Source organism: Phyllobates terribilis, unplaced genomic scaffold (genome assembly GCF_046119375.1).
Source record: "Phyllobates terribilis strain yellow unplaced genomic scaffold, ASM4611937v1 Scaffold_7__3_contigs__length_470593459, whole genome shotgun sequence".
In the NCBI taxonomy this organism is placed as follows: Eukaryota; Metazoa; Chordata; class Amphibia; order Anura; family Dendrobatidae; genus Phyllobates; species Phyllobates terribilis.
In genome coordinates this window covers 212,059,507-212,347,864 of record NW_027362767.1, presented here as the reverse complement: position 1 = coordinate 212,347,864, position 288,358 = coordinate 212,059,507, and positions in this window count along the sequence as shown.

Sequence of the window (288,358 nt, the reverse complement as noted above, 5' to 3'; positions counted from 1 at the left end):
AACCGAACCGAACTCGAACACTACGGGGGTGGCTCAACACTAATCACTACCCATTCCTGCTAATACATGTGGGGGACAAATGACACCGCAAGAAAGGACCTGGAAACCATCTGCACTGACTTTGAAAACTTAGGCAAGAAAATGAAAGAATTGGGAGGGCATCCTCCCAGTGGATGGCCAGGGAACAATGAGGTGGAATAAGATTCTACAGGTGAACAACTGGCTACATCGATGGTGCCGTCAACAAGGATTTGGATTTCTGGATCACGGAATGAATTACCTATATGATGGACTACTTGCTAGAGATGGGGTGCACCTTACGAAGACTGGAAAACGTGTATTTGGAAGTTGCCTTGCTACACTCATCAGGAGAGCTTTAAACTAGAACAATGTGGGAAGGGAAGCAAAAGGCCAGAAAAAGCTATACAGCTGACAAATACTATTGGGATCTCTGCTATTGGAAGTGGAAAGAAAGAACAAAGACAAAAAAATCTAAATAATAAAAATATGGGAGGAAGAGAAACCAATCACAAACTAAAATGTTTTTATACAAATGCACAAAGCATGGGCAACAAACAAGGAGAATTGGAACTACTAATGCAGGAAAAGAAATATGATGTCATTGGAATCACTGAAACTTGGTGGGACGATACACATGATTGGAATACAAGGCTCAAAGGATACAACTTATTTGCAAGAAACAGACTTGATAAACGAGGAGGTGTTGCTTTGTATGTTAGAAAAGCGTATACTGTATCTGCACAGAGATTGAAGCTTCAGAGACTGGGAGTTCTGTGGGAACTGTTTGGGTAAGAATACAAGGAGAGAACAACGGAAAGGACATCATTGTAGGCATTTACTACAGGCCACCTGGGCAAACTGAAGATATGGATGAACTCTTTATGTATCAAATGACAAAGTTCTCCAAAAAATATATCGTAGTGGTCATGGGAGATTTCAACTATCCAGACATTTGTTGGGAATCTCTGTCAAGTAAAACTAACAGGTCAAGCAAATTCTTATCCTCTCTTGCTGACAACTTTATCTTCCAAAAGGTAGGGGAGAAAACAAGGGGATCTGCTACTTTGGATCTAATCCTTATAAACAAGGAGGAAATGGTTGAGGAGGTAAAAGTGGCTGGGACCCTAGGAGGCAGCGATCATGCTATTATAGAATTTTGGAAAACTAGAGGAGGAAGACATGTGAAGACTCAAACTTCAAGGTTAGATTTCAGAAAGGCAGATTTTAAGTGACTCAGAAAGAGAATAGGAGGGATCCAATGGCTGGATGTCCTTAAGGACAAAAATGTCCAGGAAGGGTGGGAAATTTTTAAAAATTAGATTTTCAAAGCACAATCGTTAACAATCCCGAAAAGTAGGAAGAATGGGAAGCATTTAAGGAAACCAGGATGGATGAACACAGAACTTAAACACATGCTAAAAAGAAAAAAAGAAATGTTTATCAAATGGAAAGAGGGAGGCATATCTAAAGAAGATTATAATGCAGTCTGCAGAACCTGTAGGGCACGTATCAGGTTAGCTAAAGCTGACAATGAATTAAGGCTTGCAAGAGATGTCAAAAGCAATAAAAAAGGATTTTGGGTGTATGTCAAAAGTAAAAGAAAAGTCAAAGATGCTATAGGATTTTTACAGGATGAAAATGGTGAAATGGTAAGAAAGGATGTTGAGAAGGCCGAACTTTTTGATTCCTATTTTGCATCAGTTTTCTCTCAGAAAGAAAATGTAACATCAACTGATCTTCACTGTCCTATTAAAGGAATAGAAGAATCCAGGTTATCTGTAAACAGAAAGACTGTGAGGGAATATTTAGCTAACATAAATGAGTTCAAGTCTTCAGGTCCAGATGAATTACACCCCAGAGTACTGAAGGAGATCGTAGAAGAAATTTTAGAACCACCCTCCATAATCTTTAAAAATTCTTGGAGAACAGGAGAAGTCCCAGAAGACTGGAGAAGAGCAAATGTTGTTCCTATCTTCAAAAAGGGGAAGAAGGTGGACCCAGGGAACTATAGGCCGGTGAGTCTGACTTCTATACCAGGAAAGATCTTTGAACAAATTATTAAACAACATGTATGTAAGTACCTGGATATGAATGAAGTGATTAACCAGAGTCAGCATGGGTTTTTAACTAACAAGTCATGTCAGACTAACTTAATTTCCTTCTATGACAGGATCACTGACTGGGTGGATCAGGGAAATGCTGTAGATATAGTATATCTTGACTTCAGCAAAGCATTTGACAAAGTATCTCACACCATCCTTATTGAAAAAATGAGCAAGTATGGAAAGGACAAGGCAACTGTTAGGTGGATTCATAACTGGCTTAGTGATCGGACTCAAAGAGTGGTCGTAAATGGCTTCACATCCAGTCGAATGAATGTCTAAAGTGGGGTACCACAGGGCTCTGTCCTGGGACCTGTATTGTTCAACATCTTTATCAATGATTTAGAATTGAGGGTAAACTGATTAAATTTGCTGATGACACAAAGCTAGGAGGGATAGCTAACACTAGAGAAGAGAGAGAGAGGCTTCAAAAAGACCTAAATAAACTGGAGCAGTGGGCAGCAACTAACAGAATGGTTTTTAACAGGGAAAAATGCAAAGTACTACATCTGGGCAATAAAAATGAAAAAAAGCATATACAGAATGGGAGGAATAGAGTTAAGCAACAGCACATGTGAAAAAGACTTAGGTATACAAATAGATCATAGACTGAACATGAGTCAACAGTGTGATGCAGCAGCAAAAAAGGCAAATACAATTCTGGAATGTATTAACAGAAGCATACAGTTTAGATCACGTGAAGTCTTTATCACACTTTACTCCTCTTTGGTCAGACCTCATCTGGAATACTGTGTCCAGTTTTGGGCACCCCATTTTAAAAAAGACATTGACAAACTGGACCAAGTTCAGAGAAGAGCGACCAGAATGGTGACCGGTCTGCAAACCATGTCCTATGAGGAACGGTTACTAGTGTTGAGCCACCCCCGTAGTGTTCGAGTTCGGTTCGGTTCGTCAAACACCCGTGTGTTCGCCGAACTGTTCGTCGAACTGTTCGTCGAACACCTTCGAACACCGTTAAAACCAATGGCAGGCAAACAAAAACACATAGAAACACATAGAAAACACCTTCAAAGGTGTCCAAAAGCTGACAAACTGCTCAGAAGACACAACTAACACATGGAAAAGTGACAAGTACATATAGTCATGCGAAAAGAAAAGAGGTGGAGGAGTAAAAGGAGGGGGAGACACAGATATAGGCATGTCATGCCCTTCTAAAATCCAAAAAGTGAGAAGCCGAGACGGCCAGTCCGCTCCTGCCCGTGCCACCTCCGTGTCGCCGGGTTTGTGCCAGAGCCGCGGTGAACCCTGACGGCCAGCCCCCCTCTCCCAATACTGGTGCCTGTAAGCTGGTGGGTCGAGAGAGCCCCCCTGTGGTGGAGGCAGCTCTAAGCTTTTTAATTTAAATTGTCCCTCTAATTTGAATGAATACACTTTAAATCCATTTACAAGGATCTATTGGAGGGCAAGTCTCATGCCAGCAGCCGCGTAATTCCAGCTCCAGTAGCGTCCACTAAAGCTGCTGCAGTTAAAAAGCTTTTATAAGGATCGAGCTCGGCTGTCCACCGCAAGGCATCCTAGTGCCAGTCCCAGCCCCTATGCCTTGGGGTGCCTCCTGATGCTCTTCACTAAGTATCCCATGGTCCCGAAGCATTTCCTTTGAAAAAATTAAGTGTCCAAACTACAGGTGGTGTAGCTTGCTTAACAGCCGGGATAATCCGCTGACTAGCAGACACTGCTACTAGGCACAAAGTATTTCCTGGGCTAGATGCAGTTAAAAATTTGTAAGTAGATACTCTCGTTGGATGCTGAGAAAGCATTCCATAGAGTCTCCTGGCACGCCATATATGATTCTCTTAAAAAGCTTGGGGTAGGGGTCTAGGGGACCCTTTTATAGCCAAAATCACGGCCCTGTATCACAATACGTCACCTAGGCTGAAGATAAATGGAACTGTAGCACCGAGGGCTCGGTTGCTACAGACGTATTGCACCTCACCCAGAGGTGTGATATCTCACTCTCAGATAAGGATGGAGTGTGGATCAGGACCCGACACCTGCATGCATTACAGCACATTGCCGTGGGGCAGGGCGACCAATATGCCCCTGAGATGGGCACGACAGTCCCTGTCCCTGGCTGGAGTGGGGGGAGGGAACACTGAGGAAGGGGAACCCTGCAGTGCAGGAGCAGGGAGGAAGCAGTTCCTGGGTGCATTGAGAAGAGAGTATAAAAGGTGGGCACCATCTTAGTTCAGTGCAGAGAAGTCTGAGCAGAAGTGGCAGGGAGCAGGGGCTCTGCATGAGCTCTGCTCCGGAGGCGGGCCTAGTAACAGTGGCCCAGGCCTGCAAGAGGGAGAAGGAAGGAAGAGGAGCGGAGAAGGCTCCAGGAACGAGGAATGAAGGGATCCCAGGGGTGCGGACGGGCGAGTCGCCACCGCACGCCCGAATCCACCTGCGTGGAGGGGTCAGGCCAAAGGGGGAGACCGGTCCCCGAACTAGTGGAGGCAGGAAACGACCCTCAGCTAGAAACCGGAGGCTCTGACATTTTATGTGACGCAGCCCCTTGCTCCACCCGCTAGGAAGGCACCACATAGGGTCAGGGAAACTGGCGCCAAGTTTACCAAGAGGAGGCCCGAGGCAGCCGGACAGAAGTGTTGGTAAGAAAGGCCAGACAAAGGACACACAAAGGGGGTCCTGTGAAGCGCTCCAAAGTTATCTGGGAGTTGTCTGAGCCCCTCACCTGGTGAGCACAGTACGACGTGGGCAGCCGTTACCTGCAGACGTGGTCTGGATAATAAGAACTGTGAGTAAAGGCCCTGAACTGCATCACTGACTCCGTGTCGTTACTGCTGCTGCCCTGCACCATCACCCCCATCCTCCGCATACACTGCCCTGAGGCTATACTCCTCCCGTGGGGAGTTATGCTACGCTCTGCTGCACCCACAACAAAAGCCTTAGCGGTCTGCCCTGTAGCGGCGGTTCACTCTGACCGCAATCCACGGGTGGCGTAGTCGGACATTTAAACATCAAAACCACATAAATAGTTCCGCCACTGGTTTGACCGCCCTGAGCCACGGAACCGGATCGCCGCCACGAAGACTACAACCACCAGCATCCACCAAAAAGGGTCCGGCTCCGGGTGTCCCAAGGCCCAGGGGGTGCGTCAGAACATTTTCATCACCTTTCACAATCACCAATGGGACAAGGCAGGGATGTCCTCTGTCCCCTCTCTTATACATCCTAGTGACGGAGCACCTGCTCTCATCAATTCGCCATAACCCCAATATTAGGTGGATTGAGGTGGGAGGCACCGAGTACAAGTGCTCTCTATTTGCTGATGATGTCCTAGTATATATCACTCAATCACATATATCCATCCCTGCTGTTATGGCTGAAATAGATCACTTTGTTACATGGTAAAATTTTAAAATCAATGCAGCGAAGTCTGAGGCCCTCGATGTCTCCCTCCCTAAATCCATATAGGATTCCATCCAGTCCAACTTTCCCTTTGCCTGGCCCTCACAGGGTATCAAATACTTAGGAATTCCTATTCATAGAGACCTCTCCCATCTATGTTATCTTAATTTTGGGCCCTTTATTGAACAATTCCATACAGACCACGGTTGGCAAGTTGGAACTGTGAGATTCACTACGTGCACCACTGGTATTTTGTGGAAAAGCACTTGTAAGATTCTGCAACAGTCTCTGCTGATACTCCTGCATGCGTGCATCCCTTTCTATGGCAGGAATAATTTCTGCAAATTTACTTTTGTACCGGGGATCTAACAGTGTGGCAACCCAGTAGTCAGGATTATTTCTAATTCTCACAATTCGAGGGTCATGTTGCAGGTAGTGCAGCAAGAAGGCACTCATGTGTGTTGCGCATCCATGAGCACCAAGTCCCTGTTGTGTTGGTGGCGAGGTAACAATCATGCTTCCTTCCTCTGTCCTCTCCCCCCAACCTCGCACAACAGAAATGTGATCAAGGTCTCCCTCATCTGATGAGTCTTCCATCAGTTCGTCCTCCACTTCTTCCTGGGCTCCTGCACCTTCCTCACTAGTTTGGCTGCTACCATGCGCCCTGGTAAAATCATCTCCCCCACCCTCACATGCCTGCCGCCCTGGTGCTGCCGACCGTCTGGACCTTGCAGATGTTAGCCCTTCCGCATACAACTCCTCCTCCTCTACTTCCTCCACCTCCTCTTGTGCCACCACCTGACTCCGAATTCTGTTTAACATGTGCTCCAGCATGTAAATCACCGGAATAGTCATGCTGATAATGGCATCGTCAGCACTAAACATCTTCGTCGCCATTTCAAAACTGTGCAGAAGGGTGCATAGGTCCCTGATCTGAGACCACTCCTCCAGCGTGATTTGCCCCACCTCTGAATCTCGTTGGCCCAGGCTATACGTCAGAACGTATTGCACCAGGGCTTGTCGGTGCTGCCACAGTCGCTGCAACATGTGCAGAGTTGAATTCCACCGGGTAGGCACATCGCATTTTAGCCGGTGAAGTGGCAGGCCCAACGACTTCTGTAGAGATGTAAGTCGCTGAGCTGCGGGATGCGAACGGCGGAAGTGAGCACACAGCGACCGTGCCCTCTGCAGAAGGCCATCTAGTCTGGGATAGTGGGCTAAAAATTGCTGGACAACCAGGTTCAACACGTGAGCCATACAAGGCACGTGTGTGACATTGCCCCGGCGAAGGGCCGCACCCAGGTTTGCAGCATTGTCGCACACGGCCTTCCCTGGTTTCAGGTCCAGTGGAGACAACCATTCATGAAATTGGTTCTCCAGAGCTGACCACAACTCCTCAGCTGTGTGACTCACATTTCCCAGACATTTCAATGTAAAAACCGCCTGATGACGTTGAGCCCTACTGCCAGCATAGTAAGGAGGTGTGCAGGATGCCTTCTGCGCAGTTAGAAAGCTTGTGGCATGACCACACAGGCTTTGGGTGCAGGTGGAAGACCGAGAGGAGGTTGAGGAGGCAGAAGCAGTGGAGGAAAAATGACATAAAGAGGATTGACGCACAACTCGTGGGGATGGCAAGACTTGGACAGCAGCCCCTTGTCCTGCTGTCACCATAGTTACCCAGTGCCCAGTCAGCGACATGTAACGCCCCTGTCCATGCCTACTCGTCCAAGTGTCTGTGGTGAAATGCACCCTGTCACACACAGAGTTTCTCAAAGAAGCGGTGATGTTGTGTGCGACATGCTGGTGGAGCGCAGGCACACCTTTCTTTGAGAAGTAGTGCCGACTGGGCATCTGGTACTGGGGCACTGCGACGGACATAAGGTCTCGAAAATCCTCTGTGTCCACCAGGCGGAAAGGCAGCATTTCTGTAGCCAAGAGCTTGCAGATGGTGAAATTCAACCTCTTAGCTTTCTCATGGCTAGGAGGAAATGGTCTTTTACTTGTCCACATCTGAGGGACCGAGGGCTGGCTATTGTGCTTAGACGGGGTTGATAAGGGTGTCCCCGGCAAACTGCCGGTCTGTGAGGAAGATGCAGGCGGACATGTTAGGTTGCCTTGATCCAAAGGTGGTGCTATCGATGTCGGACAGCGCTCAAGACCAGCTGGTGTTACCACCTCCAAAGAAAATGATGACCTGCCAATCACGCTGGCTGTTGCGGGTAAAGAGGTGGCAGGTCTGCGCCCCAAAACAGGTGTGACTGCTGTCCCCCCAGTCACAGAGGATGAAGAGGCCGCGGATGCACAAGATATGGCAGACGGTGGTTGGACCGGCCGGCTAGACCGCATTGTAGCACACTGAGCTTCCCACTGCAACTTATGCTTCATGTCCATGTGCCGGTTCATGCATGAAGTACTCAAACTATGTATTTTTTGGCCTCTACTTAGCTTTTGCTGACAAATGTTACAGATAACACGAGTTGGGTCATCTTTATTGATCTGAAAAAATGCCCAGGCTATGCAAGGCTTAGCACCCATGCGACCTGAAGAGCCACCACGACTTGTGGTGAGAGGCAGAGTTGTGTTTGAGGATGCAGTTGTTGACGTGCTTCCAGTACTACGTCTCTGTCCAGGAAGGCGCAACCTGACCTCGTCGTCACTAGCATCTTCCTCCACCTCCTCTGCTGACCTCATCTCTTGGCTGACTGTGGGTTGACAGTAAGTGGGATCTCCGACCTCATCATCATCACCCTGTGCGTTATCACACCCGTCGTCCTCAGAGCCAACCTGTTCCTGCCCTGACAAAAAACTAAAGTTGTCGCTCCAATCAGGTATTTGAGTCTTATCATCGTCTTCCTCATTGTCTCCACCAACAGGAGTTACAGTTTGGGAATGAGGGTCTACATTATGGTCAGAACCTTCTGCGTCTGGTCCTGGATCCGACTCATAAAGATTCTGGGCATCAGTGCAGATCATTTCCTCGTCTGGATTCACAGAAGCGCTGGAGTCGACCTCTGATTCCCAGGCTATAGTATGAGTAAACAGCTCTGCAGACTCAACCATCTGTTCTACCTCATACTCAGACGGGCAGCTGGAGATTTGGGAGCTGTGAGGAAGCAAGTGCGATTTGGGTGACACCTTTGAGGACTGGAGTATTTGTGATGTTGAAGTTGATGTGGAGGAGAGCCCACTTAAAGGAGCACTTGATATCCGTTGAAGCACCTGCTGTTTTTGTGCCTCATCTGGAATTTGTAGCGATTGGCGTGGCCGTAAGAAAGGGATCTTATCACATTGTCCGCTAAAAGAAGTAGACATTTTAGTTTGGCTGGAAGATGGTCTTTCTTCTGCACCTACCCCACGGACACAACCTTTTTTCCCCTTCCCAACACGCCTATTCCCCTTTCCACCAGCAGCAGGCCTTTTTCCACTCATTTTGGTGGTTAACTAATTCACAACTCTGGAGTTGTTTGCACAAAAAAACAATGGATGGTAACCGAGCAGAGCTGAGTGGCCAAACTGTGGTATTAGGCCAAAACTATTGGCTGGGTTAGATGCAGAAAAAAATTATTTTTAATTTGCAACCTGATGGAGGTCAGTATAGATGGACTAATAGACCAAGTCCCACACACCGCTAGAAGCCCAAATATTTTTTCAGAGCTAGATGCAGAAAATTTTTTTATTCAATTTGCAACCTGATGGAGGTCAGTATAGATGGACTAATAGACCAAGTCCCACACACTGCTAGAAGCCCAAATATTTTTTCAGAGCTAGATGCAGAAAAAAATTATTTTTAATTTGCAACCTGATGGAGGTCAGTATAGATGGACTAATAGACCAAGTCCCACACACCGCTAGAAGCCCAAATATTTTTTCAGAGCTAAATGAAGAAAAAAAATATTTTTAATTTGCAACCTGATGGAGGTCAGTATAGAAGGACTAATAGAACAAGTCCCACACACTGCTAGAAGCCCAAATATTTTTTCAGAGCTAAATGAAGAAAAATATATTTTTAATTTGCAACCTGATGGAGGTCAGTATAGATGGACTAATAGACCAAGTCCCACACACTGCTAGAAGCCCAAATATTTTTTCAGAGCTAGATGCAGAAAAAAATTATTTTTAATTTGCAACCTGATGGAGGTCAGTATAGATGGACTAATAGACCAAGTCCCACACACTGCTAGAAGCCCAAATATTTTTTCAGAGCTAGATGCAGAAAAAAATTATTTTTAATTTGCAACCTGATGGAGGTCAGTATAGATGGACTAATAGAACAAGTCCCACACGCTGCTAGAAGCCCAAATATTTTTTCAGAGATAAATGAAGAAAAAAATTATTTTTAATTTGCAACCTGATGGAGGTCAGTATAGATGGACTAATAGACCAAGTCCCACACACTGCTAGAAGCCCAAATATTTTTTCAGAGCTAGATGCAGAAAAAAATTATTTTTAATTTGCAACCTGATGGAGGTCAGTATAGATGGACTAATAGACCAAGTCCCACACACCGCTAGAAGCCCAAATATTTTTTCAGAGCTAGATGCAGAAAAAAATTATATTCAATTTGCAACCTGCTGGAGGTCAGTATAGAAGGACTAATAGAACAAGTCCCACACACTGCTAGAAGCCCAAATATTTTTTCAGAGCTAAATGAAGAAAAAAATTATTTTTAATTTGCGTCCTGATGGAGGTCAGTATAGATGGACTAATAGACCAAGTCCCACACACTGCTAGAAGCCCAAATATTTTTTCAGAGCTAGATGCAGAAAAAAATTATATTCATTTTGCAACCTGATGGAGGTCAGTATAGATGGACTAATAGAATGATGCTATGCCCAAAAGATTTTACTTCACTAGGTGCAGTAAAAAAATTGGTATTCTATACACAGGTGGTATATCTTGCAACACAGATAGGCTACTCCACTGACTAACACACTCTGCAATAGGCCAAAAAGGATTAGCTTTGCTAGATTCAGCCAAATGCTGTGAAAAAAACTTGCACAGCACTGGCACAGACCTGCCTGGCAAAAACTGATAGGAACTGATGTAACCTAGTCCTGAAAAGGACTCCAATTACAATTAGTCTTTACTCCCACAATCTATCTATTTAAGAGCACAGACCTGCCTGATAAAAGTCGTAGGAAATGCTGTAACCTAGTCCTTAAAAGGACTGCAATCACAACTATTCCCTACTCCCAAGCTATCTGTATATTTGTGCGAAAATTGGCTTGAAATTAACAAGGTATAGCGCACACAGCAACAGCGGTGCCGTCTAACACGCAGCTGCAGCAGTGAGAAAATGGTGGCGACGGGGAAAATGGCTTGGTCTTATAGGGCAAGGACATGTGACATACACTGCCAATGACACATGCCCTTGCTTGTGTGAAAAAAAGCACTTCGCTCCGTGTGTGCGCTGCTGATAGGCTGACAGATTGCACCTCCCCACTGCAAATGCGGGAAAGAGAAAAAAAAATGGAGATCTTCATTGTTCCTGCAGAGATCCATCCCCTGCCCCTCCCCCCGCCCCGCTGTACACTCAAACTGCGTATTAACATTAATTTTCATCATTACTGAGAAAAAATCCAGTTATGATTTTGGTGCACGAACAGTTATCGAACATAACCTCGAACAGCCGAATTTTTCTCAAATTGTTCGTGTTCGCCGACCGGCTCGAACACCGCCCAAAACAGCTCGAATTTGAGATTGGCGAACAGTTCGAGTAGAACAACGCTCATCTCTAACGGTTACAGGATTTGGGAATGTTTTGCTTGCAAAAAAGAAGACTGATTGGAGACTTAATAGCTGTCTACAAATATCTCAAGAGCTGTCATATTGTAAAAGGATCATTTTTATTCTCATTTGCACAAGGAAAGACTAGAAGCAATGGGGTGAAACTGAATGGGAGGAGACACAGATTAGATATTAGAAAAAACTTTTTGACACTTAGGGTGATCAATGAGTGGAACAGTCTGCCACGAGAGGTGGTGAGTTCTCCTTCAATGGACGTCTTCAAACAGAGGCTGGACAGACATCTGTCTGAGATGATTTAGTGAATCCTGCTTTGAGCAGGGGGTTGGACCAGATGACCCAGGAGATCCCTTCCAACTCTACCACTCTATGATTCTATGACATCATCAGACACATGCATACAATGCTGAAAAGACATGGGAACAGCATGGGGAAAACCTCTGGAAACATTTCTGACTCCCAGGTCACTGCCTAAAAGTGTGCCCATCATAAGTGATCCTTGGCGCATGCGAAGATGCCTCCCACCATGCACGTGTCGTTGCAGACTTGCAACAATCACCGTCCACGTCCTTGTCCCAGAGGAGCATTCAGTTCTCCCTACCCCATTCCTTGGAATGCAAGCGCAAGTGTGTAGCCAGCCAACCACCCACAGGCTGCAATACTATACTGCCAATTTTTTGACAGCAGCTTGTGACTCGCCCCCTGGGCCGTGGGGCACTCAGATTCAGGCAATAGGGGAGCGATGGGGTTAGTAGTGGCTACCCGGTTCCGTGGCTCAGGGTGGTCCGACCAGTGGTAGTCTGCGACGCGCTGTTGGTGTGTCCGACTACGCCACCCGTGGATTGCGGTCAGTGCGGACCGCCGCTGCCAGGTAGACTGCTGGGGCTGATGATGTATGCAGCTGGGATAGTGTGACTCCCAACGGGAAGAGTGCGGCACCAGGACAGTATAATGGAAGATGGGGGTGATGGTGTAGGGCGTCCCAGTACCGTTAGTGCTGGAGGATCAAGGAGCACACAGACAACAGGTTGCAGTCCAGGGTCTTTACTAGAACAGGTGAACTGACCCACAAACAGTCCCAGCTAGGAGCGGACCTGGATGTCTGAGAGCAATTGGGAAATTGGCCCTGGTCAGGGTGAGGGTGTAGGCCTACCGTGCTCTCTGCGTTCCTTCTATCTCCTCCTGGTAGGGTAACAGTCCATGGTCCCGAGCTCACCGTGTCCTCTCGCCCGTTTGGTTTGCAATGTGGGTTCCTTTCTACTCCCGGCCTGATACGGCTCTGCTGGTCCCTTCTGCTGTGGCGGAGCCTCCGGGCTTTTTAGTCCAAGGAACGCACAGTCCCCTGCGGACTGGTTATCTGCTGTAGGACGTGGAATCCTCACAGCCTCAGACACCAAAGTCTGGTAAATTGGGTTCTTTGTCTGCCAGGACAGGCGAACTTCATCTCTTGTCCCTGGCTTGTGGCTCTCCTACTGCCACACGTCCTCTTAGGGTGCAATACAACTGTCCCTCACTGCTCTGGGACACCTCTCAATCCAGAGACAGGTCGTCCAGTTCTCCCTAACCCTGCCCCCAGCTCCAGCTTTTATAGGGGCAGCCTGCTCCCCCTACTGGCCTGAGACAGGAGGTATTGCATGCTAATGTTCCCCTGACCAGAGAACCTCCCCCTTGCTCTCAGACACAGCTTTATTATATTTGTGGCATCCAGGCCAGGGTGACACATTCCCCCCTAGTAGAATTTAGTACTCCGGGACTAAACAGTAAACAAAGATAATATACATGACTATACAACATTAGTAGACAAACGACGCACAGATTGAGTTCTTAAGGTCACAGTGTGGTCTGTGACCGGGTGTCCATATCACCAACACAACGGGGAGCCTTAACCAGGTGGGGGTCTGTCCTACCCCAAGTCCTTCACAGTCTTAGTTCATTCCTTGGTTAGGCTCCGAACGCAGTCCATACAAAGTCCCGGTTATTAAAAGTCCATAACCTTTGAGTCCTTACGGTTGCTGCAAGAGACTGAAATACACTATTAATAATCATGCAGGTAACTTGGCAAACATTTCAACATTTGGCAACAGGGTTATTTACAATTTTAGTGCACCCTATATTCTCCAGCGAGCGGGTATCTGCCCCTTTGTGCTCCTGGTTGACCTCCTTAACCCACTGTCCGGTGGTGGACCGACCTGGCTTTCCCCACTAGCGTTAGGGGTACAGCTACCAGCTGGGTGTACAGGTAGGGCAGGCAGCTGTCTGCGGGTCCTTTGGCTTACCGCAGGCATGGCAGGCTCACTGTCAGCAGAGGGTTGACTCTCCTGGGCTGCTGGTACAGGCTCTTCTGCCTCTGGAGCTGCTTGCTCTTCTTCACCTTCCGGCGCTGGTGTAGGTTGTTGCTGAACCGGTTGCAGGAAATGCAGGACGGGTACCACTATGGCATCGTTTATTCGAGTCCAGGACTGAGGGAACTCTCCGAGAACGGTGCTGATCATTTCTTCCTTGTCCTCTGAGGGTTCAAGGTCACTTTGATCCTCTTCTGCACTACGGAGTTGCTCGGGGCACCTTTTTAGGTGGTCTCTGGAGACGGTATTAGTGGTTTCTCCTACATCCTTGGTGATCACGCACACCTTCGAGTTGTCGTGATCAGACTGCAGTACGGTGTAGGGTTCCCTTTCCCACTGGTCGTCCAACTTGTGAAGCCTTCTCTTTCGCTTCAGGACCTGCTCATCAGGTTCTAGGGGACCAGCAGGGGTGTGTTGGTTGAAGAGTTTTTCTTGCCTCTCTCTCACCTGGGCCAGGCTCTTCTCCACACTCTCCTGTACCTTCTTGTACTGCAGTTGCCTTTCCGTATCCCAGTCCGCATCCGGGGAGTTGTCCTCAGGTGTTTGGACTCCCATCTACAGGTCTACGGACAGCTTACCTGGTCTAGCTCGCATCAGGTAAGCCGGGGTGCAGTTTGTAGCATTCACCGGAATATGGTTGTATAAGTCTATTAGATCCGGCAGATTTTCTGGCCACAGGCTGCGTTCCTCCAGGGGCAAGGTCTTCAGGAGATCAATGAATATATTGTTCATTTTCTCACACATCCCGTTGGTTTGTGGGTGGTAAGGTGTTGTCCGAATCTTCTTACAGCCTTAGAGGTTGCAGAACTCTTGGAAGATTTCAACTTCGAATGCTGGACCCTGGTCCGTCAGGACCTGTACCGGATACCCGTGTGGACGGCAGAAGTATTGCTGGAAGGCTCTGGCCGCCGTTTGGGCTGTCAAGTCTTTCACCGGGACCACCACTAGAAAACGGGAATAAGTGGTCCACGATTGTCAGGGCGTAGATGTATCCCGACCGGCTTGGAGCCAGTTTGACGTGGTCCAGAGCTACCAGCTCAAGAGGCTGCTGGGTGACGATGGGCTTCAAGGGTGTCTTCTGGCTGGCACGATCCTTCCTCCTTAGGTTACAAAGGCCACAGGCTCTGCACCACTTCTCTACAGCCCCTCTCATGCCGACCCTAAAGAACCGTCCTCTTAGCAGGAACTCCAGTTTCTTCCAACCAAAATGCCCCACTCTGTCATGGTAAGCCCCCAGGACCATAGCTGCATCCCGCCTTGGGACCACGACTTGCCAGGTCAGCTCGTGCGTCCGGTGGTTGACAAGCCTTCTGCACAGCTTGCCTTCGTAGAGGAACAGCTTGCTCTTCTCTTTCCATAGCTGCTTGGCTTCCTCTGGAGCATCCGGATCTATGCGGCCGTCTTCCTGGGTCAGCAGATCTTTCACCAGGCTGGTTGCAGGGTCACTATCTTGGGTCTCGGCCCAGCTGTGGTGAGGTAGGGGATTGATCATAACGGTTGTTAAATCTTCCTCCTTCACGCGGTTGGAGTATTGAGCGGCCCCATACCGGTGAAACGCGGGGAGTTCTACCTCCTCCAGCTCTTCTGGGTCTTCGTCACCTTCAGGTAAGAGAGGCATTCTCGACAGAGCATCAGCGTTGGCATTGGTTTTGACTGCCCGGTACTTGATCACGAAGTCATAATTGGAGAGACGGGCCATCCACCACTGTTCCAGGGCACCAAGTTTTGCACTGTCTAGGTGTGTTAACGGGTTGTTATCCGTATACACAGTGAACTTTGCGGAGGCCAGGTAATGCTTGAAGCGTTCTGTTGCGGCCCACACCACCGCCAAGAATTTTAGCTTGAAGGAGCTGTAATTCTCCGGGTTCCTCTCGGTGGGCCTCAGCTTCCGGCTGGCGTACGCGATCACCCTTTCTCTGCCCTGTTGGTTTTGTGACAGTACGGCTCCCAGTCCCACATTACTGGCGTCTGTGTGGAGAATAAAAGGCTGGCCATAATCAGGGTAGGCCAGGATCTCATCTCCTGTGAGGGCCATCTTCAACTGGCGGAAGGACCCCTCTTCCGGTTTATCCCACTTGAAGGGTGGCTTTTGGCTTCTGGACTTAGACTGTCCTATCAGGAGGTCCTGCATAGGAGCTGCCATCTTAGTGAACCCTTGGATGAACCTTCGGTAGTAGCCTACCAACCCGAGGAACTGTCTCACTTCTTTGATGTTCGAGGGGTTTGGCCAGCTCTTGATTGCTGTAACCTTGTCAGGGTCGGGGGCTACTCCTTCCGCACTTACCACGTGCCCTAGGTACTGGACCTTTGGTTTCAACAGGTGACACTTTGATGGCTTCACCTTCAGGCCATAGCCTGCCAGGGCTTCGAATACCTCGGCCAGGTGTTTTAGATGGTCCTCGTAAGTCTTTGAATAGACGATCACGTCGTCCAGGTAAAGGAGGACCGTCTCAAAGTTTCGGTGCCCTAGACAGCATTCCATCAGCCTCTGGAAGGTCCCTGGTGCGTTGCAGAGCCCGAAGGGCACACAGTTGAACTCGCTCAGTCCCATTGGGGTGGTGAAGGAGGTCTTCTCCTTGTCAGCCTCTGCCGCAGGAACCTGCCAGTACCCGCTAGTAAGGTCCAAAGTAGAAAAGAAGTTAGCTGATTTTAGTGCGGCTAAAGACTCCTCTATTCTAGGCAGCGGATATGCGTCTCTGTGGGTGATACGGTTGATTTGTCTATAGTCCACGCACATTCTCATGGTGCCGTCTTTCTTTTTTACCAGAACCAGGGGGGCTGCCCAGGGGCTACAGCTATCTCTAATGACCCCAGCTTCTTTCATTTCCCGCAGCATACCCTTGGCATTCTGATAATGTGCAGGGTGTACAGGCCTTGTGTCTCTCTTTTATTGGTGGGTGGCTCCCTGTGGGGATGTGGTGTTCTATCCCTTTTACTCTGCCGAAGTCCAGCGGGTGCTTACTAAAGACTCTCTTGTACTCCTGTACCACCCGGTAGACTCCTTGTTTTTGGTGCAGGGGAGTGGAGTCAGCACCCACATGGAGTTTCTGGCACCAGTCTTCCTTTTGTTTCTGGGAGCCATTACCGTCCGCCTGTGGAGATGGAGGCAAAGGCTCCACGGCCCTGATAGCTTTGTGTTCGACAACAAACAGTTTGGCAAGTGTAGCGTACCTGGGTAAGTGTACCTCTCTCTCCCCAATGTTGAGAATGCAAACGGGCACTCTCCCATGACGGACATCAACCACCCCCCAGGCTGTCAAAATGGTGGGCCTGCTGTCCGAGTACACGGGTTCTACCATGGCTTGGTAGTCTCTACCTCTCAACCCGATTGCAGTCCGACACCAGATCATCATTTCACTTTTGGGAGGCATGGAAATGGGGAATGGGTTACTCAGTCTTACGCTACCAATCTCACCACCAGACAGTTCTACCTGCTGCCGTCTCATCAGGGCTTTTATCTCTTTGTTGAGGACTCTCTGTTGGCTGGAACTAGCATTCACCGCCACCTGTTGTAGAATTACAATTACCTCTGAAAGACAATTTTCAATCACGTTAGTACCCACAGTTATTTTAGGGTGACTTTCACGACGGTCAATGTCCACAATAATCACTCCCTGTGCCGGTAGTTCAACTTTACCAATTTTAATGGTCATCTCCTTGAACCCCATCTGCGGCACGGGCAAGCCATTACTGGCGATGATGCTCAAGTTACTGTCTGGATACCGCGTTATATCAGCATCAGTCCAATACTGCTTAAAAAGTACATAAGGGATAGTGGTTACTTGCGACCCAGTATCCAGCAAGGGGCTCATGGGGATACCGTCCAGCACCACAGGTAAAATTGGACGCCCCCAAACGTACTTATTATGCCAATTGTAAGGGCCAGGTGATCTTATGCCTGGGGGTTGGCCCTCTGCCCCAGGTTGGACCCGTGTAGATTACAGTACCTTGAAATGTGTCCGGGCTGGTTGCATCGACGGCAAATGGGCTGTCCAACCTCTGCGTAGCGGTCTGTGGGCCTCCCTCGGAACGACGGGGTCCTCCTCTGTCGACGCCACGGGACATCCTCCGGACTTGAAGCCAACTCGATGGGTCTTGACGGGTCCACTTGTAACGCCTGGACAGTCCTGGTCAACGCCGCGACGCTCCTGGTCAGCTCCTGGACTTGGTGATGCAGATCTTTTGACGGGGCTTGGTTCGGGGCCTGTGCATAGGCCCCCACAGAGTCCATTGAGGAGGGCGCCGCCTCCTGGTGGTAGGTGAGAGCAGGGCACCGGGGGTTTATAGCGCCACTTGTTGCGGGTTCACCGAGCACCCTTATGGCCCTGTCCTTAAATTAGGCAAAGGTCAGATCAGGGTTCTGAAAGAACATGAGGCGCAGTTGGGCCCTGTGGGCGCTAGACAGCAGACCTTCTATGAATTGTTCTGTTAGCAGCTTATCCGTTTCCTGCATGCTGCCAGGGTCAGTTTGTTTGATGGCCCTCAAGGCTTCCTGCAAATTTAGGGCATAGTCTCTGATGCTGTCCTGTGCCGGCGGCTCACATCCATAGAACCGCATTTTAATTTCTGCTGAGGTACGGGTATCAAAGGTACCTCGCAGCCGGGCCAGAATGTCCTTCATAGTCCTTTTCTCCTCAGCGGGCCACGACTTTACCTCCCGCTGGGCTGCGCCAGTTAACTGCCCCGTCAGTATGCTGACCTTCTGTTCCTTTGTCAGGGGGTAAACATGGAACAAACTGTACAGCCTTTCCTTAAAATCAGTCCGGGCATGGGGCTCCCCTGAGTACTTAGGCAGCCAGGCCGCTCCAGGGATGTAGGGCAGGGAAAATGGCATCACCGCTGCTGCAGCTGCGCTGTTGGTAGTGGGCGCTTCTGTGTCCGACATCTTCCTCCCCCCTAGTTAAGCGTGGCCTACCTTCCGACGATCCTCTTCTGTAGGCCGCGGCTACGCTGATGCTGCTCCGGACGAGGACCTTGCGTCGCGTCCTGGTGACATCAGCGTCGTTCTCTCTCCCTTCCAGGACCTTGCGCAGCGTCGGTGCGTGGGGCGGAGCTTCGGGTCTCGCGTGGTTAGGACGTCCACGCCCCTCTTCTTCCCGCGCGGCGTCCTGAAGATGGCGTCCAATGGAGGTAAAACGGCTGAAGATGGCGGGAACCGACAGAAAATGGGGGGAAAAGGCTCCGGATGGCGGGAAACCTCTTCTTCAGGTACGTGTACAGTCTTTTTCAGGCACGCAATACCCGTTTGTAGCGGGTTGGTTACGATCCTGCCGACTACGCCAAAGCTGACTCGCCCCCTGGGCCGTGGGGCACTCGGATCCGGGCAATAGGGGAACGATGGGGGTAGTAGTGGCTACCCCGTTCCGTGGCTCAGGGTGGTCAGACCAGTGGTAGTCTGCGATGCGCTGTTGGTGTGTCCGACTACGCCACCCGTGGATTGTGGTCAGTGCGGACCGCCGCTGCCAGGTAGACCGCTGGGGCTGATGATGTATGCAGCTGGGATAGTGTGACTCCCCACGGGAAGAGTGCTGCCCCAGGGCAGTATAATGGAAGATGGGGGTGATGGTGTAGGGTGTCCCAGTACCGTTAGTGCTGGAGGATCAAGGAGCACACAGACAACAGGTTGCAGTCCAGGGTCTTTACTAGAACAGGTGAACTGACCCACAAACAGTCCCAGCTAGGAGGGGACCTGGATGTCTGAGAGCAATTGGGAAATTGGCCCTGGTCAGGGTGAGGGTGTAGGCCTACCATGCTCTCTGCGCTCCTTCTGGCTATCTCCTCCTGGTAGGGTAACAGCCCACGGTCCCGAGCTCACCGTGTCCTCTCGCTCGTATGGTTTGCAACGTGGGTTCCTTTCTACTCCCGGCCTGGTACGGCTCTACTGGTCCCTTCTGCTGTGGCGGAGCCTCCGGGCTTCTTAGGCCAAGGAACGCACAGTCCCCTGCGGACTGGTTATCTGCTGTAGGACGGGGAATCCTCACAGCCTCAGACACCAAAGTCTGGTAAATTGGGTTCTTTGTCTGCCAGGACAGGCGTACTTCACCTCTTGTCCCTGGCTTGTGGCTCTCCCACTGCCACACGTCCTCTTAGGGTGCAATACAACTGTCCCTCACTGCTCTGGGACACCTCTCAATCCAGAGACAGGTCGTCCAGTTCTCCCTAAGCCTGCCCGCAGCTCCAGCTTTTATAGGGGCAGCCTACTCCCCCTACTGGCCTGGGACAGGAGGTATTGCATGCTAATGTTCCCTTGACCAGAGAACCTCCCCCTTGCTATCAGACACAGGTGAATTTGGCCAGGGATGGTACGGAGCCAGTCCACAGCTTTTTTTGATGAGAACTGTATTTAGCTCGGTGAAAGGACTGGCATAGAGGGAAACCGTATCTATCCTGGGTGTCATTTCTCCCAGGAAGTCCTCTAATGCAGCTTGTTGCAGAAGAAATGGCAGCCCGTCCAACATCAACTCGCACTTGTCAGTGGTGCTTTGACACACAAACATCTTTCTTTGCGCATTTAATTTCATGAATACAGAGTTGGACAATGGCCTGATCTGCATTGTGGTTTAAGAAATAACATGCATAGCATGTACGATCCACATTAAAAAGCAGCCATAGAGTGTCCAGGAACCTTTCCCCACACTTTTGTTAGCCAGGGCTGCTTCTCGGCAGGGTTGGACGGGCCCACCAGAGATCCGGAGACTCCTCCAGTGGGCCCTGGCTTCTACTTCAGGAGAGTTCATAGTGCAGAGATGAGGCCATGATGATGATAGAGGCCACCATCTGCTTAGTTTCCTGTTACTTGGAATGTAAGCGCAAGTATGCAGCCAGCCATCCACCCACAGGCCGCAACACTAAACTGCCAGATTACTGGGCAGCTGCTTGCACTTGAAATATGGCCTTTTAGGTTCATGGAGGCGGAAGCTTTTCACAACCTCATGCCGGTGACGGCCGGGTATCCATACTCGGTACCCAGCCGCCACTGTTTCTCCCGGTGTCGTCTCCGCCTTCCACTAGCACTGGTCCCACAACATTACCCGTGCCCTCCCCAGTGCACTAACTGGGAAGGACCGCCTAACCACAAACACGTGGACAGATGAATGTGGCCAAGGACGGTACGGAGCCAGTCCACAGCTTTTTTTGATGAGAGCTGTATATAGCTCAGTGAAAGGACTGGCATAGAGGGAAACCGTATCTACTCTGGGTGTCATTTCTCCGTCACCAGGGTCCGCCCATTGTCACACACGACCATGCCTGGCTGTATGTTCAGCGGTGAGAGCCACAGATCAGGCTGCTGTGTTACAGTTTTCAACAACTCTGTAGCGCTGGGCAGTTTGTCAATTAAGCGTTAAGCATGTTATCTTCAGCACAGCCTGTTGCCGCTTGGAAAAGGCAGTGCTGCAGTGCTGTCAGCTTGTGACTGATGTGGTCATTTCGGAGATGGAGGAGGAGGTGCAGGAGCTGATCAATGTGTTTACATTGAAGTTAAATTGGTGACACTGTTTTTCAAACTAAAGAAAGATCCTATTGTTTTGTTTTTTTTACGTTATTTTTTAAGACAAATGCACTCACCGGGAAACGTCATTTTAACATTTTAACATTTTACAATCTTATCTGGAAATGTGGTGTGTGGAGGGTCTCTGAACGTCATAAAGCCTATTTTTATAGGGACATCAGACGGCCCTTACTATTCTTAAAAGGCCAGCAGTCGGCCCTCGCTATTCTTAGAGAGCCATCAGCCGGCTATGCTTTGTTGTTCCCATTATTAACAAGTGGGTCTCCTATACTGTTATTGCGTATCCAGTAACTGCAAGGGCTGCCAAAAATTTGGAGGCAACCCAATACCCCTTTGAAGAGACATAGAGGAGGGTCTCAGAAAAAAAAATGTTCCCATTATAAAGGAGCGGGTCTCCTATAGTGGTAATGCCCATGCTGTGACTGCAAGGGCTGCCAAAATTTGGGAAAAACACCAATAAGTATTTAAAGACACATAGAGCAGGGCCACAGTAACGACAAATTCCCATAAGTAAGAGAGTTTGCTATACAGTTTTAGGGTATGCAGTGCTTGTGAGAGGACCCCACGCCTCAGGGCCTGTGCGATGGGAGGGTCTGAGAAAACCCTCCCAGAACTTTGACAGTGTTCCCCTGCCTCTGCTGCATTGAAGTTGTGTCTCTCTCGCCTGTACACCTTGGTTGTCCAACGAAGTGTGCCCTCTGCCGCCAGCGTTTTCAGATGGGAATTTTTTTAATAGTTCGGCAACAAGGGCCTTCTGGTACAGCCCCATTTTTGTAGACCTGTCCGCCTCAGGAATAAGAGATATAAAGTTCTCCTTGTAGCGTGGGTCTAGAAGTGTCACCAACCAGTAATGACTGTCACCCAAAATTTTGAGAACGTGAGGGTGATGGGAAAGGCAGCGTAACATAAACTCAGCCATGCGTGCCAGACTACTAACAGGCAAGACTTCCGTGTCCTCACCAAGAGGATGACTGACCGTGCTCTCCTCCTTCTCCTCCTCCTCTCTGTCCTCTGGCCATTCACGCTGAACAGATGGTATGACAGCTGTGCAGGTAGTACTGTCTATAGTGCATGTCCTGTCCTTCCTCCTCCTCCTGTTCCTCATTGTCACCCAATCCACGTTGGGATGAGATGAGGCTTGGCTGTGGGTAATCACCCTGTATGGTTCCTTGCTCCATCTCATCGTGCTCTGCCTGCAATGCATCATCTTTGATTGTGAGCAGAGAGCATTTCAGAAGACAGAGAAGCAGGATGGTGATGCTAATTATGGCGTCATCGCCGCTCACAATCTTGATGGAGTCCTCAAAGTTTTGGAGGATGGTACATATGTCTGACATCCATGTCCACTCCTGAGGTCTTATGTGTGGAGTCTGAGCTGAATACCGACGGCCTTGTTGATGTTGGTACTCAACAACTGCCCTCTTCTGCTCACAAATCCTTCCCAACATCTGCAGTGTAGAGTTCCAACACGTGGGGACATTACACACCAGTCTGTGAGCTGGAAGCTGCAGATGCTGCTGAAACATGGGAAGGGCGGCGGGAGCTGTAGCTGACTTTCTAAAATGGGCACACAGGCGGCGTACTTTAACAAGCAGATCCGGCAGCTCCAGGTAGGATTTTAGAAACTGCTGAACCACGAGGTTAAGCACATGGGCCAGGCATGGCACGTGTGTGAGCTCGCCTCGCCTCAGAGCCGCCACCAGGTTCCGGCCATTGTCACACACGACCATGCCTGGCTGTAGGTTGAGCCGTGTGAGCCACAGATCTGCCTGCTCTTTCAGAGCTGTCCACAACTCTTCAGCATTGTGCGGTTTGTCACCTAAGCATATTTGCTTCAGCATAGCCCGTTGCCGCTTGGCGGAGGCAGTGCTGCAGTGCTTCCAGCTTGTGACTGATGTGGTCATTTCAGAGATGGAGGCTGAAGAGGAGGGGGAGGCTGAGGAGGATGAGGTGCAGGAGCTGTAGACCGTGGGGGCAACCCTGATTGACTTAGGGCCCGCAATTCTTGGCGTCGGGAGGACGTGTTCCGTCCCAAGGTACGACTGGGTCCCGGCTTCCACTATGTTAACCCAGTGTGCCATCAGCGAGATGTACCGTCCCTGCCCACAAGCACTTGTTCACGTGTCCGTGGTTAGGTGGACTTTACCGGAAACTGCATTGTTGATGGCACGGCTAATGTTTTGGGACACCTGCTCATGTAATGCGGAGACAGCACACCGGGAAAAATAGTGGCGGCTGGGAACCGAGTACCGAGGGACGGCCGCGGCCATCAGGTTGCGGAATGCTTCCGTCTCCATGAGCCTAAAAGGCAACATTTCGAGTGCAAGCAGTCATGAAATGTGAGAATTTAGTAGTGTAGCCTGTGGGGCGTTGGCTGTGTATTTGCACTTGCGTTCCAAGGACTGGGTTATGGACAACTGAACGCTGCGCTGGGACAAGGACATGGACGTGCTTCCTGATGCTGCTACCTGAGAGTATGCAATGACAGGTGCAGGGCAGGAGGCATCTTCACATGCACCATGGACAGGGGATTGGCTTGCATGCACAACAGCGGAAGAAGCAATGGTGCCACCTCCAGACACTGTTCCTGGACCCTGGGGTTCGGCCTACAAAGTCGGGTGCTTTGCTGTCATGTGCCTGATCATGCTGGTGGTGGTCAGGCTGGTCGTGTTGCCACCTCTGCTGATGCTGGCCTGGCAGGTGGTGCAAATGGCCTTTTTGGGGTTATCGGCACAGTCTTTAAAAAACAACCAGGAAAACCTAACAGTTGTACTGGCAACTTCCTTCGAGTTGGCGTTACAGGGAACGGTTGCCTGCCTTCTGTCTGCGGCCACCACACTGCTTCTTCCTGCCTGTTGGGGTGCTCTGCCTCCCTCCCCCTGTGTGCTGCTGTCCTCGCTCTGCATGTACTCCTGCCAGGTTGGGTCAGTTACTATATCATCCACCACCTCGTCTTCCACTTCCGCACACTGGTACTCCTCCTGACTTTCTGGCAATTGTGTCTCATCATCGTCCACCTCTTGTGACACTTTCCCACCGTCGCTTCGTGCGATTGTGGCTGCTCAAATATTTGGGCATCGCTACTGACTCACCCCCAGGGGCCTTACTATTCTGGGTAGTATATCACGGTGGCTGGACCAGGGCGGTCAGTGCACAAAAGGGTATCAGATACTAATAACAGTTCAGAGAATTTGTGACGTCACCTGTGGTGTCTTGTGAAGGTCACCAGCAGTGCAACAGTCCTCCGAGGCAGGTGTCAAGGCAGTTAAAGATGGTACGGCTCCCCACAGGTGGAGCTGGCCTCAGGGCAGTGTAGATAGATAGATGGTGGAAAGTGCACTGGGCGTGCTGGCATTGGGAGAAGCGGGCATCGCTGCTGGTCTTCGAAGTGGGTGGACCAGTTGAAGACCGGCGCGCCGTAGACCGACTCTAGGGCCGGAGGCGGAGGTGGCGGGAGGGCTCACAGTAACACCCCCGCAGCTTCAGCGCCCGGGATTAAAGGTTTCGGACGGGCTCTATATATGTGACCTTCCGATGCAGCGCCCTGGGGTGGCAGTTCCGGGATGGCTCTTGGTGGGTGGCCCTCTGGTTCCGCGCCCGGGGGCAAAGGTTCCGGGTTGCATGTCTGTTCCCACCAGGGCATGGCAGAATATGGCGTAGGCGGGGGATGGAGGCCGAGGAGCAGGTCGGCGCTGGCAGCACCCAGGACTGGGGACTCTCTCCTCCCTGCTCCTGGATTCTTAATGGCCTCCTGGTTCTCCGCCGGGGCTGGAACGCCACTGCCGACTTCCGGTGCTGCCTTCCGTTGTGCTTTGAGCTTATTCAGCAGCTCGCCTTTCCATTTGGAGACCGCTGACTGCTGGGCCCACTCGACCTGCTGGCACAGCTCGAGAACCTCACTCTCGAGGAACTCCACGTCCTCCGGGGACATCTTCTCACCCTCCTGGGTGAGGGGGGTCACTTGTTGCAGCGGCAGGCCTGAGGTAGAGGCTGGGGTTTCGCGAGCTTCCATCTCGGCTGACCAGACAGGTGGAGACCACTCCCTCTCTCCATTCTTTCTCTACGCCTCCTCTCTTCTTTCAGGGGCGGTCCCATGGCAACTTGCTGTTGGTCACTCCCCGTGACGGCCCTCCCGCTTTGATGGACACATCTATGCGGACAGTCACTGTTGCAAGGGGCAGGGCCTGCTTTTGGCGCCATTCAGGGACCCGGCCCACGATGGGAGGCTCCATTTTGTTGTCCTTTAACACGCCCATAATGGCGCCCGTTCTTCTGGGGCGGGCGCCACATTCAGAGCAGAAAACACTTCTTTAGGCACACAATACCCGCAGATGGCGGGCGGGTCACGTATCCTGTTTGTGACGCCAGTTGGGATGACTCGCCCCCCGGGGCCTTACTATTCTGGGTAGTATATCACGGTGGCTAGCCCAGGGAAGTCAGTGCACAAAGGGGTATCAGATACTAATAACAGTTCAGAGAATTTGTGACGCCACCTGTGGTGTCTGGTGAAGGTCACCAGCGCTGCAGCAGTCCTCCGAGTCAGGTGTCAAGGCAGTTAAAGATGGTACAGCTCCCCACAGGTGGAGCGAGCCTCAGGGCACTGTAGATAGATAGATGGTGGAAAGTGCGCTGGGCATTGTAGTGCGGTGAGGATTAGTGGCGCCGCTAAAGAAACAGTCGGAGGCTGTTCGATGCAGTCGTCCCAGGTTTTACTTACAGTTCTTAGGCAATTCACAAGTGCACTTTACAGGCGAAGGCCTCCTTCGTCGCGATGCGTTCACCGGACAGGGGTTCAGTCCTTCTTCAAGTAGCTTAGGAATGCCTGGCGGAACCCCACTTTCTCGTGTTCCTACTTTGACCTTCTTCACTCTTGGTCCTTCTCACCGTTGCCCTACGCTGCCCACTCTCAATCCCGCTCGGGTATGCTGAAGTCCTTCCTGTACATCGGATCCAGGACCAACCTGACCCCCTGGGGATTAGAATGAAGCAACCGATCCTTCCTGACACCTGGCAGGAGCGGGGCGTACGGGTGACGTCCTGCACGCGCCGTACCCCCTGGGATCCTCTTAGTAGAACGGAGCCTACTCCCTGCTCCCCTCTGGGTCTCTATCCTGGGCCCTAACTTGTGGAGCAGAGCTCTGACTGAGCCTCTGCTCCGGGACTGTTCCTCTCAACAGCCCACCCTACACAACCCCTGTCCTAATATGGCTTCCTATTATGTACCTACTGTATAAGTGCTTCCTGTATCTGCTTCCTCCACCCACACCCACCATTGGTTCCCCCCCCCTACTCCAGCCAGGGTCAGGGCTCAGTAGAAAACTACTGTACATTGCGTCTTGCCCCTCCTGCCGGCCTGGAGCAGTGTGGTGTTGGATGTAGGTGGTTGAGGTTCCGTGCAGCACTCCCATCTTACCTGAGAGAAGGGAGACTCCACACCTCTGGGTGAGGTGCAGTATCTCTGTGGCGACTGAACCCTCAGGGGCGCCACACTACATGCAATATCCTCCTGCCCCGCTTCAAGTGGACCAGGCTAGAGGCCCGAATCTATAAATGGAAAAGTGAACAGCTCTTCAGAGTGTCCAAGTGTGGGATCAGTTGTCTCTGGGTACTCGGCATGGTGGGAGGAAGGAGGATCAGGGTGAGGAATATGAGGTCCTGACTCACGGCTACTGAGACTTGACCGTGTGGAAGACAGGGTGGTGGTGGTGGTGGCTAAGTGACTGGAAGCATTATCCGCTATCCAACCAACAACCTTTTGACACTGCTCTGGGTTCAATAGTGGTGTTCTGCGGTCCTCTAGAAATTGGGACAGGAAGGTCAGGCGAGAAGATGTGGGTGTTTGTTGTGGCACAATTTCGGCTTGCCCACGGCCTTGTCCTTGGCCTCTGCATGCACCATCAACATCACGTCCGGTTCCCCATCCCTTGCCACGTGCCTTGCCCATTTTAAATGGAGGACAGTATCTTCCACGCTCACTACAAATGACTGAGTTTGGAGCGAACTTATATGTGATCCGTGTGACGGAGAAAACAGAGTTTCAAATACCTGGCCTGTAGGTAAGTAGTTTGAACAACAAACTGCGGTGAATTGCTGCACTAACACACTAAAGGAAATTTTTAATGGCGGCCAGAAATGGCAGTATTTTCTGACAACGTATATGTGATCCGTGTGATGGAGAAAACAGAGTTTCAAATAGCTGGCCTGTAGGTAAGTAGTTTGCAATCTGGTGTGAATTGCTTCACTGACACACTGAAAGAAATTTTTAATGGAGGCCAGAAATGGCAGTATTTTCTGACAACGTATATGTGATCCGTGTGATAGAGAAAACACAGTTTTAAATACCTGGCCTGTAGGTTAGTAGTTTGAACAGCAAACTGCTGTGAATTGCTTCACTGACACACTAAGGGAAATTTTTAATGGAGGCCAGAAATGGCAGTATTTTCTGACAACGTATATGTGATCCGTGTGACGAAGAAAACACAGTTTTAAATAGCTGGATTTTTAGCGCTGTAATATGGAAAGGACCTGGCTGTATTCTGCAGTGCCAACAAGCAAATGGCGCAGAAAAACAGTGTTCTCTGGAATGCTTTTTAAGCAAATAATGAGGATTAAGATCCAAAGAAAAGTATTCCTGGCCCCTGAGACCTGGGCCTTGGTATAGAAATATCTAACAGCAGCAGAAGGCAGAATTGTAATGGAGCCTCTTGTGCTATATACACTGCAGTCTGCTGCATACCCTGCCTGCCTATATACACTCCCTGCCTGATATCTCTGCAGATGGATTAGTTAGTCCTCAAAAGGACTGTTTGTAAAGATGGATATGTGTAATGTACGGTTTTTCTCCCTACACTACCTAATACACAAGCAAATCTCTCCCTGACGCAGCAGCACCTCTCCCTACACTGTCTAATTCCGGAGTGACTGTGACGAACATGGCGGGGCCAGGTCTGATATAGACCCGTTGACGCTATGCGGCCAGCCAATCACTGTAATGCCACAACCAACATGGCTATGGCATTACAGTGATTGGCAGGCAATCCCTGCATGTTGATTGGCGCCAAACTTGCAGGGAGGGGACCCGAGCTCCCACCGAGCAACCCCGGAAATACTCGGCGAGCGGCGAGCATCTCGAGCAGTGAGATGCTTGGGCGAGCACCGATCAGTAGCAAGCATGTTCGCTCATCACTAGTTGTGTCTTTACAAGGTCATTATATTTGTTTTTCAGAACCAAAAAGGTAGATAGCTGTAGTATAATCATGGCATCTTTAAATTCTATAAAGGGTTGGTTCGTTTCTTAAAAAATAAGGCCTCTAATATTTCTATACAAACAATCTATAGATCTTAAAGATGAGCAGATCGATCTGCGGAGGATCAACTTTGAGTCGAATTTCCTTAAATTTGCAGTTCCATGTGAATTCATGAACTTTGAGATTCGAATTACGAGGATGGTAAAAAAAAATCCTTGCCCGGTACCATTTCCCACACTAAGGAAGCTTCAGAGAGAGGTAAAATAACATCTTACACTGCCACATGGGCTTCCCAATAATGCAGTTGTGACATCACATGGTCTATCCCAGTTTGTTAAGCGGATTATCATACCTTATACAGGGGTGGCCAGTAGTGTTGAGCCACCCCCGTAGTGTTCGAGTTCGGTTCGGTTCGTCGAACACCCGTGTGTTCGCCGAACTGTTCGTCGAACTGTTCGTCGAACACCTTCGAACACCGTTAAAACCAATGGCAGGCAAACAAAAACACATAGAAACACATAGAAAACACCTTCAAAGGTGTCCAAAAGCTGACAAACTGCTCAGAAGACACAACTAACACATGGAAAAGTGACAAGTACATATAGTCATGCGAAAAGAAAAGAGGTGGAGGAGTAAAAGGAGGGGGAGACACAGATATAGGCATGTCATGCCCTTCTAAAATCCAAAAAGTGAGAAGCCGAGACGGCCAGTCCGCTCCTGCCCGTGCCACCTCCGTGTCGCCGGGTTTGTGCCAGAGCCGTGGTGAACCCTGACGGCCAGCCCCCCTCTCCCAATACTGGTGCCTGTCCGCTGGTGGGTCGAGAGAGCCCCCCTGTGGTGGAGGCAGCTCTAAGATTTTTAATTTAAATTGTCCCTCTAATTTGAATGAATACACTTTAAATCCATTTACAAGGATCTATTGGAGGGCAAGTCTCATGCCAGCAGCCGCGTAATTCCAGCTCCAGTAGCGTCCACTAAAGCTGCTGCAGTTAAAAAGCTTTTATAAGGATCGAGCTCGGCTGTCCACCGCAAGGCATCCTAGTGCCAGTCCCAGCCCCTATGCCTTGGGGTGCCTCCTGATGCTCTTCACTAAGTATCCCGTGGTCCCGAAGCATTTCCTTTGAAAAAATTAAGTGTCCAAACTACAGGTGGTGTAGCTTGCTTAACAGCCGGGATAATCCGCTGACTAGCAGACACTGCTACTAGGCACAAAGTATTTCCTGGGCTAGATGCAGTTAAAAATTTGTAAGTAGATACTCTCGTTGGATGCTGAGAAAGCATTCCATAGAGTCTCCTGGCACGCCATATATGATTCTCTTAAAAAGCTTGGGGTAGGGGTCTAGGGGACCCTTTTATAGCCAAAATCACGGCCCTGTATCACAATACGTCACCTAGGCTGAAGATAAATGGAACTGTAGCACCGAGGGCTCGGTTGCTACAGACGTATTGCACCTCACCCAGAGGTGTGATATCTCACTCTCAGATAAGGATGGAGTGTGGATCAGGACCTGACACCTGCATGCATTACACCACATTGCCGTGGGGCAGGGCGACCAATATGCCCCTGAGATGGGCACGACAGTCCCTGTCCCTGGCTGGAGTGGGGGGAGGGAACACTGAGGAAGGGGAACCCTGCAGTGCAGGAGCAGGGAGGAAGCAGTTCCTGGGTGCATTGAGAAGGGAGTATAAAAGGTGGGCACCATCTTAGTTCAGTGCAGAGAAGTCTGAGCAGAAGTGGCAGGGAGCAGGGGCTCTGCATGAGCTCTGCTCCAGAGGCGGGCCTAGTAACAGAGGCCCAGGCCTGCAAGAGGGAGAAGGAAGGAAGAGGAGCGGAGAAGGCTCCAGGAACGAGGAATGAAGGGATCCCAGGGGTGCGGACGGGCGAGTCGCCACCGCACGCCCGAATCCACCTGCGTGGAGGGGTCAGGCCAAAGGGGGAGACCGGTCCCCGAACTAGTGGAGGCAGGAAACGACCCTCAGCTAGAAACCGGAGGCTCTGACATTTTATGTGGCGCAGCCCCTTGCTCCACCCGCTAGGAAGGCACCACATAGGGTCAGGGAAACTGGCGCCAAGTTTACCAAGAGGAGGCCCGAGGCAGCCGGACAGAAGTGTTGGTAAGAAAGGCCAGACAAAGGACACACAAAGAGGGTCCTGTGAAGCGCTCCAAAGTTATCTGGGAGTTGTGTGAGCCCCTCACCTGGTGAGCACAGTACGACGTGGGCAGCCGTTACCTGCAGACGTGGTCTGGATAATAAGAACTGTGAGTAAAGGCCCTGAACTGCATCACTGACTCCGTGTCGTTACTGCTGCTGCCCTGCACCATCACCCCCATCCTCCGCATACACTGCCCTGAGGCTATACTCCTCCCGTGGGGAGTTATGCTACGCTCTGCTGCACCCACAACACCAGCCTTAGCGGTCTGCCCTGTAGCGGCGGTTCACTCTGACCGCAATCCACGGGTGGCGTAGTCGGACATTTAAACATCAAAACCACATAAATAGTTCCGCCACTGGTTTGACCGCCCTGAGCCACGGAACCGGATCGCCGCCACGAAGACTACAACCACCAGCATCCACCAAAAAGGGTCCGGCTCCGGGTGTCCCAAGGCCCAGGGGGTGCGTCAGAACATTTTCATCACCTTTCACAATCACCAATGGGACAAGGCAGGGATGTCCTCTGTCCCCTCTCTTATACATCCTAGTGACGGAGCACCTGCTCTCATCAATTCGCCATAACCCCAATATTAGGTGGATTGAGGTGGGAGGCACCGAGTACAAGTGCTCTCTATTTGCTGATGATGTCCTAGTATATATCACTCAATCACATATATCCATCCCTGCTGTTATGGCTGAAATAGATCACTTTGTTACATGGTAAAATTTTAAAATCAATGCAGCGAAGTCTGAGGCCCTCGATGTCTCCCTCCCTAAATCCATATAGGATTCCATCCAGTCCAACTTTCCCTTTGCCTGGCCCTCACAGGCTATCAAATACTTAGGAATTCCTATTCATAGAGACCTCTCCCATCTATGTTATCTTAATTTTGGGCCCTTTATTGAACAATTCCATACAGACCACGGTTGGCAAGTTAGAACTGTAAGATTCACTACGTGAACCACTGGTGTTTTGTGGAAAAGCACATGTACACCGCGTTCCAAATTATTATGCAAAAAGTGTTTAGGAGTGATAAGGGAAGAATTTGTTTGTTTGTCAGTTAAACTCATTGATGGTGATGTGTGTCAGGGCTCTTTATATCACTGTAAGCAATTGCAGACACCTGTGCTAATTAGTTTGGCAGGTGTGTCCAATGAAAGGCAAGACTACTTAAGAAGGCTGTCTCACATTATTAAGCAGCCTACATTTTCTGCCAAAATGGGAAAGAAAAAGGATGTGTCGGCTGCTGAGAAGCAACAAATTGTGGAGTGTTTAGGTCAAGGCATGACTACAATCAACATTGTGCGATGATCAGGATGAAGTGTCTTGGCAATCAAGAAGTATGTAGCTGATTCACAGTACACACGTGTGCGTGCTGATAAGGGCAAATTGAGGACTCTTTCCTACAGGCAATTACGTCAGGTTGAAAGAGCAGCGGCAAAAAAGCCTTGTCATAGCAGCAGACAAGTTTTTGAAGCTGCTTGTGCCTCCAACGTCCCCCGAACAACAAGATGCAGGGTCCTTCAGAGGTTTGCAGCTGTGCATACGCCATCCTGTCGACCTCCTCTATCCACTTCACACAAGCAGAAACGGCTCCAGTGGGCCAAACATTACATGAAGACTGATTTCAAAACTGTTTTGTTCACGGATGAGTGCCGTGCAGCGCTCGATGGTCCAGATGAATGGAGTGGAGGATGGCTGGTTGATGGACACCCCACGCAAACACGGCTACAGCGCCAACAAGGAGGAGGTGGAGTAATGTTTTGGGCTGGAATCATGGGGAGAGAGATTGTCGGCCCCTTTAGGATCCCTGAAGGCGCTAAAGATGAACTCCATAATGTATGTGGATTTTCTCAAACAGCACTTCCTGCCATGGTTCAAGAAGAAGAACCGTGTATTTCACAGCAAGATCATTTTTTTGCATGATAATGCACCATCTCATGCTGCACATAAAACATATGCATCTCTGGCTGATATGGGCATAAAAGGGGACAAACTTATGGTGTGACCCCCATGCTCCCCTGACCTCTACCCCATTCAGAACCTTTGGAGCATCATTAAAAGGAGTGTCTATGATGGCGGGAGGCAGTTCACATCTAAGCAACAGCTCTGGGAGGGTATTCTGTCCTCATGCAAAACAATTGAAGCAGAAACCATCCAAAACCTGACAAATTCAATGGACGAGAGAGTTCAGAAGCTCCTTTCGAACAAGGGGTCCTATGTGAAAATGTAACATCACCTAGAATAAAGTTTTGAGTTGAAAACTGTTTGATTTCAGTTTCTAACAACCTGCTAATGCTTATAATTTCAAAAATGACCATTTTTTTGGTCTTTATTAAAATGAAAAGGTTGATCGAAAAGTTTGGGGGATCTAAGAGTGTGGCAACCCAGTAGTCATGATTACTTCGAATTCTGACAATATGAGGGTCATGCTGCAGGTAGTGCAGCAAGAAGGCACTTATGTGCCTTGCCCATCTCGGAGCCCCAAAATTATTTTCCGGGCTAGATGCAGCTAAAAATTATTTTTAATTTTAAATCTGGTGAAGCTTTAGTATAGATGGCCTAATAGGATCAGTGCTGCACACTGCTACAAAGCCCAAATTATTTTCCAGTCAAGATACAGATAAACATGATTAGTAATTTGAAAGCTTAAAACGGTTGGTAGGGTGATTTTAACCAATCATCAAGCTTTTACTCTCCCCAGGATGACACAGGGGTAGAAAAGTCGTTTCGGATCCATGATTTGTTCATCTTTATGAACGTGAGTCTGTCTACATTATCAGTGGAGAGCCGCGTGCGCTTATCTGTCAGCACACCACCAGCAGCGCTGAACACACGTTCAGACAGAACGCTGGCTGCGGGGCATGACAAGATCTCCAAGGCGTAAGTGGCTAGCTCCGGCCATTTATCCAGATTGGAAGCCCAAAAAGAGCAAGGGTCCAGTGACACAGTCGTGGCTTCAATGTTTACTTGGAGATACTCCTGTACCATCGTCTCTAGGCGTTGACTATGTGTCAGACTTCTTGTCTCCTGTGGCCTTGCAAAGGATGGGCTAAAAAAGTGGTGAAATGATTCCGCAAAATTGATGTTACCAGCAGATACTGTGGTTCTGTTACGGTTTGAGTGCTGAACACTTGACGGTCCCACGGTTGGCAAGTTGGAACTGTGAGATTCACTACGTGCACCACTGGTATTTTGTGGAAAAGCACATGTAAGATTCTGCAACAGTCTCTGCTGATACTCCTGCATGTGTGCATCCCTTTCTATGGCAGGAATAATTTCTGCAAATTTACTTTTGTACCGGGGATCTAACAGTGTGGCAACCCAGTAGTCAGGATTATTTCTAATTCTCACAATTCGAGGGTCATGTTGCAGGTAGTGCAGCAAGAAGGCACTCATGTGTGTTGCGCATCCAGGAGCACCAAGTCCCTGTTGTGTTGGTGGCGAGGTAACAATCATGCTTCCTTCCTCTGTCCTCTCCCCCCAACCTCGCACAACAGAAATGTGATCAAGGTCTCCCTCATCTGATGAGTCTTCCATCAGTTCGTCCTCCACTTCTTCCTGGGCTCCTGCACCTTCCTCACTAGTTTGGCTGCTACCATGCGCCCTGGTAAAACCATCTCCCCCACCCTCACATGCCTGCCGCCTTGGTGCTGCCGACCGTCTGGACCTTGCAGATGTTAGCCCTTCCGCATACAACTCCTCCTCCTCTACTTCCTCCACCTCCTCTTGTGCCACCACCTGACTCCGAATTCTGTTTAACATGTGCTCCAGCATGTAAATCACCGGAATAGTCATGCTGATAGTGGCATCGTCAGCACTAAACATCTTCGTCGCCATTTCAAAACTGTGCAGAAGGGTGCATAGGTCCCTGATCTGAGACCACTCCTCCAGCGTGATTTGCCCCACCTCTGAATCTCATTGGCCCAGGCTATACGTCAGAACGTATTGCACCAGGGCTTGTCGGTGCTGCCACAGTCGCTGCAACATGTGCAGAGTTGAATTCCACCGGGTAGGCACATCGCATTTTAGCCGGTGAAGTGGCAGGCCCAACGACTTCTGTAGAGATGTAAGTCGCTGAGCTGCGGGATGCGAACGGCGGAAGTGAGCACACAGCGACCGTGCCCTCTGCAGAAGGCCATCTAGTCTGGGATAGTGGGCTAAAAATTGCTGGACAACCAGGTTCAACACGTGAGCCATACAAGGCACGTGTGTGACATTGCCCCGGCGAAGGGCCGCACCCAGGTTTGCAGCATTGTCGCACACGGCCTTCCCTGGTTTCAGGTCCAGTGGAGACAACCATTCATGAAATTGGTTCTCCAGAGCTGACCACAACTCCTCAGCTGTGTGACTCACATTTCCCAGACATTTCAATGTAAAAACCGCCTGATGACGTTGAGCCCTACTGCCAGCATAGTAAGGAGGTGTGCAGGATCCCTTCTGCGCAGTTAGAAAGCTTGTGGCATGACCAGACAGGCTTTGGGTGCAGGTGGAAGACCGAGAGGAGGTTGAGGAGGCAGAAGCAGTGGAGGAACTTTGACATAAAGAGGATTGACGCACAACTCGTGGGGACGGCAAGACTTGGACAGCAGCCCCTTGTCCTGCTGTCACCATAGTTACCCAGTGCCCAGTCAGCGACATGTAACGCCCCTGTCCATGCCTACTCGTCCAAGTGTCTGTGGTGAAATGCACCCTGTCACACACAGAGTTTCTCAAAGAAGCGGTGATGTTGTGTGCGACATGCTGGTGGAGCGCAGGCACACCTTTCTTTGAGAAGTAGTGCCGACTGGGCATCTGGTACTGGGGCACTGCGACGGACATAAGGTCTCGAAAATCCTCTGTGTCCACCAGGCGGAAAGGCAGCATTTCTGTAGCCAAGAGCTTGCAGATGGTGAAATTCAACCTCTTAGCTTTCTCATGGCTAGGAGGAAATGGTCTTTTACTTGTCCACATCTGAGGGACCGAGGGCTGGCTATTGTGCTTAGACGGGGTTGATAAGGGTGTCCCCGGCAAACTGCCGGTCTGTGAGGAAGATGCAGGCGGACATGTTAGGTTGCCTTGATCCAAAGGTGGTGCTATCGATGTCGGACAGCGCTCAACACCAGCTGGTGTTACCACCTCCAAAGAAAATGATGACCTGCCAATCACGCTGGCTGTTGCGGGTAAAGAGGTGGCAGGTCTGCGCCCCAAAACAGGTGTGACTGCTGTCCCCCCAGTCACAGAGGATGAAGAGGCCGCGGATGCACAAGATATGGCAGACGGTGATTGGCCCGGCCGGCTAGGCCGCATTGTAGCACACTGAGCTTCCCACTGCAACTTATGCTTCATGTCCATGTGCCGGTTCATGCATGAAGTACTCAAACTATGTATTTTTTGGCCTCTACTTAGCTTTTGCTGACAAATGTTACAGATAACACGAGTTGGGTCATCTTTATCGATCTGAAAAAATGGCCAGGCTATGCAAGGCTTAGCACCCATGCGACCTGAAGAGCCACCACGACTTGTGGTGAGAGGCAGAGTTGTGTTTGAGGATGCAGTTGTTGACGTGCTTCCAGTACTACGTCTCTGTCCAGGAAGGCGCAACCTGACCTCGTTGTCACTAGCATCTTCCTCCACCTCCTCTGCTGACCTCATCTCTTGGCTGACTGTGGGTTGACAGTAAGTGGGATCTCCGACCTCATCATCATCACCCTGTGCGTTATCACACCCGTCGTCCTCAGAGCCAACCTGTTCCTGCCCTGACAAAAAACTAAAGTTGTCGCTCCAATCAGGTATTTGAGTCTTATCATCGTCTTCCTCATTGTCTCCACCAACAGGAGTTACAGTTTGGGAATGAGGGTCTACATTATGGTCAGAACCTTCTGCGTCTGGTCCTGGATCCGACTCATAAAGATTCTGGGCATCAGTGCAGATCATTTCCTCGTCTGGATGCACACAAGCGCTGGAGTCGACCTCTGATTCCCAGGCTATAGTATGAGTAAACAGCTCTGCAGACTCAACCATCTGTTCTACCTCATACTCAGACGGGCAGCTGGAGATTTGGGAGCTGTGAGGAAGCAAGTGCGATTTGGGTGACACCTTTGAGGGCTGGAGTATTTGTGATGTTGAAGTTGATGTGGAGGAGAGCCCACTTAAAGGAGCACTTGATATCCGTTGAAGCACCTGCTGTTTTTGTGCCTCATCTGGAATTTGTAGCGATTGGCGTGGCCGTAAGAAAGGGATCTTATCACATTGTCCGCTAAAAGAAGTAGACATTTTAGTTTGGCTGGAAGATGGTCTTTCTTCTGCACCTACCCCACGGACACAACCTTTTTTCCCCTTCCCAACACGCCTATTCCCCTTTCCACCAGCAGCAGGCCTTTTTCCACTCATTTTGGTGGTTAACTAATTCACAACTCTGGAGTTGTTTGCACAAAAAAACAATGGATGGTAACCGAGCAGAGCTGAGTGGCCAAACTGTGGTATTAGGCCAAAACTATTGGCTGGGTTAGATGCAGAAAAAAATTATTTTTAATTTGCAACCTGATGGAGGTCAGTATAGATGGACTAATAGACCAAGTCCCACACACCGCTAGAAGCCCAAATATTTTTTCAGAGCTAGATGCAGAAAATTTTTTTATTCAATTTGCAACCTGATGGAGGTCAGTATAGATGGACTAATAGACCAAGTCCCACACACTGCTAGAAGCCCAAATATTTTTTCAGAGCTAGATGCAGAAAAAAATTATTTTTAATTTGCAACCTGATGGAGGTCAGTATAGATGGACTAATAGACCAAGTCCCACACACCGCTAGAAGCCCAAATATTTTTTCAGAGCTAAATGAAGAAAAAAAATATTTTTAATTTGCAACCTGATGGAGGTCAGTATAGAAGGACTAATAGAACAAGTCCCACACACTGCTAGAAGCCCAAATATTTTTTCAGAGCTAAATGAAGAAAAATATATTTTTAATTTGCAACCTGATGGAGGTCAGTATAGATGGACTAATAGACCAAGTCCCACACACTGCTAGAAGCCCAAATATTTTTTCAGAGCTAGATGCAGAAAAAAATTATTTTTAATTTGCAACCTGATGGAGGTCAGTATAGATGGACTAATAGACCAAGTCCCACACACTGCTAGAAGCCCAAATATTTTTTCAGAGCTAGATGCAGAAAAAAATTATTTTTAATTTGCAACCTGATGGAGGTCAGTATAGATGGACTAATAGAACAAGTCCCACACGCTGCTAGAAGCCCAAATATTTTTTCAGAGATAAATGAAGAAAAAAATTATTTTTAATTTGCAACCTGATGGAGGTCAGTATAGATGGACTAATAGACCAAGTCCCACACACTGCTAGAAGCCCAAATATTTTTTCAGAGCTAGATGCAGAAAAAAATTATTTTTAATTTGCAACCTGATGGAGGTCAGTATAGATGGACTAATAGACCAAGTCCCACACACCGCTAGAAGCCCAAATATTTTTTCAGAGCTAGATGCAGAAAAAAATTATATTCAATTTGCAACCTGCTGGAGGTCAGTATAGAAGGACTAATAGAACAAGTCCCACACACTGCTAGAAGCCCAAATATTTTTTCAGAGCTAAATGAAGAAAAAAATTATTTTTAATTTGCGTCCTGATGGAGGTCAGTATAGATGGACTAATAGACCAAGTCCCACACACTGCTAGAAGCCCAAATATTTTTTCAGAGCTAGATGCAGAAAAAAATTATATTCAGTTTGCAACCTGATGGAGGTCAGTATAGATGGACTAATAGAATGATGCTATGCCCAAAAGATTTTACTTCACTAGGTGCAGTAAAAAAATTGGTATTCTATACACAGGTGGTATATCTTGCAACACAGATAGGCTACTCCACTGACTAACACACTCTGCAATAGGCCAAAAAGGATTAGCTTTGCTAGATTCAGCCAAATGCTGTGAAAAAAACTTGCACAGCACTGGCACAGACCTGCCTGGCAAAAACTGATAGGAACTGATGTAACCTAGTCCTGAAAAGGACTCCAATTACAATTAGTCTTTACTCCCACAATCTATCTATTTAAGAGCACAGACCTGCCTGATAAAAGTCGTAGGAAATGCTGTAACCTAGTCCTTAAAAGGACTGCAATCACAACTATTCCCTACTCCCAAGCTATCTGTATATTTGTGCGAAAATTGGCTTGAAATTAACAAGGTATAGCGCACACAGCAACAGCGGTGCCGTCTAACACGCAGCTGCAGCAGTGAGAAAATGGTGGCGACGGGGAAAATGGCTTGGTCTTATAGGGCAAGGACATGTGACATACACTGCCAATGACACATGCCCTTGCTTGTGTGAAAAAAAGCACTTCGCTCCGTGTGTGCGCTGCTGATAGGCTGACAGATTGCACCTCCCCACTGCAAATGCGGGAAAGAGAAAAAAAAATGGAGATCTTCATTGTTCCTGCAGAGATCCATCCCCTGCCCCTCCCCCCGCCCCGCTGTACACTCAAACTGCGTATTAACATTAATTTTCATCATTACTGAGAAAAAATCCAGTTATGATTTTGGTGCACGAACAGTTATCGAACATAACCTCGAACAGCCGAATTTTTCTCAAATTGTTCGTGTTCGCCGACCGGCTCGAACACCGCCCAAAACAGCTCGAATTTGAGATTGGCGAACAGTTCGAGTAGAACAACGCTCATCTCTAACGGTTACAGGATTTGGGAATGTTTTGCTTGCAAAAAAGAAGACTGATTGGAGACTTAATAGCTGTCTACAAATATCTCAAGAGCTGTCATATTGTAAAAGGATCATTTTTATTCTCATTTGCACAAGGAAAGACTAGAAGCAATGGGGTGAAACTGAATGGGAGGAGACACAGATTAGATATTAGAAAAAACTTTTTGACACTTAGGGTGATCAATGAGTGGAACAGTCTGCCACGAGAGGTGGTGAGTTCTCCTTCAATGGACGTCTTCAAACAGAGGCTGGACAGACATCTGTCTGAGATGATTTAGTGAATCCTGCTTTGAGCAGGGGGTTGGACCAGATGACCCAGGAGGTCCCTTCCAACTCTACCACTCTATGATTCTATGACATCATCAGACACATGCATACAATGCTGAAAAGACATGGGAACAGCATGGGGAAAACCTCTGGAAACATTTCTGACTCCCAGGTCACTGCCTAAAAGTGTGCCCATCATAAGTGATCCTTGGCGCATGCGAAGATGCCTCCCACCATGCACGTGTCGTTGCAGACTTGCAACAATCACCGTCCACGTCCTTGTCCCAGAGGAGCATTCAGTTCTCCCTACCCCATTCCTTGGAATGCAAGCGCAAGTGTGTAGCCAGCCAACCACCCACAGGCTGCAATACTATACTGCCAATTTTTTGACAGCAGCTTGTGACTCGCCCCCTGGGCCGTGGGGCACTCAGATTCAGGCAATAGGGGAGCGATGGGGTTAGTAGTGGCTACCCGGTTCCGTGGCTCAGGGTGGTCCGACCAGTGGTAGTCTGCGACGCGTTGTTGGTGTGTCCGACTACGCCACCCGTGGATTGCGGTCAGTGCGGACCGCCGCTGCCAGGTAGACTGCTGGGGCTGATGATGTATGCAGCTGGGATAGTGTGACTCCCAACGGGAAGAGTGCGGCACCAGGACAGTATAATGGAAGATGGGGGTGATGGTGTAGGGCGTCCCAGTACCGTTAGTGCTGGAGGATCAAGGAGCACACAGACAACAGGTTGCAGTCCAGGGTCTTTACTAGAACAGGTGAACTGACCCACAAACAGTCCCAGCTAGGAGCGGACCTGGATGTCTGAGAGCAATTGGGAAATTGGCCCTGGTCAGGGTGAGGGTGTAGGCCTACCGTGCTCTCTGCGTTCCTTCTATCTCCTCCTGGTAGGGTAACAGTCCATGGTCCCGAGCTCACCGTGTCCTCTCGCCCGTTTGGTTTGCAATGTGGGTTCCTTTCTACTCCCGGCCTGATACGGCTCTGCTGGTCCCTTCTGCTGTGGCGGAGCCTCCGGGCTTTTTAGTCCAAGGAACGCACAGTCCCCTGCGGACTGGTTATCTGCTGTAGGACGTGGAATCCTCACAGCCTCAGACACCAAAGTCTGGTAAATTGGGTTCTTTGTCTGCCAGGACAGGCGAACTTCATCTCTTGTCCCTGGCTTGTGGCTCTCCTACTGCCACACGTCCTCTTAGGGTGCAATACAACTGTCCCTCACTGCTCTGGGACACCTCTCAATCCAGAGACAGGTCGTCCAGTTCTCCCTAACCCTGCCCCCAGCTCCAGCTTTTATAGGGGCAGCCTGCTCCCCCTACTGGCCTGAGACAGGAGGTATTGCATGCTAATGTTCCCCTGACCAGAGAACCTCCCCCTTGCTCTCAGACACAGCTTTATTATATTTGTGGCATCCAGGCCAGGGTGACACATTCCCCCCTAGTAGAATTTAGTACTCCGGGACTAAACAGTAAACAAAGATAATATACATGACTATACAACATTAGTAGACAAACGACGCACAGATTGAGTTCTTAAGGTCACAGTGTGGTCTGTGACCGGGTGTCCATATCACCAACACAACGGGGAGCCTTAACCAGGTGGGGGTCTGTCCTACCCCAAGTCCTTCACAGTCTTAGTTCATTCCTTGGTTAGGCTCCGAACGCAGTCCATACAAAGTCCCGGTTATTAAAAGTCCATAACCTTTGAGTCCTTACGGTTGCTGCAAGAGACTGAAATACACTATTAATAATCATGCAGGTAACTTGGCAAACATTTCAACATTTGGCAACAGGGTTATTTACAATTTTAGTGCACCCTATATTCTCCAGCGAGCGGGTATCTGCCCCTTTGTGCTCCTGGTTGACCTCCTTAACCCACTGTCCGGTGGTGGACCGACCTGGCTTTCCCCACTAGCGTTAGGGGTACAGCTACCAGCTGGGTGTACAGGTAGGGCAGGCAGCTGTCTGCGGGTCCTTTGGCTTACCGCAGGCATGGCAGGCTCACTGTCAGCAGAGGGTTGACTCTCCTGGGCTGCTGGTACAGGCTCTTCTGCCTCTGGAGCTGCTTGCTCTTCTTCACCTTCCGGCGCTGGTGTAGGTTGTTGCTGAACCGGTTGCAGGAAATGCAGGACGGGTACCACTATGGCATCGTTTATTCGAGTCCAGGACTGAGGGAACTCTCCGAGAACGGTGCTGATCATTTCTTCCTTGTCCTCTGAGGGTTCAAGGTCACTTTGATCCTCTTCTGCACTACGGAGTTGCTCGGGGCACCTTTTTAGGTGGTCTCTGGAGACGGTATTAGTGGTTTCTCCTACATCCTTGGTGATCACGCACACCTTCGAGTTGTCGTGATCAGACTGCAGTACGGTGTAGGGTTCCCTTTCCCACTGGTCGTCCAACTTGTGAAGCCTTCTCTTTCGCTTCAGGACCTGCTCATCAGGTTCTAGGGGACCAGCAGGGGTGTGTTGGTTGAAGAGTTTTTCTTGCCTCTCTCTCACCTGGGCCAGGCTCTTCTCCACACTCTCCTGTACCTTCTTGTACTGCAGTTGCCTTTCCGTATCCCAGTCCGCATCCGGGGAGTTGTCCTCAGGTGTTTGGACTCCCATCTACAGGTCTACGGACAGCTTACCTGGTCTAGCTCGCATCAGGTAAGCCGGGGTGCAGTTTGTAGCATTCACCGGAATATGGTTGTATAAGTCTATTAGATCCGGCAGATTTTCTGGCCACAGGCTGCGTTCCTCCAGGGGCAAGGTCTTCAGGAGATCAATGAATATATTGTTCATTTTCTCACACATCCCGTTGGTTTGTGGGTGGTAAGGTGTTGTCCGAATCTTCTTACAGCCTTAGAGGTTGCAGAACTCTTGGAAGATTTCAACTTCGAATGCTGGACCCTGGTCCGTCAGGACCTGTACCGGATACCCGTGTGGACGGCAGAAGTATTGCTGGAAGGCTCTGGCCGCCGTTTGGGCTGTCAAGTCTTTCACCGGGACCACCACTAGAAAACGGGAATAAGTGGTCCACGATTGTCAGGGCGTAGATGTATCCCGACCGGCTTGGAGCCAGTTTGACGTGGTCCAGAGCTACCAGCTCAAGAGGCTGCTGGGTGACGATGGGCTTCAAGGGTGTCTTCTGGCTGGCACGATCCTTCCTCCTTAGGTTACAAAGGCCACAGGCTCTGCACCACTTCTCTACAGCCCCTCTCATGCCGACCCTAAAGAACCGTCCTCTTAGCAGGAACTCCAGTTTCTTCCAACCAAAATGCCCCACTCTGTCATGGTAAGCCCCCAGGACCATAGCTGCATCCCGCCTTGGGACCACGACTTGCCAGGTCAGCTCGTGCGTCCGGTGGTTGACAAGCCTTCTGCACAGCTTGCCTTCGTAGAGGAACAGCTTGCTCTTCTCTTTCCATAGCTGCTTGGCTTCCTCTGGAGCATCCGGATCTATGCGGCCGTCTTCCTGGGTCAGCAGATCTTTCACCAGGCTGGTTGCAGGGTCACTATCTTGGGTCTCGGCCCAGCTGTGGTGAGGTAGGGGATTGATCATAACGGTTGTTAAATCTTCCTCCTTCACGCGGTTGGAGTATTGAGCGGCCCCATACCGGTGAAACGCGGGGAGTTCTACCTCCTCCAGCTCTTCTGGGTCTTCGTCACCTTCAGGTAAGAGAGGCATTCTCGACAGAGCATCAGCGTTGGCATTGGTTTTGACTGCCCGGTACTTGATCACGAAGTCATAATTGGAGAGACGGGCCATCCACCACTGTTCCAGGGCACCAAGTTTTGCACTGTCTAGGTGTGTTAACGGGTTGTTATCCGTATACACAGTGAACTTTGCGGAGGCCAGGTAATGCTTGAAGCGTTCTGTTGCGGCCCACACCACCGCCAAGAATTCTAGCTTGAAGGAGCTGTAATTCTCCGGGTTCCTCTCGGTGGGCCTCAGCTTCCGGCTGGCGTACGCGATCACCCTTTCTCTGCCCTGTTGGTTTTGTGACAGTACGGCTCCCAGTCCCACATTACTGGCGTCTGTGTGGAGAATAAAAGGCTGGCCATAATCAGGGTAGGCCAGGATCTCATCTCCTGTGAGGGCCATCTTCAACTGGCGGAAGGACCCCTCTTCCGGTTTATCCCACTTGAAGGGTGGCTTTTGGCTTCTGGACTTAGACTGTCCTATCAGGAGGTCCTGCATAGGAGCTGCCATCTTAGTGAACCCTTGGATGAACCTTCGGTAGTAGCCTACCAACCCGAGGAACTGTCTCACTTCTTTGATGTTCGAGGGGTTTGGCCAGCTCTTGATTGCTGTAACCTTGTCAGGGTCGGGGGCTACTCCTTCCGCACTTACCACGTGCCCTAGGTACTGGACCTTTGGTTTCAACAGGTGACACTTTGATGGCTTCACCTTCAGGCCATAGCCTGCCAGGGCTTCGAATACCTCGGCCAGGTGTTTTAGATGGTCCTCGTAAGTCTTCGAATAGACGATCACGTCGTCCAGGTAAAGGAGGACCGTCTCAAAGTTTCGGTGCCCTAGACAGCATTCCATCAGCCTCTGGAAGGTCCCTGGTGCGTTGCAGAGCCCGAAGGGCACACAGTTGAACTCGCTCAGTCCCATTGGGGTGGTGAAGGAGGTCTTCTCCTTGTCAGCCTCTGCCGCAGGAACCTGCCAGTACCCGCTAGTAAGGTCCAAAGTAGAAAAGAAGTTAGCTGATTTTAGTGCGGCTAAAGACTCCTCTATTCTAGGCAGCGGATATGCGTCTCTGTGGGTGATACGGTTGATTTGTCTATAGTCCACGCACATTCTCATGGTGCCGTCTTTCTTTTTTACCAGAACCAGGGGGGCTGCCCAGGGGCTACAGCTATCTCTAATGACCCCAGCTTCTTTCATTTCCCGCAGCATACCCTTGGCATTCTGATAATGTGCAGGGTGTACAGGCCTTGTGTCTCTCTTTTATTGGTGGGTGGCTCCCTGTGGGGATGTGGTGTTCTATCCCTTTTACTCTGCCGAAGTCCAGCGGGTGCTTACTAAAGACTCTCTTGTACTCCTGTACCACCCGGTAGACTCCTTGTTTTTGGTGCAGGGGAGTGGAGTCAGCACCCACATGGAGTTTCTGGCACCAGTCTTCCTTTTGTTTCTGGGAGCCATTACCGTCCGCCTGTGGAGATGGAGGCAAAGGCTCCACGGCCCTGATAGCTTTGTGTTCGACAACAAACAGTTTGGCAAGTGTAGCGTACCTGGGTAAGTGTACCTCTCTCTCCCCAATGTTGAGAATGCAAACGGGCACTCTCCCATGACGGACATCAACCACCCCCCAGGCTGTCAAAATGGTGGGCCTGCTGTCCGAGTACACGGGTTCTACCATGGCTTGGTAGTCTCTACCTCTCAACCCGATTGCAGTCCGACACCAGATCATCATTTCACTTTTGGGAGGCATGGAAATGGGGAATGGGTTACTCAGTCTTACGCTACCAATCTCACCACCAGACAGTTCTACCTGCTGCCGTCTCATCAGGGCTTTTATCTCTTTGTTGAGGACTCTCTGTTGGCTGGAACTAGCATTCACCGCCACCTGTTGTAGAATTACAATTACCTCTGAAAGACAATTTTCAATCACGTTAGTACCCACAGTTATTTTAGGGTGACTTTCACGACGGTCAATGTCCACAATAATCACTCCCTGTGCCGGTAGTTCAACTTTACCAATTTTAATGGTCATCTCCTTGAACCCCATCTGCGGCACGGGCAAGCCATTACTGGCGATGATGCTCAAGTTACTGTCTGGATACCGCGTTATATCAGCATCAGTCCAATACTGCTTAAAAAGTACATAAGGGATAGTGGTTACTTGCGACCCAGTATCCAGCAAGGGGCTCATGGGGATACCGTCCAGCACCACAGGTAAAATTGGACGCCCCCAAACGTACTTATTATGCCAATTGTAAGGGCCAGGTGATCTTATGCCTGGGGGTTGGCCCTCTGCCCCAGGTTGGACCCGTGTAGATTACAGTACCTTGAAATGTGTCCGGGCTGGTTGCATCGACGGCAAATGGGCTGTCCAACCTCTGCGTAGCGGTCTGTGGGCCTCCCTCGGAACGACGGGGTCCTCCTCTGTCGACGCCACGGGACATCCTCCGGACTTGAAGCCAACTCGATGGGTCTTGACGGGTCCACTTGTAACGCCTGGACAGTCCTGGTCAACGCCGCGACGCTCCTGGTCAGCTCCTGGACTTGGTGATGCAGATCTTTTGACGGGGCTTGGTTCGGGGCCTGTGCATAGGCCCCCACAGAGTCCATTGAGGAGGGCGCCGCCTCCTGGTGGTAGGTGAGAGCAGGGCACCGGGGGTTTATAGCGCCACTTGTTGCGGGTTCACCGAGCACCCTTATGGCCCTGTCCTTAAATTAGGCAAAGGTCAGATCAGGGTTCTGAAAGAACATGAGGCGCAGTTGGGCCCTGTGGGCGCTAGACAGCAGACCTTCTATGAATTGTTCTGTTAGCAGCTTATCCGTTTCCTGCATGCTGCCAGGGTCAGTTTGTTTGATGGCCCTCAAGGCTTCCTGCAAATTTAGGGCATAGTCTCTGATGCTGTCCTGTGCCGGCGGCTCACATCCATAGAACCGCATTTTAATTTCTGCTGAGGTACGGGTATCAAAGGTACCTCGCAGCCGGGCCAGAATGTCCTTCATAGTCCTTTTCTCCTCAGCGGGCCACGACTTTACCTCCCGCTGGGCTGCGCCAGTTAACTGCCCCGTCAGTATGCTGACCTTCTGTTCCTTTGTCAGGGGGTAAACATGGAACAAACTGTACAGCCTTTCCTTAAAATCAGTCCGGGCATGGGGCTCCCCTGAGTACTTAGGCAGCCAGGCCGCTCCAGGGATGTAGGGCAGGGAAAATGGCATCACCGCTGCTGCAGCTGCGCTGTTGGTAGTGGGCGCTTCTGTGTCCGACATCTTCCTCCCCCCTAGTTAAGCGTGGCCTACCTTCCGACGATCCTCTTCTGTAGGCCGCGGCTACGCTGATGCTGCTCCGGACGAGGACCTTGCGTCGCGTCCTGGTGACATCAGCGTCGTTCTCTCTCCCTTCCAGGACCTTGCGCAGCGTCGGTGCGTGGGGCGGAGCTTCGGGTCTCGCGTGGTTAGGACGTCCACGCCCCTCTTCTTCCCGCGCGGCGTCCTGAAGATGGCGTCCAATGGAGGTAAAACGGCTGAAGATGGCGGGAACCGACAGAAGATGGCGGGAGACAGCTGAAAATGGGGGGAAAAGGCTCCGGATGGCGGGAAACCTCTTCTTCAGGTACGTGTACAGTCTTTTTCAGGCACGCAATACCCGTTTGTAGCGGGTTGGTTACGATCCTGCCGACTACGCCAAAGCTGACTCGCCCCCTGGGCCGTGGGGCACTCGGATCCGGGCAATAGGGGAACGATGGGGGTAGTAGTGGCTACCCCGTTCCGTGGCTCAGGGTGGTCAGACCAGTGGTAGTCTGCGATGCGCTGTTGGTGTGTCCGACTACGCCACCCGTGGATTGTGGTCAGTGCGGACCGCCGCTGCCAGGTAGACCGCTGGGGCTGATGATGTATGCAGCTGGGATAGTGTGACTCCCCACGGGAAGAGTGCTGCCCCAGGGCAGTATAATGGAAGATGGGGGTGATGGTGTAGGGTGTCCCAGTACCGTTAGTGCTGGAGGATCAAGGAGCACACAGACAACAGGTTGCAGTCCAGGGTCTTTACTAGAACAGGTGAACTGACCCACAAACAGTCCCAGCTAGGAGGGGACCTGGATGTCTGAGAGCAATTGGGAAATTGGCCCTGGTCAGGGTGAGGGTGTAGGCCTACCATGCTCTCTGCGCTCCTTCTGGCTATCTCCTCCTGGTAGGGTAACAGCCCACGGTCCCGAGCTCACCGTGTCCTCTCGCTCGTATGGTTTGCAACGTGGGTTCCTTTCTACTCCCGGCCTGGTACGGCTCTACTGGTCCCTTCTGCTGTGGCGGAGCCTCCGGGCTTCTTAGGCCAAGGAACGCACAGTCCCCTGCGGACTGGTTATCTGCTGTAGGACGGGGAATCCTCACAGCCTCAGACACCAAAGTCTGGTAAATTGGGTTCTTTGTCTGCCAGGACAGGCGTACTTCACCTCTTGTCCCTGGCTTGTGGCTCTCCCACTGCCACACGTCCTCTTAGGGTGCAATACAACTGTCCCTCACTGCTCTGGGACACCTCTCAATCCAGAGACAGGTCGTCCAGTTCTCCCTAAGCCTGCCCGCAGCTCCAGCTTTTATAGGGGCAGCCTACTCCCCCTACTGGCCTGGGACAGGAGGTATTGCATGCTAATGTTCCCTTGACCAGAGAACCTCCCCCTTGCTATCAGACACAGGTGAATTTGGCCAGGGATGGTACGGAGCCAGTCCACAGCTTTTTTTGATGAGAACTGTATTTAGCTCGGTGAAAGGACTGGCATAGAGGGAAACCGTATCTATCCTGGGTGTCATTTCTCCCAGGAAGTCCTCTAATGCAGCTTGTTGCAGAAGAAATGGCAGCCCGTCCAACATCAACTCGCACTTGTCAGTGGTGCTTTGACACACAAACATCTTTCTTTGCGCATTTAATTTCATGAATACAGAGTTGGACAATGGCCTGATCTGCATTGTGGTTTAAGAAATAACATGCATTAGCATGTACGATCCACATTAAAAAGCAGCCATAGAGTGTCCAGGAACCTTTCCCCACACTTTTGTTAGCCAGGGCTGCTTCTCGGCAGGGTTGGACGGGCCCACCAGAGATCCGGAGACTCCTCCAGTGGGCCCTGGCTTCTACTTCAGGAGAGTTCATAGTGCAGAGATGAGGCCATGATGATGATAGAGGCCACCATCTGCTTAGTTTCCTGTTACTTGGAATGTAAGCGCAAGTATGCAGCCAGCCATCCACCCACAGGCCGCAACACTAAACTGCCAGATTACTGGGCAGCTGCTTGCACTTGAAATATGGCCTTTTAGGTTCATGGAGGCGGAAGCTTTTCACAACCTCATGCCGGTGACGGCCGGGTATCCATACTCGGTACCCAGCCGCCACTGTTTCTCCCGGTGTCGTCTCCGCCTTCCACTAGCACTGGTCCCACAACATTACCCGTGCCCTCCCCAGTGCACTAACTGGGAAGGACCGCCTAACCACAAACACGTGGACAGATGAATGTGGCCAAGGACGGTACGGAGCCAGTCCACAGCTTTTTTTGATGAGAGCTGTATATAGCTCAGTGAAAGGACTGGCATAGAGGGAAACCGTATCTACTCTGGGTGTCATTTCTCCGTCACCAGGGTCCGCCCATTGTCACACACGACCATGCCTGGCTGTATGTTCAGCGGTGAGAGCCACAGATCAGGCTGCTGTGTTACAGTTTTCAACAACTCTGTAGCGCTGGGCAGTTTGTCAATTAAGCGTTAAGCATGTTATCTTCAGCACAGCCTGTTGCCGCTTGGAAAAGGCAGTGCTGCAGTGCTGTCAGCTTGTGACTGATGTGGTCATTTCGGAGATGGAGGAGGAGGTGCAGGAGCTGATCAATGTGTTTACATTGAAGTTAAATTGGTGACACTGTTTTTCAAACTAAAGAAAGATCCTATTGTTTTGTTTTTTTTACGTTATTTTTTAAGACAAATGCACTCACCGGGAAACGTCATTTTAACATTTTAACATTTTACAATCTTATCTGGAAATGTGGTGTGTGGAGGGTCTCTGAACGTCATAAAGCCTATTTTTATAGGGACATCAGACGGCCCTTACTATTCTTAAAAGGCCAGCAGTCGGCCCTCGCTATTCTTAGAGAGCCATCAGCCGGCTATGCTTTGTTGTTCCCATTATTAACAAGTGGGTCTCCTATACTGTTATTGCGTATCCAGTAACTGCAAGGGCTGCCAAAAATTTGGAGGCAACCCAATACCCCTTTGAAGAGACATAGAGGAGGGTCTCAGAAAAAAAAATGTTCCCATTATAAAGGAGCGGGTCTCCTATAGTGGTAATGCCCATGCTGTGACTGCAAGGGCTGCCAAAATTTGGGAAAAACACCAATAAGTATTTAAAGACACATAGAGCAGGGCCACAGTAACGACAAATTCCCATAAGTAAGAGAGTTTGCTATACAGTTTTAGGGTATGCAGTGCTTGTGAGAGGACCCCACGCCTCAGGGCCTGTGCGATGGGAGGGTCTGAGAAAACCCTCCCAGAACTTTGACAGTGTTCCCCTGCCTCTGCTGCATTGAAGTTGTGTCTCTCTCGCCTGTACACCTTGGTTGTCCAACGAAGTGTGCCCTCTGCCGCCAGCGTTTTCAGATGGGAATTTTTTTAATAGTTCGGCAACAAGGGCCTTCTGGTACAGCCCCATTTTTGTAGACCTGTCCGCCTCAGGAATAAGAGATATAAAGTTCTCCTTGTAGCGTGGGTCTAGAAGTGTCACCAACCAGTAATGACTGTCATCCAAAATTTTGAGAACGTGAGGGTGATGGGAAAGGCAGCGTAACATAAACTCAGCCATGCGTGCCAGACTACTAACAGGCAAGACTTCCGTGTCCTCACCAAGAGGATGACTGACCGTGCTCTCCTCCTTCTCCTCCTCCTCTCTGTCCTCTGGCCATTCACGCTGAACAGATGGTATGACAGCTGTGCAGGTAGTACTGTCTATAGTGCATGTCCTGTCCTTCCTCCTCCTCCTGTTCCTCATTGTCACCCAATCCACGTTGGGATGAGATGAGGCTTGGCTGTGGGTAATCACCCTGTATGGTTCCTTGCTCCATCTCATCGTGCTCTGCCTGCAATGCATCATCTTTGATTGTGAGCAGAGAGCATTTCAGAAGACAGAGAAGCAGGATGGTGATGCTAATTATGGCGTCATCGCCGCTCACAATCTTGATGGAGTCCTCAAAGTTTTGGAGGATGGTACATATGTCTGACATCCATGTCCACTCCTGAGGTCTTATGTGTGGAGTCTGAGCTGAATACCGACGGCCTTGTTGATGTTGGTACTCAACAACTGCCCTCTTCTGCTCACAAATCCTTCCCAACATCTGCAGTGTAGAGTTCCAACACGTGGGGACATTACACACCAGTCTGTGAGCTGGAAGCTGCAGATGCTGCTGAAACATGGGAAGGGCGGCGGGAGCTGTAGCTGACTTTCTAAAATGGGCACACAGGCGGCGTACTTTAACAAGCAGATCCGGCAGCTCCAGGTAGGATTTTAGAAACTGCTGAACCACGAGGTTAAGCACATGGGCCAGGCATGGCACGTGTGTGAGCTCGCCTCGCCTCAGAGCCGCCACCAGGTTCCGGCCATTGTCACACACGACCATGCCTGGCTGTAGGTTGAGCCGTGTGAGCCACAGATCTGCCTGCTCTTTCAGAGCTGTCCACAACTCTTCAGCATTGTGCGGTTTGTCACCTAAGCATATTTGCTTCAGCATAGCCCGTTGCCGCTTGGCGGAGGCAGTGCTGCAGTGCTTCCAGCTTGTGACTGATGTGGTCATTTCAGAGATGGAGGCTGAAGAGGAGGGGGAGGCTGAGGAGGATGAGGTGCAGGAGCTGTAGACCGTGGGGGCAACCCTGATTGACTTAGGGCCCGCAATTCTTGGCGTCGGGAGGACGTGTTCCGTCCCAAGGTACGACTGGGTCCCGGCTTCCACTATGTTAACCCAGTGTGCCATCAGCGAGATGTACCGTCCCTGCCCACAAGCACTTGTTCACGTGTCCGTGGTTAGGTGGACTTTACCGGAAACTGCATTGTTGATGGCACGGCTAATGTTTTGGGACACCTGCTCATGTAATGCGGAGACAGCACACCGGGAAAAATAGTGGCGGCTGGGAACCGAGTACCGAGGGACGGCCGCGGCCATCAGGTTGCGGAATGCTTCCGTCTCCATGAGCCTAAAAGGCAACATTTCGAGTGCAAGCAGTCATGAAATGTGAGAATTTAGTAGTGTAGCCTGTGGGGCGTTGGCTGTGTATTTGCACTTGCGTTCCAAGGACTGGGTTATGGACAACTGAACGCTGCGCTGGGACAAGGACATGGACGTGCTTCCTGATGCTGCTACCTGAGAGTATGCAATGACAGGTGCAGGGCAGGAGGCATCTTCACATGCACCATGGACAGGGGATTGGCTTGCATGCACAACAGCGGAAGAAGCAATGGTGCCACCTCCAGACACTGTTCCTGGACCCTGGGGTTCGGCCTACAAAGTCGGGTGCTTTGCTGTCATGTGCCTGATCATGCTGGTGGTGGTCAGGCTGGTCGTGTTGCCACCTCTGCTGATGCTGGCCTGGCAGGTGGTGCAAATGGCCTTTTTGGGGTTATCGACACAGTCTTTAAAAAACAACCAGGAAAACCTAACAGTTGTACTGGCAACTTCCTTCGAGTTGGCGTTACAGGGAACGGTTGCCTGCCTTCTGTCTGCGGCCACCACACTGCTTCTTCCTGCCTGTTGGGGTGCTCTGCCTCCCTCCCCCTGTGTGCTGCTGTCCTCGCTCTGCATGTACTCCTGCCAGGTTGGGTCAGTTACTATATCATCCACCACCTCGTCTTCCACTTCCGCACACTGGTACTCCTCCTGACTTTCTGGCAATTGTGTCTCATCATCGTCCACCTCTTGTGACACTTTCCCACCGTCGCTTCGTGCGATTGTGGCTGCTCAAATATTTGGGCATCGCTACTGACTCACCCCCAGGGGCCTTACTATTCTGGGTAGTATATCACGGTGGCTGGACCAGGGCGGTCAGTGCACAAAAGGGTATCAGATACTAATAACAGTTCAGAGAATTTGTGACGTCACCTGTGGTGTCTTGTGAAGGTCACCAGCAGTGCAACAGTCCTCCGAGGCAGGTGTCAAGGCAGTTAAAGATGGTACGGCTCCCCACAGGTGGAGCTGGCCTCAGGGCAGTGTAGATAGATAGATGGTGGAAAGTGCACTGGGCGTGCTGGCATTGGGAGAAGCGGGCATCGCTGCTGGTCTTCGAAGTGGGTGGACCAGTTGAAGACCGGCGCGCCGTAGACCGACTCTAGGGCCGGAGGCGGAGGTGGCGGGAGGGCTCACAGTAACACCCCCGCAGCTTCAGCGCCCGGGATTAAAGGTTTCGGACGGGCTCTATATATGTGACCTTCCGATGCAGCGCCCTGGGGTGGCAGTTCCGGGATGGCTCTTGGTGGGTGGCCCTCTGGTTCCGCGCCCGGGGGCAAAGGTTCCGGGTTGCATGTCTGTTCCCACCAGGGCATGGCAGAATATGGCGTAGGCGGGGGATGGAGGCCGAGGAGCAGGTCGGCGCTGGCAGCACCCAGGACTGGGGACTCTCTCCTCCCTGCTCCTGGATTCTTAATGGCCTCCTGGTTCTCCGCCGGGGCTGGAACGCCACTGCCGACTTCCGGTGCTGCCTTCCGTTGTGCTTTGAGCTTATTCAGCAGCTCGCCTTTCCATTTGGAGACCGCTGACTGCTGGGCCCACTCGACCTGCTGGCACAGCTCGAGAACCTCACTCTCGAGGAACTCCACGTCCTCCGGGGACATCTTCTCACCCTCCTGGGTGAGGGGGGTCACTTGTTGCAGCGGCAGGCCTGAGGTAGAGGCTGGGCTTTCGCGAGCTTCCATCTCGGCTGACCAGACAGGTGGAGACCACTCCCTCTCTCCATTCTTTCTCTACGCCTCCTCTCTTCTTTCAGGGGCGGTCCCATGGCAACTTGCTGTTGGTCACTCCCCGTGACGGCCCTCCCGCTTTGATGGACACATCTATGCGGACAGTCACTGTTGCAAGGGGCAGGGCCTGCTTTTGGCGCCATTCAGGGACCCGGCCCACGATGGGAGGCTCCATTTTGTTGTCCTTTAACACGCCCATAATGGCGCCCGTTCTTCTGGGGCGGGCGCCAAATTCAGAGCAGAAAACACTTCTTTAGGCACACAATACCCGCAGATGGCGGGCGGGTCACGTATCCTGTTTGTGACGCCAGTTGGGATGACTCGCCCCCCGGGGCCTTACTATTCTGGGTAGTATATCACGGTGGCTAGCCCAGGGAAGTCAGTGCACAAAGGGGTATCAGATACTAATAACAGTTCAGAGAATTTGTGACGCCACCTGTGGTGTCTGGTGAAGGTCACCAGCGCTGCAGCAGTCCTCCGAGTCAGGTGTCAAGGCAGTTAAAGATGGTACAGCTCCCCACAGGTGGAGCGAGCCTCAGGGCAGTGTAGATAGATAGATGGTGGAAAGTGCGCTGGGCATTGTAGTGCGGTGAGGATTAGTGGCGCCGCTAAAGAAACAGTCGGAGGCTGTTCGATGCAGTCGTCCCAGGTTTTACTTACAGTTCTTAGGCAATTCACAAGTGCACTTTACAGGCGAAGGCCTCCTTCGTCGCGATGCGTTCACCGGACAGGGGTTCAGTCCTTCTTCAAGTAGCTTAGGAATGCCTGGCGGAACCCCACTTTCTCGTGTTCCTACTTTGACCTTCTTCACTCTTGGTCCTTCTCACCGTTGCCCTACGCTGCCCACTCTCAATCCCGCTCGGGTATGCTGAAGTCCTTCCTGTACATCGGATCCAGGACCAACCTGACCCCCTGGGGATTAGAATGAAGCAACCGATCCTTCCTGACACCTGGCAGGAGCGGGGCGTACGGGTGACGTCCTGCACGCGCCGTACCCCCTGGGATCCTCTTAGTAGAACGGAGCCTACTCCCTGCTCCCCTCTGGGTCTCTATCCTGGGCCCTAACTTGTGGAGCAGAGCTCTGACTGAGCCTCTGCTCCGGGACTGTTCCTCTCAACAGCCCACCCTACACAACCCCTGTCCTAATATGGCTTCCTATTATGTACCTACTGTATAAGTGCTTCCTGTATCTGCTTCCTCCACCCACACCCACCATTGGTTCCCCCCCCCTACTCCAGCCAGGGTCAGGGCTCAGTAGAAAACTACTGTACATTGCGTCTTGCCCCTCCTGCCGGCCTGGAGCAGTGTGGTGTTGGATGTAGGTGGTTGAGGTTCCGTGCAGCACTCCCATCTTACCTGAGAGAAGGGAGACTCCACACCTCTGGGTGAGGTGCAGTATCTCTGTGGCGACTGAACCCTCAGGGGCGCCACACTACATGCAATATCCTCCTGCCCCGCTTCAAGTGGACCAGGCTAGAGGCCCGAATCTATAAATGGAAAAGTGAACAGCTCTTCAGAGTGTCCAAGTGTGGGATCAGTTGTCTCTGGGTACTCGGCATGGTGGGAGGAAGGAGGATCAGGGTGAGGAATATGAGGTCCTGACTCACGGCTACTGAGACTTGACCGTGTGGAAGACAGGGTGGTGGTGGTGGTGGCTAAGTGACTGGAAGCATTATCCGCTATCCAACCAACAACCTTTTGACACTGCTCTGGGTTCAATAGTGGTGTTCTGCGGTCCTCTAGAAATTGGGACAGGAAGGTCAGGCGAGAAGATGTGGGTGTTTGTTGTGGCACAATTTCGGCTTGCCCACGGCCTTGTCCTTGGCCTCTGCATGCACCATCAACATCACGTCCGGTTCCCCATCCCTTGCCACGTGCCTTGCCCATTTTAAATGGAGGACAGTATCTTCCACGCTCACTACAAATGACTGAGTTTGGAGCGAACTTATATGTGATCCGTGTGACGGAGAAAACAGAGTTTCAAATACCTGGCCTGTAGGTAAGTAGTTTGAACAACAAACTGCGGTGAATTGCTGCACTAACACACTAAAGGAAATTTTTAATGGCGGCCAGAAATGGCAGTATTTTCTGACAACGTATATGTGATCCGTGTGATGGAGAAAACAGAGTTTCAAATAGCTGGCCTGTAGGTAAGTAGTTTGCAATCTGGTGTGAATTGCTTCACTGACACACTGAAAGAAATTTTTAATGGAGGCCAGAAATGGCAGTATTTTCTGACAACGTATATGTGATCCGTGTGATAGAGAAAACACAGTTTTAAATACCTGGCCTGTAGGTTAGTAGTTTGAACAGCAAACTGCTGTGAATTGCTTCACTGACACACTAAGGGAAATTTTTAATGGAGGCCAGAAATGGCAGTATTTTCTGACAACGTATATGTGATCCGTGTGACGAAGAAAACACAGTTTTAAATAGCTGGATTTTTAGCGCTGTAATATGGAAAGGACCTGGCTGTATTCTGCAGTGCCAACAAGCAAATGGCGCAGAAAAACAGTGTTCTCTGGAATGCTTTTTAAGCAAATAATGAGGATTAAGATCCAAAGAAAAGTATTCCTGGCCCCTGAGACCTGGGCCTTGGTATAGAAATATCTAACAGCAGCAGAAGGCAGAATTGTAATGGAGCCTCTTGTGCTATATACACTGCAGTCTGCTGCATACCCTGCCTGCCTATATACACTCCCTGCCTGATATCTCTGCAGATGGATTAGTTAGTCCTCAAAAGGACTGTTTGTAAAGATGGATATGTGTAATGTACGGTTTTTCTCCCTACACTACCTAATACACAAGCAAATCTCTCCCTGACGCAGCAGCACCTCTCCCTACACTGTCTAATTCCGGAGTGACTGTGACGAACATGGCGGGGCCAGGTCTGATATAGACCCGTTGACGCTATGCGGCCAGCCAATCACTGTAATGCCACAACCAACATGGCTATGGCATTACAGTGATTGGCAGGCAATCCCTGCATGTTGATTGGCGCCAAACTTGCAGGGAGGGGACCCGAGCTCCCACCGAGCAACCCCGGAAATACTCGGCGAGCGGCGAGCATCTCGAGCAGTGAGATGCTTGGGCGAGCACCGATCAGTAGCAAGCATGTTCGCTCATCACTAGTTGTGTCTTTACAAGGTCATTATATTTGTTTTTCAGAACCAAAAAGGTAGATAGCTGTAGTATAATCATGGCATCTTTAAATTCTATAAAGGGTTGGTTCGTTTCTTAAAAAATAAGGCCTCTAATATTTCTATACAAACAATCTATAGATCTTAAAGATGAGCAGATCGATCTGCGGAGGATCAACTTTGAGTCGAATTTCCTTAAATTTGCAGTTCCATGTGAATTCATGAACTTTGAGATTCGAATTACGAGGATGGTAAAAAAAAATCCTTGCCCGGTACCATTTCCCACACTAAGGAAGCTTCAGAGAGAGGTAAAATAACATCTTACACTGCCACATGGGCTTCCCAATAATGCAGTTGTGACATCACATGGTCTATCCCAGTTTGTTAAGCGGATTATCATACCTTATACAGGGGTGGCCAGTAGTGTTGAGCCACCCCCGTAGTGTTCGAGTTCGGTTCGGTTCGTCGAACACCCGTGTGTTCGCCGAACTGTTCGTCGAACTGTTCGTCGAACACCTTCGAACACCATTAAAACCAATGGCAGGCAAACAAAAACACATAGAAACACATAGAAAACACCTTCAAAGGTGTCCAAAAGCTGACAAACTGCTCAGAAGACACAACTAACACATGGAAAAGTGACAAGTACATATAGTCATGCGAAAAGAAAAGAGGTGGAGGAGTAAAAGGAGGGGGAGACACAGATATAGGCATGTCATGCCCTTCTAAAATCCAAAAAGTGAGAAGCCGAGACGGCCAGTCCGCTCCTGCCCGTGCCACCTCCGTGTCGCCGGGTTTGTGCCAGAGACGCGGTGAACCCTGACGGCCAGCCCCCCTCTCCCAATACTGGTGCCTGTCCGCTGGTGGGTCGAGAGAGCCCCCCTGTGGTGGAGGCAGCTCTAAGATTTTTAATTTAAATTGTCCCTCTAATTTGAATGAATACACTTTAAATCCATTTACAAGGATCTATTGGAGGGCAAGTCTCATGCCAGCAGCCGCGTAATTCCAGCTCCAGTAGCGTCCACTAAAGCTGCTGCAGTTAAAAAGCTTTTATAAGGATCGAGCTCGGCTGTCCACCGCAAGGCATCCTAGTGCCAGTCCCAGCCCCTATGCCTTGGGGTGCCTCCTGATGCTCTTCACTAAGTATCCCGTGGTCCCGAAGCATTTCCTTTGAAAAAATTAAGTGTCCAAACTACAGGTGGTGTAGCTTGCTTAACAGCCGGGATAATCCGCTGACTAGCAGACACTGCTACTAGGCACAAAGTATTTCCTGGGCTAGATGCAGTTAAAAATTTGTAAGTAGATACTCTCGTTGGATGCTGAGAAAGCATTCCATAGAGTCTCCTGGCACGCCATATATGATTCTCTTAAAAAGCTTGGGGTAGGGGTCTAGGGGACCCTTTTATAGCCAAAATCACGGCCCTGTATCACAATACGTCACCTAGGCTGAAGATAAATGGAACTGTAGCACCGAGGGCTCGGTTGCTACAGACGTATTGCACCTCACCCAGAGGTGTGATATCTCACTCTCAGATAAGGATGGAGTGTGGATCAGGACCTGACACCTGCATGCATTACACCACATTGCCGTGGGGCAGGGCGACCAATATGCCCCTGAGATGGGCACGACAGTCCCTGTCCCTGGCTGGAGTGGGGGGAGGGAACACTGAGGAAGGGGAACCCTGCAGTGCAGGAGCAGGGAGGAAGCAGTTCCTGGGTGCATTGAGAAGGGAGTATAAAAGGTGGGCACCATCTTAGTTCAGTGCAGAGAAGTCTGAGCAGAAGTGGCAGGGAGCAGGGGCTCTGCATGAGCTCTGCTCCGGAGGCGGGCCTAGTAACAGAGGCCCAGGCCTGCAAGAGGGAGAAGGAAGGAAGAGGAGCGGAGAAGGCTCCAGGAACGAGGAATGAAGGGATCCCAGGGGTGCGGACGGGCGAGTCGCCACCGCACGCCCGAATCCACCTGCGTGGAGGGGTCAGGCCAAAGGGGGAGACCGGTCCCCGAACTAGTGGAGGCAGGAAACGACCCTCAGCTAGAAACCGGAGGCTCTGACATTTTATGTGGCGCAGCCCCTTGCTCCACCCGCTAGGAAGGCACCACATAGGGTCAGGGAAACTGGCGCCAAGTTTACCAAGAGGAGGCCCGAGGCAGCCGGACAGAAGTGTTGGTAAGAAAGGCCAGACAAAGGACACACAAAGGGGGTCCTGTGAAGCGCTCCAAAGTTATCTGGGAGTTGTCTGAGCCCCTCACCTGGTGAGCACAGTACGACGTGGGCAGCCGTTACCTGCAGACGTGGTCTGGATAATAAGAACTGTGAGTAAAGGCCCTGAACTGCATCACTGACTCCGTGTCGTTACTGCTGCTGCCCTGCACCATCACCCCCATCCTCCGCATACACTGCCCTGAGGCTATACTCCTCCCGTGGGGAGTTATGCTACGCTCTGCTGCACCCACAACACCAGCCTTAGTGGTCTGCCCTGTAGCGGCGGTTCACTCTGACCGCAATCCACGGGTGGCGTAGTCGGACATTTAAACATCAAAACCACATAAATAGTTCCGCCACTGGTTTGACCGCCCTGAGCCACGGAACCGGATCGCCGCCACGAAGACTACAACCACCAGCATCCACCAAAAAGGGTCCGGCTCCGGGTGTCCCAAGGCCCAGGGGGTGCGTCAGAACATTTTCATCACCTTTCACAATCACCAATGGGACAAGGCAGGGATGTCCTCTGTCCCCTCTCTTATACATCCTAGTGACGGAGCACCTGCTCTCATCAATTCGCCATAACCCCAATATTAGGTGGATTGAGGTGGGAGGCACCGAGTACAAGTGCTCTCTATTTGCTGATGATGTCCTAGTATATATCACTCAATCACATATATCCATCCCTGCTGTTATGGCTGAAATAGATCACTTTGTTACATGGTAAAATTTTAAAATCAATGCAGCGAAGTCTGAGGCCCTCGATGTCTCCCTCCCTAAATCCATATAGGATTCCATCCAGTCCAACTTTCCCTTTGCCTGGCCCTCACAGGGTATCAAATACTTAGGAATTCCTATTCATAGAGACCTCTCCCATCTATGTTATCTTAATTTTGGGCGCTTTATTGAACAATTCCATACAGACCACGGTTGGCAAGTTGGAACTGTGAGATTCACTACGTGCACCACTGGTATTTTGTGGAAAAGCACATGTAAGATTCTGCAACAGTCTCTGCTGATACTCCTGCATGCGTGCATCCCTTTCTATGGCAGGAATAATTTCTGCAAATTTACTTTTGTACCGGGGATCTAACAGTGTGGCAACCCAGTAGTCAGGATTATTTCTAATTCTCACAATTCGAGGGTCATGTTGCAGGTAGTGCAGCAAGAAGGCACTCATGTGTGTTGCGCATCCAGGAGCACCAAGTCCCTGTTGTGTTGGTGGCGAGGTAACAATCATGCTTCCTTCCTCTGTCCTCTCCCCCCAACCTCGCACAACAGAAATGTGATCAAGGTCTCCCTCATCTGATGAGTCTTCCATCAGTTCGTCCTCCACTTCTTCCTGGGCTCCTGCACCTTCCTCACTAGTTTGGCTGCTACCATGCGCCCTGGTAAAATCATCTCCCCCACCCTCACATGCCTGCCGCCCTGGTGCTGCCGACCGTCTGGACCTTGCAGATGTTAGCCCTTCCGCATACAACTCCTCCTCCTCTACTTCCTCCACCTCCTCTTGTGCCACCACCTGACTCCGAATTCTGTTTAACATGTGCTCCAGCATGTAAATCACCGGAATAGTCATGCTGATAATGGCATCGTCAGCACTAAACATCTTCGTCGCCATTTCAAAACTGTGCAGAAGGGTGCATAGGTCCCTGATCTGAGACCACTCCTCCAGCGTGATTTGCCCCACCTCTGAATCTCGTTGGCCCAGGCTATACGTCAGAACGTATTGCACCAGGGCTTGTCGGTGCTGCCACAGTCGCTGCAACATGTGCAGAGTTGAATTCCACCGGGTAGGCACATCGCATTTTAGCCGGTGAAGTGGCAGGCCCAACGACTTCTGTAGAGATGTAAGTCGCTGAGCTGCGGGATGCGAACGGCGGAAGTGAGCACACAGTGACCGTGCCCTCTGCAGAAGGCCATCTAGTCTGGGATAGTGGGCTAAAAATTGCTGGACAACCAGGTTCAACACGTGAGCCATACAAGGCACGTGTGTGACATTGCCCCGGTGAAGGGCCGCACCCAGGTTTGCAGCATTGTCGCACACGGCCTTCCCTGGTTTCAGGTCCAGTGGAGACAACCATTCATGAAATTGGTTCTCCAGAGCTGACCACAACTCCTCAGCTGTGTGACTCACATTTCCCAGACATTTCAGTGTAAAAACCGCCTGATGACGTTGAGCCCTACTGCCAGCATAGTAAGGAGGTGTGCAGGATCCCTTCTGCGCAGTTAGAAAGCTTGTGGCATGACCAGACAGGCTTTGGGTGCAGGTGGAAGACCGAGAGGAGGTTGAGGAGGCAGAAGCAGTGGAGGAAAAATGACATAAAGAGGATTGACGCACAACTCGTGGGGACGGCAAGACTTGGACAGCAGCCCCTTGTCCTGCTGTCACCATAGTTACCCAGTGCCCAGTCAGCGACATGTAACGCCCCTGTCCATGCCTACTCGTCCAAGTGTCTGTGGTGAAATGCACCCTGTCACACACAGAGTTTCTCAAAGAAGCGGTGATGTTGTGTGCGACATGCTGGTGGAGCGCAGGCACACCTTTCTTTGAGAAGTAGTGCCGACTGGGCATCTGGTACTGGGGCACTGCGACGGACATAAGGTCTCGAAAATCCTCTGTGTCCACCAGGCGGAAAGGCAGCATTTCTGTAGCCAAGAGCTTGCAGATGGTGAAATTCAACCTCTTAGCTTTCTCATGGCTAGGAGGAAATGGTCTTTTACTTGTCCACATCTGAGGGACCGAGGGCTGGCTATTGTGCTTAGACGGGGTTGATAAGGGTGTCCCCGGCAAACTGCCGGTCTGTGAGGAAGATGCAGGCGGACATGTTAGGTTGCCTTGATCCAAAGGTGGTGCTATCGATGTCGGACAGCGCTCAAGACCAGCTGGTGTTACCACCTCCAAAGAAAATGATGACCTGCCAATCACGCTGGCTGTTGTGGGTAAAGAGGTGGCAGGTCTGCGCCCCAAAACAGGTGTGACTGCTGTCCCCCCAGTCACAGAGGATGAAGAGGCCGCGGATGCACAAGATATGGCAGACGGTGGTTGGCCCGGCCGGCTAGACCGCATTGTAGCACACTGAGCTTCCCACTGCAACTTATGCTTCATGTCCATGTGCCGGTTCATGCATGAAGTACTCAAACTATGTATTTTTTGGCCTCTACTTAGCTTTTGCTGACAAATGTTACAGATAACACGAGTTGGGTCATCTTTATCGATCTGAAAAAATGCCCAGGCTATGCAAGGCTTAGCACCCATGCGACCTGAAGAGCCACCACGACTTGTGGTGAGAGGCAGAGTTGTGTTTGAGGATGCAGTTGTTGACGTGCTTCCAGTACTACGTCTCTGTCCAGGAAGGCGCAACCTGACCTCGTCGTCACTAGCATCTTCCTCCACCTCCTCTGCTGACCTCATCTCTTGGCTGACTGTGGGTTGACAGTAAGTGGGATCTCCGACCTCATCATCATCACCCTGTGCGTTATCACACCCGTCGTCCTCAGAGCCAACCTGTTCCTGCCCTGACAAAAAACTAAAGTTGTCGCTCCAATCAGGTATTTGAGTCTTATCATCGTCTTCCTCATTGTCTCCACCAACAGGAGTTACAGTTTGGGAATGAGGGTCTACATTATGGTCAGAACCTTCTGCGTCTGGTCCTGGATCCGACTCATAAAGATTCTGGGCATCAGTGCAGATCATTTCCTCGTCTGGATTCACAGAAGCGCTGGAGTCGACCTCTGATTCCCAGGCTATAGTATGAGTAAACAGCTCTGCAGACTCAACCATCTGTTCTACCTCATACTCAGACGGGCAGCTGGAGATTTGGGAGCTGTGAGGAAGCAAGTGCGATTTGGGTGACACCTTTGAGGACTGGAGTATTTGTGATGTTGAAGTTGATGTGGAGGAGAGCCCACTTAAAGGAGCACTTGATATCCGTTGAAGCACCTGCTGTTTTTGTGCCTCATCTGGAATTTGTAGCGATTGGCGTGGCCGTAAGAAAGGGATCTTATCACATTGTCCGCTAAAAGAAGTAGACATTTTAGTTTGGCTGGAAGATGGTCTTTCTTCTGCACCTACCCCACGGACACAACCTTTTTTCCCCTTCCCAACACGCCTATTCCCCTTTCCACCAGCAGCAGGCCTTTTTCCACTCATTTTGGTGGTTAACTAATTCACAACTCAGGAGTTGTTTGCACAAAAAAACAATGGATGGTAACCGAGCAGAGCTGAGTGGCCAAACTGTGGTATTAGGCCAAAACTATTGGCTGGGTTAGATGCAGAAAAAAATTATTTTTAATTTGCAACCTGATGGAGGTCAGTATAGATGGACTAATCGACCAAGTCCCACACACCGCTAGAAGCCCAAATATTTTTTCAGAGCTAGATGCAGAAAATTTTTTTATTCAATTTGCAACCTGATGGAGGTCAGTATAGATGGACTAATAGACCAAGTCCCACACACTGCTAGAAGCCCAAATATTTTTTCAGAGCTAGATGCAGAAAAAAATTATTTTTAATTTGCAACCTGATGGAGGTCAGTATAGATGGACTAATAGACCAAGTCCCACACACCGCTAGAAGCCCAAATATTTTTTCAGAGCTAGATGCAGAAAAAAATTATTTTTAATTTGCAACCTGATGGAGGTCAGTATAGATGGACTAATAGACCAAGTCCCACACACCGCTAGAAGCCCAAATATTTTTTCAGAGCTAGATGCAGAAAAAAATTATATTCAATTTGCAACCTGCTGGAGGTCAGTATAGAAGGACTAATAGAACAAGTCCCACACACTGCTAGAAGCCCAAATATTTTTTCAGAGCTAAATGAAGAAAAAAATTATTTTTAATTTGCAACCTGATGGAGGTCAGTATAGATGGACTAATAGACCAAGTCCCACACACTGCTAGAAGCCCAAATATTTTTTCAGAGCTAAATGAAGAAAAAAATTATTTTTAATTTGCAACCTGATGGAGGTCAGTATAGATGGACTAATAGACCAAGTCCCACACACTGCTAGAAGCCCAAATGTTTTTTCAGAGCTAGATGCAGAAAAAAATTATATTCAGTTTGCAACCTGATGGAGGTCAGTATAGATGGACTAATAGAATGATGCTATGCCCAAAAGATTTTACTTCACTAGGTGCAGTAAAAAAATTGGTATTCTATACACAGGTGGTATATCTTGCAACACAGATAGGCTACTCCACTGACTAACACACTCTGCAATAGGCCAAAAAGGATTAGCTTTGCTAGATTCAGCCAAATGCTGTGAAAAAAACTTGCACAGCACTGGCACAGACCTGCCTGGCAAAAACTGATAGGAACTGATGTAACCTAGTCCTGAAAAGGACTCCAATTACAATTAGTCTTTACTCCCACAATCTATCTATTTAAGAGCACAGACCTGCCTGATAAAAGTCGTAGGAAATGCTGTAACCTAGTCCTTAAAAGGACTGCAATCACAACTATTCCCTACTCCCAAGCTATCTGTATATTTGTGCGAAAATTGGCTTGAAATTAACAAGGTATAGCGCACACAGCAACAGCGGTGCCGTCTAACACGCAGCTGCAGCAGTGAGAAAATGGTGGCGACGGGGAAAATGGCTTGGTCTTATAGGGCAAGGACATGTGACATACACTGCCAATCACACATGCCCTTGCTTGTGTGAAAAAAAGCACTTCGCTCCGTGTGTGCGCTGCTGATAGGCTGACAGATTGCACCTCCCCACTGCAAATGCGGGAAAGAGAAAAAAAAATGGAGATCTTCATTGTTCCTGCAGAGATCCATCCCCTGCCCCTCCCCCCGCCCCGCTGTACACTCAAACTGCGTATTAACATTAATTTTCATCATTACTGAGAAAAAATCCAGTTATGATTTTGGTGCACAAACAGTTATCGAACATAACCTCGAACAGCCGAATTTTTCTCAAATTGTTCGTGTTCGCCGACCGGCTCGAACACCGCCCAAAACAGCTCGAATTTGAGATTGGCGAACAGTTCGAGTAGAACAACGCTCATCTCTAGTGGCCAGTACCAGAGATATCAGACACCAGTGGGTCCCTGTAGAGCACCACCGGGCACAGGACTGGCAATTCGCATGGCAGAGTTGGATTCCATCTCCAGAATTATTGGGTAAGGGCTTGTGCAGATGATTATATTTTCTGTCCGAATGCGATCCGACAAAACATCGCAATCAGACCAAAGTTATTCTATGGGGACATGCACACATCCAGCATGAACAATTTGCATCTGTAACTTGGATTGCACTCAACCATACAAGTCAATAGGTCTTGCAAAAAAAACGGATGTTATCCGAGTGCAATCCAATTTTCACGGACTGACAGAATGGAGATGGTAGATAATTTTTTTTCCATCTTCTTCACATCTGGGAAAATCAGATCACACTATGATCATTCCTTGATCAAACTCCAATCAGAGTGTGATTAGCATAATCGGACTGATTTTCTTAGATGAGAGAATCTGTGCACCTAACCGAGGTGGATTATACAGTTCGTATTAAAGCAAAATGTATTTATTATTATTATTTATTATTATAGCGCCATTTATTCCATGGCGCTTTACATGTGAAAAAGGGAGTGTACATCGCAAAAACAATTACAATAATCTTGAACAAAAACGAGTCATCGAATGGTACAGGAGGAGAGAGGACCCTGCCCGTGAGGGCTCACAGTCTACAAGGGATGGGTGAGGATATGGTAGGTGAGGGTAGAGCTGGATGTGCAGCGGTGTGATGGAGCGAGGGTTACCGCAGATTGTACGCTTGTCGAAAGAGGTTGGTCTTCAGATTCCTTTTCAAGGTTTCCACGGTAGGCGAGAGTCTGATATATTGGGGTAGAGAGTTCCAGAGTAGGGGGAATGCACGGGAGAAATCTTGTATGTGATTGTTGGAAGAGGAGATAAGAGGGGAGTAGAGAATGAGATCTTGTGAGGTCGGAGGTTGCGTGTAGGTAAGTACCGGTAGACTGGGTCACAGATGTATGGAGGAGACAGGTTGTGGACGGCTTTATATGCCAAGGTTAGGGTTTTAAACTGGAGTCTCTGGGCAACGGGAAGCCAGTGAAGGGACTGACAGAGAGGAGAGGCCGGGGAATAGCGGGGGGACATTTGGATTAGTCAGGCAGCAGAGTTCAGGATAGATTAGAGGGGTGCAAAAGTGTTAGAGGGGAGGCCACAGAGCAGGAGGTTACAGTAGTCGAGGCGGGAGATGATGAGGGTGTGCACTAGTGTTTTTGCAGATTCATGGTTGAGAAATGTGCGGATTCGGGAGACATTTTTGAGTTGGAGTCAGCAGGAAGTGGAAAGGGCTTGGATATGTGGTTAGAAGGAGAGATTACAGTTCAGGGTTACCCCGAGGCGGCGGATCAGTATTTCTCTTTCTTTCTCTCTTTCTCACTCTCTTTCTCCCACACCCCTTACAAAAACTTAGAGTGTTACACATGTATTTTCAGAGCAGTTAGAAACTTTCCAGTATTGCGATTTATAGCGAATTTGATGCAAATCGAATTTATGGTGAAAATTTGATGACGTCGGCAAATTCGAATTGCAAACGATCTGTTCATCTCTAATTGATTTATTTGACAATTGTGCAATTCTTCATTTGACCAGTTGTATCAATGTACTGAAATTGTATTCTTGCTGTTGGGTTCACTATAAAGAGATTTAACTTATCTCTTGCTATCACAGCAAAAGGACACCCGATAATCAACTATTTGGTGCACGCTTCTGAAAATATGGGATTGTACAAAGATTAAAATACCTTAAATTGTGCAAGCCTGTGCTTTGTGTGTTCTTTAAAAGATACTATACAGTGCACATATCCAACTCTATACTTATTTAGTATGCATGGACTGACCTCAGGTCACATGGTGCACTATGGAGGACATTTTATTGAAGCTCCCCCATGTGGTAATACAATCACGCAGTGCCTAAACATATAGCTGTGAGACGTCAAAAAACACAATGCAGTGATAATCTGGAAAATGTAGCAGCATCCTGTGTTTTATTTCTTTTCATAGGTTCAGACAATGAGTGTGATAACAGGAGAAGGGGCACCCCCTTTTGTAGGGACAGATAACATAACCTGCAAAACATAGACTGCATAATGCACAAGGTCAGCTTTATAAGTTAACACTGAGTCTTTGCACATCCATGGTGATTGGATGAAACAATGGATGAATCAATTTCATACAAAGCCCTAAAATTTTCTTAATAGCTGTTTTAAAATAACTTACACAGTTTTAGCATAATCATTTTTTGTATCACTTTTTGCTTTCATGTGTCCCACTTGTAGCTACTACTAATGGGTTTTACTAGTTAGTGGTTGGCTGGGGTCAGAATCAGTCTCCTTCTCCCTCTGGCAGCTGACAATATAGCCTCCATAAAAAGAGTCTTCTATGCTATTCTATGCTATATTATACTATACTATACTACACTATACTATACTACACTATCTTGCTACTGGTGAAGCTATGCTCCTTCCCTGATAAAGCAGGTCAGAAAGCTTTTTCTATTGACTGTTCTGCAGTTAGCAGGGGAGCACTATGGCAATAACTAGATGTGAGAACAGTGACTGTGTTTCCACCAGCACTACACTCATTAGGTGAATGTACACAACTGTTTGTCAACTTGAGTTCTATGAGGGACCATGCTATTTAATTAAATAATTATTTACTGGATCATTTTTTCAACAGTGTATAAATACCAAATATATACAATGAACATATTTAAAGAGGACAATTCACCAAATTTTTCATGACACAATGTAATAGTGGTTGCATAGCAGAATAAAACATTTTTGTAAACAGAGTTTGTAATGTTACATAGCGAAGCTCAGCTACACTGCCCTTCCACCCCACACTGACTTATGCAGGAGGTTAGACCAGGTGATCAAGTCTGTCTATCATACATTTCACACACTGAGAAACCTGCTCTAAGCAATTGTGAGGTGTGTTCTTCTTCCCCCTGAATGTAACTGTCTGCTTATGATTGGTCAATGTCATACAGAGAGAAGAAGTACACGCCCCCAGTGAAAACTGTCTGGTAACACCCACTGAGACTTTAAAAAAATAGTCAACTCATTAGGTACCAAATACTTTGATTACTAATATCTACAGGACGGAGAAGCTAAAGAATAAAAAAAAATGTTTTAATCTGCTCTGCAGCCACAATTACATTATGTGTTCAGTTCAACATGAAAATCTTGTGAAAGGTCCTCTTTAATGGTAGGGCAACCTATTTAAATTAGCACTATAAAAAATAGTTTTAAATTTAAAGCCTTACACTAACTGGATAAATGCACACTGCATGTATTTGGTTCTTTTTTTTATACAGATTTTGATATGGAAAATCCACAAAATAATATAGCACCAGATAAGTTAATGAGATTTTTTAAAAATCTTTTACATGTTGATGAAATTTTCCACACGTAATTTGAACCTGCTGTGTGGATTTTGAAAATCGGTGACGTCAATTTTTTGTGCAGAATTCATTTTAGTCTTCACTATGGTGAAATTCTTAACAAAATCCGTATATAACACATGTGCGAATTTTGATGTGGAAGCTATAGATGAGCGAACCTGTCAGGGTTCGGTTCGGTTAGGATCGGTAAATGTCCCGGTGTTTGCCGAACAGTTCGCCGAACATATCAAAACCCCATTGAATTCAATGGGAGGCAAATCCAAACGCATGGACAACACCTTCAAGCTGCCAAAACAGCTCAAATTAGGGGCAGACACCAGGAAAAGTGGCATCAATTGGCCCACAGTACAAATTTTATAGCAGTCAGCCATGGGCCATGCATGAGGTATCAGGGGCTGGGCCATAATTTACAGCTTTGAATTTAAGTTCAATTTAAGATGAGGTGGTTGAGGGATCGGTGTAGTCCTGCTGTGGTGGGAGCCTGAATACCTCATGCAATAGCTCAAACAGCTTTTCTGCTCAGCCACACTCAGGTAGCACAAACATTATTTTTGTAGACTACTATTGGTAGAAAAATTTAAGTATAGCAACACAGGTAGTTGACTGGAAGTAAGTGCAAATCTGTCGGTCTGGGAGTCTACTGCCACAGGCAACATACATGAAGGAGACGCAACTTGCAGTGTCTACATTTAAAAAAAATAGGGGCAGAGACCACACAACTAAAGTGGCATCCATTTCCCCAGAGTAGAAATAGTATAATTGGGCTTTGACACCCCTTCCACTACAGGCAACCAACCAGATGGAGACTCAACTTGGTGTCTCCACATTTCAAAACATTAGGGGCAGACTCCACTAAAGTGGCATCAGAGTATAGATATTATAATGGGGCTCTGACACCCCTTCCACTACAGGCAACCCACCAGATGGAGACCCAACTTGGAGTCTCCACATTTCAAAAAATTGCTAGTAACATGAGCAGCAGTAGCAACAGCAGGCACAGAAGCCACGACAAAGGTGTCACAGACGGCAATAACACAAGATCAATGCGGCACACTAAAAACTACACCATTGCCTAGTCTGCCCAGTCTGTGACTGGGGTGCAAAAGTCATTGGAGATCCATGACTTGCTCATCTTGATGAAAGTTAGACAATATACACTTTCAGGGGATAGCTACATGCGCTTATCCGTCAGAACACTACCAGCAGCGCTGAACCGGGCATGATAAAACCTCCAAGGCGTGACAGGCGAGTCCAAGCCACTCTTCCAATTTTGAAGATCAAAATGTAAAAGGGTCCAAACCCCCCTGATGGCATTGATATTGAGCTCGAGATACTCCTGCACCATTCTTTCCAGTCATTCACTACGTGTCAGACTTGACTCTGTTCTGCTGGTGCACAGGCTGGTCTAAAAAAAGTGTGAAATGACTCACAGAAATTGCTTCTGCCACTTATACTGCTGATGCTAAAGTTTTTTCAGGGAAGAATCAGCCAAAATTTACTCTTGTACCGTGAATCTAGCAGAGTGGCAACCCAGTAGTCAGTACTATTTGTAATTCTAATAATAGGGCATCATGTTTCAAATAGTGCAGCAAGAAGGTGCTCATGTGTTTGGTGCTTGCATGAGGTCCAAGTCCTGGGTGTGTTGGTGGCGGGGTAACACTCAAGCTTGCTTCCTCCGTCCAGTCACGCCAACCATGGATAACAGAGAGGGTATTATCCTATTTATCCCCTGACTGTTGTACACCCATCACCTCTTCTTCCTCATCCTCCTACATTTGTTCCTGAGCTCCTGCACCTTCACTAACAGTTTGTCTGGTACCATGAGCCCCCCTCATTCACGGTAATCCACCCTCCCTTGGCACCCACCTGTGCGACGACAGTCTGGAACTTAGAGATATTGTTATCCCTTCCGCATCCTCCTCTGCTTCCTCCTCTAAGACCACCACCTCCTCCCGCAGACTATTCAAAGTGTGTGCCAGCATGTAGATTACCGGAATTGTGATGGTGATGATGGCATTGTCAGCACTAACCATCTTTGTAGCCATTTCGAAACTGTGCAGAAGGGTGCAGAGGTTCTTTATCTGTGCCCACTCCGCAAGCGTGATTTGCACCACGTCCGAACTCTGTTGGCCCAGGCTATGCAAAATGAGAAACTGCACCAGGGCTCGCCGCTGCTGCAACAGTCGTTGCAGCATGTGTAGAGTGGATTTCCGCCATGCTGGCACATCACATATCAACCGGTTAACCGGTAGGCCTAAAAACCTTTGTAGCGATGTTGATGACCCGCGGGGTGCAAACGGCAGAAGTGAGCACACAGCGACTGTGCATTCTGCAGCTCATCCAGGCCGGGATAGTGGCAGAGAAATTGCTGTACCACCAGGTTGAGGATGTAAGCCATGCAAGACACCAGGTTCGCACTGTTATCACACACGGCCTTCCCTGACTCCCGGTTCAGTGGAGACAGCCATTGCTCAAACTCGGCCTGGATAGCTGTCCACAATTCTTGAGCTGTATGTCTGCAATCTCCAAGGCATATTAATTTAAACATTGCCTAATTTCAGTGAGCCCTGTGCACAGGTGGGGGGATTCTCTATGCACTGTTGGAACGCGTGTCTCATTAAGGCAGAGGTTGAGGGCGCAGGTGGAGGCCCTGGAGGAGGTGGAGGAGGCAGAAGCAGTGGAGGAAATGTTCGATGTAGAGGTTTATCCTGCAAGCCTTGGGGATTTCAAGACTTGTGGAGCAGCCCCTTCCCCACCGGCCCCCATAGCTACCAGAGTCACCCAGTGGCCAGTAAGCGAGATTTAATGCCCCTGGCCATGCTTGCTTGTCCAGGTGTCTGTGGTCAAATGCACCTTGTCAGACATAGATTTTTTCAAGGAACGGGTGATGCTGTCTGTGACATGCTGGTGTAGCGCAGGCAGAACTTTCTTAAGTAATGGCGACTGGGCAACTTGTACTGGGGGACTGAGATGGCCATCAGCTTTCGGAAACTTTCTGTATCCACTAGGTGGAAAGGCAGTATTTCTGTGGCCAACAGATTGGAGGTGGTGGAGTTCAAGCTTTTAGCTTTGGCATGTGTAGGAGGAAACAACCTTTTATGTGACCACAACTGCGGGACCGAGGGCTGGCTGGAGTGCTGAGAGAGGGTGGAGTAGGGTGAACATGACAAACTGCTGGACTGTGAGAGAGGTGCAGGCGGAGATGTTCTGGTGGATTGAGAAAGATATGGTGTGCTCAGTGAAGCAAAAACAGCATGCATGTCCACTTCTGTAAGAGCTGAAGGGCTCTCACACACCCTGACTGTAACGGGTAAACAAGTGGAGGTTCTGTGGCCGGAGACCTGTGTGAGAACACTTGCCACAGTGACGGAGGAGGAAGAAGCAGCAGATGCGGTTGATAGGGCGGCCGCTGGTTGGCGAGGCCCAATTGTCAGCATTTTAGCCCAGTGAGATTACCACCATAACGCATGTTGATCGCTATGTGCCGGTTTATGCATTTAGTAGTCAAATTATTGCAATTTTTGCCTCTACTGAGTCATTTTTTTTTAAAGTTGTCAGATAATGTGAGTTGGGTCATCCTTTGCGGTCTGAAAAAGGCCCAGTGTGGGCAACCATTGCTGCCTTTGCTAACTGCAGACATGCGATCGCTGCTGGCTACAGCTACAGTTGTGGCCAAGGATGCAATGCTTGTCGTGGTTGCATCACTCCGTGTCTGTGCGGGAGGCCGCAACATAAATTCCTTGTCTTTGTCCTCCACTAGAGATGAGCGGTGTTCGACTAGAACTGTTCGCCAATCTCAAATTCGAGCAGTTTTGGGCAGTGTTCGAGTTGTTCGACGAACCCGAACGATTTGCAAAAAATTCGGCTGTTCGAGGTTATGTTCGATAACTGTTCGTGCACCAAAAGCGTGTCCTGCATGTCTGGTGCTATTTAGAGCACCAATCATGCAGGGATTGTCTGCCACTCACTGTAATGCCACAGCCATGGTGGTTGTGGCATTACAGTGATTGCCCAAATCGATGGCAACTGTGCTCACAGTGAAACATGAAAAGCCGGCAATTCAGCAGCGGCATACACCGGTACCCGACAATTTAGAACCGAAAGAATACAGCTTCACACATAGATTAGATAGATATAAACATGTCAGCCACATATATACGAAGTACAGTGAAAATGCTGCTTACTGTACTTGTCATTTAGCGTAAAGGATTTATCAAAAAAAATAATAGTGTTTTCATGCACCGTCTCTTTAAAAAAGCCGGCCGGCAGTTCAGCATCTGTACCCGACAATTTAGAATAGAAGGAATAGAGAATCACACATAGATTAGATAGATAGAAACATGTCAGTCATATATATATGAAGTACAGTGACAGTGTTGCTTACTGTACTTGTCATTTAGTGTAAAGGATTTATCAAAAAAAATAATAGTGTTTTCATGCACCGTCTCTTTAAGAAAGCCGGCCGGCAATTCAGCAGCGGTACCCGACAATTTATAACAGACAGAATAGAGCTTCACACATAGATTAGATAGATAGAAACATGTCAGTCACATATATATGAAGTACAGTGATAGTGTTGGTTACTGTACTTGTCATTTAGTATTAAAATAAAGGATTTATTATTAAAAAAATTGGCGTGGGGTTCCCCTTAATTTTAGGCTCTAGCGGAGGTTAAGCAGACAGCTGGGGCAGATGTTTGAAGCCTGGGAAGGGGGTAATACCCACGGAGCTTCCCAGGCTACTAATATCAGCCCCCAGCTGAATACATAGCCTTTACTAGCTATTAAAAGGGGGACCCCCCCCAAAAAAATGACGTGGGGTCCCCCCTAATTTAATAGCTAGCAAAGGCTAGGCAGACAGCTGGGGGCTGATATTAATAGCCCAGGAAGGGAGCCATGAATATTGGCCCCCTCCCAGGCTAGAAACACCAGCCGTCAGCCGCCCCAGAAATGGCGCATTCATAGGATGCGCCAATTCTGGCACTTAGCCTCGCTCTTCCACGCTGCCCTGGTGCGGTGGCAGGGGGTAATAGGGCTGGGGTTGATGTCAGCTTATAATGCCAGCTGACATCAAGCCCAGGTTAGTAATGGAGAGGCGTCTATAAGACACCCCCATTACTAACCCCATAGTCAAAGTTACAAAAAACACAAACACCCAGAATAAAGTCCTTTAATTGAAATAAAGACACAATCCTTTATTGTTCTAAATTAAACCATACTTACCATCACGCCCATTCCAGCTGAAGCCAACGATCTCCTGCAGTAAAAGTAAAATAATAAAGCAACCTCATCCTTACCTTTCCATGGTTCCCACGACAGCTTCAGCTCTGCTACATCGAGATGACAGGCTGGACCGCAGCAGAACGCCGCCATCCAGCCTGTCATCCCACAGACACTGAGAAGAGCAGGCTTGCTTGCGCTCCACATTGTCTCTCTGTGACGGCATAAAGATGAGCCGAGGTCATGTCCAATGAACTCGGCTCACCTCATGCACGTCACTTACAGCGTGGGAGAATTCTCACGCTGAAGCGCTGAGTGCAGGAGAATTTTCCCACGCTGTCAGTGAGGTGCATGAGGTGAGCTGAGTTCATTGGACATGAACTCGGCTCATCTGGATGCCGTCACAGCGAGACAGTGAGGAGCGCAAGCATGCCTGCTCTTCTCAGTCTGTGCGGCATGGCAAGCTGGATGGCAGCGTTCTGCTGCGGTCCAGTCTGTCATCTCGATGTAGCAGAGCTGAAGCTGTCGTGGGAACCATGGAAAGGTAAGGATGAGGTTGGTTTATTATTTTTCTTTTATTGCAGGAGATCGTTGGCTTCAGCTGGAATGGGTGTGATGGTAAGTATAGTTTAATTTAGAACAATAAAGAATTGTGTGTTTATTTCAATTAAAGGACTTTATTCTGGGTGTTGTGTTTTTTTTAAATACTTTACTAGAAATTCATGGCGGTCAAGTCTAATACTGGCGTGACCCCATGAATTTTGGGCTTGGGGCCAGCTGATAATTCCAAGCTGGCCCTAACCCCTTTATTACCCAGTGAGCCACCGCACCAGGGCCCTGGATGAGTTGGGTACAGCGCCAGAAGATGGCGCTTCTATGAACGCGCCATTTTCCGGGGTGGCTGCGGACTGCAATTTGCAGCGGGGGGGGGGGGGGCTCAGAAAGCTTGGGCCTCCCTGCGCTGCAGATTCCAGCCCCCAGCTGCCTAGTTGTACTTGGCTGGACACAAAAATAGGGCGAAGCCCCACGTATTTTTTTTTTAATTATTTCATGAAATTCATGAAATAATTAAGAAAAAAAGGCCTTCCCTATATTGTTACATAGTTACATAGTTTATAAGGCCGGAAAAAGACAAGCGTCCATCCAGTTCAGCCTATTTCTTGTGCACTGCAGCTATTCCGCAGCGTTGATCCAGGGGAAGGCAACAAAAAACCATGAGGTATAGGCCAATTTACATCACTGAGGAAAAATTCACTTCCCGACACCAATCTGGCAGTAAGATTAAATCCCTGGATTAATTAACTAAGCATAAGATGTAATTTTATTGTTCTCAAGAAAGGCATCCAGGCCTCTCTTGAACTCTTTAAGTGAGTTGGACATCACCACTTCCTCTCCCAGAGAGTTCCAGAGTCTCACGGCTCTGACCGTAAAGAATCCCCTTCTATGCTGGTGCAGGAACCTCCTTTCCTCCAGACGCATAGTGTGCCCCCTCGTCTTTGTCACCATCCTTGGTATAAACAGGTCATGGGAGAGATCTCTGTACTGCCCCCTGATGTATTTATACATGTTTATGAGGTCTCCCCTAAGCCTTCTCTTTTCCAATGTAAATAGGCCTAATTTTGACAACCTCTCTGGGTATTCTAGTCCCTCCATTCCCTTTATTACCTTAGTCGCCCTCCTTTGTACCCTCTCTAGCTCCAATATGTCTTTCCTGAGCACCGGAGCCCAGAACTGTGCACAATATTCTAAGTGCGGCCTTACCAGCGCTTTATACAGAGGAAGAACAATGTTCTCATCATATGCCCCTATTCCTCTTCTGATGCATGCCATGACTCTATTTGCCTTCGCAGCTGCTGCCTGACACTGGGCACTCCAATTTAATTTGCTGTTAACTAAGACGCCCAGGTCCTTCTCCATGTCAGATTTCCCCAACGGTTTCCCATTTAATATGTATGGGTGACTGCTGTTTTTCTTTCCCATGTGCATGACCTTACATTTATCGGCATTGAACCCCATTTCCCATTTTTTGGCCCAACTCCCCAATTTATCTAAATCCTCCTGTAGCTGTGCCCTGTCCTCATCTGTATTAACTACTTTACAAAGTTTAGTATCATCTGCAAATATTGCTATTTTACTATGCAACCCTTCCACTAGATCATTAATAAATATATTAAATAATATAGGGCCCAAGACAGACCCTTGAGGCACCCCGCTAGTAACCCTGACACACCCTGAGCTTATGACGCGCCCCCTGGGACATATTCCTTTTTGAGGGGAATACCCGGCACCGGATCAGATGGGGGGGTTGTAGTCTCCGAGCGGCTGTGACCCGGCCCCGTGCCCAGGGCGTCAAGCTCAGTGTTATGTGGCAGCTTTACAGATGTTACTAAAGTTCTTTTGTGTCGACTACGCCACCCGTTGTGATGCGGTCACTGTGGCCGCCGCTGCAGCAGGGTCCGCTGAGGCTGATGGTGGATGCGCAGCTTGGTGGGATAACCCCCAACGGGAGGGGTATAGCCTCAGGGGGTCAGGTGCAGAGGATGGGGGTTGTAGTGGTGCGGTGCAGCCAGCAATGAAGACAGACTCGGGTTGTGCAGTTAAGGGTGTTTACTTACTGCAGATGTTGTACTGGTCACTCCAGCTGCTAGTGACCACCCGAGCCGTGCTGCGTCCACCAGGTCCTGGATCCAGCCAACCCCCAAACAAGTCCGGAGCGTGGCCCTGAGCTCTCCCTCTGTCCTTTCTTCAGCCGTCCCCACCAGTGATTCACCTAGGTCCAGCTCCCTCGGGCCTTCTTTTGGGACACCCTTGGCCCTGGGTTCCCTGACCCTTCATGTGGTGTGCCTTCGGGGTGAATGTGGTGGGTGACCGTGGCAAACGCTGCCCACGATCTCCGGTCTCTGGCTGGGGATTGTTTTTGCCCCCACCAGCTTGGGTTCCGGTACCCTGATGCTGACTCCTCACCCGGTGCTCTAATTTGGGTTCTTGGGTCCCTTCAGTCTTCCCCCTCTGGGTCTTTCTCTTTCTTCCTCCTCTCTCTCTCTCTCTAGGGCTCTGCTCTGCTCCTCTTCCTGATTCTGACAGACTGACCCTGATCTCAGTTGGTGCCCACCTTATATACACCCTCTATGTGTGAGCTCAGGTGACCAGCACCCAATGAGCTCCTAACACTACCCAGACTGCTCCCCCTATCTGCCCCTACACTACATGGGATGTACCACCCCCCTCCCACTCCAGCCAGGAACAGGCTCGGTTGTACCTGCACATTTCTAAGTGGGAGTACCGTCGGCCTGCTCCTCTGAAATGGGATGTATGTAGTGCATGCAGTCTATGTGAGCTCAGTTCCACACTCCTTCCTTACCCGGGAGTGGAATATCACACCTCTGGGTTGAGGTGCAATACCCCTGTAGCAGCCGAATCCTCAGGGTGCTACATTCCCCCCTGGTAAATCACAGCATGTCCTCAGGCTGTAAAGACATAAAACACCAAAACATACAAAATTTTCATATGAACATATAAAACATATAAACATTATATATATATAAAACTTTTTTATATAAACATTCTCGAAGACTTCTCTTGTCTCTGGTTCCTCCTCCGGACACTGTGCAACGTGTGTCCGGGAAAAGTGCGACAGTCTCTTAGAAAATCTGGTTTTCTATAAAACCGGTAGGGGGCGCTTTAGGACGCGCAACTATATACAAGGAAGTTGGAAGTTGGCCGCTCTCAGTCCTCGGCCAGGTAGAGGGAAGGGAATGGCTGCTCACAGTCCTCAGCCTGTAGGATGAAGGGGTTAACGGGTAAACAGTTCACTGGTCCCAACGGGGACTATTTTAGCAGTAACGGTTCACTGTGCCCCGACAGGCAACTATATACAGTCTCTACTCCCGTCCTCAACGACGGCTCCCTCCTGCTTTTTCTTAGGGATACGGTGTTGCTTCAGACCCGTCCGGGTCCTCTGGCTCCTCCTCCCCGTACCGCAACTCCTCCTCCGTCAAGCGGTGTACGTGGAGGGCGTAAGGTCCTTTGGCACACTTGTGCCGGGTGAAGGTGACCTCGTCTCCGACGTAGAGGTCACGGCCTTTGTGACCTTCCGGCAGGTGGGACTCGACGTCTCTGCGGGTCACAAAAACGTCACCGCGGTTGTTACGGTCCCGAATAAAGCCCCACCCATGCTGCGGGTTGAACTTTATCACCGTCCCGATGGTGCGGGGACAGTGCGCTGCACGGGGGTTCCTCCTAGTCCGGCTCTTTTGCTCCGCGCTCCGGATTTGGGCCTGTTGTTCTCTGGCCCGCCTCTCCTCCCGTTCTCTCTTAAACTCTGCTAGCTGCTGACGACAACACTCAGTACGCTCAGCGGCGACTGCCCGAGTTTCTCCGGTGAACCCCATCAAATCTTCTCCCGTGGGGTCCCACACGAATTGGGCTTCTTCTAAAGGAGGCGAGACCCGAGTCACGGGCTTCGGAGCCGGGATCAGGGGCTCACACAAGGGCCCTAGTCTTTGTTGCCGCTCCAGCTCATGGTATCCTTCGGGCCAGATGAAGGGTCGCCCGTCCGGCCATGTGAGCTGGCTGAAGAGGTCCTCCCCCAGGTGTGGCACCCTTGGTATTACGGGCGCGGGCGCGGTGGTGGTGGCGCCCGGGTTGCCCAGGCCTTGCGGCCAGGCCTGGGGCACCTGGAAGGTGAAGGGCACCGTTAGGACGGCGGCGCCCTGGGCTACCTGGCCTTGCGGCCAGGCCGGAGGCTCCGCGGAGGTAGGGGGCGCTGTTGGTGGTGCGGCGCCCGGGGGTACTAGGCCTTGCGACCAGGCTGGTGGTAATTCCTGCTTTGTCACGCTCCGGATCGAGGCGCGTGACGTCACAGGGGTCGCGGCGGCGGCTTCCGGTCGGGGCCTAGTCCATGGCGGTGACCTGGCGGCTACGGGCACAGCAGGGGGACTTTCGGGCTCTGCGATGGGGAGCTGGGGCAGGTAAGCGGTGTCACGGCTTGGGGTATAGGCGTCCCCTTTACCTGCCTCCATGCGCTCGGCTCCCTCCTCGGCGCCGTCTCCGGCCTTGGGTCCTCCCGCGCCATCCTCAGAGGCGGTCTGTTTCCTCTTCCAGGGTAGCGTGCTCCGTTGACTGGTCTCAGCTTGCTGGGTCATCTCCCGGCTCCACTCCGCCAGTATCTCACGCTGTACCCGGGCCATCCTCCTTGCGAGGCCCTCCAGGGCAGTTTGTGCACACTCCCGGTCTCGGGGGAGCTGCGCTAAGATCTCCGCTAGACCTAGCGGGGTTGTGGACTCTAGCAGGCTCCTGACCATCGGGTCGGTGCTGCTCTGCTCTTCTTCCGGCAGGCTCCTGGCCAGCGGGCCGGTGCTGTTCTGCCTTTTCTCCATCTCCGGGTGAGCTCCTTCGCTACTCCTCGTCAGACCTCTTGCCTCCGGGCGCGCTCGCTCCAGACCGCTCCAAGCGACACCCATCTTTTCTCTTCTCTTTCGTCTCCTCCCACTTCGAGGGCGGTCCCGGGGCAACTCGGTGACTGTCAGCTCCAGGGGCGGTTCTTTCACGCCGACAGACACCTCTAGCATCACAGTCTCTGTTGGTGGGGGCGGTTTCCACTTTTGGCGCCATTTTCGGTCCTGGCCCACGATGGGAGGTGGCCTCTCGCCACCCTCTGGCACGCCCATAATGGCGTCCGCTCTGGCAAGGCGGGAAATCCTTGGAAATGGCGGGAACCGCTTCCCAGTGGCGGGAAACTCTGCAGATGGCGGGAAAAAGTTGTTAATGGCGGACACCCGGCGGGAATCGACTGGTGATGGGGTCCGATGGCGGGGACCCTCCGGAACCGGCAGGAGACTTCTTTTTGAGGTAAACTCGTTCTTTCTTTCAGGCACGCAGTACCCGGTTGTTGTGGGCACGTAATCCTGCCGACTACGCCAAAGTTGACGCGCCCCCTGGGACATATTCCTTTTTGAGGGGAATACCCGGCACCGGATCAGATGGGGGGGTTGTAGTCTCCGAGCGGCTGTGACCCGGCCCCGTGCCCAGGGCGTCAAGCTCAGTGTTATGTGGCAGCTTTACAGATGTTACTAAAGTTCTTTTGTGTCGACTACGCCACCCGTTGTGATGCGGTCACTGTGGCCGCCGCTGCAGCAGGGTCCGCTGAGGCTGATGGTGGATGCGCAGCTTGGTGGGATAACCCCCAACGGGAGGGGTATAGCCTCAGGGGGTCAGGTGCAGAGGATGGGGGTTGTAGTGGTGCAGTGCAACCAGCAATGAAGACAGACTCGGGTTGTGCAGTTAAGGGTGTTTACTTACTGCAGATGTTGTACTGGTCACTCCAGCTGCTAGTGACCACCCGAGCCGTGCTGCGTCCACCAGGTCCTGGATCCAGCCAACCCCCAAACAAGTCCGGAGCGTGGCCCTGAGCTCTCCCTCTGTCCTTTCTTCAGCCGTCCCCACCAGTGATTCACCTAGGTCCAGCTCCCTCGGGCCTTCTTTTGGGACACCCTTGGCCCTGGGTTCCCTGACCCTTCATGTGGTGTGCCTTCGGGGTGAATGTGGTGGGTGACCGTGGCAAACGCTGCCCACGATCTCCGGTCTCTGGCTGGGGATTGTTTTTGCCCCCACCAGCTTGGGTTCCGGTACCCTGATGCTGACTCCTCACCCGGTGCTCTAATTTGGGTTCTTGGGTCCCTTCAGTCTTCCCCCTCTGGGTCTTTCTCTTTCTTCCTCCTCTCTCTCTCTCTCTAGGGCTCTGCTCTGCTCCTCTTCCTGATTCTGACAGACTGACCCTGATCTCAGTTGGTGCCCACCTTATATACACCCTCTATGTGTGAGCTCAGGTGACCAGCACCCAATGAGCTCCTAACACTACCCAGACTGCTCCCCCTATCTGCCCCTACACTACATGGGATGTACCACCCCCCTCCCACTCCAGCCAGGAACAGGCTCGGTTGTACCTGCACATTTCTAAGTGGGAGTACCGTCGGCCTGCTCCTCTGAAATGGGATGTATGTAGTGCATGCAGTCTATGTGAGCTCAGTTCCACACTCCTTCCTTACCCGGGAGTGGAATATCACACCTCCGGGTTGAGGTGCAATACCCCTGTAGCAGCCGAATCCTCAGGGTGCTACACTTACTCCATTGATAACCACCCTCTTGTTGTGTCCGGCCAGGTACAAATAGGCAGCTGGTGGTTGGGGGCAGCCCGTTCCTGCCTGCTGTACCTGGCTGGACACAAATATAGTGCGAAGCCCCACTTCAATTTTTTTAAATTATTTCAGGAAATTCATGAAATAATTAAAAAAAAATTGAAGTGGGGCTTCGCACTATATTTGTGTCCAGTCAGGTGCAGCAGGCAGGAACGGGCTGCCCCCAACCACCAGCTGCCTATTTGTACCTGGCCGGACACAACAATATAGGGAAGCCCTTTTTTTCTTAATTATTTCATGAAATAATTTAAAGAAAATTGACATGGGGCTTCGCCCTGTTTTTGTGTCCAGCCAGGTACAACTATGCAGCTGGGGGCTGGAATCCGCAGCGCAGGGAGGCCCAAGCTTTCTGGGCCACCCCCGCTGCAAATTGCAGTCCGCAGCCACCCCGGAAAATGGCGCGTTCATAGAAGCGCCATCTTCTGGCGCTGTACCCAACTCATCCAGGGCCCTGATGCGGTGGCTCACTGGGTAATAAAGGGGTTAGGGCCAGCTTGGCATTATCAGCTAGCCCTAAGCCCAAAATTCATGGGGTCACGCCAATATTAGACATGACCACCATGAATTTCTAGTAAAGTATTTAAAAAAAACACAACACCCAGAAAAAAGTCCTTTAATTGAAATAAACACACAATTCTTTATTGTTCTAAATTAAACCATACTTACCGTCACGCCCATTCCAGCTGAAGCCAACGATCTCCTGAAATAAAAGAAAAATAATAAAGCAACATCATCCTTACCTTTCCATGGTTCCCATGACAGCTTCAGCTCTGCTACATCGAGATGACAGGCTGGACCGCAGCAGAACGCTGCCATCCAGCCTGTCATCCCGCAGACACTGAGAAGCGCAGGCTTGCTTGCGCTCCACAGTGTCTCTCTGTGAGGGCATCCAGATGAGCCGAGTTAATGTCCAATGAACTCGGCTCACCTCATGCACGTCACTGACAGCGTGGGAAAATTCTCCTGCACTCAGCGCTTCAGCGTGGGAGAATTCTCACACTGAAGCGCTGAGTGCAGGAGAATTCTCCCACGCTGTCAGTGACGTGCAGGAGGTGAGCTGAGTTCATTGGACATGAGCTCACCTTATGCACGTCACTGACAGCGTGGGAAAATTCTCCTGCACTCAGCGCTTCAGCGTGGGAGAATTCTCACGCTGAAGCGCTGAGTGCAGGAGAATTCTCCCACGCTGTCAGTGACGTGCAGGAGGTGAGCTGAGTTCATTGGACATGAGCTCACCTTATGCACGTCACTGACAGCGTGGGAGAATTCTCCTGCACTCAGCGCTTCAGCGTGAGAATTTTCCCACGCTGTCAGTGACGTGCATGAGGTGCGCCGAGTTCATTGGACATGAACTCGTCTCATCTTTATGCCGTCACAGCCAGACACTGCAGAGCGCAAGCATGCCTGCGCTTCTCAGTGTCTGCGGGATGACAGGCTGGATGGCAGCGTTCTGCTGCGGTCCAGCCTGTCATCTCGATGTAGCAGAGCTGAAGCTGTCCTGGGAACCATGGAAAGGTAAGGATGAGGTTGCTTTATTATTTTTCTTTTATTGCAGGAGATCGTTGGCTTCAGCTGGAATGGGTGTGATGGTAAGTATGGTTTAATTTAGAACAATAAAGAATTGTGTCTTTATTTCAATTAAAGGACTTTATTCTGGGTGTTTGTGTTTTCTTTTAACTTTGACTATGGGGTTAGTAATGGGGGTGTCTTATAGACGCCTCTCCATTACTAACCTGGGCTTGATGTCAGCTGGCATTATAAGCTGACATCAACCCCAGCCCTATTACCCCCTGCCACCGCACCAGGGCAGCGTGGAAGAGCGAGGCTAAGTGCCAGAATTGGCGCATCCTATGAATGCGCCATTTCTGGGGCGGCTGACGGCTGGTGTTTCTAGCCTGGGAGGGGGCCAATATTCATGGCTCCCTTCCTGGGCTATTAATATCAGCCCCCAGCTGTCTGCCTAGCCTTTGCTAGCTATTAAATTAGGGGGGACCCCACGTCATTTTTTTGGGGGGGTCCCCCATTTTAATAGCTAGTAAAGGCTATGTATTCAGCTGGGGGCTCATATTAGTAGCCTGGGAAGCTCCGTGGGTATTACCCCCTTCCCAGGCTTCAAACATCTGCCCCAGCTGTCTGCTTAACCTCCGCTAGAGACTAAAATTAAGGGGAACCCCACGCCAATTTTTTTTAATAATAAATCCTTTATTTTAATACTAAATGACAAGTACAGTAACCAACACTATCACTGTACTTCATATATATGTGACTGACATGTTTCTATCTATCTAATCTATGTGTGAAGCTCTATTCTTCTGTTATAAATTGTCGGGTACAGATGCTGAATTGCCGGCCGGCTTTTTTGAAGAGACGGTGCATGAAAACACTATTATTTTTTTTAATAAATCCTTTACACTAAATGACAAGTACAGTAAGCAACACTGTCACTGTACTTCATATATATGTGACTGACCTGTTTCTATCTATCTAATCTATGTGTGATGCTCTATTCTTTCTGTTCTAAATTGTCGGGTACAGATGCTGAATTGCCGGCCGGCTTTTTTAAAGAGACAGTGCATGAAAACACTATTATATTTTTTAATAATTCCTTTACACTAAATGACAAGTACAGTAAGCAACACTGTCACTGTACTTCATATATGTGTGACTGACATGTTTCTATCTATCTAATCTATGTGTGAGGCTCTATTCCTTCTTGTCTAAATTGTCGGGTACCGGTGTATGCCGCTGCTGAATTGCCGGCGGCTTTTTTAAAGAAAGCGTCTTCTGAGCAGTTTGTCAGCTTTTGGACACCTTTGAAGGTGTTTTCTATGTGTTTCTATGTGTTTTTGTTTGCCTGCCATTGGTTTTAACGGTGTTCGACGGTGTTCTAAGGTGTTCGACGAACAGTTCGACGAACAGTTCCTCGAACATCCCGGTGTTCGACGAACCGAACCCGAACACTACGGGGGTGGCTCAACACTATCCTCCACCTCCTCTGTTGAGGTACTCAGCTGTGTGCCTCTGGGTTCACACCAAGTGGGAATTACAACCTCATCGTCATCCTCTCTGTTCTCCCACTCCTCGCTCTGAGAGTCACCCTCTTTGACAGCACAGTACAGTCCGTGTGCACCTCAGGTCTCATCAGGATCACCATCACCCTTGGGGGCTTAACGTCTGGTGACGAGGGTCTGGATTCTGCTCGGACCCTGCTTTGTTCGGACCTGGATCCAACTGAAAAAAAATTTGGGTATCGGTGCAGATGCTTTCCTCCTCTTGAGTCTGTGAATCTTTGGAGCAGACCTCTGATGTCCATGGAATGAAATGTGTGAACAGCTCTGCAGACTCGCCCATCTGTAGTTCCCCACAGTCAGTTGGACAGTTGTAGAGTTGTAATGCAGGGGGAAACAGGGGTAATTGGGGTGTCGCATCTGAGGACTGTACTCTGTGTGATGTTAAGGTGGAGGATGAGGAGGAGAGGCCACTTGATGCAGCGCTTCCCATCCACTGGAGCACATGCTCTTTCTGTCCCTCATCTACAAGTTGTACTGCTGTGCGACTGCCAAAGAAAGGGAGTGGAGCAGCCCGTCCAGCAACAAAAGTAGTCAGTTGTCTTGGGATAGGACAAGACAGTGTTTCTCAAGTAGAGCTTTCAGTAACATTACCATCTACCCCACATACACATTGTACACCAAGCCTATTCCCTCTTCCACCACGACCTCGCTTTTACCCACTCATGCAGTATGTACCCTTCCCCTCTTTTAACCAGATGTTTCACAACCCTAGGTCCAAACCTGTCAGTTCCCTGTTACTAAATGAACAATCAGTATTTATTTGCTGAGATAGTATGGCTGGAGCACACTATTAACTCAAACAATTTAGATTCTCAAATGTGGACTTCTGGCTGGAGCAAAAATAGGAGCACAAAATATTTATATACTGAAATGTGGCCAGCTTTCTGGAGCACGCTATTAAGACAAACAATGTAGATTCTCAAATGTGGACTCCTGGCTGGACAAAAACATTACCAGCACAAAATATTTATATGCAGAAATGTGTCCTTGTTTCTGGACCACACTATTAGCAAAGAGAATTTAGATTCAGAAATATGGACTCCTGGCTGGAGCAAAAATAGTACCAGAAAATATTTATATACTGAAATGTCGCCTACTTTCTGGAGTACGCTTTTAGCACAAAGAATTTAGATTTTCATATATGGACTCCTGGCTGGAGCAAAAATAGTAGCAGCACAAAATATTTATATGCAGAAATGTGGCCTGGATTCAGGACCACACTATTAGCACAAATAATTTAGTTGGAGCAAAAATATGAGCACAATATATCTATATGCTAAAATGTGGCCTGCTTTTTGGACCACACTATTAGAACAGAGAATTTAGATTCTGAAATGTGCACTGCTGGCTGTAGCAAAAATATGAGCACAAAATATTTATATGCTGAAATGTGCCCTGTTTTCTGGACCACTCTAATAGCACAGAGATTTTAGATTCTCAAATGTGGACTCCTGGCTAGAGCACAATATTAGCAGCACAAAAGAGTTATATGCTGATATGTGGCCTGGTGTCTCTGGACCACACAAATAGCAAAAAGGATTGATCTGCTGGATGGTCGATTTCACAGCCACACAGGATCATATCTATCTGAACTAACTGACTCACAATCAACTGCTTAGCTAACTTTCTGAATATCCAGTATCAACAGGAGCAGCCACTTTGCATGGTTACACTGACAAAATGGCGCCAAAACAACATGTCCACTCTTTATTTGGAGAGGGACATTTGACTTCGGCAGCCAATGACACAAGCCCTTGTGTCTGGACGTTGTGGATGGTTTCTGCACCCTGATTGGCTGCCAGAATCTCCACACATTAAGTTAATAAACAAAAAGAATAACAGTCAGCTGCATCTCTGACCTCTCCCCACCCCCTCCCCTCATCAAACACGCCCCCCCCCTCCGCTCATCATACAGCACCACTACCCTAGCCAAAGTCCTAACAAAAGCATTAGTGGAAACGCGATCATTTACCATGCTTTGGCCGAATCCGTATGTGCAATGTTCGTGCCTACTTTGAGATTGGCAAATATTTTCCAAACAAGTTCTCTCATCTCTAGTAGAAACTATGCTGCAGATTGACAAGTGAAAATTGACATCAATGTCCCCTAGTGTGCATGTACCCAAAGGAGAGAGTGAAGACCTCAATGAATTTCATACCGAGAATTGACATGATGCAGATTTCTAAATCTGCACAACAGATCAATTTAAAGTGAACCTGTCAGCAGGATTTTGCTAAGTAAACTACAGTCAGTGTGATTTTGTCGCCATTACACTGATTAAAATGATACCTGAGGTGAAGAAATCCATCTTGTGGTTCTTGTGTAATGTTTATTTGCAATTTGGAGATAATTAAATTATCGTGCTTCGGGAAGGGCCTGTGGGCGAGGTCTTTCCTTGGTGCTCTAGGCCAGATCAGCAAGATAAGACCTGCCCACAGGTCCGCCACTATCTATCTCTCTGTCTCTATGATGAGGATCACACTTGTGCCCTGGGGCAGGGCTGTTGGCAGGTCTTTTCTTGTTGATCTGGCCTAGAGCACCAAGGAAAGACCCTGCCTACTGTCCCGCCCCAGAGCACGAGCATCTCATTAACTCAAAACTGCAAACACTTATTACACAAGAACCACAAGATGGATTTTGTCACCTCGGGTATCATATTAATCAGTGCAGCAGGACCAACATGATAATGCCTGTAGTTTACTTAGCAAAATCCTGCTGACAGGTTCGCTTTAAGTGCAGAACATTTACAAAATATGTTGATGAGATTTTTAATATCTGAATAACTTACCTGATACTTTATTGCTTGCAAGTCAGCACAGGAAATCTGCACCAAATACGCATTATGTGCATTTAGCCAACTCTTCTGATAATAATTTTAATTAGTCTAAAGTTTATTCAAAATAACTTAAAAATAACGTGAAATGACTCTTTTTGTTCTTACCGCAGTGAAAGAGTGACTCTCACAGTAGGATAGTAATAGAAGTGCGCTCTCCTGGGCTACACTCACTTTGGCTTTCCCAGCTTCTTTGTGAAAATGTTTATTTTCGTAAACATAGATTTCAGGGGAGTGTGGAAGCCAAATGAGTTTATAGCAGCCCTCTGGCAGCAACTGTCGGAAATCATTCTTGAAAAATAGTCCAAAACAAAGTGTATTAATTCCCTGCCCACGTCTTTAAGAAAGCAAAAGCGGCTGTGTGCTTAGTCCACAATCCATGGCACATTCCATTGCTGCCAAGTTGTGTGTGACACATAACAATCTCTAAATCAAGGCCAGTTTCCTTCCAGCTGTCTTAATCGAGAGGTGTGACCCCCATCATAAGGGAATAATGACATTGTGCATACTTCTCCAAATGTTTCTGATGGCTTCATTGCTTTCAAATTACACTGTCCAAATAAATATAATAACCTTTTGCGCATTTCTGTATCCAATATGTGCAGGAACAACAGCATCCTGATATTAGAACCTGACGATTATACAGAGTTGAGCAGTTACTGATTGATTTTGCAGAAAGTGCCTTCTTCTGGACTAATCACATACTGTTAACCTCCTTCACTCATCCGTATAAAACACGTACAAAAACGGTACCGATGTCATCGGTGATTTCAATCAGTGTGTCATCACTGTGTCTGTTTTTACCATCAGTGTTTTTCCGGTATGGATAAAGAAAGAAAGAAATTACAAAGCTTCTCCCATACTTTGCAATGTTAAACACGGACTGCATACAGATTTTACACTGATACCACGTTTTTCATGGACCCATAGACTTGTATTGGCCCATGTCATCCATGTTGCCGGAAAAAATGGACATGTCTCCGTGTGTTTTGCATGAAAACATGGCCCATGAAAAACAATGACATGTGCATAACACTATAGGTTATAATTAGTGATGAGCGAGCACTAAAATGCTCGGGTACTCGTTCTTCGGGTCGAGCAGATTGGAATACTCGGGTGCTCGACCCGAGCAAAGAGCCCAATGTAAGTCTATGGGAAACTCGAGCATTTTTCAGGCGGCTCCCCCCGGCGGTCTGCAGAGGGCTTAAAAATTGCCCAAATCGATGGGAACAGTGCTCAAATGACTTGGGAACAGCATGGGGAAGACCCCTGGAAGCATTTCTGACTCCGAGGTCACTGCTGCCAACAACGTGGTCAGAGGTATTACGCCACTTTTACAAACTCACAATAAAACATACAAAAACAAAACCAAAATGGATTTTCCTGGGACATATGTTAAGGAACATCCTTTCCATGACATGTACAATGTATATAAAGCAAAATAAATAACCAAAAACAAAAATACTCATCCACACCCTGGGCTATGTTCACACGTAGAGTTTTTGATGCGCTTTTGCACTTTTGCATTGCTTTCAACCAAGACAAATGCGTTCACCAGGAAATGTAATTTTAACATTTTACAACCTTATCTAGCCATGTGGTAGACTGAGTGGCTGCCCAAGTACATTTTCTCACAAAGGAGCTGAAGATAGACGGGCAGTAGGTGCAAGTTTCTCCAGCCTGTTACATATTAGAGGGTGAACGGCAGCACATTGGATCAGTGATTAGCACTGAAGCCTTGCAGCACTGGGATCCTGGGTTCAAATCCCAGCAAGGACAACATCTGCAAGGACTTTGCAAGTTCTCCCCGTGTTTGCGTATGTTTCCTCCTCAGTAAAAAAAGGAGCCATAGAGTGTCCGGGAACCTTCCCACACACTTTTCTTAGCCAGGGTTGGACGGTCCCACCAGAGAATCCTCTGGTGTGCTTTGGCTTCTACCTCAGGAGAGTTCATGATAGCGCTAACTTTGAAGCTGCTATGGGGCTCTTGAGCGGGGGAGAAAGGTTAGCCCTCAGAATCAAATCCTCTGGTGGGCACGTTTTTCAATCTGAAACAGCTTCTCAGTGGGAGTTGTATTTCACCACAGCCATATTCTTCAGCTCAGTGAAAGGACTGGCATAGAGGGAAACCGTATCTACCCCGGATGTCATTTCTCCGTCACCAGGTTCCGCTAATTGTCACACATGACCGTGCCTGGCTGTGTGTTCAACGGTGAGAGCCACAGATCAGGCTGCTGTGTTACAGCTTTCAACTACTCTGCAGCACTGGGCGGTTTGTCAATTAAGCATTAAGCATGTTATCTTCAGCACAGCCTGTTGCCGCTTGGCCAAGGCAGTGCTGCAGTGCTGTCAGCTTGTGACTGATGTGGTCATTTCGGAGGTGGAGTAGGAGGTGCATGAGCAGAACAATGTGATTACATTGAGGTTAAATTGGTGACGCTGTTTTTTATACTAAAGAAAGATCCTATTGTTTTTTGTTTTTTTACGTTATTTTTAAAGACAAATGCATTCACCGGGAAATGTCATTTTAACATTTTACAACCTTATCTGGCAATGTGGTGTGTGACACATCATCAGACACATCCTGTTTTATTTATGATGGAGGGAATCTGAAAGTCATAAAGTCTATTTTTATAGGGACATCAGACGGCCCTTACTATTCTTAAAAGGCCAGCAGTTGGCCCTTGCTATTGTTAGAGAGCCTTCAGCCAGCTATGCTTTGTTGTTCCCATTATTAACAAGTGAGTCTCCTATATTGTTATTGCATATCCAGTGACTGCAAGGGCTGCCAAAAATTTTGACGCAACCCAATACCCCTTTGAAGAGACATAGAGGAAGGTCTCAGTAAAAAAAATGTTCCCATAATAAAGGAGCAGGTTTCTTATAGTGGTAATGCCCATGCTGTGACTGCAAGGGCTGTCAAAATTTGGGAAAAACCCCACTATTCATTTAAAGACACATAGAGCAGGGCCACAGTAGCAAGGTAGGACATGTTCCCATTAGAAAGGAGAGGGTCTGCTATACAGTCATAGTGTATGCAGTGAGTCCAACGGCTGACCAATTTTAGGAAAAACCCCACTTAGTTTTTAAAGACACACAGAGCAGGGCCACAGTAACAAGTACAACATGTTCCCATTAGAAAGGAGAGAGTCTGCTATACAGTTATAGGGTATGCAGTGAGTCCAACGGCTGACCAATTTTAGGAAAAAACCCACTAAGAATTTAAAGACACACAGAGCAGGGCCACAGAAACAAGTACGACATGTTCCCATTAGAAAGGAGAGAGTCTGCTATACAGTTATAGGGTATGCAGTGAGTCCAACGGCTGACCAATTTTAGGAAAAACCCCACTAAGAATTTGAAGACACATATAGCAGGGCCACAGTAACAAGGTACGACATGTTCCCATTAGAAAGGAGAGGGTCTGCTATACAGTTTTAGGGTATGCAGTGAGTCCAACGGCTGACCAATTTTAGGAAAAACCCCACTAAGAATTTAATGACACACAGAGCAGGGCCACAGTAACAAGTACGACATGTTCCCATTAGAAAGGAGAGAGTCTGCTATACAGTTATAGGGTATGCAGAGAGTCCAACGGGTGACCAATTTTAGGAAAAACCCAACTAAGAATTTAAAGACACATAGGGCAGGGCCACAGTAACAAGTACAACATGTTCCCATTAGAAAGGAGAGAGTCTTCTATACAGTTATAGGGTATGCAGTGAGTCCAACGGCTGACCAATTTTAGGAAAAACCCCACTAAGAATTGAAAGACACATAGAGCAGGGCCACAGTAACGACAAATTCCCATTAGAAAGGAGAGAGTCTCCCATAGTGTTGGCCTATGCAGTGAATGCAAGGGCTGCCAAAAATTTAGAAGCACTTCAATGCCCCTTGGAAGAGATGTGGAGGAGGTCCTCATAAAAAAATGTTCCCATTAGAAAGGAGCTTGCCTCCTATACTTGTAATGCCCATGCACTAAGTGTATGGGCTGACAAACATTTACCCCTGGGGGTATACATGAACATACTGTATAAAAAATTTTTTTACTGGCATCATAATCACCCTTTAAAAAAATTATGTGGGTGTTGCATCACGGACCACAGTCACCCTGGTAATATGGTGGTGGAGGATGAGGAGAAGGAGGAGGACAAGGGCAAATAGCCAAAATCAGGAAGCATATACCCATGTGTGGGTGTGAAAAGGTGCATGGGAATACACTTCCCAAGAAAAGACACTGTGCCTGATCATGCTGGTGGTGGTCAGGCTTGTCGTTTTGCCACCCCTGCTGATGCTGGCCTGGCAGGTGGTGCAAATGGCCTTTTTGGGGTTATCGGCAGAGTCTTTAAAAAACAACCAGACTCGGTTGGCAACTTCCTTCATGTTGATGTTACGGGGAATGGTTGCCTGCCTTCTGTCTGCGGCCACCACACTGCTTCTTCCTGCCTGTTGGGGTGCTCTGCCTCCCTCCCCCTGTGTGCTGCTGTCCTCGCTCTGCATGTCCTCCTGCCAGGTTGGGTCAGTTACTATATCGTCCACCACCTCGTCTTTCACTTCCGCACCCTGGTCCTCCTCCTGACTTTCTGGCAATTGTGTCTCATCATCGTCCACCTCTTGTGACACTTTCCCACCGTCGCCTTCGTGTGACTGTCGCTGCTCAAATATTTGGGCATCGCTACACGCGATCTACACGCTTCAAGTGGACCGGGCGAGAGGTCCGAATCTAGAAATGGACAAGTGAACAGCTCTTCAGAGTGTCAAAGTGTGGGATCAGTTGTCTCTAGGTACTCAGCATGGTGGGAGGAAGGAGGATAAGGGTGAGGAATATGCGGTCCAGACTCACGGCTACTGAGACTTAACCGTGTGGAAGACAGGGTGGTGGTGGTGGTGGCTAAGTGACTAGAAGCATTATCCATTATCCAACCAACAACCTTATGACACTGCTCTGGGTTCAATAGTGGTGTGCTGCGGTCCCCTAGAAATTGGGACAGGAAGGTCAGGCGAGAAGGTATGGGTGTTTGTTGTGGCAGAATTTCAGCTTGCCCACGGCCTTGTCCTCAGCCTCTGCATGCACCATTACCATAACGTACAGTCCACGCTCACAACAAATGACAGACTTTGGAGCAAACTTATATGTGATCCGTGTGACGGAGAAAACACAGTTTTAAATAGCTGGATTTCTAGCGCTTTAATATGGAAAGGACCTGGCTGTATTCTGCAGTGCCAACAAGCAAATGGCGCAGAAAAACTGTGTTCTCTGGATTGCTTTTTAAGCAAATAATGAGGATTAAGATCCAAAGAAAAGTATTCCTGGCCCCTGAGACCTGGGCCTTTGTATAGAAATATCTAACAGCAGCAGAAGGCAGAATTGGAATGGAGCCTCTTGTGCTATATGCACTTCAGTCTGCTATATACACCGCCTGCTTATAGACCCTGCCTGCCTGATATCTCTGCAGATGGATTAGTCCTCAGAAGGACTGTTTGTTAAGATGGATATGTGTAATGTACGTTTTTTCTCCCTACACTACCTAATACACAAGCAAATCTATCCCTGACGCAACAGCACCTCTCCATACACTGTCTGATCCGGAGTGACTGTGACAAGCATGGCGTCGCCAGGTCTGATATAGACCTGATGACGCTGTGCGGCCAGCCAATCACTGTAATGCCCACAACCAACATGGCTGCGGCATTACAGTGCATGGCAGGCAATCCCTGCATGTTCATTGGCTCTCTAAAAAGTGCCAAACATGCAGTGAGGGGACTCAAGTTCCCGCCCGCACAACCCGGACATACTCGGCGACCTCCGAGCATCTCGAGCAGTGAGATGCTCGGGCGAGCACCGAGCAGTAGCGAGCATACTCACTCATCACTAGTTATAATGAGTACATGTGGTATCAGCGAAAAAAACAATTATGACACATATTAAAAACATGGACGTATGAAGGAGGCCTTTTATAGAGTTCCTTTAAGAAAAGATGTTATATTGCTGTATTGTGCATTATATGTTGATTAGTAGTAGAGATTAGTAAATAAATTCAAGTGGAATTTAGTTTTTATCTTTATATTTTCCCCCATCCCTACACCCGATGTGCGTTTCGCCAAGCTTCTCCCGGGGGCATCGGGGTGCAGGGTCTTTGTGCTGGTCTTCAGTCTCTTGCTGCAGCTAATTTCACTATAGAAGTTAATATCTCTAATCACTATTTTCTTTGCTGGCTAACCATCCATATTATGTAACATATATACTATCAAGGAATTTATTTACTGCCTATAAGTAGAGTTCATTTTTTTTGATAGACTGATATCCTCTTACTTATCTATACATACATTTCCTTGTATTTTATGCATTGTGTCTTTGATCTTCTGACCTTCTACTCACGTCCCCTCCATTGAGGCACCTTTTAATATTAATATACTAAGATATTTTACTAATATAGATGCATGATTATTTGGGACACCAGTGTTCACTTCATATTTCTGGAGATTTATCTTGTCTCTGGTAGTGATGTAGCGTTCATTGAATTCCTGCAGATAACTGTTTTCACGCTATAAGTTTTAGTTTGCATACATTGCTGCTATTAACTATTTCCCTGCTAGAAGATAACAGTTTCCTTTACTGATACTGTTCTTGTATGTGTCACACATGGCTCTGCTTCATCTGTGATATCTGCTCCACTTATTTTCAGTCATCCTGCCTATTTTGCTGCCATTGTACTCACTGAACCACGTATTGTCCATTAAGACCCCCCACCGTTGCAATGTCGTTTCTGATCCGAGCTGTTCATTTAGACCTATTGATTATAGTGTGGACCTCACCAGTTGAGCTCACAACAGCCAGTATATGGAAAGTAGTCTAAGCCATGCTAAATATCCAAGTGAAATCAGAAGGTAAAACCAGGATCAATATAAAATGATTAGTAAGATACTAGGTGTCCATGGAATCATTAATCATATTAAAAAAGGAAAAAAATACAATAGAATAATGCTTCAAATAAACAGAAACAATTTTGCTCACCTGGTTTGTGCTTTGATATTTTTCACAAATTAAAATATAGTTGTTATTTCAGGTCACTGTTCAGAATAAGTTGTGAGAACAAGATATATAACATTATATATAGCTATTTTTTGACTTCCCTTTACATCTTCTAATTTTAATTTGTAGTTGTCTCTTAGCTAGTGGATGTAGGGTAGCTGCTGTATATCTTCCATACACTGCACACAAAGACATGAAGCATCCTTCTTCTCCTGTGACTATATAGCATATACTTAGGGAAAGAAGCAGCATGAATGGCATTATTCAGCAGTACTGAGCAGTGCAGCAGTGGATTCAGCTCTGGTGTGAGATGAAACAGCGTCTATTTCTTATTTTCATTTGTCTCCTTGCTAGTGAGTGGAAGTGTGGTGTATAATGCCTATGCGCTGCACACAAAGACGTGAATGCTTTTTCCTCTACAGTGTCCTTGTAGCACACATAAAAAAAAAGCAGCAACAGCATGAAGGCCTTTAGTACTAGACAGTGCATATGTGAATCCAACTCTGGGCTGAAGTAAAACACTTACTTAGAAAGCATCACACTCTCTCTTTCTCTTTCCTTCTTCTTGTCCTTCTCTCAACCCTTTCTTCCCTTCCCCATTTCATATTCTAAAAAAGGCAGGTGTTATCTACTCCCTCAGTCCATCTTGTTTTTATTTTGATAGATTTTAGATTAAAAGAAAGATGTGTATTTCTCTGATGAATATGTATATTACAAAATTTCATACATTTGATTGCATTATTGATATCTGTAAAGGTTGTATAAAATGACGGTGACCTTTTAAGTGTAGACATAACTTTTACAGTGACTCTTGATCTCAGAAGCCAACAATGTTCTCATTCAGAGGTTTAGTCTTCATAATGTTTCTACACTACAGATATTGGTTTTATGAGTGAACCAAAGGTGCAGGAGCCATCTTCATTTGAAATCTGCTTACTCTTATGTTTCACTGTACGGCAGTATCCAAAAGAGATAAACAAGCAATTTAAATTGGAAGGAGTAAGACAGTAGTGAAGGAGTAGGAAGCAAAGATTCTAAAAAGGAAATAGGTGAGTCACAAAATGGGACGAACAGAAAACTAACAGGTTAGCTCTGGGGGATCAGGGAAGATTCAATACGACCACTTGTGGGAAAGTCGTCAAGCTTTGCCTGTTTGCTGACAGGTGCAAACGAAGTGATGAAATGCAAAAAGATTAGTAACAGTGATTTTGTTGGTCAAGTGCCAAAAGCGAGCAGGCTCCTAATATTGTGAATATGTAATGTATCAAAATGAAAAAAATAGGGACATGCAAATAATTCTTTCTGTAAATGGATTTTTATATCACTATGCAAGTTACTTTGGAAACAGACAAACATGTTTTCGAATGAATATTTATGCACACTATGGATGGCATTCATCAGTAAGATTGCTCAATGCATTAGTAAATTATTTCTGCGATCCATTTATAGCACAGAATGTTCTTTACAGTACGGTATCCTGGACTATAATTAAATTGCACGACATAAGCATAAATTAGTCGTACCCGCTTAAATATATATGATATGCTCTTGCACATGTTAGCTTTCTTAGCTCAGAATTTTATTTATGTAGATCGAGCATTATTTACTATAATACTTTTCCTCATATGATATAAATAGTGATGAGTGAGCACTAAAATCCTCGGGTGCTCGATGCTCGGATCGAGCAAATTGGAATACTCGGGTGCTCAACCCGAGCAACGAGCCCAATATAAGTCTATGGGAAACTCGAGCATTTTTCCGGCAGCTCCCCCTGGAGGTCTGCAGAGGGCTTAAAAATTGCCAAAATTGATGGGAACAGTGCTCAAATGACATGGGAACAGCATGGGGAGGACCCCTGGAAGCATTTCTGACTCCCAGGTCTCTGCTGTCAACAACGTTGTCAGAGTATTACACCACTTTTACGGACTCACAATAAAACATACAAAAACTAAACCAGAATGGATTTTCCTGGGAAAAATGTTAAGGAACATCCTTTGCAGTGTAATGACTTGTATATAAGGAAAAATAAATAACCAAAAACAAAAAAGCTCCTCCACACCTTGGGCTATGTTTTCACGTAGAGTTTTTGATGCGTTTTTGCACTTTTGCATTGCTATCAACGGTGAAATGTCATTTTAACTTTTTACTACCTTATCTGACCACGAGGTCTGTGAGACATCATCAGACACATCCTGTTTCATTTATGAAGGAGGGACTCTGAAAGTCACAAACACTATTTTTATAGGACCATCAGGCGGCCCTTACTATTTTTAAAGGGCCAGCAGTCGGCTATGCTTTGTTGTTCCCATTATTAAAGAGTGGGTCTCCTATACTGTTATTGGGTATGCTGTGACTGCAATGGCTGCCAAAAATTTGGACACACCCCAATACCCCTTTGAAGAGACATAGAGGAGGGCCTCAGTAAAAAAAATGTTTCCATTATAAAGGAGAGGGTCTCCTATAGTGATAATGCCCATGCAGTGACAGTCCAAAGGCTGCCAAAATTTAGGAAAAAGACCAATACCAATTTAAAGACACACAGAGCTGGGCAACAGTAACGACATGTTCCCATTAGAAAGGAGCGGGTCTGCGATCCAGTTATAGGGTATGCAGTGAGTCCAACGGCTGTTAAAATTTAGGAAATACCCCAATAACAATTTAAATACACATAGAGCTGGGCCACAGTAATGACATGTTCCCATTAGAAAGGAGTCGGTGTCTCATAATGGTCTTGCTTATGTAGTGACTGCAATGGCTGCCAAAAATTTGGAGGAACTGCAATGGCCCTTACAAGAGACATAGAGGTCGGAGGGCCCCCTGGAAACAATGTTCTCATTATTAGGAACTGGGTCTCCCATACTAGTGGCCTATGCAGTGCATGTAATGGCTGCCAAAAATTTGGAGGAACTCCAATGCCCCTTGCAAGAGACATAGAAATAGTGATATGGTTCATATGGTGGTGATATGGTGGTGGAGGATGAGGAGAAGGAGGAAGACAAGAGCAAATAGACAAAATCAGGAAGCTTACACCCATGTCTGGGAGTGAAGACAGAGGTGCATGGGAATAGAGTTAGACCTCCCAAAAAACAGACACTGTATTTGAGTTTATGTTACGCTGCTCTCATTCGATGGTGTTGAGAAGTCTGGCCCAATCCAGCCCTTGTTCATTTTTAAAAGAATCAGCCTGTCAACATTTTCAGTTGACAGGCGGAAGCGCCTATCAGTTATAATTCCACCAGCGGCACTAAAACCCCACTCTGACAAAATGCTAGTGGCAGGGCAGGCTAGGACCTCCAAGGCGTAGAGAGCCAGTTCATGCCATGTGTCCAGCTTTGATACCCAATAATTATAAGGCATAGAGGAATCATGGAGGACGTTGTTACGGTCAGAAAGGTACTCCCTCAGTATCTTCCAAAACTTTTCCCTCCTTGTGAGAGTACACCACGCCTCAGGGCATGTGCGAAGGGAGGGTCTGAGAAAACTGTCCCAGAACTTTGACAATATTCCTCTGCCTCTGCTGGATTGTATTTGTGTCTCTCTCGCCTGTACTCCTTGGTTGTCCAACGAACTGTGCCCTCTGCCGCCAGTGTTTTCAGATGGAAATTTTTTTAATAACACCGCAACAAGGGCATTCTGGTACTGCCCCATTTTATTAGGCCTGTCCAGTGAAGGAATAAGAGACAGAAAGTTCTCCTTGTAGCGTGGGTCTAGAAGTGTCACCAACCAGTATTAATGATGGTCACAGTAAAAGCAGCGTAACATAAACTCAGCCATGTGTGCCACACTGCTAACAGGCAAGACATCCATGTCATCACCAAGAGGACGTCTGACCATGCTTTCCTCCTCATCCTCCTCTTCCTCCTCCTCCTCCTCTTCCTCCTCCTCCCTGTCCTCAGGCCATCCACGCTGAACAGACGGTATGACAGTTGTGCAGGTAGTACCGTCTATAGCACATTAAACTATCTCCTGTTCTTCCTCCGCCTCCTCTTCCTCATTGTCACCCAATCCACCTTGGGATGAGATGAGGCTTGGCTGTGTGTAATCGCCCTGTATGGTTCCTTGCTCCATCTCATCGTGCTCCGCCTGCAATGCATTCTCTTTAATTGTGAGCAGAGAGCGTTTCAGAAGACAGAGAAGAAGGATAGTGACGCTAATTATGGCGTCATCGCCGCTCGCAATCTTGGTGGAGTCCTCAAAGTTTTGGAGGATGGTTCAGATGTCTGACATCCATGTCCACTCCTGAGGTCTTATGTGTGGAGTCTGACCTGAATATCGACGGCCTTTTTGACACTGGTAGTCAACAGCTGCCCTCTTCTGCTCACAAATCCATCCCAACATCTGCAATGTAGACTTCCAACGCGTGGGGACATCGCACACCGGTTGGTGGTCTGAAAGCTGCAAACACTGCTGAAGCACGGCAAGGGCGGCAGAAGCTGTTGCTGACTCTCTAAAAAGGGCACACACGTGGCGTACTTTGACAAGCAGATCCAGCAGATTCAGGTAGATTTTGAGAAATCGCTGAATCATGAGGTTAAGCACATGGGCCAGGCATGGTACGTGTGTGAGCTCGCATCGCCTCAGAGCCGCCACCAGGTTCCAGCCATTGTCACACATGACCATTCCTGGCTGTATGTTCAGCGGTATCAGCCACAGATCTGCCTGCTCTTTCAGAGCTGTCTACAGCACTTTTGCATTGTGTGGTTTGTCACTTAAGCATATTAGCTTTAGCACAGCCTGTTCCGCTTTGCCGAGAAAGTGTTGCAGTGCTTCCAGCTTGTGACTCATGTGGTCATTTCGCAGATGGAGGCTGAAGATAAGGAGGAGCCGGAGGTGCAGGAGCTGTAGAATGTGGGGGCACCCAGGGGCCGCAATCCTCAGCGTCAGGAGGATGTGTTCCGTACCAAGGTCCGACTGGGTCCCGGCTTCCACTATATTAACCCAGTGTGCCATCAGCGAGATGTACCTGCCCACAAACATTTGTCCAAATGTCCATGGTTAGGTGGACTTTCCCAGTAACTGCGGTGTTGTGGGCACGGCTAATGTTATGGGACACGTGCTTGTGTAATGCGGGCACGACACACCGAAAGAAATAGTGGGGACCGAGTATCGAGGGACGGACGTTGCAATCAGGTTGTGGAAATCTTCCGTCCTCACGAGCCTAAAAGGCAACATTTCGAGCGCAAGCATTCGTGAAATGTGAGAATTTAATAGTGTGCCCTGTGGGGGCGATGGCTGCGTATTTGTGCTTGCGTTACAAGGACTGGGGTAGGGACAACTGAACGTTGCGCTGGGACAAGGACGTGGATGTGTTTGCTGATTGTGCTAGTTGAGAGTGTGCAATGACATGTGCAGTGCGGGAGACATCTTCGCATGCGACATCTGCAGAGTCTTTGAAAAACAACCAGACTTGGGAAGACCTAACCATTGTACTGGCAATTTCCTTCATTCTGACTTTAAGGGAAATGCTTTCTCGCCTTGTGTCTGTGGTTACCACACTGCTTCTTCCCACCTGTTGTGGTGCTATGCCTCCCTCCCCCTGTGTGCTGCTGTCCTCACTCTCTATGTCCCCCTGCCTGGTTGGGTCAGTTACTACATCATCCACCACCTCGTCTTCCACTTCCGCACCCTGGTCCTCCTCCTGACTTTCTGGCAATTGTGTCTCATCATCATCATCATCCACCTCTTGCAACAGAAATTGCACTTTCCCACCATCACCTTCATATTACCGTTGTTGCTCAAATGTTTGGGCATCGCTACTCGATTGAAGCTGGCCGAGCGAGAGGCCCGAATCTACAAATGGAAAAGTGAACAGCTCTTCTGAGTATCCAAGTGTGGGATCAGTTGTCTCCGGGCACTTGGCATGGTGGGAGGAAGGAGGATCAGGGTGAGGAATAAGCAGTCCAAACTGACGGCTACTGAGACTTGACCATGTGGAAGACAGGGTGGTTGAGGTGGTGGCAAAGTGATTGGAAGCATTATCGGCTATCCAACCAACAACCTTTTGACACTGCTCTGTGCTTTATAGTGATGTTGTAAGGTCCCCTAGTAATTGGGACAGGAAGGTCGAGCGACAAGATGTGGGTGTTTGTTGTGGAACAATTTCTGCTTGCCCACGGCCACGGACTCTGGCTTGACCTCTGCATGCAACATCTCCATCACGTCCACTTCACTGTCCTTTCCGCGTTCACTAGAAATGGCTGATTTTGGAACGCTGTGGTATGTTATATGTTAAATAGCAGGCCTGTAGTTTACTAATACTATTCTTCACAGAGACCTAGTGTGAATATCTTGACCAGAACACTGCAGCGAAATGAAAATGGAAGCCATAAATTGCTGATTTTGGAACGCAGTTATTTGTGATATTTCCGACAGAGAATGACAGTTTTAAATAGCAGGCATGTAGTTGACTAATACTATCCTTCACAGGGACCTAGTGTGAATAACTTGACCGACACCCTGCAACGAAATCAAAATGTAAGAAAAAATTGGCTGATTTTGGAATGCAGTTATATGTGATACGTCTGACAGACAACAACTTTTTTAAATAGCAGGCCTGTAGTTTGCTAATACTATTCCTATTCTTCATAGAATAAGAAAGCAAGCAAAGATGTCTCCAGTAGAGATGAGCGTTGTTCGACTCGAACTATTCGCCAATCTCAAATTCGAGCTGTTTTGGGCGGTGTTCGAGCCGTTCGGCGAACACGAACGATTTGAGAAAAATTCGGCTGTTCGAGGTTATGTTCGATAACTGTTCGTGCACCAAAATCATAACTGGATTTTTTCTCAGTAATGATGAAAATTAATGTTAATACGCAGTTTGAGTGTACAGCGGGGTGGGGGGAGGGGCAGGGGATGGATCTCTGCAGGAATAATGAAGATCTCCATTTTTTTTCTCTTTCCCGCATTTACAGTGGGGAGGTGCAATCTGTCAGCCTATCAGCAGCGCACACACGGAGCAAAGTGCTTTTTTTCACACAAGCAAGGGCATGTGTCATTGGCAGTGTATGTCACATGTCCTTGCCCTATAAGACCAAGCCATTTTCCCCGTCGCCACCATTTTCTCACTGCTGCAGCTGCGTGTTAGACGGCACCGCTGTTGCTGTGTGCGCTATACCTTGTTAATTTCAAGCCAATTTTCGCACAAATCTACAGATAGCTTGGGAGTAGGGAATTGTTGTGATTGCAGTCCTTTTAAGGACTAGGTTACAGCATTTCCTACGACTTTTATCAGGCAGGTCTGTGCTCTTAAATAGATAGATTGTGGGAGTAAAGACTAATTGTAATTGCAGTCCTTTTCAGGACTAGGTTACATCAGTTCCTATCAGTTTTTGCCAGGCAGGTCTGTGCCAGTGCTGTGCAAGTTTTTTTCACAGCATTTGGCTGAATCTAGCAAAGCTAATCCTTTTTGGCCTATTGCAGAGTGTGTTAGTCAGTGGAGTAGCCTATCTGTGTTGCAAGATATACCACCTGTGTATAGAATACCAATTTTTTTACTGCACCTAGTGAAGTAAAATCTTTTGGGCATAGCATCATTCTATTAGTCCATCTATACTGACCTCCATCAGGTTGCAAATTGAATATAATTTTTTTCTGCATCTAGCTCTGAAAAAATATTTGGGCTTCTAGCAGTGTGTGGGACTTGTTCTATTAGTCCATCTATACTGACCTCCATCAGGTTGCAAACTGAATATAATTTTTTTCTGCATCTAGCTCTGAAAAAATATTTGGCCTTCTAGCAGTGTGTGGGACTTGTTCTATTAGTCCATCTATACTGACCTCCATCAGGTTGCAAATTAAAAATAATTTTTATCTGCATCTACCTCTGAAAAAATATTTGGGCTTCTAGCTGTGTGTGGGACTTGTTCTATTAGTCCATCTATACTGACCTCCATCAGGTTGCAAACTGAATATAATTTTTTTCTGCATCTAGCTCTGAAAAAATATTTGGCCTTCTAGCAGTGTGTGGGACTTTCTCTATGAGTCCATCTATACTGACCTCCATCAGGCTGCAAATTAAAAATAATTTTTATCTGCATCTAGCTCTGAAAAATATTTGGCCTTCTAGTAGTGTGTGGGACTTTCTCTATTAGTCCATCTATACTGACCTCCATCAGGTTGCAAATTAAAAATAATTTTTTGTCTGCATCTAGCTCTGAAAAATTATTTGGCCTTCTAGCAGTGTGTGGGACTTTCTCTATTAGTCCATCTATACTGACCTCCATCAGGTTGCAAATTCAAAATAATTTTTTGTCTGCATCTAGCTCTGAAAAAATATTTGGCCTTCTAGCAGTGTGTGGGACTTTCTCTATTAGTCCATCTATACTGACCTCCATCAGGCTGCAAATGCAAATTAAAAATAATTTATATCTGCATCTAGCTCTGAAAAAATATTTGGCCTTCTAGCAGTGTGTGGGACTTTCTCTATTAGTCCATCTATACTGACCTCCATCAGGTTGCAAATTAAAAATAATTTTTTGTCTGCATCTAGCTCTGAAAAAATATTTGGCCTTCTAGCAGTGTGTGGGACTTTCTCTATTAGTCCATCTATACTGACCTCCATCAGGTTGCAAACTGAATATATTTTTTTTTTGCATCTACCTCTGAAAAAATATTGGGCTTCTAGCTGTGTGTGGGACTTGTTCTATTAATCCATCTATACAGACCTCCATCAGGTTGCAAACTGAATATAATTTTTTTCTGCATCTACCTCTGAAAAAATATTTGGGCTTCTAGCTGTGTGTGGGACTTGTTCTATTAATCCATCCATACAGACCTCCATCAGGTTGCAAACTGAATATAATTTTTTCTGCATCTACCTCTGAAAAAATATTTGGGCTTCTAGCTGTGTATGGGACTTGTTCTATACTGACCTCCATCAGGTTGCAAATGAATATAATTTTTTTCTGCATCTAGCTCTGAAAAAAATATTTGGCCTTCTAGCAGTGTGTGGGACTTTCTCTATTAGTCCATCTATACTGACCTCCATCAAGTTGCAAATTAAAAATAATTTTTTGTCTGCATCTAGCTCTGAAAAAATATTTGGCCTTCTAGCAGTGTGTGGGACTTTCTCTATTAGTCCATCTATACTGACCTCCATCAGGTTGCAAACTGAATATATTTTTTTTCTGCATCTACCTCTGAAAAAATATTTGGGCTTCTAGCTGTGTGTAGGACTTGTTCTATTAGTCCATTTATACTGACCTCCATCAGGTTGCAAACTGAATACAATTTTTTTCTGCATCTACCTCTGAAAAAATATTTGGGCTTCTAGCTGTGTGTGGAACTTGTTCTATTAGTCCATCTATACTGACCTCCATCAGGTTGCAAATTAAAAATAATTTTTTGTCTGCATCTAGCTCTGAAAAACTATTTGGCCTTCTAGCAGTGTGTGGGACTTTCTCTATTAGTCCATCTATACTGACCTCCATCAGGTTGCAAATTCAAAATAATTTTTTTGTCTGCATCTAGCTCTGAAAAAATATTTGGCCTTCTAGCAGTGTGTGGGACTTTCTCTATTAGTCCATCTATACTGACCTCCATCAGGCTGCAAATTAAAAATATTTTTTATCTGCATCTAGCTCTGAAAAAATATTTGGCCTTCTAGCTGTGTGTGCGACTTGTTCTATTAGTCCATCTATACTGACCTCCATCAGGTTGCAAACTGAATATAATTTTTTTCTGCATCTAGCTCTGAAAAAATATTTGGCCTTCTAGCAGTGTGTGGTACTTTCTCTATTAGTCCATCTATACTGACCTCCATCAGGTTGCAAATTAAAAATAATTTTTTTTCTGCATCTAGCTCTGAAAAAATATTTGGCCTTCTAGCTGTGTGTGGGACTTGTTCTATTAGTCCATCTATACTGACCTCCATCAGGTTGCAAACTGAATAAAAAATTTTTCTGCATCTACCTCTGAAAAAATATTTGGGCTTCTAGCTGTGCGTGGGACTTGTTCTATTAGTCAATCTATACTGACCTCCATCAGGTTGCAAATTGAATATAATTTTTTTCTGCATCTAACCCAGCCAATAGTTTTGGCCTAATACCACAGTTTGGCCACTCAGCTCTGCTCGGTTCCCATCCATTGTTTTTTTGTGCAAACAACTCCAGAGTTGTGAATTAGTTAACCACCAAAATGAGTGGAAAAAGGCCTGCTGCTGGTGGAAAGGGGAATAGGCGTGTTGGGAAGGGGAAAAAAGGTTGTGTCCGTGGGGTAGTTGTTAAAGCAACAGTAACATCTGCAGAAGAAAGACCATCTTCCAGCCAAACTAAAATGTCTACTTCTTTAAGCGGACAATGTGATAAGATCCCTTTCTTACGGCCACGCCAATCGCTACAAATTCCATATGAGTCACAAAAACAGCAGGTGCTTCAACGGATATCAAGTGCTCCTTTAAGTGGGCTCTCCTTCACATTAACTTCAACATCACAAATACTCCAGTCCTCAAAGGTGTCACCCCAATCGCACTTGCTTCCTCACAGCTCCCAAATCTCCAGCTGCCCGTCTGAGTATGAGGTAGAACAGATGGTTGAGTCTGCAGAGCTGTTTACTCATACTATAGCCTGGGAATCAGAGGTCGACTCCAGCGCTTCTGTGAATCCAGATGAGGAAATGATCTGCACTGATGCCCAGAATCTTTATGAGTCGGATCCAGGACCAGACGCAGAAGGTTCTGACCATAATGTAGACCCTCATTCCCAAACTGTAACTCCTGTTGGTGGAGACAATGAGGAAGACGATGATGAGACTCAAATACCTGATTGGAGCGACAACTTTAGTTTTTTGTCAGGGCAGGAGCAGGTTGGCTCTGAGGACGACGGGTGTGATAACGCACAGGGTGATGATGATGAGGTTGGAGATCCCACTTACTGTCAACCCACAGTCAGCCAAGAGATGAGGTCAGCAGAGGAGGTGGAGGAAGATTCTAGTGACGACGAGGTCAGGTTGCGCCTTCCTGGACAGAGACGTAGTACTGGAAGCACGTCAACAACTGCATCCTCAAACACAACTCTGCCTCTCACCACAAGTCGTGGTGGCTCTTCAGGTCGCATGGGTGCTAAGCCTTGCATAGCCTGGGCATTTTTTCAGATCGATAAAGATGACCCAACTCGTGTTATCTGTAACATTTGTCAGCAAAAGCTAAGTAGAGGCCAAAAAATACATAGTTTGAGTACTTCATGCATGAACCGACACATGGACATGAAGCATAAGTTGCAGTGGGAAGCTCAGTGTGCTACAATGCGGCCTAGCCGGCCGGGCCAACCACCGTCTGCCATATCTTGTGCATCCGCGGCCTCTTCATCCTCTGTGACTGGGGGGACAGCAGTCACACCTGTTTTGGGGCGCAGACCTGCCACCTCTTTACCTGCAACAGCCAGCGTGATTGGCACTTCATCATTATCTTTGGAGGTGGTAACACCAGCTGGTGTTGAGCGCTGTCCGCCATCGAGAGCACCACCTTTGGATCAAGGCAACCTGACATGTCCGCCTGCATCTTCCTCACAGACCGGCAGTTTGCCGGGGACACCCTTATCAACCCCGTCTAAGCAAAATAGCCAGCCCTCGGTCCCTCAGATGTGGACAAGTAAAAGACCATTTCCTCCTAGCCATGAGAAAGCTAAGAGGTTGAATTTCACCATCTGCAAGCTCTTGGCTACAGAAATGCTTCCTTTCCGCCTGGTGGACACAGAGGATTTTCGAGACCTTATGTCCGTCGCAGTGCCCCAGTACCAGATGCCCAGTCGGCACTACTTCTCAAAGAAAGGTGTGCCTGCTCTCCACCAGCATGTCGCACACAACGTCACCGCTTCTTTGAGAAACTCTGTGTGTGACAGGGTGCATTTCACCACAGACACTTGGACGAGTAGGCATGGACAGGGGCGTTACATGTCGCTGACTCGGCACTGGATAACTATGGTGACAGCAGGACAAGGGGCTGCTGTCCAAGTCTTGCCATCCCCACGAGTTGTGCGTCAATCCTCTTTATGTCAAAGTTCCTCCACTGCTTCTGCCTCCTCAACCTCCTCTCGGTCTTCCACCTGCACCCAAAGCCTGTCTGGTCATGCCACAAGCTTACTAACTGCGCAGAAGGGATCCTGCACACCTCCTTACTATGCTGGCAGTAGGGCTCAACGTCATCAGGCGGTTTTTACTTTGAAATGTCTGGGAAATGTGAGTCACACAGCTGAGGAGTTGTGGTCAGCTCTGGAAAACCAATTTCATGAATGGTTGTCTCCACTGGACCTGAAACCAGGGAAGGCCATGTGCGACAATGCTGCAAACCTGGGTGCGGCCCTTCGCCGGGGCAATGTCACACACGTGCCTTGTATGGCTCACGTGTTGAACCTGGTTGTCCAGCAATTTTTAGCCCACTATCCCAGACTAGATGGCCTTCTGCAGAGGGCACGGTCGCTGTGTGCTCACTTCCGCCGTTCGCATCCCGCAGCTCAGCGACTTACATCTCTACAGAAGTCGTTCGGACTGCCACTTCACCGGCTAAAATGTGATGTGCCTACCCGGTGGAATTCAACTCTGCACATGTTGCAGCGACTGTGGCAGCACCGACAAGCCCTGGTGCAATACGTTCTGATGTATAGCCTGGGCCAACGAGATCCAGAGGTGGGGCAAATCACGCTGGAGGAGTGGTCTCAGATCAGGGACCTATGCACCCTTCTGCACAGTTTTGAAATGGCGACGAAGATGTTTAGTGCTGACGATGCCATTATCAGCATGACTATTCCGGTGATTTACATGCTGGAGCACATGTTAAACAGAATTCGGAGTCAGGTGGTGGCACAAGAGGAGGTGGAGGAAGTAGAGGAGGAGAAGTTGTATGCGGAAGGGCTAACATCTGCAAGGTCCAGACGATCGGCAGCACCAAGGTGGCAGGCATGTGAGGGTGGGGGAGATGGTTTTACAAGGGCGCATGGTAGCAGCCAAACGAGTGAGGAAGGTGCAGGAGCCCAGGAAGAAGTGGAGGACGAACTGATGGAAGACTCATCAAATGAGGGAGGCCTTGATCACATTTCTGTTGTACGAGGTTGGGGGGAGAGGACAGAGGAAGGAAGCATGATTGTTACCTCGCCACCAACACAACAGGGACTTGGTGCTCCTGGATGCGCAACACACATGAGTGCCTTCTTGCTGCACTACCTGCAACATGACCCTCGAATTGTGAGAATTAGAAATAATCCTGACTACTGGGTTGCCACACTGTTAGATCCCCGGTACAAAAGTAAATTTGCAGAAATTATTCCTGCCATAGAAAGGGATGCACGCATGCAGGAGTATCAGCAGAGACTGTTGCAGAATCTTACATGTGCTTTTCCACAAAACACCAGTGGTTCACGTAGTGAATCTCACAGTTCCAACTTGCCAACCATGGGACCGTCAAGTGTTCAGCACTCAAACCGTAACAGAACCACAGTATCTGCTGGTAACATCAATTTTGCGGAATCATTTCACCACTTTTTTAGCCCATCCTTTGCAAGGCCACAGGAGACAAGAAGTCTGACAAATAGTCAACGCCTAGAGACGATGGTACAGGAGTATCTCCAAGTAAACATTGAAGCCATGACTGTGTCACTGGACCCTTGCTCTTTTTGGGCTTCCAATCTGGATAAATGGCCGGAGCTAGCCACTTACGCCTTGGAGATCTTGTCATGCCCCGCAGCCAGTGTTCTGTCTGAACGTGTGTTCAGCGCTGCTGGTGGTGTGCTGACAGATAAGCGCACGCGGCTCTCCACTGATAATGTAGACAGACTCACGTTCATAAAGATGAACAAATCATGGATCCGAAACGACTTTTCTACCCCTGTGTCATCCTGGGGAGAGTAAAAGCTTGATGATTGGTTAAAATCACCCTACCAACCATTTTAAGCTTTCAAATTACTAATCATGTTTATCTGTATCTTGGCTGGAAAATAATTTGGGCTTTGTAGCAGTGTGCAGCACTGATTCTATTAGGCCATCTATAATAAGCTCCACCAGATTTAAAATTACTAATCATGTTTATCTGTATCTTGACTGGAAAATAATTTGGGCTTTGTAGCAGTGTGCAGCACTGATCCTATTAGGCCATCTATACTAAGCTCCATCAGATTTAAAATTAATAATAATTTTTAGCTGCATCTAGCCCGGAAAATAATTTTGGGGCTCCGAGATGCGCAAGACACATAAGTGCCTTCTTGCTGCACTACCTGCAACATGACCCTCATATTGTCAGAATTCGAAGTAATCATGACTACTGGGTTGCCACACTCTTAGATGCCCCAAACTTTTCGATCAACCTTTTCATTTTAATAAAGACCAAAAAAATGGTCATTTTTGAAATTATAAGCATTAGCAGGTTATTAGAAACTGAAATCAAACAGTTTTCAACTCAAAACTTTATTCTAGGTGATGTTACATTTTCACACAGGACCCCTTGTTCGAAAGGAGCTTCTGAACTCTCTCGTTCATTGAATTTGTCAGGTTTTGGATGGTTTCTGCTTCAATTGTTTTGCATGAGTACAGAATACCCTCCCAGAGCTGTTGCTTAGATGTGAACTGCCTCCCGCCATCATAGACACTCCTTTTGATGATGCTCCAGAGGTTCTGAATGGGGTAGAGGTCAGGGGAGCATGGGGGTCACACCATAAGTTTGTCCCCTTTTATGCCCATATCAGCCAGAGATGCAGATGTTTTATGTGCAGCATGAGATGGTGCATTATCATGCAAAAAAATGATCTTGCTGTGAAATACACGGTTCTTCTTCTTGAACCATGGCAGGAAGTGCTGTTTGAGAAAATCCACATACATTATGGAGTTCATCTTTAGCGCCTTTAGGGATCCTAAAGGGGCCGACAATCTCTCTCCCCATGATTCCAGCCCAAAACATTACTCCACCTCCTCCTTGTTGGCGCTGTAGCCGTGTTTGCGTGGGGTGTCCATCAACCAGCCATCCTCCACTCCATCCATCTGGACCATCGAGCGCTGCACGGCACTCATCCGTGAACAAAACAGTTTTGAAATCAGTCTTCATGTAATGTTTGGCCCACTGGAGCCGTTTCTGCTTGTGTGAAGTGGATAGAGGAGGTCGACAGGATGGAGTATGCACAGCTGCAAACCTCTGAAGGACCCTGCATCTTGTTGTTCGGGGGACGTTGGAGGCACCAGTAGCTTCAAAAACTTGTCTGCTGCTATGACAAGGCTTTTTTGCCGCTGCTCTTTTAACCTGACATAATTGCCTGTAGGAAAGTGTCTTCAATTTGCCCTTATCAGCACGCACACGTGTGTACTGTGAATCAGCTACATACTTCTTGATTGCCAAGACACTTCATCCTGATCATCGCACAATGTTGATTGTAGTCATGCCTTGACCTAAACACTCCACAATTTGTTGCTTCTCAGCAGCCGACAGATCCTTTTTCTTTCCCATTTTGGCAGAAAATGTAGGCTGCTTAATAATGTGAGAGAGCCTTCTTAAGTAGTCTTGCCTTTCATTGGACACACCTGCCAAACTAATTAGCACAGGTGTCTGCAATTGCTTACAGTGATATAAAGAGCCCTGACACACATCACCATCAATGAGTTTAACTGACAAACAAACAAATTCTTCCCTTATCACTCCTAAACACTTTTTGCATAATAATTTGGAACACAGTGTACATGTGCTTTTCCACAAAACACCAGTGGTTCACGTAGTGAATCTTACAGTTCTAACTTGCCAACCGTGGTCTGTATGGAGTTGTTCAATAAAGGGCCCAAAATTAAGATAACATAGATGGGAGAGGTCTCTATGAATAGGAATTCCTAAGTATTTGATACCCTGAGAGGGCCAGGCAAAGGGAAAGTTGGACTGGATGGAATCCTATATGGATTTGGGGAGGGAGACATCGAGGACCTCAGACTTCGCTGCATTGATTTTAAAATTTGACCATGTAACAAAGTGATCTATTTCAGCCATAACAGCATGGATGGATATTTGTGATTGAGTGATATATACTAGGACATCATCAGCAAATAGAGAGCACTTGTACTCGGGGCCTCCCACCTCAATCTACCTAATATTGGGGTTATGGCGAATTGATGAGCGCAGGTGCACCGTCACTAGGATGTATAAGAGAGGGGACAGAGGACATCCCTGCCTTGTCCCATTGGTGATTGTGAAAGGTGATGAAAATGTTCTGATGCACCCCCTGGGCCTTGGGACACCCGGAGCCGGACCCTTTTTGGTGGATGCTGGTGGTTGTAGTCTTCGTGGCGGCGACCCGGTTCCGTGGCTCAGGGTGGTCAAACCAGTGGCGGAACTATTTATGTGGTTTTGATGTTTAAATGTCCGACTACGCCACCCGTGGATTGCGGTCAGAGTGAACCGCCGCTGCAGGGCAGACCGCTGAGGCTGGTGTTGTAGGTGCAGCAGAACGTAGCATAACTCCCCACGGGAGGAGTATAGCCTCAGGGCAGTGTATGCGGAGGATGGGGGTGATGGTGCAGGGCAGCAGCAGTAACGACACGGAGTCAGTGATGCAGTCCAGGGCCTTTACTCACAGTTCTTATTATCCAGACCACGTCTGCAGGTAACGGCTGCCCACGTCGTACTGTGCTCACCAGGTGAGGGGCTCAGACAACTCCCAGATAACTTTGGAGCGCTTCACAGGACCCCCTTTGTGTGTCCTTTGTCTGGCCTTTCTTACCAACCCTTCTGTCCGGCTGCCTCGTGCCTCCTCTTGGTAAACTTGGCGCCAGTTTCCCTGACCCTATGTGGTGCCTTCCTAGCGGGTGTAGCGAGGAGCTGCGCCACATAAAATGTCACAGCCTCCGGTTTCTAGCTGAGGGTCGTTTCCTGCCTCCACTAGTTTCGGGGACCGGTCTCCCCCTTTGGCCTGACCCCTCCACGCAGGTGGATTCGGGCGTGCGGTGGCGACTCGCCCGTCCGCACCCATGGGATCCCTTCATTCCTCGTTCCTGGAGCCTTCTCCGCTCCTCTTCCTTCCTTCTCCCTCTTCCAGGCCTGGGCCTCTGTTACTAGGCCCACCTCCGGAGCAGAGCTCATGCAAAGCCCCTGCTCCCTGCCACTTCTGCTCAGACTTCTCTGCACTGAACTAAGATGGTGCCCACCTTTTATACTCCCTTCTCAATGCACCCAGGAACTGCTTCCTCCCTGCTCCTGCACTACAGGGTTCCCCTTCCTCAGTGTTCCCTCCGCCCATTCCAGCCAGGGACAGGGACTGTCGTGCCCATCTCAGAGGCATATTGGTCGCCCTGCCCCACGGCAATGTGGTGTAATGCATGCAGGTGTCGGGTCCTGATCCACACTCCATCCTTACCTGAGAGTGAGATATCACACCTCTGGGTGAGGTGCAATACTTCTGTAGAAACCGAGCCCTCAGGGTGCTACAGTTCTATTTATCTTCAGCCTAAGTGACGTATTGTGATACAGGGCCCTGATTTTGGCTATAAAAGGGTCCCCTAGACCCCTACCCCAAGCTTTTTAAGAGAATCATATATGGCATGCCAGGAGACTCTATGGAATTCTTTCTCAGCATCCAACGAGAGTATCTAATTACAAATTTTTAACTGCATCTAGCCCAGGAAATACTTTGTGCCTAGTAGCAGTGTCTGCTAGTCAGCGGATTATCCCGGCTGTTAAGCAAGCTACACCACCTGTAGTTTGGACACTTAATTTTTTCAAAGGAAATGCTTCGGGACCACGGGATACTCAGTGAAGAGCATCAGGAGGCACCCCAAGGCATAGGGGCTGGCACTGGCAGTAGGATGCCTTGCGGTGGACAGCCGAGCTCGATCCTTATAAAAGCTTTTTAACTGCAGCAGCTTTAGTGGACGCTACTGGAGCTGGAATTACGCGGCTGCTGGCATGAGACTTGCCCTCCAATAGATCCTTGTAAATGGATTTAAAGTGTATTCATTCAAATTAGAGAGACAATTTAAATTATAAAGCTTAGAGCTGCCTCCACCACAGGGGGGCTCGCTCGACCCACCAGCGGACAGGCACCAGTATTGGGAGAGGGGAGCTGGCCGTCAGGGTTCACCGCGGCTCTGGCACAAACCCGGCGACACGGAGGTGGCACGGGCAGGAGCGGACTGAACGTGTCGGCTTCTCACTTTTTTGATTTTAGAAGGGCATGACATGCCTATATCTGTGTCTCCCCCTCCTTTTACTCCTCCACCTCTTTTCTTTTCGCATGACTATATGTACTTGTCACTTTTCCATGTGTTAGTTGTGTCTTCTGAGCAGTTTGTCAGCTTTTGGACACCTTTGAAGGTGTTTTCTATGTGTTTCTATGTGTTTTTGTTTGCCTGCCATTGGTTTTAACGGTGTTCGAAGGTGTTCGACGAACAGTTCGACGAACAGTTCGGCGAACACACTCGTGTTCGACGAACCGAACCGAACTCGAACACTGCGGAGGTGGCTCAACACTAGTCTCCAGCAGGACCAGGGTTGTATATATCATGTTTATTCCATGAATAAGGTTTAGCCGAAATGCGTTGGAATGTGCTGTACCTAAGAGCCGCTATATTGCTCATTCTGTAACTTTTCCTTGACTTTTACAATTTGAAATTAAAAGTGAAGTTTTAACAAGATATATACAACCCTGGTCCTACTGGAGACATCTTTGCTTGCTTTCTTATTACTTGAACCTTGGTAGCCCATGACCTGGGCGTCTCCGCTGCAAGACTTCGTTGGGACTGGATGAGTCTGGCAATTACATGGTGAGCTGACATAGGTTTTCCCTTTCCCTTTCCCCTTGTTTTTTCATTATTCTTCATAGAGACCTAATGTGAATAGCTTGACCGACACACTGCAACAAAATGAAAATGGAAGACAGCAATGGCTGATTTTGGAACGCAGTTATATGTGATACTTCTGACAGTGAACTACGGTTTTAAATAGCAGGCCTGTAATTTACTAGTACTATTCTTCACAAAGATCGTGTGTGAATAGCTTCACCGACACACTGCAGCAAAATGGAAATGGAGGCCAATATTTTCAGTTCAAATTTTGGGATTTTTATCGCTGTTATATGGAAAAGATCTGGCTGTATTCTGCAATGCTAACAAGCAAATGGAGCAGAAAATGGTGTACTCTGGATTGATTTTTAAGCAAATAACCAGGATTAAGATAAAAAAAAATTAGCCCTGACCCCTGATACCAGGGGCTATGTCTGAAAATATTTGTCACAGCAGGATCAGTCAGAAGTTGATCATGCAATGGACCCTCTTGTGCTGTACCATGTACTGCAATCTGTCACATACCCTGCCCACCTGCCTAACTCCTGCTATCACCTTCACCACTGAAAATATGCAGCTGGATTAGTCCTCAGAAGGACTGTTAGTTCAGATGGATATGTATATATATATATATATATATATATATATTTATATATGTTGTGGACTACCTATATTAACTATAAACAAGCAAATCTGTCCTTGACTCCTCAGCGGCTCTCCCTACTTTGCCTGTTTCCAGGGTAGACTGTGACGAGCATAGCGGCGCCCGGTCTTATATAGACCTGATGATGCTGTGCGGCCAGCCAATCACTGTAATGCCCACAACCAACATGGCTACGACATTACAGTGAGTGGCAGGCAATCCCTGCATGTTCATTGGCGCTCTAAAGTGCACCAAACATGCAGGGCGGGGACCCGAGTACCCGCCCGAGCAACCTGGAAATACTCGCCGAGCTTGTCGAGCACCATGATGCTCGGGTGAGTACCGAGTAGTTGCAAGCACGTTCGCTCATCACTAGATATAAATCCTTGCATGCAATCAGCTTATATCTTTAAAACATGCAGTAAAAGTCTTAAATTGCACCTGTGATTTCACGGTACTGCTGCCCTTGTCACCTACAAGTTAAAACTATTTTTGGTGCATATACCAGCCTGATAAATCTCTTCTTGCCAACTTGCCATCTACTCATTCTGAGTTAAGCACTATGGGTTCTGGAACTTTCTTTTCCCCATTTCCCAACAAGCTCTGCACCTTGCTTTGTCCAGTGACTTGCCTGCCCTGAGCTAAAAGTCAGCATCCCAGTTATACCTATGTTCAATTTGACATACAGTAAAGCAGGAACAGAGAGATAAAGACCCACACCCACCTCCAGCAATCTGTCTTGGCACTTTTGGTGCTAGAGACAGATTACACTTGACAACAGGCAGTAGGTAACAAATTAGATAGAAGGGAGTAAACCCACCTACAGTATTAAACAGCCTATAATGATTTTTTTGTGGGGGTAAAAATGTCATTTATGGTAGATAAATGAATCTCAATTCTGTTAGCCATCAGTAGTGCTTAAGGCACATTAGAGGAGAAAGGGTATAGAGCTAAGGAATGAGGGATTGTCTAAATGCCTGTAGTACCAAATCACCTCAACTGTGCAGTTCTATCCAGCACATTTCATACAAGACATAGATGTTTGAATACATTTTAAAGGGAATCTGTCAGCATGATTTCACCCCCCAAAACTACTTATATGTGCATGTAGCTGTTTGAAAAGTCCAGTCAAACAGCATCCTTCCATGATCAGCCTGTTCTTCCATTACTGAGAAATCAGCATCTGAATTGATATACAAATGAGGCTGAAGAGCTATGGTAGATCTCAAGCCATTGTCACTCCAGCTCTATTCCCCACCCAGCGCCACCTCTTCCTGATTGACTGACAGCTCATTTGCCTGAACACACCCAGCATAGACGCCATCAGTCAAGCAGGAGAAGGCAAAGATGGATTGGAAATAGAGCTGGAGTGACAGAAGCTTCATATCTACAATATTCATTTGCATATCAATGCAAATGCTGATTTCTCAGACATGGAGGAATGGACTGTACATGGGAAGGTGTTATATACAAAATACAAACATAGATTAGAATGAAAAAACTAACAATAACAGACTGGTACAGAAAGAAGAGGTTCCTGCCCTTGTGGGCTTACAGTTGACAAAATAATGGGGAAGGAAACAGAAGGTTAGGGGGTTGTGGCAACTCCAGTGGTGGTGGAGCAGGTTATTGCAGGCTGCAGCTTTATTGAAGAGATGGGTTTTCAAGTTGCGTCTGAAAGCTCAGAATGTGGCGGATAATCGGTTGTGTTGGCTTGCAGAATTCCAGAGGATGGCGACACTCGGGAAACGTCCTGAAGGTTATTGGGTGAGGAAAGTACGAGTGTGGAGGAGAGAAAGAGGTCTCGGGAGGACCAGAGATTACGTGTTAGAAGATATCAGTAGATTAGTTCAGAGATATACGAAGGAGACAGATTATTGACGGCTTTGTAGGTCAATGTTAGTAGGTTGAACAGGATTAGCTTTGGAATTCTCACCCAATGAAGGGTTTTGCAGAGAAGAGAATTGGAGGAGTAGTGAGGAGAGAGGTGGATTAATTAGGCAGCAGAGTTAGTGCAGAGGTGCGAGACTCTTAGCTGATAGGCCACAGAGGAGATATTGCGGTATTCGAGCAGGAGATTATGAAGGTATCCCCATTTGTCTGCTAATTAAAACTCTGCAGCCAACCATTTACGTTCTTGGCCATACACATCTGTGGTAGAGAGGGATTGCCAACTTGGTCAGGTACTATGCATAAGGCAAATTAGGAACAGAGAAAAAACTATGGCACTCACCCTGTGGCTAAAACGATATTCCTTTTTTTACATGCAAGGTGGAGGATACAGACAGACAGAAAAAAGAGCAACGGCCGTTTCACACTGCCAAGCACTTCATCCAGGCTCTCCCACCTCTCACTACTATGGATAAGGCATTGACACACATCTCATGAATATGGTGTCAGGAGACTTGATACAGAGTTCAGGTGGTCAGGGATTAGAAATGTATTATTTAAAGCTTGTCTCATCTGCTGATCATCATGGGTCTGGCTTTTATAACAGCTGTAATCTGGCCAGATATGTCTCTTGTTTGGGAAAATATCTGGGTGGCTCTTCTTTCTGACTCATAGAATAGAGTCCTAAGCATGAAGTCCTATTCAATCCTAAGAGGAAATATGGAAAGCAGTTAAAATCATGGCAGGACAAAATTAGGTAATTTGTTGGAAAGCTTTTGATTTTCCTATGTTGCCCCCCGAAAGCACTTTTTAAATCTTTGGGGAAGTCTTAAGATTAATGAGGTACCAAAATTTGATCCTACTGACAAAAACATACTTGAACTTGCCCTGATGAAGACAGTGGGGTTTAAAGAGGAATTTCAACAAAAACTTCTTCAAATATCATCTGCAGTTGTTTGTATTTTATTGAGCAGCAAAGAATATAAAAATCCTAGAATATTATAAAAAGCTGCGGTATCTGAAAATGATAGATAGCTGATGAATGGAGAAACCCAAATAAACTTCCTAGAATTATGGCACTGACATCATTTTACCATGTGAAAGTCATCTCTCTTACAGGTGTAGTTTTTCTTAGCTGACAAAAACTACAATAATGTAAAAGATCTTACAATGTAATTGGCTTCCTTAAAGCACAGATTTGGCTTTGTCTTAGTTTATCTGGAATTTAAACCTGTTTTTCTTTCCAGGAAAGTCTAAAGGGGATGGGGTGGGGAGAAAAGTCTGTCACTCAATTCTGTATCCTTAACCCACCCTGTCTTTGTTAGTGTGTGCAGACTGAACAAGTAGTGGAAGAAGGAAACCAATATATAGATATTAGTAAAACACTGGCAGACTGGAATACTACATGATATCTTATTTCCTTTCTACTTTAAGAATGTAAATAATTAGAATAACAGTATTTTTTTTCCATTTCTATGGGCTATAGGAATTTGTGCTCTCAGGTAGGCGTTAGGTAGCATTCACACAGTCAATACGGTTTGATCCAAACAGGTGCAGTTTTATTGCTTTCATAAAACACCAAGGGATTCAAAACAAATATCAGCCTCTTCTGGATACAAAGGTATCACAAATAAATAATTAGTTTAGTAGGCACATGCAGTAATGAGCAAAAGGGTATCATCCACTACTGCTTTGAATCTGAGACTACCATCATTTTATAGACAATCATCTTGGCTATCTCATACATAAATTTGATTTGCAACTATTTAGCATATGGTTAGTTATGCAGATTCTTGTCATGTCACTGCATTGTTACTGTTTTGCTCCTAAATATCTAAATTTTTATTATTTTGTTAGTATTTTAGAAATCCGGATTTGGCTTTCAACACTGCCTGAAACCTTCTGGGCATGCTCTCGATCAGATCCAAGCATGTCTTGACCAAAGTCTGATCCTAGGTCTCTTCTACACATTCCCAAAGTTGACTCACTTGGGTATGTATACAGGTTTTTTTTTCAACTCTACCCACAAGTGTTCGATTGGTATAAACCTATAAAAGTATTCACTAAAAGTGAAAACAGTCCCAATTCGAATAAAGAGCCGAAAAACAGAGCATTCCCTGATCAATTTTGCTATCACGATAATATAACATATAATATGTAATCACAAGCAAACGGGAATTAAAGAAAAAACTGTGGGATCAGTTTATGAGAAGGTAACAAATTTTATTTTAATATAATAGATATACAGCTTAGAGAATATCGGTTAAAATCGTTTGGAATGACAGAAAATACTGCAATGGTACTATAGAAAGAGTGCTAAAAATAATCCAGCACACATAGAAAAGAAAGACACATAGGATCCTGCTCAAACTACATATAACTTCCCAGTAAGGCTGCTTAATTGAATAGCAAAGCAATAAATACAAAGCCTGGCAATCAATCAAAAGAGTAAATAGTATGCGGCATAATTGTGTCTTATCTGCAAAATTAACTTAGAATCATAGTATATATGGAGTAGGTGTAAACAGGAGTCCGTGCAACAGCCACGGATCCTATTCACATTGCATACAGCTTCTCAATAAAGTCAACTCTGGGGTATTAGAAAGGTGTCAGAGTATATACTAAACAATCAATCGAGAAGTTAGTAGTGTGCGGCCCAATTCTGTCTTGTCCACAAGTCAGAGACAAGATCAAGACAAATATAGAACATGGGAATACCTTGAATCATGATGTAGTGGAGAGCAGGTTATGAAGGACCCGTGTGACAGCCTCGACGCGCGTTTCACCTTCCGGCTTCGTCAGGAGGCGTGGTTAGAGGTTAAAAACACGGGCTATTTAAATGAATAAATCTGGGCCACTAGCGAATCGGCGCGCAACACGTCATGTTGCTCCGCCCCGTGGCGGTTTCTTTTTGAAGCAATTTCTGTCTGATATTGCCACCTCTGATCCCTGCATATACGTGGTCAATGCCACAGACTGTAAAACCCTTAGGGTTGCAGTTATGATGCTCAAAGAAATGTCTAGGGATCGTTTTAAGTACTTGGGGTTCGGTGCAGTTAATTGCATTTTTAATGTCCCGGACATGTTCTTGAATCCTTGTTTTGAACGGTCTAGTGGTCATACCTATATATATAAGCCCACAGGGGCATTTTGCGTGGTAGACCACTGCTTCAGTATCACATGTAATGTGATGGACAATTTTAAAATCTCTATTGTTTTTTGAATTAGAGAAAAGTTTAGTCCTCAGGATATATTTACAGGCCGAACAGCCTCCACAGGGGGAACAACCCCAGGGAGGACCAGGACTATCAAACAGAAACTTACTTTTAGGTGGCACGTAGTGACTTTTACAAAGTATATCACCCAATGTGCGTGATTTGCGCCACGTGATAGAAGGATGTTTAGGTAATTCATATTGTAGGCTTCTGTCAGTACGTAGCACTGACCAGTGCTTAGACAGAATGCTCCCAATATCTTTCCAATTATTACAAAACGTGGTGATAAATCTTGGAGGGGCATGTGTCAATCGACCTCTGTTCTTATTACTATTGCCCTGTCCCATTAGGAGGGTTTGTCTCTTAGTTCCCTTTGCTCGATTGAGGCCTCTATAGATATCCTGATATTTATAGCCCCTATTCAGGAATCTATGTGACAGATCTTTGGCCTGTTCATAAAATCGTGCATCATCTGAACAAATACGACGTGCTCTGAGGAACTGACTGATAGGGATAGATTTTTTCAGTTTAGGTGGATGTGAAGACTCAAAGTGCAAGAGTGCATTAGTTGATGTATTTTTCCTAAAAATGTCTGTGCTTATGACGCCATCAGGTGATTTGATAATAAGCAAGTCAAGAAAGTCAATCTGAACTTGACTGTACTTCCATGTCAGCCTAACATTTATATCATTAATATTAAGCCGATTAAGGAACGTCTCGAGCTGCGACGAGGAGCCCTGCCAAATGAACAAAATGTCGTCGATATACCGCGACCATGAGATCACATGTTCATGACCAGGTGTGCCAAGGGCCGTATCCCTCTCCCACAGCCCCAGGAAGAGATTAGCGTATGAGGGTGCACATGTGGCCCCCATCGCAGTCCCCTGGAGCTGTAGGAAGGGGCGGTCCTTGAACACAAAAAAATTATGTGTCAAAACAAATTGTAATAAAGACATGATGAAAGCAATCAAATCTAGGGCCAGATTGGTCATGCTTAAATAAAATCTAGTGGCTTTGATCCCATGGTCGTGTCATATCGACGTATAAAGGGACTCCATGTCACAGGTAACAAGCCACATATCCTCATCCAGCACAGTCCCCTCAAGTCTCCTAAGCACGTCAGTAGTGTCCCTCACAAATGAAGGAAGAGTTTCTACACATTTTTTTAAATAGAAGTCAATAAATTGACACGAAGGTTCACAAAGGCCCCCAATGCCAGACACAATAGGCCTGCCTGGTGGACAAAGGGGGTCTTTGTGAACCTTGGGAAGCAAGTAAAAGGTTGGTATAATAGGATGTTCAGGCAATAACGCTAATCCCATTTTAGATGGAATAATAGATGAAGATACTCCCTCATAAAGTAGATCTGAAAGTTGTAGTTTAAATTTCGATACAGGAATTGAGTCTAGCTTTTGATACCAGTCTCTTCTATTCAATTGTTTGAAAGCCTCAGCTTCATACATTTCCACAGGCCACAAAACGACATTACCACCCTTGTCTGCTTTCTTAATGACAACATCCTTCATGTTTTTAAGTTGCTGCAAAGCCTTTCTGTGAGGCCTAGAGAGATTGTCATTGGTGATATTGGGGTCTAGTCTTGAAAAGTCTTCCTTCACTAATTTAACAAAAATTTCCACGGATGGACAGGCAGACAAGGGTGGGAATGTATGGGACCGTGGATATAGAGATACTGGCAAAGAGGGGTTGTCAGGTGGAGCATTTTCAGCTGCCAGAGATTCGAGATCATGAAGAGCCTGAAATTCAGTGTCTGTTGTAAAAGATGCTAGATCAGGGCAGAAATGTTTCTTAAGAACAAGTTTGCAAGCAAATAGTTCTAGGTCTTTTACAGACCTCGATTGGGTTGAGGTCTGGGGAATGTTGAGGCCAATCTAGCACTTCTACTTCATTGCCATTGAACCATTTCTTTGCAAATCTCAACTTGTTCTGCTGGAACATTATGTCATCTTTTCATACCCATAGTACTCAAGTGTGCGAAGTAACTCGCCTGATAGGATTCTCACATACAGCTCAGCATTGAGGCCACCATCGTTCCTGGTCAAGAGTCTAACCCCTTTGGCTGTGAAACAACTCCATATCATCAGGTTTCCTCTACCTAACTTGACAGTTCCTTTAATTTCTCAATCCATTAGCAGACACATCTTATGACAATATTGAAGTCAAGGCCTCTTCACCTTTTTTGGGCCACCATTCTAGATTTTTAACGTGTCGCACGGTGCTTGCAAGGACATCTGTGATCTCGCTATTACGAATCATATGAGCCACCTCCACTGCCATGTTTCCCACTCCAGAATTTATAGACCTTGTGATGAGACAACTTGTTGACTCTGATATTTTGCCTGAAAGTCCACCTCTTGCCTTTTCAGTGGATTAACGGACATTTCATATTCTTCAAGCTGTCATGACACTCACATAATGCAGTCTGGAAATTTTCTTGGCCTAGAGACTGTTATCGATGAACTGGATGATGCTATTTCTCTTTTCTTGGGAAATCTTCTTCATGGTTGCTCCTCGATTTGAACCAGTGACCTTTCGATTGGGAATCAACCTAATGATACACTGAGTTATTAGGGAATGTGACAACAGGTTTGTAGTATACTGGAAGAAAAAGATTCTTCCACCACCTGGAATGAAACAGTAACAATGCAGTTACATAACATGAATTTGCATAACTAATCATATGCTAAATAGTTCCAAGTCAATTTCATGTATGGGATATCCAAGATGATTGTCTATAAAATGATGGTAGTCTCTACTCGAAGCAGTAGTGGATGCTGAGATATGGAGCTTGAGTGTCAAAAGTTCAAAACATTGTTACTAGTGATGAGCGAGCATGCTCGTTACTCGAGATTCAGCGTGCTCGGGTGTTATGTTTGAGTCACTCCGTGCGCATGATTTGCAACTGTTTGACAGCTGACTGTTTCTTAGGCATTCCTCACATGTATTAAAGCTGTCAAACAGTCGCAAATCATGCACATGGAATGACTCATACATAACACCCGAGCACGCTCACCGAAAGGGTTAACAGAACATACTCGCTCACCACTAATTGTTACCCTTTTGCTCATCACTGTATATGTCAATGTGGGCTCACTCAAACAGATTACTTTCTCCCAGAGCAAGTTTCATGCACAGAGGAGACACAATCCAATCAGTCTCAGTATCCCCTTCAGTCTGAGCTCCACAGCTTTCAGAACCAAACAGAAGTGTTCAACTCCGGGCACAGTTTCACACTGAAGAGGCTGCAGCTTCCCCACGGTTCTCTGCAGCTACTGCACACAGACTGCTCAGCTTTCCTAGCTGACCTGTGTAGTCTCCATTCAGAGAGAGACAAAGGCATGTCTCTCTCTCAGCTACAGTTCACATTTTGGCTGGTCATTCACCAGCAGCACACTCAACTCTGCTTCATCCAGCAGACTGACACACCTAGTGAAAACAAGCCCTGATTCTAGTAAAAAGCTAAGCAGGTGCATCTAATCAAGTTCTGCAGAGCTAGTACTTAACCCTGTCCTATCTGGCTCTGCTACAGGGCCTTTGATATGGCAACTTTTCAATTAGTTAACATGTAGCAAATAAATACAAAATACTTCAAGGCAAGCAGAGCACAACTATTCTATCATTTTCTAACATAACATATTAAAAGGCAAAATATAGAAATACAGTTACAAACTTATTTCATGACGGTCTTATTATCAGAAAGAAACATAAGTTTCTGGCTACTTGAAAACTAATTAAAGTTAAGTCAAACTATTTGAATGTGTCGGCAAATAAACTGTGTAAAATCTCTATTCCTGATAGAAACTTTACATACATATGACGCGCCCCCTGGGCCGTGTGTGTGTGGGGATACCCGGAACCGGATCTTTTGTGGATGCTGGGGGTTGTAGTCCTTGCGAGGCGGGGACCCGGTCCCGTGGCTCAGGGTGGTCAACCCAAATGGCGGTCTATTTATAGGGTTTTGTGATTAAATGTCCGACTACGCCACCCGTTGATTGCGGTCAGAGTGAACCGCCGCTGCAGGGCAGACCGCTGAGGCTGGTGTTGTGGGTGCAGCAGAGGGTAGTATAACTCCCCACGGGAGGAGTATAGCCTCAGGGCAGCGAGTGCGGATGTTGGGGGTGATGGTGCGCGGGAGCAGCAGTAACGACACAGAATCCTGTAATGCAGTCCAGGGTATTTACTCACAGTTCTTTATCCACGTTACTCCAGCTAGTTATAACGTCCCGCGTCGCTCTGTGCCCACAAGGTGAGGGGCTCGGCCTACTCCCAGATAACTTTGGAACGTTTCACAGGACCCCTTTGTGTGTCCTTTCTCTGGCCTGTTATACCCCACCAGTGACCTCGTTTCTGTCCGACTGCCTCTGTCCTTCTCAGGTCAACGTTTGTGCCGTTTCCCTGACCCTATGTAGTGCCTTCCTAGCGGGTGTTGCGAGGGGCTGCGCCACACAAAATGTCACAGCCTCCGGTTTCTAGCTGAGGGTAGTTCTCCGCCTCCACTAGTTTCGGGGACCGGTCTCCCCCTTTGGCCTGACTCCCCTACACAGGTAGATTCGGGCGTGCGGTGGCGACTCGCCGGTCCACACCCCTGGGGTCCCTTCGTTCCTTGTTCCTGGAGCCTCCTCCGCTCCTCTTCTTTCCTTCTCCTTCCTCCAGGCTCCGGCCACTCTCCCAGGCCTGCCTGCGGAGCAGAGCTCGGTCTGAGCCTCTGCTCCCTGTCTTCTCCTCTTACTGAACTGACTCAGAACTAAGATGGTGCCCACCTTTTATACCTCCTACTAAGTGCACCCAGGAACTGCCCTCTCCCTCCTATGCACTACAGGGTCCCCCCTTCCTCGGTGTCCCCCCCCACTCCAGCCAGGGACAGGGACTGTCATGCTCCACTTGGAGCATATCGGTCGCCCTGTCCCCCGGAAATGTGGTGTAATGCATGCAGGTGTCAGGGTCCTGATCTACACTCCATCCTTACCTGGAAGTGAGATATCGCACATCTGGTTGAGATGTAATACCTCTGTAGCGACCGAACCCTCGGGGCGCTACACATACATATTATATATGTTGTCATACATTGCTTTTATGGTCTCATAGTAAAAAACACATATTTTTCCCTTGCTCCTCACTGTATTAGTAGAAGTTATGCTGTGATTTTCTAAATATAATTATTAGTCCCTTTCCGACCAGGTCAGTAATAGTACGCACCTGGTCGGAAAGGCCGGTTCAGCGGGGGCTCCGGCGCTGAGCCCGCACTGAAGCGGGCACATGCCAGTGATTCTTACAGCTGACATGTGCCCGCAACAGCCGCGGGTGGAATCGCGATCCACCCACGGCTGTTAACATGTTAAATGCCACTGTCAATCTCTGACAGCGGCATTTAACTCGCGCTTCCGGGATGCGCGTCCTAAGCCCCGCCCATCGGTGACCCCGCCACATGATCGCGGGTCATCGATGGGTGGGCATGACAACCCAGGGTCTGCAGCAGACGCCTGTGGTTGTCATGTCTCAATTGCTATGAGCGCCACCTAGTGGTCGGCGCTCATAGCAAGTGAGTATTTCTGCTGCATACAAGCTATCTGCTCATGTTTTTAAAAATATACAAAAAATAAAAAAAAATAAAAGTTTAAATCACCCCCCTTTCGCCCCATTCAAAATAAAATAATTAAAAAAAAAACCACATACACATATTTGGTATCGCCACGTTCAGAATCGTCCGATCTATCAATATAAAAGACGAATTAATCCGATCGGTAAACAGCGTAACGAGAAAAAAATTCTAAACGGCAGATTTCCGTTTTTTTGGTAGCTGTAACATTGCAATAAAATGCAATAACGGGCGATCAAAACATCAGATCTACCCCAAAATAGTATCAATAAAAACGACAGCCCGGCACGCAAAAAATAAGCCCTCACCCGGCCCAAGATCCCGAAAAATGGAGACACTACAGGTCTTGGAAAATGGCATCATTTTTTTTCTTTTTTTTTTTTTAAGCAAAATTTGGATTTTTTTTTTCACCACTTAAATAAAAAAGAACCCGTACATGTTTGGTGGCTATTAACTCATAATGACCTGGAAAATAATGATGGCAAGTCAGTTTTAGCAATCAGTGAACGTGGTAAAAAAAAAGACCCAAAAAAACAACTGTGGAATTGCATTTTTTTTGCAATTTCACCGCACTTGGAATTTTTTTCCCGTTTTCCAGCACACGATATGGTAAAACCAGTAATGGCGTTTAAAAGTACAACTCGTCCCGCAAAAAATAAGCCCTCATACGGCCATATTGAACGAAAATTAAAAAAGTTCTGGCTCTGGGAAAAAGGGGAGCAAAAAATGAAAACACAAAAACAGAAAGACCCATGGTCGTTAAGGGGTTAGTGATGAGCGAACGTGCTTGCCACTACTCAGTACTTATCCGAGCATCACTGTGCTTGACAAGCTCAGCGCTCAGCGAGTATTTCCGGGTTGCTCCGTCGAGAGCTCGGGTCTCCTCCCTGCATGTTTGGCGCTCTTTAGAGAACCAATGAATTGCTTGCCACACACTGTAATGCCTAGCCATGTTGGTTGTGGCATTACAGTGATTGGGTAGCTGCATAGCATCATCGGGTCTAAGCTCGTCACAGTCTACCCCAGAAACAGGCAGAGTAGGGAGAGCTGCTGCTGAGTCAGGGAGAGATTTGCTTGTTTATAGTTAGTATAGGTATTCCACAGCATATCTATATGTCCATCGGAGCTAACAGTTCTTCTGAGGACTAATCCAGCTGCATATATTCAGTGGTGATAGCAGGAGTTAGGCAGGCAGGCGGGGTTTGTGGCAGACTGCAGTGCGTACAGCACAAGAGGGTTCATTGCACATTCTGACTGATCCTGCTGTTACAGATATTTGTAGGCATAGCCCCAGATATCAGGGGCCAAGGCTAAGTTTTTTTTATCTTAATCCTGGTTATTTGCTTAAAAAGCAAGGCAGGCAGGGTTTGTGGCAGACAGCGTATACAGCACAAGAGGGTCCATTGCACGTTCTGACTGATCCTACACTTACAGATATTTGTAGACATAGCCCCAGATATCAGGGGTCAGGGCTAATTTTTTTTTATCTTAATCCTGGTTATTTGCTTAAAAAGCAATCCAGAGTACACCATTTTTCTGTTCCATTTGCTTGTTAGCAATGCAGAATACAGCCAGATCTTTTCCATATTACAGCGATAAAAATCCAGAAATTTGTAGTGAACATGGAAAATATTGGCCTCCATTTACAGTTTGTTGCAGTGTGTCAGTGAAGCTATTCACACGTGGTCACTGTGAAGAATAGTGACCTACAGGCCTACTATTTAAAACCGTGGTTGTCCGTCAGATGTATCACGTATAACTGTAGTCCAAATTCAGCCATTTCAGGCCTCTATTTACAAATTGTTCAAGTGTGTCAGTGAAGCTATTCACACGAGGTCGCTGTGAAGAATAGTATTAGTAAACTACAGGCCCGCTATTTAAAATCGTGGTTGTCTGTCAGATGTATCACATATAACTGTGATCAAAAATCAGCCATTTTTGGCCTCCATTTACATTTTGTCACAGTGTGTCAGTGAATCTATTCACACAAGGTCATTGTAAAGAATAGTATTAGCAAACTACAGGCCCACTGTTAGGCATTAGTCTGGTGCTGGATTTGAAATGGGTCCAGGACCTTCTGTGGTCTCCCATCTCCATCCAGCCAGGGCTGATGCTGCTCAGCATCACCATCAGCCTCAACACCAAGCTGGTCCGCAAGCACTGTTTATCTCCCAGGTAGTTGTGCCTAGCAATGTTAAGCCTGGGTTGCAGAAGGAGACAGGGCTTGTGGAATCTAAGTCCAGGATTTGCCGAACTGAGCATGTCCGTGACCTGGCTGATTATGATTGGTGGGTTGGCACCCACCTGACCCAGTGACCTGGCACTGCCTGATTGGTCCACGGGTAACGTCACCAATGGCGCGTCGGTGGGCAGGGCTTAGTCTTTAAAAGGCCAGCCCACAAACATGGCTACGCGCTCAGATCATTTTGCAAGTGTTGCTGTTGTGCGGACGAGTGTATTCCACGTGCTCTGTAGCTGCTCTCTCCGTGATCTGCCGATGCCAGAGTTAGCTCGGCTGATTAGCACAGGTCACTCAGGCAGGCTTAGATTTGCTTAGGCAGGTAGCTACGTCTTGCAGCCTGGCTCAGCCAAAGGGGTCGCCTAACACCTCGAGCAGCCTGCAGGCGCCCTGTCCACGGCTATCGCCTGTCAGCTACGTGGAGTAGTACCCTTAAGTCCGGTGGTACGCTGGCTGTAGGCACGTGTACCAGTCGCGTAGTCACACACGCATCTTAGCGCCTATCCCTACAGCGTAGCGCCTGTATCGAAGACAGGGCTTCTGCTTTTCCTCCAGTCGCACATCTCCCTGCGGTTCTTGGAGATTGTGTGAACTGCTGAAGCCCGCTCCGTGTGCATTAACACGGAGTGGTTCTTCAGTTAAGTAGGTGCTATCCCGGTCACTCTTCTCCCGTGCAGTTAACGGAGATAGAGCGAACCGCTATACCCGTTCCTGTGTGCTAAAACACGGAAGGGTTTAACATTTAAGTTGGTTACTTTACTTTCCACCCGGAAAGTGTTCGGCAGCAGTCCTCCAGGCTGCATCGCGGACCCTGGGGTCGGTTGCGTTCCATTTTAATAAAGTTGTCTGCAACCGCCCTCCTAACACCCACTATATAAAACCCGTGGTTGTCCGTCAGGCGTATCACATATAGCTGCAGTCCAAATTCAGCCTTTTGTGGCCTCCATTTACATTTTGTTACAGTTAAGCTATTCACATGAGGTCACTGTGAAGAATAGTATTAGTAAACTACAGGCCCGCTATTTAAAACCGTGGTTGTCCGTCAGACGTATCACATATAACTGCGGTTCAAATCCAACCATTTGTAGTGAACGTGGAAAATATTGTCCTCCATTTAAAATGGGTTACGTGCATGGCAACGGACATGGAAAAGAAAGTGATGGTGATAAAATTGTGCCACAACAAACATCCACATCTTGTCTCTCGAACTTCCTGTCCCAATTACTAGGGGACCGCAGAACATCACTATTAAACACATAGCAGTGTCAAAAGGTTGTTGGTTGGATAGCAGATAATGCTTCCAGTCACTTTGCCACCACCACCACCACCCTGTCTTCCACACTGCCAAGTCTCAGTAGCTGTGAGTCTGGACTGCATATTCCTCACCCTGATCCTCCTTCCTCCCACCATGCTGAGTGCATTTGGACACTCAGAAGAGCTCTTTTCCATTTATAAGTTCGGATTTCTCGCCCGGCCAGCTTCAAGCGGGTCAAGAGGAGAACATGTATAACGATGCCCAAATATTTGAGCAGCCATGGTCACACAAAGGCAATGGTGGGAAAGTACAATTACTGTCGCAAAAGGTGGACGATGATGACACACAATTGTCAGAAAGTCAGGAGGAGGACCAGGGTGCGGAAGTGGAAGACAAGGTGGTGGATGATATAGTCCCTGACCCAACCTGGCAGGGGCACATGCAGAGCGAGGACAGCAGCATACAGGGGGAGGGAGGCATAGCACCACAACAGGCAGGAAGAAGCAGTGTGGTGGCCGCAGATACAAAGCAGGGAAGCGTTACCCGTAACACCAACACGACGGAAGCAGCCAGTACAACTGTTAGGTCTTTCCGAGTTTGGTTCTTTCTTAAAGACTCTACAGATAACCACAAAAAGGCCATTTGCACCACCTGCCAGGCCAGCATCAGCAGGGGTAGCAAAACTAGCAGCCTGACCACCACCAGCATGATCAGGCACATAGCAGCAAAGCACCCGACTAAGTGGGCCGAACCCCAGGGTCCAGAAACAGAGTCTGCGGGTGACACCACTGCTTCTTCCACCAATCCCCTGTCCATGGCACATGCGAAGATGCCTCCCACCCTGCACCTGTCATTGCACATTCTCAACTAACACTATCAGCAAGCACGTCCACGTCCTTTTCCCAGCACAGCGTTCAGTTGACCCTACCCCAGTACTTTGAACGCAGGTGCAAATACACAGCCAACACCCCACAGGCCGCACTACTAAATTCACACATTTCTCGAATGCTTGTGCTCAAAATGTTGCCATTAGGATTGTGGAGACAGAAGCTTTCCACAACCTGATGGCGGTGGCCTTCCCTTGGTACTCGGTCCCCATCTGCTACTATTTCTCCTGGTGTGCCGTCCCCGCATTACACAAGCACTTGTCCCACAACATTAGCTGTGCCCTAAACAACATAGTTATTGGGAAAGTCCACCTAACCACGGACACGTGGACAAGTGCTTGTGGGCAGGGACGTTATATCTCGCTGATGGCACACTGGGTTAATATAGTGGAAGTCGTGACCCAGTCGGACCTTGGGATGCAACACATCCTCCTGACGCCGAGGATTGCGGGCCCTTGGTCAATCATGGTTGCCCCCATGTTCTACAGCTCCTGCACCACCTCCTCCCCTTCCTCCTCCTCTTCAGCCTCCATTTCCGAAATGACCACATCAGTCACAAGCTAGAAGCACAGCAGCACTGCCTCGGCCAAGCGACAACAGGCTGTACTGAAGCTAATATGCTTAGGTGACAAACTGCAAATTGCTGAAGAGTTGTGGACAGCTCTGAAAGAGCAGGAAGATCTGTGACTGACACCCTCTGAACCTACAGCCAGGCATAGTCATGTGTGACAATGGCCGGAACCTGGTGGCGGCTCTGAAGCGAGGCGAACGAACACACGTACCATGCCTGGCCCATGTACTTAACCTGGTTCAGCGGTTTCTCAAAACCTACCCGGATCTGCCGAATCTGATTGTCAAAGTACGCCATGTGCATGCCCATTTTAGAAAGTCAGATACAGCTTCAGCCGCCCTTGCTGTGCTTCAGCAGCGTTTGCAGCTTCCATCTCACCAACTGGTGTGCAATGTCCCCACATGTTGGAACTCTACATTGCAGATGTTGGGAATTATTTGGGAGCAGAAGAGGGCAGTTGTTGACTACCAGCATCAACACGGCCGTCGTTATTCAGGTCAGACATTTGTACCATCCTCCAAAACTTTGAGGATTCCACCAAGATGGTGAGCAGCGATGATGCCATAATTAGCATCACCATCACACTTCAATAAAAGAGGATGCATTGCAGGCAGAGCACGATGAGATGGAAAAAGGAACCATACAGGGTGATTCCACATAGCCCTGCCTCATCTCATCCCAACGTGGATTGTGTGACAACCAGGAAGAAGAGGAGGATGAGGAAGAACAGAAGCTTGTTTCCTGCGCTCTAGACGGTACTACCTGCACAACTGTCATACCGTCTGTTCAGCGTGGATGGCCTGAGTACAGGGAGGAGGAGGAGGAAGAGGAAAATGAGGAGGAGAGCATGGTCAGTCATCTTCTTAGTGAGGACACGGAAGTCTTGCCTGTTAGCAGTCTAGCACATGGTTGAGTATATGTTACGCTGCCTTTCCCGTGACCCTCACGTTATTAAATTTTTGGATAACAGTCATTACTGCTTGGTGACACTACTAAACCTTTTTTGCTACGGAGGCCATCCTGTATGTGTCTTTAAATTGGTATTGGGGTTATTCCTAAATTTAGGCAGCCGTTGAAGTCACTGCATATGCAATAACTGTATAGCAGAACAGCTCCTTTATAATGGGAACATTTTGTTATGGAGGCCCTCCTCCATGTGTCTTTAAATTGGTATTGGAGTTTTTCCTAAATTCAGGCAGCTATTGCAGTCACTGCATACACAATTACAGTAAAGGAGACCCGCTCCTTGATAATGGAAACAAGAAAGCATAGCAGGCTGATGGCCCTCTAACAATAGTGAGGTCCACTGCTGGCCCTTTAAGAATAGTAAGGGCCGCCTGATGGCCCTATAAAAATAATGTTTGTGACTTTCAGAGTCCTGCCTTCTTGAATGAAACAGGATGTGTCTCATCATGTCTCACACATCACATGGCCAGATAAGGTAGTAAAATTTTAAAATGACATTTACTGGTAAATGTTTTGTTCACCGTTGAAAGAAATGCAAAAGTGCAAAAACACATCAAAAACACTACGTGTGAACATAGCCAAGGTGTGGAGGAGCAATTTTGTTTTTGTATATTTATTTTGCCTTATACACAAGTCATTACTCTGGAAAGGATGTTCCTTAACATTTTTCGTTTTCGTATGTTTTAGTGTGAGTCCGTAAAAGTGGTGTAATACTCGGACAATTTTGTTGACAGCAGTGATCTGGAAGTCAGAAATGCTGCCAGGAGTCTTCCCCATGCTGTTCTCATCTCATTTGAGCACTGTTCCTAGCGATTTGGGCAATTTTTAGGACCCCTGCAGACCGTCGGGGGAGGGCCGCCTGAAAAATGCTCGAGTTTCCCATAGACTTACATTGTGCTCGTTACTCGGACCGAGCACTCGAGCATTCCAATTTGCTCGACTCGAGCAACGAGTACCCGAGCATTTTAGTGCTCGCTCATCACTAATAATTATGACTAAATATACTTTACCTTCCTGACGGATGTTAAAGAGACAGTGTTTTGACCAAATGTATATATTTAAAGAGTAATTGTCATTATAAGATATTTTTATTTTTCAAAAATTGATAATACAGATGAAAATAAGCAACTTTATAATCTTATCAGAAAAATCAGATTTTTTTTCTCCTCCTGGTATGAACATTAATTTTCAAAATTCTCAATTCACAAGTAAAATTTGTCTTCAGTGAATTCAAACTTCCCCAAGATTGAGAAAGTAGATGACACTTGGTGATCATAACATTCTATGGAGAACTGCAACTCTCTTTGCAGGAGAACTTGCTGCAAAACATCTGTGTCTGCTTCTAGCTCCACCCCTCTCCGTGGAGTTTTAAAGGCACCAACTGTCATCTACTATAACAGTAATGGAGAAATCTGTATTCATTCATTGATTACAGATTTTATAGGTTTTATCCATAAATTGAGAGTGAAAGAAGCAGTTTTCTCTGATAAGATATATTACAAACTTGCTTATTTTCATCTGTATTTTTAATATATGAACTAAAAAATAAATAAGTATTTACTCTTTGGCATGAATTCTAGGAGCTTTCCCAGCATATATACTATATGTAGGGCTCTGTGAAGGACTGTTTGCACACAGCCTAAGTTACATGGGAAGAAGCTGTCATTAGTGTCATGTACCCAATATTTGCTATTAAAAGATGTGGAACTCACATTAGTGTTCGATTATTTAAATCAATTATTTATCACTTCATATAATTTTAAAGGTTTTCACTACTTTTTTTTTACATTTTCAGAATCAGTATCTACATTTAAAATTAATCTATCTATACTAATTAATCTTGAAATCTTGCAATTTTCACTTTGCCCACTGATCTTGGTAATTACAGTAAATGCTGTTTCCTGGTCTGTAGAGATCATTTACTTTCAGTAGTCTTATTATTATCATCACAGGCAGGCTTCTCTTAAAAGCCACACGCATATCTGTAAATTCTGTTCCTAAAGCAAAATAGTCAGCCGATAATAATGTTCATAAAATAGAATATAAAAAATCAACTGGAATATGAAAAACAGGTTAGAAATTTTTTTTTATATAGAGATGAGTGAATATTTTGAAATTCAAATTCACCAGATTCGCCAAATTTTCCCAGGAGATTCGATTTGTAGAGAATCTATTTATAGTTAAACTGTTCCAGAGCCTCCAATTGCCATGAAAAACCTGTTTGACACTATTTTCTTTTCCTCAAACACTAATCTTCTTATCCGCTGTGCAGTTACACACTCTATCTCTACAGTTTGTGCAGTGTTTATGCCTTTTCCCCTTAGCTCTATGGCTAAATTTTGAGCAGTGACTTTCCAGATTCATCACAAAATGGCATCAAGCATTTTCTGCTTTTGCTTCTATGCAGGCTATGATACTCCTTCTTGATTGGCTATGCTATACTATGTGATAGTTTGCATTGTATTATGAGGATTTTTTTTTATTTTGGATTTTTTCCATCTAGTTATTCTGTTTTAGTGTTTTAATTTAAGGACTGAAATATTATTTGCAAGTAGTCATTTATTGGTTAAATTAGAATATAATCTAGTGGGTAGAATAGATGATGCACAAAGTAATGTTCAAAAATTAAGTATAAAATATATCAAAATAATAGAGACATAACAAAAGCCTAAGAGCTCTATCAACTTGACAAGGTGAAGTTAAACATTATAATGATAGCTATATTATTCAATTAAAGTGATCTGCCCTGGAATCATTGGAGGCATGGGCAGTTCTCATGGAGGCATGGGCATGTTGAAGTATGGTTTACTGGTGAGATAACTTCTCCTACTCTGTAATTCTTCCAGCGACATGCTATTGCTAACTTCAATTTTGCGAATAACAGATGAAATCAAAATTATTCCACCCCTATTGAAAATTAGTCTTATTAGCAATATTTTACAATCCCTCTGTCATCTGCAAAAAAACAATGGAACAATATCAAATTAAATAGCTCAACTCAACTAATATAAGACATGTTTTTTTTCCCAATTCCACACAAAACGCCACTTTTAATGACTACTATTAAATCATGAATTAATGATCCATATCACAATATAGTGTCACTAGGACAACTGTAAATCAAAATGTACTACTAAGCAAAAATCCTTAAACTAAGGGAGAAAGGTAAATAAAGGTAAAACCAAGAAAAACATTTGCAAAAATATATATTTTAATAAACAATATCTGAAAAATTAATAAACACATGAATGTGAATGAAACGTGCGTTGGGGCAGAGGGAAACAGTACAGACCAAGTCTCAACCTTATCCAGTAAGTTGTACAATACTGTTAGTACTATATTGCATTTGCTCTTAATTTCATTGTTCACTTTAGGCAATCACTGCATTGCACATACAAAACTTATATGGGTATGTACTCTTAGATTTGCAGCTTTGTTCCTACAGCTACATAGGGTGAGAGTCCCAGATAATATAAACCCGTTCATCACTATTATCACTTTTTGTTTGTATTAATCTATAAAAATTACTCCATTGCTTGAGATTTATCGAATATGGATTGAAGTATTATAAACTTCTATGCACATGCACTTTAACTTTATGCTATAATTTATTTGTTTTCTGATTCTGATATCCAGTAGGATACCATCTTGCTGTACAGCTACCAGACTACTTTAATGACAACCTGTTTTTCTGATATGAACAAGCACTTTGATAGTATTTATCTCTGTTATTGTTAGATTTTGTAACGATGGGGGTTACTATGCAGTGACTATTTCTGTTTGCTATTCAGTAGGGTGCACTTGGTAATAATACTTTCTTATACTGGACTGATACTTCTTGGCGTCCCTCATGCAAGAGGCATCTGTTTTTTTCCTTATGTGTTTGTTAATTTTTCAGATATTGTTTAATACAAATGTATACTTTTGTACACGTTTTTCTAGTGTTTATTTTTGTCTACCTAGCTCCCTTAGTTTAAGGATTTTTGCTTAGTAGTACATTTTATAGCCAGCAATGGCAATACCAGCAGCGTAGTCTAGCAATATAATATCAAATCAAAATATTAGGCAACCAATCCGTTAACTTTTGTTGAGTCTAAGTAGGTGTTATCAGATAGAAACTCATATAGTGAGAAGTAGACACCCTCAGTGAAACCCACTTGGCCTTAACAAAAATTAACTCATTGGGTACCAAAAATTTGATTTCTAATAACTCCAAAACAGAGAGGCAAATTAGAAACAAAAAAAATGGGTTTTTTTTCCGCTCTGCAGCCATTGTTACATTGTGTATCCAGTTCAACATGAAGATTAAGTGAAAGGTCCTTTTTTAGTGTTGCTTTGCCGGAGGAGGTGTACTGAGCAAAACACAGACTAAAGTTGATGGTGTCGCTGTCAGAGGCTACATCAATCTTCTGTGATTGAGATGATTGGTGGGACATATATTCTATTATACCCTTCCACTTTCTTCCCACTAATACGCTTGACAGAGGTAAAAGAGGTCAAATGTAACCTGTGTTTGGCACTACTCCTGCCCTGAAGTATGCTGCCAGTAGTGTCAGTAGTTCTGCCGTTAGTGGCCGGCACATTTTTATCCATGTGCCACATATAAGTTTAGAATGCATTTTGGACACAATGATAATGTTTAATTGTTTTTTAAACTTTGACATACTTAACCAGCCCCAGAAAAATATTACATCAACCAGAAATGCTAGAAACTGACAGGTTTAATGTGGTTGACAAAACAGGATAATTCAACAACAGCCTGCCCATAATATCAGTGTGGTGTCTAAATGTCTCCAGTTTGACAATTTAAACAGGTTTGGCCAAACAGATCTGCGCAGTTAAATGTCTCGATTTCCACTAATACTTTATTTACAAATTTGTAGTAGAGTTCACATGAATTCACCCTGGCCCAAAAGGACCAAGAAAAAACTAATGCTAGGAGACAGTATGACTGCCTAAAAACTCTGCAACAGTATTGTTGTGATGTCTACAGTTGTTAAACGTAACTAAGATTGCGCCATGAACACACAGGAATATGCTTTTGATCTAAGCCATCACATTGTAGCTCTGGCAGTATGTTTAGAGTCGTTGTACTGCTGGAAGGTGAACCAGTGCTCCAGTCTCAAGTTTACCAGGTGTTCCTCCAGGATTGCTCTGTATTTAGCTCCATCTATCTTCCCATCAACTCTGACTAGGTTCCCTGTCCCTGCTCTGAAGAAAATTATCCTCACAATATGATGCTGACACCACCCTGTGTGACAGTGGGGATGGTGTTTTCAGGGTGATGTGCAGTGTTATTTTTCTGCCACACATAGCTTTTTGCATTTAGCAAAAGAGTTCTCCTTTGGTCTCATCCGACCAGAGCACATACTAGTTGTGACCCCTACATAGCTTTTTTGCAAACTGCAAATGGGACTTCTGATGGCTTGCCTTAAAAAATGGCTTGCTTCTTGACCCTCTTCCATGCAGGCCAGGTTTGTGGAGTATGCGACTAATAGTTGTCCTGTGGACGTATTTTCCCACCTGAGCTGTGGATCTCTACAGCTCCTCCAGAGTGAACATGGGCCTCTTGACAGCTTTTCTAATTAGTCCTCTCCTTGCTTGGGATGTCAGTTTAAGTGGGCGGCCATGTGTTGATGGGTTTGTGTGACACCCCAGGGGTCTGGTTGCCACAGTAATAGAGATATTATGTCTGAGAGCAAGTGGGAGGTTTCTCTGGTCAGGATCCCTAAACATGCAACACGGCCCACCCAGACCTGGGAGGGGAGGAATCTGCCCTTATAAACTGGGTCTGGGGCGGGATTAGAGAGGGAAGCTGCAGACAGAGTCAGAGTCTGGAGAGGGAAAGTGAGATCAGGAGCTCTGGAGGAGCAGTAGCTGAAGTCCAGGGGCTGGAGCTGAGCAGAGCTCGCCCTGGACGAAGACACTAAAACCGGACACAGGAGTCCGAGGCTGTGGGGACTGATATACACCCAGCAGCAGAAACCAGCCGGCAGGGGATTCCAGGTCCTCTGGCCATAGAAGCCCGGAGGCTCAGTCACAAAGAAGGGACCAGCGCCGCCATCCAGGAGCGGAGGCTAACAGAAGGCCCCAAGTCACCAGCCATACGGGTGAGCACCACACGGTATACTCAGGGACGTGGGCTACTTGTAACCGCTGACAGCAAGGTAGCCAGGAAGAGTGCAGATAAACGGGGAGGCCTACAACTCCACCTGGCCAGGGGAACTCCTGCTTGCTCGCAGACTGACCAGGCCCCTTATACTAGCCAGTACTCCCGGGAGGGTCTGCCTTGTACCATCAGTAAAGACCCTGAACTGCACCTCCCGTCTCTGTGATTCCTTGCCGCACCAGCACCATTAGCACTGGGACGCTCACACCATCACTCCCATCATCTCTCTCACATTAGCTGCCCTGAGGCAATACTTCTCCCGTGGGAAGTTATCCCATACTCGGCTGCGCAAACAACATCAGCCTCAGCGGTCGGCAGCGCAGCGGCGGTCCCCACTGACCGCAATCCACGGGTGGCGTAGTCGGACATTTGCTATACATTAAGACTGCCACTGGTTTGACCACCCTGGGCACGGACCGGGTCACCGCCACACGGAGACTACAACCCCCAGCATCCTACAACAGGCCCGGCTCCGGGTTCCCCTGCACAGCACAGGCCCTGGGCACGTCATTTGTAGTTGTGCCATTCTCTTTCCATTTTTGGATGATGAATTGAACAGTGCTCCGTGATATGTTTAGAACTTGGGCTATTTTTTTTATAACCTAACCCTGCTTTACTCTTCTCCATTACTTTATCCCTGACCTGTCTGGTGTATTCCTTGGTTTCATTATGCTGTTAGACCACTAACTGTCTAATGGCCTTATGTGAACATGCATTTACGTTTCAGTTCAGACTCCCAGGTATTTTCTTTGTAGTCTAATGTGGATTAGTGCATATAAGGGTGTGGTTGCCCTTTTTCTGTGCTGGAAGGTTCATTCTGCCTCTCAGGTTTAGTCTCTCAGCCCCTATACATATGTATGTCACTTGACAAATGGTAAGGTTTTAATATTAGAGTTAGGACTGTCCCATAATGGTTGCCGTGACGTTGCAGGATGGCTTTTACATTATTTTGATCAAAATTTATGTTAACTAAATACCCTTTATTATTTATCATTACTTTTATGCACTTTGTGATTGATCCATTTACTTTTGGGTATCTGTGCATTGTGCTTTTGTCTTTGTTTTTTTCTTAGTGCTCCGTGATATGTTTAGAACTTGGGCTATTTTTTTTAGAACCTAACCCTGCTTTACTCTTCTCCATAACTTAATCCCTTACCTATCTGGTGTATTCCTAGGTTTCTTTATGCTGTTAGACCACTAATGTTCTCAAAAAAACCTCCGATGCCTTCACACAACAACTGTAGTTTTACCGAGAATAAATTACAGACAGATGGACTCAACTTACTAATTATGTACAATAAAGATATTAGGTCAGCACTCCATATTCCAGGTAGTGGTGCTCCTGGAGAGGAAATGCAAGATAGAAGGAAAGAGTCCGGGCACTCACGTGTTGAATAATTTCTGTTTTTTCCAATGTACAAATCCAATTAGACATTTCAACCCATCCCAGGATTTTTTCAATAGTCAAGAAGTGCCAGGACTCTTTCCTTCTATCTTACTAATTAAGTGACTTCTGGAGGCAATTGGTCACTCAGGATTTTTTTTAAAGGTATCAGAACAGAGGGGGCTGAATACAAATGCATGTCACCATTTACACTTCACCAATGCTTGCTCCTTTGTGTTGGTATATCACATAAAAACCCACTAAAATACATTTTGTAAGGCTCCGATGAGAGCAGGCACTGGATGCTGGTAGTGCCTTACAGTGGATGCGGGAGAGGACCTGCGTGACGTAAGGACCCGTGGTCTCCTGGGTTGAGGCTGGGACAGATAGCACAAAGGACCTTTCCTATGCGTTTCAAATATCAACGGAATCCTTCATCAGGGATCCTCCGGCCGGGACTCCGCAATAAGCCAGGCACCCACGCCACTGGGAGCAAGCCCTTCTTGCACTCGCCGGTGAGTTACCATGTTCCCCAGCTACCAAGGACCATCGGCGGATACCGGTGCTTCTGACATCTAGGTACGCTCCAACCACATGCAGCCAGGTGGCGCCGCCAGCTGCAAGCACCTTTGGCCCATAGCCACTGCATCCCTCCGGTGATACTGACCAGAACTACCGCAACCTGTTACAAGGCACAGTACAGCACACCACATCTTGGCAACACCATAAGCTGCACGCATTGAGCAGCCTGTTGATACCGCCAGCTGCACACATCTCTGGCCTTGAGCCACTGCACCCTTCTGGTGATACTGACCAGAAATACCGCAACCTGTTACCAGGCACGGTACATCGTACTACATCTTGGCCATGCCGCAAACTGCACTTACAATGAGGCCTCAGCCTTTGCAAAGTCTTCCATTACCAGGAACTGGTGTGTCTAACTCCCACCGCTTTCCTCTACTGCTCTCCTCCACCTATAAGGACAGCATCAACCAGGACTGCCCACACTGGCTTACCTCTAACAAGGTATCATGTCTGGCTACCTGAGCCTCTTTTCTTAAACCATCCACAGGGGTTACCTACTGCCGCCACAATGTTTATCAATCTATTTGTTCTATGCCTCTCCAACACCAAGTAACTTTACCCCCAGGACATAACTGATCCCTCACCTTATGTCCTTGCCCACCACAAAACTCCTTGATTCTAATCCATAGGATCTTATACCGCATACCTCACTGCGATTTCTGCCTGTCATTCTAGATGCTCTGCTTCAATCAACCTCAACACTCTCAGTCGGACCCTTTCTACTCTACATGTAAACCTTATATGCATCTGTCAACCTATACAATTAGTTATATAATCCTAACCTGTGTCCCCTTTCTAGCAGTACAACCAAATCCCTCTAACACCCCGGAACTGGATGTGTTATCAATTCAGGCAGACCGTGACTACCTTAGGTAAATGATCTTCAACCAACACCCAGCCAGTTCTTACTGAGCTTCTTCTGGCAGTCCTATTGATTATTATCTCCCCTTTTTTCCCTAGAGAACTTCATCCATGGACTGACCCCCACGCCTACTCCAATTTTTCCAAAACCCTCCACCAGAATAAGGGACTTCTACCCAAACCCCCATTCCCTTTATCTATGAACTCACGTTTTTACTACTTAAATATTCTAATAAAAGTATTTATGTTTTAAAACACCACCTTTCTTCAATTTATTTGCGACCACCTCAGCCTCACCAAGACCAGCGCAGATTCCAGATCACGCATAATTCTCCCCCACGGCAGCTTTATGGTTACTGCTCTTATCAGCAGGTTCTGTGGGCTACTTACCAGCTCCCCTCCCCCATAATCTTAAATATATATTTTGTCATATTTTACATTATAAAAATTACAAAAAGGAAAATTGGCCAATGCAAAACTTTGGGCACCCTTGATGATGTGTGTGCTCAGATAACTCTGACCAAGGTTTTAGACCTTAATTAGCCTGTTAGGGTTATGGCTTGATCACTATTATCAGATTAACCAGCATTATAAAAACCCAGCCTCCTCTAACCTAATGGCAATAACAGCAGCCATTGGGATCTTCTAAGAAGCTGCCTAGTATTCTGAAAATGGTGAAGGCCCACAAAGCAGGAGAAGGCTATAAAAAGATAGCAAAGCATTTTCAAGCTGTCCTTTCCTCAGTTCGAAATGTAATTAAGAAATGGCAATTAACAAGAACAATGGAGGTCAAGATAAAATTTGAAAGACTAAGCAAAATTTAAGTGAGAGCAAGGACCCCTGCTTGACTGCAAAAGATCTTCAGAAAGATTTAGCAGCACTGGAGTTATGGTACATTGTTTTACTATCAGAGAGAACTGCACAAATATGGCCTTCATGGAGGAGTCATCAGAAGAAAACCTCTCCTGCTTCTTCACCATAAATTTCCTTGTCAGAAGTATGAAAAAGAATATCTAAACAAGCATTATGAATTTAGGAAAAAAGTCCTGTGGACCGATGAGGTTAAAATAGAACTCTTTGGCCAAAATGATCAAAGGTATGTGTGGAGAAAAAATGTCACAGAATTTCAGGAAAAGAACATCTCGCCAACCATTAAGCATGTAAATGGATCAATCATGCTTTTGGGGTTGTGTTGCAGCCAATGGCACAGGGGACATTTCACTGGTAGAGGGAAGAATGGATTCAATGAAATGTCAACAAATTCTTGATGCAAACATAACATCAGCTGTAAAAAAAAAGCTGAAGTTGAAAAGAGAATGGCTTCTACAGATGGATAATGAAAATGATCATAAAAACATATCAAATCTACAATAGACAACCTCAAAAGGTGCAAACTGAAGGTTTTACAATGGCCCTAACAGTCATCTGATCTAAACATCATTGAAAATCTGTGGCTAGACCTCAAAATAGCAGCGCATGGAAGACAACCCAGGAATCTCACAGAACTGGAAGAAGTTTCCAAGGAAGAATAGATGAAATCCTTCAAGAACTGAAAGACTGTTGGCCAGGGTGCCCAAACTTTTGCATCTGCTCATTTTCCTATTTGTAATTTTTAAAATGTAAAAGATAAAAATATATAATTTTTTGCCCTAAATACAATGGAAATGTGTCTTCTTTAACTTTAGGCCTTTTAGAAATCATTTCTTCTTCAACTTGCTTAACTGTTCACAGTAACAGTAATTTTGACCAGGGGTGCCCAAACTTTTACATGCCAATTTAGATAGTCTGGTGTGGGCGAGGTAAGCTGTGGTGTGGGTGAAGTTAGCTTTTCCAGCTCTGCTCCATGATACATAAAAAAATTCAAATTGTGTCGCAACTGCTGCATCCAGTAAACTAACTGACTAGTGTTGAGCCACCCCCGTAGTGTTCGGGTTCGGTTCGTCGAACACCGGCATGTTCGCCGAACAGTTCGTCGAAAGGTTCGTCGAACATCGTCGAACACCGTTGAAACCAATGGCAGGCAAACAAAAACACATAGAAACACATAGAAACTGTAGCATCGGCGTCTCTGCCCCCTGCCACTCACCTCCTCACTCCCCTCTCTGCGTTCACCAGCGCTCCTCTTCCTGCTGCCGGCGCGTGCAGCTTCCCGGTCACTATGCTTAGGGCGCGCGCACGCTCCCTCCCTCTTAAAGGGGCTGCTCGCGCCGTCCTAAGGAGTCCCCGGCTAATAGCCGAGAGTCCTTCCATATATAAGGCACCTCCTCCAAAATGGAGGTGCCCAAGCAAAAGTTGTTGCACAGTGTTTCTGACCTCTGCTTCAGCCCTCAGGTCCCCCTGCTAGCCTGACTGCCAGTCTTGCCCGCCAGCCTGTTGCCTGCCTGTTACCTGCCGTGCCTGCCAGTCCGCTCACCTGGGAGCACTTGCCTGTTGCCTGCCTGTTACCTGCCGTGCCTGCCAGTCTGCTCACCTGGGAGCACTTGCCTGTTACCTGCTTGTTACCTGCCGTGCCTTCCCGGAGGCTCCAACCATCACTTGCCGTGACCACCTAGAGACTCCTGCCGTCACTTGCCGTGACCACCTGCCAGCCCACCTAGAGACTCCTGCCATCACTTGCCATGTCTACCTGATAGCCTACCTGGAGGCTTCTGCTCGCCAGCTTGCCTGTTGTGCCTACCTGCTATTCCGGTCAGTCCCTGCCATCTGTACCGTGGGAGTCACCAGCTCCCTTACAAGGTCGTCCCCAGAGTAGCACCTGGTCCCTCGGCTCGGTCCCTCCCTTGTCACGGAGTCGTAAGCCGCCGTACGACCAGGGTCGGTCCGGGTTCACACTTAGTTACGCCCCTCTGGGTCCCTCCTTGCACCGTAGCACAGAGGTTCCACCCCCCGGACCCGTAACAGAAAACACATAGAAAACACTTCAAAGGTGTCCAAAAGTTGACAAACTGCTCAGAAGACTTAACTAACGCATGGAAAAGTGACAAGTACATATAGTCATGCGAAAAGAAAAGATGTTGAGGAGTAAAAGGAGGAGGAGACACAGATATAGGCATGTCATGCCCTTCTAAAATCAAGAAAGGCTGGAGTAAAAATCTAAAATCAGCCTACCAACACCCAGACGTCGTGACAAGAAAATTAAAAAAAGAAATATCTTTAAGTAGAATGGCGGTTCCATTCAGAACACTTTCCTTGCAAGACATAGTGGTATCCCCGTTGGGAGTCGTGCCAAAAATGGAGCCCAATACATTCGGACTAATCCACCATTTGTTATATCCAAGGGGCAGGTCAGTAAACGACAACATCGACGCGGAACCAAGTACAGTAGTATATACTGTACCTCCTTTGACAAGGCAATCAGGGGGGTCAAGAAGTTGGGAAGGGGCACCCTAATGGCCAAAACAGACATTGAGGGGGCGATCCAGTTACTTACTACCTGTGCTTCTGAATAGTGTCTGCCTATTGGGCTGCTTCTGGGAAGGAGCATACTATATAGATCGCTATTTGCCCATGGGGTGCTCCACATCCTGCTCACTATTTGAGGCGTTTAGTTGCTTCCTCGAATGGGTCATCATGGACGTTTCTAAGGGAGCACATATTATCCATTACCTCGACGACTTCTTATGCCTGGGCCCAAAAGATTCGCCACAGTGTGAATACACGCGGTAGTCCACCTGTGAGAAGGAGAGAGCTGGAGGGAAAGCGGACACCACAGAGCTGAGAGGTTAGATGGACAACGGAAGAAGGAAAGAGGGCGAGGGAGGTAAGGGAGTATGGTGGAAGGCGGACCTGAGCTCCCCCACGTTCCTGCTGGGTGGGGAACAGCCCTGGGAAGAAAAGCCGCTTGCGCATCCCTTTGAGGTTACGGGCGCGAGCGGGCAGAGGGACTACGCTGGAGTGCGAAGCCGACACAGCCAGGCCGTTCCTGCCCGTGTGACCTCCGTGTCGCCGGGTTTGTGCCAGAGCCATGGTGGACCCTGACGGCCAGCCCCCCTATGCCAATACTGGTGTCTGTCCGGTGGGAGGTCGAGAGCCCCGGCGGTGGAGTCAGGTCTAAGCTCTGTAATTTAAATTGGCTCTGTAATTTGAATGAGTACACTTTAAATCCTTTTACAAGGATCTATTGGAGGGCAAGTCTGGTGCCAGCAGCCGCGGTAATTCCAGCTCCAGTAGCTTCCACTAAAGCTGCTGCAGTTAAAAAGCTTTTATAAGGATCGAGCTTGGCGGCCCGCCGCAAGGCGTGCTACCGCCAGTCCCAGCCCTTTTGCCTTGGGACGCCTCCCAGATGCTCTTGACTGAGTGTCCCGGGGGCCCGAAGCGTTTCCTTTGAAAAAATTAAGTGTCCAAAGCACAGGTGGTGTAGCTTGCTTAACAGCTGGGCTACTCCGCTGACTAGCAGACACTGCTACTACGCCCAAAGTATTGCCTGGGCTAGATGCAGTAAAAAATTTGTAATTAGATCTACAGGCGGTGTAGCTTACTTAACAGCTGGGCTACTCCGCTGACTAGCAGACACTGCTACTAGGCCCAAAGTATTGCCTGGGATAGATGCAGTTAAAAATTTTTATTAGATACAAAGGCGGTGTAGCTTGCTTCAGATGGGCTACTCTGCTGACTACGAGACACTGCTACTAGCCAAAAAGGATTTCCTGGGTTAGATGCAGTAAAAAATTAGAATTAGATACACAGGCGATGTAGTTTCCTTCACAGGTGGGCTACTCCGCTGACTACCAGACACTGCTACTAGGCCCAAAAAGATTTCCTGGGTTAGATGCAGTAAAAAATTAGAATTAGATACACAGGCTGTGTAGCTTCCTTCACAGGTGGGCTACTCCGCTGACTATGAGACACTGCTACTATGGCCAAAAGGTTTTACTGGGTTAGATGCAGTAAAAAATTGTTATTAGATACACAGGTGGTGTAGCTTGCTTCAGATGGGCTACTCCACTGACTACCAGACACTGCTACAGGCCCAAAAGTATTGGCTGGCTTAGATGCAGTAAAAAATTGGTATTAGATACACAGGTGGTGTAGCTTGCAACACAGATAGGCTACTCCAATGACTAACAGACACTGCTACAGGCCCAAAAGGATTTGCTGAGCTACATTTTGCCAAATGCTGTGAAAAACACTTGCACAGCACTGGCACAGACCTGCCTGGCAAAAAGTGCTATGAACTGCTGTAACATAGCCCTCATAAGGGCTGCAATTACAACTAGTCCCTACTCCCTAAACCTATCTCTCTATTTAACTGCAAATTCGCTCGCAATTCACACAGTTATACTGTATAGTGCCCACAGCAACAGTGGTGCCGTCTAACACTCAGCTGCATCAGTGAGAAAATGGTGGCGATGGGGAAAATGGCTTGGTCTTATAGGGCAAGGACATGTGACATACACAGCCAATGACACATGCCCTTGCTTGTGTGAAAAAAAAGCACTTCGCTGCGTATGTGCGCTGCTAATAGGCTGACAGACTGCACCGCCCCACTGTAAATGTGGGAAAGAAAAAAAAAATGGAGATCGGCATTATTTCTGCAGAGATCCATCCCCTGCCCCGCCCACTCTACACTGAAACTGTCTATTAACATTGATTAATAGTGATGAGCGAGCACTAAAATGCTTGGGTGCTCGAAGCTCAGGTCGAGCACATTGGAATACTCGGGTGCTCGACCCGAGCAACGAGCCCAATGTAAGTCTATGGGAAACTCGAGCATTTTTCTGGCGGTCCCCCCGGCGGTCTGCAGAAGGTCAAAAATTGCCCAAATCGATGGGAACAGTGCTCAATTAAACGTCAGTCAGGCAGAATATATAGGCAGACAGGTAGGCAGGGTATGTAGGATGCGCTATTTCTGGGGTGGCTGACGGCTGGTGTTTCTAGCCTGGGAGGGGGCCAATATTCATGGCACACTTCCTGGGCTATTAATATCAGCCCCAGCTGTCTGCCTAGCCTTTGCTAGCTATTAAAATAGGGGGGACTGCACGTCATTTTTTTGGGGGTCCCCATTTTAATAGCTAGTAAAGGCTAGGTATTCAGCTGGAGGCTGATAATAGTAGCCTGGGAAGCTTCGTGGGTATTACCCCCTTCCCAGGCTTCAAACATCAGCCACAGCCGTCTGCTTAACCTCCACTAGAGACTAAAATTACGGGGAACCCCACGCCAATTTTTTTTTTAATAAATCCTTTATTTTAACACTAAATGACAAGTACAGTAATCACACTATCACTGTACTTCTTATATATGTGACTGACATGTTTCTATCTATCTAATCTCTGTGTGATGCTCTATTCTTTCTGTTCTAAATTGTCGGTACCCGATGATGAATTGCCGCCCGTCTTTTTTAAAGAGACGGGTGCATGAAAACACTATTTTTTTAAATAAATCCTTTATTTTAACGATAAATGACAAGTACAGTAACCAACACTGTCACTATACTTATTATATATGTGACTGACATGTTTCTATCTAATCTATGCTTGATGCTCTATTCTTTCTGTTCTAAATTGTCGGTACCGGTGTATGCCGCTGCTGAATTGCCGACTTTTCATGTTTCACTGTGAGCACTGTTCCCATCGATTTGGGCAACCACTGTAATGCCACAACCACCATGGCTGTGGCATTACAGTGAGTGGCAGACAATCCCTGCATGATTGGTGCTCTAAATAGCGCCAGACATGCTGGACGGGGACCCGAGCTCCCGCCCGATCATCTCGAAAGTACTCGGCGAGCTCCGAGCATCTCGAGTACTGAGATGCTTGGTCGAGTACCGAGCAGTGGCGAGCATGCTCGCTCATCACTTTTGATTAACAGTATTACTGTGAAAAAATCCAGTTACGCTTTTGGTGCACGAACAGTTATCGAACATAACCTCGAACAGCCGAATTTTTTGCAAATCGTTCGAGTTCGTCAAATGACTCGAACACCGCCCAAAACAGCTCGAATTTGAGATTGGCGAACAGTTCGAGTCGAACACTGCTCATCTCTATAACTGACACATTGCTGTAATCGCTAGTCTCTTTTCCTACATTATGCTCCTCTCAGATGAGGTAGAAAAAATCTGGTGACAGATTCTTTTTAAGGTGATGTTTTTACAGTGTATCACAGATTAATAAATTCACAGTCACACTCTGTGACTATAGAGCTTCAGAACTTACCTACACAGGGTTCCAAATTATTATGAAGATACTATTTTTATTTGATTTTCCAAAATGGTGAATGCAAAAGAGTCAGGATAATGTTCAAATCATCAACTGTTAGATGATAAATCAAATTTTATTAGACAAATCTCCCAATAATAACAACGGTATTTTTTCAAAACTAAATAAAACCTCAAAATACCCTGTTGCAAATTATTATGCACAACAGAGTTTCTAAACATTTTATAGGCTGTAAGGAACTGAAAATGGTCATTTGCTGAATTTGCAGCTTTATGAGGTCATATTTATTGAAATCAAAAGGTTCTTCAATCAAAAACATCTTAGCAGGCCAAGTTACATGTATCATAAGAGCTTTCGTTGTTGTCACATTCACAATTCTTGCATTCATTGAACTTATGAGTTTTTTGAGAGTTTCTGATTGAATTTTTTTGGCAGATGTCAGAATCGCCTCCCAGAGCTGCTGTTTTGATGTGAACTGCCTCCTACCCTCATAGATCTTTACTTTGAGGATACTCCAAAGGTTCTCAATAGGGTTGAGGTCAGGGGAGGATGATGGTCACACCATGAGTTTCTCTCCTTTTATGCCCATAGCAGCCAATGACTCGGAGGTTTCTTTGCAGCATGAGATGGAGCATTGTCAGCATGAAGATTACTTTGCTACATATGGCATGGTTTTTCTTTTTTGTAGCTTGGAAGAAAGTGGTCAGTCAAAAACTCTATATACTTTCCAGAGGTCATTTTCATACCTTCTGGAACCCAAAAGTGGTCTATCAGCTCTCTCACCATGATTCTGAAGACTGTTTTAAAATTAATCTTCATGTATGTCTGGGACCACTGCAACCGTTTCTTTTTGTAAGCACTGTTTAGGGGTGGCCGAATATTACGTTTATGCACAACTGCAGCAATAGCTTCAAATACTTGTCTGTTGCTTTGGAATGATATTTTGGTAGCTTCACCCTTAATATGATGAATTTGTCTGGGATAAACCTTCCTTATGATGCCTTTATCTGCACGAATCCGTCTGTGCTTTGCATCAGCCACAAATCTCTTCACAGAATGATGATCACACTTAAGTTTTCGTGAAATTTCTAATGTTTTCATACCTTGTCCAAGGCATTGCTCTATGTGACGCTTTACAGCAACAGAGAAATCCTTTTTCTTTCCCATATTGCTTGAAACTTGTGGCTGCTTAATTATGTGGAACATCCTTCTTAAGTAGTTTTCTTTTAAATGGGCTCATCTGGGAAACTAATTATCCCAGGGGTTTCAGATTGATTTCAGTGATTCAAAGACTCAGAGATACAATAACATCCTCGAGTTTATGTAAAAAAAACAAAAAATTTAATCTTTATGACACTTAAATCCAATGTTCATAATAATTTGGAACGCTGTGCTTATATAATTTGAATCTTTAATTTGTATTCACAAGCAGACTATCACTCCTATTTTCAATCTGCTTCACCAGCACTGAAGAAGTACACCACGATTGCATTAGGTCTTTTTCTATTCCTATTGTGTATGCTTTGAACTTCTATTCCTACACAGTAAAGGCATAAGGCCACAGCTCCACTATCAGTATTTGGTCAGTATTCGGTCAGTATTTTTTCTCAGAAAAACCAGGAGTGGGTGATAAATGCAGAATTGGTGACTTGTTTCTATTATACCTTCTCTCTGATTGTTCCTCACCTGGTTTTGGCTCCCACATTTATCACCCACTCCTGGTTTTGTCTCCCACTCCTGAGAAAAAATACTGACCGAATGCTGAACAAGTACTGGTGGAGTACATGGGCATAAAAGAAATATACAAAAAAGAGCAAAATTATAAATGAAATACATTATAATAGATGATTCGTGAACGGCATTAAAAAATAAAAAATTATAGAAAAATGTATTTTTTTCTGCATTGCCATCAAATATTAAATGCTTACTGTCACTTCAACAAACTTTTGCTTACTAGATTACAAAAGTAGACACTATGAAAAGTTTAATATACTTTTATTATCAAAAATGTTTTTGAGTCAAAAAATTACTCTAAAATTATGGCCACTAGGTGTCTCTCTTCCTTGCAACTCGCTGTCCTCTCCCCATTAAGACTGATCTCTGCATAGTTTCAGAAAGCAAGACAGATTACAGAGAGTGGGGACATGTCCGTACAAGCTTAAGACTGCTCCTAGCTCTTACGCAGACCTCTTAGCACACAGCCACAGATCAGTGCAGTTAGAAACCTTCTGGACTTTTATCATGCCCAGGACTATGAATCACTCACTATTTATGTGCAATTATCTACTGGTTTTTCATAGTTGATTACCACTGTAATTCTCCCCCAAATACCCCCCAGAATCATGCATCATGTGTAATATGGTGCGAGGCAGTAGCTGTGGGCGAGGTACATGTCTCTTACACCCCGACACGGTACATGAAAGTGGGGGTCCTGGCTGGGTGTGTGGACTTGTGCTATGAGGGCTCGTTACTCCAAGAGTTATAAACTCTGGGACTTTCTGCCATGCGTCCTCTCCCAGGACCTATCTCCGATCGATCACTCCGTATCTTAGTCCCTTCTGCTCCAGATCTCTCTACCTCTTTCCTTCAGTTTCCTCTCGCTTTAGGGACACCCCAGAATGTGGCACTGCTCATAATGGACCTCAGATACTCTTCATATGCACTTCAAGCCTTATCTCACTTCCTTGCAGGAAATTGTTACTTTCCCTTCAACTCAACCCTTCCCACACTGGGCTAATTCCAAACATTAACTCCCTACAGTCAAAAAAACACACATTATCCATATTATCAACACCTGTAATGCACATCACAATTCACATAGCATATCATAGTTCACATTGCATCATAAAACATTTTACAACAATATACTTGTTTCTTCAAGGGGGAACGTGGGCAGCTTTTTACATATTGCCTGAGAAAGGAGTAGGTTCTACTCCGAAATACATTGCAATAAATTGGAAGTTTTTTATAGTTACCGCCTGGATACCGCTTTGTCAACCATAGCATCTGGGATCCAGCGGACTCCTCTCTCCTTTTCTTCTTTCTTAAGGCAGATTAACAATGTTATTCTCCCCTTCTCTTCTCCAATTATGTATTTTCTGCAGAGGGAAAGCTATAATATTACTTTGCTTCGTGCAAAACAACCAGTGTAACCCAGCTTTACCACTGTTTTGTGAAATGGTTATCATGTAAATCATTGGACACTCATCTGTTTTTGCAGCAGAGCTGTGGAAAAGACAGGATACAGTGGCTCTGTCAGCGTGAGCAGAGCTTTAATCCATCTTCACTACTGCATTGCATTTTGGTTATTATGTAGTGATGAGCGAGCATGCTCGCTACTGCTCGGTGCTCAACCGAGCATCTCACTGCTCAAGATGCTCGGCGCTCGCCGCGTATTCCCGGGGTTGCTCAGCAGGAGCTCGGGTCCCCTCCCTGCATGTCTGGTGCTCTTTAGAGCACCAATCAACATGCAGGGATTGCCTGCAACTCACTGCAATGCCGTAGCCATGTTGGTTGTATCATTACAGTGATTGGCTGGCCGCACAGCGCCCTCAGGTCCGTATCAGACCTGGTGCCGCCATGTTCATCACAGTCACTCCGGAATCAGACAGTGTAGGGAGAGGTGCTGCTGCGTCAGGGAGAGATTTGCTTATGTATTAGGTAGTGTAGGGAGAAAAAACGTACATTACACATCCATCTTAACAAACAGTCCTTTTGAGGAATAATTAATCTAGCTGCAGAGATATCAGGCAGGCAGTGTATGTAGGCATGCAGGCAGGGTATATAGCAGACTGCAGTGCACATAGCACAAGAGGCTCCATTCCAATTCTGCCTTCTGCTGCTGTTAGATATTTCTATACAAAGGCTCAGGTCTCAGGGGCCAGGAATACTTTTCTTTGGATCTTAATCCTCATTATTTGCTTAAAAAGCAATCCAGAGAACACCGTTTTTCTGCGCCATTTGCTTGTTGGCACTGCAGAATACAGCCAGGTCCTTTCCATATTACAGTGCTAGAAATCCAGCTATTTAAAACCGTGTTTTCTCCGTAACACGGATCACATATACGTTGTCAGATAATACTGCCATTTCTGGCCTCCATTAAAAATTTCCTTTAGTGTGTCATTGAAGCAATTCACAGCAGTTTGCTGTTCAAACTACTTACCTACAGGGCTGGTATTTAAAACTCTGTTTTCTCCGTCACACGGATCACATATAAGTTCGCTCCAAACTCAGTCATTTGTAGTGAGCGTGGAAGATACTATCCTCCATTTAAAATGGGCAAGGCACGTGGCAAGGGACGGGGACATGGACGTGATGGTAATGGTTCATGCAGAGGCCGAGGACAACGCCGTGGGCAACTGAAATTGTGCCACAACAAACACCCACATCTTCTCGCCTGACCTTCCGGTCCCAATTTCTAGAAGACCGCAGCACACCACTATTGAACCCAGAGCAGCGTCAAAAGGTTGTTGGTTGGATAGCGGATAATGCTTCCAGTCACTTAGCCACCACCACCACCACCCTGTCTTCCACACGGTCAAGTCTCAGTAGCCATGAGTCTGGACTGCATATTCCTCACCCTGATCCTCTATCCTGCCACTATGCTGAGTACCCAGAGACAACTGATCCCACACTTGGACACTCCGAAGAGCTGTTCACTTTTCCATTTATAGATTCGGACCTCTCGCCCGGCCCACTTGAAGCGTGTAGATCGCGTGTAGCGATGCCCAAATATTTGAGCAGCCACGGTCACACGAAGGCGACGGTGGGAAAGTGTCACAAGAGGTGGACTATGATGAGACACAATTGCCAGAAAGTCAGGAGGAGGACCAGGGTGCGGAAGTGGAAGACGAGGTGGTGGATGATATAGTAACTGACCCAACCTGGCAGGAGGACATTCAGAGGAAGTACAGCAGCACACAGGGGGAGGGAGGCAGAGCACCACAACAGGCAGGAAGAAGCAGTGTGGTGGCCGCAGACAGAAGGCAGGCAACCATTCCCCGTAACACCAACACGAAGGAAGCTACCAGTACAACTGTTAGGTCTTCCCGAGTCTGGTTGTTTTTTAAAGACTCTGCTGATAACCCCAAAAAGGCCATTTGCACAACCTGCTAAGCCAGCATCAGCAAGGGTGGCAAAACGACCAGCCTGACCACCACCAGCATGATCAGTCACATGGCAGAAAAGCACCCGACTTTGTGTGCCGAACCCCAGGGTCCAGGAACAGTGTCTGCAGGTTGCACCATTGCTTCTTCCGCTGTTGTGCAAGCAAGCCAATCCCCTGTCGATGGTGCATGCGAAGATGCCTCCTGCCCTGCACCTGTCGTTGCGCACTCTAAAGTAGCAGCATCAGGAAGCACGTCCATGTCCTTGTCCCAGTGCAGCGTTCAGTTGTCCATACCCCAGTCCATGGAACGCAAGCGCAAATATGCAGCCAAAGCCCCAGAGGCCACACTACTAAATTCTCACATTTCACGACTGCTTGAGCTCGAAATGTTGCCTTTTAGGCTCGTGGAGACGGAAGCATTCCGCAACCTGATGACGGCGGCAGTCCCTCGGTACTCGGTCCCCAGCCGCCACTATTTCTCCCGGTGTGCAGTCCCCGCATTACACAAGCATGTATCCCAAAACATTAGCCATGCCTCAAGCTGCCGGATCTCCTTGTTAAAGTACGCCGCCTGTGTGCCCACTTTAGAAAGTCAGCAACAGCTTCCGCCGCCCTTGCAGTGTTTCAGCAGCGTTTGCAGCTTCCGGCTCACAGACTGGTGTGTGATGTCCCCACGCCTTGGAACTCTACACTGCAGATGTTGGGAAGGATTTGTGAGCAGAAGAGGGCAGTTGTTAAGTACCAGCATCAACAAGGCCATCGGTATTCAGTTCAGACTCCACACATAAGACCTCAGGAGTGGACATTGATGTCAGACATATGTACCATCCTCCAAAACTTTCAGGACTCCACCAAGATGGTGAGCGGCGATGATGCCATAAATAGCATCACCATCCCACTTCTCTGTCTTTTGAAACGCTCTCTGCTCTCAATCAAAAAGAATGCATTGCAGGCGGAGCACGATGAGATGGAGCAAGGAACCACACAGGGTGATTATAGACAGCCAAGCCTCATCTCGTCCCAATGTGGATTGGGTGACAATGAGGAAGAGAAGGAGGAGGAGGAAGGACAGGAGCTAGTTACATGCACTATAGATGGTACTACCTGCACAGCTGTCATACCGTCTGTTCAGCGTGGATGGCCAGAGGACAGAGAGGAGGAGGAGGAGAGCATGGTCAGTCATCCTCTTGGTGAGGACACGGAAGTCTTGCCTGTTAGTAGTTTGGCACGCATGGCTGCGTTTATGTTACGCTGCCTTTCCCATGACCCTTGCGTTCTCAAAATTTTGGGTGACAGTCATTACTGGTTGGTGACACTTCTAGACCCACGCTACAAGGAGAACTTTATATCTCTTATTCCTGAGGTGGACAGGTCTACAAAAATGGGGCTGTACCAGAAGGCCCTTGTTGCGGAACTATTAAAAAAATTCCCATCTGAAAACGCTGGCGGCAGAGGGCACACTTAGTTGGACAACCAAGGAGTACAGGCGAGAGAGACACAACTTCAATCCAGCAAAGGCAGGAGAACACTGTCAAAGTTCTGGGAGAGTTTTCTCAGACCCTCCGATCGCACAGGCCCTGAGGTGCGGGGTCCTCTCACAAGGAGTGCAAAGTTTGGGAAGATGCTGAGGGAGTACCTTGCCGACCGTACAAACGTCCTCCGTGATTCCGCTGTGCCTTATAATTATTGGGTATCCAAGCTGGATATGTGGAATGAACAGGCTCTCTATGCCTTTGAGGTCCTGGCCTGCCCTGCCGCTAGCGTTTTATCAGAGCGGGTTTTTAGTGCCGCTGGTGGAATTATAACTGATAAGCGCATCCGCATGTCAACTGAAAATGCTGACAGGCTTACTCTTATAAAAATGAACAAGGGCAGGATTGGGCCAGACTTCTCAACACCACCAAATGATAGCAGCGTAGCATAAACTCAAATCCAGTGTCTTTTCTTGGGAGGTGTATTCCCATGCACCTTTTCACACCCACACATGGGTATACGCTTCCTGATTTTGGCTACTTGCTCTTGTCCTCCTCCTTCTCTTCATCCTCCAACACCATATCACCAGGGTGACCGTGGTCCGTGATGCAACACCCACATAATTTTTTTAAATTGTATTTATAATGCCCGTAAAAAAAATAATTTATACAGTATGTTCATGTATACCCCCCAGGGGTAAATGTTTGTCAGCCCATATACTTAGTGCATGGGCATTACAAGTATAGGAGACCCGCTCCTTTCTATTAGGAACATTTTTTTATGAGGCCCTCCTCCACGTCTCTTCCAAGGGGCATTGAAGTGCCTCCAAATTTTTGGCAGCCCTTGCATTCACTGCATAGGCCAGCACTATGGGAGACTCTCTCTTTTCTAATGGGAATTTGTCGCGGCCCTGCTCTATGTGTCTTTAAATTCTTAGTGGGGTTTTTCCTAAAATTGGTCAGCCGTTGGACTCACTGCATACCCTATAACTGTATAGCAGACTCTCTCCTTTCTAATGGGAATATGTCGTACCTTGTTACTGTGGCCCTGCTCTATGTGTCTTTAAATTCTTACTGGGTTTTTACTAAAATTGGTCAGCTGTTGGACTCACTGCATACACTATAACTGTATAGCAGACTCTCTCCTTTCTAATGGGAACATGTCATACCTTGTTACTGTGGCCCTGCTCTATGAGTCTTTAAATTCTTAGTGGGGTTTTTCCTAAAATTGTCAGCCGTTGGACTCACTGCATACCCTATAACTGTATAGCAGACTCTCTCCTTTCTAAATGGAATTTGTCGTTACTGTGGCCCTGCTCTATGTGTCTTTAAATTCTTAGTAGGGTTTTTCCTAAAATTGGTCAGCCGTTAGACTCACTGCATACCCTATAACTGTATAGCAGACCCTCTTCTTCCTAATGGGAACATGTCGTACTTGTTACTGTGGCCCTGCTCTGTGTGTCTTTAAATTCTTAGTGGGTTTTTTTCCTAAAATTTGTCAGCCGTTGGACTCACTGCATACCCTATAACTGTATAGCAGACTCTCTCTTTTCTCAAGGGAATTTGTTGTTACTGTGGCCCTGCTCTATTTGTCTTTAAATTCTTAGTGGGGATTTTCCCAAATTTTGGCAACCCTTGCAGTCACAGCATGGGCATTACCACTTTATAATGGGAACATTTTTTTTACTGAGACCCTCCTCTATGTCTCTTCAAAGGTATATTGGTTTGCGTCCAAATTTTTGGCAGCCTTTGCAATTATTGGATAAGCAACAACAGCATAGGTGACCCACATGTTAATAATGGGAACAACAAAGCACAGCCGGCTGATGGCTCTATAACAATAGCGAGGGCCGACTGCTGGCCTTTTAAGAATAGTAAGGGCCGTCTGTTGTCCCTATAAAAATCGGCTTTATGACTTTCAGAGTCCCTCCATCATAAATAAAACAGGATGTGTCTGATAATATGTCACATACCACATTGCCAGATAAGGTTGTAAAATGTTAAAATTACATTTCCCGGTGAATGCATTTGTCTTAAAAAATAACGTAAAAAACCCAAAACAATAGGATCTTTCTTTAGTATAGAAAACAGCGTCACCAATTTAACCTCAATGTAATCACATTGTTCAGCTCCTGCACCTCCTCCTCCATCTCCGTAATGACCACATCAGTCACAAGCTGACAGCACTGCAGCACTGCCTTGGCCAAGCGCCAACAGGCTGTGCTGAAGATAACATGCTTAATGCTTAATTGACAAACTGCCCCAGACTTGTTGAAAGCTGTAACACAGCAGCCTGATCTGTTGCTCTCACCGCTGAACATACAGCCAGGCATGGTCGTGTGTGACAATGGGCGGAACCTGGTGACGGAGAAATAACAGCCGGAGTAGATATGGTTTCCCTCTATGCCAGTATTTTCACCGAGCTAAATACAACTCTCAGCAAAAAAAGCTGTGGACTGGCTCCGTACCGTCCCTGGCCACATTAACCTGTCCACGTGCTTGTGGTTAGGCGGTCCTTCCCAGTAAATGCACTGGGGAGGGCACGGGTAATGTTGTGGGACCCGTGCTTGTGGAAGGCAGAGACGATACCGGGAGAAATAGTGGCGGCTGGGGACCGAGTATGGACACCCGGCCGCCGCCGGCATGAGGTTGTGAAAAGCTTCCGCCTCCTTGAGCTTAAAAGGCCATATTTCAAGTGCAAGCAGCTGCCCAGAAATCTGGCAGTTTAGTGTTGCGGCCTGTGGGTGGGTGGGTGGCTGGCTGCATACTTGCACTTGCATTCCAAGTAACAGAAAACTAAGCAGATGGTGGCCTCTATCATCATCATGGCCTCACCTCGGCACTATGAACTCTCCGGAAGGAGAAGCCAGGGCCCACCGGAGGAGTCTCCGGTTCTCTGGTGGGCCCGTCCAACCCTGCCGAGAAGCAGCCCTGGCTAAGAAAAGTGTGGGGGAAAGTTCCCGGACACTCTATGGCTGCTTTTTAATGTGGATCGGACATGCTTATGTATGTTATTTCTTAATAATCTTAATGTTTCTTAATGTTCTTAAACTGCATTGCAGATCAGGCCATTGTCCAACTCTGTATTCATGAAATTAAATGCTCAAAGAAAGATGTTTGTGTGTCAAAGCACCACCGACAAGTGCGAGTTGATGTTGGACGGGCTGCCATTGCTTCTGCAACAAGCTGCATTAGAGGACTTCCAGGGAGAAATGACACCCAGAGTAGATAGGGTTTCCCTCTATGCCAGTTCTTTCACCGAGCTAAATACAACGCTCATCAAAAAAAGCTGTGAACTGGCTCCTTACCGTCCCTGGCCACATTCACCTGTCCACGTGTTTGTGGTTAGGCGGTCCTTCCCAGTAAGTGCACTTGGGAGGGCACAGGTAATGTTGTGGGACCCGTGCTTGAGGAAGGCGGAGGCGACACCGGGAGAAATAGTGGCGGCTGGGGACCGAGTATGGACACCCGGTCGCCGCTGGCTTGATGTTATGAAAAGCTTCCGCCTCCATGATCCTAAATGTCCACATTTCAAGTGCAAGCAGCTGTCAAATATTTGGCAGTATAGTATTGCAGCCTGTGGGTGGGTGGGTGGCTGGCTGCATACTTTCACTTGCATTCCAAGGAATGGGGTAGGGACAACTGAACCCTGCACTGGGAGAAGCACGTGGATGGTGATTGTTGCAAGTCTGCAACGACAGGTGCATGGTGGGAGGCATCTTCGCATGCGCCAAGGATCACTTATGATGGGCACGCTTTTAGGCATTGACCTGGGAGTCAGAAATGCTTCCAGAGGTCTTCCCCATGCTGTTCCCATGTCTTTTCAGCACTGTACGCATGTGTCTGATGATGTGTCACACACCACATGGCCAGATAAGGCTTTAAAATGTTAAAATGACATTTCCTGGTGAATGCATTTGTCACGGTTGAAAGCAATGCAAAAGTGCAAAAACGCATCAAAAACGCTACGTGTGAACATAGCCCAAGGTGTGGAGGAGTATTTTTGGTTTTGGTTATTTATTTTGCCTTATATACAAGTCATTACCCTGGAAAGGATGTTCCTTAATATATTTCTCAGGAAAATCCATTTTGGTTTTGTTTTTGTATGTTTTATTGTGAATCCGTAAAAGTGGCGTAATACTCTGACAACTTTGTTGACAGCAGTGACCTGGGAGTCAGAGATGCTTCCAGGGGTCTTCCCCATGCTGTTCCCATGTCATTTGTGCACTGTTCCCATAGATTTGGGAAATTTTTAGGCCCTCTGCAGACTGCCGGGGGGAGCCGCCTGAAAAATGCTCGAGTTTCCCATAGACTTACATTGGGCTTGTTGCTTCCAATTTGCTCGACCCGAGCAACGAGCACCTGAGCATTTTAGTGCTAGCTCATCACTATTATTATGTTATTTATTGAGCACTCATCTTTTGCTTCTGAAGAGCTGTGGGAAAGCTAGATTACAATTGTGCTCACTCATATAAAGCCCCTGTAATGAAGTTTTCTACGAGCTTTGCATTACATTAATATAATTGCATTGCAAGAAGTAAGGAAGAGGAAGGTGTCTCAGCCAGCACAGTTCATGCCCCCGGCTCTATAGAAAAATCAAAGAAGACTTTCCAGTGGGAAGGCATAAGAACAACTGGGAGAATAGTGTATCATGTGCAACATAAGATTGGGCATTTTTACTTCATTTTCATCCAAATTACATGTACACTTTAAAACTCTGCTCACATCTCATCTAGGAGATAGTGTACACTGGGAGTATTTCCTGAAGTATTTCTCAGAAGAAAAGCTCTTACATATGGAATTCATCATCTATTGGCCAAAAATGTTAAAAAAATGTATGTCACATCATATTGCATACAGTATGTATGTGTCTTCTGAGCTTTCTTACGCTGTAAAAAAAATGTTTATGCATACCACCTTGATGGAGGCCAAAAGTAGAGATGAGAGGATCCACAGAAGTTCAGGTTCTTGTATCCAACCCGAACTTTATTCCAAAGAACTGCACCTGAACTTGAATCTGAACCTGAACCCCATTGAAAACAAAGGGACCCGAACTTTTGAGCTGGAAAATTCTCTCTCTTTCCTCTCGGACTTCCCCTGGAGCGCCAAACATTGCAATGGACTTCTGGGAGAAGTCCTTGATTGGTGTTTAACAGTGGACACTAACTAAAGACTTTGCGACCCCAAAGCATAACAAACCCTGTAGCCCACCAATCTGGTCCTCTGCTCCTTCCAGGCTTTTCTTTCTACTTGTGCGTAGCATCTTCTTCAGGTCTCTTCACTCTGCTCTGGAACGTCCAGCACCAAATAGCTCTCTAATGTTGCGGTGCACATCGTGACATCACAAAGTTTGTTAACTGAGATGTACTCAGCTCCTAGGGCGGCACACCTTGTGATGTTGTGACATTATGACTTGTGCCGCATTATAAAAAGCCTATTCTGCAATGGAATCCACGGAACAGAGTGAAAATGTGTGCAGAGTTTATTGTGTGCTAGAGGAAAGAGAGAACAGGTCAGGTAAGGTGCAAGGCAAGCATTATTATTAGTGTTGATCGAGCACTGAAATGCTCGAGTGCTCGGTACTCGAATCGAGCATGTTGGACGCTCGGATGGGCTTGACTCGAGTAGCGAGTATAATGGAAGTCAATGACAAACTCGAGCATTGTTCCAGAGGTTATCGCACTTACTGCTCGAGCACCCCGATACTCGATGGAGTATTGAGCGGTGCCGAACACGCTTGCCCATCACTGGTTATTCTTTTTTTTGCAACCCCTTACCCATCCCTCTACAATTCAACTAAATTTTTCTGGATTTGCATAAAGCGAATTGCAAAAAATTCAGGTCCAGTAGAATCCACATTTTTTGTAGAAGTCAAGACGAACCAATTTGCTCTTCTCTAGTGGGCATGCTATAAATGTCAGCAGTGAGCATACCCCTTTATAGATACAAAACTTTCATACAAACCTCTATTTAGTAAAACTACTTATCCGTTCTTGTTGCCCAGAACAAACCAATCCTACTGCTGATTCCAGCTGTTCTAAAACAGAAAAAAAGATGAACTCTGGTTACTATGGTCAATAGTTTGATAAATGAAGCCATAGATTCTCAGTCTGAAAACAAAAACATATTTACAGATTGTTTGGTTTTAACGTCTTACTTTTTATGTTTTTTTTTCTTCTTCTCTTTTCTTCCTGATCATATTAAATGTAGATTTTTACAAAACCATGCTCTGGCATGGAAGATAAATCTGGTTATGTCTACTTCTTATTTAGAATCATGAACCGGGCAGATGTTCAGTAAGCCAAAAGACTTTAGTGTTTGGCTGAGGATCTGTAATTACTTACACTGCTAGCTGTATCATTGACGTATGTTATATTTGTTATTCCCTTTCTGAACCTCTTTGGGCTCATACTAGAATATCGGGTCCCATGTTTATGTAAAACCACACACAGCCTGACACGGGAAAAAACGTCCTCTTCCTGGAATGCAGCAATGACGTCACCCACGGCTAATTTAAAACCCCAAATCTTCCCTTTTCCTAGAAGGCTAAGATAACATGTCTGTTCTGACTGCTAGAATGGCTGAACTGATGAGCAGAGCAAATTGTAACTGTATACAACAATTCTTCTATATTGTTAATTATTCATCACAAATATTGCATTCACAGATTTGTTACCTTTGTATCTGTTACATGAAGTCAGATGAGCAGGACGAGGCAATGGAAAATGAGTTTAAACTTCGGTCATAAATATCCCGTCTTATCTTGTGCATTAGTAGCAAATGCATAATAAAATATTGGAGCGTTGGAATATATCCCTTTACTGAAAAATTATTCATTTTTCTACTCGATCACCTGCCTAAACTCTTTACCTTTGAACATTGAGAACTGTATCGTGGAGTGGGAAAAAAAAAAAAAAAAAATCTAGCAGATGGTAGAATATTCCCAATGAACATGTCCAGGGCGATATGTTATGTGGCAAAAACAAACTCCTATCATTAATCTAGACGGCAAAGTTAGACTGTTGTTTACTGAGACTTATTGTTTTGTCAACTTTTTTTTCATTGTGATGCATGAGCGCCGGGCTGTATGTTTGAGCTAGTAACGTGCAATGAAGATGCAGATTCATCTTCTGTGGCACTGACATATATTATGTTTCAGCTCTGATATTCACTTTCAAAGGAAAACATGAGTATGGGTAAATTACAGAGGAAGAGTTTGCTGCAGTAAAAGCCTCACTGCTGCATATGAGAAATGTGCAAAGGTGACTTCTACAGCAGAAAGGAAAGGAGAATGGGAATATATCGAGAAGTATGATGTACAAGAAGACGAGGAGTCATTGTATATTCATTACACGTAAAAGACAGTAAATCAGGGAACATTGTAGAAAAAAAATACTTTGTGTTATGTCTTGTGCAGTGTCACTTCAGGTCCTCCTGCTATTGGCATAAGGTGAAGGTGGAGGGAACAGGGACGCAATATTTTATATTCCCTTCCCTCCTTCTTTCCCCCATTGTTGTTTCTTCTTGGAGTGGTGCAGGAGCGCCATGAGTATCCAACCTGCCTGCCAACTAACTAGATGATTAAAGCAGCCCGCTGCTTCTTTGACTTCTTATTCAGTGCCAAAGGTTCCTAAACAGAGCGCAGCCGTCGAGATGAGTTTGTTTCTCCTACAGATCCCTACTTTTCCTATCACTTGAAATTTTGTGAGAGAAGAGAACGAGACATGCTGACGGAGCTATGCCGAATATAAAAGAGTGTCCTTAGTAAAAGCAAATAAAAAAATAGTAATGTAATAAATTTTAAGCTTTTCCCCTACATTCCTAAAGCTCTCCAGCCTGTGCCAACGTTATTCCTAAAAGTAGATGAGTCAGAAACAGCTACAGTATATTTGACATGATGAACCAGATGTTTTATCTGCCATTGCGGCAACCTGACATACTACAGCAAATAGAGACGCACCTGCTGAACAGCCAGGTCCAGTCATACCTAGACTACATCCCTTCTCCCCCGCAGTTACTCTGAGCCATGATCCCATGGACTTCTAGCTTAAAAGAATGGACATGTGGCAAGAAATTGCAGAGTTTGCCATCGGCATACTCTCATGTCCATCCTCCAGTGTAGTATCACAGAGGGTACTCAACATGGCCGGTGTCTTTCTCACATCAAAGCAGACCAGGTTATCCTCTGCAAGTGTGGAAAACTTTATGTTTGTCAAAATCAGTCAGGCATTTATCAGTATTGACTTTAATTCACCTAAGGCTGATGCCAATGAATAAATCGGCCATTGCATCTGTCTGCCCGACTGTTATTTTCTGTCTTCTACACATCCTTCTTGTGCCATCAATGCTAATGGCTCACGCTCAGTTGGGCATCTGCTCCATATACATCATAAAAAAATCAAGGAGAAAAAATTTAGTTTTTGAAGCTAAAAATGTCTTTATTTATATAAAGTATAAAGACAGACAAATAGGTAATAGGATAACAAGCGGAAATTATTGCATCAATGGAATGGATATACATAGGCGGAAAAAATTAATTTGATGGACACAATGGTCCTTATCCCCACACAGTACCATCCATAAATATTCAAAAATAAATCATAATAAGTATGTACATTTTTTACCCATTGTGCATATGGAAGACGCTCAAATTACCTCATAAAGAAGAAAGTCCCCAACGCGCGTTTCACTTATTAGTATCATAGCTGTTTCAGGGGGAAACAGATCATGTAACATGTAAATTGTAGTATTGCTGCTGCCGGGATTGCCGTTGTTTGACCCACAATGCCAGATATCTCCTTGCCTGCCCATCTTAATGCTCTACCATGCAATTTCTGCCACTGCCACCACCACTGCACAGCAATGCCACACACACATATCCTGGCTTCCTGCCCGCTGTGTTTTAGAGTGCTGGATTATTCTGCTGCTGCCAGGGGTGCCGTTGCTGGCCCTACTCTGCCAGACATCTCCTTTCTTTACTGCTCTAATGCTGTTAATGGCCCTACATTGCCAGACATCTCCAAATCCTCTACCGTGCCATTGCACAACCACAGCAGTCACACATCTCCTTGCTGCACATTGTGGTTTATAGTTATAGACTGTACTGCTGATGAAAAACATGCTCTCTGGATGTTACACTGACATCAAACAGCTCTCAAAACAGCTCTCAAAATAGCTTGTTGACAACAAGCCATTGCTTCTTTACTATGAAAATGGCTAGCTTGTTCTTGACCCCTAAAAAAGAATGATTTTTGGAAGTCTTGATTAAAAGACTTGTTTACTGGTTTGAGAATTGGAATCCTATTATGGATCCAAAAAATATATATATATTTCACTACTAGTTAAGAAGCCATTACTTTTTCACTTTCAAAATTGCTAAGCACACTTGTTTTTGCTCTCTAAATAAAGAAGCCATATTTGAATTCATTGTAAAAAAGCTTTTTCTTATTTATTTAGCAAATAAAGAAGTTTATGAAATGCCCCAAACAGGGGGATAACTTTTGCCCCAGTGTGTGTGAGTATAACCACCAACAAAGCAGGAAACTGGCCCCAAAAAGGGATAATTTTAGATTGTTTCTACAATTTAATTAACCAAAAAGCATGACACAGCAGTTTGTTTTTAAAGTTCCCCTGTCAGCAGGATTGTGCCCAGTAAACCATGTATACTGTCAGGTGGGCGCCGTTACACTGATTAATATGATACCTTGGTTGATGAAATTTGTCCTGTGGTTCTTTTTTAATTTTTATTTTCTTTTTTGAGATGATGATATTCTCGTGCTTCGGGGCGAGCCTTTGGGGAGGGGCTTTATGTAGTAGCATATATTGTTTGCCGGGAGATGCTACTGTGCAAGCGCGGCCGGCGGAGCCATGTTTCTGCAGGCAATTTTATTTTCCTGAAACAAAATGGCGCCATTTGCACGGTAGCGTCTATCGGCAAGTGATAGATGCTACTAGGCATGCTCGGGCGCCATTTTGCTGGAAGAAAAATTAATCTGCCTGCAGCAATATGGTGCCGCCAGCTGCGCTTGCGCAGTAGCAAACAAGATATGCTACTGCGCATGCGTATGGGCCGGCGCCATATTGCTGCAGGCAATAGGAAGCAGGTGACTGAAGGCACAGTGACCTGTCAGAAGGCATACAATGGTATACATATGCAGAACACAAGATAAAGCCCCTCCCTACAGGCTGCCCCGGAGCACGAGAATATCATTATCATAAAAATGAAAATAAAAAAAGAACCACGAGACAGATTTAATCAACCAAGGTGTCATATTAATCAGTGCAATGTCGCCCACCTGACAGTGTATGTGGTTTGCTGAGCACAATCCTGCTGGCAGGTGCGCTTAAAATAGCCTGTTATTTATTACCAGTTACCATGCATTTTCAACCTTGCCAGATAGGTTGTGGTCACTTGGACATTAACCCCTTTACCTCCGAGGGTGGATTGCATGTTAATGACCAGACCAATTTTTTCAATTCTGACGACTGTCACTTTATGAGGTAACTACTCTGGAAGGCTTAAAACGGATCTCCCTGATTCTGAGATCGTTTTTTCGTGACATATTGTTACTTCATGATAGTTTGAAAATTTCTTCGATATCACTTGCGTTTATTTGTGAAAAAAAACTGAAATTTGGTGAAAATTTTGAAAATTTTGCAATTTTCAAACTTTGAATTTCCATGCCCTTAAATCAGAGAGATATGTCAGACAAAATAGTTAATAAATAACATTTCCCACATGTCTACTTTACAACAGCACAATTTTGTAACCCAAATTTTTTTTTGTTAGGAAGTTATAAGGGTTAAAAGTTGACCAGCGATTTCTCATTTTTCCAACAAAATTCACCAAACCATTTTTTTAGGGACCACATCACATTTGTAGCAACTTTGAGGGGCCTTTATGACAGAAAATACCCAAAAGTGACACCATTCTAAAAACTGCACCCCTCAAGGTGCTGAAAACCACATTCAAGAAGTTTATTAACCCTTCAGGTGCTTCACAGGAATTTTTGGAATGTGGAACAAAAAAATGAACATTTAAATTTTTTCACAAAAATTTTATTTTAGATCCCAAATTTTTTATTTTTGCAAGGGTATCTGGAAAAAAAGGACCACAAAATTTGTTGTGCAATTCCTCCTGAGCACACCGATACCCCATATGTGGGGGAAAACCACTGTTTGGGCACACAGCAGGAAGGGAAGGAGCACCATTTGACTTTTTGAGTGTAAAATTTGCTTGAATAATTAGCAAACGCCATGTTGCATTTGTAGAGCCACTGATGTGCCTAACCAATGGAAACCCCCCACAAGTGACACCATTTTTGAAACTAGACCCCTCAGGTAACTTATCTACATGTTTGGTGAGCACTCTGAACCCACAGGTGCTTGACAGAAGCTTATAACATGGAGCAGTGAAAATAAAAAAATCTAACTTTTTCCATAAAAATGATGTTTTAACCTCAAATTTTTTATTTTCACAATGGTAAGATGAGAAAATGGACCACGAAAACTTTTATGCCATTTCTTCTGAGTATGCCAATACCCCATATGTAGGGAAAATACACTGTTTGGGCGCACGGCAGGGTTCAGAAGGGAAGGAGCACTGTGTGACTTTTTGAACGCAACATTAGCTGGAATTGAGAGCGGACGCCAAGTCACGTTTGGAGAGCCCCTTATGTGCCTAAATAGTGGAAACCCCTCCCAACCCAAGTGACCCCATTTTGTCTTGGAAAATGGCAACAAAAGCAACATTTTTTGACAAATATCTGAATTTTTTTTCACCACTTAAATAAAAAAAAACTCTACATGCTTGGCACTTGCGTACTTATACTGTTCTGGGGAATCATACTGCCTGGTCAGTTTTATCATCTATTTAACATGGTAAATAATAAACCCAAAATACCATTGTGGAATTGCACTTGCTTTGCAATTTCACCACACCTGGAATTTTTTCACATTTTCCATTGCACTATGTGGCAGAATTAATGGGGTCATTCAAACGTACAACTCGTCCTGCAAAAAGCAAGCCCTCATATGGCTATAAGGCTAGAAAAATATAAAAATTATGACTCTTGGAAAAAGGGAATGGAAAAACGAAAAACGGAAAATCGCCTTTAGGTGAAGGGGAATTTCAAATGGTTCGATAACCTCTGCAGAGCACATATTCTGCTTGATAAAACAAGATGATAATATGAAGAAATATCTCTGGAGGCCACTGGAGGCTATACAGAGAGTATTAAAACAATCTTTGCTTTTGTATTTTCTTTACATCTCCCACATGTTCATTGCAGTAAAATAGGGCCAGTAAATTAAAGAGAATCTGTCAGCAGGGTTTCACCCTTCAAACTACTTATATATGAATGTAGCTCTTCAAAGACAAGTCCAGCAATACCTTTACATGACCAGTTCTTTCCCCATTACTGAGAAATAAGACTTTGAATTGATATGCAAATGAGGCTGAAGAGCTATTTATTGATCTGAGGCCTCTGTCACTCCAGCTCTATTCACTGTTCAGCGCCGCCTCCTCCTTCTTGACTGATTAATCCTTTGCATGAAGTCACACAGCATAGAGACTGTCAGTCAAGCAGGAGGAGGCAGCACTGGGCGTGGAATAGAGCTGGAATGACAGAGGCTTCAGATCTTCCCTAGTCCTTCAGCCTTATTTGCATATTAATTCAAATGCTGATTTCTTAATAACAGAGGAATAGACCGGCCATATAAAGGTATTGCTGGACTTGTTTTTTGAAAGAGCTACATCCAGTTATGGAATGTACTTTGTTCAAAGGATAACGCCTTTAAAGAAAAACTGTGTCGGTAAGACAAAAAAATTCCCTTCCTTTGGAATTTCTCTCCTTTCCATATAATATAAAAAATAAATTATCAGCCTGAAATATTTTATTCAGTACTGGATTTCATCTATTAATTTCCTGATGATAATGAGTGGGGATGAGCGAACCCGTAGAAGTTCGTGTTCTGACCCCCAATCCGAACTTTATTTCAAAGTTCGGTTTGGGTATCACAACTGTACCTGAACTTGAACAAGAACCCAAAACCCATTGAAAACAATGGGGACCCAAATTTCTGAGCTGGAAAAAAATTTCTCTCTCTTATTCTCTCTCTCTACCCCAGAACTCCAAACTTTGCAATGGACTTCTGGAAGAAGTCCATGTACGGCGTTTAGTGCAGGACACTAACTATTCGGTACGAACCCAGAACAAAATTCGAGTTTGCCCATCTCTAATAATGAGTTAACTTTACTTAATCTTTGAGTGACAATCTCGAATATCCCCAAAAGAGTAGCGTTGAGGCTCTGTCATGCGTGGCAAGGTGCTTTATTGCTTTTCAGCAGCCCAGCATCTTCCGGTTTGCTATTAATCAAACAAAATCTTTTAGAACACTCAATAAATTTTGCCTTTAGATTAATTGCATTAATATTTTTCTTACATATCAGTCAATAAATAAATGCTTTTTGAATATCAAAAAAAATTTTAGATTTGTTTTGGTATTACTTTCACCGACTATCTATACTCATGTTATATACAGTAAACATGTTTACAACCTTTCTGTGCCCTTAGTAAGGGAAATTAGAGATTTGGGATGCCAAATTGAATCACATAACTAAATTCTATTCAGAAGTTTCAAGTAACTTTTACTAGAAATAAGATTTCTTAGAAAGGGAAGTCTAATGCTGAGAACAGCATATACACCATCTGGTTCCCCTGGAAAAGAAGGAAAAAATGACTGCTTAAGACAGCACTGTGCTTTGTCACAAAATTTCTTGGAAAGTATCTTACTAACCCCTCCTCCCCCAATTCATATTCCCTACATCCTGATGCAATGGATCTGGAGATCCTTTTCCCTTATACAAAATTCATATAAGGATATTCACTTAAATAGATGTAAATGACATCTGTGTAGTATCCACATAAGAGCATGAAATATTGTAAATGTATAATCTATGTGAAAATTCAGCTTATTAGTAGAATAGTTTGGAAAACTAGAAGCAAAGTGGATTTTTGATATTTTTTTTTATTATTTAGTAAAAGTAATATTTGTTCATTGAGAAAATAAATCTGTTGATTTAACTCTCTTTTACACTTACATACTTTTATGAAACAGTAGAATAACAACTTTCAGATGCAAAAATTATAAGTCCAAAAGCATACGCAGTCTCTGAACAGGTTAACATTGATTGTTTCTTCCAGGTCCCGATTAATTAGATTCAGACTATTACTAGCGGCCTCCATAACATGGTCGCAGGTGGACATTGACTCCTGGAATTAGATGCTCCTTGATGTTTCACAGTCTTATGCAATCACAGTTCAATGGTGATCTAAAACAAGACTGGAACAGAAGTCTTTCTTGAGAGAACTCCAAGTTGCTTTGGCAAGGTAGCTACTGTATATAATAGTCCGTGAAATTCCCCAGACCATCTCTACTTTCTTTTATAAAGGGAGTCTCTGGTCTTCAAAACCAATATCAAAAACAAGCCCTTGTTAGGTGACCTTGCAATATAAAAAATCATACATTTCTTTTAATAATCTGCTGGACGGTACTTGAGTAAGACTTCTTTTGTCCATAAGCAAAAAAAGTTCTCTGAGCACAATGTTTGGGCTGCACGATCTATACCAAACTTCTTCCAAAAGTTTCTCTGGATATCTCATAGAATCATAGAATCATAGAATGGTAGAGTTGGAAGGGACCTCTTGGGTCATCTGGTCCAACCCCCTGCCCAAAGCAGGATTCACTAGATCATCTCAGACAGATGTCTGTCCAGCCTCTGTTTGAAGACGTCCATTGAAGGGGAACTCACCACCTCTCGTGGCAGCCTGTTCCACTCATTAATCACCCTAACTGTCAAAAAGTTTTTTCTAATATCTAATCTGTGTCTCCTCCCATTTAGTTTCATCCCATTGCTTCTAGTCTTTCCTTGTGCAAATGAGAATAAAGATGATCCTTCTACAATGTGACAGCCCTTGACATATTTGTAGACAGCTATTAAGTCTCCTCTCAGTCTTCTTTTTTGCAAGCTAAACATTCCCAAATCCTGCAACCGTTTCTCATAGGACATGGTTTGCAGGATCGAAACAGGAAGCTGTCATGTCCATAGAGAGGCCGTTCTGCACATGCTCCAAGAGTGTCCAGCAAATGCAGAGGATTTCAGAGGAGACAACCCCTTCTCAAGTTAAGCCAGAGCTGTCAATCAATGCAACAAAGGTAGAGATAGACAAAAAGTCTATCAGAAGAAGGGTACTGAAGACTGCCCTGCCCAATCTAGACCATATGGACAAAAGGTTTTATCAAAAATGATCTAATGATTTTTAAAGGAAAGGTATCGTTCTTCTTGATGTGTAGTGCCTCTTACTGTTCACTTCACAAAAAAACATGAGGTAGTAGTTGCTTTATTTTTTCTTACTCTAAAGGCAGGTGCAAACTACCATTTTCGCTCCTTCGAAAAAATCAGTCTGATTCGGATCAGAGTTTCTAATTTTTGGATTCGGATCAGAGCATCTAATTTCGGATTCGGATCAGAGCATCTAATTTTCAAGGAGAAGGGGAGAAAAAAAATTTCTCCACCCTCTCTATGCAGTCAGTCCTTAAAAGTCAAACTGCACTCAGATGTCATCCATGTACAGTCCAATTGTTTTCACGGACGCATAGACTTGAATGGATGAGTGCCATTCGATTCTCTAATGCAAATTGTGCATGCTGTAATTTTTTTCCTGGGATAACTCTGTCAGAAGAAAAATTCGAATATGTGCACAGCCCCGCAGAATACTATGAGTATAAGTGCTATCCATCAAATCACAGGTAGCTCTTGTTAATTTATGCGCTCATGTGCACAAGCCCTTAGTGCATGCAGTCCCTGGCTATCTGATTGCTTTAGGGTCTAGAGATGAATAGATCATTTAAAATTCAAATTTGCTGGCTTTGCTGAATTTTCCTAAAAAAATTATTCACAATTAATAAATCCACCACAAATTCTAACACTGAAAGTCTCTAATTGCCCGAAAAATACATAAATAACACACTCTAGAAGTCCAAGGACTGTATTGAAACCATTTTAGGCCTATCTTACAAAGCAGGAAGCATTATTTATGTGATACAAAAGCCTTGAATTCACGATTTTGTTTTCGTAGAAAAATTAGTAGGGGGTTTAATTCTGTTTTCCTTGTTTGTAGTGTGTGAATAAAAAAATACTTTTATTAAGGTGCTGTTACTGCAGTATATCACACATCATTTAATTCATAGTTACACTGACTCTGCAGGTCCTGAACCTCCTTATCACTTAAATCGTTGATTTATTATTCACAAGCTGAGACTAGCACTCCTATCTTCAATATGCTTCAGCGCTGCACCACAATCAGATTAGGCTTTTTTCTATCGCTAGGTGGAATGAGCGGTGCGCTTTGACTTCTTATCCCTACACTCTGCAAAGATGAAATGGAGTTCATTGGCGGGCTTGCTTATACTGATTGCGTTAGCCCCTGATTGTCTGCTCTAGGCCATGTGATGTAATAGCTGTAAGACGTTATGGGGAAACTTGCGTGGCTGAGCCTGACATTAGCCCGCTGTCTGAGTTTTCAGATATATGTGAAACGACGACGGGCATTTTTTTTATTTTACAATACTTGCTAATCTAATCGTAAAGTGTTTCTAATTTGCGGGAACCTACAAATTTGATGAAGAATTACTCAAAATCAATCGTCCATGGATTATTCCATTCATGTCTATTAGGGACGCATGGTGGTAATACAATCAGCCAGAAGGCTTTATCGCTCTGGGGTACATGTCACATGGCATAAGGGTCAGATGGCTGCTGCTATTCACTTACCAATATGGCACTAATTTCATTACCTCTCCCCTATTCCTTTTAGCAATCTACATATGAATACAGAGGTATTAATTCCACCACTCACCAAATTAGGTCAAATAAATTACATTTTATTTAGTACAATTAAAATGTATAACATGCAACAATTATACATATATGAGAGATATAAAGAGGAAGGATCAAGTAAAGAAAGGCAGTGGTAAGTAAAGATTGGCCTGAGTTATTGTTACCTATATACAGTACAGACCAAAAGTTTGGACACACCATCTCATTTAAAGATTTTTCTGTATTTTCATGACTATGAAAATTATACATTCACACTGAAGGCATCAAAACTATGAATTAACACATGTGGAATTATATACTTAACAAAAAAGTGTGAAACAACTGAAAATATGTCTTATATTCTAGGTTCTTCAAAGTAGCCACCTTTTGCTTTGATGACTGCTTTGCACACTCTTGGCATTCTCTTGATGAGCTTCAAGAGGTAGTCACCGGAAATGGTCTTCCAACAATCTTGAAGGAGTTCCCAGAGATGCTTAGCACTTGTTGGCCCTTTTGCCTTCACTCTGCGGTCCAGCTCACCCCAAACCATCTCGATTGGGTTATGGTCTGGTGACTGTGGAGGCCAGGTCATCTGGCGTAGCACCCCATCACTCTCCTTCTTGGTCAAATAGCCCTTACACAGCCTGGAGGTGTATTTGGGGTCATTGTCCTGTTGAAAAATAAATTATGGTCCAACTAAACGCAAACCGGATGGAATAGCATGCCGCTGCAAGATGCTGTGGTAGCCATGCTGGTTCAGTATGCATTCAATTTTGAATAAATCCCCCACAGGGTCACCAGCAAAGCACCCCCACACCATCACACCTCCTCCTCCATGCTTCATGGTGGGAACCAGGCATGTAGAGTCCATCCGTTCACCTTTTCTGCGTCGCACAAAGACACCATGGTTGGAACCAAAGATCTCAAATTTGGACTCATCAGACCAAAGCACAGATTTCCACTGGTCTAATGTCCATTTCTTGTGTTCTTTAGCCCAAAAAAGTCTCTTCTGCTTGTTGCCTGTCCTTAGCAGTGTTTTCCTAGCAGCTATTTTACCATGAAGGCCTGCTGCACAAAGTCTCCTCTTAACAGTTATTGAAGAGATGTGTCTGCTGCTTGAACTCTGTGTGGCATTGACCTGGTCTCTAATCGGAGCTGCTGTTAACCTGCGATTTCTGAGGCTGATGACTCAGATAAACATCCTCAGAAGCAGAGGTGACTCTTGGTCTTCCTTTCCTGGGGCGGTCCTCATGTGAGCCAGTTTCTTTGTAGCACTTGATGGTTTTTGCAACTGCACTTGGGGATACTTTCAAATTTTTCCCAATTTTTCGGACTTACTGACCTTCATTTCTTAAAGTAATGATGGCCACTCGTTTTTCTTTACTTAGCTGTTTTTTTCTTGCCATAATACAAATTCTAACAGTTTATTCAATAGGACTATCAGCTGTGTATCCACCAGACTTCTGCACAACACAACTGATGGTCCCAACCCCATTTATAAGGCAAGAAATCCCACTTATTAAACCTGACAGGGCACACCTGTGAAGTGAAAACCATTTCCGGTGACTACTTCTTGAAGCTCATCAAGAGAATTCCAAGAGTGTGCAAAGCAGTCATCAAAGCAAAAGGTGGCTACTTTGAAGAACCTAGAATATAAGACATATTTTCAGTTGTTTCATACTTTTTTGTTAAGTATATAATTCCACATGTGTTAATTCATAGTTTTGATGCTTTCAGTGTGAATGTACAATTTTCATAGTCATGAAAATGCAGAAAAATCTTTAAATGAGATGGTGTGTCCAAACTTTTGGTCTGTACTGTATGCTATGCTTGAAAATGGCTGCCATGCATTTGTATACGTACATGGCTTATAATTGACCTTATTGGAACTGGCTGAACCATTAAAGCACAGCTAGTAAAATATTATGCCTTACCCATGATGTGATAATATGACGATCAAGACCGCCACGGCCACCCCGACGCGTGTTTCGCAATGGTACTTTATCAAGGGGATTGTGTCAATAACTAATAGAGAGACAGATAGCGATATGTCTCTAGCCGTATACAAGTACATGTGACGCGCACCATGGGCCGTGGGGTACTCGGTGCCGGGCCGGTCGTCGCTAGGGGAGATGTTACAGTGGCGGTGACCCGGTCCATGACCCAGGGGGTCAATCAAAAGGGGATTATTTACAGCGGATTTATATACAAAGTTTATGAGGCTACCTGTGGTATGCGGCTAAAGGGAGCCGCCACTGCGGAGCAGATTCTCTGGAGCTGATGTTAGTGCAGCAAAGCTGGTGTGGCTCTCCACAGGTAGAGCTTAGCTCCATGGCAGTGTAGATGTTATAGGTGACGCTGGGCATTGTAGTGCAGGAGTGATGGCGCAGATAATAATCACAGAGACGGTGGAGTGCAGGGTCTTTACTCACGGTTATTGCAGTCCAAGTTACAGGTACCAATGTAACTTCCCTCGTCGTGCTGCGCTCACTCAGGGAGTGGTTCAGTCCACCCCCAGATATCTCCAGAGTACTTAGCGGGACCCCCTTCTGTGTGTTATCTCTCTGGCCGTTACCCTGCACCTCATACCAAGTGTCCCAATCCGGTACCTGCGGGCCTTGTCGGGCGATGTCTGTTCTGTCCCCTGGGTCCTCTATAGCTACCTTCTTGGTGAGACTGATATGTACTGTTGGCTACAGGACTTGAAATACTGCAGCCTCCGGTTTCTAGTTGAGACATACAGTCTTCCGCTAGTTGAGGGACCGGTCCCCTTTGTGTGGCCTGACCCTTCCACCTCCTGGTAGATTTGGGCGTACGGGTGGCCTCTAGCACTACCCGTACCCCTGGGGTCCCTTCCTCGTTCCTGGAGCCCTTCCTGCTCCTCTCCTTCTATTTCAGTCTTGGGCCTCTCCTCAGGCCCTCCTCCTGAGCAGAGCTCCTGCAGAGCCCCTGCTCCTTCCACTTCTCCTCCTCTGACTGAACTGAACTCAAACAAGATGGCTTCTCTATTTATACCTTCCTTCATGTGCTCCTCTAAGTTACTTCCTCCACCCACACCCACTACATAGCTCCTCCCAACAGCTAGGGACCCGGGACTGTGCTCTCCCTTAGGAGCAATCTCACCCTGCCCCCACTGGCAGGGTCCCGAGCTGTACTCCTTCCTTACCTGAGAGTGAGATACCACACCTCTGGGTGAGATACAGTACCTCTGTGGCGACACATGTGTTCTTTGAATATTTGCATGAGTTTCATTCCTTTTCAGGCTGTAAGCTAGATGCTCTATTAGTTGTGCACATGTGAAATACAAGAGCTATGTGGCATATATGATGCAATGTCATTACTATAATTCAAAAGGGTTTTTTTAAGCAAATCAACCCCTTTGTAAGCAGAAGATAGCCATATGATCAGTTTATGAAAAGTTGTTTCTCTTTTGATGATTCTCTTCTGTCAGTAAAGGAAGCAAAATTTAGCCATATAAGTAGTTTTGCAAACAATCCTAATGACCACACCAGCACTTCAGATATCCATATTCTCTAACAGTGTACATGAAAAATTGTCGTCCTTATGAGTCAACAACTTTAATGCTGTATAAATCACCAATAATGAGCACATTAATACCAATCTACAAGCCAAGTTATGAGACTTGTGAAATACAAGCCCTATAAATGAGCATTTACAGGCTTTGTTTCTAAATTACAAATATCACGCTGTGAAATTATAGAAACCTCTATTTCTTAATTTATTGTATTGCGTCCTACTGCTAACCATCTTCCAGCAGATAAAGCTCGAACAATGAAAACATTAAGTAATTTAATTTCCTCCCAAAAGGTATGTTAGTTAGTAATTTATTAATAATTTATTGCCCCCCAAAAAAGTATAAATCTAAATTAAATTTTAATTTATATGCACTTCAAAATCATACTAATGCAAAATACAATACACCCCGCTGACAAGTCCTCATAAAACAGCATAGATCGAAAAATAAAAAAAAATTGTGTCTCTTGCAACATAATGATAAACAAAAGGCTAAAAACAATCCAGTCCTAAAAGGGTTTATAGTACAGTAGCACAACATCTATTCTGGAAATCTCATCAGTTGTTATTTAGAGGGACAGAACATCTTTATTTCTTGTGAAAGACTGAGCTCTTGATTGCGGGACCCTTTAATTGTGCTGTGGAGCGTGTTACATGGAGGTGAAATATTTCAGGTATGTTACTGTAATATTAGGCTGAGAAATGTTCTTTGCAGCTACTATTCTTCAAAGTATATCACTTTTTATTACTAACTTATACGTGTTATAAACAAATCGGCGGTCTTTAATACGTGTTTCTTCTCTGCAAAAAAGAAAAACTGTGACGTATTCCATTTTTTGTGTTGGTGCCAGGGCAATAAATATACTCTATGGTAAAATTGACCTGCCAATATTATTCTCCAGGTCAGTACGATTTCACAGATACCAAACATCAATCGTTTTTTTTATGCAAGTGTTGAAAAAAAATTCAGAAATTAGTAAAAAAAAAAAACTTTGCTTGTGTCACCATTTTCCGAGACCCATAATGCTTTTCTTTTTCAGGATATGTGTATGTAATGGATTATTTTTGCACCCTGAGCTGACATATTTATTCATACTATTATGGTGTATATACAGTTAGGTCCATATATATTTGGACAGAGACTACATTTTTCTAATTTTGGTTCTAGACATTACCACAATGAATTTTAAACAAAACAATTCAGATGCAGTTGAAGTTCAGACTTTCAGCTTTCATTTGAGGGTATCCACATTAAAATTGGATGAAGGGTTTAGGAGTTTCAGCTCCTTAACATGTGCCACCCTGTTTTTACAGGGACCAAAAGTAATTGGACAGATTAAATAATTGTAAATAAAATGTTCATTTCTAGTACTTGGTTGAAAACCCTTTGTTGGCAATGACTGCCTAAAGTCTTGAACTCATGGACACCACCAGACGCTGTGTTTCCTCCTTTTTGATGCTCTGCCAGGCCTTCACTGTGGTGGTTTTCAGTTGCTGTTTGTTTGTGGGCCTTTCTGTCTGAAGTTTAGTCTTTAACAAGTGAAATGCATGCTCAATTGGGTTGAGATCAGGTGACTGACTTGGCCATTCAAGAATATTCCACTTCTTTGCTTTAATAAACTCCTGGGTTGCTTTAGCTTTATGTTTTGGGTCATTGTCCATCTGTAGTATGAAACGACGACCAATCAGTTTGGCTGCATATGGCTGAATCTGAGCACACAGTATGGCTCTGAATACATCTGAATTCATTCGGCTGCTTCTGTCCTGTGTCACATCATCAATAAACACTAGTGACACAGTGCCACTGGCAGCCATGCATGCCCAAGCCATCACGCTGCCTCCGCCGTGTTTTACAGATGATGTGGTTGTGGCGCCCCTGAGAGTTCAGTCGACACAGAGGTACTGCACCTCACCCAGAGGTGTGGTATCTCCTTCTCTCAGGTAATGAGGGAGTGCTGACCGGAACCCCAACACCCACATTCAACACTACACTGCTCCAGGCCGGCAGGAAGGGCAAGATGCAATGTGTTTCCTGCTGAGCCCTGTCCCTGGCTGTAATTGGGGGGAACCAGTAGTGGGTGTGGGTGGAGGAAGTAGAGTAGGGGAGCACCATAGGAGGAGGTATAAAAAGGGAAGCCATCTTAGGGTGGCAGGTCAGTTGAGTAGAGCAGTCAGTGAAGACAGTCTGGGAGCAGAGTCTCTTTAGGAGCTCTGCCCCACAAGTGGGGCCTAGTGCTAGAGGCCCAGGAGGGGAGCAGAGGAGAAAGGCTCCATTCTATTGAAGGGATCCCAAGGTGTACTACAGCGAGTGCAGGACAGCACCCGTACGCCCCGACTCTGTCAGAAGACAGAGGGATCAGGCCGCAAGAAGGGGACCGGCCCCTGGACCAGCTGTGTTACTCCAGGTCTCGGCTAGAAAAATCAGAGGCTTCAGGCTTTTATAGTGCAGTTGCCAAAGCCTCATCCTAGTCACCGTGAGGGTCAAGCAGGTCCGGGAACTCTAAGTTGCCCAGAGGGACTTCAGAGCACCCGAGCGGGACTGTGAGTGGGGAAGCGCAGGGCAGGAGGGAGAGGACCCAGCGTGAAGTCAGTCTAGAGGTGAACATAAGAATGCGGGGTTCCGTCAGGTGCTCCTAACCTACCTGAAGAAGAGCTGAACCCCCGGTCTGGTGAACGCAGCGCGACGTGGGAGGCTGGCACCCGCGCAGTGTATCAGTTGAACCTACATGAGAACTGTGAGTAAAGACTCGGATGACTGCACCGCACTGCCTCCGTCCATTATTTCAGCTGTGCCATCACTCCGCCTGCATTACAAGTCCCAGCATCACCACCCACCAAACTCCACACTGCGCCGGGGGCCCGCTCCACCTGTGGGGAGCAGAAACAACTCAGCTGCCATCCCATCACCCCCCGGAGGTCTGCAGCAGCGCTGGTAAACCTTACCAGGTACCACAGGTGGTGTCATGAACTATTTACTTTATCTTTATTTTCTATCCAAGTTATAATCCCCTTTTTGGTTGACCACCCTGGGCCACGGACCGGGCCAGCCACTGTGACATATTCCCCCCAGCATCCATAGGCCCGGCTGCCGAGTACCCCATTGCCCCAAGGGCGCGTCAACTTCTGGCGTCACGAACAGGATTTTGTGCCCGTTGCAATGAACAGGATTTCGTGCCCGTTGCAATGAACAGGATTGCGTGCCCGTTGCCACCGGGTACTGTGCGCCTTATATAAACTGTTGTTTTACTGAATGTGGCGCCCGACCCAGAAGAGCGCGCGCCATTATGTGCGTTATCAAAAGCAACAGTATGGAACCTCCCATCATGGGCCGGGTCCCAGAGTGGCGCCAAAAGCACACCCTGCCCCTTGCAACAGTGACTGTCCGCATAGATGTGTCCGTAAAGGCAGGGAGGACGTCACAGGGAGTGACCGACAGCAGGTTGCCATAGGACCGCCCCCAAAAGGGGAGGGGAGGAAGAGAGAAGGAATGGAGACAGGGTGTGGCCTTAGCAAGTCTAGACAGACCGCACCCGGCAGCCAGCATGGACGGAAGCAAGGATCCAGCCTCCGCCTCTGGCCTGCAGCAACAAGCGACCCCCCTCACCCTGGAGGGGGAATCAAGTAAACTGTCCCCGGAGGATATGGAATTCCTCCAACGAGAGATCCTGAAGCTGAGCCAGCAGGTGGAACGGGCCCAGCAAGCAGCGGTCGCCAAGTGGAAGGGCGAGCTGCTGGAAAAGTTAGCAGCTCGGCAGCAGCCAGCACCAGACACCAGCGGCAGCGCTCCAGAGGAGCACCAGGAGGCCGTGTGCAGCATAGGAGCAGGTAGGAAGAGTTCCCCTGTCCCGGGTGCAGCAAGCGCCGACCTGCTCCTGGGCCTCCTACACCAGCACTCCCTGTACCCCGCCATGTATTCCCTGGAGCAGCTGCTCAGCCCGGAACCTCCACCCCCGGGCGCTAATCCTGAGGACCTCCTGCTCGGCTCCCTCCCGGAACCGCCACATCCGGCACCCGAGTGGGTGTACGGCGCGCCTTCCTTTGATTGGTCCGCCTTGTTTGAGGACCAGCAGCCGTGCCCGCTACTCCCGACACCAGCGCCCCGGTTGCCTGCCCCAGCGGAGAAGAATTTAGATGGGACAACCGGGGGGGGGACCTGATGGGGTTCCCGCAGAAGACCCAAGCCGAAGCCCTGCAGAGAAAGGATTTCTGCAGGCGTGAGCTTCAACAGCTGGAGAAGGAGTGGCGCACTCGGCGGGCGGGTTGTGAGCAGTTAGAGGCCCGGAACAAGGCCGCAAAAGCTCAAGCCCGGCCGACGTAATATGCCCACCCCAGCCCCCGTGAAGAAGGACTAGTTGTAAAGTTCTACTTGAAGGCTGGGTGGGGCTTTATCCACGATCCCAATTTCAAAAGGGATATTTTCATGAACCGGAGGGATGTTGAGCCCGAGCTGGAACAGGGTCATCCCGACTAGTGTTGAGCCACCCCCGTAGTGTTCGAGTTCGGTTCGGTTCGTCGAACACCCGTGTGTTCGCCGAACTGTTCGTCGAACTGTTCGTCGAACACCTTCGAACACCGTTAAAACCAATGGCAGGCAAACAAAAACACATAGAAACACATAGAAAACACCTTCAAAGGTGTCCAAAAGCTGACAAACTGCTCAGAAGACATAACTAACACATGGAAAAGTGACAAGTACATATAGTCATGCGAAAATAAAAGAGGTGGAGGAGTAAAAGGAGGGGGATACACAGATATAGGCATGTCATGCCCTTCTAAAATCCAAAAAGTGAGAAGCCGACACGGCCAGTCCGCTCCTGCCCGTGCCACCTCCGTGTCGCCGGGTTTGTGCCAGAGCCGCGGTGAACCCTGACGGCCAGCCCCCCTCTCCCAATACTGGTGCCTGTCCGCTGGTGGGTCGAGCGAGCCCCCCTGTGGTGGAGGCAGCTCTAAGCTTTTTAATTTAAATTGTCTCTCTAATTTAAATGAATACACTTTAAATCCATTTACAAGGATCTATTGGAGGGCAAGTCTCATGCCAGCAGCCGCGGTAATTCCAGCTCCAGTAGCGTCCACTAAAGCTGCTGCAGTTAAAAAGCTTTTATAATGATCGAGCTCGGCTGTCCACCGCAAGGCATCCTACTGCCAGTCCCAGCCCCTATGCCTTGGGGTGCCTCCTGATGCTCTTCACTAAGTATCCCATGGTCCCGAAGCATTTCCTTTGAAAAAATTAAGTGTCTAAACTACAGGTGGTGCAGCTTGCTTAACAGCCGGGATAATCCGCTGACTAGCAGACACTGCTACTAGGCACAAAGTATTTCCTGGGCTAGATGCAGTTAAAAATTTGTAAGTAGATACTCTCGTTGGATGCTGAGAAAGCATTCCATAGAGTCTCCTGGCACGCCATATATGATTCTCTTAAAAAGCTTGGGGTAGGGGTCTAGGGGACCCTTTTATAGCCAAAATCACGGCCCTGTATCGCAATACGTCACCTAGGCTGAAGATAAATGGAACTGTAGCACCCTGAGGGCTCGGTTGCTACAGACGTATTGCACCTCACCCAGAGGTGTGATATCTCACTCTCAGGTAAGGATGGAGTGTGGATCAGGACCCGACACCTGCATGCATTACACCACATTGCCGTGGGGCAGGGCGACCAATATGCCCCTGAGATGGGCACGACAGTCCCTGTCCCTGGCTGGAGTGGGGGGAGGGAACACTGAGGAAGGGGAACCCTGTAGTGTAGGAGCAGGGAGGAAGCAGTTCCTGGGTGCATTGAGAAGGGAGTATAAAAGGTGGGCACCATCTTAGTTCAGTGCAGAGAAGTCTGAGCAGAAGTGGCAGGGAGCAGGGGCTCTGCATGAGCTCTGCTCCGGAGGCGGGCCTAGTAACAGAGGCCCAGGCCTGGAAGAGGGAGAAGGAAGGAAGAGGAGCGGAGAAGGCTCCAGGAACGAGGAATGAAGGGATCCCAGGGGTGCAGACGGGCGAGTCGCCACCGCACGCCCGAATCCACCTGCGTGGAGGGGTCAGGCCAAAGGGGGAGACCAGTCCCCGAACTAGTGGAGGCAGGAAACGACCCTCAGCTAGAAACCGGAGGCTCTGACATTTTATGTGGCGCAGCCCCTCGCTACACCCGCTAGGAAGGCACCACATAGGGTCAGGGAAACTGGCGCCAAGTTTACCAAGAGGAGGCCCGAGGCAGCCGGACAGAAGTGTTGGTAAGAAAGGCCAGACAAAGGACACACAAAGGGGGTCCTGTGAAGTGCTCCAAAGTTATCTGGGAGTTGTCTGAGCCCCTCACCTGGTGAGCACAGTACGACGTGGGCAGCCGTTACCAGCAGACGTGGTCTGGATAATAAGAACTGTGAGTAAAGGCCCTGAACTGCATCACTGACTCCGTGTCGTTACTGCTGCTGCCCTGCACCATCACCCCCATCCTCCGCATACACTGCCCTGAGGCTATACTCCTCCCGTGGGGAGTTATGCTACGCTCTGCTGCACCCACAACACCAGCCTCAGCGGTCTGCCCTGTAGCGGCGGTTCACTCTGACCGCAATCCACGGGTGGCGTAGTCGGACATTTAAACATCAAAACCACATAAATAGTTCCGCCACTGGTTTGACCGCCCTGAGCCACGGAACCGGGTCGCCGCCACGAAGACTACAACCACCAGCATCCACCAAAAAGGGTCCGGCTCCGGGTGTCCCAAGGCCCAGGGGGTGCGTCAGAACATTTTCATCACCTTTCACAATCACCAATGGGTCAAGGCAGTGATGTCCTCTGTCCCCTCTCTTATACATCCTAGTGACGGAGCACCTGCTCTCATCAATTCGCCATAACCCCAATATTAGGTGGATTGAGGTGGGAGGCACCGAGTACAAGTGCTCTCTATTTGCTGATGATGTCCTAGTATATATCACTCAATCACATATATCCATCCATGCTGTTATGGCTGAAATAGATCACTTTGTTACATGGTAAAATTTTAAAATCAATGCAGCGAAGTCTGAGGCCCTCGATGTCTCCCTCCCCAAATCCATATAGGATTCCATCCAGTCCAACTTTCCCTTTGCCTGGCCCTCACAGGGTATCAAATACTTAGGAATTCCTATTTATAGAGACCTCTCCCATCTATGTTATCTTAATTTTGGGCCCTTTATTGAACAACTCCATACAGACCACGGTTGGCAAGTTAGAACTGTAAGATTCACTACGTGAACCACTGGTGTTTTGTGGAAAAGCACATGTACACTGCGTTCCAAATTATTATGCAAAAAGTGTTTAGGAGTGATAAGGGAAGAATTTGTTTGTTTGTCAGTTAAACTCATTGATGGTGATGTGTGTCAGGGCTCTTTATATCACTGTAAGCAATTGCAGACACCTGTGCTAATTAGTTTGGCAGGTGTGTCCAATGAAAGGCAAGACTACTTAAGAAGGCTCTCTCACATTATTAAGCAGCCTACATTTTCTGCCAAAATGGGAAAGAAAAAGGATGTGTCGGCTGCTGAGAAGCAACAAATTGTGGAGTGTTTAGGTCAAGGCATGACTACAATCAACATTGTGCGATGATCAGTATGAAGTGTCTTGGCAATCAAGAAGTATGTAGCTGATTCACAGTACACACGTGTGCGTGCTGATAAGGGCAAATTGAGGACTCTTTCCTACAGGCAATTACGTCAGGTTGAAAGAGCAGCGGCAAAAAAGCCTTGTCATAGCAGCAGACAAGTTTTTGAAGCTGCTTGTACCTCCAACGTCCCCCAAACAACAAGATGCAGGGTCCTTCAGAGGTTTGCAGCTGTGCATGCGCCATCCTGTCGACCTCCTCTATCCACTTCACACAAGCAGAAACGGCTCCAGTGGGCCAAACATTACATGAAGACTGATTTCAAAACTGTTTTGTTCACGGATGAGTGCCGTGCAGCACTCGATGGTCCAGATGGATGGAGTGGAGGATGGCTGGTTGATGGACACCCCACGCAAACATGGCTACAGCGCCAATAAGGAGGAGGTGGAGTAATGTTTTGGGCTGGAATCATGGGGAGAGAGATTGTCGGCCCCTTTAGGATCCCTGAAGGCGCTAAAGATGAACTCCATAATGTATGTGGATTTTCTCAAACAGCACTTCCTGCCATGGTTCAAGAAGAAGAACCGTGTATTTCACAGCAAGATCATTTTTCTGCATGATAATGCACCATCTCATGCTGCACATAAAACATCTGCATCTCTGGCTGATATGGGCATAAAAGGGGACAAACTTATGGTGTGACCCCCATGCTCTCCTGACCTCTACCCCATTCAGAACCTTTGGAGCATCATTAAAAGGAGTGTCTATGATGGCGGGAGGCAGTTCACATCTAAGCAACAGCTCTGGGAGGGTATTCTGTCCTCATGCAAAACAATTGAAGCAGAAACCATCCAAAACCTGACAAATTCAATGGACGAGAGAGTTCAGAAGCTCCTTTCGAACAAGGGGTCCTATGTGAAAATGTAACATCACCTAGAATAAAGTTTTGAGTTGAAAACTGTTTGATTTCAGTTTCTAACAACCTGCTAATGCTTATAATTTCAAAAATGACCATTTTTTTGGTCTTTATTAAAATGAAAAGGTTGATCGAAAAGTTTGGGGGATCTAAGAGTGTGGCAACCCAGTAGTCATGATTACTTCAAATTCTGACAATATGAGGGTCATGCTGCAGGTAGTGCAGCAAGAAGGCACTTATGTGCCTTGCGCATCTCGGAGCCCCAAAATTATTTTCCGGGCTAGATGCAGCTAAAAATTATTTTTAATTTTAAATCTGGTGAAGCTTTAGTATAGATGGCCTAATAGGATCAGTGCTGCACACTGCTACAAAGCCCAAATTATTTTCCAGTCAAGATACAGATAAACATGATTAGTAATTTGAAAGCTTAAAACGGTTGGTAGGGTGATTTTAACCAATCATCAAGCTTTTACTCTCCCCAGGATGACACAGGGGTAGAAAAGTCGTTTCGGATCCATGATTTGTTCATCTTTATGAACGTGAGTCTGTCTACATTATCAGTGGAGAGCCGCGTGCGCTTATCTGTCAGCACACCACCAGCAGCGCTGAACACACGTTCAGACAGAACGCTGGCTGCGGGGCATGACAAGATCTCCAAGGCGTAAGTGGCTATCTCCGGCCATTTATCCAGATTGGAAGCCCAAAAAGAGCAAGGGTCCAGTGACAAAGTCGTGGCTTCAATGTTTACTTGGAGATACTCCTGTACCATCGTCTCTAGGCGTTGACTATGTGTCAGACTTCTTGTCTCCTGTGGCCTTTCAAAGGATGGGCTAAAAAAGTGGTGAAATGATTCCGCAAAATTGATGTTACCAGCAGATACTGTGGTTCTGTTACGGTTTGAGTGCTGAACACTTGACGGTCCCACGGTTGGCAAGTTGGAACTGTGAGATTCACTACGTGCACCACTGGTATTTTGTGGAAAAGCACATGTAAGATTCTGCAACAGTCTCTGCTGATACTCCTGCATGCGTGCATCCCTTTCTATGGCAGGAATAATTTCTGCAAATTTACTTTTGTACCGGGGATCTAACAGTGTGGCAACCCAGTAGTCAGGATTATTTCTAATTCTCACAATTCGAGGGTCATGTTGCAGGTAGTGCAGCAAGAAGGCACTCATGTGTGTTGCGCATCCAGGAGCACCAAGTCCCTGTTGTGTTGGTGGCGAGGTAACAATCATGCTTCCTTCCTCTGTCCTCTCCCCCCAACCTCGCACAACAGAAATGTGATCAAGGTCTCCCTCATCTGATGAGTCTTCCATCAGTTCGTCCTCCACTTCTTCCTGGGCTCCTGCACCTTCCTCATTAGTTTGGCTGCTACCATGCGCCCTGGTAAAACCATCTCCCCCACCCTCACATGCCTGCCGCCTTGGTGCTGCCGACCGTCTGGACCTTGCAGATGTTAGCCCTTCCGCATACAACTCCTCCTCCTCTACTTCCTCCACCTCCTCTTGTGCCACCACCTGACTCCGAATTCTGTTTAACATGTGCTCCAGCATGTAAATCACCGGAATAGTCATGCTGATAATGGCATCGTCAGCACTAAACATCTTCGTCGCCATTTCAAAACTGTGCAGAAGGGTGCATAGGTCCCTGATCTGAGACCACTCCTCCAGCGTGATTTGCCCCACCTCTGAATCTCGTTGGTCCAGGCTATACGTCAGAACGTATTGCACCAGGGCTTGTCGGTGCTGCCACAGTCGCTGCAACATGTGCAGAGTTGAATTCCACCGGCTAGGCACATCGCATTTTAGCCGGTGAAGTGGCAGGCCCAACGACTTCTGTAGAGATGTAAGTCGCTGAGCTGCGGGATGCGAACGGCGGAAGTGAGCACAAAGCGACCGTGCCCTCTGCAGAAGGCCATCTAGTCTGGGATAGTGGGCTAAAAATTGCTGGACAACCAGGTTCAACACGTGAGCCATACAAGGCACGTGTGTGACATTGCCCCGGCGAAGGGCCGCACCCAGGTTTGCAGCATTGTCGCACACGGCCTTCCCTGGTTTCAGGTCCAGTGGAGACAACCATTCATGAAATTGGTTCTCCAGAGCTGACCATAACTCCTCAGCTGTGTGACTCACATTTCCCAGACATTTCAATGTAAAAACCGCCTGATGACGTTGAGCCCTACTGCCAGCATAGTAAGGAGGTGTGCAGGATCCCTTCTGCGCAGTTAGAAAGCTTGTGGCATGACCAGACAGGCTTTGGGTGCAGGTGGAAGACCGAGAGGAGGTTGAGGAGGCAGAAGCAGTGGAGGAACTTTGACATAAAGAGGATTGACGCACAACTCGTGGGGACGGCAAGACTTGGACAGCAGCCCCTTGTCCTGCTGTCACCATAGTTACCCAGTGCCCAGTCAGCGACATGTAACGCCCCTGTCCATGCCTACTCGTCCAAGTGTCTGTGGTGAAATGCACCCTGTCACACACAGAGTTTCTCAAAGAAGCGGTGATGTTATGTGCGACATGCTGGTGGAGCGCAGGCACACCTTTCTTTGAGAAGTAGTGCCGACTGGGCATCTGGTACTGGGGCACTGCGACGGACATAAGGTCTCGAAAATCCTCTGTGTCCACCAGGCGGAAAGGCAACATTTCTGTAGCCAAGAGCTTGCAGATGGTGAAATTCAACCTCTTAGCTTTCTCATGGCTAGGAGGAAATGGTCTTTTACTTGTCCACATCTGAGGGACCGAGGGCTGGCTATTGTGCTTAGACGGGGTTGATAAGGGTGTCCCCGGCAAACTGCCGGTCTGTGAGGAAGATGCAGGCGGACATGTTAGTTTGCCTTGATCCAAAGGTGGTGCTATCGATGTCGGACAGCGCTCAACACCAGCTGGTGTTACCACCTCCAAAGAAAATGATGACCTGCCAATCACGCTGGCTGTTGCGGGTAAAGAGGTGGCAGGTCTGCGCCCCAAAACAGGTGTGACTGCTGTCCCCCCAGTCACAGAGGATGAAGAGGCCGCGGATGCACAAGATATGGCAGACGGTGGTTGGCCTGGCCGGCTAGGCCGCATTGTAGCACACTGAGCTTCCCACTGCAACTTATGCTTCATGTCCATGTGCCGGTTCATGCATGAAGTACTCAAACTATGTATTTTTTGGCCTCTACTTAGCTTTTGCTGACAAATGTTACAGATAACACGAGTTGGGTCATCTTTATCGATCTGAAAAAATGCCCAGGCTATGCAAGGCTTAGCACCCATGCGACCTGAAGAGCCACCACGACTTGTGGTGAGAGGCAGAGTTGTGTTTGAGGATGCAGTTGTTGACGTGCTTCCAGTACTACGTCTCTGTCCAGGAAGGCGCAACCTGACCTCGTCGTCACTAGCATCTTCCTCCACCTCCTCTGCTGACCTCATCTCTTGGCTGACTGTGGGTTGACAGTAAGTGGGATCTCCGACCTCATCATCATCACCCTGTGCGTTATCACACCCGTCGTCCTCAGAGCCAACCTGCTCCTGCCCTGACAAAAAACTAAAGTTGTCGCTCCAATCAGGTATTTGAGTCTTATCATCGTCTTCCTCATTGTCTCCACCAACAGGAGTTACAGTTTGGGAATGAGGGTCTACATTATGGTCAGAACCTTCTGCGTCTGGTCCTGGATCCGACTCATAAAGATTCTGGGCATCAGTGCAGATCATTTCCTCGTCTGGATTCACAGAAGCGCTGGAGTCGACCTCTGATTCCCAGGCTATAGTATGAGTAAACAGCTCTGCAGACTCAACCATCTGTTCTACCTCATACTCAGACGGGCAGCTGGAGATTTGGGAGCTGTGAGGAAGCAAGTGCGATTTGGGTGACACCTTTGAGGACTGGAGTATTTGTGATGTTGAAGTTGATGTGGAGGATAGCCCACTTAAAGGAGCACTTGATATCCGTTGAAGCACCTGCTGTTTTTGTGCCTCATCTGGAATTTGTAGCGATTGGCGTGGCCGTAAGAAAGGGATCTTATCACATTGTCCGCTAAAAGAAGTAGACATTTTAGTTTGGCTGGAAGATGGTCTTTCTTCTGCAGATGTTACTGTTGCTTTAACACCTACCCCACGGACACAACCTTTTTTCCCCTTCCCAACACGCCTATTCCCCTTTCCACCAGCAGCAGGCCTTTTTCCACTCATTCCACTTATTTTGAATTTGCAACCTGATGGAGGTCAGTATAGATGGATTAATAGAGCAAGACCCACACACAGCTAGAAGCCCAATATTTTTTCAGAGGTAGATGCAGGAAAAAAATATATTCAGTTTGCAACCTGATGGAGGTCAGTATAGATGGACTAATACAACAAGTCCCACACACAGCTAGAAGCCCAAATATTTTTTCAGAGGTACTGTAGATGCAGATAAAAATTAGTTTTAATTTGCAACCTGATGGAGGTCAGTATAGATGGACTAATAGAGAAAGTCCGACACACTACTAGAAGGCCAAATATTTTTTCAGAGCTAGATGCAGAAAAAAATTATATTCAGTTTGCAACCTGATGGAGGTCAGTATAGATGGACTAATAGAGAAAGTCCGACACACTACTAGAAGGCCAAATATTTTTTCAGAGGTAGATGCAGAAAAAAATATATTCAGTTTGCAACCTGATGGAGGTCAGTATAGATGGATTAATAGAACAAGACCCACACACAGCTAGAAGCCCAATATTTTTTCAGAGGTAGATGCAGAAAAAAATATATTCAGTTTGCAACCTGATGGAGGTCAGTATAGATGGACTAATACAACAAGTCCCACACACAGCTAGAAGCCCAATATTTTTTCAGAGGTAGATGCAGAAAAAAATATATTCAGTTTGCAACCTGATGGAGGTCAGTATAGATGGACTAATACAACAAGTCCCACACACAGCTAGAAGCCCAAATATTTTTTCAGAGGTACTGTAGATGCAGATAAAAATTAGTTTTAATTTGCAACCTGATGGAGGTCAGTATAGATGGACTAATAGAGAAAGTCCGACACACTACTAGAAGGCCAAATATTTTTTCAGAGCTAGATGCAGAAAAAAATTATATTCAGTTTGCAACCTGATGGAGGTCAGTATAGATGGACTAATAGAGAAAGTCCGACACACTACTAGAAGGCCAAATATTTTTTCAGAGCTAAATGCAGAAAAAAATTATATTCAGTTTGCAACCTGATGGAGGTCAGTATAGATGGATTAATAGAACAAGACCCACACACAGCTAGAAGCCCAATATTTTTTTCAGAGGTAGATGCAGAAAAAAATATATTCAGTTTGCAACCTGATGGAGGTCAGTATAGATGGACTAATACAACAAGTCCCACACACAGCTAGAAGCCCAATATTTTTTCAGAGGTAGATGCAGAAAAAAATATATTCAGTTTGCAACCTGATGGAGGTCAGTATAGATGGACTAATACAACAAGTCCCACACACAGCTAGAAGCCCAAATATTTTTTCAGAGGTACTGTAGATGCAGATAAAAATTAGTTTTAATTTGCAACCTGATGGAGGTCAGTATAGATGGACTAATAGAGAAAGTCCGACACACTACTAGAAGGCCAAATATTTTTTCCGAGCTAGATGCAGAAAAAAATTATATTCAGTTTGCAACCTGATGGAGGTCAGTATAGATGGATTAATAGAACAAGACCCACACACAGCTAGAAGCCCAATATTTTTTCAGAGGTACTGTAGATGCAGATAAAAATTAGTTTTAATTTGCAACCTGATGGAGGTCAGTATAGATGGACTAATAGAGAAAGTCCGACACACTACTAGAAGGCCAAATATTTTTTCAGAGCTAGATGCAGAAAAAAATTATATTCAGTGTGCAACCTGATGGAGGTCAGTATAGATGGACTAATAGAGAAAGTCCGACACACTACTAGAAGGCCAAATATTTTTTCAGAGCTAGATGCAGAAAAAAATTATATTCAGTTTGCAACCTGATGGAGGTCAGTATAGATGGATTAATAGAACAAGACCCACACACAGCTAGAAGCCCAATATTTTTTCAGAGGTAGATGCAGAAAAAAATATATTCAGTTTGCAACCTGATGGAGGTCAGTATAGATGGACTAATACAACAAGTCCCACACACAGCTAGAAGCCCAATATTTTTTCAGAGGTAGATGCAGAAAAAAATATATTCAGTTTGCAACCTGATGGAGGTCAGTATAGATGGACTAATACAACAAGTCCCACACACAACTAGAAGCCCAAATATTTTTTCAGAGGTACTGTAGATGCAGATAAAAATTAGTTTTAATTTGCAACCTGATGGAGGTCAGTATAGATGGACTAATAGAGAAAGTCCGACACACTACTAGAAGGCCAAATATTTTTTCAGAGCTAGATGCAGAAAAAAATTATATTCAGTTTGCAACCTGATGGAGGTCAGTATAGATGGATTAATAGAACAAGACCCACACACAGCTAGAAGCCCAATATTTTTTCAGAGGTAGATGCAGAAAAAAATATATTCAGTTTGCAACCTGATGGAGGTCAGTATAGATGGACTAATACAACAAGTCCCACACTCAGCTAGAAGCCCAATATTTTTTCAGAGGTAGATGCAGAAAAAAATATATTCAGTTTGCAACCTGATGGAGGTCAGTATAGATGGACTAATACAACAAGTCCCACACACAGCTAGAAGCCCAAATATTTTTTCAGAGGTACGGTAGATGCAGATAAAAATTAGTTTTAATTTGCAACCTGATGGAGGTCAGTATAGATGGACTAATAGAATGATGCTATGCCCAAAAGATTTTACTTCACTAGGTGCAGTAAAAAAATTGGTATTCTATACACAGGTGGTATATCTTGCAACACAGATAGGCTACTCCACTGACTAACACACTCTGCATTAGGCCAAAAAGGATTAGCTTTGCTAGATTCAGCCAAATGCTGTGAAAAAAACTTGCACAGCACTGGCACAGACCTGCCTGGCAAAAACTGATAGGAACTGATGTAACCTAGTCCTGAAAAGGACTCCAATTACAATTAGTCTTTACTCCCACAACCTATCTATTTAAGAGCACAGACCTCCCTGATAAAAGTCGTAGGAAATGCTGTAACCTAGTCCTTAAAAGGACTGCAATCACAACTATTCCCTACTCCCAAGCTATCTGTATATTTGTGCGAAAATTGGCTTGAAATTAACAAGGTATAGCGCACACAGCAACAGCGGTGCCGTCTAACACGCAGCTGCAGCAGTGAGGAAATGATGGCGACGGGGAAAATGGCTTGGTCTTATAGGGCAAGGACATGTGACATACACTGCCAATGACACATGCCCTTGCTTGTGTGAAAAAAAGCACTTCGCTCCGTGTGTGCGCTGCTGATAGGCTGACAGATTGCACCTCCCCACTGCAAATGCGGGAAAGAGAAAAAAAAATGGAGATCTTCATTGTTCCTGCAGAGATCCATCCCCTGCCCCTCCCCCCACCCCGCTGTACACTCAAACTGCGTATTAACATTAATTTTCATCATTACTGAGAAAAAATCCAGTTATGATTTTGGTGCACGAACAGTTATCGAACATAACCTCGAACAGCCGAATTTTTCTCAAATTGTTCGTGTTCGCAGAACGGCTCGAACACCGCCCAAAACAGCTCGAATTTGAGATCGGCGAACAGTTCGAGTAGAACAACGCTCATCTCTAATCCCGACGGGAACTTGTACCCCGGTGACCATGTCACCTACACTCGACACCACGGGGAACGCGGGTGGTATGCCCTCCAGGTGTACCAAGTGATTGAGGACACGCCCCTGCAGGACATTGCTGATGGCCCGGCTGGGTCCAGCAAAAATCAAAAGTACCCCAGGCGGGGACCCCACTACTAGTACAGTAGGTGGGACAAAACTGTATATAGTTACCCGTAAGGGTACCAAAAGAAACTTTAGTTTTGTGTGCATAATTACCAGTCAGGGTATACAGACTTCAGGCTGAGGTCTGTGAACAGCCAAAGACTGGCCTTGTATATAGTTTGCGCTTCTTAAAGTGCTCTCTATTGGTTTTTTAATTGCAACCAAGTGACCTCAGAACAAAAACCCGTTTGGCGTGGCCGAAGACGTGGTCCAGCACCAGGATCACCTAAGCCCTGCAGCCACGCCCAGGGCCTACGTTGAGAGTTTGCAGGCGGGTCCCTCATGCTGCTACTTTTGCACCTGTTTGAAAAGGAAAATGGACACCCGGTTACAGAATGTGCTGTAACCTGTTACAGAATGTTATTAAAAGTGTTTTATAGTGTAATGATGACCTGTAACGTTTAAAGAGAAGTGCCTCCCATAAAGCAAGAAATGTTTTTGTTTCAATCTTATATGCGAATGCATTCTAAAAACTGCATGTCTAATATACCGTGCTTTTGCTCAGTTCCAGCCCACGGACGTGCTGTGTTTTACCAGGGAGGGGTGTGGTGCCCCTGAGGGTTCTGTCGCCACAGAGGTACTGCACCTCACCCAGAGGTGTGGTATCTCCTTCTCTCAGGTAAGGAGGGAGTGCTGCCCAGAACCCCAACACCCACATTCAACACTACACTGCTCCAGGCTGGCAGGAAAGGCAAGATGCAATGTGTTTCCTGCTGAGCCCTCTCCCTGGCTGGAGTGGGGGGAACCCAAAGGTAGGGGGAACCAGTAGTGGGTGTGGGTGGAGGAAGTAGAGTAGGGGAACACCATAGGAGAAGGTATAAAAAGGGAAGCCATCTTAGGGTGGCAGGTCAGTTGTGTAGAGCAGTCAGTGAAGACAGTCTGGGAGCAGAGTCTCTTTAGGAGCTCTGCCCCACAAGTGGGGCCTAGTGCTAGAGGCCCAGGAGGGGAGCAGAGGAGAAAGGCTCTGTTCTATTGAAGGGATCCCAGGGGGTACGGCGAGTGCAGGACGGCACCCGTACGCCCCGAATCTGTCAGAAGACAGAGGGATCAGGCCGCAAGAAGGGGACCGGCCCCTGGACCAGCCGTGTTACTCCAGGTCTCGGCTAGAAAAACCGGAGGCTTCTGGCTTTTATAGTGCAGTTGTCAAAGCCTCATCCTAGTCACCGTGAGGGTCAAGCAGGTCTGGGAACTCCAAGTTGCCCAGAGGGACTTCAGAGCACCCAAGCGGGACTGTGAGTGGGGAAGCGCAGGGCAGGAGGGAGAGGACCCAGTGTGAAGTCGGTCTAGAGAGGAACATAGGAAAGCGGAGTTCCGTCATGTGCTCCTAACCTACCTGAGGAAGAGCTGAACCCCCGGTCTGGTGAATGCAGCACGATGTGGAAGGCTGGCACCCGCGCAGTGTATAAGTGGAACGTACATGAGAACTGTGAGACTCGGATGACGGCACCGCACTGCCTCCGTCCATTATTTCAGCTGCACCATCACTCTGCCTGCGCTACAAGTCCCAGCATCACCACCCACCAAACTCCACACTGCCCCCGGGGGCCCGCTCCACCTGTGGGGAGCAGAAACAACTCAGCTGCCATCCCATCACCCCCCGGAGGTCTGCAGCAGCACTGGTAAACCTTACCAGGTACCACAAGTGGCGTCACTAACTATTTACTTTATCTTTACTTTCTATCCAAGTTGTAATCCCCTTTTTGGTTGACCACCCTGGGCCACGGACCGGGCCAGCCACTGTGACATATTCCCCCCAGCATCCATAGGCCCGGCTGCCGAGTACCCCATTGCCCCGGGGGCGCGTCATGGTATGCTTTGCATCACGAGCTGTACCACGCCTTCGCCATACTTTTCTCTTTCCATCATTATGGTAGAGGTTGATCTTGGTTTCATCTGTCCAAAGAATGTTCTTCCAGAACTGTGCTGGCTTTTTTAGATGTTTTTTAGCAATGTCCAGTCTAGCCTTTTTATTCTTGATGCTTATGAGTGGCTTGCACCGTGCTGTGAACACTCTGTATTTACTTTCATGCAGTCATCTCTTTATGGTCGATTTGGATATGGATACGCCTACCTCCTGGAGATTGTGGTTGACTTGGTTAGCTGTTGTGAAGGGGTTTCTCTTCACCATGGAGATTATTCTGCGATCATCCACCACTGTTGTCTTCCGTGGGCGCCCAGGTCTTTTTGCATTGATGAGTTCACCAGTGCTTTCTTTCTTTCTCAGGATGTACCAAACTGTAGATTTTGCTACTCCTTATATTGCAGCAATTTCTCGGATGGGTTTTTTCTGTTTTTGCAGCTTAAGGCTGTGTGCCCACCATGCGTTTTTGGTGCGTATTTTGGTGCGTATTTTCCGCGCGTAAACGCTCCAGAAACTCATTGCATACCTTATCCCATGACTTCCTATGACATTCTACAAGTTCTGTGCACATGGTCCGTATTTTTTCTGCGCAGATTTTACTCGCAGAAAAAATACAGACATGATCAATTCTTGTGTGTTTCTCCATCCGTATTTGCCTATACAATGCATTGGAAAAACGCATGGCAAATACGCATGCAAATACGCGTCAAATATGCTTCAAAAACGCATGTAAAAACCGCATGCGTTTTTCTGCCAAGGAAATGCAGAAATGCTCAGGAAAATTTCTGCTTCATTTCTGCATCGTGGGCACTAAGCCTAAGGATGGCTTGTTTCACCTGGATGGAGAGCTCCTTTGACCGCATGTTTACTTCACAGCAAAACCTTCCAAATGCAAGCACCACACCTCAAATCAACTCCAGGCCTTTTGGCTGCGTACCCACGATGCGTTTTTCATGCGTTTCCGCTGCGGAATTTCCGCAGCGGAAACGCATCAAAAAAGCATGGTAATCCGCACCCCATGGTCCCCAATGGCATTCCGCAATGTCAATGCACATGCTGCGGATTTTTCCGCAGCGTTTCTGCAGCGCTCATAAATCCTCAGCATGTTCATTAATTTTGCGGACGCGCAGCGGAATTGCCGCCATTGACTTGCATTGAGAAGCACAATATCCGTGTCTGTACATTTGTACACGCGGATAATATGCGTTTCAATGTGCGTATGGTACCCAAGTCTGGAGGAGAGGAGACTCTCATCCAGACCTGGGTACCATTGTACCTGTGAAAAAAAGAATAAAATAATAAATAAAGTTTATATTCACCTGTCCGGCGGCCCCTGCAGCGCTAACCTTCGAGGACCTGAGATGACGTCGCGGTCATGTGACCGCAGGCTGTCTCGCGATATGCCGGCAACCCGGAAGGAGCGCGACAACACACGCGGCAGCACACGCGGCGGGGGATCGGTAAGTATAGCTTTATTTTTTACGATCACACTATATAAATCCATGCTGTTTGCATGGATTTATATAGTGTGACCTAGTTGTCAAGCACTTTCCAAGTGATGCTATCGCCTGGAAAGTGCTTGTAGTCCGCATGCATAAACGCATGTGAATACGCGTGTATTCTGCAGGAAAAACGCATGCACAATCTGAATGCGTTTTTTCTGGCAAGGGAGATGCAGAAACGCTGCAGAAATTTTCTGCTTCATTTCTGCATCGTGGGCACATAGCCTTTATCTGCTTAATTGAGAATGACATACCGAAGGGATTGCCCACACCTGTCCATGAAATAGCCTTGGAGTCATTTGTCCAATTACACTGCTCAAAAAAATAAAGGGAACACTTAAACAACAGAATATAACTCCAAGTAAATCAAACTTCTGTGAAATCAAATTGTCCATTTAGGAAGCAACACTGATTGACAATCAATTTCACATGCTGTACTGCAAATGGAATAGACAATAGATGGAAATTATTGGCAATTATCAAGACACCCTCAATAAAGGAGTGGTTCTGCAGGTGGGGACCACAGACCACATCTCAGTACCAATGCTTTCTGGCTGATGTTTTGGTCACATTTGAATGTTGGTTGTGCTTTCACACTCGTGGTAGCATGAGACAGACTCTACAACCCACAGAAGTTGCTCAGGTAGTGCAGCTCATCCAGGATGGCACATCAATGCGAGCTGTGGCAAGAAGGTTTGCTGTGTCTGTCAGCGTAGTGTCCAGAGGCTGGAGGCGCTACCAGAAGACAGGCCAGTACACCAGGAGACGTGGAGGGGGACGTAGGAGGGCAACAACCCAGCAGCAGGACCGCTACCTCCTGTGCAAGGAAGAACAGGAGGAGCACTGCCAGAGCCCTGCAAAATGACCTCCAGCAGGCCACAAATGTGCGTGTGTCTGCACAAACGGTTAGAAACCGACTCCATGAGGGTGGTATGAGGGCCCGACGTCCACAGATGGGGGTTGTGCTCACAGCCCAACACCGTGCAGGATGCTTGGCATTTGCCACAGAACACCAGGATTGGCGAAGTCGCCATTGGCGCCCTGTGCTCTTCACAGATGAAAGCATGTTCAGACTCAGCACATGTGACAGACATGACACAGTCTGGTGACGCCGTGGAGAGCGATCTGCTGCCTGCAACATCCTTCAGCATGACCAGTTTGACAGTGGATCAGTAATGGTGTTGGGTGGCATTTCTTTGGAGGGCCGTACAGCCCTCCGTGTGCTCACCAGAGGTAGCCTGACTGCCATTAGGTACCGAGATGAGATCCTCAGACCTCTTGTGAGACCATATGCTGGTGCGGTTGGCCCTGGGTTCCTCCTAATGCAGGACAATGCCAGACCTCATGTGGCTGGAGTGTGTCAGCAGTTCCTGCAAGATGAAAGCATTGAAGCTATGGACTGGCCCACCCGCTCAACAGACTTGAATCCGATTGAGCACATCTGGGGCATCATGTCTCGCTCTATCCACCAACGTTACGTTGCACCACAGACTGTTCAGGAGTTGGCAGATGCTTTAGTCCAGGTCTGGGAGGAGATCCCACAGGAGACCATCCGCAACCTCAACAGGAGCATGCCCAGGCATTGTTGGGAGGTCATACAGGCACATGGAGGCCACACACAATACTAAGCATAATTTTGACTAGAGTTGAGCCACCCCCGTAGTGTTCGGGTTCGGTTCGATTCGTCGAACACCGGTGTGTTCGCCGAACTGTTCGTCGAACACCGTTAAAACCAAACGGCAGGCAAGCAAAAACACATAAAAACACATAGAAAACACCTTCAAAGGTGTCCAAAAGCTGACAAACTGCTCAGAAGACAGAACTAACACATGGAAAAGTGACAAGTACATATAGTCATGCGAAAAGAAAAGAGGTGGAGGAGTAAAAGGAGGGGGGGGACACAGATATAGGCATGTCATGCCCTTCTAAAATCAAGAAAGGCTGGAGTAAAAATCTAAAATCAGCCACCCAACACCCAGACGTCGTGACAAGAAAATTAAAAAAATAAATATCTTTAGGTAGAATGGCGGTTCCATTCAGAACACTTTCCTTACAAGACGTAGTGGTATCCCCGTTGTGAGTTGTGCCAAAAACGGAACCCAATACATTCGGGCTAATCCACCATTTGTCATATCCAAGGGGCAGGTCAGTAAATGACAACATCGACGCGGAACCAAGTACAGTAGTATATACTGTACTTCCTTTGACAATGCAATCAGGCGTATCAAGAAGTTGGGAAGGGTCACCCTAATGGCCAAAACAGACATTGATGTGGCGTTCCGGTTACTTACTACCTGTGCCTCCGAATAGTGTCCACCTATTGGGCTGCTTCTGGGAAGGAGCATACTATATAGATTGCTGTTTGCCCATGGGGTGGTCCAGATCCTGCTCACTATTTGAGGCGTTTAGTTGCTTCCTCGAATGGGTTGTAATGGACTTTTCTAAGGGGGTACATATTATCCATTACCTCGACAACTTCTTATGCCTGGGCCCAAAAGATTCGCCACAGTGTGAATACACGCAGTAGTCCACCTGTGAGAAGGAGAGAGCTGGAGGGAGAGCGGACACCACAGAGCCGAGGAGTTAGATGGAGAACGGAAGAAGGAAAGAGGGCGAGGGAGGGAAGGTAGTACAGTGGAAGGCCGACCTGAGCCCCCCCACATTCCTGCTGGGCGGGGAACAGCGCTGGGAAGAAAAGCCGCTTGCACATCCCTTTGAGGTTACGGGAGCGAGTGGGCAGAGGGACTACGCTGGAGGGCGAAGCCAACACGGCCAGTCCTTTCCTGCCCGTGCAACCTCTGTGTCGCCGGGTTTGTGCCAGAGCCGTGGTGGACCCAGATGGCCAGCCCCCCTCGCCCAATACTGGTGCCTGTCCGCTGGTGGGTCAAGCCCCCCTGCGGTGGAGGCTGGTCTAAGCTCTGTAATTTAAATTGGCTCTGTAATTTGAATGAGTACACTTTAAATCATTTACCAAGGATCTATTGGAGGGCAAGTCTGATGCCAGCAGCTGCGGTAATTCTAGCTCCAGTAGCATCCACAGCATCCACTAAAGCTGCTGCAGTTAAAAAGCTTTTATAAGGATCGAGCTTGGCGGTCCACCGTAAGGCGTGCTACCGCCAGTCCCAGCCCCTTTGCCTTGGGGCGCCTCCCCGATGCTCTTCACTGAGTGTCCCGGGGGCCCAAAGCATTTCCTTTGAAAAAATTAAGTGTCCAAACCACAGGTGGTGTGGCTTGCTTAACAGCTGGGATACTCCGCTTACTAGCAGACACTGCTACTAGGCCCAAAGTATTGCCTGGGCTAGATGCAGTTAAAAATTTGGAATTAGATCTACAGGCGGTGGCTACTCCGCTGACTAGCAGACACTGAAGCTTTGGAGCAGACCTCTGATTCCCAGGCTATAGTATGAGTAAACAGCTCTTCAGACTCAACCATCTGTGTTACCCCAAGCCATAGTGTATGTAGTTTCTTACGGTTAAAAGGGGGGGGGGAGACCCGACCCACCTGGAATTGACGATGCCAACGTCATGTAAAACACAGCAAGGGGACTCCAAAAAGAGTCTCCATTTCTTTCCAAAAATTGTGGCACAGACACCACTTAAGTGGCATCAATTGTCCCAGAGTTGCTTAAAATGGTTGGTGAGGTGATTTTCCAAAATCCTCAAGCTTTTAGTCTCCCCAGGATGACACAGGTGGGGCAGATGGTGGTTGGCCCGGCCCGCTAGGCCACATTGTAGCACAGTGAGCTTCACACTGCAACTTATGCTTCATATCGATGTGACAGTTCAAGCATAAAGTACTCAAACTATTGTTTTTTTGGCCTCTACTTAGCTTTTGGGTCATCCTTATAGATCTCAAAAAATGCCCAGGCTATGCAAGGTTTAGAGCCCATGCGACACTGCTATTAGCAATACTAGCAAATGATTGGCTGGGTTAGATGCAGTAAAAAATTGTTTTTAAATACACAGGCGGTGCAGCTTGCTTCACAGCTGGGCTACTACGCCCAAAGTTTTGCCTGGGCTAGATGCAGTTAAAAATTCTTATTAGATACACAGGCGGTGTAGCTTGCATCACAGCTGGGCTACTACGCCCAAAGTATTGGTAGACTCTATACTAAATAAGGAAGGAGTCACTGACTGTGGTGGCCCCTCCGCGGGCCGTGGCGATTGGTCATCCCCTTTCGCTGCCCCTTACTCAACGAATTCACAAACATCTTCCGTTGGTTTGGAGTCCCATTAGGCCCAACAAAAACCATAGGCACCACAACAAAGCTATTGCTCTTAGGCATCGAAATCGACACCACAGCAAGGTTGTTCCGCCTCCCATGGGAAAAAATACCAAAACATTACACCTGATCAAGGGTTTTTGCGCAGTATGGAAAGTAACACTACAGCAGATGCAAGTATTACTAGGTCTCCTCGTGTTTGTGAGCCGGGTGATGCCAGTCGGAAGGGTTTTTTCTCGTCATTTATCACCCGCAACAAAAGGGGCATCAAAACCGAGTCATAGAATCAGAATCAGCAGGCAGCTACAAGCGGACTTAGAGGTGTGGAAAACCTTCTTTTAATCATTCAACGGTCACACATTATTTATGTCAGCAGAACAGTCCAGCATTGAACTAAGATTATTCACCAGGGCGGCAGAATCAGGCGGAAATGCAGCGATACTAAATAACCAATGGTACACAAGCTTATGGCCTCCGTATTGGGCAGAACAAGTGCTGACAAAAAAAACAGACACTCCTGGAACTCTTCCCAATAGTGGTAGCAATAGAAATATGGGGAGCGCGCCTGGCTAACAAAAATATACGCTTCATAACAAAAAACGCCAGCCTAGCGCACTGCATTAATAAGATGGCATCATCGTCTCTCCCAGTGCTAGGCCTACTATGCCGGCTAGCATTCCTATGCCTAAAACACAATGTATGGGTCCGCGCTAGCCACGATGCTGAGGGGTCTAACGCTGCTGCTATCACTTTATCACAATTCAATTGGCAGATTTTCACAGAGCTCCTCCCCAACGCCCACCCATCGGGCAACAGTTGCCCACCCTACCTATGGGATCTAGTGGCGAATAGTTGATGCCATTAGTCAGAGCGTCAGTTGCCCCGTCGATGTGGCAAGCATTCGGTAAGGCATGGGAAGAGTGGACACGACTACACTGTGTTCCAAATTATTATGCAAATAATATTTTCCCAGATTTTCCCAAATTACCTATATGAATTGCAGTCATTGTAATTTTCCAGTCAAATAACTATTAGAGTACAATTGAAAGGTTTTTGTACAAACTGCCTATGATAACAGGATATTTTTAAAAAAATAAAAAACTCAAACTGCACTCAAAATGCATGTTCCAAATTATTATGCACAGCAGAGTTTTCAACCTTTTCTTTTTAATAAAGAACAAAAAAATGGTAATTTTTGAAATTATAAGCATTAGCAGGTTATTACAAACTGAAATCAAACAGTTTTCAACTCAAAACTTTATTCTAGGTGATGTTACATTTGCACATAGGACCGCTTGTTCGAAAGGAGCTTCTGAACTCTCTCGTCCATTGAATTTGTCAGGTTTTGGATGGTTTCTGCTTCAATTGTTTTGCATGAGGACAGAATACCCTCCCAGAGCTGTTGCTTAGATGTGAACTGCCTCCCGCCATTATAGACACTCCTTTTGATGATGCTCCAGAGGTTCTCAATGGGGTTGAGGTCAGGGGAGCATGGGTGCCACACCATAAGTTTGTCCCCTTTTATGCCCATAGCAGCCAGAGATGCAGATGTGTTATGTGCAGCACCAGGGATCTTAGAGTGTGGCAACCCAGTAGTCGGGATTACTTTGAATTCTGACATTCCGAGGGTCATGTTGCAGGTAGTGCAGCAAGAAGGTACTCATGTGTCTTGCGCATCCAGGAGGACCAAGTCCTTGTTGTATTGGAAGCGAGGTAAGAATCATGCTTCCTTCCTCTGCCCTCTCCCCCCAACCTCGCACAACAGAAATGTGATCAAGGTCTCCCTCATCTGATGAGTCTTCCATGCCCATCGCCAGTTTGTCCTCCACTTCTTCCTCGGCTCCTGCACCTTCCTCAACAGTTTGGCTGCTACCATGCGCCCTGGTTAATCCCTCTCCCCCACCCTCCCATGCCTGCCGCCTTGGTGCTGCCGACCGTCTGGACCTTGGAGATGGTATCCCTTCCGCATACGACTCATCCTCTACTTCCTCCACCTCCTCTTGTCCCACCACCTGACTCCAAATTCTGTTTATCGTGTGCTCCAGCATGTAAATCACCGGAATAGTCATGCTGATAATGGCATCGTCAGCACTAAACATCTTCGTCGCCATTTCAAAACTGTGCAGAAGGGTGCATAGGTCCCTGATCTGAGACCACTCCTGCAGTGTGATTTGCCCCACCTCTGGATCTCGTTGGCCCAGGCTACACGTCAGAACGTATTGCACCAGGGTTTGTCGGTGCTGCCACAGTCGCTGCAACATGTGCAGAGTTGAATTCCACCATGTCGGCACATCGCATTTCAGTCAGGGAACTGGCAGGCCCAACGACTTCTGTAGAGATGTAAGTCGTTGAGCTGCGGGATGCGAACGGCGGAAGTGAGCTCACAGGGACCGTGCCCTCTGCAGAAGGCCATCTAGTCCGGGATAGTGGGCTAAAAATTGCTGGACAACCAGGTTCAACACGTGAGCCATGCAAGGCACGTGTGTGACATTGCCCCGGCGAAGGGCCGCAGCCAGGTTTGCAGCATTGTCGCACACGGCCTTCCCTGGTTGCAGGTCCAGTGGAGAGAACCATTCATGAAACTGGGTCTCCAGAGCTGACCACAACTCCTCAGCTGTGTGACTCACATTTCAAAGACATTTCAAAGTAAACACCGCCTGATGCCGTTGAGCCCTGCTGCCAGCATAGTAAGGAGGTGTGCAGGATTCCTTCTGCACAGTTAGAAAGCGGGTGGCATTACCAGACAGGCTTTGGGTGCAGGTGGAGGACCGAGAGGAGGTTGAGGAGGCAGAAGCAGTGGAGGAACTTCTTGATAAAGAGGATTGACGCACAATTAGTGGGGACGGGAAGACTTGGACAGCAGCCCCTAGTCCTGCTGTCACCATAGTTACCCAGTGCCCAGTCTGCGACATGTAACGCCCCTGTCCATGCCTACTCGTCCAAGTGTCTGTGGTGAAATGCACCCTGTCACACACAGAGTTTCTCAAAGAAGCAGTGATGTTGTGTGCGACATGCTGGTGGAGCGCAGGCACACCTTTCTTTGAGAAGTAGTGCCGACTGGGCATCTGGTACTGGGGCACTGCAACGGACATAAGGTCTCGAAAATCCTCTGTGTCCACCAGGCGGAAAGGCAGCATTTCTGTAGCCAACAGCTTGCAGATGGTGAAATTTAACCTCTTAGCTTTCTCATGGCTAGGAGGAAATGGTCTTTTACTTGTCCACATCTGAGGGACCGAGGGCTGGCTGTTGTGCTTAGACGGGGTTGAGTAGGGTGTCCCCGGCAAACTGCCGGTCTGTGAAGAAGTTGCAGGCGGAAAAGTTAGGTTGTCTTGATTCAAAGGTTGTGCTCTCGCTGTCGGAGAGCGCTCAACACCAGCTGGTGTTTCCGCTTCCAAATGAAATGATGACCTGCCAATCACACTGGCTGTTGCGGGTAAAGAGGAGGCAGGTCTGCGTCCAAAAGCATGTGTGACTGCTGTCCCCCCAGTTACAGAGGATGAAGAGGCCGCGGATGAACAAGATGGGGCAGACGGTAGTTGGCCCGGCCCGCTAGGCCGCATTGTAGCACAGTGAGCTTTCCACTGCAACTTATGCTTCATATCCATGCAACCGTTCATGCATGAAGTACTCAAACTATGGATTTTTTGGTCTGTACTTAGCTTTTGGTGACAAATATTACAGATAACACGAGTTGGGTCATCTTTATCGATCTGAAAATGCCCAGGCTATGCAAGGCTTAGAGCCCATGCGACCTGAAGAGTAGAGATGAGCGGTGTTCGAATAGAACTGTTCGCCAATCTCAAATTTGAGCTGTTTTGGTCGGTGTTCGAGACATTCGACGAACCTGAACGATTTGAAAAAAATCCGGCTGTTCGAGGTTATGTTCGATAACTGTTCGTGCACCAAAATCGTAACTGGATTTTTTCACAGTAATGCTGATAATCAATGTTAACACATAGTTTGAGTGTACAGCGGGGCGGGGGGAGGGGCATGGGATGGATCTCTGCAGAAATAATGAAGATCTCCATTTTTTTTCCTCTTTCCCGCATTTACAGTGGGGAGGTGCAGTCTGTCAACCTATCAGCAGCGCACACACGGAGCGAAATGCTCTTTTTCACACAAGCAAGGGCATGTGTCATTGGCAGTGTATGTCACATGTCCTTGCCCTATAAGACCCAGCCTTTTTCCCCGTCACCACCATTTTTTCACTGCTGCAGCTGAGTGTTAGACGGCACCGCTGCTGCTGTGTGCGCGCTATACAGTATAACTGTGTGAATTGCTAGCGAATTTTATCTGAAATAGACAGATAGCTTGGGAGTAGGGACTAGTTGTAATTGCTGCCCTTTTGAGGGCTAGGTTACAGCATTTCCTATGACTTTTAGCAGGCAGGTCTGTGCTCTTAAATAGACAGATAGGTTGGGATTAGTGACTAGTTGTAATTGAAGCCCTTTTGAGGGCTAGGTTACATCAGTTCCTATCACTTTTTGCCAGGCAGGTCTGTTTTAGTGCTGTGCCAGTGTTTTTCACAGCATTTGGCTAAATCTAGCTAAGCAAATCCTTTTGGGCCTCTTGCAGTGTGTGTTAGTCAGTGGAGTAGCCTGTGTTGCAAGCTACACCACCTGTGTATGTAATACAAAATTTTTACTGCACCTAGCCAAGAAATACCTTTTGGGCATATTAGCAGTGTGTGTTAGTCAGTGGACTAGCCTATCTGTGTTGCAAGCTACACCACCTGTGTATGTAGTACAATTTTTTTACTGCACCTAGCCAAGTAAAACCTTTTAGGCATATTAGCAGTGTGTGGTACTCATTCTATTAGGCCATCTATACTAAGCTCCACCAGCTTTCAAATTACTAATAAATTTTAGCTGCATCTTGCCTTTAAAATAATTTTGGGCTTTTTAGCAGTGTGTTGTACTCATTCTATTAGGCCATCTATACTAAGCTCCACCAGCTTTCAAATTACTAATAATTTTTAGCTGCTTAGATCACCGATGCATGGGCATGACAACCCTGGGTCTGCAGCAGACCCCAGTGGTTGTCATGTGCTGATCACTATGAGCGCCACCTAGTGGTCGGCGCTCATAACAAGCACATCTGCTGCATACAAGCGATCTGCTCATCGCATGTATGCAGCAGAGCCAATCAGGCAAGTGTTGCTTCTAGTCTCCCATGGAGACTATAGAGGCAAGCAAAAAGTTAAAAACAAAATGTTTTTAAAAATACTAAAAAAAATATAAAAGTTTAAATCACCCCCCTTTTGCCTCATTCAAAATAAAGCAATAATAAAGAAAAACACATACACATATTTGGTATTGCTGAGTTCAGAATCGCCCGATCTATCAATATAAAAAAAGAATTAATCCGATGAGTAAATGACGTAGCGAAAAAAAAATTCTAAACGCCAGAATTACGTTTTTTTGGTCGCTGCAACATTGCAATAAAATACAAAAACATCATATCTACCCCAAAATGGTATCAATAAAAACATCAGCTCAGCGCACAAAAAAATAAGCCCTCACCCGGCCCCAGATCACAAAAAATGGAGACGCTGCAGGCCTCAGAAAATGGCAACTTTTTTTTTTTTTTAGCAAACTTTGGATTTTTTTTCTCCACTTAAATAAAAAAATATACATGTTTGATGTCTATGAACTCGTAATGACCTGGAGAATCATAATGGCAGCTCAGTTTTAGCATTCAGTGAACGTGGTAAAAAAAAAAAAAAAAAACAACTGCGGTATTGCACTTTTTTTTGCAATTTCATGCACTTGGAATTTTTTCCCGTTTTCCAGTACACGATATGGTAAAACCAGTGATGTAATTCAAAAGTACAACTTGTCTCACAAAAAATAAGCCCTCACACGGCCAAATTGACAGAAAAATAAAAAAATGATGACTCTGGGAACAAGGGGAGCAAAAAACAAAAATGCAAAAAAGGAAAATCGCTCGGGGGTAAAGGGGTTAAACCATTTTTTTAGCTCTCTTGCTGCACAAGAGATGAGTGAATCCCTTGAAACCCAAATTCACCAGATTCAATGACATTTCTCAGGAAATTTGATTCTTGGTAAATCAATTTTTTGCATATAATAAGAGCTCCAAAGCCTCCAATTACCCTGAAAAACTTGTATCACACACACTAATCTTCTTCACCGCTGTGCTGTCACACACTATCTGTACAATTTGTTTAGCATTTTAAAGCTTTATCTCTCTATCTCTAAGGCTAAGCTGTGATGTCCTGTCACTATCCAAATTTAGACCAAAATGGCTGCTGTGTTCCTGCTTTTGCTTTTATACAGGCTATGTGATAGTCCCTCCTGACTGGCTGTGCAGTACATATGATGTGATAGATGCAAAGCATAGAAATGCCCACCTGAGGTCATCTGATCCTTCTCTGTCTGATGCAATCTTTTGCAATGAGTAAAATATCGGTGGCTATTTAAGCTGTTTGAATTCACTGAGTTCAGAGAATTACTAAAAATTCTATGCAAATTTGATTTGCATTGAATCGATTCCCTCATCTGTACATTATACTAATTGACAAGGCTTCTTTTAGAAACCAGAATCGAATGTGTAATTTGTGTAATTGAAATTACTTATTTGAGTCTTCAGTTAATATTGTGCACATGGTCCAGACACGACTCTTAGTGATCTGAATTCTATTATATATATATATATATATATATATATATATATATGTGTCTGTATATATATATATATATATATATATAAGATTTTGACATTTGAACATACACAAAGGATGAATATTAGTAACTAGAGATGAAATTTGAATTCAGAAGATTCGTTACATTTTTTCCAGGAAATTTGATTCACGTCAAATTAATTCTATGCAAATCAACTTTGTCATTTAAATATGTTTATTATGCTCTCCGGATTCCAGAGCATAATAAAAGCAAGGGAAAAAAATTAAAAATAATACCGCTCATCAGCCCTCCAGCATCTCATCCAAAACCCAAATATATTTGAACAATATGAAGGGGGCATCATCTACGTCTAGAAGAAATAAGGTTTAATCATCATCACAGTTGGAGATTATTTACAGTAAGAGCAGTGAGTTTATGGAACCCCCTACAATAACAAGTTTAAGGAGGTCCTGGATGACTTTCTTGAAAAATATAACATTTCAGGCTTTGGATGCTATTATCTGTGATGGGATGTTGATCCTTGGAACTCGTCTGAATGCCGTACGTGGAGTTGGGAATGAATTGCAATTAGCATTCACCTCATGGGTTTTATGGCTTCCTCGGAATCAACACATTAGGTTATAGGTTAAACTCAATGAACTTTGTGTCTTCTTTCAACCTTAAAACTATGAAACTATTGAACAGTTAAAGTGTTACCTGGTTAATTCAGCATCTTTTCCTATATTCTTTGATTTGAACATGTTGTCTAAATAAACTTGATATAAAAAAATATCAAACGTGTTTGCAGTGAAAGAAGCAGATGCCAAGAGCAACTTCAAACATCACAGACAAAATAATTGATAAAACATAACAATTCTAAGCACTCATTTTTTGCTGTCAGATGAAAATGAAAGCTAAATAAAGGGAATCAGTCAGCAGGATTTCACTCCCCTTCCCAAACTATATGCTTATGTAGTTCCTTCAAATACAAGTCCAGCAAAACCCTTACATGGCCAGTATGTTCCTCTATTATTAAGAAATCAATGTCTGAAATTATATGCAAATGAGGCTGAAGAATTATTTGTAGATCTGAAGCCTCTGTCACTCCAGCTCTATTCTACACCCAGCTCCGCCTCCTTCTGTTTGACTGACAGCTTCTATGCTGTGTGACTTCAGGCCATTGATCCATTAGTCAAGCAGGAGAAGGTGGCGCTGGGCATGGAATAGAGCTGGAGTGATAGAGGCTTTATATCTAAAATTAGTTCTTCATTCCATTTTCATATCAATTTAAACACTGATTTCTCATTAACGGAGTAAAGTACTGGCCATGCAAAGGAATTGAGCTTCTGGTTTGGCTTTCATCCTAAGTCATGTGATAAGGCTCGTTAAAGGGTCACTATTGACTTTTAGGATTACTACTTCCTGTAGGTGGCACTAGAGTTCTAGTCCTCTTCCTCTCTGAAGAGACAATTTGCAAGGAATTCCTGGACATTCCTTTTGCAGTGTCTCCAAACTTGTCTATCATTGAGCACATTTGGGAAGTTATTGGTCAGTAACTGCAAAGTAACCTGCGAGCAGAGGATTTTTATGATTTTTGAACCCAAGTGCATTCAACGTGGAAGAACATTCCTCAGACTACCATTAATCTGGGCAATAAAAATGAAAAAAGCATATACAGAATGGGAGGAATAGAGCTAAGCAACAGTACATGTGAAAAAGACTTAGGTATACTAATAGATCATAGACTGAACATGAGTCAACAGTGTGATGCAGCAGCAAAAAAGGCAAATACAATTCTGGGATGTATTAACAGAAGCATACAGTCTAGATCACGTGAAGTCATTATCGGTCTTTACTCCTCTTTGGTCAGACCTCATCTGGAATACTGTGTACAGTTTTGGGCACCACATTTTAAAAAAGACATAGACAAACTGGAGCAAGTTCAGAGAAGAGCGACCAGAATGGTGACTGGTCTGCAAACCATGTCCTATGAGGAACGGTTGCAGGATTTGGGAATGTTTAGCTTGCAAAAAAGAAGACTGAGAGGAGACTTAATAGCTGTCTACAAATATGTCAAGGGCTGTCACATTGTAGAAGGATCATCTTTATTCTCATTTGCACAAGGAAAGACTAGAAGCAATGGGATGAAACTAAATGGGAGGAGACACAGATTAGATATTAGAAAAAACTTTTTGACAGTTAGGGTGATTAATGAGTGGAACAGGCTGCCACGAGAGGTGGTGAGTTCCCCTTCAATGGACGTCTTCAAACAGAGGCTGGACAGACATCTGTCTGAGATGATCTAGTGAATCCTGCTTTGAGCAGGGGGTTGGACCAGATGACCCAGGAGGTCCCTTCCAACTCTACCATTCTATGATTCTATGATAATAACCTTATTGATTACCGCCAAGGATTTAAGTGTGTGCTTTTGAGCAAGGTGCTCATACTTGGCACAAAATAAAAATCAAGATTTTCATTAATTGTATTTCCATTGTTTTAATCATTTGCATATCATTACCATATCTATCAATCCTGTGATCTCCTGTGGTCTTTGCATGCCTTTTTCAAGTGCTTATTTAAGTCAACATCAGAAATATACCAGAAATGTCCCAGAGGTAAGCAGAAGGTAAGAGCTACAACTGCTTATTAACTGTGCTCAGGGGTGGATTAAGAGTAGCAAGGGCCCTGGGCAGTTTAGAAGGCGTGCCCCCCCCACACATACACATTCACACACACACCTGATGTATCACATGTCACATGATCCCCTGTGATAGATCATGTGATAGTTCACGTGAAATTTGGCACAATATTAATTATAATAATTTTTTTTAGGCTGTGTGCCCAATATGCGTTGTTTAAGCAATTCGGCTGCAGAAACGCTTAAAAAACGCTTGGTAGAAGGCCTGCCATGTTCCCCAATGATAATCCGCATGTGCTGTGCACATGCTGCTGAAATTTCCGCTGCGGATTATTATTGCGGAAAAATCCACAGCGTTACCAATTATTTTGCGGAAGCTCGGCGTTTTCGCCGCCATTGACTTGCATTGGAACGCATGGATTCCGCATCACTATATATATACATGCGGATTCCATGTGTTTCAATGTGCAGATGGTACCCGGGTTTGGAGAAGAGGAGACTCTCCTCCACACCCGGGTACCATAGAACCTGTAAAAAAAAGAACAAAATAAAAAATAAATATTATTCTTACCTTCTGATGGCCCCCGGTGTCTTTATCCGATGCGTCCTGGCTTGCCGGCAGCTCACGATGGTCTGAAAAGGACCTTTCGTGACGTCATTTAGTTATGTGATGGGTCACGCGACCGCTGACGTTGGCAGTAGAGATGAGCGGTGTTCGACTAGAACTGTTCACCAATCTCAAATTCGAGCTGTTTTGCGCAGTGTTCGAGTCGTTCGACGAACACGAACAATTTGCAAAAAATTCGGCTGTTCGAGGTTATGTTCGATAACTGTTCATGCACCAAAAGCGTGTCCTGCATGTCTGGCGCTATTTAGAGCACCAATCATGCAGGGATTGTCTGCCACTCACTGTAATGCCACAGCCATGGTGGTTGTGGCATTACAGTGGTTGCCCAAATCGATGGGAACAGTGAAACATGAAAATCCGGCAATTCAGCAGCGGCATATACCGGTACCCGACAATTTAGCACCGAAAGAATAGAGTATCACACATAGATTAGATAGATAGAAACATGTCAGTCACATATATAAGAAGTACAGTGACAGTGTTGGTTACTGTACTTGTCATTTAGTGTAAAGGATTTATTAAAAAAAATATTAGTGTTTTCATGCACCGTCTCTCTAAAAAAGCCGCCGGCAATTCAGCATCGGTACCCGACAATTTATAACAGAAAGAATAGAGCATCACACATAGATTAGATAGATAGAAAAATGTCAGTCACATATATAAGAAGTACAGTGATAGTGTTGATTACTGTACTTGCCATTTAGTGTTAAAATAAAGGATTTATTTTAAAAAAAATTGGCGTGGGGTTCCCCGTAATTTTTGTCTCTAGCGGAGGTTAAGCAGACAGCTGGGGCAGATGTTTGAAGCCTGGGAAGGGGGTAATACCCACGGAGCTTCCCAGGCTACTAATATCAGCCCCCAGCTGAATACCTAGCCTTTACTAGCTATTAAAATGGGGGACCCCCAAAAAAATGACGTGGGGTCCCCCCTATTTTAATAGCTAGCAAAGGCTAGGCAGACTGCTGGGGGCTGATATTAATAGCCCAGGAAGGGTGCCATGAAGATTGGCCCCCTCCCAGGCTAGAAACACCAGCCGTCAGCCGCCCCAGAAATGGCGCATCCATAGGATGCGCCAATTCTGGCACTTAGCCTCGCTCTTCCCACTGCCCTGTAGCGGTGGCAGTGGGGTAATAGGCTTGTGCTCTGCAGTGTCTCTGAAGGATGGCAAGCTGGATGGCAGCGCTCAGCTGTGATCCAGCCTGTCATCTCAATGCCATCCCAGCGTGGGAGAATTCTCCTGCTCAAGCGCTGAGAATTTTCCCATGCTGTCAGTGACGTGCATGAGGTGAGCCGAGTTCATTGAACATGAGCCCACCTCATGCACATCACTGACAGCGTGGGAAAATTCTCCTGCACTCACCGCATGCGCAGGAGAATTTTCCCACGCTGTCAGTGACGTGCATGAGGTGAGCTGAGTTCATTGGACATGAACCCGGCTCATCTGGATGCCGTCACAGTGAGACACTGAGGAGCGCAAGCATGCCTGCGCTTCTCAGTCTCTGCGGCATGGCAAGCTGGATGGCAGCGTTCTGCTGCACTCCAGCCTGTCATGTGAATGTAGCAGAGCTGAAGCTGTCGTGGGAACCATGGAAAGGTAAGGATGATGCTGCTTTATTATTTTACTTTTATTGCAGGAGATCGTTGGCTTCAGCTGGAATGGGCGTGATGGTAAGTATGGTTTAATTTAGAACAATAAAGAATTGTGTCTTTATTTCAATTAAAGGACTTTATTCTGGGTGTTTGTGTTTTTTTGTAACTTTGACTATGGGGTTAGTAATGGGGGTGTCTTATAGACGCCTCTCCATTAGTAACCTGGGCTTGATGTTAGCTGGCATTATAAGCTGACATCAACCCCAACCCTATTACCCCACTGCCACCGCTAGAGGGCAGTGGGAAGAGCGAGGCTAAGTGCCAGAATTGGCGCATCCTATGGATGCGCCATTTCTGGGGCGGCTGACGGCTGGTGTTTCTAGCCTGGGAGGGGGCCAATATTCATGGCACCCTTCCTGGGCTATTAATATCAGCCCCCAGCTGTCTGCCTAGCCTTTGCTAGCTATTAAAATAGGGGGGACCGCATGTCATTTTTTTTGGGGTCCCCCATTTTAATAGTTAGTAAAGGCTAGGTATTCAGCTGGGGGCTGATATTAGTAGCCTGGGAAGCTCCGTGGGTATTACCCCCTTCCCAGGCTTCAAACATCTGCCCCAGCCATCTGCTTAACCTCCGCTAAAGACTAAAATTACAGGGAGCCCCACGCCAATTTTTTTTTAATTAAATCCTTTATTTTAACACTAAATGACAAGTACAGTAATCAACACTATCACTGTACTTCTTATATATGTGACTGACATGTTTCTATGTATCCAATCTATGTGTGAAGCTCTATTCTTTCTGTTATAAATTGTCGGGTACCGGTCTATGCCGCTGCTGAATTCCCGGCCGGCTTTTTTAAAGAGACGGTGCATGAAAACACTAATATTTTTTTTAATAAATCCTTTAACACTAAATGACAAGAACACTAACCAACACTGTCACTGTACTTCTTATATATGTGACTGACATGTTTCTATCTATCTAATCTATGTGTGATGCTCTATTCCTTCTTGTCTAAATTGTCAGGTACCGGTGTATGCCACTGCTGAATTGCCTGCCGACTTTTTTAAAGAGAGTGTCTTCTGAGCAGTTTGTCAGCTTTTGGACACCTTTGAAGGTGTTTTCCATGTGTTTCTATGTGTTTTTGTTTGCCTGCCATTGGTTTTAACGGTGTTCGACGGTGTTCGCCGGTGTTCTAAGGTGTTCGACGAACAGTTCCTCAAACATCCCGTTGTTCGACGAACCGAACTGAACCCGAACATTACGGGGTTGGCTCAACACTAGTTGGCAGGCCATCAGAAGGTAAGTATATATTTATTTTTTACCATTCTTTTACGATCACACTATATAAATCCACACCGGTTGCATGGATTTACAGTACAGACCAAAAGTTTGGACACACCTTCTCATTTAAAGATTTTTCTGTATTTTCATGACTATGAAAATTGTACATTCACACTGAACACATCAAAACTATGAATTAACACATGTGGAACTATATACTTAACAAAAAAGTGTGAAACAACTGAAAATATGTCTTAGATTCTAGGTTCTTCAAAATAGCCACCTTTTGCTTTGATGACTGCTTTGCACACTCTTGGCATTCTCTTGATGAGCTTCAAGAGGTAGTCACCAAAAATGGTTTTCACTTCACAGGTGTGCCCTGTCAGGTTTAATAAGTGGGATTTCTTGCCTTATAAATGGGATTGGGACCATCAGTTGTGTTGTGCAGAAGTCTGGTGGATACACAGCTGATAGTCCTACTGAATAGACTGTTAGAATTTGTATTATGACAAGAAAAAAGCATCTAAGTAAAGAAAAACGAGTGGTCATCATTACTTTAAGAAATGAAGGTTAGTCAGTCCGAAAAATTGGGAAAACTTTGAAAGTGTCCCCAAGTGCAGTTGCAAAAACCATCAAGTGCTACAAAGAAACTGGCTCACATGAGGACCTCCCCAGGAAAGGAAGACCAAGAGTCACCTCTGCTTCTGAGGATGCGTTTATCCGAGTCACCAGCCTCAGAAATCGCAGGTTAACAGCAGCTCAGATTAGAGACCAGGTCAATGCCACACAGAGTTCTAGCAGCAGACACATCTCTTCAACAACTGTTAAGAGGAGACTTTGTGCAGCAGGCCTTCATGGTAAAATAGCTGCTAGAAAACCACTGCTAAGGACAGGCAACAAGCAGAAGAGACTTGTTTGGGCTAAAGAACACAAGGAATGGACATTAGACCAGTGGAAATCTGTGCTTTGGTCTGATGAGTCCAAATTTGAGATCTTTGGTTCCAACCACCATGTCTTTGTGCGACGCAGAAAAGGTGAACGGATGAACTCTACATGCCTGGTTCCCACCGTGAAGCATGGAGGAGGAAGTGTGATGGTGTGGGGGTGCTTTGCTGGTGACACTGTTGGGGATTTATTCAAAATTGAAGGCATACTGAATCAGCACGGCTACCACAGCATCTTGCAGTGGCATGCTATTCCATCCGGTTTGCGTTTAGTTGGACCATCATTTAGTTTTCAACAGGACAATGATGCCAAACACACCTCCAGGCTGTGTAAGGGCTATTTGACTAAGAAGGAGAGTGATGGGGTGCTACGCCAGATGACCTGGCCTCCACAGTCACCAGACCTGAACCCAATCGAGATGGTTTGGGGTGAGCTGGACCGCAGAGTGAAGGCAAAAGGGCCAACAAGTGCTAAGCATCTCTGGGAACTCTTTCAAGATTGTTGGAAGACCATTTCCGGTGACTACCTCTTTAAGCTCATCAACAGAATGCCAAGAGTGTGCAAAGCAGTCATCAAAGCAAAAGGTTTCTACTTTGAAGAACCTAGAATATAAGACATATTTTCAGTTGTTTCACACTTTTTTGTTAATTATATAATTCCACATGTGTTAATCCATAGTTTTGATGCCTTCGGTGTGAATGTACAATTTTCATAGTCATGAAAATACAGAAAAATCTTTAAATGAGAAGGTGTGTCCAAACTTTTGGTCTGTACTGTATATAGTGTGACCAAGTTGTCAAGCACTTTCCAAGTGATGCTAAAATCGCTTGGAAAAGCGCTTGATAACCCGCATGCAGAAATGCATGTGAAGAACGCTTCACATCCGCATGTCCCTGGCAGAAAAAACGCATGTAAAATCCGCATGCTTTTTTTCTGCGAGGGAGATGCAGAAACGCTCAAAAAAAATCCAAAGCATTTCTGCATCGTGGGCATATAGCCTTACATTAATTGTATGACTCAATATTGAGCACACATAGCCATCTAAACAAGGCGGGAGGCCGCGCGGCGCCATCTATACACAGCGGGAGGCCGCACGTAGCCATCTATACACAGCGGGAGGCCGCACGTAGCCATCTATACACAGCGGGAGGCCGCACTTAGCCATCTATACACAGCGGGAGGCCACACGGCACCATCTATACACAGCAGGAGGCCGCACGGCGCCATCTATACACAGCAGGAGGCCGCATGGCGCCATCTATACACAGCGGGAGGCCGCACAGCGCCATCTATACACAGCGGGAGGCCGCACGGCGCCATTTATACACAGCGGGAGGCCACACGGTGTCATCTATACACAGCGGGAGGCCACACGGCGCCATCTATACACAGCAGAAGGCCACACGGCGCCATCTATACACAGCAGGAGACCGCATGTAGCCATCTATACACAGCAGGAGGCCGCACAGCGCCATCTATACACAGCAGGAGGCCGCACAGCTCCATCTATACACAGCGGGAGGCCGCACGGCGCCCCCCCCAGAGACAGCGGGAGGCCGCACGCAGTCACGCACACACAAACATATACAGACATATACATACACGCATAAACACATTTGAAACACAAAAATACATTTAAACAGACATCACACAATGATATCTGCCTGCACACACACAAACACACACTCACTCACTCAATCACACATGCACACTCTCTCTTACACACACACTCACACACAGACACACACACACAGACTCACCATCCCCCGCTCGGCTCCAGTCCTGCTCCTCTCCGGTGGTAAGTAGCAGTGCAGGGCGCGCACTGCGTGACGTCACAGGTAGGAGACACGGCCGCGCACAGGGCCGTGTCTCCTAGCAGTGACGCGGCCGGGCCAGCACAGGGAAGTTAACTGCTGCAGTGCTGGCCCGGCTGGAGAAGAAGCAGCGTCCGTGCGCCGCTGCTGGGGGAGCGGTCCGGGGGACCCCCCTGCCACTGTCTGCCAGTATGTGCCATAGCGCCGCACATATAATGAAGGCAATCCGGCCATAGACACCCCGAAGCCTCGGGCCTCCTGGAGCCCTGAAGCCCCGGGCGGTAGCCCGGATTGCCCTCTTTATAATCCGCCTATGACTGTGCTCACCTCTTTATCTTCCCATACTTACTCATTCTCCATGGTTACCTATGATTTACAGTTTTTGCTCTACTAATCCTTACTCTCCTTCCCTATTCCCATACTCCATCATTCTCCAAGCAAATAATTATCACATCTTTCCTCTTACCCTCCCATCTGACCTCATCCACAGACCTGCACCTCAACCTCACATTCCTCTTACTATAACACAAAACAAGCCAGCAACTCTCCTTCTCTCACCTCCTTTCCCTCTCTATGCTTCTTTTCAATGCTTGTGATATACATATCTCCCAATCATGGACTTCCACAGCTGATATCCCCCACTAAATCTCCCACCTATCACTCACCACCTATTAGAAAATATCACAATCCCTGCAAGATAATACCCATTCCTTTGACCACCAATCTGCTGTGTCCTTGCTGTAGAGTGATTTGGAATGCCCGTTCCCTCTGCAGTAAGCTCCATGTGATCCACAACGTCTTTAACTCTAACAATATATTCTTCCTGGGCCTCACCGAAACATGGCTAACACCCTCCAACATGGCCTCCCCTGCTGCTCTGTGTTGCGGTGGCAATCACTTCACCCACACTCCTTTCACTGGCAATAGACAAGGTGGAGGAATAGGTATTCTTCCTTCTAACAACGGCACGTTCAACCCATTCCCACCACTACCCTCCCTGGTCCTCCCTTCTTTTGAAGGGCATTCTGTCCGTATCTACTCTCCCTTCAACGTCCAAGTGGCCATCATATACCGACCCCTGAGCCGGTCACTACTTTTATTGATCATTTCTCCATCTGGCTTCTACACTTCCTCTCTGATGATATTCCCACTATCATCATGGGTGACTTCAACATCCTCATTGAAACATTCCAGTCTGCAGCCTCCAAACTCCTGTCACTTGCTTCATCCTTTGGTCTTACTCAATAGTCCTTCACTGCCACCCACTCAGACAGATATCCACTAGATCTTATCTTTACCTGCCTCTGCTCTCTATCTAACCTCGCAACCTTACCTCTCCCCCAATCTGACCATTATTTCCTCACTTTCTCATCCCTGTCCTCCTCACCCGACTCTCATGTCCAGCAACTAGTGAACCCATGCAGAAACCTCACACACCAAGATATCCACATACTTTTTGACTCTATTCCACCGCTATCCTCCATATCTTCATTCCACGACACAAACAGTGCCATTGTTTTCTACAATGCTACACTCGTACTGACTCGCCCCCTGGGCCTGCCTTGTGCGTGCACGTGTGTGCGGGGAATACCCGGAGCCGGATCGCTGGGGGTTGTAGTCTCCGTGGCGATGACCCGGTCCGTGCCCAGGGTGGTCAAATCAGTGGCAGGGTGATTGGTATGATGATGGTCCGACTACGCCACCCGTGGATTGCGGTCAGTGGGGACCGCCGCTGCAAGGCAGACCGCTGAGGCCGGTGTTGTGTGTGCAGCTAAGAATGGGATGACTCCCCATGGGAGAAGTATAGCCTCAGGGCAGTTGGTATGCATGATGGGAGTGATGGTGCACGAGCGCAGCAGGAACAACTCAGAGTCTGTGCAGTGCAGTTCAGGGTCTTTACTGGTGTTAAAAAGCAGACCCTCCCGGGAGTACTGGTTAGTAGTAGAGGCCTGGTCAGTCTGTGAGCAAGCAGGATCTCCCCTGGCCAGGTGGAGTTGTAGGCCTCCCCATCTATCTGCACTCTTCCTGGCTACCTTACTGTATTTGGGTAGAAGTAGCCCACGTCCCTGAGTGTACCGTGTGGTGCTCACCCGTATGGCTAGTGACTTGGGGCCTTCTGTTAGCCTCCGCTCCACGATGGCGGTGCTGGTCCCTTGCTTGTGACCATAACTAACACATGGAAAAGTGACAAGTACATATAGTCATGCGAAAATAAAAGAGGTGGAGGAGTAAAAGGAGGGGGAGACACAGATATAGGCATGTCATGCCCTTCTAAAATCCAAAAAGTGAGAAGCCGACACGGCCAGTCCGCTCCTGCCCGTGCCACCTCCGTGTCGCCGGGTTTGTGCCAGAGCCGCGGTGAACCCTGATGGCCAGCCCCCCTCACCCAATACTGGTGCCTGTCCGCTGGTGGGTCGAGCGAGCCCCCCTGTGGTGGAGGCAGCTCGAAGCTTTTTAATTTAAATTGTCTCTCTAATTTGAATGAATACACTTTAAATCCATTTACAAGGATCTATTGGAGGGCAAGTCTCATGCCAGCAGCCGCGTAATTCCAGCTCCAGTAGCGTCCACTAAAGCTGCTGCAGTTAAAAAGCTTTTATAAGGATCGAGCTCGGCTGTCCACCGCAAGGCATCCTACTGCCAGTCCCAGCCCCTATGCCTTGGGGTGCCTCCTGATGCTCTTCACTGAGTATCCCGTGGTCCCGAAGCATTTCCTTTGAAAAAATGAAGTGTCCAAACTACAGGTGGTGTAGCTTGCTTAACAGCCGGGATAATCCGCTGACTAGCAGACCCTGCTACTAGGCACAAAGTATTTCCTGGGCTAGATGCAGTTAAAAATTTGTAATTAGATACTCTCGTTGGATGCTGAGAAAGCATTCCATAGAGTCTCCTGGCACGCCATATATGATTCTCTTAAAAAGCTTGGGGTAGGGGTCTAGGGGACCATTTTATAGCCAAAATCACGGCCCTGTATCGCAATACGTCACCTAGGCTGAAGATAAATGGAACTGTAGCACCCTGAGGGCTCGGTTGCTACAGAGGTATTGCACCTCACCCAGAGGTGTGATATCTCACTCTCAGGTAAGGATGTAGTGTGGATCAGGACCCGACACCTGCATGCATTACACCACATTGCCGTGGGGCAGGGCGACCAATATGCCCCTGAGATGGGCACGACAGTCCCTGTCCCTGGCTGGAGTGGGGGGAGGGAACACTGAGGAAGGGGAACCCTGTAGTGCAGGAGCAGGGAGGAAGCAGTTCCTGGGTGCATTGAGAAGGGAGTATAAAAGGTGGGCACCATCTTAGTTCAGTGCAGAGAAGTCTGAGCAGAAGTGGCAGGGAGCAGGGGCTCTGCATGAGCTCTGCTCCGGAGGCGGGCCTAGTAACAGAGGCCCAGGCCTGGAAGAGGGAGAAGGAAGGAAGAGGAGCGGAGAAGGCTCCAGGAACGAGGAACGAAGGGATCTCAGGGGTGCGGACGGGCAAGTCGCCACCGCACGCCAGAATCCACCTGCGTGGAGGGGTCAGGCCAAAGGGGGAGACCGGTCCCCGAAACTATTGGAGGCAGGAAACGACCCTCAGCTAGAAACAGGAGGTTGTGACATTTTAAGTGGCGCAGCCCCTCGCTACACCCGCTAGGAAGGCACCACATAGGGTCAGGGAAACTGGCGCCAAGTTTACCAAGAGGAGGCCCGAGGCAGCCGGACAGAAGGGTTGGTAAGAAAGGCCAGACAAAGGACACACAAAGGGGGTCCTGTGAAGCACTCCAAAGTTATCTGGGAGTTGTCTGAGCCCCTCACCTGGTGAGCACAGTACGACGTGGCAGCCGTTACCTGCAGACGTGGTCTGGATAATAAGAACTGTGAGTAAAGGCCCTGGACTGCATCACTGACTCCGTGTCATTACTGCTGCTGCCCTGCACCATCACCCCCATCCTCCGCATACACTGCCCTGAGGCTATACTCCTCCCGTGGGGAGTTATGCTACGCTCTGCTGCACCCACAACACCAGCCTCAGCGGTCTGCCCTGGAGCGGCGGTTCACTCTGACCGCAATCCACGGGTGGCGTAGTCGGACATTTAAACATCAAAACCACATAAATAGTTCCGCCACTGGTTTGACCGCCCTGAGCGACGGAACCGGGTTGCCGCCACGGAGACTACAACCACCAGCATCCACCAAAAAGGGTCCGGCTCCGGGTGTCCCAAGGCCCAGGGGGTGCATCAGAACATTTTCATCACCTTTCACAATCACCAATGGGACAAGGCAGGGATGTCCTCTGTCCCCTCTCTTATACATCCTAGTGACGGAGCACCTGCTCTCATCAATTCGCCATAACCCCAATATTAGGTGGATTGAGGTGGGAGGCACCGAGTACAAGTGCTCTCTATTTGCTGATGATGTCCTAGTATATATCACTCAATCACATATATCCATCCATGCTGTTATGGCTGAAATAGATCACTTTGTTACATGGTCAAATTTTAAAATCAATGCAGCGAAGTCTGAGGCCCTCGATGTCTCCCTCCCCAAATCCATATAGGATTCCATCCAGTCCAACTTTCCCTTTGCCTGGCCCTCACAGGGTATCAAATACTTAGGAATTCCTATTCATAGAGACCTCTCCCATCTATGTTATCTTAATTTTGGGCCCTTTATTGAACAACTCCATACAGACCACGGTTGCAAGTTAGAACTGTAAGATTCACTACGTGAACCACTGGTGTTTTGTGGAAAAGCACATGTACACTGTGTTCCAAATTATTATGCAAAAAGTGTTTAGGAGTGATAAGGGAAGAATTTGTTTGTTTGTCAGTTAAACTCATTGATGGTGATGTGTGTCAGGGCTCTTTATATCACTGTAAGCAATTGCAGACACCAGTGCTAATTAGTTTGGCAGGTGTGTCCAATGAAAGGCAAGACTACTTAAGAAGGCTCTCTCACATTATTCAGCAGCCTACATTTTCTGCCAAAATGGGAAAGAAAAAGGATGTGTCGGCTGCTGAGAAGCAACAAATTGTGGAGTGTTTAGGTCAAGGCATGACTACAATCAACATTGTGTGATGATCAGGATGAAGTGTCTTGGCAATCAAGAAGTATGTAGCTGATTCACAGTACACACGTGTGCGTGCTGATAAGGGCAAATTGAGGACTCTTTCCTACAGGCAATTACGTCAGGTTGAAAGAGCAGCGGCGAAAAAGCCTTGTCATAGCAGCAGACAAGTTTTTGAAGCTGCTTGTGCCTCCAACGTCCCCCGAACAACAAGATGCAGGGTCCTTCAGAGGTATGCAGCTGTGCATACGCCATCCTGTCGACCTCCTCTATCCACTTCACACAAGCAGAAACGGCTCCAGTGGGCCAAACATTACATGAAGACTGATTTCAAAACTGTTTTGTTCACGGATGAGTGCCTTGCAGCGCTCGATGGTCCAGATGGATGGAGTGGAGGATGGCTGGTTGATGGACACCCCACGCAAACACGGCTACAGCGCCAACAAGGAGGAGGTGGAGTAATGTTTTGGGCTGGAATCATGGGGAGAGAGATTGTCGGCCCCTTTAGGATCCCTGAAGGCGCTAAAGATGAACTCCATAATGTATGTGGATTTTCTCAAACAGCACTTCCTGCCATGGTTCAAGAAGAAGAACCGTGTATTTCACAGCAAGATCATTTTTCTGCATGATAATGCACCATCTCATGCTGCACATAAAACATCTGCATCTCTGGCTGATATGGGCATAAAAGGGGACAAACTTATGGTGTGACCCCCATGCTCCCCTGACCTCTACCCCATTCAGAACCTTTGGAGCATCATTAAAAGGAGTGTCTATGATGGCGGGAGGCAGTTCACATCTAAGCAACAGCTCTGGGAGGGTATTCTGTCCTCATGCAAAACAATTGAAGCAGAAACCATCCAAAACCTGACAAATTCAATGGACGAGAGAGTTCAGAAGCTCCTTTCGAACAAGGGGTCCTATGTGAAAATGTAACATCACCTAGAATAAAGTTTTGAGTTGAAAACTGTTTGATTTCAGTTTCTAACAACCTGCTAATGCTTATAATTTCAAAAATGACCATTTTTTTGGTCTTTATTAAAATGAAAAGGTTGATCGAAAAGTTTGGGGGATCTAAGAGTGTGGCAACCCAGTAGTCATGATTACTTCGAATTCTGACAATATGAGGGTCATGCTGCAGGTAGTGCAGCAAGAAGGCACTTATGTGTCTTGCGCATCTCGGAGCCCCAAAATTATTTTCCGGGCTAGATGCAGCTAAAAATTATTTTTAATTTTAAATCTGGTGGAGCTTATTATAGATGGCCTAATAGGATCAGTGCTGCACACTGCTACAAAGCCCAAATTATTTTCCAGTCAAGATACAGATAAACATGATTAGTAATTTGAAAGCTTAAAACGGTTGGTAGGGTGATTTTAAACAATCATCAAGCTTTTACTCTCCCCAGGATGACACAGGGGTAGAAAAGTCGTTTCGGATCCATGATTTGTTCATCTTTATGAACGTGAGTCTGTCTACATTATCAGTGGAGAGCCGCGTGCGCTTATCTGTCAGCACACCACCAGCAGCGCTGAACACACGTTCAGACAGAACGCTGGCTGCGGGGCATGACAAGATCTCCAAGGCGTAAGTGGCTAGCTCCGGCCATTTATCCAGATCGGAAGCCCAAAAAGAGCAAGGGTCCAGTGACACAGTCGTGGCTTCAATGTTTACTTGGAGATACTCCTGTACCATCGTCTCTAGGCGTTGACTATGTGTCAGACTTCTTGTCTCCTGTGGCCTTGCAAAGGATGGGCTAAAAAAGTGGTGAAATGATTCCGCAAAATTGATGTTACCACCAGATACTGTGGTTCTGTTACGGTTTGAGTGCTGAACACTTGACGGTCCCACGGTTGGCAAGTTGGAACTGTGAGATTCACTACGTGCACCACTGGTATTTTGTGGAAAAGCACATGTAAGATTCTGCAACAGTCTCTGCTGATACTCCTGCATGCGTGCATCCCTTTCTATGGCAGGAATAATTTCTGCAAATTTACTTTTGTACCGGGGATCTAACAGTGTGGCAACCCAGTAGTCAGGATTATTTCTAATTCTCACAATTCGAGGGTCATGTTGCAGGTAGTGCAGCATGAAGGCACTCATGTGTGTTGCGCATCCAGGAGCACCAAGTCCCTGTTGTGTTGGTGGCGAGGTAACAATCATGCTTCCTTCCTCTGTCCTCTCCCCCCAACCTCGCACAACAGAAATGTGATCAAGGTCTCCCTCATCTGATGAGACTTCCATCAGTTCGTCCTCCACTTCTTCCTGGGCTCCTGCACCTTCCTCACTAGTTTGGCTGCTACCATGCGCCCTGGTAAAACCATCTCCCCCACCCTCACATGCCTGCCGCCTTGGTGCTGCCGACCGTCTGGACCTTGCAGATGTTAGCCCTTCCGCATACAACTCCTCCTCCTCTACTTCCTCCACCTCCTCTTGTGCCACCACCTGACTCCGAATTCTGTTTAACATGTGCTCCAGCATGTAAATCACCGGAATAGTCATGCTGATAATGGCATCGTCAGCACTATACATCTTCGTCGCCATTTCAAAACTGTGCAGAAGGGTGCATAGGTCCCTGATCTGAGACCACTCCTCCAGCGTGATTTGCCCCACCTCTGAATCTCGTTGGCCCAGGCTATACGTCAGAACGTATTGCACCAGGGCTTGTCGGTGCTGCCACAGTCGCTGCAACATGTGCAGAGTTGAATTCCACCGGGTAGGCACATCGTATTTTAGCCGGTGAAGTGGCAGGCCCAACGACTTCTGTAGAGATGTAAGTCGCTGAGCTGCGGGATGCGAACGGCGGAAGTGAGCACACAGCGACCGTGCCCTCTGCAGAAGGCCATCTAGTCTGGGATAGTGGGCTAAAAATTGCTGGACAACCAGGTTCAACACGTGAGCCATACAAGGCACGTGTGTGACATTGCCCCGGCGAAGGGCCGCACCCAGGTTGCAGCATTGTCGCACACGGCCTTCCCTGGTTTCAGGTCCAGTGGAGACAACCATTCATGAAATTGGTTCTCCAGAGCTGACCACAACTCCTCAGCTGTGTGACTTACATTTCCCAGACATTTCAATGTAAAAACCGCCTGATGACGTTGAGCCCTACTGCCAGCATAGTAAGGAGGTGTGCAGGATCCCTTCTACGCAGTTAGAAAGCTTGTGGCATGACCAGACAGGCTTTGGGTGCAGGTGGAAGACCGACAGGAGGTTGAGGAGGCAGAAGCAGTGGAGGAACTTTGACATAAAGAGGATTGACGCACAACTCGTGGGGACGGCAAGACTTGGACAGCAGCCCCTTGTCCTGCTGTCACCATAGTTACCCAGTGCCCAGTCAGCGACATGTAACGCCCCTGTCCATGCCTACTCGTCCAAGTGTCTGTGGTGAAATGCACCCTGTCACACACAGAGTTTCTCAAAGAAGCGGTGATGTTGTGTGCGACATGCTGGTGGAGCGCAGGCACACCTTTCTTTGAGAAGTAGTGCCAACTGGGCATCTGGTACTGGGGCACTGCGACGGACATAAGGTCTCGAAAATCCTCTGTGTCCACCAGGCGGAAAGGCAGCATTTCTGTAGCCAAGAGCTTGCAGATGGTGAAATTCAACCTCTTAGCTTTCTCATGGCTAGGAGGAAATGGTCTTTTACTTGTCCACATCTGAGGGACCGAGGGCTGGTTATTGTGCTTAGACGGGGTTGATAAGGGTGTCCCCGGCAAACTGCCGGTCTGTGAGGAAGATGCAGGCGGACATGTTAGGTTGCCTTGATCCAAAGGTGGTGCTATCGATGTCGGACAGCGCTCAACACCAGCTGCTGTTACCACCTCCAAAGAAAATGATGACCTGCCAATCATGCTGGCTGTTGCGGGTAAAGAGGTGGCAGGTCTGCGCCCCAAAACAGGTGTGACTGCTGTCCCCCCAGTCACAGAGGATGAAGAGGCCGCGGATGCACAAGATATGGCAGACGGTGGTTGGCCCGGCCGGCTAGGCCGCATTGTAGCACACTGAGCTTCCCACTGCAACTTATGCTTCATGTCCATGTGCCGGTTCATGCATGAAGTACTCAAACTATGTATTTTTTGGCCTCTACTTAGCTTTTGCTGACAAATGTTACAGATAACACGAGTTGGGTCATCTTTATCGATCTGAAAAAATGCCCAGGCTATGCAAGGCTTAGCACCCATGCGACCTGAAGAGCCACCACGACTTGTGGTGAGAGGCAGAGTTGTGTTTGAGGATGCAGTTGTTGACGTGCTTCCAGTACTACGTCTCTGTCCAGGAAGGCGCAACCTGACCTCGTCGTCACTAGCATCTTCCTCCACCTCCTCTGCTGACCTCATCTCTTGGCTGACTGTGGGTTGACAGTAAGTGGGATCTCCGACCTCATCATCATCACCCTGTGCGTTATCACACCCGTCGTCCTCAGAGCCAACCTGTTCCTGCCCTGACAAAAAACTAAAGTTGTCGCTCCAATCAGGTATTTGAGTCTTATCATCGTCTTCCTCATTGTCTCCACCAACAGGAGTTACAGTTTGGGAATGAGGGTCTACATTATGGTCAGAACCTTCTGCGTCTGGTCCTGGATCCGACTCATAAAGATTCTGGGCATCAGTGCAGATCATTTCCTCGTCTGGATTCACAGAAGCGCTGGAGTCGACCTCTGATTCCCAGGCTATAGTATGAGTAAACAGCTCTGCAGACTCAACCATCTGTTCTACCTCATACTCAGACGGGCAGCTGGAGATTTGGGAGCTGTGAGGAAGCAAGTGCGATTTGGGTGACACCTTTGAGGACTGGAGTATTTGTGATGTTGAAGTTGATGTGGAGGAGAGCCCACTTAAAGGAGCACTTGATATACGTTGAAGCACCTGCTGTTTTTGTGCCTCATCTGGAATTTGTAGCGATTGGCGTGGCCGTAAGAAGGGGATCTTATCACATTGTCCGCTAAAAGAAGTAGACATTTTAGTTTGGCTGGAAGATGGTCTTTCTTCTGCAGATGTTACTGTTGCTTTAACACCTACCCCACGGACACAACCTTTTTTCCCCTTCCCAACACGCCTATTCCCCTTTCCACCAGCAGCAGGCCTTTTTCCACTAATTTTGGTGGTTAACTAATTCACAACTCTGGAGTTGTTTGCACAAAAAAACAATGGATGGTAACCGAGCAGAGCTGAGTGGCCAAACTGTGGTATTAGGCCAAAACTATTGGCTGGGTTAGATGCAGAAAAAAATATATTCAGTTTGCAACCTGATGGAGGTCAGTATTAGTGTTGAGCCACCCCCGTAGTGTTCGAGTTCGGTTCGGTTCGTCGAACACCCGTGTGTTCGCCGAACTGTTCGTCGAACTGTTCGTCGAACACCTTCGAACACCGTTAAAACCAATGGCAGGCAAACAAAAACACATAGAAACACATAGAAAACACCTTCAAAGGTGTCCAAAAGCTGACAAACTGCTCAGAAGACACAACTAACACATGGAAAAGTGACAAGTACATATAGTCATGCGAAAAGAAAAGAGGTGGAGGAGTAAAAGGAGGGGGAGACACAGATATAGGCATGTCATGCCCTTCTAAAATCCAAAAAGTGAGAAGCCGAGACGGCCAGTCCGCTCCTGCCCGTGCCACCTCCGTGTCGCCGAGTTTGTGCCAGAGCCGCGGTGAACCCTGACGGCCAGCCCCCCTCTCCCAATACTGGTGCCTGTCCGCTGGTGGGTCGAGAGAGCCCCCCTGTGGTGGAGGCAGCTCTAAGCTTTTTAATTTAAATTGTCCCTCTAATTTGAATGAATACACTTTAAATCCATTTACAAGGATCTATTGGAGGGCAAGTCTCATGCCAGCAGCCGCGTAATTCCAGCTCCAGTAGCGTCCACTAAAGCTGCTGCAGTTAAAAAGCTTTTATAAGGATCGAGCTCGGCTGTCCACCGCAAGGCATCCTAGTGCCAGTCCCAGCCCCTATGCCTTGGGGTGCCTCCTGATGCTCTTCACTAAGTATCCCGTGGTCCCGAAGCATTTCCTTTGAAAAAATTAAGTGTCCAAACTACAGGTGGTGTAGCTTGCTTAACAGCCGGGATAATCCGCTGACTAGCAGACACTGCTACTAGGCACAAAGTATTTCCTGGGCTAGATACAGTTAAAAATTTGTAAGTAGATACTCTCGTTGGATGCTGAGAAAGCATTCCATAGAGTCTCCTGGCACGCCATATATGATTCTCTTAAAAAGCTTGGGGTAGGGGTCTAGGGGACCCTTTTATAGCCAAAATCACGGCCCTGTATCACAATACGTCACCTAGGCTGAAGATAAATGGAACTGTAGCACCGAGGGCTCGGTTGCTACAGACGTATTGCACCTCACCCAGAGGTGTGATATCTCACTCTCAGATAAGGATGGAGTGTGGATCAGGACCCGACACCTGCATGCATTACACCACATTGCCGTGGGGCAGGGCGACCAATATGCCCCTGAGATGGGCACGACAGTCCCTGTCCCTGGCTGGAGTGGGGGGAGGGAACACTGAGGAAGGCGAACCCTGCAGTGCAGGAGCAGGGAGGAAGCAGTTCCTGGGTGCATTGAGAAGGGAGTATAAAAGGTGGGCACCATCTTAGTTCAGTGCAGAGAAGTCTGAGCAGAAGTGGCAGGGAGCAGGGGCTCTGCATGAGCTCTGCTCCGGAGGCGGGCCTAGTAACAGAGGCCCAGGCCTGCAAGAGGGAGAAGGAAGGAAGAGGAGCGGAGAAGGCTCCAGGAACGAGGAATGAAGGGATCCCAGGGGTGCGGACGGGCGAGTCGCAACCGCACGCCCGAATCCACCTGCGTGGAGGGGTCAGGCCAAAGGGGGAGACCGGTCCCCGAACTAGTGGAGGCAGGAAACGACCCTCAGCTAGAAACCGGAGGCTCTGACATTTTATGTGGCGCAGCCCCTTGCTCCACCCGCTAGGAAGGCACCACATAGGGTCAGGGAAACTGGCGCCAAGTTTACCAAGAGGAGGCCCGAGGCAGCCGGACAGAAGTGTTGGTAAGAAAGGCCAGACAAAGGACACACGAAGGGGGTCCTGTGAAGCGCTCCAAAGTTATCTGGGAGTTGTCTGAGCCCCTCACCTGGTGAGCACAGTACGACGTGGGCAGCCGTTACCTGCAGACGTGGTCTGGATAATAAGAACTGTGAGTAAAGGCCCTGAACTGCATCACTGACTCCGTGTCGTTACTGCTGCTGCCCTGCACCATCACCCCCATCCTCCGCATACACTGCCCTGAGGCTATACTCCTCCCGTGGGGAGTTATGCTACGCTCTGCTGCACCCACAACACCAGCCTTAGCGGTCTGCCCTGTAGCGGCGGTTCACTCTGACCGCAATCCACGGGTGGCGTAGTCGGACATTTAAACATCAAAACCACATAAATAGTTCCGCCACTGGTTTGACCGCCCTGAGCCACGGAACCGGATCGCCGCCACGAAGACTACAACCACCAGCATCCACCAAAAAGGGTCCGGCTCCGGGTGTCCCAAGGCCCAGGGGGTGCGTCAGAACATTTTCATCACCTTTCACAATCACCAATGGGACAAGGCAGGGATGTCCTCTGTCCCCTCTCTTATACATCCTAGTGACGGAGCACCTGCTCTCATCAATTCGCCATAACCCCAATATTAGGTGGATTGAGGTGGGAGGCACCGAGTACAAGTGCTCTCTATTTGCTGATGATGTCCTAGTATATATCACTCAATCACATATATCCATCCCTGCTGTTATGGCTGAAATAGATCACTTTGTTACATGGTAAAATTTTAAAATCAATGCAGCGAAGTCTGAGGCCCTCGATGTCTCCCTCCCTAAATCCATGTAGGATTCCATCCAGTCCAACTTTCCCTTTGCCTGGCCCTCACAGGGTATCAAATACTTAGGAATTCCTATTCATAGAGACCTCTCCCATCTATGTTATCTTAATTTTGAGCCCTTTATTGAACAATTCCATACAGACCACAGTTGGCAAGTTGGAACTGTGAGATTCACTACGTGCACCACTGGTATTTTGTGGAAAAGCACATGTAAGATTCTGCAACAGTCTCTGCTGATACTCCTGCATGCGTGCATCCCTTTCTATGGCAGGAATAATTTCTGCAAATTTACTTTTGTACCGGGGATCTAACAGTGTGGCAACCCAGTAGTCAGGATTATTTCTAATTCTCACAATTCGAGGGTCATGTTGCAGGTAGTGCAGCAAGAAGGCACTCATGTGTGTTGCGCATCCAGGAGCACCAAGTCCCTGTTGTGTTGGTGGCGAGGTAACAATCATGCTTCCTTCCTCTGTCCTCTCCCCCCAACCTCGCACAACAGAAATGTGATCAAGGTCTCCCTCATCTGATGAGTCTTCCATCAGTTCGTCCTCCACTTCTTCCTGGGCTCCTGCACCTTCCTCACTAGTTTGGCTGCTACCATGCGCCCTGGTAAAATCATCTCCCCCACCCTCACATGCCTGCCGCCCTGGTGCTGCCGACCGTCTGGACCTTGCAGATGTTAGCCCTTCCGCATACAACTCCTCCTCCTCTACTTCCTCCACCTCCTCTTGTGCCACCACCTGACTCCGAATTCTGTTTAACATGTGCTCCAGCATGTAAATCACCGGAATAGTCATGCTGATAATGGCATCGTCAGCACTAAACATCTTCGTCGCCATTTCAAAACTGTGCAGAAGGGTGCATAGGTCCCTGATCTGAGACCACTCCTCCAGCGTGATTTGCCCCACCTCTGAATCTCGTTGGCCCAGGCTATACGTCAGAACGTATTGCACCAGGGCTTGTCGGTGCTGCCACAGTCGCTGCAACATGTGCAGAGTTGAATTCCACCGGGTAGGCACATCGCATTTTAGCCGGTGAAGTGGCAGGCCCAACGACTTCTGTAGAGATGTAAGTCGCTGAGCTGCGGGATGCGAACGGCGGAAGTGAGCACACAGCGACCGTGCCCTCTGCAGAAGGCCATCTAGTCTGGGATAGTGGGCTAAAAATTGCTGGACAACCAGGTTCAACACGTGAGCCATACAAGGCACGTGTGTGACTTTGCCCCGGCGAAGGGCCGCACCCAGGTTTGCAGCATTGTCGCACACGGCCTTCCCTGGTTTCAGGTCCAGTGGAGACAACCATTCATGAAATTGGTTCTCCAGAGCTGACCACAACTCCTCAGCTGTGTGACTCACATTTCCCAGACATTTCAATGTAAAAACCGCCTGATGACGTTGAGCCCTACTGCCAGCATAGTAAGGAGGTGTGCAGGATCCCTTCTGCGCAGTTAGAAAGCTTGTGTCATGACCAGACAGGCTTTGGGTGCAGGTGGAAGACCGAGAGGAGGTTGAGGAGGCAGAAGCAGTGGAGGAAAAATGACATAAAGAGGATTGACGCACAACTCGTGGGGACGGCAAGACTTGGACAGCAGCCCCTTGTCCTGCTGTCACCATAGTTACCCAGTGCCCAGTCAGCGACATGTAACGCCCCTGTCCATGCCTACTCGTCCAAGTGTCTGTGGTGAAATGCACCCTGTCACACACAGAGTTTCTCAAAGAAGCGGTGATGTTGTGTGCGACATGCTGGTGGAGCGCAGGCACACCTTTCTTTGAGAAGTAGTGCCGACTGGGCATCTGGTACTGGTGCACTGCGACGGACATAAGGTCTCGAAAATCCTCTGTGTCCACCAGGCGGAAAGGCAGCATTTCTGTAGCCAAGAGCTTGCAGATGGTGAAATTCAACCTCTTAGCTTTCTCATGGCTAGGAGGAAATGGTCTTTTACTTGTCCACATCTGAGGGACCGAGGGCTGGCTATTGTGCTTAGACGGGGTTGATAAGGGTGTCCCCGGCAAACTGCCGGTCTGTGAGGAAGATGCAGGCGGACATGTTAGGTTGCCTTGATCCAAAGGTGGTGCTATCGATGTCGGACAGCGCTCAAGACCAGCTGGTGTTACCACCTCCAAAGAAAATGATGACCTGCCAATCACGCTGGCTGTTGCGGGTAAAGAGGTGGCAGGTCTGCGCCCCAAAACAGGTGTGACTGCTGTCCCCCCAGTCACAGAGGATGAAGAGGCCGCGGATGCACAAGATATGGCAGACGGTGGTTGGCCCGGCCGGCTAGACCGCATTGTAGCACACTGAGCTTCCCACTGCAACTTATGCTTCATGTCCATGTGCCGGTTCATGCATGAAGTACTCAAACTATGTATTTTTTGGCCTCTACTTAGCTTTTGCTGACAAATGTTACAGATAACACGAGTTGGGTCATCTTTATCGATCTGAAAAAATGCCCAGGCTATGCAAGGCTTAGCACCCATGCGACCTGAAGAGCCACCACGACTTGTGGTGAGAGGCAGAGTTGTGTTTGAGGATGCAGTTGTTGACGTGCTTCCAGTACTACGTCTCTGTCCAGGAAGGCGCAACCTGACCTCGTCGTCACTAGCATCTTCCTCCACCTCCTCTGCTGACCTCATCTCTTGGCTGACTGTGGGTTGACAGTAAGTGGGATCTCCGACCTCATCATCATCACCCTGTGCGTTATCACACCCGTCGTCCTCAGAGCCAACCTGTTCCTGCCCTGACAAAAGTTGTCGCTCCAATCAGGTATTTGAGTCTTATCATCGTCTTCCTCATTGTCTCCACCAACAGGAGTTACAGTTTGGGACGCGCCCCTGGGCCTGTGTCGCGCTGCGGTGCGCACGCGGGAGCTTACCCGGAGCCGGATCCGTGGAGGGTTGTAGTCTCGTGGCGGTGACCCGGTCCGTGCCCAGGGAGTCAAACTGGACGGCAGTCTACTAGTAGTAAATAGTTGATGACTACGCCACCCGTTGAGTGCAGCCAGGGAGCTGCTGCTGCGGGGCAGACCGCTGAGGCCGATGGTAGGATTATGCAGCGTGATAGTATAACCCCCAACGGGAGGGGTATGGTCTCAGGGCAGCCGACGTGGATGATGGGGGTAGCAGGAACCACTCAGAGACGGTACGGTGTAGTTCAGGGTCTTTACTGGTAACAACGATAGACCCTCCCGGAGTACTTGCTAGCGAACGGGGCCTGGTCAGTCCTTGAGCAGATGGGATCTCCCCTGGCCAGGCGTAGTTGTAGGCCTCCCAAACTGACTGTACTCTTCTGGCTACCTTGCTAGAAGCTGATGTAAGTAGCCCACGTCCCTGAGTGTACCGTGTGGTGCTCACCCGTATGGCCGGTGACTCGGGGCCTTCTAATGGCTTCCGCTCCACGATGGCGGTGCTGGTCCCACGCGTGTGACCGTGCCTTCGGGCTTCTGGGCCAGAGGACCTGAAATCCCCTGCCTGACGGATTCTGCTGCTGGGTAGGAGTTAGTCCCCACAGCCTCGGACTCCGGGTCCGGAAAGAAGTCTTCTTAGTCAGGGCGAGCTCTGTAGCTGCCAGTCCCTGACTCCTTGTAACTCTGCTGTTTCCTATGCTGCTTCTTGTCTCTACTCCACTTGTCTCCAGGCTCAGGCCCCTGGACAGGGCCTGCCTGTGGAGCAGAGCCCATAGAGCAGCTCTGCTCCCTGTCTTCTCCTCTCAGAACTCCCTACCCTGCCTCAGCCCCAGGTTTATATAGGGGAAGTCCTTCCCCTCCCAAGACTGGGCAGGAGGTGTGGCATGCACAGGATCCCTGACCAAAGGACCTCCCACCTGCTCTCAGACGTAATATCTCTATCACTGTGGCAACCAGACCCCTGGGGTGTCACATCTACATTATGGTCAGAACCTTCTGCGTCTGGTCCTGGATCCGACTCATAAAGATTCTGGGCATCAGTGCAGATCATTTCCTCGTCTGGATTCACAGAAGCGCTGGAGTCGACCTCTGATTCCCAGGCTATAGTATGAGTAAACAGCTCTGCAGACTCAACCATCTGTTCTACCTCATACTCAGACGGGCAGCTGGAGATTTGGGAGCTGTGAGGAAGCAAGTGCGATTTGGGTGACACCTTTGAGGACTGGAGTATTTGTGATGTTGAAGTTGATGTGGAGGAGAGCCCACTTAAAGGAGCACTTGATATCCGTTGAAGCACCTGCTGTTTTTGTGCCTCATCTGGAATTTGTAGCGATTGGCGTGGCCGTAAGAAAGGGATCTTATCACATTGTCCGCTAAAAGAAGTAGACATTTTAGTTTGGCTGGAAGATGGTCTTTCTTCTGCAGATGTTACTGTTGCTTTAACACCTACCCCACGGACACAACCTTTTTTCCCCTTCCCAACACGCCTATTCCCCTTTCCACCAGCAACAGGCCTTTTTCCACTCATTTTGGTGGTTAACTAATTCACAACTCTGGAGTTGTTTGCACAAAAAAACAATGGATGGTAACCGAGCAGAGCTGAGTGGCCAAACTGTGGTATTAGGCCAAAACTATTGGCTGGGTTAGATGCAGAAAAAAATTATTTTTAATTTGCAGCCTGATGGAGGTCAGTATAGATGGACTAATAGACCAAGTCCCACACACCGCTAGAAGCCCAAATATTTTTTCAGAGCTAGATGCAGAAAATTTTTTTATTCAATTTGCAACCTGATGGAGGTCAGTATAGATGGACTAATAGACCAAGTCCCACACACTGCTTGAAGCCCAAATATTTTTTCAGAGCTAGATGCAGAAAAAAATTATTTTTAATTTGCAACCTGATGGAGGTCAGTATAGATGGACTAATAGAACAAGTCCCACACGCTGCTAGAAGCCCAAATATTTTTTCAGAGATAAATGAAGAAAAAAATTATTTTTAATTTGCAACCTGATGGAGGTCAGTATAGATGGACTAATAGACCAAGTCCCACACACTGCTAGAAGCCCAAATATTTTTTCAGAGCTAGATGCAGAAAAAAAATATTTTTAATTTGCAACCTGATGGAGGTCAGTATAGATGGACTAATAGACCAAGTCCCACACACTGCTAGAAGCCCAAATATTTTTTCAGAGCTAGATGCAGAAAAAAATTATTTTTAATTCGCAACCTGATGGAGGTCAGTATAGATGGACTAATAGAACAAGTCCCACACGCTGCTAGAAGCCCAAATATTTTTTCAGAGATAAATGAAGAAAAAAATTATTTTTAATTTGCAACCTGATGGAGGTCAGTATAGATGGACTAATAGACCAAGTCCCACACACTGCTAGAAGCCCAAATATTTTTTCAGAGCTAGATGCAGAAAAAAATTATTTTTAATTTGCAACCTGATGGAGGTCAGTATAGATGGACTAATAGACTAAGTCCCACACACCGCTAGAAGCCCAAATATTTTTTCAGAGCTAGATGCAGAAAATTTTTTTATTCAATTTGCAACCTGATGGAGGTCAGTATAGATGGACTAATAGACCAAGTCCCACACACTGCTAGAAGCCCAAATATTTTTTCAGAGCTAGATGCAGAAAAAAATTATTTTTAATTTGCAACCTGATGGAGGTCAGTATAGATGGACTAATAGACCAAGTCCCACACACTGCTAGAAGCCCAAATATTTTTTCAGAGCTAGATGCAGAAAAAAATTATTTTTAATTTGCAACCTGATGGAGGTCAGTATAGATGGACTAATAGAACAAGTCCCACACGCTGCTAGAAGCCCAAATATTTTTTCAGAGATAAATGAAGAAAAAAATTATTTTTAATTTGCAACCTGATGGAGGTCAGTATAGATGGACTAATAGACCAAGTCCCACACACTGCTAGAAGCCCAAATATTTTTTCAGAGCTAGATGCAGAAAAAAATTATTTTTAATTTGCAACCTGATGGAGGTCAGTATAGATGGACTAATAGACCAAGTCCCACACACTGCTAGAAGCCCAAATATTTTTTCAGAGCTAGATGCAGAAAAAAATTATTTTTAATTTGCAACCTGATGGAGGTCAGTATAGATGGACTAATAGAACAAGTCCCACACGCTGCTAGAAGCCCAAATATTTTTTCAGAGATAAATGAAGAAAAAAATTATTTTTAATTTGCAACCTGATGGAGGTCAGTATAGATGGACTAATAGACCAAGTCCCACACACTGCTAGAAGCCCAAATATTTTTTCAGAGCTAGATGCAGAAAAAAATTATTTTTAATTTTCAACCTGATGGAGGTCAGTATAGATGGACTAATAGACCAAGTCCCACACACCGCTAGAAGCCCAAATATTTTTTCAGAGCTAGATGCAGAAAAAAATTATATTCAATTTGCATCCTGCTGGAGGTCAGTATAGAAGGACTAATAGAACAAGTCCCACACACTGCTAGAAGCCCAAATATTTTTTCAGAGCTAAATGAAGAAAAAAATTATTTTTAATTTGCAACCTGATGGAGGTCAGTATAGATGGACTAATAGACCAAGTCCCACACACTGCTAGAAGCCCAAATATTTTTTCAGAGCTAGATGCAGAAAAAAAATATATTCAGTTTGCAACCTGATGGAGGTCAGTATAGATGGACTAATAGAATGATGCTATGCCCAAAAGATTTTACTTCACTAGGTGCAGTAAAAAAATTGGTATTCTATACACAGGTGGTATATCTTGCAACACAGATAGGCTACTCCACTGACTAACACACTCTGCAATAGGCCAAAAAGGATTAGCTTTGCTAGATTCAGCCAAATGCTGTGAAAAAAACTTGCACAGCACTGGCACAGACCTGCCTGGCAAAAACTGATAGGAACTGATGTAACCTAGTCCTGAAAAGGACTCCAATTACAATTAGTCTTTACTCCCACAATCTATCTATTTAAGAGCACAGACCTGCCTGATAAAAGTCGTAGGAAATGCTGTAACCTAGTCCTTAAAAGGACTGCAATCACAACTATTCCCTACTCCCAAGCTATCTGTATATTTGTGCGAAAATTGGCTTGAAATTAACAAGGTATAGCGCACACAGCAACAGCGGTGCCGTCTAACACGCAGCTGCAGCAGTGAGAAAATGGTGGCGACGGGGAAAATGGCTTGGTCTTATAGGGCAAGGACATGTGACATACACTGCCAATGACACATGCCCTTGCTTGTGTGAAAAAAAGCACTTCGCTCCGTGTGTGCGCTGCTGATAGGCTGACAGATTGCACCTCCCCACTGCAAATGCGGGAAAGAGAAAAAAAAATGGAGATCTTCATTGTTCCTGCATAGATCCATCCCCTGCCCCTCCCCCCGCCCCGCTGTACACTCAAACTGCGTATTAACATTAATTTTCATCATTACTGAGAAAAAATCCAGTTATGATTTTGGTGCACGAACAGTTATCAAACATAACCTCGAACAGCCGAATTTTTCTCAAATTGTTCGTGTTCGCCGACCGGCTCGAACACCGCCCAAAACAGCTCGAATTTGAGATTGGCGAACAGTTCGAGTAGAACAACGCTCATCTCTATTCAGTATAGATGGACTAATACAACAAGTCCCACACACAGCTAGAAGCCCAATATTTTTTCAGAGGTAGATGCAGAAAAAAATATATTCAGTTTGCAACCTGATGGAGGTCAGTATAGATGGACTAATACAACAAGTCCCACACACAGCTAGAAGCCCAATATTTTTTCAGAGGTAGATGCAGAAAAAAATATATTCAGTTTGCAACCTGATGGAGGTCAGTATAGATGGACTAATACAAGTCCCACACACAGCTAGAAGCCCAAATATTTTTTCAGAGGTAGATGCAGAAAAAAATATATTCAGTTTGCAACCTGATGGAGGTCAGTATAGATGGACTAATACAACAAGTCCCACACACAGCTAGAAGCCCAAATATTTTTTCAGAGGTACTGTAGATGCAGATAAAAATTATTTTTAATTTGCAACCTGATGGAGGTCAGTATAGATGGACTAATACAACAAGTCCCACACACAGCTAGAAGCCCAAATATTTTTTCAGAGGTACTGTAGATGCAGATAAAAATTAGTTTTAATTTGCAACCTGATGGAGGTCAGTATAGATGGACTAATAGAGAAAGTCCGACACACTGCTAGAAGGCCAAATATTTTTTCAGAGCTAGATGCAGAAAAAAATTATATTCAGTTTGCAACCTGATGGAGGTCAGTATAGATGGATTAATAGAACAAGACCCACACACAGCTAGAAGCCCAATATTTTTTCAGAGGTAGATGCAGAAAAAAATATATTCAGTTTGCAACCTGATGGAGGTCAGTATAGATGGACTAATACAACAAGTCCCACACACAGCTAGAAGCCCAATATTTTTTCAGAGGTAGATGCAGAAAAAAATATATTCAGTTTGCAACCTGATGGAGGTCAGTATAGATGGACTAATACAACAAGTCCCACACACAGCTAGAAGCCCAATATTTTTTCAGAGGTAGATGCAGAAAAAAATATATTCAGTTTGCAACCTGATGGAGGTCAGTATAGATGGACTAATACAACAAGTCCCACACACAGCTAGAAGCCCAAATATTTTTTCAGAGGTACTGTAGATGCAGATAAAAATTATTTTTAATTTGCAACCTGATGGAGGTCAGTATAGATGGACTAATACAACAAGTCCCACACACAGCTAGAAGCCCAAATATTTTTTCAGAGGTACTGTAGATGCAGATAAAAATTAGTTTTAATTTGCAACCTTATGGAGGTCAGTATAGATGGACTAATAGAGAAAGTCCGACACACTGCTAGAAGGCCAAATATTTTTTCAGAGCTAGATGCAGAAAAAAATTATATTCAGTTTGCAACCTGATGGAGGTCAGTATAGATGGATTAATAGAACAAGACCCACACACAGCTAGAAGCCCAATATTTTTTCAGAGGTAGATGCAGAAAAAAATATATTCAGTTTGCAACCTGATGGAGGTCAGTCTAGATGGACTAATACAACAAGTCCCGCACACAGCTAGAAGCCCAATATTTTTTCAGAGGTAGATGCAGAAAAAAATATATTCAGTTTGCAACCTGATGGAGGTCAGTATAGATGGACTAATACAACAAGTCCCACACACTGCTAGAAGCCCAAATATTTTTTCAGAGGTACTGTAGATGCAGATAAAAATTATTTTTAATTTGCAACCTGATGGAGGTCAGTTTAGATGGACTAATACAACAAGTCCCACACACAGCTAGAAGCCCAAAAATTTTTTCAGAGGTACTGTAGATGCAGATAAAAATTAGTTTTAATTTGCAACCTGATGGAGGTCAGTATAGATGGACTAATAGAGAAAGTCCGACACACTGCTAGAAGGCCAAATATTTTTTCAGAGCTAGATGCAGAAAAAAATTATATTCAGTTTGCAACCTGATGGAGGTCAGTATAGATGGATTAATAGAACAAGACCCACACACAGCTAGAAGCCCAATATTTTTTCAGAGGTAGATGCAGAAAAAAATATATTCAGTTTGCAACCTGATGGAGGTCAGTATAGATGGACTAATACAACAAGTCCCACACACAGCTAGAAGCCCAATATTTTTTCAGAGGTAGATGCAGAAAAAAATATATTCAGTTTGCAACCTGATGGAGGTCAGTATAGATGGACTAATACAACAAGTCCCACACACAGCTAGAAGCCCAAATATTTTTTCAGAGGTAGATGCAGAAAAAAATATATTCAGTTTGCAACCTGATGGAGGTCAGTATAGATGGACTAATACAACAAGTCCCACACACAGCTAGAAGCCCAAATATTTTTTCAGAGGTACTGTAGATGCAGATAAAAATTATTTTTAATTTGCAACCTGATGGAGGTCAGTATAGATGGACTAATACAACAAGTCCCACACACAGCTAGAAGCCCAAATATTTTTTCAGAGGTACTGTAGATGCAGATAAAAATTAGTTTTAATTTGCAACCTGATGGAGGTCAGTATAGATGGACTAATAGAATGATGCTATGCCCAAAAGATTTTACTTCACTAGGTGCAGTAAAAAAATTGGTATTCTATACACAGGTGGTATATCTTGCAACACAGATAGGCTACTCCACTGACTAACACACTCTGCAATAGGCCAAAAAGGATTAGCTTTGCTAGATTCAGCCAAATGCTGTGAAAAAAACTTGCACAGCACTGGCACAGACCTGCCTGGCAAAAACTGATAGGAACTGATGTAACCTAGTCCTGAAAAGAACTCCAATTACAATTAGTCTTTACTCCCACAACCTTTCTATTTAAGAGCACAGACCTCCCTGATAAAAGTCGTAGGAAATGCTGTAACCTAGTCCTTAAAAGGACTGCAATCACAACTATTCCCTACTCCCAAGCTATCTGTATATTTGTGCGAAAATTGGCTTGAAATTAACAAGGTATAGCGCACACAGCAACAGCGGTGCTGTCTAACACGCAGCTGCAGCAGTGAGAAAATGGTGGCGACGGGGAAAATGGCTTGGTCTTATAGGGCAAGGACATGTGACATACACTGCCAATGACACATGCCCTTGCTTGTGTGAAAAAAAGCACTTCGCTCCGTGTGTGCGCTGCTGATAGGCTGACAGATTGCACCTCCCCACTGCAAATGCGGGAAAGAGAAAAAAAAATGGAGGTCTTCATTGTTCCTGCAGAGATCCATCCCCTGCCCCTCCCCCCACCCCGCTGTACACTCAAACTGCGTATTAACATTAATTTTCATCATTACTGAGAAAAAATCCAGTTATGATTTTGGTGCACGAACAGTTGTCGAACATAACCTCGAACAGCCGAATTTTTATCAAATTGTTCGTGTTCGCCGAACGGCTCGAACACCGCCCAAAACAGCTCGAATTTGAGATTGGCGAACAGTTCGAGTAGAACAACGCTCATCTCTAGTGACCATGCCTCTGGGCTTCTATGGCCAGAGGACCTGGAATCCGCTGCCGGTTGGATTCTGCTGCTGGACCTGGATGTCCCCACAGCCTCGGACTCCGTGTCCGGTCTTAGTGTCTTCAGTCAGGGCGAGCTATCTGGCTTCCAGCCCCTGGCACTCGCTCCTGCTCCTACAGAGCTCCTAGTTCTTGTTTTTCCTATCCAGGCTCTGACTCACCTAATCCCGCCCCAGACCCAGTTTATAAGGGCAGATTCCTCCCCTCCCAGGTATGGGCGGGCGGTGTTGCATGCTTAGGGCTCCGGACCAGAGAAACCTCCCACTTGCTCTCAGACGTAATATTTCTATTACTGTGGTAACCAGACCCCTGAGGTGCCACATTCCCCCCTAGTAAAATTTAGTACTCCGGGACTAAACATATTTTTAAAGAAACATAAATGCAGGGTATAACAATAACAAGACAACATGAAAAAGTACATTTTGTGGTCACGACGTGTCCGTAACCAGGTGTCCATATCACCCAAGGTGAAGTTTTTGAGAAGAGGTAGGGGACCTGTCCAAAGAAAACCTCTTGCGTTGGCCTTGGGCGTGGCTGCAAGGCTGAAGCTAGCTACTTTGGGCCACAAGGAGGCCATGCCAAACAGGTTTTCTCTTCTGCGGCCATCTTCGCAAGAGGCACAATGTTCAACTATCTACAAAATTGTTCCGGTTATCCAGCGTCCATAACCTGTTAGTCCATAGAAATCTGCAGGGTAACTGAGAAACATAATTAATAACAGGCAACAACAAAAACCATAAACATTTTCAAGAAACAGGTAAATTTACAGTGCATTACTTTATATTCTCCAGCGGGCGGGCATCTGACCTCTAGTGACTCTAGCGGACCTATGGTGCTCACTAACTGGTCCTGCACTACAGGGGGTAGGAGGTGTTATGGGTAAGCTGGGCAGCTGTCTGCGTACTCTTTGGCTCACTGGGGGCACGGCAGGCTCACTACTAGCAGAGGGTTGATCCTCCTGCGCTGCTGGTGTGGACTCTTCTGCCTCCTGGATCGGCTGCTCTTCCAGCTCTGCCTGGTCTTCTGTAGGCACTTGAGGGGCTGGCTGGAGAAAGGTGAGGACGGGCACCACGATAGCGTTGTTTACTTGTGTCCAGGATCGGGGAAAGTCTCCGAGTACGATGCTGATCATTTCCTCCTTTTCCTCTACGGGTTGAGGGTTTTCCTGATCTTCATCCGTGCTTTGCAACTTTTCGGGGCACTTTTTCAGGTGGTCTCTGGAGACAGTGGCTGTGGTCTCTCCTCCATCCCTGCTGATGACGTACACCTTTGGATTATTGTGGCTTGAGGGCAGTACGGTGTACGGGTCCTTTTCCCACTGGTCGTCCAACTTATGGAGCCAACTTTTTGTTTTCAAGACTTGCTCTCCAGGTACCAGGGGAACAGCGGGAGCATGTTGGTTATAAGTCCTCTCCTGCCTTTCTCTTGATTGACAGAGACTTCGCTCAACGCTCTCCTGTACTTTCCGGTACCGCTGCTGCCATTCTGTATCCAAGTCTGCCTCTGGTGAGGTGTCCTCGGGTGTCAGGACTCCCATATCCAGGTCAACAGGCAGCTTACCAGGTCTTGCTCGCATTAGGTAAGCCGGGGTACAGTTGGTGGAACCTACCGGGATGTGGTTATACAGGTCCACCAGATCAGGCAGTTTCTCAGGCCACAGGCTGCGTTCTTCCAGGGGCAATGTTTTTAGCAGATCTATCACCACCTGGTTCATCTTCTCGCAGAGTCCATTGGTTTGGGGGTGATAGGGCGTTGTTCTTATCTTCCGGCAGCCGTACAGGTTGCAGAACTCCTGGAAGACCTCCGCTTCGAAGGCTGGTCCTTGGTCTTTCAACACCTGTTCCGGATATCCGTGTGTGCAGCAGAAATGCTGCTGGAAGGCCGTAGCTGCTGTTTGAGCTGTTAAGTCTTTGACGGGGACCACCACTAGGAACCGGGAGCAGTGATCCACGATGGTTAGGGCGTAGACATACCCGCTTCTGCTTGGAGCCAGTTTAACATGGTCCAGAGCGACCAGTTCCAGCGGCTGCCTGGGGATGATGGGCTGCAGGGAAGTCCTCTGGCTGGCACGGTCCCTTCTTCTTAGATTGCACGTGCCACAGTCTCTACACCATCTCTCAATGGCTCCTCTCATGCCTATCCAGTAGAACCGTTCACGCAGCAGGAACTCCAGCTTCTTCCATCCGAAGTGCCCTGCCCCATTGTGGTAGGCCTCCAGCACCATAGCTGCGTCCCGTCTCGGTACCACAACCTGCCAGATCAGTTCATGTGTCCGGGAATTGACCATTCTGCGGCACAACTTCTCCTTGTAGAGAAACAGTCTGCTTTTTTCTGTCCACAGTTGCTTGGTCTCTTCCGAAGCGTCTGGGTCCAGGCGGGCGTCAGCCTGGGTCAGCATCTCCTTCACCAGACGGACTGCGGGGTCACTGTCTTGCGTCTCCGCCCAGTTGTAGTGGGGTAAGGGGTTGAACGTAGCGGATCGCTGGCCCCTCACACGGTGGGAATACTGGGTAATCCCATGACTGTGGAATGCAGGGAGTTCGACCTCTTCCAGTTCTTCTGGATCTTCCCCTCTGTCCGGTAGGTTTGGCATCCTGGACAGGGCGTCTGCGTTGGTATTGGAGTGTCCTGCCCTGTATTTGATTGTGAACTCATAATTGCACAGGCGGGCCATCCATCTCTGCTCCAGGGCACCCAGTCTTGCAGTGTCCAGGTGTGTCAACGGGTTGTTGTCCATGTACACGGTGAACCTGGAAGAGGCAAGGTAATGCTTAAAACGTTCGGTTACCGCCCACACCACTGCCAGGAACTCTAGCTTGAACGAGCTGTAATTCTCAGGGTTTCTTTCCATGGGTCGCAGTTTTTGGCTGGCGTAAGCAATTACCCGTTCTCTCCCCTGCTGGATCTGGGAGAGTATCGCTCCTAGCCTGATGTTGCTTGCGTCCGTGTGGAGGATAAAGGGCTGGCTGTAGTCAGGGTACGCCAGGATTTCATCCCCCTTGAGGGCCATCTTCAGCTGGCGGAAGGACTCCTCTTCCAGCTTTTCCCACCTGAAGGGTGGCTTCTGGTTTTTGGCCTTCCTGGACAGGCCTATCTGGAGGTCCTGCATAGGAGCTGCCTTCTTGGTAAAACCGGGAATGAATCTTCAGTAGTAGCCCACCAACCCGAGGAACTGCCGCACTTCCTTTATGCTGGATGGTCTTGGCCAGTCCTTAATCATGGTGATCTTGTCAGGGTCGGGAGCCACTCCGTCAGCACTCACCACGTGTCCCAGGTACTGTACCTTTGGCTTCAGTAGATGACACTTTGAGGGTTTTACCTTTAGGCCATAGTTTGCCAGGGCTTCAAACACTTCTGCCAGGTGTTCCAGATGGTCCTCATAGGTCTTGGAATAGACGATGAGATCGTCCAGGTATAGTAGGACCGTCTCGAAGTTCCGGTGTCCCAGACAGCATTCCATCAACCGTTGGAAGGTTCCTGGTGTGTTGCAGAGCCCGAACGGCATACAGTTAAATTCGCTGAGTCCCATCGGGGTGGTGAATGCGGTCTTCTCCCGGTCCGCCTCTGCTACAGGAACCTGCCAGTACCCGCTAGTGAGATCCAAAGTAGAGAAGAAGTTAGCAGATTTTAATGCAGCTAAGGACTCTTCTATCCTTGGTAATGGGTACGCATCTTTGTGTGTGATACGGTTAACCTTCCTGTAGTCTACACACATTCTCATGGTGTTATCTTTCTTTTTCACTAAGACTAGTGGAGCTACCCAGGGGCTACAGCTGTCCCTGATTACCCCAGCCTCCTTCATGTCTTTTAACATCCCCTTGACGTGCTGATAGTGTGCAGGGGGTACGGGTCGGTATCTCTCCTTTATGTGAGGATGGTCTCCCGTGGGGATGTGATGTTCTACCCCCTTTACTCGCCCGAAGTCTAGCGGGTGTTTACTAAACACTCTCTTGTACTCCTGAACCACCCGGTAGGCTCCCTGTTTTTGGTGTGAGGGAGTGGAGTCAGTACCCAAATGCAGTTGCTGGCACCAATCCCCCATTTGTTTCTTAGAGCCGTTACCTTCCTCTGGTTGAAATGGAGGGAAGGGTTCCACGGCCTGTACGGAGTTCTGGTTTATGGTGAACAATTTGGCTAGCGTGGCATACCGGGGCAGGTGTACTTCTCTCTCCCCGATGTTTATGATGTGGACTGGTACCCTCCCATGGCGTACATCGACCACCCCCCGCGCTGTCAAAATGGTGGGCCTACTATCTGAGTAGAAAGGTTCCACCATTGCTTGGTAGTCTCTACCTCTCAGACCAATAGCTGCCTGGCGCCAAATCATCATCTCACTCTTCGGGGGCATGGCAATAGGGAACGGGTCACACATTCTCACGCTACCTATCTCACCACCAGATAATTCCACTTGTTGCCGCTTCATCAGTGCCCGGATCTCCTTTTGGAGCACACGCTGCTGGCTGGAACTGGCATTCTTGGCAACCTGTTGCAAAATAAGAATCACCTCTGCAAGACAGTTTTCAATTACGTTAGTACCTAGGGTTATTTTTGGGTGACTCTCGCGACGGTCAATGTCCACAATGATCAGTCCTTGTGCCGGCAGTTCAACTTTACCGACCTTGATGGTCACCTCTTTAAATCCTATCTGTGGCACGGGCTGACCATTGCTGGCGATAATGCTCAGGTCATCATCTGGGTAGCGAGTTATGTCCGAGTCATTCCAGTACCGCTTGAAGAGCAGGTACGGGATGGTAGTCACCTGTGACCCAGTGTCTAGTAGGGCACTCATAGGAATGCCATCCAGTACCACAGGCAAGACTGGACGTCCCCCTACGTATTTGTAATGCCAGTTCAATGGGCCTGATGATCTTAGGCCCGGGGGTTGGCCCTCTGCCCCAGGTTGTGCCCGTTTAAATGACAGTACCTTGCCATGTGTCCGGGTTGATTGCAGCGGCGGCAGATGGGTAGTCCGTCCTTGTTGTATCTGTCGCTGGGTCTTCCTCTGGCCGGTGGGATCCTCCTCAGTCGACGTCCTCCGGTCCGGATGCCAGCTGGATCTTTCCTGGAGAAGAGACCTGTAAAGACTGCACAGTTCTGGTTAGCGCGGCAACGCTCTTAGTCAGCTCTTGGACCTGGTGGTGCAGGTCTGTAGCCGGGTTATTGTTCAAAGCCTGAGCATCAGCTCCCACAGGCCCTGCAGACAAGGGCGCCGCGTCCTGGTGATAAGTGATAGCAGGGCGCCTGTGGGTCACAGCGCCACCTGGTGCCGGTTCTCGGAGCACCGGGATGGCTCTGTCCTTGAACTGTGCAAAGTCCAGGTCAGGGTCCTGTAAGGACATTGCCCGCAACTGGGTTCGGTCGGCATTGCACAGTAGACCCTCAATAAATTGTTCGGTCAACAGTAGTGTTGAGCCACCCCCGTAGTGTTCGAGTTCGGTTCGGTTCGTCGAACACCCGTGTGTTCGCCGAACTGTTCGTCGAACTGTTCGTCGAACACCTTCGAACACCGTTAAAACCTATGGCAGGCAAACAAAAACACATAGAAACACATAGAAAACACCTTCAAAGGTGTCCAAAAGCTGACAAACTGCTCAGAAGACACAACTAACACATGGAAAAGTGACAAGTACATATAGTCATGCGAAAAGAAAAGAGGTGGAGGAGTAAAAGGAGGGGGAGACACAGATATAGGCATGTCATGCCCTTCTAAAATCCAAAAAGTGAGAAGCCGAGACGGCCAGTCCGCTCCTGCCCGTGCCACCTCCGTGTCGCCGGGTTTGTGCCAGAGCCGAGGTGAACCCTGACGGCCAGCCCCCCTCTCCCAATACTGGTGCCTGTCCGCTGGTGGGTCGAGAGAGCCCCCCTGTGGTGGAGGCAGCTCTAAGCTTTTTAATTTAAATTGTCTCTCTAATTTGAATGAATATACTTTAAATCCATTTACAAGGATCTATTGGAGGGCAAGTCTCATGCCAGCAGCCGCGTAATTCCAGCTCCAGTAGCGTCCACTAAAGCTGCTGCAGTTAAAAAGCTTTTATAAGGATCGAGCTCGGCTGTCCACCGCAAGGCATCCTAGTGCCAGTCCCAGCCCCTATGCCTTGGGGTGCCTCCTGATGCTCTTCACTAAGTATCCCGTGGTCCCGAAGCATTTCCTTTGAAAAAATTAAGTGTCCAAACTACAGGTGGTGTAGCTTGCTTAACAGCCGGGATAATCCGCTGACTAGCAGACACTGCTACTAGGCACAAAGTATTTCCTGGGCTAGATGCAGTTAAAAATTTGTAAGTAGATACTCTCGTTGGATGCTGAGAAAGCATTCCATAGAGTCTCCTGGCACGTCATATATGATTCTCTTAAAAAGCTTGGGGTAGGGGTCTAGGGGACCCTTTTATAGCCAAAATCACGGCCCTGTATCACAATACGTCACCTAGGCTGAAGATAAATGGAACTGTAGCACCGAGGGCTCGGTTGCTACAGACGTATTGCACCTCACCCAGAGGTGTGATATCTCACTCTCAGATAAGGATGGAGTGTGGATCAGGACCCGACACCTGCATGCATTACACCACATTGCCGTGGGGCAGGGCGACCAATATGCCCCTGAGATGGGCACGACAGTCCCTGTCCCTGGCTGGAGTGGGGGGAGGGAACACTGAGGAAGGGGAACCCTGCAGTGCAGGAGCAGGGAGGAAGCAGTTCCTGGGTGCATTGAGAAGGGAGTATAAAAGGTGGGCACCATCTTAGTTCAGTGCAGAGAAGTCTGAGCAGAAGTGGCAGGGAGCAGGGGCTCTGCATGAGCTCTGCTCCGGAGGCGGGCCTAGTAACAGAGGCCCAGGCCTGCAAGAGGGAGAAGGAAGGAAGAGGAGCGGAGAAGGCTCCAGGAATGAGGAATGAAGGGATCCCAGGGGTGCGGACGGGCGAGTCGCCACCGCACGCCCGAATCCACCTGCGTGGAGGGGTCAGGCCAAAGGGGCAGACCGGTCCCCGAACTAGTGGAGGCAGGAAACGACCCTCAGCTAGAAACCGGAGGATCTGACATTTTATGTGGCGCAGCCCCTTGCTCCACCCGCTAGGAAGGCACCACATAGGGTCAGGGAAACTGGCGCCAAGTTTACCAAGAGGAGGCCCGAGGCAGCCGGACAGAAGTGTTGGTAACAAAGGCCAGACAAAGGACACACAAAGGGGGTCCTGTGAAGCGCTCCAAAGTTATCTGGGAGTTGTCTGAGCCCCTCACCTGGTGAGCACAGTACGACGTGGGCAGCCGTTACCTGCAGACGTGGTCTGGATAATAAGAACTGTGAGTAAAGGCCCTGAACTGCATCACTGACTCCGTGTCGTTTCTGCTGCTGCCCTGCACCATCACCCCCATCCTCCGCATACACTGCCCTGAGGCTATACTCCTCCCGTGGGGAGTTATGCTACGCTCTGCTGCACCCACAACACCAGCCTTAGCGGTCTGCCCTGTAGCGGCGGTTCACTCTGACCGCAATCCACGGGTGGCGTAGTCGGACAATTAAACATCAAAACCACATAAATAGTTCCGCCACTGGTTTGACCGCCCTGAGCCACAGAACCGGATCGCCGCCACGAAGACTACAACCACCAGCATCCACCAAAAAGGGTCCGGCTCCGGGTGTCCCAAGGCCCAGGGGGTGCGTCAGAACATTTTCATCACCTTTCACAATCACCAATGGGACAAGGCAGGGATGTCCTCTGTCCCCTCTCTTATACATCCTAGTGACGGAGCACCTGCTCTCATCAATTCGCCATAACCCCAATATTAGGTGGATTGAGGTGGGAGGCACCGAGTACAAGTGCTCTCTATTTGCTGATGATGTCCTAGTATATATCACTCAATCACATATATCCATCCCTGCTGTTATGGCTGAAATAGATCACTTTGTTACATGGTAAAATTTTAAAATCAATGCAGCGAAGTCTGAGGCCCTCGATGTCTCCCTCCCTAAATCCATATAGGATTCCATCCAGTCCAACTTTCCCTTTGCCTGGCCCTCACAGGGTATCAAATACTTAGGAATTCCTATTCATAGAGACCTCTCCCATCTATGTTATCTTAATTTTGGGCCCTTTATTGAACAATTCCATACAGACCACGGTTGGCAAGTTGGAACTGTGAGATTCACTTCGTGCACCACTGGTATTTTGTGGAAAAGCACATGTAAGATTCTGCAACAGTCTCTGCTGATACTCCTGCATGCGTGCATCCCTTTCTATGGCAGGAATAATTTCTGCAAATTTACTTTTGTACCGGGGATCTAACAGTGTGGCAACCCAGTAGTCAGGATTATTTCTAATTCTCACAATTCGAGGGTCATGTTGCAGGTAGTGCAGCAAGAAGGCACTCATGTGTGTTGCGCATCCAGGAGCACCAAGTCCCTGTTGTGTTGGTGGCGAGGTAACAATCATGCTTCCTTCCTCTGTCCTCTCCCCCCAACCTCGCACAACAGAAATGTGATCAAGGTCTCCCTCATCTGATGAGTCTTCCATCAGTTCGTCCTCCACTTCTTCCTGGGCTCCTGCACCTTCCTCACTAGTTTGGCTGCTACCATGTGCCCTGGTAAAATCATCTCCCCCACCCTCACATGCCTGCCGCCCTGGTGCTGCCGACCGTCTGGACCTTGCAGATGTTAGCCCTTCCGCATACAACTCCTCCTCCTCTACTTCCTCCACCTCCTCTTGTGCCACCACCTGACTCCGAATTCTGTTTAACATGTGCTCCAGCATGTAAATCACCGGAATAGTCATGCTGATAATGGCATCGTCAGCACTAAACATCTTCGTCGCCATTTCAAAACTGTGCAGAAGGGTGCATAGGTCCCTGATCTGAGACCACTCCTCCAGCGTGATTTGCCCCACCTCTGAATCTCGTTGGCCCAGGCTATACGTCAGAACGTATTGCACCAGGGCTTGTCGGTGCTGCCACAGTCGCTGCAACATGTGCAGAGTTGAATTCCACCGGGTAGGCACATCGCATTTTAGCCGGTGAAGTGGCAGGCCCAACGACTTCTGTAGAGATGTAAGTCGCTGAGCTGCGGGATGCGAACGGCGGAAGTGAGCACACAGCGACCGTGCCCTCTGCAGAAGGCCATCTAGTCTGGGATAGTGGGCTAAAAATTGCTGGACAACCAGGTTCAACACGTGAGCCATACAAGGCACGTGTGTGACATTGCCCCGGCGAAGGGCCGCACCCAGGTTTGCAGCATTGTCGCACACGGCCTTCCCTGGTTTCAGGTCCAGTGGAGACAACCATTCATGAAATTGGTTCTCCAGAGCTGACCACAACTCCTCAGCTGTGTGACTCACATTTCCCAGATATTTCAATGTAAAAACCGCCTGATGACGTTGAGCCCTACTGCCAGCATAGTAAGGAGGTGTGTAGGATCCCTTCTGCGCAGTTAGAAAGCTTGTGTCATGACCAGACAGGCTTTGGGTGCAGGTGGAAGACCGAGAGGAGGTTGAGGAGGCAGAAGCAGTGGAGGAAAAATGACATAAAGAGGATTGACGCACAACTCGTGGGGACGGCAAGACTTGGACAGCAGCCCCTTGTCCTGCTGTCACCATAGTTACCCAGTGCCCAGTCAGCGACATGTAACGCCCCTGTCCATGCCTACTCGTCCAAGTGTCTGTGGTGAAATGCACCCTGTCACACACAGAGTTTCTCAAAGAAGCGGTGATGTTGTGTGCGACATGCTGGTGGAGCGCAGGCACACCTTTCTTTGAGAAGTAGTGCCGACTGGGCATCTGGTACTGGGGCACTGCGACGGACATAAGGTCTCGAAAATCCTCTGTGTCCACCAGGCGGAAAGGCAGCATTTCTGTAGCCAAGAGCTTGCAGATGGTGAAATTCAACCTCTTAGCTTTCTCATGGCTAGGAGGAAATGGTCTTTTACTTGTCCACATCTGAGGGACCGAGGGCTGGCTATTGTGCTTAGACGGGGTTGATAAGGGTGTCCCCGGCAAACTGCCGGTCTGTGAGGAAGATGCAGGCGGACATGTTAGGTTGCCTTGATCCAAAGGTGGTGCTATCGATGTCGGACAGCGCTCAAGACCAGCTGGTGTTACCACCTCCAAAGAAAATGATGAACTGCCAATCACGCTGGCTGTTGCGGGTAAAGAGGTGGCAGGTCTGCGCCCCAAAACAGGTGTGACTGCTGTCCCCCCAGTCACAGAGGATGAAGAGGCCGCGGATGCACAAGATATGGCAGACGGTGGTTGGCCCGGCCGGCTAGACCGCATTGTAGCACACTGAGCTTCCCACTGCAACTTATGCTTCATGTCCATGTGCCGGTTCATGCATGAAGTACTCAAACTATGTATTTTTTGGCCTCTACTTAGCTTTTGCTGACAAATGTTACAGATAACACGAGTTGGGTCATCTTTATCGATCTGAAAAAATGCCCAGGCTATGCAAGGCTTAGCACCCATGCGACCTGAAGAGCCACCACGACTTGTGGTGAGAGGCAGAGTTGTGTTTGAGGATGCAGTTGTTGACGTGCTTCCAGTACTACGTCTCTGTCCAGGAAGGCGCAACCTGACCTCGTCGTCACTAGCATCTTCCTCCACCTCCTCTGCTGACCTCATCTCTTGGCTGACTGTGGGTTGACAGTAAGTGGGATCTCCGACCTCATCATCATCACCCTGTGCGTTATCACACCCGTCGTCCTCAGAGCCAACCTGTTCCTGCCCTGACAAAAAACTAAAGTTGTCGCTCCAATCAGGTATTTGAGTCTTATCATCGTCTTCCTCATTGTCTCCACCAACAGGAGTTACAGTTTGGGAATGAGGGTCTACATTATGGTCAGAACCTTCTGCGTCTGGTCCTGGATCCGACTCATAAAGATTCTGGGCATCAGTGCAGATCATTTCCTCGTCTGGATTCACAGAAGCGCTGGAGTCGACCTCTGATTCCCAGGCTATAGTATGAGTAAACAGCTCTGCAGACTCAACCATCTGTTCTACCTCATACTCAGACGGGCAGCTGGAGATTTGGGAGCTGTGAGGAAGCAAGTGCGATTTGGGTGACACCTTTGAGGACTGGAGTATTTGTGATGTTGAAGTTGATGTGGAGGAGAGCCCACTTAAAGGAGCACTTGATATCCGTTGAAGCACCTGCTGTTTTTGTGCCTCATCTGGAATTTGTAGCGATTGGCGTGGCCGTAAGAAAGGGATCTTATCACATTGTCCGCTAAAAGAAGTAGACATTTTAGTTTGGCTGGAAGATGGTCTTTCTTCTGCACCTACCCCACGGACACAACCTTTTTTCCCCTTCCCAACACGCCTATTCCCCTTTCCACCAGCAGCAGGCCTTTTTCCACTCATTCTGGTGGTTAACTAATTCACAACTCTGGAGTTGTTTGCACAAAAAAACAATGGATGGTAACCGAGCAGAGCTGAGTGGCCAAACTGTGGTATTAGGCCAAAACTATTGGCTGGGTTAGATGCAGAAAAAAATTATTTTTAATTTGCAACCTGATGGAGGTCAGTATAGATGGACTAATAGACCAAATCCCACACACCGCTAGAAGCCCAAATATTTTTTCAGAGCTAGATGCAGAAAATTTTTTTATTCAATTTGCAACCTGATGGAGGTCAGTATAGATGGACTAATAGACCAAGTCCCACACACTGCTAGAAGCCCAAATATTTTTTCAGAGCTAGATGCAGAAAAAAATTATTTTTAATTTGCAACCTGATGGAGGTCAGTATAGATGGACTAATAGACCAAGTCCCACACACTGCTAGAAGCCCAAATATTTTTTCAGAGCTAGATGCAGAAAAAAATTATTTTTAATTTGCAACCTGATGGAGGTCAGTATAGATGGACTAATAGAACAAGTCCCACACGTTGCTAGAAGCCCAAATATTTTTTCAGAGATAAATGAAGAAAAAAATTATTTTTAATTTGCAACCTGATGGAGGTCAGTATAGATGGACTAATAGACCAAGTCCCACACACTGCTAGGAGCCCAAATATTTTTTCAGAGCTAGATGCAGAAAAAAATTATTTTTAATTTGCAACCTGATGGAGGTCAGTATAGATGGACTAATAGACCAAGTCCCACACACTGCTAGAAGCCCAAATATTTTTTCAGAGCTAGATGCAGAAAAAAATTATATTCAGTTTGCAACCTGATGGAGGTCAGTATAGATGGACTAATAGAATGATGCTATGCCCAAAAGATTTTACTTCACTAGGTGCAGTAAAAAAATTGGTATTCTATACACAGGTGGTATATCTTGCAACACAGATAGGCTACTCCACTGACTAACACACTCTGCAATAGGCCAAAAAGGATTAGCTTTGCTAGATTCAGCCAAATGCTGTGAAAAAAACTTGCACAGCACTGGCACAGACCTGCCTGGCAAAAACTGATAGGAACTGATGTAACCTAGTCCTGAAAAGGACTCCAATTACAATTAGTCTTTACTCCCACAATCTATCTATTTAAGAGCACAGACCTGCCTGATAAAAGTCATAGGAAATGCTGTAACCTAGTCCTTAAAAGGACTGCAATCACAACTATTCCCTACTCCCAAGCTATCTGTATATTTGTGCGAAAATTGGCTTGAAATTAACAAGGTATAGCGCACACAGCAACAGCGGTGCCGTCTAACACGCAGCTGCAGCAGTGAGAAAATGGTGGCGACGGGGAAAATGGCTTGGTCTTATAGGGCAAGGACATGTGACATACACTGCCAATCACACATGCCCTTGCTTGTGTGAAAAAAAGCACTTCGCTCCGTGTGTGCGCTGCTGATAGGCTGACAGATTGCACCTCCCCACTGCAAATGCGGGAAAGAGAAAAAAAAATGGAGATCTTCATTGTTCCTGCAGAGATCCATCCCCTGCCCCTCCCCCCGCCCCGCTGTACACTCAAACTGCGTATTAACATTAATTTTCATCATTACTGAGAAAAAATCCAGTTATGATTTTGGTGCACGAACAGTTATCGAACATAACCTCGAACAGCCGAATTTTTCTCAAATTGTTCGTGTTCGCCGACCGGCTCGAACACCGCCCAAAACAGCTCGAATTTGAGATTGGCGAACAGTTCGAGTAGAACAACGCTCATCTCTAGTCAACAGCTTGTCTTCATTCCCCACGCTGTCAGGGTCTGCCTGCTTAATGGCTCCCAGGGCCTCTTGTAGGTTTAGAGCATAGTCTCTTATACTTTCTTGTGCTCGTTGTTTGCACCTGTAAAATCTGAGTTTTATTTCGGCTGAGGTTCGGGTATCAAAGGTGTCTTTCAGCCGGGCTAGTATTTCTCTGACAGTCCTCTTCATCCTAGGTATCCAGGACTTTACCTCCCTTTGGGCTGCCCCGATTAACTGGGCCACCAGGATTCACACTTTTTGCTCTTCCGTGAGGGGGTATACCTGGAAGAGGCTATCCAGTCTTTCCCTAAAGTCACTTAGGGTATGTGACTCCCTTGAGTACTGGGGTAGCCAGGTTGCCCCCGGGATATAGGGCATGGTGAATGGCATGACCGCAGCAGCGGTTGCGCTGGCAGCAGCTGTGGCGGTGGAGCTTCCCTCTGTATCCGACATCCTCCTTCCCCCCTAGTGGACCGTGGCCTACCTTGCGATGATCCTCTTCCGTAGGCCGCGGCTCCAGAGTCGATCGTCGGGGTTGAGGACCTTGCGTCGCGCTCCTGTGATGTCAGCGTCACTCTCTCCCTTCCAGGACCTTGTGCAGCGTCAGTGCGTTGGGCGGAGCTTCGGATCTCGTGCGCTTTCGGTGTCCACGCCCCTCTTCTTCCCGCGCGACGTCCTGAAGATGGCGTCCGATGGCGGGAACCGACTCCGGATGGTGGGAACCAACTGAAGATGGCGGGAAACGGCTCCGGATGGCGGGAAGACGGCTGCAGACGGTGGGAAACGGCTGCGGATGGCGGAAAGCTTCTCTCAGGTAAGTGCAAAAGTCTTTTTCAGGCACGCAATACCCGTTGATGGCGGGTTGGTTTGAATCTTGCCGACTACGCCAAAGTTGACTCGCCCCCTGGGCCTGCGTTGTGCGTGCATGTGGTGCGGGGAATACCCGGAACCGGATCGCTGGGGGTTGTAGTCTCCGTGGCGATGACCCGGTCCGTGCCCAGGGTGGTCAAATCAGTGGCAGGGTTATTGGTATGATGATGGTCCGACTACGCCACCCGTTTATTGCGGTCAGTGGGGACCGCCGCTGCAAGGCAGACCGCTGAGGCCGGTGTTGTGTGTGCAGCTAAGAATGGGGTGACTCCCCACGGGAGAAGTATAGCCTCAGGGCAGTTGGTATGGATGATGGGAGTGATGGTGCACGAGCGCAGCAGGAACAACTCAGAGTCTGTGCAGTGCTGTTCAGGGTCTTTACTGGTGTTTTAAAGCAGACCCTCCCGGGAGTACTGGTTAGCGGTAGAGGCCGGGTCAGTCTGTGAGCAAGCAGGATCTCCCCTGGCCAGGTGGAGTTGTAGGCCTCCCCGTCTATCTGCACTCTTCCTGGCTACCTTGCTGTATGCGGGTAGAAGTAGCCCACGTCCCTGAGTGTACCGTGTGGTGCTCAGCCGTATGGCCGGTGACTTGGGGCCTTCTGTTAGCCTCCGCTCCACGATGGTGGTGCTGGTCCCTTGCTTGTGACCATGCCTCTGGGCTTCTATGGCCAGAGGACCTGGAATCCCCTGCCGGTTGGATTCTGCTGCTGGACCTGGATGTCCCCACAGCCTTTTACTCCGTGTCCGGTCTTAGTGTCTTCAGCCAGGGCGAGCTATCTGGCTTCCAGCCCCTGGCACTCGCTCCTGCTCCTACAGAGCTCCTAGTTCTTGCTTTCCCTCTCCAGGCTCTGACTCACCTAATCCCGCCCCAGACCCAGTTTATAAGGGCAGATTCCTCCCCTCCCAGGTCTGGGTGGGCAGTGTTGCATGCTTAGGGCTCCTGACCAGAGAAACCTCCCACTTGCTCTCAGACATAATATTTCTATTACTGTGGTAACCAGACCCCTGGGGTGCCACAGTACCAGCTATTGTCTGGGTCACCCCTCTCATGCATGGCAGAGTGCGATGAATCAATAAATAAGAATACTTCACCATCCTTGCATCTTCTTTATCCCACAACCAAAAACAGCTATTCAACACCTTTAACTCCCTGCTCCTCCCTCCCCTGCTTCCTCTGACCCCTCTCATGTCTGCAGAAGGCTTTGCTGCACATATCAAAAATATGATTGCCCAAACAAGGCAAATCTTTACTGCTTATCCACTACAACCCTTACATATAAAAGGCCACTGCCTCTCCCCCACAATCTTCCTACCATCACATAAGGAGAGCTTACTCATCTCCTCTCCAAATGACCCCTCACCACTTGTGCACTAGACCCCATTCCACCCTACCTCCTCGTCAACCTCATCACCACACTTATCCCAGCCCTAACCCATATCTTCAACCCATCGCTAACTTCTAGTACCTTCCCATCTGCTTTTAAACATGCTACGATCACAACTATCATGAAGAAGCCATCCCTCAACGCGACTTCTACATTCAGTTATTACCTGATATCCCTGCTCCAGTTCACCTGCAAACTTCTCTAACAGCATGTCCATGCTGTACTTTCCTCCTATCTTTCATCTAACTCACTCTTTGACAACTTACAATCCAGTTTCCATCCCCACCATTCCACTGAAACAGCCCTGACCAAAATTACTAATGACTTACTGCCAAAGCTAACGGACAATTCTCTATACTCCTCCTTCTAAACTTGTCCTCTGCATTGGACACAGTCTATATCTCCCGTCTATTACAAATCCTCTTTTGCCTTGGCATGTATCTTCAGCTGTTCACAAAACAGACATGGGTCAAAAGTGATAAGTCTGCAGTCACTCTGTGTGACTACAGACTTATGAATCCTCCCAGCGCACACACAGTGCGCTGCGAGGATTTGCCGGTTTCAGACCCGAGACCAGAGGTTATGTCTAAGTTATACATACCCCCGATCAGTCGGCACTGCCTCGCAACATACACTTGTATGAAGAGAGAGTTCATGCCCACTGGCCGGGGGTATGCATAACACATACATACTCTCCGTTACCAAGTCTGAAACCGGCTAATCCCCGCAGCACACAGAGTGACCGCAGACTTATCACTTCTGACCAGACAACCCCTTTAACAATAGTAAAGAGATACTGAGAGTCGTTGTTAACAGTCATGATCATGCTGCAGACAATATATCATATACTAAAGTGTTAGGCGTTGGTCTGGTGCTGGATTTGAAATGGGTCCAGGACCTTCAGTGGTTTCCCATTTCAGTCCAGCCAGGGCTGATGCTACTCAGCATCACCATCAGCCCCAACGCCTAGCTGGTCCATGAGCCCTGTTTGTCTCCCAGGTAGTTGTGCCTAGCAATGTTAAGCCTGGATGGAAAGAGTGAGACAGGGCTTGTGGAATCTAAGTCCAGGTTTTGCCGCACTGAGCATGTCCGTGACCTGGCAGATCATGATTGGTGGGTTGGCACCCACCTGACCCGGTGACCTGGCACCGCCTGACTGGTTCACGGGTAACGTCACCAATAGCGCCTCGGTGGGCAGGGCTTAGTCTTTAAAAGGCCCACCCACAAAGATGGCGATGCGCTTTGATCATTTGAGCTAGCTGTTTGTGGTGTGCACACTTTCTCTGGGCTCCTCTAAGAGCCTTAGCTTTAGTTAGGCAGGTCAGATTTAGTAGGCAGGTAGCTTCACCTTGCAGACTGGTTCTGACCAGAGGGTTCACCTTACACCCCGAGCCGCCTGTGAGCTAAATAGAGCAGGTTGGCTCAGTCTGGTAGCACGCCGGCTGAGTGCTCGAATACCCGGCGGGAATCACACCCGCACGCTAGCGCCTTCTTCTATAGCGTAGCGCCTGTACCGAAGACAGTGCTACTGCTCCTAGTCTGGTCACACGTCTCCCTGCGGTTCTTAGAGATTGTGTGAACGCCAATCCCCATAGCGTAGCGCCTGTATCAAAGACAGGGCTATTGCTGTTCCCACGGTCGCACGTCTCCCTGCGGTTCTTGGAGATTGTGCGAACCGTCTTACCCTTCCGTGTGCCTTAACACGAAGGGCTAAGGTTATTGTTAGGTGCGTCGTCGGTTGCTCTCCCTCCGTGCAGTTAACGGAGATAGGGCGTACCGCTTTACCCGTTCTTCTGTGAAGAAACACGGAAGGGTTTTACATTTAAGTTGTCGCTTGCCTTTCCATCCGGAAAGTGTTCGGCAGCAGTCCTCCAGGCAGCATCGCGGACCCCGGGGTCGGTTGCGTTCCATTAAAATAAAGTTGTCTGCAACCGCCCTCCTAACACTAAAGTATTTATGAGACTTAATCAGTATTGCAAATAAACATTTACATCCAAGTACCTTGTAAGTGGCATCTTCTCTGATTGAAGAAGTTCTCTTTCTTTTCTTCTCCATCCTGCCCAGACACCATGATGATTTTGGACATCCACAGCCTGTCTCTGCAGACTTCAGTATTTTCTGGTCTTCTGCAGTACATCCAAACATGGCGCCCTTAAAAAAATGGCCCTCACACTGTCCCTCTTAAAGTACATAGGTTCTGCACTGTTGTCTCCTACAAAAGTTTGCCTCCACACCAACCACCCTTATGAACTATAACTGCCACACAATCCATCTTTCTGAAGTATAACCACCACACTGTCCTTCCTTACTAGCTTTAATAGCCTCACTATCCACACTGATTAGGCATAACAACATTTTTCCCCACTACGCTGGCCTCTTTCCATACTGGGCCTCCTTTTCACACTGTCCCTTCATACTGTGTCCCCTGAATACTATGCAGTCTCTATACTGTGCCCCCTACTCATACTTACCGTCTCTACATTTTATCCCCTCCATAATGTGCCCTCACAATGTCCCCCCTGTTGCTTCTTCTCCATACTTACGGTGACAAATACTTACCCCCACATAGTGTCCAGTTCTATACTGTGTACTCTCACACCCCCTCAATATGATCTCCTCACACTTTCCACCCTATACTGTCACCTAACACTTCTCCCCTATACCCTCCACTTACACTTCTCACCATACTGTTCCTTAATACTCCCTCTCATACTGTCTCCTCACACTCCTCCCCTATATTGTCCCCTCACACTTCTCATCTATACTGTTCCCTCACACTTTCCATCTTATGCTGCCCCTCCTCTAATTCACCTCCATACCATCCCTTCACACTGTCCTTTCACACGTCTCCACCATACCATCACCTCATTCTTTCCTCTCCCTTGCTGTACTCCACATACTGTGCCCTCACACTATCCCCCACTCCCCAGTCCCAGATACAACTCCTCTATTTCTTCAGCTTCATTAGAGCACATACCTTTTTGAGCTCTTCTCCTATGCAGCACAGGAGTGATGTCAGCAGTATGATCAGGTGACTTCATCACGCTGCTTCATTGCCTTGACACTGGAATGGCCGGTTGTCATAGCTTCAGTTCTACTCACATCTAAAAGACGTGAATGCAGTTGAATGCAAGGAGCCAGTGATGAATGCAGGAGCATGTGTCACGCTGCAAGTGACAGTGCACTGGGCCTGCAAATGAAAAAAAGAAACCAAAGATTCTCATTGCTAAGATGTGCACCACAGGGCTCCTGTCTGGAGGTCACAAAACATTGGTGGAGTTCATGGACCAGGGCCCTGCAAATCAATTTGCTCATCTCTATTAATAAGATAACAACTAACACAATCCCAGAGCACACAGAACAACTTAAAAAAGTGATATGTATAAAAGGCAAAGCATCAGCCTTTTGTTAGTGCTTACTGGCTATTGAAGCATACTATATGTTTTGGGATATAGCTTCACTTGACAGTAATAGGGTTGAGCGAGTATGTTCTGTCCGAGTATGCTCAGGCCGAGCTCCGAGTATTTACAGCTGCTCGGTGATAAGGTTAAATCGCTCCCGTGTGCAAGATTTGCAACTGTTTGACAGCTTTATTACATGTGAGGAATGTGTAAGAAATAGACATTCCTCATATTTAATAAAGCTGTCAAACAGTTGCAAATCATGCACACGGGAGCGACTTAACCTTATCACCGAGCAGCTGTAAATACTCGGAGCTCGGCCCGAGCATACTCGGCGAAAGGGTTAATAGAACATACTCGCTCAACACTAGACAGTAAGCAAAAAAAAAATAAAAAATTGATTGATAGTATATTGGTGTATTTAGTGTGGAGGCAAAATTCATTAGGGAAGCCCCATTGGGGAGCACCTGCTGCCCACATGTGTCTGATGTGTTTCAAATGAATAGGAGCTGAGCTGCAATAGCTGAGAAGAGCTACTGCACAGGGAATGGAGACAAGCTGTTCCTGCTGTGGACATCTGGTCATCCCGGGAGCAGCAAACAGCTGCTCCTGATATTGATGACCTATCCTAACCCTTACTGGAAGAGTCCCTATCAACTATCAATTCTATGTTCCACAGATTTGTAAAACCTCTAAAAGGAAACCATGTAGCCAGGTAATAAGTAATTGCAAATTTATCCCTATGATACTAAACGCCAATAAGTATGAAAAAAGATTAGCAAACATTTTAAAAATAGATTTCATAGCTTTATAGTTTCTAATTGTTGAAGGTGGACATAAATCCATCAAGTTCAACCTATAGCCTAACATGTTGATCCAGAGGAAGGCAAAACTCCCATGAGGCTGATGCTAATTGAAAATCCTTCCCGACTCCACAAACGGCAATCAGACTATTTCCCTGGATCAACGTCCCATCCCAGAATCTAGTGGCCATAACCAGTAATATTATATTTCCTCTAGACATAGGGGATGCCTACTCATCATTGTTGCAGGGCTAGGTGTAAAAAGATAACTAAAAACATCTCTGTAATGTCCCTTCTTATATTTGTACATTATAGTAATGTTAAAAGGCTCGGATGCCGCACACAGCACGCAGAGAGTATGGCAGAGGTTTTATTCAAGATTTGGTTTCTCCACACAGGGAGTGTAAATTTAAGTAACACAACAATAAAACAGTAAAATCGGACAATAAACGATTGTGGTTTAACTATAACACGGAAAGGATGAATAATACGGCGTAGTCCCAATAGTTCAGGCTGAATAAGAGAAGGTAGATTACTGGAGGCTTGCACTTATCTGTTCTTTAGCGATAACTACGTCCATCTTCAGACACTCACTCCGTAGGGTGTCCATCTTCTGGCGGCAGTGGGCGGTCTCAGGTCTCACCCACTGGGCTGCAAGTCCTTTGACCACACGACAGCGGTCACGACTCCTTTAAGAGCCGTAGCAAGCTCCTCCGGCGTACAACAATCTGCGTTAGGATCACTAATCCTGGGTGCGTCCTCACCCGTAGGTCACGGTCAGATGTCTGGAAAACTGTGGTGATGCAGGTAACTGAACGATCACTTTCTGTAGGCCCGGTACAGACCGCACGTCCTTTGTTTTTGCGGCAAGCTGTGCCACCCGTTCGTCCGTCACCGCAGACAGGTCAGCACGTCTCTATTTCACCGAGGACAGGGCAGCACGTCTCTCTCTCGTTGTCGGCCGGTCCGACTGTTTCTCCCCAACTGCTGGTCTGCTCTCCACAACCAACTGCCTCTTTCGCGCGAGCCCAGACACCTGACTTTCTCTCTTGGTGAGTTCCCCTTCAATGGACGTCTTCAAACAGAGGCTGGACAGACATCTGTCTGAGATGATCTAGTGAATCCTGCTTTGAGCAGGGGGTTGGACCAGATGACCCAGGAGGTCCCTTCCAACTCTACCATTCTATGATTCTATGATTCTATGATTCTTCTGTCACTCTCCTCTGTCCCCAAGCACTGTCCAGGAAGTCCCCCGTGCACTCTTAATCCCGTCCCCTGGCACAATGGGCAGGACCCTGGCAGTTCCGGCGCCGGAGCTGCGCACCTGGCCCTAGGCAAGTATTCCTTCTTAAACTCCTGCTCCCTTTGAGCTCGCCATTCCACGGGTGAGAGTTTTTTCACCAGGCGCTCACACTCTCTGACCTCTTGGATGATACGTTGCCAGATGAACTGATTCGGATTGTAGTGGATAGGCGGCACACCAGCCGTGGATCATTCGGACCGGCGTAACGCAGTCGGAGCACAGGGTACTTGAGAGTCGCTGGGGTTCCCAACTTCACCCGGCTCAGCCTGACGGAGTGGTGGGCCCTCCTCTCTCGTGTGGGAAGCTGTGGGCAATGTGAGACTGGGGATCGCAGCCACTATCGTCTCTTCCTCCTCATCATCATAGACGGACGCACTGGGTGTGGGATCTCATATCTTTGTGCTGAGTTCTTCCTTCTTTTCCTCATCACTAGACAAACAGGGCCGTAACATGCTTCGATGAACGATTCTAGTTGGGGCCGCTTCTTCCCCCTCAGGCTGAACCTCATACACCAGTCCTTCAGGACTAACTCTCCGTTTCACTCGATACGGGGTCGACTCCCACCGTCTACTCAGCTTGCCCCGGGGTCTCTTTTCCCGTACCAACACCCATTCTACAGACATAAGGGCTGTCCCCTGAAGAGGTGGCGTTTCATGGTGCCTATGTTCCTTAAACTTCTGCTGCACCAACCTCCGAAGAGTCTGCAACCGGTGCCGATGCTCCCGGACCCAGGTAGATGGGCCCGTGCGGGGCCAGTCCTCCACGGGATCTAGTTCAAGCTCGGTGATCTCCTTACCCTTTTGTCCGAACAGCAGGGTGTAGGGGGTGAACCCTGTGGCACTATGAACCTGGTTATTATAGACCCACACCAGCTCAGCTGCAAACTCGGCCAGCGTACCTTCCGATCTTCTTCCAAGGTTTGAAGCATCTTGATCAAAGTTCTGTTGAAGCGTTCACAGGACCCATTCCCTTGCGGATGGTAAGGGGTGGTCCTAGACTTCTCGATCTTGTATAGCCGATGCAGCTCCTCCATCACCCGTCCTTGGAAACAGGCTCCTTGATCAGAGTGAATTCTCTTCGGACAGCCTAAGACCCTGATGAAGTCCCAACAGATAGCCTGGGCAGCAGATTCAGCTGTCTGATCCCTGGTCGGAGTTACCACCGCGAAATTCGAAAAGTGGTCGGTCATGACTAGTGTTGAGCGAGCACTAAAATGCTCGGGTGCTCGAAGCTCGGGCCGAGCTCAACGTGATACTCGGGTGCTCGACCCGAGCAACGAGCCCAATGTTAGTCTATGGGAGACCCGAGCATTTTTGCGGCGGCACCCCCGGCAGTCTGTAGAAAGCCTAAAAAGTGCCCAAAACGATAATGACAGTGCTCAAAAGATATGGGGACAGCATGGGCATCGCCCCAGGAAGCATTTCTGACCCCCAGGTCACTGCTGTCAACAACGTGGTCAGAGGTATTAAGCCACTTTTACGGGGTCACAAGAAAACGTTCAAAAACAAAACTGAAAGTGCTTTCCTGTGAAATATGTTAAGGAACTTCCTTTCCAGGGTAAACACTTGTGTATAAGGTAAAATAAATAACTAAAAACAAAAATACTCCACCACACCTTGGGCTATGTTCAGAAGTAGCATTTTTTATGCGTTTTTGCACTTCTGTATTGCTTTCAACCATGACAAATGCATTCACCGGGAAATGTCATTTTAACATTTTACAACCTTATCTGGCCATGTGCTGTGTGACACATGTATACAGTGCTGAAAAGACATGGGAACAGCATGGGGAAGTCCCCTGGAAGCATCTCTGACACCCAGGTCACTGCCTAAAAGTGTGCCCATCAGAAGCGATCCTTGTCGCATCAGAAGATGCAGACTTGCAACTATCCCCGTGCAAGTCCTCCCAGAGCAGTGTTCAACTGTACCTCCAGCATTCCTTGCAATACAAGCGCAAGTATGCAGCCTGCCACCCACCCACCCCCAGGCTGCAATACCATACTGCTAGCTTGCTTAGGCATGTGGAGGCAGATGCCGGCCACCATGTCATGGCTGTGTCGGCGGCCCGGTATCCATACTCAGTCCCCAGCCGCCTGGTGGCCGGGTGTCCACACACGGTCCACAGCCGCCCCTATTTCTCCTTGGAACATCCCCCCACACACTTTTCTTAGCCCGGCCTGCTTTAGGGCAGCCTTGGACGAGCCCACCAGAGAACCAGACTCCTCCGGTGGGCCCTGGCTTCTCCATCAGGGGAGTTGAGAGTGCCAAGGTGAGGAGCATGATGATGATAGAAGTTAGCATCTGCTTAGTTTTCTTGGAATGCAAGCGTAAGTGTGCAGCCTGCCACCCACCAACCCCCAGGCTGCAATACCATACTGCTAGCTTGCTTGCACTTCAATTTGGGCCTTTTAGGCATGTGGAGGCGGAATCTGGCCACCACGTCATGGCTGCGCCGGCGGCCTAGTATCCACACTCAGTCCCTAGCTGCCCGGCGGTCGGGTGTCCACGCTCGGTCCCCAGCCGCCAGGTGGCGGCCGGGTGTCCATACTCGGTACCCAGCCACCCCGCGACCGGGTGTCCACACACGGTCCACAGCCGACTGGGGGCAGCCGGGTGTCTATAAACGGTCCCCAGCCGCCCCTATTTGAAGGACAGCCTAACCACAAACACGTGGACAAGTGAATGAGGCCAGGGATGGTCCATCTCACGCCTTCACACTGGGTTAATATTGTGGAAGCCGGGACACATTTGGACAATGGGATGTAACACGTCCTCCAGACGTAGAGGATTGCGGGTCCTGGGTCAATCAGGCATCAACACAAAGTTCAAAAGGTAGACAGCAGCAGTGGCCAGCCTCCTATACAACGAGTAAATTATTCATGATCATGAGGCCATCCATCTCCTTAGCTTTCTGTTCCTTGGAATGCAAGCGCATGTATGCAGTAGCGGCTAGGCCTGAGGTGGTCAGCGTTTTGGCGCATATCCTACCTCCTCCGAGGATTGCGGGATGTTTTCCTGCTACTTTCCCAGTTCTATGACTCCCGTTAAAACAAAGCTTCAGGTGATGAATGATGGATGAGGTGGTGGCAAAGGAGAAAGAGCAGGAGGAACAGGGACCATTCACATCAATATCAGGCCAGTCAACCACACATGTCTTGTAGGATATGTTTCTGTACCAAAAGGAGCGTTTCGGCTACACAGTTATAGGTCATAAAGTGAGTGCAATGCCTACCAAAAATTTCGAGGCACTCCAATGCCCCTTAGAAGTGACATGGGGGTCAGAGGGCCTTAACTAAACCGTTTTTTCCATTTATAGCAACTGGGTCTCCTGTGCACTGTTGGCCTAAGCAGTGAATGGAAGGCTTTCCAAAAATTATGAGGAACTGCAATGGCCCTTGAAACAGACGTGGATTACAGCATAGTAAAAACCTTCTATCCATTTTTGGGGAGTGGGTCTCCCTTAGTGTTTGCCTATGCATTGAAAAGCAAAGCTGACTAAAACTAGGAGGAAATGCAATGCCCGTTGGAAGTGTCATGGAGGTTAGAGTTAATTAAAAACAACATTTCAATGCCCCTTGGAAGAGCTGTGGAGTTCAGAATGGTTTAACAAGATGGTTTTAATGCCCTTTGGAAGGGACGTGGAGGTCGCAGTAGCTTAACAAGACGGTTTTAATGCTCCTTGAAAGAGACGTGGAGGTAGCAGTAGCTTAACAAGACGATTGTAATGCTCCTTGGAAAAGTGGTGGAGGTCGCAGTAGCTTAACAAGACGGTTTTAATGCCCCTTGGAAAAGTGGTGGAGGTCGCAGTAGCTTAACAAGACGGTTTTAATGCCCCTTGGAAAAGTGGTGGAGGTCCCAGTAGCTTAACAAGACGGTTTTAATGCCCCTTGGAAAAGTGGTGGAGGTCACCGTAGCTTAACAAGATGGTTTTAATGCCCCTCGGAAGAGACGTGGAGGTCCCAGTAGCTTAACAAGATGGTTTTAATGCCCCTCGGAAGAGACGTGGAGGTCCCAGTAGCTTAACAAGATGGTTTAAATGCCCCTTGGAAGAGACGTGGAGGTCCCAATAGCTTAACAAGACAGTTTTAATGCCCCTTACAAGAGCCATACAGTACAGCATATTACAAACATTATTCCCATTATTGGGGAGTGGGTCTCCCATAGTCTTTTCCTATGCCTTCCAAGCAAAAGCTGCCAAAAATTAGGATGGAGGAACTTGCAATGCCCCTTACAAGAGACATGCAGTACAGCATATTACAAACATTATTCCCATTATTGGGGAGTGGGTCTCGCATAGTCTTTGCCTATGCCTTCCAAGCAAAAGCTGCCAAAAATTAGGACGGAGGAACTTGCAATGCCCCTTACAAGAGCCATGCAGTACAGCATATTACAAACATTATTCCCATTATTGGGGAGTGGGTCTCCCATTGTCTTTGCCTATGCCTTCCAAGCAAAAGATGACAAAAATAAGGAAAGAGGAACTTTCAATAATGGCAACACGGACCACGGTCACCCTGGTGGTATAGTGGTGGTGGAGGCTGAGGATAAGGAGAAGAACATAAAACAGCCGAAATGAGGAAGCGTATACCCATGTGTGGGTGTGAAGCAGTGCATGGGAATACACCTCCCGAAATAACAAAGTGGATTTGACTTTATGTTACTCTGCTGTTATTTGGTGGTGATGAGAAGTCTGGACCAATACAGCCCTTGTTCATTTTGATAAGGGTCAGCTTGTCAGCATTGTCAGTTGACAGGCGAGTGTGCTTATCAGTTATAACTCCCCCAGCGGCACTAAAAACACGCCCCGATAACACGCTAGCGGCAGGGCAGGCCAGGACCTCCAAGGCGTACAGAGTGAGTTCATTCCAAGTGTCCAGCTTGGATACCCAATAATTAAAAGGCACAGAGGAATCACGGAGGATGCTGGTACGGTCGGCAAGGTACTCCCTCACCATCTTTTGAAACTTTCCACTCCTTGTGAGAGTACCCTGCGCCTCAGGGTCTGTCCGAAGGGAGGGTCTGAGAAAACTGTCCCAGAATGTTGACACTGTTCCCCTGCCTCTGCTGGATTGTAGTTGCGTCTCTCTCGCATGTACGCCTTGGTTGGGCAACGAACTGTGACCTCTGCTGCTAGCGTGCTCAGATGGGAATTTTTTTAACAGTTCTGCAACAAGGGCCTTCTGGTACTGCCCAATTTTTGTAGACCTCTCCACCTCAGTAATAAGAGAGTGAAAGTTCTCCTTGTAGCGGAGGCCTAAAAGTGTCACCAACCAGTAATGACTGTCACCCAACATTTTGACAACGCGAGGGTCACGGTTAAGGCAGCGTAACAAAAAGTCAGCCATGCGTGCCAGACTGGTAACGGGCAAGACTTCCGTGTCCTCACCAAGATGACGACTGACCATGCTCTCCTCCTCCTCCCCCCTGTCCTCAGGCCACCCACGCTGTACCAACGGTATGACAGTTGTACAGGTACTACCGTCTACAGCACATGATACTAGCTCCTGTTCTTCCTCCTCCTCCTCCTCTCCCTCATTGTCCCCCAATGCACGTTGAGATGAGATGAGGCTGGGCTGTGTGTAATCGACCGCTGCAGCTTCTTGATCCATCTCATCATACTCTGGCTGCAATGCCTCCTCTTTTATTCTCTGCAGAGAGCGTTGCAAAAGACAGACAAGTGGAATGTGTAGCGTCGGCGTCCCTGCCTCCTGCTAGGCAGGGACGCTGTTCCCCTCACCTCTCCGCTCCGTGCCCGGTGTCTTCCTCCCGCTCTGCTGGCAGCGCGCGCTACTTCCCGGCCACGGTGCTTAGGGCGCGCGCGCTCCCCCTCTCTTAAAGGGGTCGCGCGCGCCGTCCTAAGGAGTCCCCGGCCAATGGCCGGAGGACTTCACCATATTTAAGGCACCTCCTCCAAAATGGAGGTGCCCGAGCAATGTTCTTGCAAAGCCTTCACTCTGCTTCAGCCCTCAGGTCCCGTTGCCAGTTACCTGCCAGTCACCTGTCAGATTCCTGCTTGAAACCTGCCTGATATCCGTTTACCTGCTTGCAAGCCTGCGGTCCGACGGTCTGCCTTCCGACACCTGTCAGTCTGTCTATGGACCAGCCTGCCCGCTCACCTGGGAGCACTCATCTGCTACCTGCCTGCTAGCCTACCTGGAGGCTCCGCCGTCACTTGCCGTGACCACCTGCCTGTCCAGAGACTCTTGCCTGCTCACCTGGGAGCGCTCACCTGCTACCTGTCTGCTAGCCTACCTGGAGGCTCTGCCGTCACTTGCCGTGACCACCTGCCCGTCCAGAGACTCTTGCCCGCTCACCTGCTACCTGCCTGCTAGCCTACCTGGAGTCTTTGCCGTCACTTGCCGTGACCACCTGCCTGTCCAAAAACTCTCGCCCGCTCACCTGGGAGCGCTCACCAGCCACCTGCCTGCTGCCCTTCTACCCAGAGACTGTCCCTGTCACTTGCCGTGAGTACCCGTCCTTCTACTCAGAGACTGTCCCTGTCACTTGCCGTGACTACCTGCCCTTCTACCCAGAGACTGTCCCTGTCACTTGCCGTGACTACCTGCCCTTCTACCCAGAGACTGTCCCTGTCACTTGCCGTGACTACCTGCCCGTCTTCCCTGGGAGCCACATGCTTCCTTACAAGGACCGTCCCCTTGTATAGCTGCACAGAGGTTCCACCTCCCAGACCCGTTACAGAATGCTGATGCTAATGATGACGTCATCGCCACTCACCATCTTGGTGGACTCCTCAAAGTTTGTCAAGATGGTACATATGTCAGACATCCAGGTCCACTCCTGAGGTCTTATGTGTGGAGTCTGACCTGAATATCGATGGCCTTGTTGCAGCTGGTAGTCCACAACTGCTCTCTTCTGCTCACAAATCCTTTGCAACATGTGGGGGGTAGAGTTCCAACGTGTGTGGACATCACACACCAGTCGGTGTGACGGAAGCAGCAAACGCTGCTGCAACACAGCAAGTGCGGTGGAAGCTTTAGCCGACTTGCAAAAATGAGCTGACAGGCGGCGTACTTTGACGAGCAGATCTGGCAACTCAGGGTACGATTTAAGAAACCGCTGAAGCACGAGGTTAAACACATGAGCCAGGCATGGTACGTGTGTGATCTCGCCTCGCCTCAGAGCCGCCACCAGGTTACGGCCATTGTCACACACGACCATGCCTGGATGTAGGTTCAGCGGTGTCAGCCACAAATCTGCCTGCTCTTTCACAGCTGTCCACAACTCAAAAGCAGTGTGGACTTTATCACCTAAGCTTAGGAGTTTCAGCACAGTCTGTTGCCGCTTGGGGGAGGCAGTACTGCAGTGCTTCCAGCTTGTAACTGATGTGGTGATATCTGAGATGGAGGCTGAACATGAGGAGGAGGAGGAGGAGGAGGATGCGAAGGAGCTGTACACTGTGGGGGCAACTCTGACTGACATAGGGCCCGCAATCCTCGGTGTGGGGAGGATGTGTTCCGTCCCAAGGTCCGACTGGGTCCCGGCTTCCACTATGTTTACCCAGTGTGCCGTCAGGGAGATGTACCATCCCTGGCCACAAGCATTTGTCCACATGTCCGTTGTCAATTGGACTCTCCTAGTAACTGCGATGTTGAGGGCAAGGCAGATATTTTGGGACACGTGCTTGTGTAGTGCGGCGATGGCACACCGGGCAAAATAGTGTTGGCTGGGGACCGAGTACCGAGGGACGGCCACCGCTATAAGCTTGTGGAAGGATTCCGTCTCCACCAGCCTAAAAGGCAGCATTTCCAACGCAAGAAGTCATGAAATGTGCGAATTTAGGACTGTACCCTGTGGGGCGTTTGCTGCGAATTTCCGCTTTCGTTCAAAGGTCTGGGATATGGACAATTGAATGCTGCGGTGGGACGTGGATGTTGATGCTGTTTCTTGAGAAACTGCAATAACAAGTGAAGACTGAGAGGAGAGGGCACCTTTGCATGCTGTATGGACAGGGGATTGCCTTGCACACACAACAGGGGGTTCTATTGCACGCCCAACAGCGGAAGAAGCAGTGGTGACACCCGCTGACACTGGTCGTGGACACTGGTGTTCGCCCCACAAAGTCGGGTTCTTTGCTGCCATGTGCCTGATCATGCTGGTGGTGGTCAGGCTGGTAGTTTTGTCCCCACTGCTGATGCTGGCATGGCAGGTGGTAAAAATGGCATTTTTGGGGTTAGCAGCAAAGTCTTTAAAAAAATTCCAGACTCTGGAAGACCTACAGGTTGAACTGGCAACGTCCCTCGTGTTGGTGTTACGGGGAACTGTTGACTGCCTTCTGTGTGCGGCCACCACACTGCTTCTTCCTGCCTGTTGGGGTACTCTGCCTCCCTCAACCTGTGTGCTGCTGGCCTCGCTCCGCATGTCCTCCTGCCATGTTGGGTCAGTTACTAGATCATCTACCACCTCCTCCTCTTCCACTTGCGCACCACGATCCACCTCCTCACTTCATGGCAATTGTGTCTCGTCATCGTCCACCTCTTGTGACAAATTGCCAGCGTCGACTTCCTGTGGCCGTGGCTGTTCAAATATTTGGGCATCGCTACATGGGATCTCCTCTTCCACCACTTCAAGCGGAGCAGGCGAAGGGCGCAAATCTGGAAATGGACCAGTGAACAACTCTTCAGAGTGTCCAAGTGTGGGATCAGTTGCTGTCTGACGACACTCGGCATGGTGGGAGGAAGGAGCATCAGGGTGAGGAGGAGTATGCGGTCGAGACTCACGGCTACTAAGATTTGACCATGTGGAAGACAGATCGGAGGTGGTGGTGCCCAGGTAACTGAAAGTATTATCTGCTATCCAATTAATAACTAGAGATGAGCGTTGTTCTACTCGAACTGTTCGCCAATCTCAAATTCGAGCTGTTTTGGGCGGTGTTCGAGCTGTTCGGCGAACACGAACAATTTGAGAAAAATTCGGCTGTTCGAGGTTAATACGCAGTTTGAGTGTACAGCGGGGTGGGGGGAGGGGCAGGGGATGGATCTCTGCAGGAACAATGAAGATCTCCATTTTTTTTTCTCTTTCCCGCATTTGCAGTGGGGAGGTGCAATATGTCAGCCTATCAGCAGCGCACACACGGAGCGAAGTGCTTTTTTTCACACAAGCAAGGGCATGTGTCATTGGCAGTGTATGTCACATGTCCTTGCCCTATAAGACCAAGCCATTTTCCCCGTCGCCACCATTTTCTCACTGCTGCAGCTGCGTGTTAGACGGCACCGCTGTTGCTGTGTGCACTATACCTTGTTAATTTCAAGCCAATTTTCGCACAAATCTACAGATAGCTTGGGAGTAGGGAATAGTTGTGATTGCAGTCCTTTTAAGGACTAGGTTACAGCATTTCCTACGACTTTTATCAGGCAGGTCTGTGCTCTTAAATAGATAGATTGTGGGAGTAAAGACTAATTGTAATTGGAGTCCTTTTCAGGACTAGGTTACATCAGTTCCTATCAGTTTTTGCCAGGCAGGTCTGTGCCAGTGCTGTGCAAGTTTTTTTCACAGCATTTGGCTGAATCTAGCAAAGCTAATCCTTTTTGGCCTATTGCAGAGTGTATTAGTCAGTGGAGTAGCCTATCTGTGTTGCAAGATATACCACCTGTGTATAGAATACCAATTTTTTTACTGCACCTAGTGAAGTAAAATCTTTTGGGCATAGCATCATTCTATTAGTCCATCTATACTGACCTCCATCAGGTTGCAAATTGAATATAATTTTTTTCTGCATCTAGCTCTGAAAAAAATATTGGGCTTCTAGCTGTGTGTGGGACTTGTTCTATTAATCCATCTATACAGACCTCCATCAGGTTGCAAACTGAATATATTTTTTTCTGCATCTACCTCTGAAAAAATATTGGGCTTCTAGCTGTGTGTGGGACTTGTTCTATTAATCCATCTATACAGACCTCCATCAGGTTGCAAACTGAATATATTTTTTTCTGCATCTACCTCTGAAAAAATATTGGGCTTCTAGCTGTCTGTGGGACTTGTTCTAATAATCCATCTATACAGACCTCCATCAGGTTGCAAACTGAATATATTTTTTTCTGCATCTACCTCTGAAAAAATATTGGGCTTCTAGCTGTGTGTGGGACTTGTTCTATTAATCCATCTATACAGTCGTCCATCAGGTTGCAAACTGAATATATTTTTTTCTGCATCTACCTCTGAAAAAATATTGGGCTTCTAGCTGTGTGTGGGACTTGTTGTATTAGTCCATCTATACTGACCTCCATCAGGTTGCAAACTGAATATATTTTTTTCTGCATCTACCTCTGAAAAAATATTGGGCTTCTAGCTGTGTGTGGGACTTGTTGTATTAGTCCATCTATACTGACCTCCATCAGGTTGCAAACTGAATATATTTTTTTCAGCATCTACCTCTGAAAAAATATTGGGCTTCTAGCTGTGTGTGGGACTTGTTCTATTAATCCATCTATACAGACCTCCATCAGGTTGCAAACTGAATATATTTTTTTATGCATCTACCTCTGAAAAAATATTGGGCTTCTAGCTGTGTGTGGGACTTGTTCTTTTAATCCATCTATACAGACCTCCATCAGGTTGCAAACTGAATATATTTTTTTCTGCATCTACCTCTGAAAAAATATTGGGCTTCTAGCTGTGTGTGGGACTTGTTGTATTAGTCCATCTATACTGACCTCCATCAGGTTGCAAACTGAATATATTTTTTTCTGCATCTACCTCTGAAAAAATATTGGGCTTCTAGCTGTGTGTGGGACTTGTTCTATTAATCCATCTATACAGACCTCCATCAGGTTGCAAACTGAATATATTTTTTTCTGCATCTACCTCTGTAAAAATATTGGGCTTCTAGCTGTGTGTGGGACTTGTTCTATTAATCCATCTATACAGACCTCCATCAGGTTGCAAACTGAATATATTTTTTTCTGCATCTACTTCTGAAAAAATATTGAGCTTCTAGCTGTGTGTGGGACTTGTTGTATTAGTCCATCTATACTGACCTCCATCAGGTTGCAAACTGAATATATTTTTTTCTGCATCTACCTCTGAAAAAATATTAGGCTTCTAGCTGTGTGTGGGACTTGTTCTATTAATCCATCTATACAGACCTCCATCAGGTTGCAAATTGAATATAATTTTTTTCTGCATCTAACCCAGCCAATAGTTTTGGCCTAATACCACAGTTTGGCCACTCAGCTCTGCTCGGTTACCATCCATTGTTTTTTTGTGCAAACAACTCCAGAGTTGTGAATTAGTTAACCACCAAAATGAGTGGAAAAAGGCCTGCTGCTGGTGGAAAGGGGAGTAGGCGTGTTGGGAAGGGGAAAAAAGGTTGTGTCCGTGGGGTAGGTGTTAAAGCAACAGTAACATCTGCAGAAGAAAGACCATCTTCCAGCCAAACTAAAATGTCTACTTCTTTTAGCGGACAATGTGATAAGATCCCTTTCTTACGGCCACGCCAATCGCTACAAATTCCAGATGAGGCACAAAAACAGCAGGTGCTTCAACGGATATCAAGTGCTCCTTTAAGTGGGCTCTCCTCCACATCAACTTCAACATCACAAATACTCCAGTCCTCAAAGGTGTCACCCCAATCGCACTTGCTTCCTCACAGCTCCCAAATCTCCAGCTGCCCGTCTGAGTATGAGGTAGAACAGATGGTTGAGTCTGCAGAGCTGTTTACTCATACTATAGCCTGGGAATCAGAGGTCGACTCCAGCGCTTCTGTGAATCCAGACGAGGAAATGATCTGCACTGATGCCCAGAATCTTTATGAGTCGGATCCAGGACCAGACGCAGAAGGTTCTGACCATAATGTAGACCCTCATTCCCAAACTGTAACTCCTGTTGGTGGAGACAATGAAGAAGACGCTGATAAGATTCAAATACCTGATTGGAGCGACAACTTTAGTTTTTTGTCAGGGCAGGAACAGGTTGGCTCTGAGGACGACGGGTGTGATAACGCACAGGGTGATGATGATGAGGTTGGAGATCCCACTTACTGTAAACCCACAGTCAGCCAAGAGATGAGGTCAGCAGAGGAGGTGGAGGAAGATGCTAGTGATGACGAGGTCAGGTTGCGCCTTCCTGGACAGAGACGTAGTACTGGAAGCACGTCAACAACTGCATCCTCAAACACAACTCTGCCTCTCACCACAAGTCGTGGTGGCTCTTCAGGTCGCATGGGTGCTAAGCCTTGCATAGCCTGGGCATTTTTTCAGATCGATAAAGATGACCCAACTCGTGTTATCTATAACATTTGTCAGCAAAAGCTAAGTAGAGGCCAAAAAATACATAGTTTGAGTACTTCATGCATGAACCGGCACATGGACATGAAGCATAAGTTGCAGTGGGAAGCTCAGTGTGCTACAATGCGGCCTAGCCGGCCGGGCCCACCACCGTCTGCCATATCTTGTGCATCCGCGGCCTCTTCATCCTCTGTGACTGGGGGGACAGCAGTCACACCTGTTTTGGGGCGCAGACCTGCCACCTCTTTACCCGCAACAGCCAGCGTGATTGGCAGGTCATCATTTTCTTTGGAGGTGGTAACACCAGCTGGTGTTGAGCGCTGTCCGACATCGATAGCACCACCTTTGGATCAAGGCAACCTAACATGTCCGCTTGCATCTTCCTCACAGACCGGCAGTTTGCCGGGGACACCCTTATCAACCCCGTCTAAGCACAATAGCCAGCCCTCGGTCCCTCAGATGTGGACAAGTAAAAGACCATTTCCTCCTAGCCATGAGAAAGCTAAGAGGTTGAATTTCACCATCTGCAAGCTCTTGGCTACAGAAATGCTGCCTTTCCGCCTGGTGGACACAGAGGATTTTCGAGACCTTATGTCCGTCGCAGTGCCCCAGTACCAGATGCCCAGTCGGCACTACTTCTCAAGGAAAGGTGTGCCTGCGCTCCACCAGCACGGTCGCTGTGTGCTCACTTCCGCCGTTCGCATCCCGCAGCTCAGCGACTTACATCTCTACAGAAGTCGTTGGGCCTGCCACTTCACCGGCTAAAATGCGATGTGCCTACCCGGTGGAATTCAACTCTGCACATGTTGCAGCGACTGTGGCAGCACCGACAAGCCCTGGTGCAATACGTTCTGACGTATAGTCTGGGCCAACGAGATTCAGAGGTGGGGCAAATCACGCTGGAGGAGTGGTCTCAGATCAGGGACCTATGCACCCTTCTGCACAGTTTTGAAATGGCGACGAAGATGTTTAGTGCTGACGATGCCATTATCAGCATGACTATTCCGGTGATTTACATGCTGGAGCACATGTTAAACAGAATTCGGAGTCAGGTGGTGGCAAAAGAGGAGGTGGAGGAAGTAGAGGAGGAGGAGTTGTATGCGGAAGGGCTAACATCTGCAAGGTCCAGACGGTCGGCAGCACCAAGGCGGCAGGCATGTGAGGGTGGGGGAGATGGTTTTACCAGGGCGCATGGTAGCAGCCAAACTAGTGAGGAAGGTGCAGGAGCCCAGGAAGAAGTGGAGGACGAACTGATGGAAGACTCATCAGATGAGGGAGACCTTGATCACATTTCTGTTGTGCGAGGTTGGGGGGAGAGGACAGAGGAAGGAAGCATGATTGTTACCTCGCCACCAACACAACAGGGACTTGGTGCTCCTGGATGCGCAACACACATGAGTGCCTTCTTGCTGCACTACCTGCAACATGACCCTCGAATTGTGAGAATTAGAAATAATCCTGACTACTGGGTTGCCACACTGTTAGATCCCCGGTACAAAAGTAAATTTGCAGAAATTATTCCTGCCATAGAAAGGGATGCACGCATGCAGGAGTATCAGCAGAGACTATTGCAGAATCTTACATGTGCTTTTCCACAAAATACCAGTGGTGCACGAAGTGAATCTCACAGTTCCAACTTGCCAACCGTGGGACCGTCAAGTGTTCAGCACTCAAACCGTAACAGAACCACAGTATCTGCTGGTAACATCAATTTTGCGGAATCATTTCACCACTTTTTTAGCCCATCCTTTGCAAGGCCACAGGAGACAAGAAGTCTGACACATAGTCAACGCCTAGAGACAATGGTACAGGAGTATCTCCAAGTAAACATTGAAGCCACGACTGTGTCACTGGACCCTTGCTCTTTTTGGGCTTCCAATCTGGATAAATGGCCGGAGCTAGCCACTTACGCCTTGGAGATCTTGTCATGCCCCGCAGCCAGCGTTCTGTCTGAACGTGTGTTCAGCACTGCTGGTGGTGTGCTGACAGATAAGCGCACGCGGCTCTCCACTGATAATGTAGACAGACTCACGTTCATAAAGATGAACAAATCATGGATCCGAAACGACTTTTCTACCCCTGTGTCATCCTGGGGAGAGTAAAAGCTTGATGATTGGTTAAAATCACCCTACCAACCGTTTTAAGCTTTCAAATTACTAATCATGTTTATCTGTATCTTGGCTGGAAAATAATTTGGGCTTTGTAGCAGTGTGCAGCACTGATCCTATTAGGCCATCTATACTAAAGCTTCACCAGATTTAAAATTAATAATAATTTTTAGCTGCATCTAGCCCGGAAAATAATTTTGGGGCTCCGAGATGCGCAAGACACATAAGTGCCTTCTTGCTGCACTACCTGCAGCATGACCCTCATATTGTCAGAATTCGAAGTAATCATGACTACTGGGTTGCCACACTCTTAGATCCCCCAAACTTTTCGATCAACCTTTTCATTTTAATAAAGACCAAAAAAATGGTCATTTTTGAAATTATAAGCATTAGCAGGTTGTTAGAAACTGAAATCAAACAGTTTTCAACTCAAAACTTTATTCTAGGTGATGTTACATTTTCACATAGGACCCCTTGTTCGAAAGGAGCTTCTGAACTCTCTCGTCCATTGAATTTGTCAGGTTTTGGATGGTTTCTGCTTCAATTGTTTTGCATGAGGACAGAATACCCTCCCAGAGCTGTTGCTTAGATGTGAACTGCCTCCCGCCATCATAGACACTCCTTTTAATGATGCTCCAAAGGTTCTGAATGGGGTACAGGTCAGGGGAGCATGGGGGTCACACCATAAGTTTGTCCCCTTTTATGCCCATATCAGCCAGAGATGCAGATGTTTTATGTGCAGCATGAGATGGTGCATTATCATGCAGAAAAATGATCTTGCTGTGAAATACACGGTTCTTCTTCGTGAACCATGGCAGGAAGTGCTGTTTGAGAAAATCCACATACATTATGGAGTTCATCTTTAGCGCCTTCAGGGATCCTAAAGGGGCCGACAATCTCTCTCCCCATGATTTCAGCCCAAAACATTACTCCACCTCCTCCTTGTTGGCGCTGTAGCCGTGTTTGCGTGGGGTGTCCATCAACCAGCCATCCTCCACTCCATCCATCTGGACCATCGAGCGCTGCATGGCACTCATCCGTGAACAAAACAGTTTTGAAATCAGTCTTCATGTAATGTTTGTCCCACTGGAGCCGTTTCTGCTTGTGTGAAGTGGATAGAGTAGGTCGACAGGATGGCGTATGCACAGCTGCAAACCTCTGAAGGACCCTGCATCTTGTTGTTCGGGGGACGTTGGAGGCACAAGCAGCTTCAAAAACTTGTCTGCTGCTATGACAAGGCTTTTTTGCCGCTGCTCTTTCAACCTGACGTAATTGCCTGTAGGAAAGAGTCCTCAATTTGCCCTTATCAGCACGCACACGTGTGTACTGTGAATCAGCTACATACTTCTTGATTGCCAAGACACTTCATCCTGATCATCGCACAATGTTGATTGTAGTCATGCCTTGACCTAAACACTCCACAATTTGTTGCTTCTCAGCAGCCGACACATCCTTTTTCTTTCCCATTTTGGCAGAAAATGTAGGCTGCTTAATAATGTGAGACAGCCTTCTTAAGTAGTCTTGCCTTTCATTGGACACACCTGCCAAACTAATTAGCACAGGTGTCTGCAATTGCTTACAGTGATATAAAGAGCCCTGACACACATCACCATCAATGAGTTTAACTGACAAACAAACAAATTCTTCCCTTATCACTCCTAAACACTTTTTGCATAATAATTTGGAACGCAGTGTACATGTGCTTTTCCACAAAACACCAGTGGTTCACGTAGTGAATCTTACAGTTCTAACTTGCCAACCGTGGTCTGTATGGAGTTGTTCAATAAAGGGCCCAAAATTAAGATAACATAGATGGGAGAGGTCTCTATGAATAGGAATTCCTAAGTATTTGATACCCTGTGAGGGCCAGGCAAAGGAAAAGTTGGACTGGATGGAATCCTATATGGATTTGGGGAGGGAGACATCGAGGGCCTCAGACTTCGCTGCATTGATTTTAAAATTTGACCATGTAACAAAGTGATCTATTTCAGCCATAACAGCATGGATGGATATATGTGATTGAGTGATATATACTAGGACATCATCAGCAAATAGAGAGCACTTGTACTCGGTGCCTCCCACCTCAATCCAACTAATATTGGGGTTATGGCGAATTGATGAGAGCAGGTGCTCTGTCACTAGGATGTATAAGAGAGGGGACAGAGGACATCCCTGCCTTGTCCCATTGGTGATTGTGAAAGGTGATGAAAATGTTCTGATGCACCCCCTGGGCCTTGGGACACCCGGAGCCGGACCCTTTTTGGTGGATGCTGGTGGTTGTAGTCTTCGTGGCGGCGACCCGGTTCTGTGGCTCAGGGTGGTCAAACCAGTGGCGGAACTATTTATGTGGTTTTGATGTTTAAAAGTCCGACTACGCCACCCGTGGATTGCGGTCAGAGTGAACCGCCGCTGCAGGGCAGACCGCTGAGGCTGGTGTTGTGGGTGCAGCAGAGCGTAGCATAACTCCCCACGGGAGGAGTATAGCCTCAGGGCAGTGTATGCGGAGGATGGGGGTGATGGTGCAGGGCAGCAGCAGTAACGACACGGAGTCAGTGATGCAGTCCAGGGCCTTTACTCACAGTTCTTATTATCCAGACCACGTCTGCAGGTAACGGCTGCCCACGTCGTACTGTGCTCACCAGGTGAGGGGCTCAGACAACTCCCAGATAACTTTGGAGCGCTTCACAGGACCCCCTTTGTGTGTCCTTTGTCTGGCCTTTCTTACCAACCCTTCTGTCCGGCTGCCTCGGGCCTCCTCTTGGTAAACTTGGCGCCAGTTTCCCTGACCCTATGTGGTGCCTTCCTAGCGGGTGTAGCGAGGGGCTGCGCCACATAAAATGTCACAGCCTCCGGTTTCTAGCTGAGGGTCGTTTCCTGCCTCCACTAGTTTCGGGGACCGGTCTCCCCCTTTGGCCTGACCCCTCCACGCAGGTGGATTCGGGCGTGCGGTGGCGACTCGCCCGTCCGCACCCCTGGGATCCCTTCATTCCTCGTTCCTGGAGCCTTCTCCACTCCTCTTCCTTCCTTCTCCCTCTTCCAGGCCTGGGCCTCTGTTACTAGGCCCGCCTCCGGAGCAGAGCTCATGCAGAGCCCCTGCTCCCTGCCACTTCTGCTCAGACTTCTCTGCACTGAACTAAGATGGTGCCCACCTTTTATACTCCCTTCTCAATGCACCCAGGAACTGCTTCCTCCCTGCTCCTGCACTACAGGGTTCCCCTTCCTCAGTGTTCCCTCCCCCCACTCCAGCCAGGGACAGGGACTGTCGTGCCCATCTCAGAGGCATATTGGTCGCCCTGCCCCACGGCAATGTGGTGTAATGCATGCAGGTGTCGGGTCCTGATCCACACTCCATCCTTACCTGAGAGTGAGATATCACACCTCTGGGTGAGGTGCAATACCTCTGTAGCAACCGAGCCCTCAGGGTGCTACAGTTTCATTTATCTTCAGCCTAGGTGACGTATTGTGATACAGGGCCGTGATTTTGGCTATAAAAGGGTCCCCTAGACCCCTACCCCAAGCTTTTTAAGAGAATCATATATGGCGTGCCAGGAGACTCTATGGAATGCTTTCTCAGCATCCAACGAGAGTATCTAATTACAAATTTTTAACTGCATCTAGCCCAGGAAATACTTTGTGCCTAGTAGCAGTGTCTGCTAGTCAGCGGATTATCCCGGCTGTTAAGCAAGCTACACCACCTGTACTTTAGACACTTAATTTTTTCAAAGGAAATGCTTCGGGACCATGGGATACTCAGTGAAGAGCATCAGGAGGCACCCCAAGGCATAGGGGCTGGGCTGGCAGTAGGATTCCTTGCGGTGGACAGCCGAGCTCGATCCTTATAAAAGCTTTTTAACTGCAGCAGCTTTAGTGGACGCTACTGGAGCTGGAATTACGCGGCTGCTGGCATGAGACTTGCCCTCCAATAGATCCTTGTAAATGGATTTAAAGTGTATTCATTCAAATTAGAGAGACAATTTAAATTAAAAAGCTTAGAGCTGCCTCCACCACAGGGGGGCTCGCTCGACCCACCAGCGGACAGGCACCAGTATTGGGAGAGGGGGGCTGGCCATCAGGGTTCACCGCGGCTCTGGCACAAACCCGACGACACGGAGGTGGCACGGGCAGGAGCGGACTGGCCGTGTCGGCTTCTCACTTTTTGGATTTTAGAAGGGCATGACATGCCTATATCTGTGTCTCCCCCTCCTTTTACTCCTCCACCTCTTTTATTTTCGCATGACTATATGTACTTGTCACTTTTCCATGTGTTAGTTATGTCTTCTGAGCAGTTTGTCAGCTTTTGGACACCTTTGAAGGTGTTTTCTATGTGTTCCTATGTGTTTTTGTTTGCCTGCCATTGGTTTTAACGGTGTTCGAAGGTGTTCGACGAACAGTTCGGCGAACACACGGGTGTTCGACGAACCGAACCGAACTCGAACACTACGGGGGTGGCTCAACACTATTAATAACCTGTTCACACTGATCAGTTCGCAATACTGGTGTTGTTCTGTGCTTCCCTAGTAATTCGGTCAAGAAGTGAGAGCGAGAAGATGTGGCTGTTGGTTGTGGCACATTTTCACCTTGGCCACGGCCCCGTCCTCTGCACGCACCATCACCAGAACGTCCAGTTCCACGTCCCTTGCCATGCGCCTTGCCCATTGTAAAGGAAGTAAAATAGCTTACACTCGCACTATCAATGGAAAAAGGGTAATAGAAAGTAGATTATAACCGTGGAGGAGGAAAACCACAGTTCTATTTCTCTGGCCTACATCCGACTCTTTTAAACAATCTGAACAATCAGGGAGAAACTATTACTGTTTTTCGTTACGGAAAAAATACCAAAAGCTGGATAATAGAGATTCTTTACTGTGGGATGGCAAAACCACAGTTATAATTTACTGGTGTATACCAGACTCGTTTAAACAGATATATTGGTGTCTGAACAATCAGGAGACACTATCAATGTTTTTCTTTACGGCAAAAAATTCCAAAAGCAGGATAATACGGATATTTGACCAGTGGAAATGCAAAACCACAGTTCTATTTCTCGGGCCTACACCAGACTATTTTCAACAGATATATTTCTGTCTGAACAATCAGGAGACACTATTACCGTTTTTCTTTACGGCAAAAAATGCCAAAAGCAGGATAATAGAGATTTTTTACCGTGGAACAGCAAAACCACAGTTATAATTTACTGGTGTATACCAGACTTTTTTAAATATATAGATTTGCTGCTGAACAGTGAGCGACACACTCAAACTGCTTTTTTTTAGGTACAAATGGCCCAAAAGTGGATAATACAGAGGTTTGAACCATGGAACTGCAAAACCACACTTCTGTTTCTCTGGGCTATACCAGACTATTTTAAACAGATATATTTGTGTCTGAACTGTCACAGACACACTTTTTTTTTTTTTGGGGGGTGGGTGGGGGGGACACCAAAAAGTTAATAAGACGGGTATTTGTACAGTGTGAAGTAGGAAAATAAAAAAGAGGATTTAGATGGAAAAAAAAGGATTTTTTCCTGGCCCCCGAAACCTGGAGCTAAGTCCAGCAATTTCAGCAACAGGAGCACACAGGACTGTAATGCAGCGTTTGCTGGCGTAACCACTGCGTCTCCTATACAGCCTGCCTGCCTGCCTGCCTGATACCTGGGATGGATATTAGTCCTGAGAAGGACTGTTTGTTTGATCTGGCAGCCTTTACAGACCCTACGCTAACTATTTCGCAGTATATTTCTCTCCCTAAATCAGCAGCGCTGTCCCTACACTGTCTGATCCCAGCCGTCTGTGTCCAAGATGGCGGCGCCCGATTTTCAATACTCGAGGTGACGCTGTGCGGCCAGCCAATCAATGTAATGCCCACAACCAACATGGCTGCGGCATTACAGTGACTGGCTGGCAATCCCTGCATGTTCATTGGCTCTGTAAAGAGCGCCAAACATGCAGGGTGGGGACCCCAGCTCCCGCCCGAGTAACCCGGAAATGCTTAGTGCTCGCCGAACATCCCGAGTAGTATCGAGCATGTTCGCTCAACACTAGTCATGACCAGGCAATGTCCATACCCGAGATGCGCCGGCCCAATGGTCAGGTAGTCGATCAACACCTCTAAGGGCACAGCCGTCACAGTTGTCTGGACGGGGGCCTGCTGCTCCGGGGTTTTCACCAACTCATAACTCCGGCACTTCATGCAGACGTTCTCCACTGCAACTCTTAGCTGGGGGTGGTACACCAGTTTCTGCAGCCACTGGAAGGTCTTTTCGGGTCCAAAGTGTGCTCCCCACTCGTGTGCTTCCTTGGCCAGTGTCCCGGTCACACTCTCTGGAACCACTACTTGCCAAGTGGGGCCGAACTCCCGTACCAACTGGACCCGTCTGTACAACAAGCCGTCCTGCAGGCACAGTCTCTCCCACTGCCGCAGCATCTTCAGCCCCTCTGGTGTCTGGGTCCCCCTTTCTTCGCGGTTAGGGACTTGTTTCAAAGCCACCCACTGTCGCAACCACGCAATCTCTCCATCCATTTGCTGTATCCATACCCACTTGTCCCTGGGCCGCCCTGAGTCCTTCTTTCACTTCCCCGATCTGTCCCTGCATAGCGGACAACGGGTTGCCAACCCTCCGGAAGCTGGGCACCTCTTCGGCCTCCAGTTCTACATCTCGGTCACGATCGGGGTGCTCATGGTTCACCCTGGAGAGGGCATCAGCATGCGTGTTTTCAGCCCTAGGCCTGTAGGTGATCTTATACCAGTACCGAGCCATGCGAGCCACCCATCATTGTTCCAGGGCTCCCAACTTTGCGTTCTCCAGATGAGCCAACGGGTTGTTGTCTGTCTTCACCAACACTTCAGACCCCGACAAGTACTCTGCAAACTTTTCTGTCATTGCCTACACTAGGGCCAACAATTCCAGTTTAAAGGAGCTGTAATTGTCTGGGTACTTCTCCGAGTCTCTTAGGGAGTGACTCACATATGCTATAACCCGCTCTCTCCCCTCCTGCTCCTGCGACAGCATGGCCCCTAGACCAAGGAGACTTCCATCGGTGTGAAGAACGAAGGGCTGAGAAAAGTCCGCGTAGGCCAGTATGGGAGCTTCCGTCAGGGCCGCCTTCAAGGCCCTGAAGGCCTCCTCCTGTTCCCTTCCCCATTTCACTGTTCGATTTTTCGAGCCCACAGGTATCCCTTGAAGGAGCTCCAGTAGCGGATTAGCGATGCGCGTGAAATTTTTCATGAATCTGCGGTAATACCATACGAGTCCTAGGAAGGCCCACACGTCCTTTACAGTCTTCGGGGTGGGCCACTCTTGCACGGCGGCCACTTTCTCCCGAGTGGGCCTGACTCCTTCACCGGACACTGTGTGCCTGAGGTACTCAACCTGCTTGCGGAATATATGACATTTTTGTGGCTTCACCTTCAGTCCGTGATTTCGAAGGCGACTCAAGACTTGCTCCAGTCATCGTAGATGTTCCTGGAAGGTAGACGCATAGACGATGATGTCATCGAGGTAGATCAGTGTGGCCTCAAAGTTCAGATCGCCTAAACATCTCTCCATCAAGCGTTGAAAGGTTCCGGGAGCGTTCGTTAGGCCAAAAGGCATCCGATTAAACTCGAAGAGTTCCATGGGCAACAAGAATACTGTCTTGGCACGGTCGTGTTCAGCCACTGGCACTTGCCAGTATCCGCTGGCCAGATTCAGGGAGGAGAAGTATTTCGCCTTGCCTAGGGCAGATAGAGACTCCTCGATCCAGGGTAAAGGGTACGAGTCTCTTACGGTGCAAGCATTTAGCCGCCTGTAGTCCACACAGAATCGTAGGGTTCCATCCTTCTTCCTGACCAGGATGATTGGAGCCGCCCACGGGCTCTGGCTTTCCCGAATCACCCCGTTCTGTATCATATGGACCAGCATTTCCTTCACCTCCTACTACGTTTGCGGGGGTATCTGTCTATACTGTTCCCATACCGGAGCAGCATTTCCCGTAGGGATCTCATGGGTGATGGCCTCGGTACATCCAAAGTCGTCCTCATGTTGGACAAAGATGTCCTGGTACCGTCCCAGCATCTCTTCGACCTGGTACACCTGTTCCGTCGTGAGCTCTGTCAAATCAGCACGCATATGTTCTAGGATCCTTCGACCATCCTTAGTCTGAGGTCGAGGAGACCCCGATCGTACGGTCCAGGGATCCTCCCTTACGGCTGACAATTGAATCGCATCTGGCGGTTCCAGCTGTTCTGGCATCCCCAGGATCTGGGCCATTTCGGTCCTGGCGGGAAGAATGAGCTCACTCGGATTCAGGTTCACGCATCGTACCACCACGTTTCCCTTATGGACGGTAGCCAAGGTCCGCGCTACCAATAGACCCGGAGGCACCTTGTCCACGGTCGTTGACTTGATCTGAATCTCTACCCCTTCTAGTGGGGTGCAGGCTCGGACGGGCAAAGTGAGGACTGTCTGTCCTGGTGGTAAGGTGAGGGTGTTGGTGGCGGGTATTATCACCTTTCCCAGAACTTTTCCCCCACTCGAGGTCTCTTGCGCCTGGGCAACCCTGATCAGCTGCTGGAGGGCCTTCCTTTGAGGGGCTCTAGAGTTCCACCACCCTAGTGTGTGCTCTCGTGGTTCCCTAATCAGGATCTGCCCGATTTCCTTCAGAACGTTTATACCGAGGGTCACTGGTGGTCCTGGGCCAGCATCTCCTCCTGTCAGGAAGACTCCTTTTCTTCCCACATCTTGTCCACACACCCGGATGCATAACTACACTACTCCTGCGACTGGAATGGGCAGTTGGTTAGCGGCTGTGAGCTTTATCAAGGGACCCCCTTCATTTTGTGCCATCTCTGGGTACCGCTGACGGAAGCAAGTTTCTCCCATGGTGGTCACTTGAGATCCTGTGTCGATCAAGCAGTGAACCGCCCGTCCACCAAGCTCGGCCCACACTGTTGGGCTCATGGATATTAAGTCTTCGGGACTCACTGCCTTCCTCTCCTCCGGGTTGTGTCCCTCACACCTGGAGCCCGTCAGTTTAACGGCTGCCGGGACAGAGGCCTTCCTCGACTGGCACAGCTCCTGGCTTAATGCCCCATGCCCCCACAATTCCAACACTTTGGTCCCCTGTCTGCAGGGGGTCGTCGGGCCACACGATTGGGCTCTGTTCCAACCCGGGGTCTGGGCTCGTCCTTTACTTCACCCGGGGGTCTCGGGTCAACTGTTCCGGCTCTCACTGATTGAGCCACTCGAATATTGTACCACTCTTCTCGCATTTCTTGGATCTCCCGAAGCGTCTCTTGGGCCCATTCTGGTTCGGCCATGGGCGACGGGGGCACTGCATTGCCCCGGACCATCCCTGCCAGGGTCACAACCCCCATCTCCTGTTCCCTCACTCGGGCCTCTGCCCCTGCCTCCAGAAATGTCATACGCGGTGTAACATACCTGGCGGCATCCTTGCATAGTGGTCCATCTCCCACTGTGCAAGAACGCGCACTTGATCTCCAGTCCAGGGTGTCTCTCTGGCTTCCCTCCATGCTGTCTGTTTGCTTCAGTGTCTGCTGCTTAAGGGCGGCGCCCGATCACTTCCTGCTTTTTGTACCTGCTGCAGGCACACCCCTTGTGCGTCCTCAGCCTATTGCTGTCTGTCACCTGTTATTTAAACAGCTGCCCCAATTAACCCATGCCTGAGCATCTTGCCCTGTCAGTTGGCTTTTGTCTCTGACATGTCAGGTCCTGTCTATGTTACCTGTCTTGCAGTATCTGTTCCCATGTCTGTACTGTGTCCTATCTGTGTATCTTAACCTGCAGTCTGTACTCGTTCCTTGCCTGTTTGTTCCGCCTTCCTGGAGGCTGTATTTCCAGGCTAGTCTGAACACGCTCCTTGCCTGTTCGTCTCGCCTCTCTGGGGGCCGTATTCCCAGACCCGCTCCTGTATCCCACTGCAGTGTCGGTCTCCTCCGTACACTCAGTACCAGTCTGAACTCTCTCCTATCTTTTACCTGTTTTTTCTCTATGTCCGTTCCTTTCCTTTTTCTGCAGAGTCTGAACTCGTACCTAACTCCTGCTCGTTGTCACTGTACTTCCGTTTGTGAGTTTGTGGTCCACTCGCTACTTCTCTGCAAGTACCCTGTGGGTATCTGGTTCTGCCTTTCCCTTCTAGTCTGTTCCGTGTGAACAGAGTCCTGTTCCCTCTGCGTCTGCGGTTTTCGCTTTGCTCAGCTCTGTCCGCCGCGTCTGCGGTTTTCGCTTTGCTCAGCTCTGTCCGCCGCGTCTGCGGTTTTCGCTTTGCTCAGCTCTGTCCGCCGCGTCTGCGGTTTTCGCTTTGCTCAGCTCTGTCCGCCGCGTCTGCGGTTTTCGCTTTGCTCAGCTCTGTCCGCCGCGTCTGCGGTTTTCGCTTTGCTCAGCTCTGTCCGCCGCGTCTGCGGTTTTCGCTTTGCTCAGCTCTGTCCGCCGCGTCTGCGGTTTTCGCTTTGCTCAGCTCTGTACGCCGCGTCTGCGGTTTTCGCTTTGCTCAGCTCTGTCCGCCGCGTCTGCGGTTTTCGCTTTGCTCAGCTCTGTCCGCCGCGTCTGCGGTTTTCGCTTTGCTCAGCTCTGTCCGCCGCGTCTGCGGTTTCGAATTTGTCTCCCAGTCTGTACTGGACCCTACCCAGCCTGTGCTCTAGTCTGCCTGTTCCTGTATTCCCCAGTGTGGGTCAACAGCCGTGTCCGGAGTCTCACCTGGAGTAGACCCTGGTTCCTCTACTCGGTTCCTCCCTGGTGCACTGGCGTCGTATGCCGTCGTGCGACCTTGGTCGGATCGGGCAGATACTTAGTTACGCCCCTCCAGGCACTCTCCGGTTCATGGCACAGTGGAATCACTACATAAACACGCACACGCCAGTCAGTCCGGGCGTGTGCATTACACGCGGGTTGATGCGCAAGCGCTCTCGCAAGGCCTGTCTCAGCTGCGCATCTCTGAGGCCGGCTACGAACTGGTCACTAAGTACTAGGTCCGGGGGCCCCACGCCCACGTCTTCTAGGTTCTTTTTCCTAGTGATGTAAGTGTACACACTCTGTAGGGCGTTGACATATTGGGTCACAGTCTGCCCCTCCCTTTGTACCTGTTGGAACAGTCGCATCCTTAACTCTGCCACATTAGTAAGGTCCCCATGCATTTCTTCTAGGATCCGTACCACCTTTTCCACCGTATTTCGGTCAGTGGGGGAATGAAACATTACTAACTGTCGAGCTTCTCCTTCTAAAGCCAGCAAAGCTATCTCTGCTTGCATATCGGGGGTCATTGGGTGCATCTGTAGCATGCTCTTAACCCGTTCTACCCAATCCCACAGCATCATGTTGTCTCTGGTAAACTTTGAGAGATTATTCAACATGGCGCCGAGGGGTAGGCTAGCTGTAGGGGCTATCGTGCTGGCCTGGTCTGCCATGTCTGCAACTGCGTCTGGGGACGACATCCTGCCGACTATATCAAATGTTAAAAGGCTCGGATGACGCACACAGCACGCAAAGAGTATGGCAGAGGTTTAATTCAAGATTTGGTTTCTCCACACAGGGAGTGTAAATGTAAGTAACACAACAATAAAACAGTAAAATCGGACAATAAATGATTGTGGTTTAACTATAACATGGAAAGGATGAACAATACGGCGCAGTCTGAAAAGTTCAGGCAGAATAAGAGAAGGTAGATTACTGGAGGCTTGCACTTATCTGTCCTTTAGCGATAACTACGTCCGTCTTCAGACACTCACTCCGGAGGGTGTCCATCTTCTGGCGGCAGTGAGCGGTCTCGGGTCTCACCGACTGGGCCCCCAGTCCTTTGACGACACGACAGCGGTCACGACTCCTTTAAGAGCCGTAGCAAGCTACTCCGGCGTACAACAAACTGCATTAGGATCACTAATCCCGGGTACATCCTCACCCGTAGGTCACCGTCAGATGTCTGGAAAACTATGGTGATGCAGGTAACTGAACGATCACTTTCTGTAGGCCCGGTACAGACCGCACGTCCTTTGTTTTTGCGGCAAGCTGTGCCACCTGTTCGTCCATCACCGCAGACAGGTCAGCACGTCTCTATTTCACCGAGGACAGGGCAGCACGTCTCTCTCTCGTTGTCGGCAGGTCCGACTGTTTCTCCCCAACTGCCGGTCTGCTCTCCACAACCAACTGTCTCTTTCGCGCGAGCCCAGACACCTGACTTCCTCTCTTCCGTCCCTCTCCTCTGTCCACCAGCACTGTCCAGGAAGTCCCCCGTGCACTCTTAATCCCATCCCCTGGCACACTGGGCAGGACCCTGGCAGTTCCGGCGCCGGAGCTCCGCACCTGGCCCTAGGCAAGTCTTCCTTCTTACAGGAAGATCGCCCCTAAGGCTTCGTTTCGTGAAAATGAATAACCCCAAGTTTGATAACTGACTTGTTACTGCAGTCCACCCATTCTCTTAAATGGGGTTGTCCAGTGTAAAACTACAAGTCTTCTCTATGTGACTGCAGACTTGTGAATCTTCCCATCGCACGCACACCGCATTGTGAGAATGGTCTGTTGTCAGCGCCGGGAACATCAGTCATGTGACCGCAAGTATGTGATATGCATACTCCCAGCCACATAGAGTGACTGCAAATCTGAAGTTTTAGACTGGACTACCCCTATAATAACCTTAGTTGCTGTTCTCTGGACCCTCTCTAGTCCTCCTTATACACTGGAGCCCAAAATTGTACCCAGTATAGATGGAAAACTATGCTCTTATCATTAGCATCTAAGCCACTTTCAATGCAACTCAATATTTTATTAGCCTTGGTAGCAGCTGCCTGGCACTGGTCTCTAAACTTGAGTTCACTGTCCACTTATACACCTAAGTCTTTTTCAGTGAGTTTTACCCAGTTTTACCATTCAGTACTTACAGTAATTATATATTTAATTTCCTCTGCCCATGTGTATTTGTCTGCACTCACATTTAAATGGATTTCTTGGGAACAAAATAAATAAATAGAAAAAAAATGATCTGGCTGTCTCTATAATGAGTCCCCAAACCTCTCAGTTACATTTATTTTCTCTTTCAGCTATCCTTTTCGCCCTCTGCAGTCATCAATGTAGTTTGTAATTGTTTACATACGGAACTTCCTGACAGTCTATTAGCATGTCTATAAACTGCATTTCCCAAGTGGCAAAGCTGTACCTGTCACACAGCTCACATACTCCAACCCTCTGTGTCTACCCATTCTAACTACAAAGCACCATCCTGAGACTCCTATATAGTCACAAGATGAATAAATCATTGTGGATTCAGTTTCTCCTTCCTAATATTCCTCCCAAGTCACATACTAAACACTGTGTAGAAACTCTCCATTAGTCAGAAATGTTACAGGTGCTGACACTGACACCACAAAGGCTGTGTATGGTAGGGAAGCAATTAATCATATAACACTCAGCACCCTCCTTTCTGACCAAAGATACTAGTTCATCAGATTATTTTTCTGTATAGAATCTGCAGTGTCTCTGTGCACTCTCTGCCATCCCTCCCTGAAGTCTCTGAAGTATCCCAAGTCACTGTATAATTGTCAGAATCACAAGCAATGCCCCAAATGCCATAACCTTCAGAGCTCACTGCATAGCTGCTGGGTGAGACATTCAAAGCACAGACAGGAAATCTCTGTACTCTGTGCTTTGAATGGTCTGAAATAGGGAGTAAAGAGCCTGAGGTCAGATCACTAAATATAACGAGTCAGGAACAAAGCAGAAATTTAACAGCAAGTACATTTTATAGTTTCTTTACAACGTTTTAATAATCTGTGTGATTAGAATAACCCTTTTAATAAACAAAGATTTGCAAAGTTCTAATTAATTACTTAGGCATTTAAATTACTATAGACATACCATAAAACTGGGATTAGTAAGTGTATTCATTAGAATTGGAAGATAAAGACAAAGAAGATACACCCACAAAAATCATTACTCATCCAAAAAATGAAACTTTTATTATACAATCAAAGACAATTGATCAACAATGAAAAAAAAATCATTAGAGACATTTAAAATAGCAAAACAAAAGCTAAGAAATTTACATTTTAGCATATAATAAAGCTAAAAACTGGAAATGAACCCCCCTATTTAATGCTCAAAACCATGGACTATTAAGCGAGTGAATCCACATAGTAATATAAAACAACTAATCAATATAGCATGAGATACTGTAATTACAAAATATATGGTGAACTTTCAGACGGAACTTAAAAACCCATCTCTTCAAGAAAGTTTACAGCCTGCAATAATCCACCTCATCACCACCAACACTGCTGCAATCCCCAACCCACTGTGTCCTTCCCCATCATCCTGTTGACTGTAAACCTGCAAGGGCAGGGCCCTCTCCTTTCTGTACCAGCCAGTCATTGTTAGTTTATTGACTGTAATTTGTATTTTGTATGTAATCCCTTTTTATACACAGCACCATTGAGTAAATGATGTTCTAAAAATAACTAATAAAAATAATAATATTACTGCATCAGTCAAAGAAGTATCGCCACTTAAGTTTCCCCATAATTCTTTGCAGCTATCACATCACATGGCATAGTGTAGGCAGTCAGGAGAGAATATTAGTGCCTATATAAAAGTTGAGTCAGAAAATGCAGCAGCAATTTTAGGGTAATTCAGAATAGTGAGAAGACTTTAAAGCTCACAGCTCAGTAACAGAGGTAGGGAGACAAAGTTCTAATATTTTTAAAAAATACTCCAGACATTAATGTATTATATAATTGCAGTGTCACAGAAGATTAATGTAGCAGTCTGTGAATAATACAAAGATTGAATTGATAGAGAGAGATAGGAATAGGGACCACAGCAGCAGTGCCAGGCTCAGTGTGATTGCTCAGTGATATAGTGTAGCTGGCATTTATTCAGCTCTATTTTAATTATGTATTTAGCTTTATTCTTAATGCGCTAGAAAGCAGCAGCAAGCCAGTGCAATATTTTTTTTATAGCATAAAAATCTGAAATCAGTGTCAGACAGATGGTGCACTTTTTTTGTTGAAAGCTGCTGTATTGACTTTTTTTGCATTTTTTGTGCAATCATTTTGTGAAGGAAGGAATAATTCTTTTTTTTTTTTAAATAAAAAGTAAATTTGCCCAAAATCCAAATATCTTTCAGCGATTGTCTACCTCACAAAATGTGCATGTCACAATCAATTTTTTTTTGCACATCTATTTTACTAATGAAATTTTACCTCCAATAATACCACACTAATACAGTGTCCTTTTGCAGGCATTGGCTTTTAGAATATGCACTTACCCAGGACTTCTTGTTCATCCTTTTTGGGAAGGGTATTCACTGAAAAAAAAGACATCCATTCAAAAACATCTAGGGATTGTTGCCTAGTATTTTAAATGCACATAGGCTAGCATAGGGTGCCATTCACACCATTATACGAGATGCATTGCTGTCCAGATAACAGCATATTGCCAATGCCCCTACTGTTAGATCAGGTGGGCTGGCCAGCACCATATGTATACTCTACAGTACAGACACCCCAAATCACCCAGCCACCACTGAAGAGCCCATCCTGCACCCTGCATGGAAAATTTGTCCAAAAAGATGTATTTAATGCATGAGGTATTGGTCTATTTTTAATATTTTACATTGCAAACTTTCCGTTCCCTCAATGACATCACAATCATTCCATGAAGGCATAGCGTTATGAGGGTTAAGAAAGATGCAACAAAAACTACTTCCTGTGTATTAAATGAGATTAACAGACAGTCTTTGTACATGGTTGAGATGGAACAGGAGGAGATGCATGACACAATTCTAACTCCTAGCTGTATTGGTGGCTTTGCAATGTGCAGGCTCTGCAATAGGAAAATAAGCTGTGTATGACCCAGCACAAGTTAAGTAGGAAATTTTGGCATCACCTGCTCTCATGGACTCAACTTTCACATGTCACCAAAATCGATTTTGTACCACCTGGATTGTCCTGCTTATTGTAAAATGACACTGACACCACAAAGGCTTGTGCCCCGACAGGCTTGCCTACAGCGTCCTCCACCGGAATCACCAATGACAGGTTCAGCACATTGAAGGGATCACGTTTAAATCCACACAGATCCCTGTACAGGCTTCTCTGGAGCACCGCACCTGCCGAGACCTTAATCTATGGGGGTTTCCTTATCTAAGAATTGCCCCTCACTTCTACTTGACAGGAAATTCTTCTTCTTTGTTTCCCGGATGCGTCTATCCACTTGCGACATTGTGATCAAGGCCACAGTGTTGGCCCAAAACGTTCCACTAGTCGCCTTAAGCATCACCCTTCAAATAAAGTTTCACCTAAAGCATACCATACCTCTCTACGTGTGCAGTGATTTTTATGTTTTATTGTAAAATGATGGCATGCTCTTAATGGAAGATACCTAACCGCCATTATTTATTGAAGAAATCCATTTCTGCTACACAAAAATATATATAAATTTGCAGAGTATAAAATTGATAACTCAAAACAAGCTATCTCTAGCCCCCAAAAGATAGAAAAGAACAAACTGAACAACACTATAACTTATAGTCTTGGAGCTAGTGATAGCAAGGTTCGTAGCCAGTGGTTAACTATTGTCTATCTCTTGTAGCAAAAGTCTTTGTTTTCACTCCCCAGTTGTTCTCATCACTTGACCTCAAAAATTTTTCTTTTAACTTTACTTGAATATCTTATCTTTATCCCTACGCACTCTTTCAGATTGAAAATAATATTTCCTTCCTCACTGGTCTAAATCGGCAACATCAGATGGATACATGCTCTTCTCCAATCCACTTCAACGGAGAGAATTCGTAGGGATGAGCACAAAAGGCAACATTTTTTTCAAAGAAAAATTCTTGGCCTGCTGTGCATGCAATTTTCTTTAACTAAATTCTCATTTTTGGTAAAATCAGGGTTTTCTTTTTGTGTCTTGACTGGTACGATGTTTCCCGATGTTTGTTTTGCCAGTCTTGATGAGGGGGCATTTTGTAGCTCCTGATTCACCAATAGGATCATGCCTCTTAATGAATCAGGTGAGGCGCGTAGTGGCGTGTGCCTCTATTTGTGCCTCACCACGAATCTTACTCAAGGCCCTACTGGAGTTGGAGTAAGATTTGCAGCATAGCGAAAACCCTCTGCCTTTCCGCCCCAGTTCTATCTACTTTGTCAGAGCTGGGGTGAGAATGGCTTGAACACATCAAAAGTCACATTTTTTTCACATAACCTCGCATCTGCGCCAAAATTGCGACTTTTCAAATCTTTTTAGCCACAAATCTGGTGAAAAAGCTTTGATGAATGGTCCCCAATGTTTCATGATTCCCCAGATCTGGACACCATGTATTCAGAAAGTTACATACACAGTTGATAGAAAAAAAATGTTAGCAGCACAAGAATGGATGGTTGTCATCAAGTCCAGGACCATGTGTGCAACACTTATAAATATGCATGGTCCATCAGAATTGGTGTAGAGCA